Source organism: Chironomus tepperi, unplaced genomic scaffold (genome assembly GCF_022539635.2).
Source record: "Chironomus tepperi strain 1889 unplaced genomic scaffold, CSIRO-AGI_Ctep_v1 contig_37, whole genome shotgun sequence".
In the NCBI taxonomy this organism is placed as follows: Eukaryota; Metazoa; Arthropoda; class Insecta; order Diptera; family Chironomidae; genus Chironomus; species Chironomus tepperi.
Window position 1 is genome coordinate 877,045 of NW_027226159.1, and position 258,607 is coordinate 1,135,651.

At 33.5% G+C, this 258,607-nt stretch overlaps 18 protein-coding genes and 1 long non-coding RNA gene across 45 annotated transcripts; 9 read left to right on the top strand and 10 right to left on the bottom strand.

Annotated features, from left to right (window-relative positions):
• Positions 1-24,936: 24,936 nt before the first annotated feature.
• Positions 24,937-25,412, top strand: LOC139098267 (uncharacterized). The gene is made up of 3 exons (XR_011545167.1): positions 24,937-25,034; positions 25,139-25,237; positions 25,308-25,412. It is a non-coding gene; the product is annotated as an uncharacterized lncRNA (long non-coding RNA).
• Positions 25,413-34,586: 9,174 nt separating this feature from the next.
• Positions 34,587-43,294, bottom strand: LOC139098369 (huntingtin-interacting protein K-like). Of its 10 annotated transcripts, XR_011545184.1 has the most exons (6): positions 38,497-43,294; positions 37,831-37,882; positions 37,625-37,724; positions 37,484-37,563; positions 34,931-37,422; positions 34,587-34,865 (listed from the first exon to the last, which is right to left on the bottom strand). XR_011545184.1 is itself a non-coding variant. In XM_070650554.1 (2 exons), the coding sequence occupies exons 1-2, from the start codon at positions 35,078-35,080 to the stop codon at positions 34,659-34,661; spliced, it is 357 nt and encodes a 118-aa protein (XP_070506655.1). In that variant the 5' UTR covers positions 35,081-35,884; the 3' UTR covers positions 34,587-34,658. The 10 variants fall into 10 exon arrangements, 1 of the variants encoding a protein (XP_070506655.1); XR_011545183.1 differs by lacking the exon at positions 37,625-37,724; XR_011545182.1 differs by lacking the exon at positions 37,625-37,724 and having other exon boundaries at positions 37,831-37,889.
• Positions 43,295-43,502: 208 nt separating this feature from the next.
• Positions 43,503-47,030, bottom strand: LOC139098313 (mitochondrial dicarboxylate carrier-like). Of its 3 annotated transcripts, none has more exons than XM_070650475.1 (4): positions 46,969-47,030; positions 45,636-45,698; positions 44,866-45,561; positions 43,503-44,807 (listed from the first exon to the last, which is right to left on the bottom strand). In XM_070650475.1, the coding sequence occupies exons 2-4, from the start codon at positions 45,673-45,675 to the stop codon at positions 44,692-44,694; spliced, it is 852 nt and encodes a 283-aa protein (XP_070506576.1). In that variant the 5' UTR covers positions 45,676-45,698; positions 46,969-47,030; the 3' UTR covers positions 43,503-44,691. The 3 variants fall into 3 exon arrangements, with proteins under 3 accessions (XP_070506576.1, XP_070506568.1, XP_070506559.1); XM_070650467.1 differs by lacking the exon at positions 46,969-47,030 and adding an exon at positions 46,817-46,962; XM_070650458.1 differs by lacking the exon at positions 46,969-47,030 and adding an exon at positions 45,801-46,005.
• Positions 44,118-48,526, top strand: LOC139098331 (uncharacterized). 7 transcript variants are annotated; one of them, XM_070650522.1, is made up of 2 exons: positions 44,118-46,335; positions 47,692-48,526. In XM_070650522.1, exon 2 carries the CDS (start codon positions 47,746-47,748, stop codon positions 48,472-48,474), a length of 729 nt encoding a protein of 242 aa, XP_070506623.1. In that variant the 5' UTR covers positions 44,118-46,335; positions 47,692-47,745; the 3' UTR covers positions 48,475-48,526. The 7 variants fall into 7 exon arrangements, with proteins under 7 accessions (XP_070506623.1, XP_070506597.1, XP_070506605.1 ...); XM_070650496.1 differs by lacking the exon at positions 44,118-46,335 and adding an exon at positions 46,397-46,510; XM_070650504.1 differs by lacking the exon at positions 44,118-46,335 and adding an exon at positions 46,595-47,265.
• Positions 48,527-69,705: 21,179 nt separating this feature from the next.
• On the top strand, positions 69,706-139,965 carry LOC139098766 (pyrokinin-1 receptor-like). Of its 5 annotated transcripts, none has more exons than XM_070651096.1 (9): positions 69,706-70,133; positions 73,503-73,602; positions 97,008-97,667; positions 104,384-104,549; positions 127,957-128,095; positions 137,898-138,096; positions 138,158-138,381; positions 139,273-139,435; positions 139,494-139,647. In XM_070651096.1, exons 3-9 carry the CDS (start codon positions 97,253-97,255, stop codon positions 139,514-139,516), a joined length of 1,329 nt encoding a protein of 442 aa, XP_070507197.1. In that variant the 5' UTR covers positions 69,706-70,133; positions 73,503-73,602; positions 97,008-97,252; the 3' UTR covers positions 139,517-139,647. The 5 variants fall into 5 exon arrangements, with proteins under 5 accessions (XP_070507197.1, XP_070507173.1, XP_070507165.1 ...); XM_070651072.1 differs by adding an exon at positions 73,662-73,799 and having other exon boundaries at positions 69,707-70,133; positions 139,273-139,965; XM_070651089.1 differs by having other exon boundaries at positions 69,708-70,133; positions 139,499-139,965.
• Positions 112,922-124,258, bottom strand: LOC139099082 (nose resistant to fluoxetine protein 6-like). Its single transcript, XM_070651483.1, has 10 exons — positions 124,078-124,258; positions 122,251-122,543; positions 121,870-122,032; positions 117,779-117,937; positions 117,482-117,672; positions 115,646-116,064; positions 113,571-114,122; positions 113,422-113,508; positions 113,283-113,359; positions 112,922-113,209 (listed from the first exon to the last, which is right to left on the bottom strand). The coding sequence occupies exons 1-10, from the start codon at positions 124,157-124,159 to the stop codon at positions 113,118-113,120; spliced, it is 2,115 nt and encodes a 704-aa protein (XP_070507584.1). The 5' UTR covers positions 124,160-124,258; the 3' UTR covers positions 112,922-113,117.
• Positions 130,166-133,697, bottom strand: LOC139098790 (sodium-coupled monocarboxylate transporter 1-like). Its single transcript, XM_070651108.1, has 5 exons — positions 133,366-133,697; positions 133,168-133,301; positions 131,813-131,896; positions 131,462-131,718; positions 130,166-131,403 (listed from the first exon to the last, which is right to left on the bottom strand). Exons 1-5 carry the CDS (start codon positions 133,610-133,612, stop codon positions 130,380-130,382), a joined length of 1,746 nt encoding a protein of 581 aa, XP_070507209.1. The 5' UTR covers positions 133,613-133,697; the 3' UTR covers positions 130,166-130,379.
• Positions 139,966-144,109: 4,144 nt separating the features above from the next.
• Positions 144,110-144,899, bottom strand: LOC139098849 (aminopeptidase A-like). The gene has a single exon (XM_070651195.1). The coding sequence runs from the start codon at positions 144,810-144,812 to the stop codon at positions 144,210-144,212; it is 603 nt and encodes a 200-aa protein (XP_070507296.1). The 5' UTR covers positions 144,813-144,899; the 3' UTR covers positions 144,110-144,209.
• Positions 144,900-144,987: 88 nt separating this feature from the next.
• Positions 144,988-146,772, bottom strand: LOC139098805 (aminopeptidase A-like). Its single transcript, XM_070651134.1, has 3 exons — positions 146,346-146,772; positions 146,084-146,208; positions 144,988-146,022 (listed from the first exon to the last, which is right to left on the bottom strand). Exons 1-3 carry the CDS (start codon positions 146,738-146,740, stop codon positions 144,998-145,000), a joined length of 1,545 nt encoding a protein of 514 aa, XP_070507235.1. The 5' UTR covers positions 146,741-146,772; the 3' UTR covers positions 144,988-144,997.
• A 31-nt stretch (positions 146,773-146,803) lies between these two features.
• Positions 146,804-167,087, bottom strand: LOC139098454 (uncharacterized). Its single transcript, XM_070650673.1, has 6 exons — positions 166,929-167,087; positions 164,829-164,906; positions 164,577-164,734; positions 163,623-163,832; positions 163,399-163,562; positions 146,804-146,870 (listed from the first exon to the last, which is right to left on the bottom strand). The coding sequence occupies exons 1-6, from the start codon at positions 166,963-166,965 to the stop codon at positions 146,804-146,806; spliced, it is 714 nt and encodes a 237-aa protein (XP_070506774.1). The 5' UTR covers positions 166,966-167,087.
• Positions 148,216-157,402, top strand: LOC139098397 (uncharacterized). The gene is made up of 5 exons (XM_070650595.1): positions 148,216-148,258; positions 148,323-149,272; positions 149,395-149,597; positions 149,721-149,856; positions 157,208-157,402. Exons 1-5 carry the CDS (start codon positions 148,216-148,218, stop codon positions 157,400-157,402), a joined length of 1,527 nt encoding a protein of 508 aa, XP_070506696.1.
• Positions 167,088-171,800: 4,713 nt separating the features above from the next.
• On the top strand, positions 171,801-190,854 carry LOC139098813 (shootin-1). Of its 2 annotated transcripts, none has more exons than XM_070651145.1 (9): positions 171,801-172,080; positions 177,896-178,308; positions 179,216-179,327; positions 179,641-179,732; positions 179,801-179,946; positions 181,479-181,591; positions 181,710-181,878; positions 185,038-185,428; positions 190,574-190,854. In XM_070651145.1, exons 2-9 carry the CDS (start codon positions 177,999-178,001, stop codon positions 190,777-190,779), a joined length of 1,539 nt encoding a protein of 512 aa, XP_070507246.1. In that variant the 5' UTR covers positions 171,801-172,080; positions 177,896-177,998; the 3' UTR covers positions 190,780-190,854. The 2 variants fall into 2 exon arrangements, with proteins under 2 accessions (XP_070507246.1, XP_070507252.1); XM_070651151.1 differs by having other exon boundaries at positions 171,801-171,960.
• Positions 190,855-193,419: 2,565 nt separating this feature from the next.
• mbc (myoblast city) lies at positions 193,420-221,750 on the bottom strand. 2 transcript variants are annotated; one of them, XM_070650982.1, is made up of 16 exons: positions 221,600-221,750; positions 210,223-210,334; positions 208,925-209,084; positions 208,699-208,852; positions 208,234-208,349; positions 206,226-208,150; positions 205,997-206,171; positions 202,104-202,217; positions 198,727-200,634; positions 198,517-198,664; positions 197,424-197,769; positions 196,884-196,976; positions 196,363-196,450; positions 194,615-194,809; positions 194,371-194,527; positions 193,420-194,309 (listed from the first exon to the last, which is right to left on the bottom strand). In XM_070650982.1, the coding sequence occupies exons 1-16, from the start codon at positions 221,643-221,645 to the stop codon at positions 193,960-193,962; spliced, it is 6,087 nt and encodes a 2,028-aa protein (XP_070507083.1). In that variant the 5' UTR covers positions 221,646-221,750; the 3' UTR covers positions 193,420-193,959. The 2 variants fall into 2 exon arrangements, with proteins under 2 accessions (XP_070507083.1, XP_070507090.1); XM_070650989.1 differs by lacking the exon at positions 202,104-202,217 and having other exon boundaries at positions 193,421-194,309.
• A 1,123-nt stretch (positions 221,751-222,873) lies between these two features.
• LOC139098739 (uro-adherence factor A-like) lies at positions 222,874-230,765 on the top strand. Of its 2 annotated transcripts, none has more exons than XM_070651032.1 (11): positions 222,874-223,372; positions 224,053-225,369; positions 226,386-226,736; positions 226,840-227,000; positions 227,227-227,517; positions 227,603-227,834; positions 227,905-228,024; positions 228,742-229,024; positions 229,094-229,151; positions 229,214-229,344; positions 229,813-230,765. In XM_070651032.1, coding segments are annotated over exons 1-11 (3,558 nt in total). In that variant the 5' UTR covers positions 222,874-223,370; the 3' UTR covers positions 230,425-230,765. The 2 variants fall into 2 exon arrangements, with proteins under 2 accessions (XP_070507133.1, XP_070507125.1); XM_070651024.1 differs by having other exon boundaries at positions 222,876-223,372; positions 227,902-228,024; positions 229,813-230,764.
• Positions 230,766-230,869: 104 nt separating this feature from the next.
• On the top strand, positions 230,870-232,240 carry Lrr47 (Leucine-rich repeat 47). Its single transcript, XM_070650686.1, has 2 exons — positions 230,870-231,079; positions 231,135-232,240. Exons 1-2 carry the CDS (start codon positions 230,923-230,925, stop codon positions 232,238-232,240), a joined length of 1,263 nt encoding a protein of 420 aa, XP_070506787.1. The 5' UTR covers positions 230,870-230,922.
• Positions 232,241-234,304: 2,064 nt separating this feature from the next.
• Positions 234,305-236,419, top strand: TyrRS (Tyrosyl-tRNA synthetase). Its single transcript, XM_070651121.1, has 4 exons — positions 234,305-234,611; positions 234,693-235,667; positions 235,726-235,856; positions 235,962-236,419. The coding sequence occupies exons 1-4, from the start codon at positions 234,408-234,410 to the stop codon at positions 236,206-236,208; spliced, it is 1,557 nt and encodes a 518-aa protein (XP_070507222.1). The 5' UTR covers positions 234,305-234,407; the 3' UTR covers positions 236,209-236,419.
• Positions 236,420-238,149: 1,730 nt separating this feature from the next.
• Positions 238,150-251,651, bottom strand: PDZ-GEF (PDZ domain-containing guanine nucleotide exchange factor). Of its 2 annotated transcripts, none has more exons than XM_070651012.1 (8): positions 251,271-251,651; positions 247,518-247,902; positions 245,991-246,402; positions 242,556-245,819; positions 242,353-242,479; positions 240,627-241,054; positions 240,361-240,534; positions 238,150-239,288 (listed from the first exon to the last, which is right to left on the bottom strand). In XM_070651012.1, the coding sequence occupies exons 2-8, from the start codon at positions 247,581-247,583 to the stop codon at positions 239,257-239,259; spliced, it is 4,503 nt and encodes a 1,500-aa protein (XP_070507113.1). In that variant the 5' UTR covers positions 247,584-247,902; positions 251,271-251,651; the 3' UTR covers positions 238,150-239,256. The 2 variants fall into 2 exon arrangements, with proteins under 2 accessions (XP_070507113.1, XP_070507101.1); XM_070651000.1 differs by having other exon boundaries at positions 247,518-247,907.
• Positions 251,652-252,766: 1,115 nt separating this feature from the next.
• Positions 252,767-253,613, top strand: LOC139098856 (mitochondrial intermembrane space import and assembly protein 40-B). The gene is made up of 2 exons (XM_070651209.1): positions 252,767-253,068; positions 253,132-253,613. The coding sequence occupies exons 1-2, from the start codon at positions 252,912-252,914 to the stop codon at positions 253,461-253,463; spliced, it is 489 nt and encodes a 162-aa protein (XP_070507310.1). The 5' UTR covers positions 252,767-252,911; the 3' UTR covers positions 253,464-253,613.
• A 14-nt stretch (positions 253,614-253,627) lies between these two features.
• Positions 253,628-255,404, bottom strand: not (ubiquitin carboxyl-terminal hydrolase nonstop). 2 transcript variants are annotated; one of them, XM_070651171.1, is made up of 4 exons: positions 255,225-255,404; positions 254,559-255,137; positions 254,074-254,479; positions 253,628-254,013 (listed from the first exon to the last, which is right to left on the bottom strand). In XM_070651171.1, the coding sequence occupies exons 1-4, from the start codon at positions 255,338-255,340 to the stop codon at positions 253,705-253,707; spliced, it is 1,410 nt and encodes a 469-aa protein (XP_070507272.1). In that variant the 5' UTR covers positions 255,341-255,404; the 3' UTR covers positions 253,628-253,704. The 2 variants fall into 2 exon arrangements, with proteins under 2 accessions (XP_070507272.1, XP_070507264.1); XM_070651163.1 differs by having other exon boundaries at positions 254,559-255,140.
• Positions 255,405-258,607: the final 3,203 nt, after the last annotated feature.

The following is a 258,607-nucleotide window of genomic DNA, read 5'->3' on the forward strand; positions in this document are numbered from 1 at the left end:
ACATGACATTTTTCTTTAAAAAAAAGAGAGCATGAAAGTCTTTCTTCTTTCCTGTCATTTTCATCCAATATACATTCATATAAATGTTATGTGCATTGATGTCAATAAGAAAATGGAATCAAATTTCGTGCTGTGATGTTCTGTAAATGATTTTTCTTCTTCTCGTTCCTCTTTTACTTGTTATAATCTTATTTTGCTAACTCACAGCAAGATTAAAAAGGAGAAGAAAGAAGTATGATTCTTTGATTAAATTAAATAAAAAAAATTGGATGAAATTTCTTATCAAAGTAAGAATATGGAAGCATTGAGAAGTTACACGCCTGGCTACACGTGATAATATCATATACTGTTACAAATTATTTGCCATGGTTTTCTCAATAATTTAATTAGGTCTCACGTGTAGTGCTACATATTAATGCATGTATGATGCTGTATGATGTGAGACTGAGAGTGTAATGCTGCATGTAAGTCCACGTTGGCTTTAAGTATTAAAGTTCCTCAAAATTACAAAGTGTTCGCTAAATACCGTTAGGTCGACGGACCAACGGAATGACGTAAAGTTGCTATGATGTCACCGTGGTGGCTGATTCCAACCAACCTTGACAGCGAAAATGCGGTTTGCTGCATTGTACAGCTCGGGTTTAAACTTGATGAATCTGTAGAACTAACAGAAAAAATATAATTCCAAATAATCGATCCAGAGTACAACTCGAACACACGTCCTATGATTTCCGGTAGCATGTTCCTACCACTGAGCTATGATGGGTCATTCAACTATATGGCACAGTGTCAAGTTCAGTTGCCCAAAAGCTGCAATCAGTTTATAAACAGGTAATCTAGGATCTGTCAACAAAGGGTTCTTGTTGTATCGATTTTGAAAAATTCTCAATATTGGAACAATCTAGACAATACTAGAAATCAATTCGAGCCTCGATGTCGTCATCCTCTTACTACGAAATCATCCAGTACACACTGCTGACTACCATCATAATCTATATCAGTGGTGGGCAACCTTTTTATTTTTCGCGGTACATCTTGGTGTCAAGTCTCGATCGAAACCGCACTTTGCATACGGTTGACTTGTTCCTTAATCCAACGTTGTCCGGGGGCCCAATCATTTCTTGATCTCGTACATTAAACAGTCGAAGTATCGAAACATCCGAGAAAGCGACACCCTACCTGTTTGACCAGCAAGGTACTTAACTGCAATGCACCGCAGTACACAAATTGCCCACAATTCATCTATTTACTACATCTCTGACGACATCAAAAGCAATTCTTATAAGAAAGTCATTCCTCTTTAAAAAAATTCCAACTATCAACAGCTTGACACGGAACTCAACTTCCTGTAAGATTTCATTCTGATAAGATATAAGCAGTAATTCCCACATCAAATTGCTTCCTTCCTTTATTTTTTATTAATGCATCTCAAAACTATTCACAACTATAATTAGATTCGATAAATTTTACACTTTATCAAGCATGTCAACAATCATTGTCTTGTTCTAGATAATTAATGTTAGTTATAACTTATTGATAACGATAGTTTACGTAGCCCCGATCGGCACATGTTGGAATGTTGACACCACGACATATGGCTAGTTTGTCAATTCCGGAATTGAGTACATTTTAAGCCCGGGATTGAGTTGTAATAAGAGGTGGGAATCTACGTAAGGGGCCATCGACGGAAGATGGCAACCTGCGGAAAGGACCATCGATGGAAGGTAGCAATTTGCGGAAGGAGCCAGCCATCGATAGAAGTCGTGATTTGGCTGGCTTTCACCGATCATTTCAGGAATCAACACCAGCATCAGCACCGGAATCAAAATATACTAAATTAATTTGTTGGCATAATGGTACGGATGTGGCTTCCAAGAGACAGACAATCGCCGAATTTGGTCGATTTTCATCCAATTTGACTAAATATAGCGCTATCTCAGTACCTTAGTGAGTTCAATATGTACCGATCGGGTTACCATTTTAATGGAAAATAAGACAAAACCAATTCTTTGAAACACTGACTTTATAGTCTCAAACTATTTCAGTAGATCTTTATCAGCTTGTTCGACATTTAAACAAACTATCTATGACAATAGTTTTGACAACTTCCACTTTATGGCAGTAACCATTTTTTTCATTTTTGATAAGAGAATGTATAAAAGTATCGTATGTAGCAATTGACAATTTAGTGTTGTAAGTGCCGTGACAGTGAATTTTATAAATCACAACATAATCATATTAAGCAGTGGAATGAAAAATCTTTTGTGTAAATTACATAACCTTAATATTGCCAAAAAAACGGAATTAAAATGAATTTTTAATTAATTTGCAGTTGCTGCCCTCGTTTTGGGCTGCGTGCTCGCTCATGTTAGTGCAACCGGTGAATTTGAATTTCATGATGACAAGGGAGTTTGTTGGCGCTGCACACCCGGAAACTCTTGTGAAAGATGTACAAAAGCTGATAATAGATTGCCAATTTTTGTACTTCCTATCTGGCCTAATCAGTGTGTAATGCCTAACTGTGAGGACTTAAGAGCTCAATCAGTTCCATTGTCAACTCTATTCCCATCAACAACATCAAGGTAAGGGTTGGATAATTAGATACATGTCTTAAGTGGCTGTAGTGAGCAGTAGACCAGCATTTTTATACTTAAAATCAGATGCACGTCCAATTCCTGTAATTTAACCTAAAAACCATCAAATTCAAATCCACAGAAAATTCTATCAATGCCAACAAGATCCAGTCAATACTCATCTTTGGGTAGCAAATGAACGTAACTGTCCATGTGATACACTCTTCAGTTATGAACAACAATCATGTGTTTTCCCATTCGACTGGATTCCACATTGCTCAAACTTGGTTGACTGGGCTACTGAAGAATGTCGTAAGTATTCAGCAAAGTCGCAAGTTATTGAAATTAGATTGGTGAACTAACAGGCAAAGAGCATGCTTTTATGGTACAGAATGACCATTAAGATACCTAAAAGCGGTATCTTTGCCTGTTGGAGTTGCAGAGAGACTTCCTTTCTAGTTCTTTAATGAATCTACTAATGAATATTTTTCCATGATCTTATAGCTGGCGAACAAACAACAACAACTGAAGGTAAGATTAAAGTTCAAAATATGATGGGAACTAGGGTTCGGTCAAGAACCACAGGCTTGTATTTCCTGCATTTTAGATGCTCAAGCCTGTATTTTTGGGATGCAACATAAAATTTGTCCAAGGCTACATGGCTTGAAATTTCGGACGAGTTCGTCCTAATTAGAACTAAACGAGGCCATTTTGAACTAGCGTTCCACTGGTGTGGGGATCTAAACTTCCAATCCTGGTTGATTCAACCTTCTAGGAAATTAATCTAATAGAAAAAGTATAATTTCGAATAACGAATCCCGAGTGAGACTCGAACCCACGTCCTGCGATTTCCAATCCTCTAATGCTCCAATATGGCAAATTGTCATATGTAAATTTTTATGCCTTATCCCCCTTACTACTATATAGTTTTATGATTTATTCTGAATCTCAATTAATATTTCATATATTCCCTAAGGCACAACAACAACCACAGAAGCATCAACAACAACATCTCAAGCTCCATGCATGTGCATGCCATGGTGGCCATGCTGGTAAGTCAAATGGTACAAAAATTGACATGAAGAACATTTATTAAAAATAAAATCCATTTCCTAGGTGTAATCCATGCTGGCAAATGCCATGCCAAAGCTGCAATGGATGTATGGTTGGTTAAATAAAGCGATGTATACAAAATATGAGAATCTTCACACACACAAAAAAGTCATTACAAATGGAATCATGTGAATAACTTAATGAACCACAAAAACCGAGAGCTACCTCAAAAGCTGACAAAACTACTCGTTTGATTACCAAAAATGGGAATCGACCGAATTTCTCAGAATAAATATAATAAGTTCAAGTTGTTGTTTATGTATTAATTAATTTAAGGATTATAATTTACTGAATCTTTTGCAAGAAATATTGTTGAAGGAACTATTACAAGTTCAAAAGGTGATGGGGACTGGGTAATATTCAATGCAATGTTTTTATGATGAACATTTTTTATGGTTTATTGGTGATGGGAAACAAAGCTATAGAATTCAAAATGGGAGCTGTTTTGAAAAATAATGAAAAATAAATCAGGGATTATTTTAATAATATCAAGTTTTTTGTGTGTTTAATCTTTATTTGACCAATATGCTCCCTCTCCCAACTGTAAAATTACCTACCCATCATGCTTGTTGTGGATTTATTCTATTCTGCAATGTTCATCAATCTATTTATCAATGTTAGGTCAAGATAACAATTTCCAAGTCCAGAAAATGGTCTTCAAATGAATTTGGGCTCTCGCTCGTCTCTCGAGTGACACACATGAAGTATACTCATCCATGAAGCTTATAAGGCTTCTCTAAAGTTCTTTTAGTAGCGTCAAATGGACTCCGACTACATAACATGAAATGACAGCTTTATAAGCTCCGTTCTGAACCATGCTTCTGCTAATATGACGTAGAAAGTCTCAGGTCTGTTCAATCAATAGTTCATCCTTTAGTCAATCTTTTCTACAATGAACAATGACTCGATCATGCCTTCAAGAGGTTTCTCTACTTCAATATAATTGTTAAGCATGCTGACGAGAGTGCTTTCTGCTTATTCTATTATTGAGAGCATGTTCTTTGCCACCTAGAGGCCTGTAGGGCTTGTTCCAATTTTAAGAACAACACATCAAGTTCCTAGCTCATTCTCTAATCCAACGTTGCCCAGATCTCCAATTTTGTCTTGATTTTGTACATTTAGCATTTAGCAGAAGTTAGGTACTTCTGAAAAAAGAACAAATTTTGAAATGACGGGATTTGAACCGATGACTTTCAATGTTACCGCATCAAAATTTAATTAGCTTTCTTGCCAAGTACTCTTTCGAATTACTCCATTGCTTAAATAAGTTTCAATTGCTTTGTGTATTTGATTCTAGGCACATCCTTAAATCTAATTTTGAAATCAGATAGATTTGATTACACTTCAGATCCAATGCTCAAATTTCAGATTTTTCATCAATTTTTCAACAACTACTCCACCACAGAATCGCACCAATTTCATCACCAAACTAAATATTCTCTTTTTAATTAACAATTTTTCGTATATTAGCTTACTGACTTATTGACACAATCGATTGAATTTATTGATAATTTAATTTTAACCACTTCCACAATTGTGTATCGTATCGTCCACTGCGCTATTGTGTCAATAATTATTTAATCAAAATTATGCTGATGAGATAAATATCAATACAATAAAATATGTAGTTTGCTGAGGCTTATTGGATTTTTGAATTGTTTTGTGGCTAATAAAATTGGTTTTATTTACATTGAAAACCTTTTGATAAATTTAATGCATTGTTAATTAGTGATTAAAAATTCATAAAAGTACATGTTGGTAGTAAAAAGTTTACTTTTACAGTATTTTGTGGGTGTAATTATATTTGTGTACTTTATTTGATACTAGGTAAACAGCACAGAGTGACACAAATGAACTCTTTTATTAACACCAAATTTAGTCTTCTCTATTTTGCTTCTATATAAATGCTGCATAATATCCGAAGAAATGGTCGAAAATCTGGTTCTAGGTCAACTTGACTCTGGTCTGAGGATGTTTTGATTCTGGATTGAGACCGATTTGAGTCTATACTGAGGCCTGCTTGATTTAGGCCTGAAGCCGACTCGACTCTGGCTTAAGACCGATTTGACTCTAGTCAGAGGCAGGATCTCATCGAATCTGGCCTTTGATGGAGTCAGAGTCACGTTGTCCTGGTGCCAAATATTTAGACTATTCTACGTCGTGTGCCTTCCAGGTTAAAGTTAAAGTGAACTAAGTTTGATTGCCTTGACGTGTTATAAGAGGTCATGTAGAAGCTCCTTTAAATACGGTCTTCAAGTCTGAAGAAGATAGCTGTTGATAAAAACAGAGGTGCAGTCAAAAGGGTTGACTCCAAATTCCTTCCCCTGAATACGCCACTGGTTAGCGACAATATTTCAATCCTCATTGGAAATTAACAAGAGATGGACAGCGATAGACCCAGCTTCAGGTTCCATTTATGATTGGGATGGATTCAAATTGATCTGCACAACCATCGAAGTAAGCAAGTAACTATCTAAAAGCCATCCAACGGACACAATTTAAATTTACTAACTTTATGAATAAGCTATCCCAATACAGCCATTGAGCTTGAATTAAGTCCTGCACATTTCTAAACAAATATTTTGATTCTTAAAGTTTCACAAGCAACACAAAAAAAATCATCTCAAGCATAAATCGGAACAAGGCCGAAAAGACTAACTTTTTACTCCTTTGAATAGTAAAATTACTGAATGTAGTGGTTTTACTCTTCTGGAAACTTTTGTATAAGCCATCTGAGAAATAGTTTTACTTTGGGGATCATCCATAAATGATGTAAATTTTTGAATTAGATGCTCAGTTTTATCCAAAAATTTTATGCTGAATTCCTATGTACAGTTGCTGACAAACTCTCCCTTCACTTTTAGACATCATAAACAGTCAACCCCAATTCCATCCATTATGCTTAAAAGGACTGAAGGCAGAAAGAATGAGTTATAAGAAAAAAAACATTCATCTTGAATGTTAAAGGAGAAAGTTTTATTATGGAAAAATAATTTCATTCCATTGCAATAACTTATGCATTGTTAAAAGTTTATAGGAACACTTGAGCTTTTGATACTTTTCAGCAAACACAGACATAGATACCGTACACAAAAAGTTACATAAAAGTTCTGTTACAGAAATCCATTAGAAATGAATGAAGTTTTTTGTATTTTATGTAAGAGATGATGATGACATGATGGTGTGGATGGTATAGATTGGTCCTTGTGGTCTCCATTTTGGTCATGGTCTCTTTCGGTGTCTCTGTGTCTCTGTGTCTCTGTGTCTCTGTGTCTCTGTGTCTCTGTGTCTCTGTGTCTCTGTGTCTCTGTGTCTCTGTGTCTCTGTGTCTCTGTGTCTCTGTGTCTCTGTGTCTCTGTGTCTCTGTGTTTCTGTGTCTCGTTGTCTCCGAGTCTCTGTGTCTCTGTGTCTCAGTGTCTCTACAAACTATACCGTATCTACAACATCCTCTCCACATTATCTGGACGAAAAACTAAATCAGTCTTAGAAGAGTAAGGAACATTGCAAGCATCATCATAATTTGTAAGAAACAAAACTTCATCTTTTCATGACACTAAGACAAACAAACTAGCATAAAAAAGGGAAAATATTCTTGTGTTTTCAAAAGTTTTACTAAGTTTGATGTAATGCGGATGATATGCCTTAAAGGGGCAAAAGGAAGAATGATGGAAGGAAATAATTTGTTTTTTTGCTGATTTTTGTGATTCATGAAATTGTTAGACAAGATTAAGTGCATGATAATTATAGAGTTAAATGAAAAAGTTTGATGAAATGTTTTGGGGATGTTCATTAAGTATGTAACACTAAAGATCGGCTTATCTGACACTCCGCGCACCTTATCTCTGTGTACCCATGGGGAGGACTCATGAAGAGGACTCCATCCGTGTACTCATGGAGAGTATTCCATCCGTGTATCATCCGTGTATCATCCGTGTATCATATGTGTATCATCCGTGTATCATCCGTGTATCATCCGTGTTTCATCCGTGTATCATCCGTGTATCATCCGTGTATCATCCGTGTATCATCCGTGTATCATCCGTGTATCATCCGTGTATCATCCGTGTGCCCATGGAGGGTACCCAACCTTCCATATCACAGTTATTAATTTTTGAACCGCCCTTTTGTGAAAAGTTGTCGAACTTGAGATTATTTGAAATGAATCAAAAACTGTCCGAAGTTACTCAATATGCTTAATCTATTACCAAACAAAATCTTGTATAAATTAAGGATATATTTATAAGAGGATCAGAACATTTCGTACGTACATTGTAAATTAATCCTGGATATAACTGAGATTCAGCAACAATATTGTATTGAACTGTAAGCTTCTTTTGTATCGAAAGCTTCAACATGCATCCAGGAATGTGAATAAAAAAATCAATTTTATTCATGCTGCAAATTTTTTTATGGAAATCCGCATTTCCATTAAACAAATATGAAGATTTTTTTTTTTGTGTCTCTCATCCCCATCACATCCATCAATACGAGTAATACATTTATGCAAATAAGGATTTGGGTCAAATTATGAATATCATCAGCATTCAAATTCATGTATCGAATATGCAATTAAAAGCATTCACACTGCATTTTAATTAAAATTAATTTAATTTTTTTAATATGATGACATTTTTTTGTCATCGTCATCAATGTATTTTTATGCAATAAATGTTTGCAGACTTGCCGAAAAATGTTATGAATGAATTGGTGAGGAAAGCATGCAAGTTGAGAGTTATTTCATGAGGGAATTGAGTAGCTGGAATTTTTGGGTTTTGATTCAAATTTGCAATATATTTACTAATTTCCTTTACTGGTCACTGATCTGTACAAATTTAGATCTCAGTCATTATTTGCAGCTGATTTCGAACTGATAAGTTTCGATAGCAAACGCATGATATGGCAAATGTTATTCCTCGACGTAGAGTTTTACCAAAATCAGCAAAATCAGCCTTGCGAGTAGCTAGCGACTAGGGGTGTCAAACTCAATTAATGAAGCGCATTCTAGATCGAGATTATCAACCTTCAAATAAATCAAATGATTCAAAAGTGTTTCTGATAAGTTTCAGGGATTGGGTTTGATACATTTACCTACGACTCCAATGTGCTATTCTAGAATACTTTCTATATCATTCCCGAGCAACTTAACATAGTGGATCTGTCACCGGTTTGATTGCAAAGTGTTAAAATTGTGAGTTGTTCTAGTGACATTATTACAGTCTCTTTTCAGTTCTGTTGATGTAAAATTGAATTTGTAGCAGCATGCAGCTGCAATGTAGAAAATGCACGAATTCACCAAAAAATCAGAGATCAATGAGATAAAGAGCTGCTCTAGGCTAATTCATTATTTAGCTAGTGAGGGTGCGTTAGTCCTCCGCAGTCAGTAGACATACAGTTTATAGTGACATCAAAACCACTTCTTTGGTGGCATTGCTGTCCATAAAACATATGCTTGGAGAATGAACAAGTGTACAATTTCTCCTGCCGAGTCCCGAACTCATGGGTCTCGCAGGATCGGTATTGCAATAATATGGAACTGAAGTACTGAAACATTCCGTTACTTAGTTACTAGTGTGGCTCGCAAGTGTAGCTCACAAGAGTAGCTCACATAAGTGGAGTAAACTTCCATAAATTCATCAAAAAATCCTATAAAAACGCCCTCAAAGTACACCAAATTTATTGTAGTGATACAATAAAAATTTCATTTACTCGTTCATAATAATTATGATTTATTTGCATGACGAGAGCAATTTCAGTGAAACAATTCCGCACAACTCGTTGTGAACATTAATGTGACATTATCAAAGTTCGATTATTTGCAAATTTATTTGCACTATTGTCGATGTTATACGAGGGGAAAAATTAATTTTGATTTAATGTTATTCACTCTCATTTGTTACCCCAAAAAGTAAAAATTGTTTCCATTATCGGATTTAATTAATTAATAAGTTGTAAATGAATTTATTGTAAATCGTTTTATGGTTGAATATAATTGAGATTTTTGTTGGAAACAATTGAGCTTAAATTTGTTCGGGGGATGATTTTTAATCAAAAGTAAACAATTGGGACTGTGTTCGTGATGAATTCATAAATTTTGAGTATCAATGTAATAATGACCCCGAGCGGCAAAATGTTGCCAACTGCAATTTCCATCGTTAAAGTTGGTAAAAATCAGCCAGCACGACGCTATTAAAGCAATTTTGGGTCTTTCCTATTGGGGTTAATCGTTCACTTATTACGGAATGTTCCTAGGATGGGAAACAAAGTTCCTAGGTAGGGTGGTTGGATAGAAATTATGTTAAGCATGGGTGGAGATTTTGTTGTTGACGTGAGGAAGGAGGGTCAAAAAGTCGCTTTTTTTGCTTTGCGTAATAAATGACGCAACAATAAATATGGCAACGAGACGGTGCTTTACCGAACATGTGTGCTACGGAGTATTCATGGGGGTTGTATCATGAGCCTTTTCAAGAGGGTTGTGTCTCAGACGTATGCAGAGAGGATGGAAGGTAGGATCGAAGGTAAGATTGAAGGTAGAATGGAAAGTAGAATGGAAGGTAGAATGGAAGGTAGGATGGAAGGTAGGATGAAATGTAAGATGGAATGGAGCATGGAAGGTAGGATGGAAGATAGGATGGAAGGTAGGATGGAAGGTAGGATGGAAGGTAGGTAGGATAGAAGGTTTCATGTAAGGTAGGATGGAAGATAGGATGGGGATTGAGAATGTATGCAACGAGGATAAGTCAACATCCCTCCCTCACTTTCGGAAACCAACTCTTCCTCGTCCCAAAAAGATTCTGTTTACGCCCCTACATTGTGCTATTCAGAGACTATTGTCGATGTACGTACAGCTTAATTCCTAACATCCTAAAACAATTAAAAACTCCAAATTCCAATAAAATCTCACAAAACTAAAAAAACTTCATCTGCAGTAAAAATCCAATTTCAAGCTCACAGCATCAATCCATCATAAAATGAATAAAACCTCCAACATCCTGTTAAAAAGAAGTCACAAAAATGGGGAAAAAAATTATTTTTTTATTTGATATAAAGTTGAGGCGAACCGCAATGGAGAGAGAAAAAAAAATTCTCACAACAGATGGACGGACTGCAGTTAAAAATTAAATGTCATTCTGTTGTGAGAAATTTATGACAGACGTTCTGAATGTCAGCAGAAGCGAATGAAAAAAACTTTTTCCATATTTTCCTTGCTTAAAATAAAAATTAATATTTTAATGTCATGTGTCAGAAATTTATCAAAAAAAAGTGGAACTTTTTATTTTCAATTAAATTTTTATGCTGCACAAATTTTAAATTTTGTTTCAATATGATGAATATTTTTTGGTTCGTAATTCTGTTCAGCTTGAATATTATATTAATAATTATGTTCATTTTTCTACACAATTCAATGAATTAATTTATAAAAGAAAAAACCAATTTTTTATTGTGCAATGTATTTAAACTGCGTTTTCAAAACTACCCAACTATTTATATCGCAGTGTGCTTATAAATTATTTTCTTGTAATTTTGTTTCTGAAGATGGTTCATAACTGAACCGAAATATATATTAAACGCAGTTTAAATACATTGCACAATAAAAAATTGGTTTTTTCTTTTATAAATTAATTGAATATTTTATCCATAGACATTTTATATTACCTTGCTAGATTTAATTATTGTAGTGAAGTTGATGTAGCGGCTAATGTGCCAGAAATAGGAAGGATGGAAAATTGTGGAAAGTGTCTTTTTCTGTCTATTCATCTAGATTGAAACTTTGTTAGATTCGCAATAACTTATCATGTTATATACGCTGTAAATGGATCAAGTTTGATGGTGAGGCTCGGAGTTGGCAGGATTTAGGTGTTCGGACTCGAGGAAAGACGTCTTTTTGGACATTTGTGTTTCGGATGTCCAAATAGACGCATCAACAAGTTCGGACTCCACTTTCTTTTTGGAGGATGTCTCAACTCCACAGTAGGCACCTTCTGATAAGTGAACTTGGAAACTCTTTCACTTCCCGTTAACAAACATACATTTTATATAGCTAATGTTCAGTTTAAGAGGAAGACCGAAAATGTCCTAGGATTGATTGTGTTGATAAGGACGCTAGAGTTCTCAATATCCCAAATTGGCAGAAGTTATCGAAAGATAGAACTGTCTACAGATTTTTTTAAAACGTGGCAATGAGCCCCCGTGCGCCCCAGCCAAGGAAGTAAGTAAAGTTCAGTTAATATCTGGTTCTAACGTATATTTGTCCATTCGGGCTTTAATAGTCTTTAGTGTCCGCATTCGGACGGATGTAGCTTGATCGTATGCTGTGTGTTTAGCGATGTCAGAGTATGACATGGGAAGATATACACTTGACTTTTGGTCAGCTTGAAAATCAAAAACTTGACAACACCAGATACTACACACTAGAGTTTCCACGAATTTCAAGTTTTGATAAATCCAAAACTGCCCAGTCTCGGTCTTGATCTCAATAACCCTTACTAAACCACACTCAACTACCAAACCTTATCATAGAAAAAGAGAAGGATGAACAGAAGTGTTAGAAGTAAGGAAACAAGATAAAACATTTACGAATAATAAATAATGAAGTTATGTAGCACAAAAAAATTCTAAGCCATAATGTGGTTGCTTTTTGTGCAATCTATTTGTTTGTGTGTGCTACTTATAATTGAATTTTTTTTTCTTGCAGAATCCAGCTGTTGAGCTTATAAAGGCATAAAAAAAAGTTTTCTATGTTCTGATATTTTTATCATAGAAGTGAAAAGGAAGTAGGGAAGTTGGAGGTTATTGAAGGTGGATAGAAGCGTCTTTTTGGGGAACTTAGATCATTGCTGTGAATTTTTGGATATCAGGGGACAACACTAAGGGTTCTCGATGACGGGATTGAGAACGAGACTAGTCTCAGATAGTCTCAGTCTCGAAAATTTGTTGAGTCCGATGTTTCGGGAAACCTTAAATACCACGAGAAGGTATAAACTTGACATTAGGTCATGCTCGGAGTCAAACTTAGGCTTTCCGAATTCTCATGTAGCACTTACCCCAGACCTAGAAAGGTGTTTACTACCAATCGTAAGTATCGCGGCATACAGTTTGTCCACCACTGATTTAGAATTCGGAATCATTTAAATGTACATGTGCATGACTGGGCAGTCAGCAGCGAATAAGCGACAGTGACCTAATAGGTCAGAAAGTCTGACAATCGTCTTTAAGATTCCGGTTTCGATCCCAGCGAAATTCAAGTTGAATTTTGGGCACTTTTTCGCTATTCTAGTCCCTTCAACTCATGTTTTTTTTCAATGCGCCACTGAATACGCCCCTGGACAGACAAGATTAGACTTTAAAACTCACATAATTTTAAAAATTTACATCCTTAAAACCTCATTGAAGAGGATGAATTGCATTATAAATAATGGATGATATGGTTATATTTTATGCATATGAATATCTCAATTTTACAAGCAGTTCCTCAGTAAACTTTAATGTAATTAAAACTGTGATATATGTTCAATATGTAAGAAGCTTACCAAATCTACTCCGATTAAAAATTTAATTGAATTTTTTATGCTGTCCAGTCCTGATAAGAAATATAAATTTTTTCTCTTCCTCTTTTCATCCTCTTCATAGTTATATCTTTTTCATTTCCTCATATTCTCTATTATGCACAAAAGCTTGTTTAGACTATTGCCAATAAGAATGAAATAAGAGGTAAAAATTGTAAAATAATGTCAACCACAACGAGTCATGCCATTGTTGCTCGAAATTGTGTACATATTACATCTATTCATTCGATAATGGAATTTTGATAAAGAACGGAAGTAGAAGAGATGTAGATAACAGGTTATTAAGGGATTGAACGCTTAAAACTTTTAACGGATTTAAAAAATTTGAATTTTGTATAATATTTTATAGGAAAACTTATGATAGTGGTGGGCAAACTTTTACTATTTGCGGCATACCACGATGGTGAGCCTCAAATGGAACACTAATATGTCGCGGAACCCATCACTGATTTAGGACATGGAATAGGAGAACATATGGATGTAAAAGGACAAATGTTATGAGTTTGGGTGTTGAGCAAACCTAGTAGGGATGAATAGGAACACTGTATCGTAGGAAGGTTTGGTTTGGGTGATCAAATCCTTTTCCTATCCCCACCATTTTTGGATAAAATATTCAATTTTCTAGGGGTTCTCTCAAAAAATGTAGCCCCTACCCCTGCCCCCTTCCTCATCAATTCCCGTCAAAAAAAATCTGACTTCGCTCTTGATGTGACTGATAATTTCTATGTATGGAATGGAATTTCAGCCATTTTTGCAGGAATCAAAGCTAGACTTTAAATTAAGATTTCCCGGAGCTTCGGCCTCGGAAAATTCTTGAAACCAGGAACGAGACCGAAATTACCTGAGAAGTTTAGGTCCCGATCTGGCATCAGAAACCATTGCTCTGAATATGACAAGAAGTATAACCTCAAAATTTCTGATTTCCATAAATCAAAGTACATCCAATGATGAAGCATGTCTCAAAAACCCATATTGATCATGTTCAGCACTAACATAACCTGTCAAATCATGATAAAAAGTACACAAGTGAGCAATTGAGTTTATTAAATGCTTTATATTGATACTGTTATTCAATCGCTTCCATTTCCTCCAATGTTTTGACTCCTTTTTTCCATACATGCTCAATATCAAATGTATAGGAAACACTGCAATGGCAGTTTAATCTACTGACAATAACAAATATTTACAGAAAAGCTAGTTTCTTTCCTTTTTTCATTGCTAGTGCTTTTAATAGTACATTTAGAATGTGCTTTTTTCATCATGGTTCTTTTCCTGTTTGTGCTTCATCTTTTGTTACTCATTGCTAGTGCTTTTATCGAAAGAGAAAATTGTTAGCAATACATTTAGATTAAATACATAGATTCTTACTTGTTTTGAATGCAAATGGAAGGAACTCTTTTTCTTTTTTTGATGCAAATGCAATGAAATCTCAATTTTTTGTCATTTTTTTTAAACCGGAATTGCTTGTTATTTAATGCATGTTTAAGTTTCAGAGTTGGAATTAAAGCATATTCAACTATCCATGAAGAGGCTAGGGCGTTTCCGATCGGCACATATTGAAATGTTGCCACCACGGCGACGAGGTGGCAGTACACTTAGAGCCAAGTGGCAGCCACTTGGCGAAAACAACCGGATTTGCCAAAATATATCTACTTTTACTTAGTGTATCTAGCCTAATGGGTCAGAAATAGACCGAAACCCTGGGGATACTCTTTAGATATGGATTTTGGCTCAATTTACATCCAAACTCAATTTCTTGATCATGGTCGCAAAAAAGTTGAAAACGAGATGAAATTAAGAACGGTGGACAGCATTTGCCTTCTTACCGGATCTAACCCAAATCCTGTATCAAATCATTCTGTTCACTTGATCCGGCCAGACACTTTCATTTTGTTGGAATCTTTCCTCTTGTGCTTTCACGGTTCGAGATCATACTCTATGTGAGATGATCCATGATGTCCTTTATTCACAACTGTCCCGAGTGATATAGATGAAGAAGGCTCCTCCACAGACCCATATAGTTGTCAAACTGTATGTCCGATTGAGGCAGCTTCCATTTGGTGTTAGTAAGGCTCTTTTTGAAGCCTTTTTCATTTGTAACGATCGGTGATACTTACTAATTTCCTAAGTTACTAATTTCCTAAGCTGGGACGCCCGGGGGTTCATAGCCGCGCATAGGGAATGTCTAAAGACAGCTATCCTTCGAAACCTTCTGTCAGTTCGAGATATTAATGACTCTAGGTGTCTTCTCAGCACATCTAATCCAGAAATTCTTCGGTCGGTAATCGATATGCTGGTTCCCTACCAACCACAAAAACCAAAACTATTTTACCATCCCCGAACTATATTCATTTTTTTTCTTTCCATCTTCCGTCATTGAAATGCACAAAAAAAAATAAAAACTATAAGCAACTCAGACTGAAAAGATTACGATGAGAAATTCGTTTTTATTATTTTTTATCTCCTTTTCATTCCTCTTAAGTACAAGAAAATCGAAGAACTAGTAGCAGCAAAGAGGAAGAGAAGAAGCGAATAATAGATTGAAATTCATTAAATATTTGCATAGCAATGCTCGCATATGACAAAGCAATATAAAAGAGCAATGTAGTTGAGTAGTTTATGCATCTAATTCAAGTTAAGGAAGAATTATGACTGGGTTGATCTTTAGCGCATGTTTAGACATGTTGGCAATGGGATCAAGGTGCTGGAGATTAATAATTGGCATAGGCTGAATAGAGCTTAAGCTGGAATCTACATGATCGAGTCTCAATCCAGAGTTATGCAGGCTAGATAGGCCAATTTGTCAACATTTATACACCATGTGCTATCCGGGTACTCCTTATAATAAGAATTAGTAGGAATTGACCTTAATCTAAATCGGGGAGGTTTGAGGGGGTTGGGTGAGTTGACCAAGTTGGAACGCAAACGCTTAGGGGGCTTTGGGACAACCTCGACAAAAACCCTACAAAATTAGGGATTTTTCCCAAAAAAAAGGGATTGGAAGCAAGTGTAAGGAGTGGTTAACCCCCAAACCCTCTCTCCTCCCCTCCTTAATACCCCCTAATCAAAAAATCCCAAAACTTCCCCATTAACCAATACCAAATTACCCAAGTCTTCAGACTAAAGTGTCAAAACACTAAAATTTAATCACACATAACCTTAAAATGCATGTTGAATTTTTAAGATGCAATTTGCGAAAATGTATACGAGAAGAAGTAGATGAGATGCTTTTCATCAATGCAAATATGTGCTTTTTTGCTCAAATAAATATTTGTATTTCAGTAAATCAGATATTGCTCTGCACTTCTTTAGAGACGAGAAATAATGTTGAGGAAGAAAGCGACTGCTTAGTAAAATTGAATTTTTTTTTGTTATTCCATCTGCTTAACTAACCTCCTTTTATGTGCATATGATCTTATTTAGTTTTTCGTAATACACTTATTTTGCTCATGTGAGATGCTTGAGAGACATTTAGACGTGTATTTTAAATTTAAAGTTTTCGGGGGATGTTTGGATATGATGTCGGTGTTATGGGGATATGGGGATTATATGGGGATTGAGGAAGCTGAAGTCTGACTCTGAAGCTGACCAAATGTCAAGTTGGTATTCCTGTGTGGTATTCTCACAAGATACAGTAAAAGCCTATCCAAAACACCTTATCAGAAGGATGGCAGCCCAACAATCAAACTAGGCATGAAAATACTGGACAACCTGTATGCCGCGACACACTGGTGACTTGCCATCAAGGTTTGCCGTGACACAAAAACAGTTAATCCATCAATTTGCTAAAGTACAAAGAGTAATCCTGCCTGCTTGGGAACGTTCGGAAATTACATAACACTAAGGTGGCTGGGGGAGCATGTAGCAGGTAGCAACCTAACAAATGCATCTAAATTGACTATTCTCAACATCCCATAACATCCACACCATCCCCCAAACAGCGAATAAATAAATAAATTGACATCAACAGTCTAAAGTATGAAGTCTCAGTTTGTATGCTGCATATCAAATGAAAGGAACTACATAGAAAAAGGATTAAAAATGTTCTAGCAATGACGATGAATTGCAACATTATTTAAAGTTTTAGTATGTAAACTTTTTTTATTTTTAATGAGCTTCAACTTGATTAGGTTGAGGTTGATAGATGAAATCGTATGTATGTAAATGTGATGAATTTTTTAATTGTAGTTTTGCAGTTTGTTTAGTCAAGGTAGAATGTGATTTTACAGGTTTTTAGATAATTTTGTTTGAAAATGAGAGGCATAGTCAGATGGTGAATAAGCCAATCATTTCTGTCATATAATTAACATTAACAGGCAAATAGCATTCTCTAAAGATTGTTGCTTACTAGATAAAAGCGTTGCTTATCATAAATATACTTGATTTACATGTTCTAAAGCTTTGTTCTCAGCTTAATCTACTTTTATGAGCATGATTTTTGCCAAGTGACATGTCCTGTCGGCACATATTGAAATGTTCCCATCACGGTGACTGACGAGGCGCCAGTAAACTGCCTTTTGTATCATGTTTTAAGTTACAGCTTTTTGTCTTCTCGGAAATTCATTTCATATGAATCTGGACGTAATATATTAACGAATTGTGAATTGAAGATGATCGAGTGTTTTATTGGCAGATTCCGGAAATATTTCACGAATTTTCTTCATCAATGTCCATTTGAAGAACTAATAAAGTTGTATTTAATCATCAAATAGCTCTCAACAATTATCCCGATCGAAGCTCTGATGGATGTACTGGACATTTTATTAGAAGAACTACAGAAACGCCGTTAAATAAGGGCTTTTAATCCTCAGTGATTCTTAATAGAGATAACGTTATACTTGACCCATTGGACAACTTTACTTAATGTTCAGTCGACTAATGACAAATTTTGTAGAACGTTCCCAAGTCGACTGTTTATCTAGCTATTGACTAGACATTATTTCAAGTTATCCAGTCGGGTTGGTATTGGAAATTGGCAGACGGAAGCCAGGATTATGCGTCATTTGAGAGAAACAACATATTTAACGGACAGCAAACTATGCTCTTCCGGGACCAGGAATTCAGGAAAGCATACAACAAACTTAGTAAGTAAGTACCGCAAGGTTTCCACAAGAAACTCAACATTTATGATTAATTTCATGAATTTAAGATTGACATGAAGCTGCTCATGTGTCGCTCGGGTATTTCCTTCTCCTTCCAAAAACCACTTAAACCTCACACAATCTTCTTAAATCAAGCTCATCATCTTATTTTGTGTCTTTTATTTTTTGCTATCAATTCAACAACCCATATCGAAAATTAAACTGCTAAACTGTCTTTTTATTGCTCCATTGCTGTGCAGCATAAAGAAAGAAAAAAAGGAAAAACTTTTTAATGTGAATGTTTACCAAAGTGTTTACACAACTTTGTATCTATCCAAAACCATTTTTGTGTTTGTTTCTTTTTTTTTGTCATTTTCTTTTATCAAAAAAAATACTATGAAAGCTTCTTCCTACTGTTCCTTTATGCTCTATCTCATATATGTGATATGTACTACATAGTATGTGTATGTGCAGCTATGATGACAAAGTTTTGAAATTAAATCTGCAGAACTGGAAGAATAAAAAAAATGTGGAAAGAAAGTTTATACTTAACAATAGTTATTGTATGTATATTGGGTATGAAAAATATAAAGGATAAAGTTTTTCATGTTTAAGCAATAAAAAAAAATAAGTTTATTCACACATCGCTTTTATATACATACTTTATAATCCTTAATAGCTAATTTTTGTGAAGATTATGAAATTAAAAAGTTGTTCGAACGTGATCAAATCGTTTGGCAAGTAGTTGCGAGGAACTTAATTTTTGTGCACTTAAGTGAGTCAAATTGAATTTTTTTTATATCCTGCGGCAGGGATTGGTCTTGAAAAGTTTCTTTTTTTGTTTTTCTTTTGAAATTTAGAGATTCGCTCTTTTTTTGTTCAGGATACCAGTATGACAGTCAATTGCCGATTTGATCTCATTTTTATGATATTTTCTTCAAATTTTAGATTTATTGCAAAAAAAAGACGGATCTGGAATATTTGTTACATTCCCGGAATGCACACAATGAAGAATTGACCAAAAATCCCCAAGTCGACTTGACTCTGGCCTGAGGCCGGATTTCATCGAACTATGCCTAATATCAGAGCAATGTTGGCTTTAAGCCGGATTTTTGTTCATTTTTAATGCCGTCCATCTGCCTTCCAGGAATTTAGCAAATAAAAGTTTTTCTGGAAGGGGGTTCTGAAAAGTGTCTTTTTTCATTATGTAACAAGGAAACAGAGACAATAACAAATCCTCAAACAAAAGCAAGGCATTGACACTCAAATTTATTTCATCCGTTACAAAGACAAACTTTCCCTGATAAAATAGCATGCTCACATTAATGAGCATTCTCGGAATATGCTCTTTGTCTGTTAGGGTTTCATCCGAACAAAAGAAATTTCATCCGGATGAAGTTCAGTGTCAATGCCTTGAACGAAAGCTACAAATGCAAATATTATCGAAAATTGCAATTTAAATTTCACTAAAAGATCAAAAGGACTTACTGATAACTTCACTGTTGCACTTTATAAATCCATTTCATCCCTAGTGATACAAATGAAGAAGGGTTCGCCACGAAGCTTTAAAAGCTCCACAAGACCTCATTTGTTAACAACAAATGTATTCCGTCTAAATAAGGCAGTCATATGGATCCTTTCAGATGATTCGGACTCGGATGTTACACAAAGACGGATTTTACTTGGTTTTAATAAAAGAATTATACGGGTCATTAAAAGTTACGTGATGAAGCCTAAATAAGGCTTCATTCATTTGTGTCATTCGAAATAGCCAAAAATGTGGAGTATTTGCAGTCAAAACCTATCTTGGGAACAAGACTATTCTTCAAAACTACAATCCGAACTATTCGTATTGGTATTACCAACACTGAATATTAGTATCCATAAACCGCAATAAGATAATTCTCATGTTCCATCCAAGTAATTAAATAAAATTAACACAGCAATAATTTTTCAGCCCACAACTGCATTTTTTCAAATCTCACTGCGTTATCTATTTAAACAAGCCATGGAATGAGGCAGCAGTAGTGAATGAATTCAAAAATAATAATAATAAATACCTAGTATGTAGGAATAAAAATCGAGTGGAAATAAAATAAATTTTCTGTGGAATGTTTGCCATTAATTACACAGAATTAACATTTAAATTGAATACTACTGTATCCGGTTGGAACAAAATATAAATTTTTCTCGTGCATAAATCAGATTTAATGCAAACAAAATTTAAATGAATGGAAAAAGAGCTGATGATAATGAAAATGATGAAAAATTCCACTCAGCTCTTTTGCCTTTGCCTTTTTTTTAAAATTTTATGTTCATGCTGAAAAATATATATTTTGCATAATTTTGCGTTATTTACCTATTGAAATGCCGGGATTTTTTTGCTATGTTGATGAATGGAAAAACTATTTAATTAAACTTTTTTGATGAATTTTTCGAATACCGAAACTCGGTATTTTTATGAATAATTTTGACGTACTTTAATCGACTTTTGTTTTAGTTTGATGAGGAGTTTTGGAAAACATGCCCGAGTAGAACAGGCTGAGAATAGTCGACCGTAAGACTAGTTATGAACTTGAAATTTAATTGCAATTTCCATCATCTACTATCGTAAAGGAAAATCTCAAGAATTGCTTGAGTGACCATTTATAAGACTCTAATTCATCCAATTGCGTTTTATGTATCAGAATCATTGAGTTTGACTGCTGCGAATGAGCATGTATTATTGACGTTTTCGAGTGGAGGGTTCTTATAGTCACATTTGTCTCTAAGATGGAAGGAGGCCTATTTAAGTCCCTGAGTAATGTAGAGATGAATCAGCTCTTTAGGAAGGCTACATTGTTAGCCATTTTGCCGAACGTTTTAAAGTGAATAATTTGTGGATAACAAAAGGTAACTTGGGTATCCAAAGAACTCGTGAAAGAAAGCTGTTGATCGAGACAGTGTTGTGCTTGGAATCACGAATTGGCAAGATGTAGCCAGCGATAGAGCTAGTTTTAGTTGATATAAGAGGTCATGGATCACAATTGATATCATAAACATTGGAAAATGTTATGAACCGCATGCTGTTTGCGATTTTGGCCAAGGCTTACCACCATCAATCAAAATGAAGAATTATTTCCTAAAAAAATGGAGTTTGACCTAAATATCTCCACTCTAAAGTACTCCCGTAGCTAAAACATAGACAATGGACTCCATGTAGATCCATTTTCCCCCTTATGAAGCTTGCCCAACCCTCAAACTGAATAAAAAACATTTCCTCATTCCATATTAGCAGGTGTGCCATAATATTATGACATTGATATAAAAAAAAGTTCCATTAACACTTAGCTACTGCAAAAAAAAAAAGTGACGGAAATGTATGGTCATAAAATACCATCAATCATTTAACCACATATAGCACTATAAAAATTAAATGTATGTATTTCATTTCGAACTTAATTTTTCATAGGAATTAATGGATTCCCGAGAGACGCAAGTGTAGGACGCCTATTCTCGAGTGACACAAATGAAAAAGGCTCTGCAACGGAACTTTAAAGACTCCTAAATCTTGGCTAAACCACTTTTGTAGACCAAATGGCAATCAGAGGCGGCTTCCATTTGGTATTAATAAGAGGTTCAGTGAAACCTTTAAAGTTCCGTTGTCATGCCTGCTTCATTTGAGGAGCTCGGAATTTAAGTGCAGAAGTAATGTGGAAATATGTCAGCTCTTCAGGGATGCTGATATTGAAATGTGAATTGAAGTAAACAGAATTATATGGTCTGGGCATGTTATAAGAAGGCTTGTGGGAGCTGCATTAATTAAGGTTTCCAAATCTGACTTTTTGGATGACAAAAGAGCACGTGGGCTAGGATCTAGGAACTCTGTGAAGAAAACTGTCGAAGCACAACTGTCGAATCTATGGAAGTTAGTAGGTATGTAAGTCATTAAGTAAAACAGAAATGAGGAAGGCTCCGCTGCGGAGCTTTTATTTTTCAGCCAAAGTTCCTTCACTAACTTTCTTGACGAAGCCGCATAAGGGTCCATTTCCTCATCTAGAGTTGCTGTAGCTTTCTTTAGATAACTTCTGACAGTTTCTTATTTTCAGCACTTTTGTAATGTTGTTTGTTATTTCTGTTGTTCGGGTAATAAAACAGCTTTAAAAGTTTCGATTCAAGAGTAGAACTAGAAGCCGTTTTGAATTTTAGGGTCAATGGCAGGGGTAGGAGGGTGTCGAAGCTTCCGTACATTCCCATAACAACATCACTTAAATTTATTCAAAAACTTAAAGAATAAATTAATTTTGTCCATTTTATATCTCCAACATATCTTCATGACCAGGATAAAGTTTCTCAATTTATATCAATTTACCAGAATGAATTTTGCATCGAAATGTGTAAAATGTGCAAGTCAAATAATCCACAAGACTGATTTAATTAAAGTCATATACAATGAGAAATTTGATTTTGTGATGATACTAATGAATACTCTTTTCAACATTTATGCTTCCTGCATGCCGAAAAAAGAGAAATAAAAAATTAGTCTCTGCAGGCATCAAAGCTAGAAAAAAGGAGGCAAGAGATTTAGAAACAGAAATAATTGAGAAAATTACTTTAGCAATTAGACTTGACACTAATGCCTTCGACTATAACACCATTGCAGATTCTCGTCTCCTACATACTATGAATGTAAATGTTCCATTTTAACATTTGATGAGATTAAATTTCCATTGCAAAATGTGAATTCCTTGCTTTTTTTTTGCTCTCTCCTACTCAATGACATTATTGGCAAATGACATGAAAATGAGAAAATTTCCTCTCCATTTACCATCAAATTTTTTTTCCTTTTTTTTCCTGATGCTGCTGCATTTGAAATCATGGAAATATGCTATTATCCGGCTTTAAAAATAGTCTCATTATATGCCAACACTATAATATTTAACCCATGACTTTTTGGCTCATTCTGTTCAATGGGTTTTGTCGCTTAATATTTTAAATCTTCTTAGATATTTGATGAGGATTTGGGGATAAATGTAAAGTTTCTTGGTTAGTTGGAAGATATTCGAGCAACACTAATGAAGAAGGGTTTGATATGAAGCTTTAAAGGCTCCACTGAACCGTCAGATGGAGTCAGAGGAGGTTTGATAGATTTGAATTTCAGTAAGAACCAAAGCCCGAAGTCGACTTGAGCCGGCTTTTCTAAACAAAATCCTAGACAATTTTGGGCTTTGGTAAGAACTTAGTTGTTATTGAGATTTCAAGCAAGAAGGTCTAGTCTGACATTGTTACATAATTTCATCAATTACATAGGGAATATTCATGCGGTAAAACCATGAACAGCTGTAAGATTCAAAGTTGTCTTAGTGACGGCTGATATTGTCAAATTTTTTGGCAAAAAACTGCAATTTCCAGCAGTATGCCGCTCGGACAACAGATCGACAAATTCTTTAAATCGAGACGGAATTGATAATGAGAAACCGCAGAAATGTCTTGATCCAGTCTCAAGAATATGATTTTACCAAAACTTACATACCTAAATTGTACCTGTTTTGAGCACTCTGACTGGGGTTAACCAAAAGAAACCTATAGCTATTCCGATAATTGAAATGTAGTCTCGAATCCATAATAGCTGAGTAAGTTCCGTCATCAAAATACTTGGACTTCCCTGTGTTGAATCAGTTTTCAATTACAATTTATCCTTTTTATGCAGTCTCTTAGGCTTTGGATCACAGTTGGTTTGTACTGCTAGCGAAGTAAGTAAGTATTTAGTCTCTTGATCCAATTCTTGCACTCAATACATATTTGCTGGGAGGTCATGGATCACAATTGATCTCTACGAACAGCGAAGTAAGTAAGTAAGTAAGTAGAACATATTTGCTACTAAATCTTACACATACAACGATGACCAAATTATCACACATAACAAACTACAAATATAATCCCAATTTACCTTAAATTATTCATCCAAAATGAAAACTATCCAACCTTCATTCCACATTGTACTAATACTCGCAATGCATCCATTGCTTTGTGGTGGATCAATCAATACCGACTGATGTGAAGATAATTAGGAAAAATTCATCACATTGATTTATAGTTGCAAAATGTTTAATGGATGAGATAAATAAGAGAAAATTTTCGGTCAATGTTGCGTGTATTTATCATTATGATGTTAATGTAGCTCATCATCAATTGAGGATTTTTATGGCTGTGAATAGTGTGTGATTGATATGTGTCATGAGGATTATGTAGGGATTATTTTCATTTTAAAATGAAACATTGATGAATTAGAAATGATTATTGGATTATAATGCTCGATATATGCATGTCTAAGTTAGTGGACGTCTAATTCTGACCCAACAAGAAGGATATTCATGAGTATCCTCATAAAATTGAGCATGTTTAATTCTATTGGTTTAGTATACTCATAGCCACACTAATTTAGGTGAGTACGCACATTGTCTGTTAGAGTATTGCACTTTTTAGAAATCTTCATCTAAGATTTAAGAAATAAGAAGTTAAGAATGTTAAACTGTCACTTAAAATTCAAATTTCATGTCATTAGTTTGGTTGAAAACTTAAAGTCAACTTCATGATGGTCGGTTTACTTTTTAATCCGAGAAAAGATTTCAAACACATTTTTGCGTGATTTTTAAATATATTGGGAACTCAAGACAAACAAAGACAGCAACTATGGCAGAAAGGTTTAAGAATAGAGGAAAAGAGTAAGATAACTAAGAAACTTGATTAAAATAAAAGGAAAATCAAGGAAATATAAATTAGGTATTTGGTTAATTTTTTAATTCACATATTTTTCAATTATTTGAAGAAACTAAGATCCAGCAAAGAACTAAGAAATGTGGAAAATGTACAATGAATTTCTGGAAACTCAAATAAGTTAAGAAGCTTAGATCTAAGCATTTATGTGGTGAGTTTTATTCATTTTTCTAAGTGCAAAATGAAGAATTCCGTGCTTAGCATGCATAAAATTCTTTCAGATGTTTAAGACACTATTAAAGCTATTGTTGAGTATTTCCCGATCGACGCAAGATGTCCATGGCTGCCACATGGCATACTAGTATCAATATTTATGGTAGTCAACAGGAAAGTAACCACTAAGATGCCATAAAGTAGCCAATTGGGCCCATCCCATCGAAAATTAAAAATTCCACTTCCAAGTGCTGAAACGATGGCTCTGAGACCATAAATGTAATAAATTTCTATGAGCATATTAAAAGTCATACCTCCAGCCCCCAAAATTCCCTTCCTTAATCAACAATCTTATACCTTCCCATCCCCCATTACTTTCTTAAAAAATTCATAAGACTTGTTTTCAACAGCCAGCAACAAATCTTATGAGACGATAAATATTCATAAACATGACAACAAAAAAGAGGTGGGAAAAGAAATGAAAATTGTCGTATGAAAATCTCATAAAGACGAGCAACTTTTTTTTCCTATTTAACTCCAAATTCATTGGGAAAGTTTTCCATTTTAAGAAAGAAAAACTTTTTCATTTTCCTTTTTTTTATCATCTCATGTTGTTGCTGCTCTAATCCAACTGTGTGTTAAATTCAATTACTTACATTCATACATATAAAGTACAATTTTTAGCGAATTATCCCATTGGGAGGAATGGTGCCTTTGTACTTTTGTAAATGTCGGTTTGTCTATATCAGTTGTGGACAGCCTGTGTGATGCAAAATTGTTTAGAAATTCAATGAACCGTATGCCGTGAGTGGTTTCGGTCGAGGATTACCAACCAAGTGTACTTGCTTACTTTTAAGTTCAACTGTGATCCACGACCAGATCCCGCCCAAAACTAGCTTTTTCGCCGGCTGCCGCTTGCCAATTTCTGACCTACCAAGTATACCACGAAAAACAAAAGGTTGCCAACCCCTGGTCTCATTTGTCTATGGAAAAGACAATATTGGAATGGTTACTTTGAGGTCAATGATCAAATTTAGGGGATTAAGTCGGGATTGTATGAAACTCTATGAATAATCTATATTATAAACACCCAATTCCTTTGCTGATGCAAGAACGGAAACCATGCGAAGCCAAAAAATGAGGGGTATCAGGGGAATGGAGGTGTAATGTGATGCCACGTGAAGCTATGTGAAGCTGAACATTGGAGGTTATGTGAAGTTATATGAAGCCATGTGAATCAATTTTGTGAAGCTGAAAATTCTGAAAATGGAATGCATAGAATATGATCGAATACGGGCTAAGGAATAGAATAATATTCGCTAACTTCCCGAACAGCATAAAATGTTTTTTAAAGGCACCGCTATGTAATTGTATTAAAGACACGAATTTTTCCTCACGACATCGTTGTCGCTGATTTCAACTCATTTTTACCGCAAAAATTTGGTTCATCATATTGTGCCCAAATTGTGTCGCACGGGCTTATTGTTACGCAACTGTTAAACCTAATTCAATGTCTGCTTCCAATTCTAGAAGCGGAAGTACTGTAGTGATCGATCTCCAGCTCTAATTATCTGAACAAGAGAGTATATAGTTCAATTTGGGCGATTTCTCGCTATTTAAGCTATACAACTCGGTATAGCCATTCCCCAACTTCTTTCCGGAGATTGGAGGACTCAGGTGACAGGTGACAGGAGCGAAGACTCAGGAGTTGTCTATCCTCATCATTCCTTCCTTCTGAATACGCCCATAGCTTTCATCCCCAAAATACTCATTCAAACTCAAACTTTTGATTAATCACGAACTAAATGCGCCATTACTACTTCCTCCAGCCAATCCCTTATTATGAATTTTCTGGATGCCATCCCAGTCCTTCTTCCTTTCTTGTTCATTCCTTAAGAAAAAAAGTAAAAACTTTTTCCGTTTCTCACAATCGAAAAAAATATTTTATTTGATGTTGATGATGATGGCAATAAGGAGTGAGTAGAAGGGGATGTGCAAAAGTTTAAGAGTAGCTAATAAAAAGGGAAGTGAACGAAAGAAGAGAAATGAAAGGGATTTAAAATAGCATATATGAAGCATGCAATCGAAGCAATAAATCTTTTAATAAAATAAAAATTTTTGTTCCTTACAATCGAGTGGGTTTTGCTAGTTTGCCGTCTGTTTGCTGTTGTTATTATCGAAAATTGTTTATCAATTTTTTGAATTGATTTTTTTTTTGTTGTTCCTTTACTGTTTTTCATGGCATATAAAAAGTATAGAGAGTGCTGCATGAACGGACTTTTATCTTCTGTAACACTTTCTATGTTTCGGAGACTTTCAACAGGAAGGGAAATAATTGGTTGGGGGAGGAATATGAGAGTTGTAAACATTGTAACATATGAAGCTATAATTTGTGCTGGTACTTTTATTTTTTATATACTGCGCATTTATCGAATTTAAGGACGAGTTGAGGATGGTCAGGTTTTGAACGGAAATTACTTACTTTACTACAACAGAAGGCTTTCCATCTGACTTTGTTGCTGGCTCTGTCACCTAGTTCGTACAAATTGCCTGTCCGTATGGTGAGCTGACACTCTTTCATCACTGTTCTGCGCCAAGTAGATTTTGGAGCACCTGGTCGCCTTTTTCCTAGTGAAAAGAAAATGTCTATGCTTATTTACTACCTTGACTGGAGAGCATTTAAGCCCCTTTTCTACACATCCAGGAATTTTTTGGTTTTCCTTGAGATCTCTTACCATTCATAAAGTCTGATACTCTTACCTTAAGTACTGAGGCATCCTGTGTGCGTCAGTATATGTGATCTAGACATTGTCTGTAATAAATACTAATTTCATGATAATTGCTGGACTTTTTTTGGAATGAAATTTGCTGCAATTCTGAAGCTCTTCTGATACCTGGAGTCGGTTGTTCTCGAAAGTTAGCAGTTCTCTCTACACAATAATTAGCCTATGTGCGCCTTTGCCAAGAAAGTAAGCATTTAGCAATAGTTTGAAACTAGCAAACTAAAGGAAAAACCTAAAGAATTTAAATGCTTCAAATCTGAGCTCTCAACGATGTCAGGAGGCTGAGATTTCACGCCTCACCCAGTCAACTAACCAGTCAGACATTCCAAGTGAATTATAAGTATCATTTTGTTCAAAAATGTGATAAAATCAACCGAATCCGACTTGATCTCTCCATTATTAACTTAGGACAGTGGTGGCCAACCTTATATTTGTTGCTGACATTCCTGAAACTTTTTCCGAAACACTAGCATGCCACTGGGCACAGGTTGTCCACCACTGTCTTAGGAGTTGTATAATATCTTAATTTCTGAACTGATGTCCTTAAAAATTTACCTAAAGAACAGAATTCCGGCGCAGATAAAGTCAGCAATAGAGTCAGATGGAAAGCCTTTTGTAAAAACCTAAGGTACACATCGCAGCATTGTTTAAGCAAGTAACTGCAGAATTCCGGCACCAAGAGCATAAAATTTAGTGAAAATTTCAACAAAAAATCAACAAATCGACACGCTTACTAACATCTTGCGGCACTCAGTATCAAAACAATTGACAAAAATATGTTATTCATAAAAAACATTCAGCGCGTCGTCATGATCCCATTTCAAGCTTTCTTCACGTTTTTATAGCTATTGACTATCGTCTCCTTATTCTTCTTCAATAATAAAATGTTCTTTCTTCAATTATATTACATACATAACTCCATTTATTATATCTATTCCATATCGTAAAACAGAACAAATATCAACAAAGTGGAAGAATGAAATAAGAAGGAAATGAAAAAGTTCATTGAGGTGTGAAATCTGATAAGAAGCATGAGGATACAGAGTAAATATCCGAATGAATGAAGCGAGCATATAAGAAAATTGACAGCAGTAAGTTTTTTTTGGAGATTTTTTATGATGTCCATAAACATTTGTTGAGTGAATTTGGCAGTAATTTTATTCAGTTATGGCAATCAGGAGTTTATGTGCTCAATTTTAAGTTTTGAACTGATGTTATGGATTAATATGGTTATGTACTGAGAGTAATATTCATTTATAAATCTATAAGGTCCTTAAGACAGAGTAGGGACGGAAATCGATGTGCTACTGACCGATGCATTTAAACGCGCAGCTATGGACCTTAAGGTCTGAAAAGCTAATGTTTATTTTTTTTTACAGACCGACGTGACTCATACGCCAGATTTGATGAAATCTGGACTGTTCTTAGATGATTCCTAAAGCTGCCTCAGCTACTGGGTTACTGGCTATCATTTGCCAATCAGCATTACCAAATACAATTCCCGATCAGCATGATGCGACAAGTCTCATTTTCATAGGTCACAATGGATCACAAATTTGCCAAAAACAGGTGTCACCATGGGCGAAACTAGACATCTTCTGGAGGGCTGGGGAAGGAGATTGATGCATCCTACCTAAATGAGCTGTTGACTGTCACGATGTCATCAGGATACCTACACGTTTTACTGTCTAACTAAGAGGTTTCCTTTTGAAAGACCTTTTGTAGCAACCTAGGCTCCAAGTCGAAGGATGATTCCATTAAGTAAGTAAGTCAGTAGTGTCTTAGCGGCTACGGATTGCTGCTTAAAATCACTACTGTCATTTACAAATTCTGACCCTGATCTTGACCATCATTCAATACCTGAATATTCTCCAAACTATACACTTCTTATAACCAATAACACACAAAAATTAAAATGATTCCCCATTCCCAAAAGCTGCATCCTTATCGTCTGTTTATTCATGCATTCAATTTCAATCCCATTGCATGTCTCGACAAATTATTCTTAGATGTCTCAATGTCTACAATTCATTTAAATAATTTAAGTCATTAATTTAATTTAAATTTGATACAAACAACAGATGAATATCCAAGACATGAAGGATGAATGCTTCATGCCTCAAATTTAAATGATTCCGATCTTTTTATATATAAATCATTGGATATAGAATCAGCTACTAAATGAAGTTTATTCCATCTGAATTAAGATTGAGTATCTTTGGATGTCTGTCAATTTGTGGATTTTTTGGTTTCTGGACTGGTTTTTGTACTGTAACTAAGGTTCTAGAGAAGAACTGCACTACTCGACAACATTATCCGTTTGAGACTGGAACCCACGACCCTCTTGATTACATGTCAAGTGATCTTACCTACCGAGCTATCGGGAGCTGTTAGGAAGCGTAGCACAAAGCACATATTGGACAAAGTCTCAAAATCCAATGATTTTTATGAGCATAAATTGAAATTTTGACAATTTTCTTATTAAAGCATTTCCGTGCGGAACAACAGAACTCCCAGGCAGCTGCTACGTTGCCATGTTGATGACCAAACCTCATAATGACGTGAGTGTACCCTAATGGCAAGTTGGCGGCCTACTGACAGCTGTTTTCAAAGATTGACAGACAGTATTGTTCGGATTACAAGCAGCTTTCCTTATTCTGCATGTACTTACTCACTTTCATCCCTAGCCATACAGATCAACTTGATCCATGACCTTCAAACTACATATTAGACTTCTTAATTGAACGAGCCATTATCAAGTCTGTAAGTCTGTTCCAAAAAAGAAGTATATTAACAGCACATAATGTTTAACAGACGCTAGCCAACTGCATGATGATGCATAGCATCTCAATACTAGATATTTAATTAAATTATTCTCTCTTTTCGATGTTGCCTGTATCTACAGCAGTTAATTAAAATTAAATCATGCATGATAATTGTATTATGTGTTAATTGACTACTCACAATGCGGTAATTATATTTTGTGTGGATATCTGAGTAGAATTAGTTTGTAGATTAATTGTGGTTGGGGCTTTAGAGAGGAAGCTAATTAAGAGAAACTTTTTTTTCTTCCTCCTGCTGTCATGTGGCTACGGAAATGAAAAATTAGCAAAAGTTTTTCTGCATTTGAAATTTTTTTAGAATTTATCAAAATTTAGAATGCAGCTTTGGGACTTTTAAGTACGAGATTTTAGGTTACGTAATTTTTAAAGTACGAGATTTTAGGTTACGTAATTTTTACGTACGTTATTTGAGTTACGTAGATTTTTTACGTAAATTATTTGAGTTACGTAGATTTTTTACGTACATTATTTGAGTTTCTTATATTTTGAGTCACATAATATCCAAACTATCCCCATTCATTAGAAAATTCACAAAAACGTTCATCAACCAATCTGTCCTTTAAATCACAAACAATATTCAAACCAAATTAATGTCCGTATCATTAACAGATTTTCATCACATTTATCTATTTTCCAGTAAATCTAAAAATGAACTCTTTTCGTCCCCTCTTCACTTTCCCCTGCTTCAACGGCAATTTTTTTCTTGAAACATAATTAAATCTAGATTATATGCTCAATTTATTTCAAATGACAAAAAATAAGAAAAAAACAACAATAAAAGAGAAATATTCGCATTTTAATTGTTTTATGATTCTGTCTTAGATTATTTTGATATACACAGATCGACAATGTCAATTGTTTGGGCAAAATTCTTAATAGTGGTTGATATCAATGTCCCCTTACTAATGTTTTATGTTTTGTGATTGTGGTTGAGGATGGGATACGATAGTAAGTTTGAAGAGTGTGGAAATTTTGGAGGGTTTTTTTGGATAAAGCGCATTTTTAATGAGATTTAAATAAGCATCAAAGTTGCGCACCTTAAGAATTTAAGTAAATCAAATAACGTACGTAAAAGTTTACTTAACTCAAATAACGTACGTAAAATTATACGTAACCTAAATAATTTACGTACAAAATTTAAGTAATTCAAATAACGCACGTATTTAATTTACGTAACTCAAATAACGTACGTAAAAAGTCACGTAACTCAAATAACGTACGTAAAAATTTGACGAAACACAGATTACGTACGTAAAAAATTTACGTAACTCAAAAAACGAAAATTTACTCAATTAATTCAGCTTAAAGGAATTCACCATACGTATGCATACCCAGCCAGTCTATGACACAAACATTTTTCCTCATTCTTTCACCAAAAAAAGAAAACTTTACGAATTTTTTTTTGTTCATTGGACTTTTTATTGAAATTGGAAAACTTTTTCCGTTTTTTAAATGCAAACATAAAGCTTAATTGTCTCATTCAAACTTTTTCCATAGTTGTCTACTTTTTTTTTTTTGCTGGACGATAAGACTAGTAAAATAAAATAAAACTGAGATATCATGTTACATTAAATGTGTGTAGTCTCTCTCTGTATATTGTTACATGCTGTGTAGAGTGAGTAATAATAATAACTTATCAAATTGCAACAATAGAGGGGGTGGACAGGATGTATGATAATGTATGAATGTGAACGACCAGATAATGGATGAATAGAGTACAATAGATGTGATGTATTCGAGAATAGCGCATTATTGCTGATTAAAAGGGATTAAGTGATTTCATATCTATTAATTCGTCATGAAACCTTCGTTGAATTGCAAAAATAATTAAATTTGTTTTAAAATTCAAAATTGAAAAATAACGATCGAATTTTATTTGAATCGTAACGGTTCCATGACCATATTTGAAAAATAACATTCAAAAAATGTTTAAAAAAAACGGTCCAAAAATATTTGAAATTTAACGGTCAAAAATTATTTGAAAAATAACGGCCAAATAATATTTGAAAAATAACGGTTGAAATTTTTTGAAATGGTCAAAAAAATATTTGAAAATTAACGGTCAAAATTTATTTGAATAAATAACGGTCATGGAATATTTGAAAATTAACAGTCAAATAATATTTGAAAGAATAACGGTCATAAAATATTTGAAAGACATTCTATAGTCATTCTTTCAAATATTTCATGACCGTTACTGTTTCAAATATTTTTTGACCGTTATTTAAAGACATAATTTGAATAATATAACGGTCAAAAACGCTTACCTAAACTGGATTTACATAGAGTACATCCATTACAAACCTAATCAATCAATATCCACCGTCAATCCAAATCCACCACCGACAAGACATGATAAGCGAAACAACTCCTCAGGCATCAAACACTTTTCAACTTCCTTTACATTTAAAGCCGTTCGTGCTAACAACCAAAGAAAACCAGACATAAAGAGAAAGTATATATAGCTGTAGGTAAACTCATGGGATGAGCATGATGATTGCACTTAACGACTTATTGATGAACACAAATAATAAATATATAAAATTGCTTTAAGGGTGTGAGTGTGAAAATGTATAAATAATTGAGGATGATTTATGAGCTTATTGATTTGTGGATTATGCTTGGTGCCTTAACAGTGTTTGCCTTAGCAATTATGTAATAAATTTTTCTTATTGGATCTACAGTCCTACAATGTTGCAAAAGATTGTTAATTCCGATAAGAAAAATTTTAAAATTTCCTATGTCAAGCTTTAATTTATGTCTTTCCATTTCCAGCATGCAAATATCGTTGCCGAGATCCAGAATAAAAAAAAAAAACTAATCAATAAATAACTTTCATGGTTGAATTGTCTCAGCAAATAGTAAAAGTGGTAAAGAAACAGCCATTAAATCCATAAAGTGGATTGGAAAAATGGACGAAAAGAATTATCAAGGCACCGTACTCGAAATGTAGAGAGCGTAAAAACCATTTGTAATTTATTGTCCTCACATATCATTCGCATTTAGCTTCCTTTTAGTTTTTTGCTATAAAATAGCATCTGTGTGCAATTCACGGGACCATGATGCATAAGGAAGTGTGGATTCTCTATTTTCATTTGTTTGTATCACACTATTCGGTGTCGATTGAATATGTTAAGTCTCTGGATGTAAGTGTAGATTGAATTAAGAGCGCATAGCTTTAAATTTGCAACATTTAATTGAATTATTTGAGTTTTCTGCATGCTGCTGCTGTTATACTAGCTATACACTATGTTGATGACTTTCCACTGATTTTTGACTGGATCCTGCTTATTTAGGAACTGATAAAGCTTGACAATATTGACAAAATCATGTAAATATCTTCAATTGCTTCAAATTTGAACATGACGCTCAAGTTGACATAATCTAATAGCATCCTATAGACAGAGTATGGACACAAACTCATCGGCACTAAGCTCTTGCACTGAAAATTCACAATGGCAATGCCAAAATTCCCTGTAAAAAATTTAACATTAACTTTTTTTATATTTTTCACTATTCTCAAGTGGGAATTCTTCCTTGCTATAAGTGAAGTTGATAAATGAATTTGGAGATTATTGCTGTTGTAGAAGGAAATGTCGTGTGCTGTAAATTATTACTGTTTCCATTGTTGTAAGTCCTTAAAAAATTTCAATCGTCTTTAAAAAAATTTAAAATTTAGTCGGATTAAAAATTAAATCGCAGGATTAAAAACACGAACAAATTTTGATCCAGAAGATTAACTTAATCCGTAAGATTTATTCATACCGTAATAAATGAGTAAGATGCAATTTAATTAATTCTTAATGAGGAATCGAAGAGCTTCAACAACATCTCCTTTGTTCTCGCGTAATGCTTTTTCGGCAATTGAATGTGATACTTCCAATTCGAACATAATCTTGTCAATGTCACTTTTCTTAATGTGAATTTTTTGTAATTCAACTTCTTTGGCGAGTTTTGCTTGGGCCTCTCGGTTGCCTTTCTCTACGAACATTTGGGCTGCCTAAAAGTATAAATAATAATGCATTAATTAAGGTGGAAAATTTTGCCGCTGGATCTTGTGTTTACATTTGCTATTGTGTTACTCAATTCCGTTTCTTCTTGAAAATCTGTGACTTTCTCTAAATCAGCAGCTCCACTGTCATGTTTCCTTTGTTTCTTGTCTTGTACTTCTTGTACATCATCCGTTCCGTTCACTGTCTCCTCTATATTTGCCATATTTTTAATATTATTAATTTTTTCTAATTTTGTTGCACGTTTTGGTTCCGCTTTTATGTTGACACTTTTGTGTACGTTTTGGTCCAAATGTAATAATCAATTTTTGGACCATTTTTAATTCTTGTTGAATTACAGGAACATGCAGACCTTTGTTTCATCACTATCCCTAGCATACAAACAGGATCAGAGTCTAGGATAAGCTTTAATTAGCTTTAAAATAAGAAAAAATCAAATAAATTTGAATTAATCCAATGTCAATCATGTGGATAAAATCATGGATAATTTTTTGGTGGATATAATAAAACTCAAGAGCATTTTTCTAGCTAAATACTTAATATTATTAACTCCTATTTATACAGTATAAATTTATTTAAATTTCACATCAAGGGGTTGGAACTCCCGAAAACTTGCAAGTTTTTACAAGTTTCATATAAACTCACAAGTTTCTGTGTAAAACTTGTAGTTTCACAAGTTTGTTCCCAAAAACTTGTAAAATCACAAGTTTTGAAAATTGAAAAAATAAGATTTTTTTAAAATTTTAAAAATTTAAAGTTGAAAACTGTTTAAACCAATATTATGTTGGTTTGAGACCCTAATTTATGGTTTTCCGTGTTATATTTTTACTATAATTTTGCCAAATATAAGCTTTTTAGCACGTATTTAGCAACGATTGTTTAAAAAAAAACTAAAATTTTGTCTAAGCTTTGGAATATTTTGATTATAAACTATTTTTGGATAGGAATCTCTAGAAATTTTGGATTTTGAGATTTCTGTTATAATCCTATGCCTAAATAATATTAAAAAACCTGGTTTTAAACAAAACATATTTGCTAAAGGTAGTCAAAATTCTTCAATTTTGAACTTTTCAGTAATTTTACAAAATTATGAAAATTTAAGCGCATTTAATTCAATTTTTTCTAAGGTTTTTGAGGGCTAATAATCAATTTTAACGTAATGCAGTAAGTAAAAAATCCGTAATACAATCCAGATCAAAGCATAAAACCGCTTTCGAAGTATATTGTTAAAAATTAAAACCTTTTAAATCCCACATTCAAGTTTATGTTCTGTTGTCGTTCTCCTATAATATTTCCGGGAATAAAAACTAGTGTTTCGTATCAAAAATCTCCAAAAATTTTAGGAAAAACCACTTCCGATTCTTTAGATACTTTCTGTAAGCAATATAGTAAATTAAAATATGCTTCATTTTAATTTATTTTATCATAAAAATCATTCTGTTTTTGTCGAAAATTATCGCCAAATCTTCACTAAAATCATCAAAATAACAAAAAATTCGAATAACAATCAATGACGGCTTAACAAATTTTATCCATTTCCAAAAATTATATTCAAAAAAACTTGTAAACTTGCAAGTTTACAAGTTTGTTTGAAAAAACTGGTAAACTTGTAAAACCGCAAGTTTGTATGGAAAAAACTTGTCAGACCACAAGTTCACGGGAGTTCCAACCCCTTGTTTCACATTGACACAGCCCGACTATAACCAATAAAAGCGTTTTCCTAAAAATCTGACAGCATTTGTATTTGAATTTTTCAAATACGTTACAACTAAGAGATTCTTTTTCATTTAGATTTCTTACATCCGTTTTCAAAAAACAAAATTCTATGCTTAACAAATCGTTCAGATTTCTGGAAATTGTCCGATGTGCCGTTAATATAATCCAACAAGCCATTAGTTCCAAAGCATTCATTAGATTTTGCATGATGATAATCATGAACTTCAGGACTTAATAAAAGTGGAAAATGAAGTCCAGAATGTTCAAATATTGTTGATATTGTAATAAATGTTATGACTACAGAAGCTATGGCAATACTTGACCGTGTCAGGTAGATTCCAACTGATGGTGGAACTAAATCACATAAAATATATTCGATTGGATGCTGATATTGTCCTACAGCTGCAAATGGTGCTGTAAATTTATGATGCATCTTATGTATGTGCTTGTAGATTGAATTATGATGCAGCAGTCTATGGCTGTAGTAAAATACTACCTCATATGTCATCATGCAGATTATTGTCTTCAGAAGTAGTTCCGTGAATGTTGGAATTGTGACAAAATCTATAAAATCCAAATCATCGACGCCCATTAACATAAAGTAAGCTATTGCTATCGATATTGGAGTTGTGATAAGCTGATTAGCCACAACTGTTCCTACCAAATTAAACCATTCTGAATTGTTTAATTCATTTTTGACATCCTGTTGAATTTTGAATTTTTGAACTACAGGCAAGTTCTGAATGAGTTGAAATATGCCCACGAATATCCAATGGATGATAAATAAGTAAAACGTTGTTCCAAAAATAAGGTATAGCGCTTGATTGTCTGCTGAAATGATTACGAATATGAGCCAAAAGAAGAAAAAGAAGATGAATTAATGATTAAATACCAGAAATATCTAGCCGAGATGTAAATGAACTCCAAACTTGAGGCCAAATGGGTTCACTCTGTGAGACAAACTCGATCAATCTGAAACGTTTATGAATAAATTAGTGATTAATCTAAAATGCGAAAGTTCTTCTGTTGTGACATTTTAATTTTGCTGCATTCCCAATAAATCCTGTTTAATCAGCTATATGATCATTTTTGTAAGCGCTACAGAGCAAATGTTGATGACCATTAATTCTTTCCTAAAAACCAATTAATTATTTGGATACCCGAACGGCACAATATGGCAAACTTTCTTCGCCTTAAAAAATTTTCTTAATGAGCAGTCAGAACAGCTTCGCATTTTACCTTTAATACGTTCATGTAGCGGTCCCCTAACAAAGACAGTGTGTGGCTTGGGCTAATAACTCATTAATTATTCATTAGTAAGCATTCATAATTACATCAAGCTTAACTTTTCAAAACAACTTCAAAATGTTTTGATCATTCTGTGCCAAAAAAATCAAAACCTTCAGTTTTTGACCGGTAAAGACATGAAGATATTGAAAGTTGAAAAATATTATGAACTTTCGCTCAATTTTCTTTGTTCATTAAATCGTAATTTTGATGAATCTACTGTATTTAGTTTTCCGAAGTCTCAATTTTGACGAATTTATAAAACCGCGACCAAGAGCTCAATGGAGTTCTTCAAAATCTCAAAATTGAAACTAGGAAGTCTTGGTCTCGGACTCGGTCTCGAGAAGCCTTATATTAAATTAAATATAATGCTGTGCAGCACAAAAACAATGAAGTTGATTTTAACAAACAAATGTTTATTGTTGGACAAGCTAAAAGGGGAAATAAACTAAGCTAATTTCAGAATTTCAATTTTAAATACAATTTAAATATTAAATGACCGTTAGTATAAACTCAGCAAACTTTTACAAAGTATATTAGGATTTTTAACCACATGTCCCCTCTCATTGAAGCGTAACCAGAACTGGCCCTAATGAGCCCTCAAACTTAAGAACTTACTTAGTGAATCCATAAACTATAACTATTATAAAATATAGTGGACTAATGTAAATGTATCTCAATAAACTAATCATGTTCGTTCACTTCAACTACAAATAGGTAAGTGACTAAAGTCTAATTATTCTTTTCGCCTGACTCTAGCAATTCTTTTGTTGAGTTTTTTGTTTATTGGCAAAAAAGGTGTCTGAAGCTTAAGCTTGATGTTCAATCGACAAAAGCAAAATATATACTAACAGATGTATTTGTTCATTCTTGAGTAAAACCTGTACCTCTGCGTCAGCATGTGCTTTGCTATCGTTTAAATGTTTTTTATATTACACAGCATTAACATCTTCTTTTCTGTTTAGGCTGTCAGAAACGAGACAAAGACATTTCTTCTTAGCGGTAAAGCTGTTCTTTATGGACCTTGATTTTTATGAAAATGATACAACGTCATCCTTTCGTTGGTACCTTACTCTACTTACTGTAACCATTTTCCTACATGGAACTACTAATCGGTAGTTGTTGAAATGTTGCCATTACTGCGTGTCAGCCACTTGGCAACTTTGGTGGTTTTCGTCAAGTGATTGTCACTTGGTTCAAAGTACCATGCCGTCTCGTCGCCTTGGTCCCAAAATTTCAATATGTGCCGATCGGGACTTATGTGGAACTAAGGCTACAATCAAGTATTTTCCATCAAACTTGGTTGCTGGCCTTGATAACTCATTTGTACCAGTTCGTTCAATTTCTTTGTCCACATTTTCATTCTGATCGCAGTGCCTCCAACTCATAAGACTAGACCGGCTCAGCTTTAATATCAGAATCAGCCAACACCAGTCAGTATAACTTCTTGTAAAGCTACATTTTATAGTGGAATCTGAACCACTTGCAAACAATGTTCTGCAAATGAAATTCAACTGTTACTTGGATAAAGTGTTCTAGCTTGTCCTAGAAATCGACACCAATAGCTTCAAATGAGCTTTAAATGACAAAAATGTTCCTGGTAGGTCAAGAATCGTTTTCATTTATATTTCCAAACCTAAGCAAAATCCAAAAACAACAACCACGATAACATTTGGTCACTTCCTCATGCTTTAGTGGCTTTGTTTAGCCGCTTAGAATGATATTGCCAATTCTTCATTCACTGCTAATCTAAAAATAGCCAAAATAAATCCTTCAAGCAAATCATGATTTCAAATATGATATGGAATTCCAATTCATAAAAAGAAGCATCTTCGAGAGTCAAACTTATTGATGCATGTAATTATCGTTGTCATTACTCAACAAATTTTTGGTGCTGCTCACTTTTTTTTCGAGGTACTTGATATGATTTTCTTTCAATTGTCATTTGAGTTTTGTATCAATCACATCAAATAATGTACTGGACATTAGTTCTTGTATTTTTAGTGATTATTGGATACGCAGCTGTTAAAATTGTAAAAAGGCAGCTAAGAAATGGATACCAAAGGATCTCGATAAGTTTTTCAGATCAATCGACCGACTTTCATCAGAAAAGATTTTTAAAGTGAAGTTCCTTTATAAAGACATGTACTTTGTGCAAGATCCTGAATTGATTCACAAAGTTCTGACATCGGAAGTTTGTATGGAGAAGCCTCGAATGATTTACAAGTTCTTTGGACTCAATGATGGACTTTTGTGTTGTGGATGTAAGTGCTAGTTTATAGGATTCGCTTTAAGCCGGCACCAGAGTCACGCTTGTCTGCCTGTCATGTTTGCTTGCTTGCCTGACGCATCAGAGTCATACCTGCCATGCCATGTCAGTGTCATACCTGCCATGCCGTGTCAGAGTCACACTTATCTGGTTCCAGATTTTGAATCGATTACCCGTCTTCGGATACCTTTATGCTGATTATTTTCATTCATTTTACTTCTTCTTAGACAATCAATGGCGCCGAGACAGGAAAAATTTCAGCAGTTCATTCAACAATGTCATGGTCAGTTGTTTTGTTCCTATATTTTGCGAAATAGCCGACCGAATGATTGACAAAATCAAAATGAATGATTTCAGCAAAAAGGAAGTAGACATGATACATTTCACAGAACGTTGCACAATTTCCATGATATTAGCTACGTCATTTAACATTTTTCCAGAAGATGTTGGAAATACTGATGAAGAAATTGGCCGGGTAGCTGAGGCTGTTAAGATGTGAGTTGTTTTAAGGGCAAATAAGAACTGAGTATTAAGCTTTGTATTTTTCAGCACATCCATGATGTTATCCGAGCGATTTAAGAGATTCTTGCTATTTTTCGACACAATTTTCAAGCGGACTGAGCAGTACAGAAAGCAACATGGAATTAGAGAATCATTATATGATTTATTTCATAAAATTCTGGCTGAAAAGTCTAAAAGTGCTAACAATAATCAGGAACAGCCATCATTTATGCAGAACATATTTTACAATAAAGTAATGGCCTTTAAGGATGAAATGACAGAGGATCAAGTTAAAGACTCAATATTTACCGTAATTGGCGCTGGATTTGAGACAACAGGTGAGAGGTTGAGATCATAATATTATCTGAATGGCAAAATATATCCAGAAAGCACACGGAGTAGAAATATCTGAGAATCCGGTTCCAGGCCGATTTGAGTCAAATTATTTGACACTAGCCTAAAGCCGGATTTCATCAAATCTGGCCGAAAGCCGGATTTTGGACCATTTTGACCCTGTGTGCCTTCCTGGATAGTAGAGAGGACACAAGTCTTGGACTTACTGACAATGTAACGCAGCAGTGGGCAACCTGTATTGCTGAGGTGTTACTGACACGAAAACGGTTGCCCGCCGTTACTGGTGTAACGCTTAAAAGAAGTGAAGGTGTTTTGATGTCACTGTGTTGACCTTTTAGACACCAAAAAATTAGACTTGTCTTAATGTGTCACTCATTTCATGCATTAAAGCAAAGTGTTGTCCAAACTGTGTGTTGCGGCACACTATTGTGCTGTCGAAATTTATCGAGAAATGCCATAAACCTTATGTCGTATGCAATTTTATTCTTGGCTTACCACCAAAGTGTGCCTCTACACAAAGTTTGGACAGCACTGCTTTAAGCTAACACAAAATATTCCTTAATTAATCATAAAACTCTTTATTATAGGAACTGCATCAGCTCACTGCATTCTCTTTCTCGCCATGCATCCAGACATCCAAGAAAAGTTTATCAAGAGATTATGTCAGTATTTCCAGCAGATGACGTCGAAATCACTTACGATACTCTATCAAAGCTAAGCTATCTTGAGAATATAATGAAAGAAAGTCTCCGACTTGGACCAACAGTTCATTCAATAGCACGAGAAGCTATGGATAATTTTGAGATATCACCAGGAAAGATCATCAAGCGTGGATCAATATTTTGCATCAACATTTATGGCCTTCATCATCGAAAAGACTTATGGGGTGATGATGCTGAGCTGTTCAACCCCGATCGGTTCCTTCCCGAGAATTTCGATGGCAATCATCAATATTTCATTCCATTTTCCATTGGCCGACGTAACTGCTTAGGCTATCGATACGCATACACATCATTTAAAGTCATGATGGTGAAGCTACTCAAACATTTCAAATTCACAACTAACCTCAAACTGAATGAGATCAAGTTCAATCGTCAAATCGCACTCAAATTAAAGGGTAAACATTTAGTTATGATTGAAAAGAGACATTAAGCAATTTAACATTAAACTGTCAATATTTTTCATTTTCTTTATTCATATTTCCATCTAAAAAGCATGTATAATGTATAATTTCTATAAGTATATATAGCAAAAAAATAAACTTTATTTCTATACCTTTAAATATGCATTTGCACGGCTTCATGTTTATCAATTCTTTAACTATTCATTTAGTGAGATTATTTCTTCAAAATATATATAATTTAAAGCCAGAGTGTGGCTGTCTCAAAAACGACCGTTAATTTTTTTCAAAAATATTCAAAATATTTTTTGTCGTTATTATTCAAATTTTTTTCGACCGTTAATTTTACTTTTCTTCGTAACGTAATTTTTTATTTTAAAATAAGTTCAATCTAATGTCGAAAACCTCGAATTTGAGACGAACACACTCCATTTAAAACGAGAGCATGTGAGATGTAAGAGATTATGGATTTTTTGTTTACTACTTATTTTCCTTGGGGGTATAGATTACTAAAATTATTACGCACATTCCTTGTTTATATGATGTATAATCTATTATTCTTCTTCTATGTTGTTCAATTATCATAAACACGTAAATATTGACAGATTTTGGGCGTTGAATTAGGCTATTATGATTTTCAAACACGTGTAAAGCTACAAATATATTTATTGTATTTTTAGATTATCCTAGATAATTATTATGCTGTTTATATCCAAAGTAGATTATGATTGTGTTTACATTCAGAGTTAGGCTGAATTCTGATTGGAATTTGTATATAATTTAATGTGGAAGTTAGTCTTTAATTCGCAAAGGACCAACACGTGTCAGTTCGAGTGCTACAGTACCCAAACCGACAAATAACGATCTATATTGCAATCTACATAAATCAATCGTAGCTAGGGATTGATACTTTACGGATACTCAATGCTTAGTATACGAATTACTTTAATTTTTTTTTTTCGACTCTATACTTGAGATTGAGCTCGAATTGGATTTTGTATCAAAAAGTCAAGTCAAATTCGAGTTCTCAAAACTCGAATATAAAACTGAATTAAACCGTAAACACGAATATGAAAAGTACGTAAACTTTGAATGAAAGTTGGCAGTTTCGCGCAACAGACTCACTGACTAGAATACACTATTCAACTGCATTTTATTAATACCCGAATAGAACAACAAGTTTGCTAATGCATTACTTTGTCGTCGTATAAACAGTAAGAAGCAAAGCTGTGATGACCGCACCATGACGTCGGATTTCGAATTATTTTTGTAGCTCGACACATTGTGTCGCTATGAATACTTTAGTTATTTTATGATTTTACAACAAATGTAGATCACAATCAATTTGGCTATTCGTCATTCAATAAGTGGAAGTGACTTATCTTTGATCTTCATACTTGATACTCTTCAAATTTTCCACTTTACACGTGTTTACATAAACTATTTGTTGCCTAGTGAACATGTAGTTTAGTTAGTGACTAGCAATTAGAAGTTTTTATCTACACCGGTTTCTTAATATATCTTGTAGACAATGATTCTAACAAGGTAGTAACCCTGACAGACGATGAGCATACTCATCATAATTAGTATGCAAATGAGTATACTTAATTAGCATAATTGAGTATGCTGAATTTTGGGAGCGTACTCATGATCATGCTCCTTGTCTGTTCGGGTAAGCGGTAACAATCTTCGTAAAGTATTGTAGTAATTAGTAGTAAGCCTGATAAAAGCTAGTGTTTCACACTTAATTAAATAATCCCTAATCTAAAGATTTGAAGATTCCTTGGCGAAGACGCACGAGAGTCAATTGCATAGGATAAGGAATCAAAAGATAAGTCAAGTCAAAACAACATTCCAGCCTAAGCATTTAATCCATAATTTCTTATCATCTCAAAAAACTCATAACAAAAAAATAAGATAGTCTTAAAAAATACAGAAACAGATGATTAAGATAAAAACAAATTTTATCAAGAGAGTTTTTAGTCAACAATTATGATAGCTACATATTTACTATAAGAACAGAACAAAAAATAGACCCTAATTCAATCCTAATGAGTAAACATTTCTAAATTAAAAATATGAATAAAAAGCATCTTCGAATCGGAATGTATAACATTATTTTAAAAAAGAAAGCAAAAAAAGACACCTTATTGCAACCTGTTGAATCCAAAATATTGGACATACGCAACAGTATTATAATTAATAATTGATTTTTTCGTAAATGCAATTTTGATACTCTTGCATAATTAAAAAATATATAATATATACGACTTACGTTTCACAAATAACTAGACACTGATTAACAATCATTTGCTTTACGTGATTAACTTGGGAATTATTGTCACAAGTTGATAATTTTTTTTTGGTTGCTCTTCTTTCCAATATTTGCACGAAAAGAAGACAAAAAAAGGCTGTCTCGTATTTAATTAGGAAGATATACCAATTTGATTTTTTTTTGTGACTTTGTTGGTGAGAAATAATTTTGGATATGATGACAAAACTTCCAAATCGGAAGTAAAGCTCGACTGCAAGACGACAAAATTATTGATTAACACGATTCTGGACGAATCTATTTTGCTTCTGGGAAAAAGCCAAAATTCATCCTTAATTGTTCAAGGAAGACGAATGTTAAAACTGTATGTGGACCAAGACGAACGAATGCTGGGACGTAGCCTTTGAAGAAGCCTGAAAAATTACCAAAATTAAGTCTTCAATTCTGTAACAATTAATTAGTCATGCTTACCCAAAGGACCCAACTTCGCTGTATGTCTAACAATATCAAGTACACCGCTATATTCGCCTGGCTTGGCATTCATTGCTCTTGTCTTAATAACATCCAATGGTTGAGTCATACAAGTGGCAATTCCACCAGCAATTGATGATGCAGTAAAATGCAAGAACATATTGTCTTTGAAATATCCAGAACTGAGTAATAAGGCCTTTACTTGATCGTAGAATGATAGCTGCCCAATTGTCATGAAAACTGCTCTCGATGTAGCTGTAGATCCACCAGAAAATAATTTCGTAAAGCCTTCTTGTGAATAAATTCTCCATAAACCATCAATTGCATGTTTATAGTTTCTTCGTTGTTCCATTGGAAGTTTCACATCATTTTGCATTCTTACGTTGACTAAATCAGCTGGAGTACCGACAAAACCGCCTGCAGCACCGGCACTTCCAGCCAATGCAACTTTTCCTAAGAATCCCAAATCATTTCCGAATGATTGCTTTCCGGCCTCATAAATACCAAATCTTGTTGTTGAATATGTCAATTGACGTAGCAATGAAGCTGATATGCCATTGTATAAAGCTGTGATGCCTTGATTCTTAACGATATTACCAGTCAGTCTTAGAATCGATATTTTTTTCTCTTGGGATGTTTGGAGTTGAACTTTGATTAAATCAAGTGGATGTGTACAGCATGCTGCGCCGGCCGAAGCTATTATGGTGACGAAAAGAAGTGATAACGATGATTAATAATCTAAAGATCAAAAGTTAATTAATAAAGCTCACCTAAACCTCCGAAATACCAATAACTTTGACGATTTGCCATGGTTCTGGATGTTTTACTATAGTCTGCAATGTGGAAAATTAAAAATCAATTGAATATAAATTTTTAATGGCTATATTCTAATTTATATCATTGTCATTTTTACATAGAATGGAATAAATTACGACCTTGGATCCTGCTTTATTTCGTTTTGGAATATTTAAGTCTATTAGCACCAGTTGAAATGGACTTTAACACATTACGACAACACAGTTAATGCACTCTATAGGAATGTTATGTATATTGCTAATCAATACACAAATAATGCTATAATTAAATAAAATTCACAGATCACTTTAACAATTCATAATTGACACAAAATTCCTTGCACAAATTTTTTTCGGAATTTTTGCGTCATTTTTAATTAATTCTTTTGGGTATTTTAAGCGATTAGTGTTGCTAATTCATTGATTACCTAGCACATAGATACATATGATTTTGTTAATTACACTACAGATTTAATAAAAATCCAAAATATGTCAACGGTTGCTACAATTTTGAATAACTCTTTGCAAGGGAAAGATGCGGAAAAGTGATGCGAAAAAAGCCCTTGAAGCAAAAAAGTTATTTTCAAAAGAATTCAAATTTCATGAATTAAAGTGCAAATTTCATCAATTAAACATAATTAATCTACATCAGACACACGCAAGTAACATAAAACAGGTAATAAACTTTCTATCCCAATCCAAATATTTTGCTGTCACTAAGTTATCAGCGAGAATTTTCAAAAGTTCTAGTTTGTTTACAAGGAAAAATCAGCTGATAAATGTAAACAGTCGTGCACGCTTGATATATAAAAGGAATAAATCATTAAAGTGATAATTTGAAGATAAATTAGGTATGAAATAACAAGTATTTGTGATAATTTAATTTGGTGTTGATGATAAGATTACAAAATATTTGGATTACACAAATTGTCGGCTGGTTTTACGTCAACAACTTTAAAAATAACTTTTATGCTCGTTTGTTGCTATCCTCATAGAATGGATGTGTATTTTTAATATATTTAAGGTCAATAGTCTTTAGTGTATCGGACAGACTATTTCGCAATGTGTATTTAAAGTTTCTAAGCCAAAAAAAATTCTTATTCCACTGGATCTTTTGATCAACATACAGTAAGAAGAAATTTTATAGTCAAACCGACCTTGGATGTTAAAGATCACGAACGGGATTAGTTACTAAAATTATTTTTAGTACAAAAACACACAGCACGTGCACAATTAGTTAAGTACGAATTGAATTAATGTGTCACAGAAATTAATTTGACATTAAAAAAAATTTTTAAACGCGACTCACAACTCAACAGATGGTTTCACAGAAACGAAATGAAAATGAGTTTCCGAAAATATCACACAAAATTTATTTAATGTGGAAAAATATATATTCTCAAACAGCATCATGAAAAAAAAATTGAGTATATGAGTATAAAGAATATAGTCAACAGAATAGGACAAGCGCACAGTGAGATCTCAAAGATGTGTCTCGCTGTCTCATGCACATATTTGTGTATGAATCAATCATCTATGATGATTCTATAAATAGAAGAAGAAACAAAACATTCTAAATTAACATACATTTTATGGATGTGCTGTTGTAAGTCATCACGCACTTTAGAGGCTTTCGTGTGTAATTTTACGTTCTTGAGTAGTGGTTTCGAAATCACGATTCACTGCTCTTACTTAAATATGTTTAAAGAGATCAAAAGAAGCATAAGACATTCATATTCATCATACGGCACATAAACATAATCTCCTTAATTGATTTTATGTCACGTCTTTTATGTGCACTTATGCTATGTCTATACATAATTAAGAGTTTTTACATGGCATCTTCTAAAAATTGTATCACATTGTAGTATCGATCCACTAATTCCCAAAGATTTTATAGACGTAAACACAAATGATGCTCAAACTACGTCATTAACAAGTCCGACAATTGGTGTGAGCAAATAGAGACACGTTAAATTCTCTCTTGATTTTTATTTATTCCTTCCATTTCTTCTTGCCAAAATATTTTTAGATCACGACGAGATAACGAGCTAATCAAACACAATATTCTCAAGTTTTTATCAATATGGCACTGCTAATTTCAGCATGTGGATTTACGGAGCCTCGAAAATTTGTTATTATCAATGAGAATTGCGATACAGATGGTTCATTTTTAATTTCATCATTAATTGGTCAACGATTACGACAACAGAGTTCAGCGATTGTCTTAATATGCTGCCATCAGTCACTTAAATTTTATGAAACATGCGGCAAGAAATTAGGATATAATCTAATTATGAGTCTTAATAAGAAAAGTCTTGTTGTAATTGAGAAGCTGCGTGATGTGCCTTTAATGACCTCAGATCCAGATAACTTAATGGAGCAACTTTATGGTGAAATTAGCAATCATGTGAATACATTCAAGAGCAATGGCATAAAGAACATTAGTGTTATAATTGATGACTTAACATTTTTTACAAATCTTGGATGTACTGAAAAAGAACTAATTAAAATCAGCATGAAGCTACACAAGTTAACAAAGGAGTACAATGAACTATCCGTCATACTTAAAGTTGGTCTATCTGATTTACATCAATATCTCACCAATAATATTGAAGATCTCAGCGATGTGTCAATAACAGTTGAGAAACTCAAGTCAGGTGATTTTTGGGATGTCGATGGAAAGTTGAGAATAAAGAAGGTCAAATGTGAGAATGGCATTTATATGACAGAGAGTGAGAGAAATATACTTTATTATGTGGGCGATCACAATGTGAAGATTATAGCACCTGGCGAACATGGACTAAAGATTTGAGTTAAGTTCCTTTGTATTAAAAATTTAAATAAATTGGAGATATTCACCATTATACTACCGAGTATTAATTACAAATTAAGGATGCATAAAGGTTATTTACCCAACAGCACAGCATGTTGACATGGGCTCTGCTACGTAACCGTATTAGAAGTTGCCTTGACGACACTGTGACTGCTTATTTCGATCCGTTTTTACACAGAAAATTGTGGTTCGCCTCATTGTGTCCCTCGGGCCTTTATATATTCGTAAGGGATTGTTTGCATTGTAGGTGGGCGGCAACTTGGTAACAATTTAAGTAAACGGAACCTTAACCTTCTACCTTAAATATTACGCCTATATAAAAAAAATTCTAGATACAGCCTTGAGTGCTGTTTATTCAATCCATGTTTATCATCCATTTTTTAAAGGAAAAACATTCAGCACCTTGATCTTTGCAGACTAAATAAATACACAAGATTCATTTTCAAAAATTTCACATATAAGCAATCCGATAATCGTCTATCCTATAATTCATAGTCGGAAATCAGGTCATGTAGAAAAGAAAACCGAGAACTGTTCATTCATTCATCATTTAACGATGCGTGAACGGTATAGATAATTAAAAGAGAATGGGAGAAGTAAACGTCTATCCACAAAAATTTTCATAATCAATTAGCAGCTTAAAGTCGAAACTCAATTAAAAACCATAATTACTACTTGTCAAGAACAAAATTGAGCTTTTAAGGCTTTTAAACACACAAAATGTTTAATACAAAAAGGAGGTGGTAAGCTATTAATATAAATGAGTATAATATACCATCGTATACTAAGACTTTTGTTATCTGTGATTCTACAACATAAAAGAGGTGCGTATAATCTTTTGATTTCAGGGTTGTTTCCAATGCGTGGCATGGAAACCTTAGAGTATTCATTAACTAACATAATAGGATATAGAAAATTTTTGGATATTACGTAACACCAAAAATTGGCAATTTTAGATTCGTCCTTCCTCACTGTAAAAATTTGCAACAAAATCAAACTGAAATTTGACGCGATAACAAATTTTTGCAACCCTGACACTTACAGGGTTGCTCTGACAGGTGGATGTCAGTCCTTTCTCTGTCTTTGGAAATTAAGTAACGCTTAGGGGGAAAGGAATACTTAAATTTTGCTACAAAGTGCTACCGTGCTGGGCAAGTAGGTAGTCATGAAAACGCTTTAATTAGCGTTACGTAATTTTTGAGTATTCGACTGAATTTGATTGGACACCAAGAACAACTCTGCATAATCCTTTTGTATTTCGCATCGTTTTCAAATTAATTACTATATACATTTAATTAATTAAAGACTTCTTTGAAGAATTTACTCCTACGTTTAAAAAGTTCCTTACGCAGGTCCGAACAGCACAACGTGTTTCTAAGGGCTAAGCTACGTCGAGTTTTTGTTAATAGCTGCTACAGGAGGATTCTCCGAATCTGGTGGACTAGGGATCCAACCGAATGGCCATCGAATCATGTTTTATTAAGAAGAGCAGACCAGGAAGACATCAATCGAGAAGTACAATTACGAAAATATGGCTATATAGGTCATACACTTCGAAAACGGAATAGTGTGGTAGCTGGGGGTGAGGCACAAGCTTGCTATACTGCCCTTGGTTGGAATCAACAAGGGAAAAGGCGTCCAGGTGCTCCAAGAGGAACATGGCGTAGGATGGTAAGATGTCAAAACCCAGTACCCTAAAAGCGGCAATGACTAAGTTGGTCAGTAAGTATTGTAATAGATGATATTGCATCATTTTTCGATTCCCAGCATTGTGTCTAATAGACAAGGGAGGCCATGGATCACAGTTGATCTGTATGGTCATCAAATTAAGTAAGCATTGTGTCTCTCGGGAATGCTTCATAAATACGTTTCTTTATTCAACTACTGAATATTGCGGATTAAAAAAAGTATTTTGTGATGAAATAGTTGAGTTACGCTGCCTATTCACAATAATTTCTATCCCTTTTTTGTTGTAAATTTCAATACTACTTCCTGATAAATTATAATCCGGTGTCTACAAAGAGCTTAAAAAGGAATTTAAGAAAGGGAGCGTCCCTGTGTTTTTGGTTACAAGATCAAGTTCAGGATCCACGTGTAAGAAAGCATCTCGAACATATTTTCCTTAAAAGGCACTCAAGTATGTCAATTCTACAGTTTGAAAAACAATGTTTTCATAAGATGTTGAAGAAAATTGAATTTCAAGTTTTGCGTCGTTCCTCGTTGAGGTTTTTTAAATGTGTCGCAATGCTTTAGACTTCCCATTCCTCCAAAAAACATCGGAATGTCTTAAGTGAATAAGCACCTTTAGCACAATAAGCTACAGAATTAAATGAAAGGAAATTCAGGAATGAAAATTACAAAGAAGACTAAATAAATCGGAAGCGTGATGCTACATATTTAATACAATTGAAAATTTCTCGAACAATGAAATCAAATTTAAGGAATATATAAGATGATTACGTTATTTATAGGCATAATTTCAGATTTTTCATATCCTTTAGCAGGAAAGTATGTTTATCAATAAAGCCATAGAAATAAAAAAAATGAATCAATTAAGCCTTTTGTTAACCTTTTCATTCATCGATGAACTTTAATTATGGTCTATTTATGCTTATTCAAGGTGAGTTGACACTATTTAGCATAACCTTAAAAAGTTTGTCTGCAAATAATGTTAAATTGAATAATGGCTCAAACCTTTTGTCAATATGTACATAAAAAAGGAAGGTCGCTGATACAGAGAATGTATACTTATTGGTGTTTGTTACATAAGGGTATGAAACCAAAGATTTATTTGGTAACAATAAGAAGGAAATATAAACTTTTGGTAAAGGATATGAGTACAACATTTGCTACCGTTTAACCCAAATTAGCCAACAACTTGTATTGATACGTTTAAGACCTTATAATTAAGGAATCCATTGTTATAGAAAAGGATCTTTAACTTTTTGTAGTTGGACAAAAGTTTCTGAGAGCTTGAAAAAGTTTGAGGCTTGTTCAGGCTCGGACGATTGATTTTATCAAGATTTTGAACTAATCTGTGACGTACTTTGTAGTTTTAATATGGGTGTCAGTGCTGTCAAAACTTTAAAACTTTATCACAAAAGTGTGCCAAGCTACAGCATACCTGATAAGTCACGACCAAAACCGCACACAGCATTGGGTTCATGGCATTTTCAACAAATTTAAGTGGCACATAGTCTTGAAAACACTCATGACATGTCAGCATGACAATCTGTGGAATTTTTGTCAGCACATTTCCGAGTTATTGACAACACACTGGCACTTTGGAATAACTCAGGATATCTTTTAGACAGCACTGAAAAATGTCAAAAATTTCATTTTCGAATTATTAAAAGTTTTCAGTCTGTCTAACTTTTTAAATGCCAACACCACGATACGTCAAGCTACTCAGCATTTCATTCATAAGTCAATAGCTTGGCAGTCTAAGTTTGAAATACTTTTTCATTATTATACCCTCATAGGCATGAAACCTGTGGCGTATTCAGGAGGAAGCATATTTACTTCCATTGCAAAGGCGTACGAAGGTTCATTGGTTTTAGAGTTTATTGGACGATGATCTGTCTTTAGATAACATTTTACCAGTTTCCAATTGAGAACGAAAGCTTGGTTTGATTAAAATTGACTGTCTTAATTTGAAAACATTAAAAAAATTAAATGATAATAAGGAGAGTGAGAGCTCCTTAAAATATCCGTGCCACACCCCTGTCTATACCTCTATTCAGAAATTCTCCAAAAGTTTTACGTCTGGTATTCCGACAAAATATTTTAGTTCATACAATGCATGACGTAATTTCTTGATAATTAAAACTTCCTTTACTGTTTTCTTCCTTCACAACTTTGAGGAAATTAAGAAGAAAATTGTTTACGGTATCACGAACAGTTTTCTGGGTTCATTCATGAATGATGTCTTGTAAAATTGTTGTCTTTTTCTCTTTTGAAACTACGGACACTAGGGTTTACCAAAATTAGATGCGCATAGATGTAGAAAATTGCAGTTCTGCGCATCTGAGCGAAAACAAACAGACACTCTAAGAAAGTGGGCGTCCATTTTACTGTTCACGACACAGACTTACCACAGAGGTGGTAAGCCTCGGTTAAAGACATACGGTTCATGGCATTTCCAAATGCACTAATGTGCACACAGGTTGCCGCCCATCACTGCTCAATGACATTCGACCTTACAACAACGAAGATTCTACAGAATGAAAATACACTTCCTTACAGCATGACCGGAAAGGGACTCGAACCCACGCCTTCTTGAATTACATATCTTTCTTACCTTTTTAAGCACTCTTACCTACTGATCTACTGAAGGTTGCTAGAGGGTGTGACAAAATGCAAACTTCACCCTTTTACCGCCTTAGAAAGACCATCACAGATACAAACTGTTGTAACCCTTTTCCTACTAAATAATTACCCGTCACTTATGAACGATTCATCTTCGAATAATTCCAATAACATTTTAACACTTCATTTGATATTTATAAAAATCTACACATGCTTACAATTGAGTTATATCCGAAAACATCATAATATTTACACAAAAAATAATAAAATGAACTGAATTATATTAAATAAACTTTAAATTTTTATCTTATCGATTATTTAAATATAAACAAAATAATGCTTGATTGCTATAAGGAACGCGTAGGAATACTTGAAGACAGACAGTATCGGAATTAGCATACTACTTTTATTGTTGTCTTTTTTTTTATTTCTTGACATGCTTGTTCACATTGTTGAGTGTTTTGTATGCACGGAGAATAAAAATTATCCCTGAGTGACTGAGAAGCTCATTAATTCAAGAGCTTTAACATTGGCTTGAAGCTTTTTATAAACTTTCGAAAATTGCCTGCAAAACAATGACAAGATTGTTTCATTTATGTTCCATTATGAAAATTAAATTTCATTATTTTACATTTTTTAACTTATTTTTCCATGCGACATTAATAAACTCCAAAACGAATTCTTTGCGTCATTCGTTTATGATGTCTATTAATTCAGCTGAAGGAGGTAGTATGGATTATTAGGCATTTCTTTGGCAGACGTCATTTATGGTTGATCTATTTATTATGCCTAATTTTTACTGTCCAAAAAAGTAATTTGATCGCATCCACGAACTGCATGCCCGGGAAGCACAGGGCGTAGATATGCCTGGGATAAGGGTTACGCATGCCTGGGGTAATAGTAGCACTTGTCTGGGGTAAGATTCATATTTGAATCGGGTAAGAGACACACATGTCTGGGGTAAGAGTCACACTTGCCTTAGGGTAAGAATCACACTTGCCTGGGGTAAGAGTCACACTTGCCTGGGGGAAGAGTCGCAATTACTTGGGACAAGAGTCTTTCAGGCCCGGGGTAAGAGACACATATGCCTGGGGTAAGAGTCACAATTGCTTGAAGATCAGAGTCACACTGACACTGAGCAGAATTTACAGACTTGCCTCCGCCATATGCCTTCCGGTATAAAAGAGAATTCTTTTTTTTTTTGACCTTGTTCGTGAAGAAGATATTGATTGTTTATGTTAAGCTTGATTAAATCTATTGCGTTTTTCTTTCATTTTTGTTTAAAATAAGACTGAAACGCTAAAAACATGTGAACACCAAAATATGTAGTCTGATACTTTTACTCTTCAGAGAATTATAAAAAGTATCATTCAGTCAAAATCAATAAAAGCTAAAGTTTCACTTCCTTAAGAAATCATTTCTTTCAAAAAGTTTCGTTTTTAATGAAATGATTGTTTTTTAATTTATTTATTTTCATCAATACAGCATTACGATTAGTTTGTGGGAGTTCAGGTAAAGGTGAATCAGCCTCAGTAGATATTGTCTATGCAGAAATTCCTACTGCTAATAAGAAATTTATTTGGAATTATTCAGCTGCTCAGTGATAAACAATGTTTAAAATAAATATATAAAATAAAGAAGATATTCTTATTAAAAACCTTAAGGTATTCAAAGTAGATTTAATGAAAAGCTTGTGGAAAGATGCTTTCTGATTCATGGTTAGTGTACATTTAGCAAATTAGTATTCATCTGTAATTTACAAATCAAATTTATAGAGTAAACTAAAGGAATCTCTAGTGATGAAAAACTGTTTAAAGATAGCTAAATGCTAATTCCAGCAAGTAAATAGCAACAAGTTTATTGAACTCAGTCTAACTGAAAAAGAATAATTCTGAATAATTGGTTCTCGAGTGGGATTTGAACCCACGTTCTATGATTTCCGGTCATGCTCCCACGATTGAGCTATCGGGGGCTATTTGGTTATGCGGCATAATGTCATTTATCAATTATGCATATTCTGCATCCCTCTTAAAACAGCACTCCCAATGATAAAGTCAACGTTGACAAACCATTACATGAGCTACTTACTTACTTCGCTGGCCGTACAGATCAAGTGTGATCCATGGCCTCCCTCAGTCGGCTCCTGAAGCTGACTCTATCGCTACCTACCGCTTGCCAATTATCGACAGCTTCTTTCCATAATTTCTTTGGCCTATTGCGCGATCTCTTGCGCTACAGGAGCTATCCTATCTCAATATTGGTGTTCGATTTGCAGATTTAAAAGTCGTGCGATGAGGACTTGATAGAGAAGGAGGTTAAAATTAGCATTGCATCACATTTTCTAGCAACCTTCATTAGCTAAGTAGGTAAGATTGATATGTGATTAAGAGGGCATGAGTTCGGGTCCCTATCGAGTTATCTTGGGAAATTCTTTATACTGTAGAGCCTTATAAAAGTATCCTGAATTGGATGTGTTGATAAGAACACTAGAATTCTCAATATCCTAAATGGACAGAAGTTATTGAAAGATAGAGCTGTCTACAGACGTTCTCTAACAGCGAATATTGGTGCCCGTTCGTCGCGTTTGGAGTAACGGAGCAATAATAGCAGTTTCTGTGGTAGACGTCATTTATGAATAATCTATTTAGTATGCCTAATTTTTACTATCCAAAAAATATTTCGATCGTGTCCACGAACTGCATACCCGAGAAGCACAAGTTTGATTTGCCACTTGCCTGGAGTAACAGTCACAGCGGCCTTGAGTAAGAGTTTGCCTGGAGTAACGCAATAAGTGAACGTCCCCTGAGTTAGAGCCTTACAAATAGTAAGATTCCGCTTGATCGACCTAAATATTTTAAAAAAATTTAATTAATTTGTTACGACTTGCTGTGATATGGCAATTAAACAGCGAGATGCATTAACAATCCAAATTTGCGTAAGCGCAATCAAATCCTCAATCAAGATACTCTCCATGCCTTCATATATGTATATCAATATGAAAATTAACTCTCTAATATATGCACAATGTGAGTATTCCAAATATTTTAAAATCAATTGCGCTTCAAATACATCCACAAAATTTTATTATTCCAAAAAAAGAAGAAAGGATGAAAAAAATATAAAAAATATTGAAATTTACTTTTTAAAGCGCAAATCAAGAGGTGATTCTCAATTCTTAAAAGATACGATTGTTTGTGTGTTTTTGCTGCTCATTTAATTGATTCCATGATGAATAATTGAAATTTCATGAATTTATTTTTTTTTGAAACTTGAACATTTTACAGATCAATGAAATCGTTGAAGGGCGACGATCAAATATGAGACACATTCAGGAGTGTAGTCGGGAATGATAAATCGAAGGAATTCATGCAGCAATTGAGGAATGATGCAAAATTTAGGAAGAATAAGTAGAAATTGTCAGAAGTTGACTCAAAAAAGAAGAACAATCAAATTTGAATTTGTAACTTTTATTTGATGACTTCACTCCTGTCAGTATGTAGCATTGCTGAATTTAAAATTTGTTTACCTCGAGTCACAGCAACAAAAAAAGACTTAAGGTGATGATGAAATTTATTTACAATTTTTGAGGAAATTCATCAAGTTTATTGAACTTTTTCAAGTCATTCAATGAGTCAGAACTAAAAAGCTTTTAACGTTATTAAAAGTTCCAGCTGATTTGCGTCCTTCCATTACAGGAACGTGGATTCACATGACTTCCTAATTGATGATCATATTCAATGTCCACTTAGTTCTCTTTTGATCAAATTATAATTTACAAAAATTACTCACTTTTTTTCTTGTATACAAATCGACACATTGAAGAAAATTTCCGGTGTGATGAATATGGCTTGGCATTGAGATACAGATGGTATCAAATTGATTTTCATTTCCACGTGGATGAATATTGACGTAAAATAAATATTTTGGTATGTTTTTTTTTTCTTCGTTTTTACAATAATTTCAGGAATTGCTTGAATAATATTCATCCTGACTTTTTTTTTTGTGGTGAAATTTGACTCATATTACAAATAAGAAGTGGATTCAGCAAGTCTTGAGGGAGAATTGTGTTAATGAATTTTTGATTTTGTGTCTTGATTCAAAAGGTCGTGTGGGCAGCCAGAAAATACATACAATGAAGCTGTCGATTGAGATAGTATAGAATTTGGAATCGGGAATAGGCAAATAGTGGCTAGCGATAGACCTGGTATTAGGCGACATCTAATTGTTCTATAAGACCAGCTAAGTAAGTTTCAATACAGCAATTAGAGCTGTTCAATGCGCACTAGATAGAGATAAAGGTTTAAGTGTACTTTTTGCTATGCTTTCTATACAGCCTCCGATAGCTCAGTTGTAGAAGCATGAAACTGATAAATGAAAGATATGGGTTCGAATCCCACTCGGAATATGCCTCTGTGATGAAAGCAATTAGTGACAACACAGGATATTCTTGGACAATTTAATTGAATTTTTTTTATTTATTGGATCATAGTTAATATAAAAATATATTAGGGGCCGTTCACTTATTACATTCGCTTTTTAAGGGGAGGGGGTCTAGAAATTCGTTTTTTTGCGTAACGTAATAAGTGAACGGCCCCATATTCCTTGCTAATTTTCTGTTGCTGTTGAATTTTTTTTTTTCGAACAATAAAAGGACTTTATCGGAGCCATAAAAGCTTCTCGACGGAGCCTTTATCATTTGTGTCGCTCGTGGGTCCTTGCCCAATCGATTGGTCAACCCTATTCGTGCTTTTATAGCTTGATCGACCAACAATCTAGTCCCAGACAAACGTGTCTCTGACTTGGGGACCGACTCGGTTTTGATCCGGTACCATGAGAAAGTCACGTCTGTCTAGTGTCGAACTCGTTTCAAATCCGATACTCTATGTTAGATTCACGTCGACCTGGTCCCAAATTTTGGATTAATGAAATGAGTTTCCCAGGCGGTATCGGCGGTATTTATATAAAATACCATGATATTTGGCGATATTTACCGGTATTTGTATGGATACCGCGGTATTATCGCGGAGTTTTTCAGCCTTGGATGATCCGACTTATACCCCAAATGGTATTATTCATACAAGTTCAACAACTCATATCTAACGGAACATTTATGCTAATCATACAAAACTTTATTATTCCACAAAATACTGAGCACGTGTTTGTTATTCATACAATTTAATAAATAATGATTCACAAGTCACAGGATTTTATGTACATATATCATATTTTCACTTCCATTCCCAAACTTCAATTTATTTAATTTTCGTTTTTCCGAATATGAAAGGTTAATGGTGTTAATATGGCATGAAAATTTACACATGTATGACTATTAATAAAGCAGTAAATTGATTTACATAGCCATGCGCACTCATAAGTCAATCAATATCACAGCAATTATAATCAATTAATTACTCGATATTTAGTTTACGCGTTCTAATTTCGAGCATATGAAGTCATCCTCTAAATCTTCTAAAAATAACACCAAATGTAAATTTGGAGCATCTTTTATAGCTATGGAAATCGCAGGTCGAAAATCGGAATCAAGACCTTGACAAAAAAATAATGTCATTTAAATTCAGTCGCCGCATTCAAAACAGATTACAAATGGATATGAGCATTGAACTACTAAATTTTAAATACAGATGCGCATCTGCCAGGGCATCTGCACCGAAAATCCAAAGAAGCATACATACATGCGGAACATAACAAATGAGGAAAAATGAAAAAAAAAAAAAAATTATGGACGTCCATAGGAAAATGAAATTTAAAACCTCATCACGTCTTTAGTTACATACAAAGGCAATAAAACTTAATAAGCTGAGTAAATGAATGATTATTCAGCATTTAAAGACCAACTTGTGAATCTTTCCAAGAAGTTAATGATAAGTGAGATTTTGTACCTTATCTTCCTGTAAATCCAATTTTCTAAAATAATTTGGGATATTATCGATCCAGTAGGCAGACAGTATTAGTGGGCTAATGAGTCAGTGGGATGATGTATTGATTTAGTAGGCGAATGTACCAAACCCACCTAATCTAAGAACAAGACTGATATGCTTGATCGAATTAATATCTGATATTCAACAAATCTGCACTCTAATTTCTTGTTATTTTCCAAATCGTAAATGACTTGTGAATAAATATAAAAGACAATTGACTGAACACGATTTATCATCTATAGCATTTTTTTTTTCATGAAAATTTATTTATCTTATATCTGCATCATCATAACCTTTAAAAATACCTAGAATCATTCACAAAACATTTAAGTGTTTTCACGAGCAATTCAAATGAAAAAGAATCTGTAATGGAGCTTTAAAGGTTTTGCTAAAATCTTTCTGAATGATTCTAGGTAATTTTCAGCTATTAATTAACACCAAGTCGAAGCCATCTGCATTTGGCAGCCATATGGACGACGAACCGAGTTTATATCAATTTAGTTCAGTGTTGCGGCCGCGGCACACAGGTTACTTACTTACTTACTTTCTTGACTAGGGCGCACGAGGGCCCATTGCCACGCGTAGGGAATGTCTGAAGACAGCTCTATCCTTCGAAACCTTCTGCCAGTTCGGGATATTAAGGACTCTAGCGTCCTTTTCAACACATTCAATCCAGGAATTCTTCGGTCTTCTTCGCGATCTTTTGTCATCCACAAAATCTGAAGTGGCTACCTTAAGGACTGGGGCGTCGCTTGGCCTTCTGGACACATTTCCTGCCTGTCTCAAGCGATTCTTACGTAGTACTGCATCTTGGAACACAGGTTACTCATCACTGATTTAGTGTTAATGAAAAGACGAGATTCAGCCAAGAACTACAGACCTGCATTTTAAATGCACAGCTCGTCCAAGACTCAAGACCTGCATTTTTTGTCTGGAAACTACTAATTTTGGATGAACTCTTTTAAAGAGCTTCATGGATGCCTTGAATGCTCCTAGAGTAGAGCCTTCTTCATTTGTGTCACTCGGGATATCAATACATACAGAAACAATTTTTGTCCACAAAAATCTGTATCCAAAATGGCATCTTTTCTGGAAACAAAAGCATTAAAAAAAATCATGACACATTTCCATCAGATATGAGTTCATTCATCTATGACGTCCATTAATAAATGAAATTCACAATGTTGATTATGAACACACAGATTCGATTGCCTCTGTATATAATGGATAGATGCCTGAATACACCATTCATAATACGTAATAATACTTAGAATCTCAACTTACTTCTTTTATTCGTTACACAGTACTTAAATCAGTGGTGGGCAACCTTTATTTTTCTCGGAACACCTTGGTGGTAAACATTAAAGCCGCAAACAGCATACGGTTCATGGCATTTGATCTAACCATCATTGGTCTAACCAGAGTGTGGTCTTATCAAATTCGAGTTTTTCGACATTAGATTGTCGAAAAATTCGAACATTTCGAACTCAACTTACGAATTAAAAATTCCCGTTACGAAGAAAAGTAAAAGTAACGGTCAAAAAAAATTTGAATTTTAACTACAATTTTTTTTTCCTAAAAAAAATTAACGGTCGTTTTTGAGAAAGCCACACTCTGGGTCTAAACTTAGGGATTGTTCACTTATTACGAAACGTCAAAACATCTCTCAATAGGAAATAACAAGTGGAATCCAGCAACATCTATGCGATGCCATGAATCACTATTGCTCTGTACATACAGCAAATTTAGTCAGTATCCCCAAATTCTAAGAGCATTACATATTGCAATGTTGCCACCACGGCGACGAGGCGGCATAATAATTAGAGCCAAGTGGCTGTAGCTTCGTCGCCATGGTGTCATCATTTGAATACGTGCCAATCAGCCTACATAACAAGTGAACAGCTCCTTATTTATACAGAATTATAAGGAAAAAAATTAAAGGCTTAATGAAATTTACTCAAGTGGGATGCCTACAATATCTCAAATTTGCATCCTTAACTGCGTTCAAACCTAGGATATAATCTGTAGAATTTCGTTTATATTAATCATAAAGCATGCGAAGAAAAGTAAACAGCCAAAAAAATTATCTTAAATCTTCAAAGTAAATATTGTCGCATTAAATTCTTCCGCAACAGTCAGAAGTCCTTAATTATTACATCTTGTGCATGATGAATGAAATTCTTGATTCATAATGATGATGATGATTACCAAGCAGGCAAAAACCAATTGAAAAGTCATCATTAGAATAGAAAATTTCTTTTTTGGATAAGTACAGCACATTTATGTGTATTTTCATCAAAGATTCATTGAATTATATTGACTTTCCATACGCATTAACTGGATGAATTATTGAATCAGTTTTATTTTTATTTGATGGATTATATTTAGTTCTAAGGTAAAGATCAAGATAAAGTTTTTCATGATGAATGTTGATTATTCTTCAAAATTGACTTCTAGTCAATTTAGAATTTGAATTAATTGATTCCATTGACAAGTTAAAATATTCATGAATAATATAAATTAATATACATAATTTAGGAATGAATGGTTAGCTATTTTTGGTAAAGAAGTTAGTGACTAATGTTAGAATATGAGTTGCCCGAGTGGACAAAACTACGTTATAACTAGTTGATGTCTAGTTTTTACTTACTTTCTTACTTCGCTGGTCGTACAGATCAGTTGTGATCCATGACCTCCCACAGGAGTCGCCTGAAGCTGGTTCTATCGCTGGCTTCCACTTGTCAATTTCCGATACCAAGTGCACTACTATCTCTATCGATAGCTTCCTTCCAAGAGTTCTTTGGGCGTCCACGGGCTCTTTTACCGTCCAGAAAATCAGCTTTGAAGGCCTTAATTAATGGACTTTCCACAGGCCGCCTAATAACATGACCAACCCATCGCAGCCTGTTCACTAGATGTCTAGTTCTAATGTGGTTTTTTTCCACTCGGGTTGACTAATGACGTTAACAGGAGTCTATAGATAAAGAATGAAGGAGATTCTTTTGGATGCTACATACATTGGTCATGTTTACGTCGTGTGCTTTCTAGGTTAGAATCAAGTTAGATGCCATTTGGTTCAATATACTGCCTTATTGTCATCGAGGACGCAATATTCGAATATGTAGTGATCAGCAAGTGCATATTCAAGAGAAGTGGGAGGATAAGCTTTGAATTTATATGGATAGCTGAAACTTAGAAGGATTTTTGGTTTTTCTCTCGAAAACCTTCCAAAAATCATGTGGATTTGACCCTAAACTCTGCTCATACTACCCTATATACGACTCTGCTGATCCAGGCATGTATACTTATTGCAACATCATCGAGTAAAGGCAGTTCACTTAACCAAATGGCATTCAACTTATTTCTAACTCAAAAAAAACAAACGGCGTAATGATGTCCAAAAAATTTGGCACCAGAATGACTTCCTGTTCGGATTTCATCGAATTTCACCTGCAGTCAGTGTTCTTGTAGTTTCGGCCATTTTTACTTCATGTGCTTTCCGAGTAAGCATACCACCGAGGTAACTAGCATGACTTAATCCAATAAACAAGCAAATTAGACCTTAATATACTAAATATTCAACACTATATGCTCAACAAATAAACAAAATCAGTTCAAGCATACAAATTGCTTTCCATTTTAAATCCTACTAAGCTCTCTCCAACTTACATCCATTGTACAGCTATGAAAAATCAGTAAAGCCGATGAAAAATCGAATTGAAATTACGTGAAACTCATTTTATTCTTTTTTTCATTTTAAACGTGTCTGCAAATAATTTCTGGCTTTGTAAATATTTTGGTACTAATGGAATTTAAAAATTAAAAAAAAGAGACATCCTGTTCGGATTTCATGGAATGAAAATGGTGACCTTGTTTGGAGTTAAAGTTATCCTGTGGTACAAAGTTTATATCGGCCATTTTTAGCGTCGTGTTCTGCTTTCCGAGAAAAAGTATCCCACCGAACAAAGTTATTGCATTTTTAGGTCAAAACTAATATTTCTGAGATGAATGGAAGACATTTGGAAAAAGTTTTTTAATGTTTTTTATGTATCCAGTTATTTTAAACAAGCAAAATTCTCCGATTAGGTACCTGACGACTTGAATATGACTAAATATTCAACTGTTTCTATATGCTCCAACATAATAAACAACGGAATCAGTTCAAGCATACAAATTGCTTTCAAAAATTCATTTTAAATCCTACCAAATTCTCATCTCAGAAATGAAACTTATTTATTGACTTTTTTTGATTGATATTGAATATTTACAAATTTATCAATTTTAAAAATCGAAAAAAAGTGATTTTTGTACAGCTACTGAAAAATCAGCAAAGCCGATGAAAAATCGAATTGAAATGTACAGCATAGGAAACTCATTTTATTCTTTTTTTGAATAAAAACTATTTTTTTTAAACGTGTCTGCAAATAATTTTCTGGCTTTGTCGACAAATATTTTGGTTACACTGTTTTCTGTTATTGGAATTTAAAACAAAGAGATGAAAAAGAGCCTAGAAATCCATGCTTAATTGTATTTATCAGCACTCAATAAAAATCATTTCAGAGAATTGAAGACTACCTGAGTATTACCTATGAAGGCCCCTAAAGTTACAGAAAATTTACAAAATGAGATTTTTGTGTTTTGAGATTCATAACTATCATATTTTTATTACCCGAGGAGCTAATAAAGGTAGGGTACCGTCTCGATCGGCACATATTGAAATGATACCTTCACGGCAGTTTTGGAAAGTAGAAAGACGAAAAAAGTGTCTATAAAACAACCGGATTTGCCATAAAGGCTGCCTTGGCTCTAAGTATACTACCACCTCGTTGTGGTTTTCAATAGAAACTTTTCAAGTCAAACAAGACATGAAAAAATCCGCTTTTTACCATTTCAATATGTGCCAGTCGGTACTATAAGAAAAAAATACCCTCAAGTCCTATTACGTAGTGTACGTATGAGCGTTTAAGACGTGAGATTGCCCTGATAGGCACTTACTAAGAGCTGGAAATTAACGGTTTTTCGATTCGGAATTTTATACGACTCGGATATTCCATGAAAATCTCGACTCAAATCGACTCGACTCCATATAATATTAGAGTCGACTTCGACCTCTGGATGGCACCATGACAGCTGATGCATTCGACCCATTCTGTTTTTTTTGCATTATGAGGAGAATTAATGGTCCGGCCTATGCGAATGAGGTTGACCGAACTGTGCTGCTCGGCCACAAGCTCTCATTTTAATAAATAAATAAACTAATAATGATTTTGTAACAGCGTCTTAGAGATAATTTATGCTGTCTTAATACAGTATGTGAATAATAAGAATCATGTCGCTGATTGATGTCATAGATGGGAAATTAAACAGTTAAAGGGTGGTTTAGACAGACTCTTTAAGATGCTTTTCTATTGATAATCCCGAGCGACACAAATGGAGAAGGCTTTGCTCTCTGTCATTTGGATGGAACATGGAGGCAGCTTCGATTTGAAAGTTAGTAAGAGCTTTATGGCTCCTAATAGTTACCTGACGGAGCCTTTCTTGATTTATGCTACTCGGTACACAATTCTATCAATAGCATCAATAAACAATTTTCATTGAACATGTCTATAGAAGTATGTACTCAATTTTATGCCCATTGAATCTATCATTGACAAAAATTTCAAGTACCAAAATGAGTTGTTACAAACCTCCATACAGAACAATATATACATAACCTTTGCAACGATAACAAAAAGCAATAATGTTTGTGCCTATATAAATATTTTTTGACAAAACAAATAAAAATTTAAATTTTAAAGCTTTACAGCACATTAAAGTATCTAAGAGGAAGGTTAAAAGTTTCTTATTACCGAGCGCAGCAACAAAATCAGACGATACACAAGTCCTTTTTTCAGTTTCTATACGAGGTCGTTCACTTAATCCAGCCATTTTTCTTTTAGAATTCTCTCCAACGGTCAAAAACATGTATCCATAAATAATTTCTTATGGATTCTCAAACAAAGGATGAACATGCTTTATATTATTGACTGAGTATAGTTATAAGATGGCTCATTTAGGTGAGTATAATGATCAATACGCTCTATTAGGTGAGTATACTTATCAGCACGCTCGATTTAGGTGAGTATACTCATGATCACGCTCGATATAGGTGAGTATAATGATCAGCACGCTCGATTAGGTGAGTATACTCATCAGCACGCTCGATTAGGTGAGTATACTCATCAGCACGCTCCATTTAGGTGAGTATACTCATCTGCACGCTCGATTAGGTGAGTTTACTCATTATTACGCTCAATTTTGGTGAGTATACTCATGAAAATGCTCGATTAGGTGAGTATACTTATCAATACGCTCGATTAGATGAGTATAGTCATCAGTACGCTCGATTAGGTGAGTATACTCATTATCACGCTCGATATAGGTGAGTATAATGATCAGTACGCTCGATTAGGTGAGTATACTCATTAACACGCTCGATTAGGTGAGTTTACCCATTGTCTGTTAGGAGAATGTTAAAAGATCCACATGTCTTCGCTCCAATATTAGTCTGCATGAGTAAATAACTCAAAAATTCGACATAATTGACTTATAAGTTCCTTTAAATTCAAATATATTTGAAGCTTACATACCGACTTATTGTTGCAATATTGTTACATTCAATATTCATCAATAGACCTCATTTGTAAGCAGTTACTCAGAAATAGAATAAGAAATCCCATAAAATTTTCAATATTACTAAGAACCAGCTATAAATTTTCACAATAATTGCCTAATTTATATTCATTCAATGAAAAATTTACAAAGAGATTTGCATACTCTTCAACTTTTCGCTTAACGTCAATTCCTCAGTCATATTTCATCAAAAAACGAAAAAAGATGAAGGATTATAGAGTTTTTTATGCGGCTTCCACAGATTAGGATTATGACTAGCTTACATTTGATTTATGACAAATAAAGAATAAATCCCGGGTAACATGTTAATACTGAGATTTGTGTACCCCGCAAAGGGATGTTGCTATGGGAGATTATATTGAAAGTTTACGTGGAAGTAATTAGTGCTTTTAATCTTAATGTCAATGTTGAAAATGTTCAAAAAAAGGTTTGGGGCTTAAATAACTTTACGTTTCCATAGATTGAAGTCGATCTGAGATTCGCTTTCTAGCTAAAAACTGATTAAAATTTGCATGGAATTTGTTTCTGCTAACACTTGTGAAGTATAACATTTCATACAAATTTCAATCGGTTCTTAGCGAACAGTGATGAACTCAAATTGGCTTCGCTCGGGTTCGGTAAAAACCGATTAAAATTTGCTTGGAATTTTTTCTGCTAACTCTTGTGAAGTATAACATTTCATACAAATTGCATTCGGTTCTTAACGAATTGTGACCAACTCAAATTTGTGTAGCTTTGTTCGTTAAAAACCGATTAAAAATTTACATAGATTTTTATCTGCTAAGACTTGTGAAGTATAACATTTCATACATATTTAATTCGGTTCTTAACGAGCTGTGACTTCTGACTGGGTCTCGTGTGAAAAAGTCGATACGACTCCATACAAAATCCGAGTTTCCTTCGAGTACAGCTAGAACTAACCCAATTTGAAGCGACAAGCACAAAATAGTATGAAAAATGAACGAACTTCCGATCTACTGCTCGGAGCATCCAAAGAAGAAATTTACACAAGCTTATTCCGCACCAAAAATTTTTGTGCCACCATAATAGAGACTTAAACAACACTTCAGACGATATTTCATAACTTTTCTCGTAAAAACACATTCTTCTTTGTTGCTTATTGCTTTGAGTAAATTACTTTATAAAGAGTTCTTTTAATCCACAATCTTTTTTAATTACCACAAAATTCATAATAAACCTGTTGCTTCACACAATTGTGTTTTTAATTGGCAATTAAGAAGTGGAATTCATTTCTTAACTTTGTAAGGACTTTCAAGAAGCTGTTGAACTTTAAACAAATACTTAAATGCCAGCTGTTTGTATTTTTGTAAATTATTTTGGGGCAGAGTTGGACATTGGGTGATGTTGGGTGTCATAGGACACCGGACGACTGGCATAGTCCATGTCATTGACCATCGACTGACTGCCGATGCCCTAGTCACCGTTGGCAAAAGTCACTAAATGACCCAAGTCACCCAATTACCAACTCTGCATTAAACCAACGGGAATTTTGGTTGAATTTTATTGATTTTACATACATATCATGCCTATTCATTATGGGAGAAAAAGTATAAAGTCGAATAAAATTCTGTCGAGTCAGAGTTCAAAGGCTCTGAAGCGACACATATATGTATTCAATTGATTGAAAGACGCGCGTCAAAAGCTTTCAGGGTCGTGCAAATATATGCTTTTTTTTAAAAGTGGCACAATTTCGCCGAAATGATGATGATTAGTTCCTTTTGAAGCACTGTGAATTGTAAGGCGTTAATAAAGCGGTTGAGAAGGCTTCTGATCTTGGCTGATGTGGCTATTTTTGGTGGTTTTCTTTTTTTGTCGGTCTGCTTCTTAGTCGAGCGGTGTAATGCGGCGATTCAAATTTTTGGCTATAAATATGTGTCGAAATCATCTTTGGCGGCAACTTTTTGTCTTATCATGAAGAGAGTAGCGAAGTTTGAAGAATGAATAGAATGTTTGGATGCCAAGCCCTTTCGTAAGCTCCTGCTAATGATAAGCAAATTAATCACTTTCCAAGTCTTGTAGACAAGCAGTAATGTAATGCAGATATTGACTTCACGTGCCAGTTGAAAATCTTTAGCTTTAGTCTTCAAGCTTCGCTATTATCTACGAACGTTAATAGAGCTACACAACGTTGCCTTTGTGATGTCGCTGTTCTGTTTGGGCTGATAATAATATTTGGATGCCACAGCCCTTTTGTAAGTTCCTGCTAATTAAGCAGTTTGATCACTTTCCAAGTCTTGTAGACAAGCAGTAATGTAATGCAGATATTGACTTCACGTGCCAGTTGAAGATTTTGCCTGTGGACTTTATTTGATGCTAACAGGCACCTGTTTTGCAACTCTGGATGGTAAGAGCCAAAAGAAGAGCTCGAAGTTGACTCGAATTCTGTGTGAAGTTTAAGTCGACTCAATTCGGCTTTTCAATTCAAAATTCGAGTCGATTTCAAGCCAAAAGCTACATTGTTCAATCAAATCCTATTGCGTATGTCATTGTCTATATCGAAGTCCTCCCAACCCTGATTCACAAAACACGGAAGCTTCAAAAATCACTTCAAAATAAAATAAATTATTCAGCAAAATGGTAATAAAAGTAACTCAATAAATGTCAAACTAAGAAGAATGATACTGTCGGTATTTCTGTTGTTTCACTCTAGCCAGCAAGATGAATTATGTTATCAATGTGGATATGTGTGCTATGTTCTACATATGTAAAATATCTTGCGGCTTAAAACTCTTGGAAAGCTTATTTTAGAATGAGTGAAGGCACTCAACAATTTCCAAGGAAAATTCATTTTAGGCAAAAAAAATGTACAAAAAAAAGTTTGTGTTTTAAATACATTGCAGCTTTTGTTAAATTTACCCTTTTCAGAATGAAAATTTCAACATTTGCCATCTGTGTAGTCGAAATATCGTTAGAGGAACTGGGGGGATAGGTAGAGGGGTATGTGTGTGTGTGCTAATTTTCGGACTCAAATCCAAATCAACTGACATTTTAAGAGATTTTTTTATGCTGAAAATGTATATTTTCCGAACAGCATAGCCGTGTTTGATAAAGCACTGCTATGCTACTGTATAGACGGTAAGACACAAACTTGCTGGCTAATTTTGAACTATTTGACTTAATGTAACAGAAAAATGTGATTTCTAATAATAGATCACTACAAGTGGGATTCGAACCGACTTCCTATAATTAATTGTCACATGCGCCACATGCTCCTACCAGTGAGCTATTACGGGATTGCTTGACTATATGACAGAATGTCGCTTATAAATTATACATCTCGTGTTTCTACAGGGTCAGATACTCTGTCCTTTTTGTTCCTACTGTACTTGCTGTATTGTACTATATTGTACTGTATTGTACTTACTGTAGTTACTGTACTTACTGTACTTACTGCACTCACTGTACTTACTGTACTTACTGTACTTACTGTACTTACTGTACTGGCTGTACTTACTGTACTTACTGTACTTACTGTGCTTACTGTGCTTGCTGTACTTTGTACTTTCTGTACTTACTGACTTACTTACTGTACTTATTGACTGTACTTACTGTACTTACTGTACTTACTGTACTGTACTTACTGTACTCTTCATGGAAGTCCAGTAAGCAACTTTTGCATTGAATTTATATGAAAGTACAGCAGTACAACTGGACATTTTGAGTGTCTGACCCTTTCTGTATCCCCGTTACTACTATGCTCTTCCTGCTACTGATAGGCATGAATCCCATTCCAACAATTTATACAACAAAAAATGCGGTTTATGAGGTTTGCCACATCATGCTGCTCGTTTTCATCTCTTTGAGGATTAGAGTTGACTCTCCTGGCCACACGACACACAGCCTTTAGATACACAAAAAAGCTAAATTAGCTAAAATCAAAAGACAACAAGCGAATCAACCTTCATCATCTAAATTTATCCATTGTAATTTCCTTTATTTATTACAAAATGATGTGGAAATTGAAAATTATTTAACAATGTCAAGGGATTGTCTGGTATTAAATGAATAAAAAGGCTAATGTAATTTTCATCGCATCCTTTTTCACGTTCAGTTTTTTTGTGTCTAACATGCTTTTGGATGTAAACTTTCTGTGAGATCAGAAAAAAAAAGCTTGTATTGAGCATGTAAGGATTCACGAGAGAATGTAAACATTTTTCTCTCTCTCTCATATCCATCTCTCCATATCTCCCGCATTTCCATCAGACTCTCTCAATTGTGTACATTATACTTTCGCTTTCATTCGCTACAACTCGACTGTTGTGAGAAGTTCTGACGATACGAACGCACAAAAAACAAAATTTCGCTTTCAATCTCAAGATCACTTCAGTTGTAACAGTCGGACGATTTGGACGTGAGAAGAGCAAAGGAGTATAAAAATAAATAATAAAAACACCAGTGTTAGTTCTTAATTTAATTTTTGTGAATCATGTTTTCTTTGGAAAAATAGGAAGAAAAAGTGTGAAAAATTGAAAATCTAATAAAAAATAATAAAAATTTATTTGTTGAGGAACAACATGATAATTTATTGATGCTTTAACTAACTGTGAAACGAATTAATGATAATCGTTAGTGACGCATTCGCCAAAAAGTGATTTAAAATTCTTGGAAAAAGTGTGAAAAAGAAATTTTCCCAGAACAAAAGAACGAGTGACAAGGATATCAAAAAAAGGCATCTCGTGTGACACACTTACTTTAAAGGTTTGTCGTTCATTAAAAATAATATTTTTTGGATGGCAATGAAGAATTTAAAAAGTTCCAAAATTTTTGTTTTTTGTGACAATTGTGCTTAAAAAGAAGGAAATGTTATCATAAGCTCTTGAGAGTCATAATGATATTTGGAAATGTTCATAAATAATTTTTTTTTTATCAACCTTAATTTTTGTGACAGAATTCTTGATCAAGAGTTGAATTTGATTTTAAGGCATACTCTTGAGCTCATAAGTTATTCTTCATCTTTGGTGAAAATGAAAAAATTTTAGAAAAGTTCTCCAAAATTTCATTATTATAATTACCAGAGCTCGAAGTTGACTCGGATATTGTGTTGAAAAGTCAAGTCGACTGCATATAAAATTCGAGTAGACTCTGGTAATTGCCATACTGCACTACTGCACTACAATAAAAAATTAATTGATTCAGAAAAGTGATTTTCAAATAAGCTTGCAGTGCAATTGTAGGGCCGTTCATTTATTATGTTACAGACTCAAATAAGTCTTGTTTTAGTTGATCCGAAATCCGATACAAGACCGGTGATACTCTGTCATGGTGTCGATATTAAATGAAATTCATATTTGAACTGAATCTGGAATAAAGACAGAGTGAACCACATCTGGCTGAAGCTGAAAGAATAATGAAAAATTAAATAAAGTTTAACTACTCAAATCTAAAAGATCCGGAGCTGGATTAGGGTGTCTCATGGCTTATATTTATTAACGAGTGAGGATTTGATCTGAGGATTCGCCAGTCTACAGCACTCAAACTTGAGCTATTTACAGTGGGATACAAATCACTCCTTTGGATATTATTGTCTGTAGACTAAAAAGACACAGTTCGAAATTAAAACATTGGTTGTAGAGTTGTCAGATAAGTGCCTGTGAATAGATGTCTAGCTGTATAATGGTAGCTTTTGACTTTGTCTAGGCATTAACTTTGCCGTTTAGCATAGGCGGTTTCTTTCTGAGGGGCTTAATGATTATACACCGACCCAGCGTGACTATTCTCAATAATGGGTTCGTGACAGGGCGTAGCCAAAGGGACTTTAAGAGCCTTGATTTCCCTTAACTTTTTTTCAAACTCAGTACTAAATTTTCCGATTTAGAAATTTTTTTTTTCTGAAAACTTTACTGTTTTTCATTGAAAATTTTCTCTAATAAATTTTGATATCCTTTGCTCCTTAAAATCCTGAAGAAATTTTAAATTGAATTTTTTGAGCCCCCTGTCAGCCAATGAAGGAAGGTCTCCCTTTTTGAAAATTTCTGGAAATCCCCATGGGTTTGAGACTCGACATAGGAAATATATCATAAGCCCTTTTTCGAATCATATGAGCTGAATAATAATGATTTTTTTTTATTTTTTCAAAAATAAGCAGATGAATTCTAGGAATTTTTATTGTTTGAATCAGATTCAAACGTCGTCCCCAGAGACCCTGAACGTAAAAAGCTGAACATCTCCAAAGTACTCAACTTAAATGAATTATTTTCTATTTTTGTACAATAAAATTATTACGAGCATTTATGTCTGTAATACAGAACTGTGTCACAATTTAGCGTACGTAAATTCAATTGTCAGGATGTGCCACGAGCACTCTACATCGAAAAATACAATATGTATTAAAGATGCTCATGAAATTCAATTTTGACTCCCATTCAGAATTCAAAATACTTAATACCTTAATTATGGTGCCTTATGAACACGGTCAGAATTTCAAATGAGTTTATAATTGCATAGCAATAAGAAGAAAGGGGTTTGATCCTCAAATGTTTATACTTTTCTTAAAATTAAACTCTGTGTAGGCAACTAAATGATACTTTTAAAATACTTTAATCATTAAAATAGACAGGAATGGACAAAGAATGAGTGGACAAAAATACGTTTGACCGTCATCAACTGAACATTAACTTGCCATCGATATTTTTGTTCCTTCGAGAAAAGTCACTACAATACTTTTTTACTAAAACCATGCTCATCATGGAGCCTAGGTTACAGAAAGCATTTATCTGACTTGCCATCAACGAAATAGTTGCTAGACATTATGTTGACAAAGCAAAAGAAGTATTTTCGTAGAAATGAATTCAGTGGGAAAACCTAATAAGATGTTACTCCAAACATTTATAGTTATTACTGTAAAACAAACCATATACTCTGTGTTGCCCTTACAACTAAATGATACTGTTGATAGATCTTTAACCTAGGTCTACTTACAGAAAGCTTTCCGACTTGATTCAAAATTGAACTGGACACAGAAAGACAGAAAGACAGAAAGACAGAAAGACAGAAAGACAGAAAGACAGAAAGACAGAAAGACAGAAAGACAGAAAGACAGAAAGACAGAAAGATGACAGAAAGACAGAAAGACAGAAAGACAGAAAGCAGAAAGACAGAAAGACAGAAAGACAGAAAGACAGAAAGACAGAAAGACAGAAAGACAGAAAGACAGCAGACAGAAAGACAGAAAGACAGAAAGACAGAAAGACAGAAAGACAGAAAGATTCCAGAAAGACAGAAAGACAGAAAGACAGAAAGACAGAAAGACAGAAAGACAGAAAGACAGAAAGACAGAAAGACAGAAAGACAGAAAGACAGAAAGACAGAAAGACAGAAAGACAGAAAATGAATAATGAGTGGGACTCAAACCTACGTTCTAAGAGAAAGACAGAAAGACAGAAAGACAGAAAGACAGAAAGACAGAAAGACAGAAAGACAGAAAGACGAAAGACAGAAAGACATGCTCCAAGAAAGACAGAAAGACAGAAAGACAGAAAGACAGAAAGACAGAAAGATTGAGCTATCAGACAGAAAGACAGAAAGAGTTATTCGACTGTAAAACAAACTGTCATATATGAATTATACATTTTCTGTGTTGACCTTACTACTGCACTCTAAATGATGCTGTTGATAGGTCATTAACTAGACAGAAATAACAGAAAGACAGAAAGACAGAAAGTCTACTCGGACAGAAAGACAGATAGACAGAACTCGACTATGAAATTTTGTATGAAAAAATCAGAAATTCAGAAAGTTCAGAAGGACAGACAGAGCAAGTCCATAATAAAATTAGAATCGACTTTGAGCTCTGGATACTTACTTACTTACTGGAACCATGCTCCGACTTGGAGCCTAGGTTGCTACAAAATGCTTTCCATCTGACTCTATTGCTGACCGAATCACAAAGCTTGTACAAATTCTCAGTTTTGACATCTAATTGACATTCCTTCATTACTGTCCTACGCCATGTTTCGAGCACTGGATAGAACTCTTAAATTCTCATTAAACCACCAAAAAACCTTTAAAAAAATGCCTGTGTCACTCGGGATCCTTAATCTAATTATTATAAATATCATTCATTATCAGCACAATTGATCATAAAAGACTGTGGAACAATAAAAGAAAAGAATAAAAATTTGAATATTTGAAAAACATCTGAAGAACTGTCAGCTCATAAAGTCTCGAAGTAAGCGTAAAACATTTTGTAATATAAAAAAAATTTATTAAGCGTTGAAATTATTACAGTGCCAAAAATATATCTGTTTATGGACCAAAAAAATACGAAGTGATTCTTATTTGCTGCTGAATGCTACAAATTAATTTTTAAGCATCCAATTATTTAAATATCAGATAGTGTGATTCTCTTCAATTATATTTAATGAGGTGAGGAAAAATAGACTCGGATATTTATGTTCATTTTGTGAATAATGAACAAGTAAGCCCAGTGCTTCATTTTTCTTTCTGGGTTACTCCTAAATGTAGCTGAAAAATTTTTTTAAGTGACATCAGAATGAAAATGAAGAAAACGCGTCCAAAATTTCTTCTGTTTTGTTTTGCTTGAAGCTAAAAGGGAAATAAATATGGTCTTTTGCAGTTTTGAATTTTTTTTTCGAGAGAGAGATAAAGAGCCAAATCTGAAAAAGGACAGAAAACGCAATTAAATTACTATGACAACAAAGTTGATAATCAAAGGCAAAGGCGTAGCCAGAAAATTATATTAGAAAGGGGAATTAGACTGTTTCTGTCTTGCTGAACTCACTGCAATCTTGTACTATTCATAGTCATATGTTGTAGGGGTCGTTCACTGGCTTCGTCACCCTCTAAAGTGGTTGAGATTTGTTGGCACCTGAAACAATTTTCCCTGAAAACACGGTGTAATAATGGTTAGATTTTCTGGCCTATGGCGGCCATCTGCTGCATTTTTGCCGGAACGCTGCTGTATTTTTCACCATTGCTGCTGTGTTCCGACAGAGCCACAAAATGTTCCGATTTTTCGAAAAGTCGAAAATTCCATACAAATTTCGGAATTTTTGACAAATTTTGAACATTTTCGTTTTGAAGGTCCAGGTTCAAACCCAGAGCTGAGTAATGTCTGATTTTTTCCAAAAGTGTCCCGATTTTTTGCGAAAATCCTCTGACCACCCTACTCTTGCCCAAGACCAAATTCGATGAAATCTGACCTGAAACTAGAGTCATGACCAAGTGGTACAGTACTGTGTTTACTGTACTTACTGTACTTTCATATAAATTCAACAGGTACAGTAAGTACAGTACTGTACTTTGGAGTGTCTAACCCTTGGACATGACGGCCTGGTACATGATTTTAAACCATTTGTATTATATCTGCTCTCTGGGTTTATGATGGAATGGAAGATGTGGGAGATGGCGTGTGCTCATAAAGTCAACTTTTCCTGTTACTTAATCAATGAACGATTCTCATTTTGGGGACATTACCTTCAGCAGGAATGTAAACAGGTAGCAAACTCATAAACAATTTCTAGTATTTCTAATTCTGAGAAGAAGGCACAAGCATAGTATGGCCCCCTTCCCCTGACATCACTCCTGATCAAAAGTATATAAGCAAATTCCAGTCACTGACTTCTTAGTATATGGGATAGGCGTGTATATGGAATTATTCCGCAAGTCTGAAAGATCAAAAGCAAGAAGATTCACCCAAATCCGAAATTTGGGATTAAAATGATTTTGTTTCAGCTTGATTCTTGAAACCTCATTTTGCAGTTTCCATCCATATTTATGAATCACAGAATTTTTCCTAACAATGACCATACTTTGATAAAAATAACCAACTAAGATTGTCAAAAACGACCAAAATAGACAGCATGATTTTATTCCCATCTTTTAATTAATTTTTTTTGAGTCAGAATAACAATCTCAGCTTTAATGTATGTATAATATAGCTATATGTTACGATGAGTCATCCGATATTTGTAGATCGATGACATATCGGAAATTGGGAATTTTAAAGCTACATAGACCAAAAATTGCCTTTGTGCCTTTGACTATCATTTTTGGGCAGCATTTTGTTATGTGAAATCCATATGGACATACATATTTTGCTCAGGGTCTTATTAGACTTTTGTAAATATTAATTTATATTAAATAAAATATTTAGAATTCTTTAAAGTAACTGAGCATTATGATTGGATATACAAATATGTCATGATAAATTAAAAACATATTTTTTCCCAAAATCTCTAATAGAATGAAGTATTTTTTAATAAGAGAAGTCCCGAAAATGGCATAGTTGCTAGCTTGAATGGCATTATTATTTCCAGAAACTGGTTATTAACATTCCCGAGTAGCACAGATGATGAAAGGCTTCGTTACCTAGCATTTAAGGTCATTTGGCTTCTTTATGACTGCCATATTGAAGCGGCTTTCACTTGGTGTGCATTAAAGAGCTTGAGCGGAGTCCTAAACCAGAGGTGGACAATCTATGTGCCATGGCGCATTAGTGTGGCACCACTATTTTATGGAAACGTCATGAACCGAATGCCATGTTCAGTTTTAATCGAAGTTTATCACAAAGTTGTGCCACGAAACAAAAAGGTTGCCCAGGACTGCTTTTAGACTCCGCTAAAGTTCCTCTTTTATCACCACAAGGAAGCCGCCTCTATCCAGCAGCCATACGAAAGCCACACGGTCTTCCTCATGTGTATCACTCGGTTCCGTTTCCCTTCGCTTCTAAAGTTCTTGAAAGTATTTTTCAAAACTCATTCACAGCAACAAGAATCAAGATTTTTGCTTCCTAGAACTAATAAAGGCACTGATGGTCATGACTACAGATTCATCATCGCACCCAAAAAACATTTTTTGATTTTATTATGTTCATTTCAACATTCTGAATGATTCTCATCAATAGAACATTGTTGTCGGTTTGTGACTGGGCTATACGTATTTTTAGCGCATTTTTGAAATTTTTTTCAAAAAGGTAGCTTAATAAATCACTTTGTTCGTTCGGGCGTTCGGCTGACGCTAAAAACTTTTAACTAGACATCGTAGAGAGCTCGGAATGGTTTTAAAAGATCAGTTCCATAAAGTTATTGCGGCGCCGGCCATTTAAAACTTCCAAATCAAAGCATAAATACTATAATTAACAATTTTTCATTTTCATATACAACAACAACAAAAACAACAACACGTTTTTTCATTGTTTTACAGTGTTTTTCAATGTTTGTCGATGTTTTAACAGTGTTTACTGAACAATGTTTGAATTTTTTTGACCGTTATGAGGTTTGAATTATGAAAATCCGTTAAATAATGAAATTCTTAAATTTGTGGAAGTTTTATATGGATCTTGTTTTTAAGATCTGGAAGTGACCTGGATCTTACTGGATCTTGGTTTTTAGGTCTGGAAGTGAACTGGATCTTACTGGATCTTGTGTTTTAGTTCTGGAAGTGACTTGGATCTTACTGGATCTTGGTTTTTAGGTCTGGAAGTGACTTATTAATCAATTACTGATCGCTGCGACAAAAATGCGCTTAAGTCCCTCGATCAATAACACGAGGACTTTTGTAATTTTTTATTTACTTTACTTCCATCGAAATGTCATGAAAATAAAAAGTCGCAAAAGTTTCAAAAATCATGAAAGAATTTTTTTGTGTAAGCAATTCGAGATTCCCTAAGACGATGAAAAGTACTGTAATGCAAATAATTTGTACAATTTTTGTATTCCTTTACTTTAAGATGAGCATAAAAAATTCTGAAAAAAAAAAATTTACAAACTCAAACAATAACTTAATTTCAAAAAGATGAGAACTCATTTAAAAGATTTTTTTATGAAAAAAAAAGGAATTAAAAAGGTACTCGACCTTATCGGGTGACGTAAGCGCATTTTTGTCTTAGAGATAAGCAAGGATTGGGAATGATCCGATCTACAAAACAAGATCCAGTGGGATTTAAGTCAATGTTCCATCATAAACAACAAGATCCAGTTAACCCCAAGTCACTTTATTTGGCTACAAACTAAAATCCAATAAAGCAGTGCTGGGCAACTATTTATTCGTCGCAACATATCTAGGGAACAGACACAAGCTTTCTTTACTGCCCTTGGTTGGAATCCACAATGAAAAAGGCATCATGGTGCTCCTAGAGCAACTTGAGTCTTACGTCATGGATGGTAATGAAGGAATGTCAGTTAGATGTCATAACTGGAAATTTTTACAAACTTTGTGATGCAGCCAGCAACAGAATCAGATGGAAAGCATTTTGTACCAATCTAGGCTTCAAATCGAATCATGGTTCCAGTAAGTAGCACTTAGGTGGTAAGCCTTGACCGAATCCACACACGGCATACGGTTCATGGCATTTTAAACTAATGTGCAACGGCACACAGGTTGTCCACCAATGCAGCAGAATCTGCAAACTTTAGAAACCAAATGACTAGGGTTTTCAATTCCGGGATTGAATTGTACACACCCGAGCGACGCAAATGAGACAGTCTCCACCACAAAGCTTTTAAGGCCCCGCTTCGCCTATTTGTGGCAGCCATATGTAATTCCGGGATCAATCTCTTCCATTTGCGCTACCAGACCATTCGATACCGCAATAATTTGATGACACTGAGCTAATGCTTCAAACTCTAGAGATTCCAACAATACCTAAATGTCAAGATCTCGTGCTTCACCCACAGAATCAGCAAACCAGCCATGCAAAATGATATTATTAACCGCCCTTTCTTTCCAAAAAATGCGCTAAGAAGTAAATCCCTAGCAATTGCTGCTATTCTATAGAAATATATAATTTATGTACTGGGCGTTAATTCTCTATCCAAAAAAAAAAAGAAAAATCTTTCGCTGCTTATAAGAAGAACTCACAGCATCTATGCAAATTTATCTACCCTAAACATTGAATTTCGATGAGATGATCAAGAGATGTTCCGTAAAAAAAATTATTAACGAAATTATTCAATTTTAATTTTCTTTTTATGCTAACCGTTTTAAAATTACTTCCTTCGATCAGAATTGAATTTTAGGAATCGCTCAATAAGTTATTGAAAATCTTACAGCAAATTTACTTTTTGATTGAAGTTTCATTTGGATGCATATTCTCCTTTATGTAAATGTTGAGCACAGGTGCGTAGCTAGAATATTCATGAAGGGAGAAGGGGTGGTTTGAAATGTTTATGGTGTATACTGTATGAAATGCAACAAATAAGTCGATTTACTCCCAAAACTTCCAGAGGTAGATCCCCAAAACCTAAAAAAAGAACCCTAAAACTTTGCTAGGATTGTTTTTACCCACAAAACCCTCGGCGTCAATTTGATCATAAAATTTCAAGGGGTCGGTTTGAGCCCAAAATGCCCCGGGGTAATTGTGTTTCCAAAACGCTCCGGAGTAAGTTTGATAACAAAAAGCATCGGTTGGATACCAAAACGCCACAGGGTAAGTTTGATCCCAAAACTACCTGAGGCAAGTTTGATTCCAAAAATAATCGGGACAAGTTTGATTCCAAAATTACCTGGAGCGTTGGTTTGATCCAAAAAATCCACGGCATGTTGGTTTGATTCCAGAATTCCCCGGGGGGTTGATTTGATCCCAAAACTCCAAGAGGCTAATTTGACCCAAAATTTTCCCTGTGGTTTGTTTGATCCCAAAACCCCCTGGGGTTAGTTTGGCCCGAAAATCTTCCAGGGTTGGTTTAACCCCTAAGATTGGGTTACCATCAATCCCACTTTTTCGGAAAAATTCCTTAATTTTGTGTTAAATTTTTTGGAAACACAAAACCCAAAACTTTTGAGAGTTAGTTTGACAACGCACCTCCTACCCTGAATACCCCCTGCCCTTGCTTGAACATCAATTGTCAATGCAACAGAAAGAAAATATCCGGATATGTCTTCTTTACCCAGAAATGCTCCACAATCCTTCGTCAAAATAAGTATCATTTTTATAATTTGAATTTTCAAGTCCCTCTCTCAACATGAGAACTTATCAAACATAATAACAAAAAAAAAAAATGTTTAAAGTGCCACTCGATAAACTTTTATTCAAGATTACGCAATTTACAGCGAATTTTCGATGCTTTAATTTTTTTCATACATTTTCGCAAAAGCTAAATGTTGATTTTAAAAAGAAACGATAAAGAGGTAAGCAAACAAAATTCGCAAGAGAACAAATATTGAACAGATGCCTGTAATTAAACGTAAAGCTTTGTTGGTAAAGAATCTCAAAAAAAAAAAATAAAAAAAAATTCATTAAATGGCTCGATTTGTGTGGATGAAAAGTTTTCAAATGTTTATAAATTGACATTCTTTATACTTTGTTTAAATTGTCAATTTGCGAATGAAGGTAATTGAAAAAAATTGAACTTTTTTTTACTCTCAACTCCTTCGCACTCTTTTACAATGTTTTTGGATCAAGTGTTACACCGAGTGACATAAATGATGATGGATTTACCCTGGGGATTGTAAGGTGTCTATTACTACTAACTTCTGGACGTATAGATCAACTGTGACCCATGGCCTCCCTCAGATGTCGCCTAAAGCTGGTTCTATCGCCGGCTTCTGCCTGCCAATTGCCAATACCAAATGCAATACTGTCTCTATCGACAGTTTCCTTCCAGGAGTTTTTCGGTCTACCTCGACCTCTCTTACCATCCAAAAAGTCTGATTTAAAGATCTTATTTAGAGGAGCTTTTTCAGGTCTTCTAATATTATGACGCGTAAGCGGTCTATGATGAGGTCAAATAGCAGCCATATGTATGCCAGATGAAGGCGCCGAACGGCACATCTGGCACTGCTACGTCGCCGTATTAATGGTAATACTTGAAGTTGCTCTGACGTTACCTCGGGGCGACTGATTTTGATTTCAATTGGTGTTAGGTCAGTAAACTCTAGACAGCAACTCTGGCAGAGCCTTAAAGGATTTATTTTGATGCACAGGGGAAAGGATCAAGGAGAAAGGGTGTGAAAGAGGATAGCAAATGGAGGGGGGAAGCAGGTTGGAATTTTTTTCACGAAATGCTGGCAAATTTGAGAATTTTTCCAAAAAGGAGAGGGGGTAGTTTGACTCTCATCCTTTTAACCCTTCCTCCTCCTCTCTTTGAATACGTCCCTAATGAAACCTTCTTCCTTTCTGTAACTCCGGAGTGTTGCACAGCTACAAAATTAACTTCAAAAATCCTAAATTGAAAAAAGTGGGGAGAGAATTGACCCTTAAACTCCTACCCCTAAATACGATGGCTATGAATACCCTGACGATGGATTCTTTATCTGCGTCATTCGGGACTATTATACAGCTCCAAACCTTCCTTCCTTCAAAAAATTCCCATTTACATATAAATTCAAATGGCTTCAAAATACTTGAAGAAATAATTAAAATGTGATTAAAATTTTAAATATGTGCTTATAAGATGTAAATGACTCTATAGAAAAGAAGTGAGCAAATTAAATTTTATGGCTTGCTGAGGTTTATTTTGTTTGGAAATTATTTTTGGAAGTTAAATTTATACAAAGATAACTTTTTATAGCTCACAAAACTTATAAAGCTTTGTTTTTACTTTAGCGCAGCTTCCTATTCAAGCTACGATAAAGTTTATTTTACATCTCCAAAAAAGTAGTGTTTTTAATGAGCATGAATATTTTATTAAAGGCTAAATGTTGTGTGTTCTTTACTAATTAGTTTGGAAGGAGGAACTCAATGAGAGAAAGTATTTATTGTTAGGTATTAATCACATAACAGTGAGGTACTTTAAGATTATTTATAGAATTCTCAGATTCAATGATCTTAACTTTCGTTATCTGTCTAAGGATTCTTCTCCTTGAAATCTTGTATTTAGGAAAACAATGGAGGTCAATTTGAATGAAATAAACTTTTCAAATTTAATCCCTAGACATAAAACAATAGTCCTAGCAATAGCATTAAATGTGCGTGAGTTACGCTCATTTGTTGATGTATTGTCTAGAGTTAACAACTTAAAGCTAGTCTGAATATAATTATCCATTTTTCTCTAGACTATTCTTGTCTTTTCGTGCATTGTGTGAATTCTTGTGCATTTATGTAGAACAATGATGGACAACCTTTTTTATGCCATTAGACATCTCAAGTTTAGACAATTATTTGCGGCAGACTACATGAAATGAAAATATTCGTACTGCACAGCAATGAAGTAAATACAATTTTATATTGAGTGAGCCCACTCGGAAAGCACACGACGTAGAATTGGACAAAAATTCCGGCCTCAGATCAACTTGACTCAAACCCAGTGTGTGGTTTTGAACGTGGCTTGCCACCCATTTCAACTAAAGGATTGCTCATTACTGCTCTAGCCTGATATCGGATTTTATGGAATCTGGCCTGAGATCAAGCTACGTTGTCCTGGAGTAGGATTTTCGGTCATTTTCTTCGTCACATGTCTTCCGGGATAAGCTTCAAAATTTATCCCAAAAGTCCAGAGATCGAAGTCGGATTTAGTCGACTATAGCCGACAAAACAATTTCAGAATTGTTTCTTATTCGATTAAAGTCGACCATCAGTCGGCTAACAATCATCCGACTTTGACATCTACAAAAGTCTTAAATAGGCAACTCTAGATCAAGGCGCACCAGTATATCGCGACAAAGGTTGCCCACCACTGTTTTACGTAGGTAGCTGTTTATATATGTCTTGTTACCTGAAATACAGCCCAATTTTGCGTGACTATGGCAAGATGCCATGATGACATTAAATCCATACATGCAACTAAGTCAGAGTTATTCTGGTTTGTCCCAAATTTTGGTTTGAATAACCGATTTGTGTCGTTTGAATTCAATTCGTGAATTCTTATGCATCCAGTCTGAGCGACATAAATAAAAGAAGACACCGTCACTGAGCTTTTATGGGCGAATAGCCTCCTTAAGGTTGCCAAACAGACGCTATTTTCATTTAATGTCAGTAAAAGAGCTTTAGATGCTGTGTGACGTAGTCTTCTTAGTTTGTGTCAATTGGGTTCGAGTAGATAGCTGTGGACGGCAACAGATCAAGAGGAAGACCGAAAATGTCCTGGATTCGTTGTTTTGATAAGGACGCTAAAGTACTCAATATCCTAAATTGGCAGAATTTATCGAAAGATAGAGGAAGTAACTAAGATAGCTTGTTAAAGACAATCAGGAGAGGGTTATTAATGAGTGCAATTTTAGGATGAACCAGAATAAAATCCTAAATTTGTTCAATTTTCAATCCGGTGTTTCCACAATACATCAAGAACACACAGGAACCTGAAATTTGAATTAACATCAAACTAATGATTCTTAATTTTCGATGCTTTTTAAAATTAATTATGTACCAATTCTTCTCATGTTAAGCAATCTTCATAGTACATTATTCTTTTTCACAAATTTGAGCCGTAAATCTGCAATTTTTCAAGTCAAAAAGGGTTAACATTAACATAAATCTTTCTTCATCTACATGCAATTTTCTGAAATATGGCACCTCATTTATTTTCAAGTTTTTAGACAAGTTATTCTTCGTTCCTTTATACTTTCAATCTTCTTTGTCTCAATGGTCCTCATCAAAAAAAAGAAAGAGATTTTTTTTTCTATTTTTATTACATTCCTATACACGGCGTGTACACGCCTCAGCTTCTTTTTTCCAACATTATGAACATGCTTATTACTTGAGAAATAATTTAAGAAACATTACTTCCATAATATAATTTATAAAACTCAAATTTAAGTCAAAATTTTTTGACATTTAAAAAAAACTTTTTCACTTCTTTTATTATGTCGATTTGTGACTTTAAATGCTTTTTTTCAATTCAAATGACTTTATCAATAGGTATTATTATGTATTCTATGATTGTATTTTAACGTCTAGAACTTCTTCGTGGGTTTGATGTTTACTTATAATGCTCACCCGAGCGATACATTATGATGTTTATGATGATGATCGAATGATGACATTTGAGACACGGCGTAGGAATGACCAAAAATCCGCCTACAGGGTAGTATGACTAGCGTTAGGGCTGATTCAATGATATTCTTTCTCAAGTCAGAGTCAAGTCGGTTTTTGATCGGGCTCAGACCAGCGTGGCTTTGGCCCAAGCTAAATTCGTCAGCATGTGACCGGCCTCGGACATGTATGACTCTAAATTCAAGCCAAATTCAATGAAATTTTAACTCAAGCGAGAATCAAGTCGTCCTGTGGCTGGCTTCAGATCAGCTTGACTCTAGTTTCAAGCTAGATTCGACGAAATCTGGCTTCAGGTAATAGACAAGTCGGTCAGTTACCGGCCCCAGCGTGACATTAGCTCAAAGCCTGATTTGACTAAATTTTGCCTCATGCCAAAATCAAGTCGACCTGTGACCGGGCTCAGATCAGCGTGACTCTAGTACCAAGCCAGATTTAATGAAATTTAGTCTCTAGGCAGAGTCAAGTCGGTCTGTAACCGGCCTGGCCGAGTGTGATTCTGGCTCAAAGCCTGATTCAATAAAATTCAGCATCAAGCAAGTGTTAAATGGACCTGAGACTGGTTTAAGACCAACGTGACTCTGTCTCAAAGTTTGATTAGATAAAATTCTGTCTCAGGCAAGAGTCAAGTCGTGACTGGTCTCTCACTTCTGTGACTCTAGTCCGAAGCTAGTCAGGCCAAAATCAAGTCAACATGTGACCGGTCTTAGAACAGTGTTATTCAAGTCCCAAGCCAGATTCAATGAAGTCAGGACTCTAGTCTCAGGTCACAGTCAAATCAATCTGTCCACCGGCCATAAGCCAGCATGACTCTGGCTTCAACCCTGATTCAAATAAATCCAACCTTAAGCCAGTGTTACCTAGAGCAAGCTTAGAGTAGATTTTCGATCATTTTTGCACCATGTGCTTTCCTCGTAAGAAAATTCATAATATGTCAAGTGCCAGTTGTGTGACACTCGGATTGATAATTGGTTGCTTACCAATATATTATTAGGAAAATGAAGCGCTATTATACGATCAATCAATTAGCATGAAGCGCACCATCTCCTTCATTTTATCGCTCCTAAATCACGAACATTTAGGGGGCCATGCATCCTTTACGTAACGCTCTTAAGGAGAAATTTGATAACAATATTACAAGATATCAAGATTATTCTCAAGAATCAAGAAGTTATCAAGATTATTCAAGAATATTAAGATTTTGCTACTAAATAAACAGCGAAGAAGTTCCCGAATTTGACTGGACCTTCCCTGGTATTGAATCCAGGTCGTTAGAGTCGGTTGGCCAAGGATATAACCAATTACTGCCATTTTTAGCTGACTATTGTTTTGCATCAAACATTGAAAAAAAATAGATTTGTCAAAAAGTCGATTTTTCGCGTTACATAATCAGTAAATGCTCCCTACTCGAATATTCCGATTTTTACGTCCAAAAAAATGAGACTGACTATTAATTGATATATATTTTACGAAAATTGATGAACACTCTACATAATAATTATCATTTAATTATGAAGTATAATTTTTTACGTATTTGTAGACGTTTCTGTCTATTCTACTCCGTAGAATAATTCATTTATTGCTCATTTAATTAGGAATATATTTCATATTTCCTATTAATGATTGTAGAATCAAGAAAACAAATTTTTAAAGCTAGGCTTCATTTAAATTTAGGCTAGAAATTCAATCTTCAATTGATAGAATGTGATACTTTCAGGTCCGTTCTGTCAATATTCCAAGATTAATATAATCTTACAGCTCTTGTTCTTATTTTGTAGCTGCTCAAATTATGTTTTTCACCCTTTTTTGGGCTCTTTTATGTATATTAAATATTTTGACAGTATTTCATGTCACGAAGATACTTCATTGAAATGTATCCCGGTCGGTACAAATGAAGAAGGCTCTGGCAGGTGAAAGACACATGCAGGCTGTTGTTGATAATTAATAAAAAATAGTTTTGTCCTTACTGATAGAATTTCCCGAAGTCTTGGTTTTGACATCGACTAAACAAATTCTCAAGACCAAGATCGAGGACGAGACTATCTGGGGAGACTACCCGGGAACTCTTACTTACTGGTACTTACTCAATTCGCTGGCCTTACAAATCTAGCATTCAATTACGCAAACATGTTCTCTCAAGAGCAGAGTGAGGTGAGAGCATCGCTCACGATGCTGCTCATCTAGTAGATTTAAGATGAAGCTTTCAAGAATATGGTCTTTATCTTATAGGATTGTAATTCATGGCCTCTCTCAGATGTAACCTGCTGCTGGCCTTTGCTCTAGCAACCGCTTGCCAATTTCCAATATCAAATGCAATATTGTCTCTGCCAACATATTCCTTCCGAGAAACGGACAACTCAGGTGACATGTCACTTTTTTCAATGTTGTCACTTTTGCCACTTTGTCACTTTTTGTCCCCAGTCACATGATTTGTCTACACCCCCGTGTAATTCTGACTGTGTCAACAGCTTCTTTCCTGGAATTCTTTGGTTGTCAGAAATCTACAAAGTCAAACATGATTACTTTATTTGCAGTAGCTTCTACAGGCCTTTTTATAATATTTCCAGCCCACCAAACACAGTTTCACTTGGCAATAGCTTTGACGGAGGCTTAAAAACAGAACTCGAAGTGAATTTGAATTTTATATGGAATCAAGTCGGCTTGAATCGACTTTTTGATACAAAATCCGATCATTTGTGTTACTCGGGCATGTCACTCCAACTGAACTCCTTTTGTTGTAAAAACAATTTCAATTCCTTTTTTTTCATTAATTTAATTGAAAAATTTTCCCATTTACTTAATTATTTGTACAACATAAAAACACGTACGATAATAAGTTTGAATGTAGAAATGGAAGTACCATCAAAGGCAAGCACACTTTTATTCCTCCTACTTCCTTAATTCACTTATCTTTACGCTATTTGAATCCAATTGTTTGTTGATCATTATTCTTGCTTTTTGAAATGATTTTGCTGTTTTTTTTTGCACATCTTAAGACTCTCATAGCCCTCCCATGCTGCTTGAACTAATTTATAAAAATTTCAGTACTTTGACGAGGATTCTTAATGTATTCTGAAATTAACACCTCAAAGACAAAGAAAAGCTTTTAATCTTATTTTACGCCTCAAGGAGAAAAATGTGAGTTTTTCTTCTTCCTTCCTATTTTTGCCATTACCACATTGCAGAAACTCAATGGAAATGATGGGATAGAGCAACAAAAAAATGATATACATAAATAAGAAGGAACTTTTCCATCACACAAATTCAATCATGCTAACCGCAAACAAACAGATATTGGTAAGGCTGAGGCTTACACAAAAAACTTTGTGTGCTAGAAAGTTTCAGCATTCAACTGTGGAATGGCAGTTGAATGATAAAGAATAATTCGTTTTTGGTGAAAATTTAATTAAAGAATAACAAATGATTTTAATTTAAGGTTTTTTTTTTTTTTTTTCATTAATTTCAAACTTTTTACTTCGCCAAGAAACCATCATGATGAAGTCATTCGATGTTGGAAAGTATACATACTGGTAGCTGCAAGCGACGGAAGTCTGTGTTGTGATTTTTTTTCTTTCCCTTCCGTGCAGAGGTGTATCCTTGGGGGAGGTTGAGGATCTCCCATCTCCTCTTTTTTGGACAAAATTATTCAATTTACTTGGGTTTTTAAATCCTACCTAAATGTTTGGCTTCTGGCTATGTTCCTGTTTTTACAGATGTCTTTCCCACTTTTAAGAGCACAAGCTCAAGCTTCTTTAAGAGCACAAATTCTTAACAGCCTTAGAACAAAAATGTTCCTATCCAATGGTGGCGGATAGAGAAGTCAACGTTACAACAAATATTTTTTTGAAAAGAAACTTATTACTAATTTACACCAAATTTTTTTAGATTTTAAAATATCTTTGACCGTTATTTTGAAGATAAATAAATTCAGTTATTTTGTGACGCAAATTCATTTCTTTTGTGCATTTGACGACAGTAACGACTAAATAAAGAGTGTCCACTTCGATTGCAACTATTACAATTTGAAAAACAGAATTAATTTGATATTTTCATTTCATTAAATAACGGTTTTTAAAAATTCAAATATTTTGTTCTATAAATTTAGTACTTGAGTTCTACGTTTGTTCTAAGTATAAGGCCCTTAGTTCTAAGTATAAGGCCCTAAAATTTTCTCTCCGCCACCATTGGGTTCCTATATAATATTTAATTTAAAAACGTAATTCTGATTTGCAGTTTTGCCCCGAGTAACACAAAACTGGGAGGAGGAGTCCATAAGGTGTCCATATAGAAGACTGAAAATGGAATCTTAATTCCATAAAATCTAAATAACATGTCAGTCTTCCAATCAGCTGTGTAGTTGAATTTTGTATCACACGGGAACAATCCCAAAAGGCAAACGGTGTAGAAAACACATAAAATCCAGGCTCAGGCCAGTGAGACTCTTGCTACAGATCAGATTCGATGAGAAACTTTCTCAGGCTAAAGTCAAATTGACGAGGAACTGAATATTCAGTCATTTCTACACTTCAAGTATTCATTTGTGGACTGTGATTAACTATGGAAATTAGCCCGAGCAATAAAATTGAAAGAGGTTCCAAAAAGTAGCAAATAATCCTTCCTCAAAGCTCTTTTACTAATATCAAATGGTACCAGCCTAAACCGAATGTGGCAGCGATATGGATGCCACAGGAAGCCGACTTCAATTTTGTGTTAAAAATGCTTTATCGGAGCCGTATATTCATTTATGTAGCCCGAGAAAGCAAGCATATTCAGACATTAGCATTTTTTGGCAAACGAAATTTCGCCAACTCTGACTCTCAAAAGGAAATTAATTCCATGTGGTTGTTTGCTTAATTCCAGTTGTCCATAATGTTTGAACATTAAATTAAATTAATTACTTCTGGATTTGCCATTTGAATTTGAGAATGGCTTCTTACTCAAGAAAGTCCCAATTTTTTTGGAAATGACATTGAACTTCTTTGAAGATACAATAAAATGATCATTTAGAAGCCGTTGATTTATTTCCATTTAATTGAATGTTACTTCTTCGAAAAATTGAGTTTGTCCTTTCAAGAAGTATAAAACTAATTTCTTCTTGGTTTTCGAATAGAACAAGAAGGTTAATCGATCCTAAATTCGGTGTCAGGTTGGGGTTTGACTCTGATTTGGTGAGGAATTCCATAAGAACCTTACAAATTCTAAGGTTCTAAAGAAAAAAGGACAATATTTCAGAATGTAGCTTGAGATTGGGATTCGAACACACGTCTTACGTATTCTGGCCATAAACTCCTACCACTGAGCTATCTGGGGTTGTTATAGAGTATGGCATAAAGCATACTTAAACCTTAATTCTCTATTTAGCGCTCTTATCGTTGCATTGTACCACAGTCCAAATCAAACAGGATTCGACATAAATCCCCGAATTTCGGACATATTAATCGTCTTGTGTCATTCGGGATCAATGCTTAATCACCCACTGTACAACAATATAGGTTAATTATAAGACAGCAAATAACAGGGAAACAATTCTTAAGGATCTTTGATTCCTTTAATCAAGAAAATGAAAAAATATGCTTTTGTTGTCGTAAATGCCATTTGTAGGTGTATTTTATGTCAATATTTAGGGTGAGTTGATTCCAAAAACTGTGGCTGAATCCCATAACAAGCATATGTATGTATTGTGTACTGGTTTTCATGATGGAAAATGTCGATTTATAAACAAATATTCTAAAATTAAACTCAATTTTTTTTTGCAAACTGAAAACATCCCTTAAGGATGTTTGCCCTGACAACTTTATGCGTGCTATGATTTATTTTATTTCCACCCAGTTCCTAATGGTGTTGAATTTGGCTAACATGTATTATTTTTCAGTGCCAAACTTTCAGCTTCTTATATCACATGTCAAATATTCTCGTGATAATGGAGTGATAAAAATTTATTGCTTCTAATAGATTATGGTAATGATGTTGTCAATGCTAAGTTATGTGAAAAATGTTTCTGATGATTCGATGAAGTTTGACTTTTGGAATTTAATAATGAATGCTTCACTTCCTACAAAAAATAAATTTGAAATCGCCTTTTACTAGGAAGCTTAAAAACTAAGCAACCATTACTAAATTAGCATACATCTTCTAGAAGAAATGTGAGAGCTTTTTAAAATAGCATTAAGTACGTCAGCTATAAAGAAAATTCGGGAAAAAGTAATTTTGATGAGATTATGTTGTGGTTGAGTTTCAAAAATAACTTTGGAGTCGGTCGAGAGTTGCGTAATTTTTTTGTTATGTTTGAAGGATTTAACGGTAAATTTTGTTTTGAATTTTCGAACTCAATTTCGAATTCTTCGAATTAAATTTCGAATCCTTTCAAACTCAAATTTGAATACTTTTACCTCAATGTCGAATCCTTCAAACTCAATTTCGAATCCTTCGAGCCTAATTTCGAATCATTTATACTAAATTTCGAATCCTTCTAAACCAATTTTAAACTCAATTTCGAATCCTTCGAACTTAATTTCGAATCCTTAGAACTTAATTTAGAATCCTTAGAACTCAATTTCAATTCCTTTGAACTCAATTTCGAATCCTTCAAACTCAATTTCGAATCTTTCGAATTTAATTTCGAATCCTTTGAATTTAATTTCGAATCCTTCGAACTCAATTTTGAATCCTTCGAGCTCAAATTCGAATCCTTTCGAATCTTTCAAAGTCAAATTCGAATCTTTCGAACTCAATTTCGAATCGTTCAAACTCAATTTCGAATCCTTCAAACTTAATTTCGAATTCTTTGAAGTTAATTTCAAATCCTTCGAACTCAATTTCGAATTCTTCGAACTTAATTTCGAATCCTTCAAACTCATTTTCGAATTCTTCGAAGCGAATTTCGAAATAAAATTAATGCCTTATAAGTCTATTTCTTCCTGTTAAGAAGTAAACGACTCCTTAAAATAAAATTGGATACACATGGATGACGTCTTATTTCCCATTTTCTTATCTTAATCGTTAATAAATAATTTAACGAACCCATAGAAATAAAATACATTAATTAGTGTCAAATTAAATCTTAAATTAAAGCCTCAAGATTAAATTTCACGGTAAATTGCTGAACATGCTAAAAACCACACAAATAAATTACAGCACTTAAAGTTGTTCAACATATCTGAAATGTGGGTTTATTAATTGTTTAAGTTTACAGAGTTTTAGTTGACTTCTCGTCAAACTTTGTCTCCTTACGGCTTTTATATTTGTGTAGTAACGATTCTGTATTAGGCATATGTCAATAACATTATCACCAAAAAATTAGGTGCGACTCATTGATTTTCATAGCTTCGATAGCAACTTTGCTCTTGATTTACATGTTTATATCCGAACAACACGATTGATTTCGATCCCTTTTACACAGAAAAATGAGGTTATGTCGCTCGGGGTTAATATCTGCTAATTCTACACTCATGGAAAAGGACTAAAAACTTTTTAAATTTTAAAGAAAATTCAAGTTTTTAATTTCAAAATTCAAGATTTGAAATTTCAAATTTCAAGTTTTTCAATTTTAAAATTCAATTTTTGAATTTAAAAATTCGAATTTTTTTAACTTTGAAATTCAAGTTTTTCAATTTCAAAATTCAAGTTTTTCAATTTCAAATTTCAAGTTTTTTAATTTCAAATGTTTTCAATTTTAAATTCAAGTTTTCAATTTTTAAATTCAAGTTTTTCAATTTTAAAAATCAAGTTTTATAATTTCAAAATTCATGTTTTCAAATTTTTCAATTTTAAAATTTAAATTTTTCAACTTTAAAAAGAAAGTTTAAAAAATTTTTAAAATTTTAAAAAACAAGTTTTTAAAGTCTTAGCTTTAAGTTTTAAATTTAATTTTTAACAATTTTTTAAATTCTTTTCATGAGTGTTATTGCCTGCAGAAATTTTAACAGACTAAAACTTGTCAGCATAACAATATTATGAACACCCAAAAAACCAATCAATATGAATAAGCATCAAGATAAATATATCTTTCAAAAAATTATTCAGCAACATGTTCGCAAAAAAAAAAGAAATTTTTACATTTTATCTTCAACAATTAAATTTGAAGGTCAAGATTCACTTTTTATTTAAAAGAAATATTTAGAGCTAAAAAAAAATTTTACTTGAACTTTTAAATTGCCTTTTTTTTATTAAACTTAATAAGAAGACAATAACGATTCTTCTAAAAAAAATTTATATCTGCTTCCACTCAATGAAGCATGTTATACAAAACAGAATAATCTCTCTACGCCTTTCATCAACTATCAATTTACCTCATTTGCACATCGCAAACATTCTTCAAGGAATTTATCTTTTTTTCCCCTATTTTCTTTAACGATTGTTTAAAGTGAGGCAAAAGTAATGTTTTTTAGCTTGCGTGACTTGTATATATTTTTAAAGCAACCCACGCATGATCGCTTTTTTTTTTGTTGAGTGTGGAATATTTATAAGTGCATGAACAAAAAGCCACTGTAAAAATTTACTCTTAATATACATATAAACACCCGAGTGACATAAATGAAGAAGGCTCCGCTAAGGAGCTTTTAAGGCTCGGCGTCCATTTGCGTCTATATGTTGAGGCCTAATAGCGTCCATATGCGTCCATATGTAGAGGCTAAATGGCGTCCATATGCGCATACCAAATAGTAGAAAGCGTCCATAATGTGCCTATATGTGGAAACCAAATGACATCCATATGCGGGTATACATGGATACCAAATGACGTCCATATGCGCCTATATGTGGATACCAAATGACGTCCATATGCGTCCATATGTGGAGACCAAATGGCGTCCATATGTGCCTATATGTGGATATCAAATGGCGTCCATATGCGCCTATATGTGGAGACCAAATGACGTCCATATGCGCCCATATGTGGAGACCAAATGGCGTCCATATGCGTCTTTATGTGGATACCAAATGGCGTCCATATGCGTCTATATGTGGAGACCAAATGGCGTCCATATGCGCCTTTATGTGGATATCAAATGCTATCCATATGCGCCCATATGTTGAGGCTAAATGGAGTCATATGCGCCTATATGTGGATACCAAATGGCGTCCATATGCGCCCATATTTGAAGCCAAATGGTTTCCATTTGCGTCCATATGACGTCCATATACAGCGATATGTGGAAACCAAATGACATCCATATGGCTGCCAAAAGCTTGGTGGAGCCTTCTTCATTTGTGTCACTCGGTACATTCTCATCTCCAAGTCAAGCTTTTTTTTAATTGTTCCACCGCCTCGAATTGCTCTTACCATACCAGGTATATATGTATGTAGTCTGAGAAATGAGATGAATAAATAAATGAATCATCTTCTTTTAGTCTACAAAATTTATTTCTAGAATGAAAAATGGCTTTTTTGAAATTTGCTGGATATATATATTTTGAGACTAGTGATATTATTTCTTAAATTTAGCCTGCAACTGTGTATTTACATTACAACCTTAGCTCAATATAATGATTTTCAATGAAATCTTCATTGCACTCTAGACTGAAAAGTCGCCGTTATAAAGTGGATGATTCATGTGTATTTGATGTCTGTTACATTGTTGAAATTGGATCTTTAAGAATTGATTTAGAATATGTTGACATAAGGTCGTTACAGATTAGGTATCGAAAAAGCAGCAGTAGTTTAGTTTTAAGAGTGTCGGACAACCGACTCTAATGATATGGGTTCGATCCCAGGGAAAGTCTAATCGGGTGTTTTTTACAGTTCTTACTTATGAGAAGTCGAAATCCGCGACACACAAATTAATGGCTAGGTGCCATTGCATTGGAATATTTTGGGTCATGCAACTGTATAGAGTTAAAAAAGAGCAGTACTTGACGTAAAAGGCTGAAATTTAAGGGAGAGGATGAGGGATTGGGGTATTTTTCCCAAACGAAGGAGGTTCAAATTCTTAAACTACTATAGAGCTCAACCCTGAATTTGCATCTGAATGGTTGGGTTTCGGTGTCAAACAATTTCTGACCTTACCCTATACTCAACCCTCCTTCCCTATCCTCGACTCCCCTATCCTCGGCCCTCCTTCCCGTATCCTCGACTCTCCTTCCCCTATCCTCGACCCTCCTTCCCCTATCCTCGACCCTCCTTCCCCTATAAGAGTTACAATTATATGAACGAACCCTAAAAGCTCTAAATCATGTTCCTTCTTATTATAATCCACATAACCCCATTACCAAAATATTCGGTTACACACCTGCTTCTCACGACACGATAATGTTTGTCATAATTTTCATTCAATGTTGTAAATCAAACATCTTTTTTGTTAAGGCACAAAGTGCACTTCAATGAAAAATAAAAGCTTTTGTACGACGTTAATGCTGTAAGGTGTTCTAAAGTGGCATAATAAGAAAATAATAAAAAAAAAATGTTAAGATAACTCAAGAGGGTCGTAATTGAATTTTTAAGTGAGATGAGCATATTTGTGATGCAAAAGTTATGAGAGTTGTTGTTTCATGCTTCATCTAAGGCTAACATTATAAATATATAATGTAATTTATTGCTGATAGTCAAATTGAGGATGCAAAAGGTCTTATTTAATTGATGAACAAGTATTTAGGAAAAGAAGTGAAAGCAAATTAAAGATAATTATGGCAGCAAAAATCCAATTTGAAAGACTCTTGAGATTTGCTGCTAATATAATACTTGACAATTGGATAATTATTGCAATCCCGGGTGACATAAATGAAGAAGACATTGGTGTGGAGCTGTTATTAACACTTACTTACTTACTTACTGTAAGCACGCTTCTATATGGAACTTAGACTGCAACAAAATGCTTTCCATCTGACTTTGTTGCTGGCTCTGTCACCTTGTTTGTACTGTTCTGCGTCAAGTAGTTTTTGGAGCTCCTGATCGCAGTTTCCCTTGCTGATTTCATTCAGGATTTCATTAAAGAAGTAGTAAATCTAGTCAAATGTCATTAACCGCATACCGAGTCTGGTTTCGGTCAAGGTTTTCCATCAAGGTTGGTTGTGACCCTAGCCGTGACATAAAACTATTTGGACACATGCACAATATGATTAACAGCGAAAAAGGGACAATTGTCTTCTAAGTTAGGAAGTCGGGCAATTGACTCTAAGGTCCCAGGTTCGATATCAGGGAAAGTATATTTAAATTCAGGTGCTTTTTCGCTGTTCTAGTCACACCAACTCTGGTTCATGTATTCGCGACTCACAAATTGTGGCTAGTTACGTTGCATTGATATCATACCCTGGGTTATGCAGCGTGCACAGTTGGGAAAAAAGCAAAACGTCCATTCGGATAAAACCCGTTATCAGGACAAAAAAAATACTGCCAGTCCTATTATGGATACTGAATGCTACTAAATGGATGAAGTTTCCATGAGGCTTCTATATGATTTACCATTTGGTATTCATTGACTTAGAGCAGTGGTGGGCAACATTTTATTTTTCGCGACAAGCCTAGGTAGTAAGCCTCCGTCGAAACCGCACATGACATATGGTTCATGCTGTTTTTAGCCCCGAGGAACAAAAGTTACCCATCTTTGTCTTAGAGGCATTCCATAAAGGCCATTTGTTAATAATAGAAGATATTTAGAGGAGCCTTTGAATCTCCATAGCGTTGCCATCTCCAAGTGTGTCGCTCGGTATAAGCATTATGTCAATAAGTATTAATTAATAATATTAAAGATTTCAGCATTTTTTATATCGAACTCATCGCTCAATAGCTTAGCAAAGTTCAATAGTTTCTTATACAAATCAACTGCAAATTGCTTCCTACTTCTGATTACACAAGAGACCATTGACTTATTATTCTACAGAATAATGAACTTTCTAGAAAAATGAACAAAAGTACTCTCGGAATTTCCATTGTTCCAATCAGATCTACCTTCCCCCATCCCTAATAGATAAAAAGCGTCGCTCACTTAGTGAAGTTATTAAAGAGAATTTTGATTGTTTTTCCTGAATATTGGCAGTTTTTACGATGAAAGAAATAAATTTGATCGGGTTTATTAATGGATTTAAGTTACAGATTGACAACTTATTTGTGTACCTTAATTAGAAAGTTGTTGTTAAGAACCGATAACCTCTTATGCATTAAGAGAAGAGCAAAAATGGTAATTAAACAGATAAAAAGGTCATTAATCACGTTACTATGCATTGCTATGGCATTTATAGAAATTGTGTCACCATTTGCCTTTTTTGGTGAATTTTCATTCAGCTTTCGCTGTTCAATCTGAATACTTGGAAATGCTGTTTTATTAATTTAGAATTTTAGAACTCGAAGTCGACCTGGATTTTGTATGGAACAGGTCGATTACTATAAGAGACATGCAGCATACTTTAATGGTACTGAATTATCACTACGGTACCTTAAAGTGGCTTATTTGTTAGGATTAGAGTCAATTTATCCGAGTCGACTTCAAGGTCAGCTTATTATCAACACGAATTGGAAGCCGTCCGTGAATACCAAAGCTCCATGGCGTAGCCTTCGTCGTTAGAGTGCGCATTATGTCAAAATACGTTCTAACTTATGTAGGTCAATCAAGTTTTGAGCATCAAAAGACAAATAAAATGCCCAAACTTGTATACAGCATGTTCTAGAACAGTGGTGCCCAACCTGTGTTTTGCGGCACATCCTTAGAAATGCCATGAACCGTATGCCGTGTGCCTTATGCCGTTTCAGTCGAGCCTAACCACCAATATGTACCACACAGCACAGTTTACCCACCCCTGTTCTAAAATTCATTTCTCAACCTATTACATCATTAAACGACTGCCAAGAGCTACACATTGTTCTTAATTCTAACGTCAAAATATCTTTTATCTAAATTTTTTCATCCATTGTTCTTTAATACGTCTTATGATAGCTGATGATAAACATTTTCTAACAACCCACATCAATGAATTTTAATCAGAGTTTAACCTTAAATTTTTTTTCTGCAAACAGTGTGGGACCTAGCCTGAAGAATTAAGAGAGTCAATTCTGCATTACAAATGGGAATTAAATATTCAGTGAAATAAAAATATTATTAATAATATAATATTCAATCGCAGTAACGGTCTAGGGGAAGTGGTAGTAACTCGTTTCAAACTCAATATTAAGACTTCGGGTTTTTTAGTAACTGATAGATATTGGTTGTCGCAAGAGCTGTATTGTTTTTGGAGCCTTAAGATGCTTCCACTGAGGTACCCGATGCGAAAATCTGTATTTTTTTTTTGCAAAAGTATAGCCGATTATTTAAAAACACGTGTCAAAAAACATCGCGGGGGCGGGGTAATGGGAAAGATTGCAAAATGTAGGTAGCATGGGGTAATTGGAGAGGATGACAGGGTGTGAAAGAGGGGCGGGTGCATGGGGGAATGAGAAGGGCTGCAAAATTTAAGATGTCGGGGTATGGAAGTGAAACCAGGTGTGTTAGTGTAAGACGAGATTTGGGAGTGGGGGTGGTCGCTCGAGGAAGCAATTTTGATGGGTGATGGTGAGTGGTCAAAAGTCAATTTTTCGCGTTACATAATATCTGAACAGATCCCGATTTTCTTTCAATATTCGCAACTTTTTTAACAAAAATTCCACAAAACACCTCATATAATGTTCACACTATCCCACATCATTGTAATAATTTAAAACGCTTGATGTTTTCTGTGTTTATATTATTAACTCAATTTCATTTAAAATTTTCTATTTTTAGATGTCAAAATAAACATTCAAAATATGTATATTATTGAGCCGATTTCATCACAACTTGAGTACCCCCGATTTCAATGACTCAATTGCTATAGCTGTCACTATATGTGGGCCATTAGCATATTTACAAATTGTGCATATGTTTAACAGGAATAGTTACACAAAAAAAAAGTGATGAAAAAAATGAAAATCTAAAAAAGAAACAAAAAAAGTGAAGAAAAAAAAGTTAGTTCTTTTAAACGTAAGATCATGATGGATTATGTGATAAGTTTGAATACAATAGCATCGTCATCATACATAGACGAAGATAGTGCAAGTTTAATAGTATCAGATCAAAACAGTAATACATTAAGTCGATTTGACGAGTCATATAGATTGAATAATTACTCATCAATGGAGGATGAGTTGGGTGTAATGTCCTATGGACCTGATTCATTTAATAATTTATCAATCATGTCTAATCATACAAAGCATGATCATGGATATCGTGACTCGTTATCAATTATACTACCAATAACCATTTGTTATCTTATAATATTCATTGCTGGTGTTTTAGGAAATGTTATTACATGCATTGTGATTGCTAAAAATAAAACAATGCATACAGCAACAAATTATTATCTTTTCAATTTAGCTGTATCGGATTTCCTGGTTCTGATGTTTGGTGAGTAATTTTTCATTAATATTTATTAATTTGTTTACCCGAGTGACACAAATGAAGAAGAACGCTATGAAACGCAGTTATGTGTGGCATCAAGGTTGCTCCATATGTCTGGGATCTTGGTAACATCCATATGTCTGGCATCTAAGTGGCATCCACAAGCAAGCGGCTTCCATTTGGTGTTAATAAAAGAGCTTTAGCGGAGCCTTTAAAAGTTTAGAAATAGAACCTTTAAAGCTCCGTGGTAAGACCTTAAAAACTTTGCAGTCGATCCTTAAAAATTCAGGAGTAAAGCTTTAAAATAAAATGCGGAGCTTTAATTACTCAAAAAATGAGACTTAAAAGTTCTGAATGCTCAGAAACAGAGCTTTAAAAGCTCCTAATGTTCAGTAGTATTTCTCTAAAAGCTCCGAATGGTTAGAAGCAATGCTTTAAAAGCTCCGAATGCTCAAAAAAGAAATTTAAAAGCTCAAAAGCGAAACATTAAAATCTCAAAAACTCAGCCCTTAAAGCTCAAATGCAAAGCCTTAAAAGCTCATAAGCGAAGCATTAAAAGCTCAGAAGTGAAGACTTAAAAGCGGTGAGATAAAGCTTCTTCATTTTTGTCGCTCGGATAAGGATTCTGTTATAACATCATCATTCTTCTGCTATTGACAGCTCATTTATAATCATTGTTAAAAAAGATTTGTTGAGGTCGTTCACAAATGACGTCTTTCAAATAATCTAAAACGTTTGGCTCTATTTTCGCATTTTCTTAAAATTATTTTTCTTTGAAATATGAGCATGAACATTCCAAATGAACGGAGGTGCTCAAATACCACAAATCGGTTAATCATTCAAAGATCCGAACCAGAGACCAGTTTCTCGGTATAAACTAACCTAAGGTCCACGACATTAGATTGTCGAAAAATTCGAACTCAACTTATTTTAACTTCGAACTCAACTTATTTTAAATTCATTCTGAAATTTACGTTACGAAGAAAAAGATGTGGTTTGGTACGTTGGAAAAATAACGGTCAAAAAAATTGAATTTTAACGACAAAATCTTTATTTTTTTGAAAAATATTAACAGGTCGTTTTTGAGACAATAAGCCACACTCCTGGTACAAAATATATCCTAGGGCATGGACAAAGGGTAGAAGGAGTGGTAGGTAAAACCAAGAAACTTCACCCCAAAAACACAAGATCAGGCGTAACTCTGACTTGGTGGCGTATTCATAATTCAAATTCGGTAATATGCGTCACAGACAAATTGTGCAAAACAATGTTAGGTGTTTTTGCATTGATATGTCCTGGGTCATGAAGCGTGAAGAATTGGGAAAAAACGAAAAGGCCATTGTTACAAAAACCGACATCATGCGCGGTAAAATGAGCGGTCAGATTCACACTAACCTAATGCCGGAATTCGAATCGATTAACCGACTTATGTTATTCGGGGAAGATATATCATACCCGAAGGCGAAATGGTTTCAGATTACCCAAAATCTTACTTTCTGGAAGGCAAACTACCAAATCCCTAACTGTATCGCACACCTGCTTGAGAACTAAACCTTCACATCATAAGTGAACGAACTTTTAAAAGAGATTTATGGAGTTTAATACTTTAGATTTATATTCTTGAATACCTAAAGGTCAATAAGAAGTAAATTCCGAATAATATGTTTAAGATTACAAACCACGCATGGGAAATCCAATAAAAATCTTATGGTAAAATAAAGTTTAGAGAGAATTTTTCATCTTAGCATCAACTTAGTCCTTACCAACAACATTGTCATATCCTCAGGAGTGCTTTAAGTTTTAACAAGGTCAAAAAATTTTTGTTTCCATTGAATGCTAACGAGATTTTGTTCAGCACATTTTCGTAATAAATATAATAATATTATGATTTGAAATGATTCCATCTGCCTAAAGATTAGTCTATCAAATTCTTCTCCATTTATGACAAAAAAATTAATGCGACATTTATGAATTATATGGAAAAAATGCTTTACCTTAATGAGTGACTTTTGCGCATTTTTACGGCATTGGTCATTATTTGACGGAGTTTGATGTCAACTTGGATTTTGTTTGGAGTAGAGTCGACCTGCGTTGAGTTTTTCATATAAACATGCGTTGATTTCGAGCTCTGATATTTAAGTACCAAATAAGTATGAACTAATTTAATTAAGTGTTAATCCACATAATTCCAACAAAATTCAAAAAAATGATCCAGTGAACTTCAAGTTCCTTTGCCTGACTATGCAACAAGATCCAGTAAGGTCAAAATCTCTCAAAACACATTAAACGCAATCCAGTAAAATTTTAGTTGCTTAAGAATCCATAAAACAAAATCCAGTAAAATACCCTGACTATGCAACAAGATCTAGCTGAATTTTAATTACTTTAGAGCTCATAAAATAAGATCCAGTAAGGTCTTATTACCTTAAGAACCTATAAAACAAGATCCAGTAAGGTCTTAATCATTTAAAAATCCATAAAACAAGATCCAGTAGAATCTTAGTCACTTGAGAATCAATTAAACAAGATCCAGTAAAATTCTTTATAAACAGACTAAGATCCAATAGAATTCTAGTTCCAGACATTAAGCTATAAGTCATTAATATAAGTGTATAAAGCAAATCGGTCGATTGACTAAATATCATTAAAGAATTTGATAATTTAACACCTTTTCAAAATTCAAATTTTCTAACGGCTTTTAAAAATTTAAATTTATTTAAAGCAACGCTTTAAAAAAATTACCTTTTGTTCATGAAATTGAAAATCGTGGAAAAAACAATAATTCCCACGTAAAAAGATAGTTTTGCGATTCCAGACCAATCAATACCAAAATAACTCGATTTCACAGAGCTAATGCTTCAAACTAGAGCTTTTTACGAAGCCTGATTGTCGAGATATCGTTCCTCACCTACCCGACCTGCCAATCAGCAAAACAAAGTGTTTTATCAAGCCCACTTCTTCCAAAAACTGCTCCAAAAAAGCCGCGAGTTCGCAGAATTATTTTGAAGACTTGTTCATTTATTGCATTCATGGAGAGAATATTAAAAATACTCCGAAAAATATTTAACACAATTCAGACTAGATCTCTTTTATTCAATTTTGTCCAAATTGTTGTTAGCTACAAATTGTTTTTCCTTGTAATTGAGCTCTTGTATAAGATTTGTTTATAAATGAAGCTCGTACATAAAAATGTGATTTTTTTGGACAATTCTCGTCGTTTAAGAAATATTTTTAGAATTTTTGATTATTTGCCCTAAGCAACCGTCTCTAACGCATTGTAATTCAATCGTTCGATAAATGATCAAATGTCTTTGAAAAACGTAGGTTATGACCTAAAACTTATTTATTGATAATTAATAGAGTTTCATAACTTTTTGATAGCAATGATATCAAAATGCTAGGAATAGATAAGGTTAGAATTTCATTCGCCTGAGCGAAACAGGTAAAGAAAGCTCCGCTAAACCTATATTAATACCAAATGGAACGACCTCCGTTTGGCTTCTATATAGCTACTAAAAATAGGCGGCACCCGTTTGGTGTTAATACATGTGTCGCTTGGATCGTGCAGTGCAGTAATAGGCAACCTGAGTGTCGCTGCACATCTGTATAGTGGTGAATAACCTTTTATTTTTTGTGGCACACCTTGGTGGTAAGCCTTAGTTAAAACCACATACAATATACGTTTCATTACATTTTCAAAGAATTTTGGTAGAACACAAATTGGCCGCGGCACACAGGTTGCCCAACACTGGATTAATATATCAAAAACTTTTGGAAATGCCATAAACCATATGTCCTGTACGGATTCGATCGAGGCTTACCACCAAGATGTGCCGTGAAAAATAAAAGGTTGTCCACCACTGGTTTAATGACAGTATTAGTGTAAAGGACGTAGCCAGAATATTTTGAGGGGAAAGGGGAAGGTGACTTGAAACATTTGTGTATGGATTGTCAAGATTTGATGAATATTCAACGTGATCGGCAAGTTGCCCGAGAGATACAAATGGAGAAGGCTCCACCACATAGAATGGAAACAGTACCAAATGGAAGTCGCTACCCTTTGACGTCCATATAGCTTCAAAATTCAGGTTAAATCCATTTGGTGTTAATAAAATAGGCTTAGTGAAGCCTTTAAATATCAGTGGCACAGCCTCCTTCACTTGTGTAGTTCGGGTTGCATATACTGTCCCCTTACTGCCCAAATCCTCCTCAATTATTATTATGCCTATAATCAAATTTACAGCATGTTTTTCTCATTTATTGACAAAAAATACCAAAAATGTTCGCAAAAGTTCTAGTTCCTTTAGAAAATCAGGTCGGTAGTCTTTTGGCGCAAATGAAAAAGTTTTTCCTTTTCCTCTGATTTATGTCACAGCAGAGGAAATTATGTTTGAATACATTTGCTTATTCATATATTATCACATCTAATTCCAACAAAAACTTTATAAATGGGTAAAATTTCCAACTTTTTTGGAAGTATTTTCCTCAATTCTTAAAGAAACAAAGACAATGTATGCTGCATAATTGTGAAAAATAAAGAATATTAAGCTACATGAGTGCGATAAAAAGTTTTACGGAAGGATTTATGGAATTTTTCATAAATTTTATGGCAAAGGTGTTCCTGAAACAAGAAGCATCAAATTATAATTTTCCGTCATTAAATCGATATCTTGTCGTGAAAATTCTGACAATTTATTCTTATTTTGCCAATAAATTATACCAGTTATTCGATGTTCTTTCATTCTTGGAAGTAGAGCTTGAAGGCAACTTAATATTAATCTGGTTTTGGTCTCTTTTTTCAAGAAGGTGCTTTAACTCTTTTGAACTTCCTGGTATGTTGCTCCTGAAAAAACATGGTAACCAATAAATTTTGGGGTTTATTTGTGTATGAGGTCACGTAAAAAGTTGGTCGTTCTTGAAGCCGCCTCCCGACTAGCACATATTGAAATGTCCATCCTGCGGTAACTTCAGCGAGAGTTTACTTAGCAGAGTTGGCAGGACTCCATTGTGGAGACGCCTTTTTGGACTTTTGGAGTCCGGGCTCAAAATGTCCTGTTAGCTCTGATACTTAGAACCAGAGCTCGAAGTCGACTCGAATTCTGCTTTGAACCTAGTCAATCTTAGAGGAGATATCTGAAGCCGAAATCTGATTCCGAAGCTGACCAATTGTCATACTATTTCGATATCGGAATACACCGAGTCGACTTCGATGTGCCAGAATAAGTGCATTTATGCAGAATATTACCCACCTTGTCTTGGCAGCACCACAATGACTAGAGATGATAAGGAAGCCGACCAATTCTGAAATCAAGGGTTCCGAAGCTGACCGGAAATATCAATTGTGTATACCTTAGTATCTCGTATCCAACAAAATTCAGAAGGGTTTTGATGGTCAACAACCATCTCCACCCACCTTCATCCACCTCTTTTCGTCTTTTTGCAAATAACTCCTTCATTTGTTAGGTTTTCTGGTGAAAATAAATTCCAAAATCCTTCGAAATACATACAAAAACTGTTCACACATCCCGCCTCTTCCACAAAAGACTTCTCGCAATTCACCTGCTAAGACCCCTTCCCCATCCTCTACTGTCACCCTTAATCCAATAAGCGAACGTCCCTCATTCTGGATTACATCCCTTAATGCTTTTTTTAAGGTAAAAACATTGTAGTTTTAAACAATTTTTTTCGTCTACATATTTCAAAAATTTTCCTTCTTAAGCTGCTCTAAAACAATTTTTCATACCTTTTTTTCATACAAAATGCCATCTTCATTTGTAACGCTCGTGTATGTCCCTTTTGTTAGTTATCTATAAAGTCGTAATCTCCTCGTCGTATCCTTTAAAATATTCAATATTTTTCTCTAAATAATATACAATCAAGCGGAAAAATGCCAATTTTAGAATCCTCGCATACGCAGCTATCGTACTCATATTGTATTTTTGAATATAATCCTTCCATAAACTTCATGGATTTTTGGCTTGTCAGTTGATAGGCAATCGTTTTAAATATGACAACGGAATGTTTTTCTATAATTCATAATAATGAAGCGAGCTAATTTCAAATTAATTTTAATGAGCTTTTTCTATTCGAATAATGATTTATACAAATTCATAAATATCCATACCATCCCGCATTTTAATATTATTATTTTGGCTAATAATTTGGTATAGATTACCATTTTTAGCCGATTTTTCGAATTATCTAAGATAGCTTAATAGTACACTTTGTTCGTTGAAATATCAATATCTAGACATCGTGGAGAGCTACAACTCGACGCTGGTCACCTAAAAGCTTCAAATAAAAGCAAAAATACTTTAATTAACAAATTCTTCACTTTTGTAAACAAAAACACTTTTTTTCATTGTTTTACAATGTTTTCAATGTTAACTGAACAAATTTTGAATTTATCGTAACCGTTAAATGTTTTGAATCCAGAAAATCCGTTAAATGATGAAATTCATAAATTTGTTGTCTATAATATGATTGCAATTATAATGCTGGATCTTGTTTTCTTTATGGGAAAACTGATTTTGACCTTACTAGATCTTGGTTTTAGACCAGAGAAATGACTTGAACCTTACTGGATCTGGTTTTCTATCACTTGTTAATCAATTGCTGATTGCTGAGACTAAAATGCGCTGAAATGACTCAATAAGAACAAATACTTTTGTAATTTTTATATATTATGTAGCTATACTAATGTCTCTCTTTATATTCATTAGGTATGCCACCAGATTTATATAATATCTGGTTTCCAGGATCTTATCCATTCAGCGAAATTGTATGTATTTTACAAGGACTCTTCTCGGAGACATCATGTAATGCCACAATATTAACAATTACCTCATTTACATGTGAAAGATACATTGCCATTTGTCATCCATTTAGGTAAGTACCGACATTTAATTTATGGATGATAATGAATTATAATTTATTAAGATTAAAGTATATAGGATAGCTCCTCCTACAGACTAAACTTTTTTTTTGTGATCCGTACATTAAAAATTGTGCTGTAGACTAGAAATTACATTAATATATATTTTTTTGGGTCACTCATTGTTGACTAGACTGGCGATTTTGGACATTTTTGGTTTATTATGAAGTTTTTTATTAAGTCTAATAGAATAGTAAGAAATTTTGATTGTAGTAGAGGAATATCAAGAATTTTGGAACTTCCCTTGCAGCAATTTGGAACGAATTTTGTAGGGATTTTGGAAGAAAAGAGACAGAAAAGTGCTCTAACTCGAGCGATACGAAGGAAAAATTCCCACTAAATTTAAACGACTGAAATAGGATCAGTGGTCTAAATGGTAGATGCATTGGACTTTCGTGCCAAAGATCATGGGTTCAATCCCAGGTCATGCCTAATTTTTAACGCTCTTTTTCCATTTCATCGTTTTAGTATAGAAGCTCGGTTCGAGTATTGGATGCAATATTTGAGAATTTTAGTCATTAATTAGTCTCCAGTTCTTGGTGTTATACTAGTATCTAGAGGGTATTATCAGGTTATTTGACCAACTCGTGTCCTTGTTATGTGCAGAACTTAGAAGTGTTTCAGATCCCACTATAAACTGTCTATAGGGTGTGTTCACGTCTGTAACGGTCTATATGGTGTGTTCAATCATTTAGGTGGGTTCCATTTGCTGCTAGCGGAGCCTAAAATTCTCCGTGGCAGAATCTTCTTCAGTTGTGTTGCTCGTGTATTTTTGCACGACCAGGGCGGGATTTCGAAGATTTTCATACAAATTTCAGACAATTTCTATCCTAAATCTCTTTCATTTTTGTTCGGAAAATTGGAAGAATTTGAGCGAAAAAAAGTTTCTTGTCAAAATTTGTAAGAAAATCTTTGAAATCCGGCCATTGCAATGCAGGCAAATGCAATTTCTGGCCATTTTTTCTACACAAATTCCTTCAAAATTCACTAGAAATTGCTACGAGATTAATGCGGTTAAATTTTCAGATTTTCCCCTTGAATCAAACTCTTTAATCTTTAAGAATACAAAATCTAGGTCTTTATTCCTTCATTTTAAAGAACATTTCATCACCTGTTTCCACAAAAAAATCCGAAATTAATTCTTAGACATTTCACAACTTTTAAGTATCAGAAAGTGATAAATGAATTTGTGTACATCTGCGTACATTCATCTCACAATGAAGAAAACAAATCTTTTCTTTTTCCATTTCTAAGGATTTTTTATATTTTGCTTTCTTGCTTTCTATGTATGTACAACATTCCCGTTATATAATGAAATCCATTCAAGTCCTTCGTATTGTTACCCAAAAAAAGCGTGCTGCTTTTCAAAAGCTTCATAAAAACAACATTAAAAATGTAAAGGAATAAAAGAGAAACTAAATAAATGGGATTATACATATAAATGTACAGTTCCTTTTCAATAAAGAGCATGTAAGATGGCTTGTTTGTCATGAGAAAATTATTCTTATTGAAAATTGTCATAATGGAGATTAAGGCTACATGTTTATAAATTATTATTCTTTAAAAAAATCAAATAAAAAATATATAACTTTGTATACATTAAAAGATTGACATGCTGGATATTCAATAGACATTTATCCAACATTTATCATTATATCAAGCATTAAATAATCTTTTATTCTTGTTGTCAAGTATGACATTTTCTGGAGAAAATGTTTTAATATAGACAGCTATTGTGTGCCCGAGCGACACAATGGCGATTCATATGGCTAGTAAATTTAGGCAATTTCCATTTATTGTTGATGAAAGAAGCTCTTAGTTGATCGTTTGAAATTCCGTAGCTAATCATTCTTCATTTGTGGCACTCGGAGTGGACTATATCTAGAGCAGCACAATGTGACAAACCGAAAAATGTGCATTTGGGGCAACTTTGCATATTGCTGTTAATATGGCCTTACAGCAAGGGTTTCTGGAAGCGGTTTTCCGAAAACCGCATAGACTTTTTGACCCTAAAATGCGGTTTTTAAAAAACAGACGGTTTTTAAAAAATAGACAACTAGTTCCTAATTGACATTCGGGAGCCAGGGAACTCCTTCTATTGAGCAGTTTCTTGTTGGTAGAATATGTAAGGTGATTGGCTAAATTTTGGTATGGTAATTTGGAGACGTTTTTTTCTGTTTTCTTCAAAAGGCATTTTAGTTATAAAGAAAGCATATATAGATTTATCCAAGATTTATCTTCTTAAAGATAAATAAAATGAAGACTGTTACTGCATGTAGATTTAATATTATGAAGAAAAAAGCTACTGATTAAGAAAGTATAGATTTATGCAGCGTTATCACCAATCGTTTTGCAACCAAAGGCATAAACCTATCACAGACATTACCTATTGATAGGCAACCAAAATGGCCTACTGAAAAGCCTACAAGAAGGCAAATGTGTATGTCTATCAATAGCTAATGACTAGATAAAGAAAAAAGCTACCATGATAGAGCTAGGCACATTTCCACACCTATCTGACAGCTCTAGATTTATGTATTGAGAATAGGCACACAGTTTCCAGTCATCTAGAAAATCATGTGATATTTTTTAAAAAATATAATATAGGCACCTAAACAAAAAAATAAATAAATAAAAAAAAAAATGTTTTTCAAATTTTTTCCACTAGTGGGCATGTGTACCAGTGGGCTTATGTACCAGTGGGCATATGCATCAGTGGGCATATGTACCAGTGGGCATATGTACCGGTGGGCTTATGTACCGGTGGGCTTATGTACCAGTGGGCATATGTACCGGTGGGCTTATGTACCAGTGGGCATATGTACCGGTGGGCTTATGTACCAGTGGGCATATGTACCAGTGGGCTAATGTACAGTGGGATTTTGTCGGTAACCCAGTGTGTTGTATGGCTGTCACAAATTCGAATTTGTCAAAACTAAATTGTCGAAAAATTCGAATATTTATAAAAACTTTCTAGACAGCCACACTCCGAATCGAAAACCACTTCCTTCGCTAGACGTAAAGATTCAACTGCGTTCCATGACCTCTCACAGACATCTCCTAAAGCTGATTATATCGCTGCCTTCAATCGTCGAATTACTGATAACCTATGCAATGCTCTATCGAAAGCTTCTCTCCTTCAATTCTTGGACAATGTTCGTGCTCTAAGTCGAGTATTTGTTATTATTATAAGAATTCTTAGTAAAAGAACCTCAAAATTTTCCCTTTGGAAAAATCTGAATTGCTTTTCAAGTATACACACTCAATGTATAACACTCGAGTGTCACTTCTGCTTTGTTTTGATAAAGGAATTTATAAGATAATTTGTGGAGTTTAGAAACGTCGGATGTACGAAACATCCGAGAAGAATAAAAAACTGTAAGCCTACGGTGGCATGCTGATTATTTCCGAACCCTAAAAATTCTCTTTAATTCTCCACAATTTTCATACATATCAATGCGGATATATTCATTTGATGTCAAATTCACACGAGACTTTTCGTCAAATTAAGGTTCAAACCAATCATAATATTATTGTAATTTTCAAAATAAAACAAGAACAAGAATCTTGAACTGCAAAACATTTTATCCAATTTAAAAAGCTTAAGATTAATTTTTCTTTTGCAGACCAGTCTAGGTAGATGACTAAGATGTTATTTTTGTACATACAAGTACAACGACTTGGAAGTTCAACCATATTTTATCAAAAAGCTTTATTTACCGTCTCATGAAACTTTCATAAACTCAATTAAACTTTTGTGTCCAAAAGGTGCAGGGGCGTAGTTTACATTGTTTTTCAAAGGAGAGGATTTGTCTTATTTCGGAAGAATTTTTAAATTTTTGAATTTTCAAATTTTTGAATTTTTAAATTTTGAATTTTAAATTTTTGAAAATTTTCGAATTTTAAAATTTTTGAATTTTGTAAAAGATTTTTAAATTTTGAAAAATTTTTTTTGAATTTTGAAAATTTTTGAATTTTCAAATTTTTGAATTTTAAAAATTTTCGAATTTTAAATTTTTGAATTTTTAAATTTTTGAATTTTAAAATTTTCAAACTTTTAAATTTTCAAACTTTTCGAATTTTAAATTTTGAATTTTGAAAATTTTCGAATTTTTGAATTTTCAAATTTTTGAATTTTTAAAATGTTCAAATGTTCAAATTTTTAAACTTTTGAATTTTGAAAATTTTCGAATTTTAAATTTTTAAATTTTAAAATTTTTCAAATTTAAAATTTTTGAATTTTTCGAGTTTTAAATTTTTGAATTTACAAATATTTGAATTATTGAAATTTCTGAATTTTTAAATTTTTGAATTTTGAAATTTTGAATTTTTAAATTTTTAATTTCAAAATTTTCAAAAAAAAATTCATAATTTTTAAGAACAATTTGAGTCCTAAAATGCCATCCTGGCTACGCCCCTGCATCTTCTAAAGCATTTATTCTACAATGTAGCATATGTCATGGAATAAAGAAACATAAAGAACCTTCATCACATTAAAAAATCTCATAATAAATAATAAAATAAATGAGTAAAAGCTTAATTTTGTTGAAGAGTCATTCATAAATGAAATCAAAGCTGTCAAGCTTATATATTCAAAAAAAAAATTCTATTCATTTGTAAACGACCCTTGAAGCTTTCATAAGAAAACTTTTTTCCTACCTTGTTATATTCACACGTGTGATATCCTTTTTAAATTTTATAGAATTAATTTTTTTTTTTCATCACGAAATTCAAAAAAAGTCTCAAAATGATTTTCAAAAATAAGAATATAAAGCTTCTTCATCTTCTATGTTAAGGGTGCGAAAATGATTTATACCATATTGTAGGCATGTATGGAATCAAAAGTTTACGTTGTCAGTTTTTTGAGAATAAGCAAAAATCACGTTCTGTGAAAAGAAATTTCTTTTCACTTTGGATTGTGTTGTTAAAAAATCGTAATTCCATTTTTCGACATTCTCATTGTTACTAAAAAAAGATTTATGTAGATCCAGTGGTGGAAAATCTGTTTGCTGTGGTACACCTTGGCAGTGGTAAGCCTCAACCGAAACCGTACATGGTGTATGGTTTCATTCTATGTTCATGGCATTTCACTCTAGTGTTCGCAAGGCACACAGATTGTCTAGGTCAGTAGTGGACAACCTTTTATTTTACGTGGCACACCTTGATGTTATGCCTAGACCGAAACCGTACATGGTGTATGGTTTCATTCTATGTTCATGGCATTTCACTCTAGTGTTTCGCGGCACTCAGGCTGTTCAGGTCAGTGGTGGACAACCTAGTATTTTACGTGGGACACCCTGGTGGGAAGTCTCGACCGAAACCTCACACAGTATACGGTTCATAACATTTCACACTAGTGTTCTGCGACACACAGGTTGTCCACCACTGCTGTAGATAAATAAACATAATATGTGTATTATGTTACTTAATACATATATCCCTGTTTTGTCAAAAATTAAGTCTAAATAAATGTCATGAATTTGGATCTTTTTGCCATTTCAACTAGAAAATGGTTTCCTACTTGATCATCCTCTACTGCACAACTTACGTATAATTTTCAATAATAAGCATTAATTTTCGTCAAATAAGAAGTCATTTTGCCTTGATTATGATTTCTTTAAATTCACTTACCCAAAATATGCTTATAAAAACGAAATATTGAAGCTCATTGATCAGAGTATTTGATGATTTACCAATAATTCTAATCGAATTTGATTTACTTTCTATACATCACTTATTAAAAGGTCTATAAACACGTTTCAGTGAATTACAAGTGGCGCGGAAAGATTAAACATTCTGATGAGATTTGAAGAAAAAAAAAAAGTTTACATTTTTACCTTAAATAGCTTCAGGCTTCAAGCCTCACCATCAAACCACATCAGTCAGATTGACAGAATTTTTTCAAATGAAATTTAGACGCGGTTTTTTGAATTTTTTTTTTTTTTGAATAAATATTCTTAAGGAAGAGGCTGTTCACTTGTTACGAAACACAAAAAGTTGGCTTTTTCAAAAAAGCTCCTCCCTCTCTTCTTCCTGATTCCTTCATCGTATGAGGCCTAACAAAATCTGAACCACTTTTCCCGGGGCGTATGGGGAGGGTTGGGATCTCCTCCCGTTCCTATTTCCTATGGTATTCATTTGTCAATAGCCCTAGGACAAAATCTCAAAACCAATTGCCCCCAGGCGTCAATACGCCCCAGGGATTTGGGAGCTCAATCGTATCCATCCTAGGGTATTAGAGGTATTCAATGCCCCAGGGAAGGCGTTTGAGAGGTCAGTACGGTATTCCAGGGTCAATACGCCCAGGGTATTCAGAGGACATTTGGGACTTACGCCCCAGGAAATTTGTGGGTCAATACGCCCTAGGGTATTCAGAGGACATTTGGGAGCTCAATATGCCCCAGGGTATTCAGAGGGTGTTTGGGAGGTCAATACGCCCCAGGGTATTCAGAGGACATTTGGGAGCTCAATACGCCCCAGGGTATTCAGAGGACATTTGGGAGCTCAATATGCCCCAGGGTATTCAGAGGACATTTGGGAGCTCAATACGCCCCAGGGTATTCAGAGGACATTTGGGAGCTCAATACGCCCCAGGGTATTCAAAAGGCGTTTCGGGTTCAATAAGCTCCAGGGTATTCTCCAGGGTGTTCAGGGAGTCAATACACCCCTGCCTCTTCCAAACAACATTACCTAACAAGTGAACGTCCTCTAATTAAATTGAAGTAAAATTTCTTCGTCACAATGGAATTTAACTTATTAAATTATGTATATTTTACTTTAATATTTAATAAAATTCAAAACATAATAAGGAAGAAAAGCTTATTGAAATAGAAAAAGTTTTTCATTTTTCCACTCTAATAAATTCATCACATTTAATCTCTGTTCACATCAGATTGAGGCTTATGAACCTGCTTATGAAGGATAAAATATTTTTTCCTAATGTACAGATAGACTCGAGACATCGAATAAGAATACTTAATCTGATTTTAAATATTTTAATGAGTTTTCTAAAATTATGAAATTAGACATTCGGAATCATTGATCTTTTTAAGGCACAAGTTACAATTCTTTGAATCAATAATCATTTTTTGGGTGGATTTTATAAATAATTTTATTTAAAAATAAGCAAATCCTTTATGTGGGTGCTGTAACATTTTATTATAATAACTCCGATAATCTCATTTTATAAATCTATTAATAATGCACAATTGTGCTGCATAAAATTAAATTAATTATAAACATTTGAATAACAATAAATTTTGTAATTATATAAACAATTTTAAAGCTATAAGCTCGGAAACCACATGGTGAAGAAATGGCCGAAAATTCAGTTTTAGGTCAACTCGACTCTAGTCCAGTGTTGGACAACCAGTGTGCCGCGGCACACTTGCGACACCACACGATTCAGAAATCGCCGTTAATCAGCTCTAGATCAACTTGATTCTAGTCCAGTGATGGGCAACCTGTGTACCGCGGTACATTTGCGACACCACAGGATGCTGAAATCGCCGCAAAATCAACTCCAGATCAACTTGATTCTAGTCCAGTGATGGTCAAACTGTGTGACATTTGCGACACCACAGGATGCTGAAATCGCCGCAAAATCAACTCCAGATCAACTTGATTCTAGTCCAGTGATTAGCAACCTGTGTGCCGCGGTACACTTGCAACACACATGAACCGTATAATATGTACGGTTTTGGTCGATCCTTACTACCAAGATGTGCCGCGGAAATAAAAGTAGTCCACCACTGCTCTAGCTTGATGTCGGATTTCACAGAATCTGACCTCGTACCAGAAACACCCTGGCTAGGAACCAGATTTTCAGAAATTTCAATGCCACATTGCCTTCCGAGAAGTCTAATTCTAGATCTAATTAATATTGTAGATTGCTTGAAGATTTAAAACGTACCAACTGACTTTTTAGATGTCAATTAGCTTCAAATAACATTTTCTCATATTTTATCATTCTCATCCTTATCTTCAGCGCAGCACAATGTAAATTATAATCACCCAATTTTCAATTAGTATAAAGTTTTATCCGATTTGTTAACATTTTTAATTCAATTTTGTACAACAGCTTAAATAATTAAATTTTGTTTTTCAAATATTTGGTTTAATTTCTTTGATAAATATATTATTAAAGAGCTTCCTTAACAGACAATGAACATACACGAGTGATCCATGTAGTTGATCATGCTCAATTAGTTAAGTGACTTTTGTCTGTTCATAAATCAATTTTTCCTTTATATTTAACGTAATATTTCAATTTAAATTCTAACTTATTTTTGTAATTCAAATTCCAAAACCTTACAAATTCCCAAATTACATAGTTGTAGCCCCTTATTTTTAATTCCTTTATTGACAAAGTAAAACAAAATAATTAAATTAAAATTAATGCTCTTTGAGCTTATGAAACGCTTAAGTTTCCATCATAAGAAGCTTGATTCCTTCAAAAGGGTTTATAATAAAATCAAAAAGTGTGTCCAATTCTCATCAGTAAGAAGAAAATCAGTATAAAATTACAATTTTGTACTTGAAAAATCAACTTTAATTTTCGAGCTGCTTTCATTAAATTTCTCCAACTTCTTCGTCGTCTTTGGCTTGTCAATTACTGCAAAAGAAGACAAAACAAAATTAAAATGTACAAGAAGTTAAGGCAAAACAAATTTATATCAATTACTTACATTCAGTAACTATTGTCTTAAATATTGCGTGAGCAGGAACCTCAATACAAATAGCAAGAAAAAGAGCTGCCGCATGACTAAAAGGAAATTAATTCCGAGAATAAGTTTTAATTAAATTTGCTTTTTTTGCGGTTCGTACCTTAACATATAGACGGTTCCAGTGAAGGACGTTATCATTGAGTTATTTGTCTCAATTGGATATTTGTTTTTCATAATAATCAAGCATCTAAAGAAGGGATGTAAAATTTTATAAAAATTTTGAAAGGATACATATGAGGATCGACATACCCAATGGTTAAATGTACCATATAAACAGAAAAGGATAATCTTCCTAAAATTCTATATAGTCCATAATTGAACATTTTTGGTATCACCCAACCGTAACGATAAAATATACCAATAAATAATGCACCAATTATTGGTCCGTAAACATGCTTCAAAAGAGCTCCAAGTAATGCTGATAAAAATCCTAATTCCATGTTGTATTCATAGAAATAAAATCCAATAAAGCACAAGATGAATGTCAAGAGGTATGAGCAATGCCATAAAATATTAAATAATGCTGATTGATTGCCAGTTGTTCCATTTGTTTGCTTATATTGATAATAAAAATATCCAATTACCAATCCAATTAAATAATTTCCCGTATTAAGATGTGTTGGTGCATGAAAATCATAAAAATATTTATCATATTCTGGATTGCCCAACATTTGATTTCTCAAATTTTCTGGCGGCAACATTAAAATCGGTTCAAGTTCATAAACATAAAAATGAATTACTGCAATGATGAATGAGACAATGATTGATCCAAAAAGAAGGACATTTTTTCGCTTTGGGTATCTGTTGGGAGAAAAGAAAAGGTTTCGGGTTATTGAATTTTTTGTTTAGTAATAAAAAAATATGTAATTGGGGTTAAGTGGAAGTGATGTGATTTTTAAGGAATGCAATAGGTTTGAACTAAATTCTGACTTCTGAACTCATTTCTGGTTGCATTTGTTCCCAAAATGGTTATGTGATGTATTACATACCACAGCGGTCAAGATTCAAGGGGACCTGAATCCAGACATGTATTAAGAAGGAAGGAAGGGGGAAAGAGGGTTGTTGGTTCTCAATCGAACGCAAAAATGAAGGATTTTTGGATTTTTCTTCGTAAAAACCCTTGAAAAAAAGGGAAGCTGACTTTTGACTTTTGACCGTCCCCTTCCTTAAAAACGTCCCTATTACTAGTACTCAAGATAGCATACTCAAGATAGAAATGAGACGGTTTGACTCAGAACATTCTTTTATTCAATTTTTGCGGGTCAACTCCTAATTTACAAGGAAATTTTTTGTAACCAACACAAATGATTGAAGGTTTTTAGGATTTTTCCTTGAGAAACTCTTGCAAAATGAGTAGGCTTTTGACCGCTCGATTCCCTCAAATACACCCCAATCACAAGGGCATACTCAATTGACCCACAAACCCCATTTATTCAATTTTTGGGGTCATATTCTTCTCCATTTTTTTTGAAAATTTTTGCACCAAACGCCAAAAATTGAAGGTTTTTTTGATTTTCTGTCCCCCTAAAGAAGGTTTTCGATCAAACAACAATTCCCCTCTTCCCCTTCATTCCTAAATTTGCCACTATTGCAAGTGCATACTCAAGGAGGGATGATACCCAAAACTGTTTCATTCAATTTTGGAGCGTCAAACTCTCCAAGAGGTTGAGGTTTGACCCCAAAAATAATTGAAAAGGGTTTGGGAGTCAACCCTTCTCTATGTTTTCTCGATGTCGGGACCGGGATTGAGAAATCTTCCGATACTAGAACTTCGGGGAAGCATACCCTCCCAGCCCTATTTTTGGAAAAAAAATCTCAAAAAAACAAAAATCCCAAAAACCTTCCAAAAACTTGGCATTCTGGACGAAAATTCCCCCCCTGTATCCCCCATCCCTCTCTCTGCCTTCCAGCTACGCCTTGCGTCCCCAATCCCTCTCCGTTCCATCTAGCTACGTCTTTGCGTAATTAAGATTCTCATCCCAAAAAATGTTGAACATCACATTTGAATCCCCCTCCATTCAGTTGTCAGTTGTCAACGTTTTTCCACAAAAAACGAAGAAGTTCTTTTGTACATGAATTTGTGATTAATTACATGCAATAAATTTAGGGACAAAAAAACGATCGGTCACTTTTCATCAAGTTCCTTTGTCTTTTAAATTTCAATCAACCGAATCACTCATGAATAAAGGATGACTACTCAATATTTTTGGTACAAACTATAAATATATCGAAGGAAATTGATTGAAAACAGGAAGAACTGAACAGGTCCAAATCCGGAAATTAAAAATATTAGGAAATGAAACAAAAAATGAAAAATTACTTACTTAAGACATGTCAGCAACAAAGCAGTTCCAATAATTCCCAATTGAAAATCAGTTGCCAAATACCAAGTATGAATCATACACCTCATATCACTCCTGACATAATTGTTAATCAATAATAAATTAGTCCATATGTTTTTTCGACATGATTGCCTCTCATAAACCGTGAATTTATCCCAATATGGTCCATCATCAAATCTATGAAGCCATGTAGCATGAAGTAGACTTAAAAATAGCAACACTGGAACGAATCTAATGATTCGATAAATAATTGCTCTTATGAACAGCGTTATTCTCTTTATGCGATTCTTATCGACATACGACAATATTGTAAAGCTATTGAGGAAACCACTGATGAAAAAGAATGTTTGTACAAGATTTCCGCCATTAACGACAAGCATCGACCTCATAAGATGGTAACTCTAGGGAAAATGTTTAAAAGCATGTTATTATTGGATGCAGTGTTGTTAACTTGGATGTTTAAGGATGTTTGGATTAGGATTGCAAAACTGGTACCTGTGACAGACAAAAACCGTACAAATTCTCGGAAATTTGTATGGTTTTTCTTACAAAACCGTAAAAATTATCATGAAATTGTACGGTTTATCCCTGTCACAGTTGACTGTTTGCAACTCTAGAGTCTAGATTTTTGGTGTTCTGAGTGGTTATTGAAAGTTGTCAATTTACTGGCAGTATGAAGCTGCGTCAGAATAAAACTTTCTAGACATAAGCACTCTAGACGGTTTTGTCAATTTGATGAAGTTGAGTATCTTTTGCTTTCCCCAATAACAGCGAAAAGCATCTGAATCCAACAGACTTTCCCTGGGATCGCCGGGTATTGCTACGTCACTGTATTAATGGTTAGCTTTAAACACAGAACTCAGCTAGAATAAATCTTAATTTAAACAAAGTTGGGAATCCCATAGCCGTACAATTATACCAAAACAGGACAACGTATTTGCTAGGGTATCGCTATGTCGCTGTATTTACGGTAAGACACCTATTTGTCCTAATGACACCGCGTTAGAAACATATTACTTCTAAGGTTCTAGAGCTGAAAGTACACTTCCGTATAACATATACCGAGTAGGATTCGAACCCGTGTTCTATAGATTGCAGGTCAAGTGCTCTAACAACTGAGCTATCTGGGGGCTGTAAGGGAGTGTCACACATTTGCTTTTCTCTATCCAGTGTAGATTGCTCAGTTGTTATCATTGAATTGGATCTCAGTTCACAAATCCAACAAAAACTGCGGTTTTCGCATTGTGTCGCTCGAGATAACAATTACTAGGTTTAATCCAGCTTGATTCTCAAACAGACAATAACACTCATATGTCACTGTGATGCAGGGGTATATTCTGAGAGGGATCAAGCCAATCAACCCACTTTCCTTCCTCCATTTTCGAAAAATTCTTCAATTTGCTAAGGCTTTTCATGCAAAAAATCACAAATCCTCCCACGTAAATTCTGACAACCAAAAATTGTGGCTAAACCCCTGCTGTACTGACATCACAGTTCCATGAAAGTGTACTCATTATTTATTCCTGTTTGGGTTGATAAGCTTTTAAGCCTTACAATAATCCTATATCTCAGAAAATCCCATTCATGCTTAAACACCAAGTTAACAACACTGCCTAAAAATGTCACAGATTTCTCGAAATTCTTTATGAACTTTTTAAAAAGCTCTTCGAAGTTAGATTAGCTTATATTACTGTGAAATCTAAATATCAGCTTTTACTGCCAACATAAGTAAATTGACTGAAAAAATTTAGATTCCTTTGATCTCTTAAATAAGCAATTCGCATGAAACAAATTCATGCCACGTGGCTGCTTTCTTACCTTCTCAATAAATATGGGATTTTGTATTGGAACTGCAAGTGAAAACCATGTGGCATGTCCATAAATAATTGCAATCATTGTCCAAATTCTAATAGCTGAAATTGCGCGTAAATCCCGACTTTCTGCTTTTACTGGTGACGACAGCACATACCAGTTCCGATATACAGAAAATGAAACTGAAAGCTGATGAACTGCTTGAAAAAAAATGGAAATAAAATAAAAGTTTTAATCTGCTTGTTTGAAGATCCACAACAAATTATGTAAATTTATGCTAATAATGTATTCAAAATAACTTGCATAATGTTGATAACGGCTGTTTATAGTAAACATCTGATTCTATTTTAATATCCGTCAATTTCTCGTACGTGATTTTTAACCTTGAATCGTAGTATGATGAGATGCAAACAATTGTCAGTAGAACTCCCAATAAGCATACAAATCCTATGTCAAGATCATCTGCAAGGAAATAGAATAGTAATTGAGTATTTTAATTTATTGACTTTAAATTATCTTTAAATTATATTGATTCTATGTCTGGGTTTAAAACAATGAAATGAGCTATTTAAAGAGCATTGTATAGAACAGAAAGTTTAAGTGTGCTTTGTGCCACGCTCACTAATAACCTGCGGTAGCTCAGTACGTAAGAGCGTTTAACATGAGTTCGATTCCCACTCAGGGTATGTTGTGAAGAAGTGTGGTCATGTTCAAGTCCCATTCGGTCGTTTTCGTATCTCATTCGGTCATGTTCGACTCTTAATCGGTCGTATTCGAGTCCCACTCGGTCGTGGTCGAGTCCCACTCGGTCTGTCATGTTCGAATCTCAACCGAGTAAACTAGTATAAAATTCGTGTAGACTCGGCTCATGTTCGAGTCCCACTCGGTCATATTCCCACTCGGTTTCGGCACTTCGAGATATGTCGGAACCCACTCGGTCATGTTCGAGTCCCACTCGGTCATGTTCGAGTCCCACTCGGTCATGTTCGAGTCTCACTCGGTCATGTTCGAGTCTCACTCGGTCATGGAAACGAGTCCCACTTGGTTTACTTCGAGTCCCGCTCGGTCAAATGTTCGAGTCCCGCTCGGTATGTGTCGAGAAAACCGAAATAAGTGAACAACCCCTCTAATATGGACTTGAAGACTCAAAAAAGTACCTTCTTCAAAACTAGAGCCTCAAAATAATACTTGAAAGTTGTCAGAAAAACTCAATCGTTATCAAAACAGCAGGACTTTTGCAGCCATTGAACTTTATACATAATATTTTACAAAAATAACCTAACCTTTCACTTAAATAACAATTTATCATCAATGAAATTAAGGTGTTGACTTGAAAAACTTTTTTCGGGGTGCACCAAAAAAAGTAAACAAGTTAATAAAGTTATAATTGATCATCAAGTTTGAATAAGCTGACTCTACACTTATCAATTGATTCAAATTGAAAATCTCGTTATTCTAAGAGCATCTCAAACAGACATGACTGAATAAATCATGAATGAATAACTTTATAATATGAAAATGTAAAGTCATTCTAAAAAATTTGTTGGATTGAACCGAGTTTCCTTTTCGCATTACTACGTTTTTACTCAAGGATAAACTGATTTGCAATATGAAGGTACATAGAATTGCAAAGTAGCTTTTCTTCTTATTTTAAGCATATATAGAGCACATACAGGCATGAGATTGTAAAATGGTAATTTTTACATAGACTTGCATGTGACTTGATGCTATAAAAATATTTTTGTTTTTATTTTTTTACACTCTTGAAATTTTACTGTAATGTCATAAGCAGACGTAAATGGAAGAGCTTAATATAAAATTTTTTTGATATCACAGAGAACCTTTTGAGCCTAATTTTAAATTATGATTCATAATTTTATATTAAGGAATTGTTTATATTAAGCTCTTCCATTTACGTCTGCTTATGACATTACAGTAAAATTTCAAGAGTGTAAAAAAATAAAAACAAAAATATTTTTATAGCATCAAGTCACATGCAAGTCTATGTAAAAATTACCATTTTACAATCTCATGCCTGTATGTGCTCTATATATGCTTAAAAGCCAAGAAAAGCTACTTTGCAATTCTATGTACCTGTCATATTGCAAATTTTTATCCTTGAGTAAAAACGTCAATTGTAATGCGAAAAGGAAACTCGGTTACCAAATTTTTTGAATGACTTTACTTTTCATATTACAAAGTTATTCATCTCATGATTTATTCAACATGTCAATGATGATGCTCTTAGAATAACGAGATTTTCAATTTGAATCAATTGATAAGTGTATCAGCTTATTCAAACTTGAAGATCAATTATCAACTTTAAAAATTTTGTTGACTTTTTTTGGTGCACCGACTTCGAAAAAAGTTTTTCAAGTCAACACCTTGATTTCATTGATGACCTAAATTGTTATTGACCTAATTTTCTGAAATTGGTTATTTTTGTAAAATTTATTTATAAAGTTCAATTCCAAAATCCTAAAGTCCTGTTTTGATAACGATTGAGTTTTTCTGACAACTTTCAAGTATTATTTTGAGGCTCTAGTTTTGAAGAAGGTACTTTTTTGAGTCTTTGAGTCCTTTTAGGAGGGGTCGTTCACTTATTACGTATTGCTAAAAATCAGTTTTCTGACAATTTTACACCTAGTATGGTCACTTCCTGCAGTATACTTCAAAATTTGAACACGTCCAAGAACATGATCGCAGAATATCCCAAGACTCGAATATGACCGAGTAAGGATGTTAAAACTTTTGACCGATTGGTATTTCCAACACGACCGGTATCTCTTTTCAAAACGAACGAGCGAAATTTCTTAATTACTACCGAGCGGAACTTGATATTCACGCCTATTGAGACTCAAATGTGTCATGACCTGTTTGATTGAGACTCGAACATTGATTAACAATTTACGAACATGACCGAGTGAGACTCGAACATGACCGAGTGAGACTCGAACATGACCGAGTGAGACTCGAACAAGACCGAGTGAGACTCGGTATGACCGAGTGTGACTCGAATTATGAAAGTGGGATCTGAATTTCAGATGATATATGAAATGAGCCGAGTGAGTAATTAGAGCAATTATTTATGCTATTAACCGATTTTGCGACTCGAAATTTGTCTACCGATTGTGCTCGAACATGAAGGAGTGTATAAATTCGATACATTGACCTGGATGGGACTCGAATATGACCGAGTGGTACCCGAACATGGCCGAGTGAGGTTAGAGCAATGATTATGTGCTTTAAATTGAGGATGCTCAATTTTTGATTTAGAATACTAAATGTGAGCTCATTTATTTAAGGGTGCGCATTATCTGTAGAATGTAATTGCGAGTCGACATCATTTTTTTAAATTGACTGGACTCAGTTTCACTTTCTTAAGTCCACTTCCAAAATATAAAGTCCACAAGTAATCTCATTTCAATTCGACTCGTCTTTGAGTCCTCTAAAGTGCCATTTAAGAGCATTTTTTATTCCAATGACTGAACTTCCTTCCTCCTTCATACATCTTTTTCTTTTTAAATGTTTTTAATAATATCTTGAAATATTTTCTCCACAAAAACAAAGTTTCTTCATTCTTATACAGCATATCCAATACGACATATTTTAAATTCCATTCAATGTCCACAAAATGAAGTCATGCAGAATATCCCAACATTACATTTCTCCCAAAAGCACGTATTTTGGATGTTAAAACTTTTCTTAATATTTACAGCCTGTATCTCTTTTGATAAAGCTATCGCATTTCTTCGTATTATTTTAGAGATATTATTATGATTTATATTCATTTCGCCAGATTTTTACAAATGTGTCACTTGCTGTTTGTCTAGAATATTAATCGAGAAATTATTAACAATTTATTAGAACCATAAAAATGTTCTCCTTTTGTCCAAAACACCTGGTGTCATACCATAAAAGCATCTGAGTGCCTTTTTTTTCGGTAGGAACATTAAGCTATAATTATGGAAAATTTATCATGACGATTTCAGATGATATATGAAAGAGTTAATGGATAGTAATTGCATACTTAATTATTTAAGCTATTAAAATTTTCGCGTCACTAAATTTGTCTACTTAATTGAGCTGAACAAAGGGGTCGCATAAATTAATATATTATTTTTGCTAGATTTAATGCTGAAACTAAACTTTTGCTGGATTGGCAATGGCCAATTGGCAGGGAAGCGGCTGATAGAACCAGCTTTAGGCGACAATGAGGGAGGCTACCATCACAATTCATCTGTACGGCCATCGAAGTAACTTTGTTCCCCTCCACATTCCGCTTCCTCTACCCCATTGTAGCATCATATAATGAGTCAATACCCCCCATAAGCTAATGACCTCCATAAAAGCAGATATTAAGACATAAAATAACAATAATTAAATACACATACCCACATCAAACATTGGTTTCTTATTCCTACAGTACTCTATAGAGCTGTATGCGGTGAGGTTATGTTCATTCTTCAGCTTGTAATTGATACATTGATTGATAATTTCATTATACTTAGCATGATCTTCGTCATAGTTTGCAAAATTAATAAACTTGAATGTTAGCTGAAAAAAAATAATTAGCATAAATTAGTCAATCAATGTTTTGGACGATGATGCCCGAGCAGCACTAATTAAGAAGGCTCTGTGACGGAGCTTTCAAGGCTCTGTATAAGTTCTTAATTAGCATGACATCCTGGTGACCTTCAAATTGAGCTTTTAAGGAGTCTCCATCGCATAACCTTCTTAATTAGTCTCGGTCGGACATAAATTGCGTTACTTACGTTTGCTTCAATGTTATCAAAGTCAGGTTGATAATAATATGCAGCATTAATATTTAAGCGTCCCATTAATTCCACACATTTATTCAGACATACTCCTCTAGTTAGTCTATCGTGACGAAAATGTTGCTTTTTTATGCTTGAAAACTCCGCAATATTTAAGTATGTCTGAGAGCTTGCGTCTGGTTTGATGACACTTTTAACATAGCAGTATTTTCCATCATTTTGATAAATGTCCATACACTCTTCGTAATCATCGAATTCATTAAGCTTTGGCATTGTGAAATAGTTTTTTGCTTAAAAAATGTAAATGATATTTTAAATTGAATTAATCGAATGTCGTTAAGCTTGTGTGAATATACATTTGTCACATTATTTATCAAAAAGATTTTATTTTTTTTTTTTTTTGTAATCTTGAACTCGTTATTGATTTGTTATTGTGACTTTCTTGACAGAACAACATTAGTTTGGTGTTAATTTGTTGAATTTAGTAATTAATAAAAATTAATTTTTAAACCATATGAAGAGGAATTTTGGAAATTTTCGATTGATTTTGTATAAACGTAGAAAATTTGTTGATATTCAGAATCTGAGTATGCAGGACTCTAATGTGGAAGCCTTTCTAGACTTTAGGAGTCCGGATTCCCAAAGTCCTAGTCATTGCTTAACATGTTAGTGTGTGTTTAACCACTGCACTCAGTAAACCGACATTTTATAGTGGAATCTGAACCACTCCTCTCATGACGCTATTTTCAGCTACATAATTGTCTATATCCTACAAAAGAAGGCTGAAAGTCGCATTTGCACTGTATATGATTCGAGAAAGGGCAGATGAAAAAGTTACTCATGCAGAGTTTCGAACACATGACCGCTTTGTTGGTTTCACAATAATTAGGTACCGAAGTACGAAACCATTCCATGCCACCGAGCCATATCGACTCACCAATTCTAGTATTTGACAATTCTATTAAGATACTTAATCAAGCGATTAGACAGTAACTCGATGTTACTAGAGCTATTTCTCCAAATTTGTGCTCTCTAAGATGTCTGGTTGCTGACATCTCTTAGCGCAGCCCTCACGCAACTAGACAATTAAAATAAAGTAAAATTAAACAGTATCCAGGCTGAGAAACTAGGCGATATCGACGGTATTTGTATGAATGCCGCGGTATTTGGCGGTATGTACTAGAGTTGACAGGACTTGGAGTCCAGACTTTTTGGACTTTTGGAGTCCGGACTCCAGTGGAGGCGCCTCCACATTGGAGTCCTGCCAACTCTGGTATTTGTATGAAATACCTCGGAACTTAGCGTTATTTTGAGGAATTATTAAGATTACCGCGGTATTACTACGGAATTAGTTCCTCAGCCTAGGACAATATTGCTCTAAAAAGTCCGCCACAAGTAAATTTCATGAATAACATCTTCATTAAAAATAATCTTCAGGAAGACATTAAAAAACAATAGATGCAATTATAATATTTATATTAAGGATATCAATTATGTTAATTCGATTCCAATATTTTGTGCCATTAATATTTAAACAATATTATTGCATTCTTGAAATTCTGGTTTAGACTTGTTCATTGAATATCCTTAATATTCAAGCATAAATTCCTATTAAAATTAGAAACGTAAATTAAATTAAAATAATTAATTAGGTAAATTAGGCATTAATTCTTCAAAAATTTCGAATCTTTTCAATTTCAAAGTTTCAATTTTTGTTGTCTTTTTTCAAGACTTTTCAATAAATTCTCACAAACTTCCTAAATAAGTCGATAATTTTTAGCAATATCCAATTATAAAGTTTTAATTTTTAATTAAATTTCTCACCATTAAATTTATAATTTGAAAATATAAAACCCGACGCACTATTAAGGACACAAGTCAATGCAATGTATGCAAAAATTATCATTTTAATCACTTAATGTTATGTAATATCCACTATTTTGCGTGTTATAGTCTCGACAACTCAGCTGTTACTAAATTTTGTTGTCTTTGAGAATCCAGCAAAAAAAATGATATCAGCAATCTTGTGGATAAAACTTAATAATTTAATGAATATTAATGAGTAAAAGGCACATCGATATCACAATGCTTTTGAGACTCTTTAGTTTCGTTGCTGAACTTAATCCGAAAAGATGTTAAAAACAAAGGAGAAAATAATTTTTTGCACATTTGAATTTGTGGCAACAATCATAAGATTAAGATGATTCAAATCAAATTCAAATAAATAAAGTTAAGAAGAAATTGATCTAGTTCTCTTATCTAAAGCTTGAAACAATGGAGAAACTTTATGTAAATCAAATGGATGAAGTGGAGCAAAATTTCCGAGTGTCACAATGAGGCGAACTGATTTTTTCAAGTCGTCAAAGTGCCGTTACAGCAACTTCGTGCCCTTTCATTAATAAGGTGACGTAACGGTTCCTAGCGAATACGTAATGCTATTTGGGATGAGCTGTAGTCGCAATAGGAAGCGTTCATAAACTACTAGCATCCTTCCTCCCATTGTATCGCTTTGTGACAAAATTATTAACCAAGATTTGGACTTCATGACAAAATTGAAGCCCCTTTTTCTGCTTTTCTCCTTCCTTAAGCGATACGGAATTTCTGCACATTCCCTAACGACACACGGTGTAATAAAAAAATCAGGAAATATTGCCATCATAGAGCAGTGTTGTCCAAACTTTTTTGTGTCATACCTTGGTGGTAAATTCCGACTAAAATCCCACACAGTATACGATTTATTGAATTTTCAAAAAATTGTGGCGGTACAGTAGCGTGTAGCACACAGTTTGGACAACCCCGAAATGCACATTGCGAAGAAACAGTCGAAAATCCGACCACAGGGAAGCGTGACTCTAACCTCAGGTCAGATTCAAAGAAATCCATACTAAGATCAGAATTAAGTCTGCATGGAGCCTGATTTTTGGTTATTTCTACATCGTGTGGTTTCCGAGAACACTGCCGTAATGACTCTGGCTTCTAATTGGATTCAACAAAAAATAGCGTCACGCTCCAGTCATGCTGGCCTAATGACACTGTTTTCCGACTTCCTCAAAACACAGTGTGCCATTCATGAATAACTTAATATTTTATGACTTAAAAATACATAAAATAATAAAAAAAAAACTTTAAATAAATCCACAAAAAAAACACAGCTTCTACGTTTTATGATGCTACAGTAAATTCTGCGAAAACACAGATGTCAACAAGACATCATAAATTTTATTGTCATAGCTTTTATTGAAGACTTTATGATTATTTATGAGTGATGATGATGACTATGTGATGATATGATTTATAAGGACATGTATATGTTCAGCAATTGATTAATTTTATTGAAGATGAATAGTCTATTTATAGAAATATTCAATGCGCTTACATCTTGGAACTAATGGATTTGTCTAAGATTATGAATTAATCCCGAGTGGAACAGGTTGCGATTAATTGACTGTGAGTCATTAGCATGTCAATTACTCATGTGCATTTGAGTAATTACTCATGAAATGTTATGTTTGTATCTAGACAGTCGACTAGTCACATCCTGTTCCTCTCGGGAATAAGAAAAAATAACTAAGATCAATGCTATAATTAACTTCCAGCAGAAAATGTATCAACAGCTTCTTACGCATAACAAAAAAAATGTTCAGACCTTGATATTTTATGCAAAATATGCAAAATATTTCTCAAAAACCTAACAATACTGATTATTAATCTCACAAAAAAATAAAGTTAAAAATATAACGACTTATTTATGGATTTCAATTAATGACGACACTAAAATATGAAAAACTGGCCATTGACATTGACACTGATGAATTTTTTAAGATAAAAGATTTGCGTATATGCAAATTTACAATCGGTGTATTTTTGTGGATTTGAATATTTTGCAAATATTTGATTAACATGAATTCATAAATTGCAAATTGGAATTTATGAGCTTAAAATAGATTATCCCGAGCGAAAAAATGGAAGTAGGATCCATCGTGGAGGATTGAAGACCCTGTTAAACCTATTTTATTAACACTAAATGGAAGCCGCCTCCATTTGACCATCGCTCGGGTATTTAGTTCCTTCAAGTTGATTACTTACTTGCTTACTCTAACCATGCTCGGGTATTCAATTTCTTCAAGTTGATGTGTAATCTAAAAACCTAAACAACCTAAAAATGTGAATATTTATCAAAAAATTCATAAATATTAGCATTTCTAAACGATATTTGTCAATCTGTATGATTAAATTAGACTAAATGTCATTGCTCAATGACTTTTAACTAACAACGCACATTTACCGTTAAATTTAATTACTTAACTTCTTAACAGAAGTAAATAAAGATGATGTTTATTCTTTGGAGTTCAAAAACAAATTAAAATGTTCAAATGAAAGGGTCAACAACTATGAAAGGGGGAAATCAACTTAAATTAGATGTAAATACAATTTGAATGTTAAATGACAGTTATACTTTGAAAGAATAAATTTGATTTTTCTCAGAGATCGAAGTAGACTCAGATTTTTTATGAAAATGTCGATTTGATTTCATATGAATTTCAAGTCAACTTTAAGCTTAATATTAAGTTCTGATTTTCATTTCAAATTTTAATTTCTCGGAATCAAAACTTACTCAATTGTTATAACCAAGCTTGGTTATAGCTTTTGAGTAGCATGTTTGCTACAAACGTAATAACCAAGCTACTCGAAAACTCAAAATTTCTTAGAAAAATGTTTAATTTTGTTAAATAATATTTCAACAGAACAAGCATTTCAAAAACAATAGGTCGTGTTGAAAACCACTCATCCAAATATTTAAACTTTTTTGTTATGCCTTAGGTTGTTGATTGTATTTTTGAAAAACAGAAAAAAATATTGTATAAGAAGAACCGTGAACTTCCTGTATATATATTGTAAATAAAATATTCAAGCCTTTTGTAAACACCAAATTATATATTGACCTTTTAAAGAGGAACTCAAACAGTAACAGACGGGAATTTGGCCTTTTTGATGAAGGAATCATGATTACGCAACTGAATTCTAATAATAATATTATTATTTATGATGTGGATTACAATTTCATTTTTGTTCAATTTTGGAGCTATCTAGATATCAATTAATATTCAAAATATAATTCAATTCATTAATTTCCCGAGCGACATGGACGAAGAAGGCTTTGTTAAGGCTCTTTTATTAAATGGACCAAATGGAAGTCGCATCTATATGCAATCTCTCAAGAATCTCTATGGGTGTCATATATGGACGTCCATATGGCATCTCTATGGGTTGTCATATAGGGACGTCCATATGGCATCCCTATGGCTGCCATATAGCGACGTCCATACGGCACCTCTATGGGTATCATATAGGGACGTCCATATGGCATCCCAATGGGTGTCATATATGAACGTCCATATGGAATCTCTATGGGTGTCATATATGGACGTCCATATGGCATCCCAATAGGTGTCATATAAGGACATCCATATGGCATTCCTATGGGTGTCATATAGGGACGTCCATATGGCATCTATATGGCTACAAAGAAGTAGCGACTTCCATTTGGTGACAATAAACAAGCTTTGGAAGAGCCTATAGAACTCCATGCCGGAGTCTTCTTTATTTGAATCACTCGGGAATTGATTTTTTCCATTCCAAATGACGAGTCAAGATTAAAATGATTAATGTCCCCCAACAAAAAATTTCTTCTTTTATTTACAGATCTCATACAATGTCAAAATTGTCACGAGTAGTGAAATTTATTTTCATCATATGGGTACTTGCCTTTGGATTAGCTTTGCCGCAAGCCCTACAATTTGGTACAATTTCATTTCGAAATGGAGAAATTGTTTCATGCACGGTAAATATAACCTTTTTATTATAAAGTAGGAATGTTAAGGTTCTTATTTGTAGATATTTATCTTCATTTTTAAATATTTCTTGTGATTTTTGGAACTGAACTTTATTCCTAAAATAAACTGACAATAATTTTGCATTACTTACTTACTCGAGCAACACGAAAAAATGAGAAAAAGTTCCATCGACAACTTTGTTAAGATTCCATCACGAATACATTTATTAAGACTAAGTTGAAGGAGTCACGAAAGTAGCTTTTTCACAAAGTGTTAATAAGTTGAGACGGAACTTTTTTAGCATTCGTGTCGCTAAGGATATGCCTTGCTACGTGGCTTCAAGGTGATTGTTATTTAATGATGGATACAGAGTTGTGCAGCCGCTTAGTTCGAAACTAGTTAACATAATAGAAATTGATACATATTTTGCATACCCAAATCATAATGTTAGGCTGGACGAAATATCATAAAAGTCATATGAAAATTGGAACATTTTGAAAAAGGCAAAAAGGCATGAGATAGGTCGACGTAAGGATTTCCTTGAATGAATGTCAGAGGCGCAGTCGGAAATTTTGTGAAGAAGAATGTACTCTCCACTCGAGTAAAGTGTGTTTTGAATATGTAGGAACGCCCATATGGCATCTCTATGGCTCCAATGTAGGAGCGACTTCCATATGGTATCCCTATGGCTGCCATGGAGTAACGTCCATATGGCACCCTTGGCGCTTTCATGTAGGGATTTCCATATGACATGTATATGGCTGCCCTATAAGGACGTCCATATGGCTGCCTTAAAAGGGACTTCCATATGGCTGCCTTAAAAGGGACGTTCATATGGCTGCCTTAAAAGGGACGTCCACATGGCTGTCATGTAGGGACGTCTATATGGCTGCCCTGTAGGGACGTCTATGGCTACCCTGCAATAGACGTTCATATGGCTGCCATGTAGGGACGTCCATAAAATACCCCTCACCCCATCCTCTAGCAATTTTTACCAAATTGGAGTCGGGGAGGGGTTATTTGGCCAAGGTATTAAAGGGGTTATTTTCCCACCCAACTCATCCCCATACCCCTTAATACACCCCTGTTCTACAACATGATATTGAACTGTATCACCAGACATAATCATCAAAGAAAAGTCAAATAAAGACGAAAGGGTGGAAACTTTACGATTGATTTGTTATATTCAATAAAGCTTTGTAAAGTCTAAATTCGTTGTTTATTGTTTAGAATGCCTTTAAGATATGTATCGGCAAAGTAATTTTAAACCTGTCTATTAGTGTGTCAATAAAAGCTTGATGGAAGATTTAAAAGTTTTGTAATGTTAAAAATAGTATTTTTAAGGCCGTACAAAATGCTTAAAAACAGAATCAAGAGCCGGCATTTGTACTATGATACAAATCGTAACTTCCACCCTCTACCTTCCTCCTAAGCGTTACGTAATTTCTGAAGGTTCTATGAACAGCAAATACCAGAGCGACGAAAATGAAGAAGACTCCGTTACAGAGCTTTTAAAGCTATACTAAAGCTTTTTTATTATTTCCATGTGGCAATGGAAGTCGTGTCCATGTGGCATTCATATGGCTGCCATTTGGCCGCATCAATATTGGATATGGCTTCCATATGGGCATTTGACAGCAATATGGCATTTTTCAGTCCTATGGCAATTGACAGCCATAAATCATTTGGCAGTCGTATGAAATTTAGTAGCCATTCATAGACATTCACAGACATTCATATTGTATTTGGCATTAGACAGTCATATGCAGCCATATGCCATTAGACAGCCATATACAACCATATGGCATTAGACAGCCATATACAGCCATATGACATTAGACATTAGACAACCATATGACATTTTACCGCCATATGGCATTTGACATTCATAATGCATTTGACAGCCATATGATATGCATATGGTATATGGCATTAGACAGTTATATGACATAAGACATGTCACATGGACACGACTTCGATTTGATGCTTTAACAGCTTCTTGGCAGATCCTTCTTCATTTGTGTCTCTCGGGATAGTAAAATATTAATCAAGAAAACATTGAACAACTAAACTATTAATCAAATAATTAATTAAAACTCAAAAACGGTGTCTATTTAAACATAAAAATATCACTTTAGTGCTATAAATAAAATTTTTTAAATTGCTTAATAACTTTTTAAATATCAATAAAAGTCTTAAATAACTGAATCTAAACAAATAATAAATTCATTTAACATTATGGACTCAAAAAATATTATGCAAATAAGCTATAAAACTTTATCACGCCTTCTTCTATTTCGATGTCATAAAAATATCAGGATTTGGATTTGGATTTGATTTTTGAAGTCGTCGACGTACAAACGGTGCCAACAGCCGTTGATCGATTTTATTTACATCCTCAAAACCAAATGGAAAGCTTAATAGTAATGCGACTAAAATAACTAGAAGTGTGCCAATTATGGTATAATAAAGATAAGATATTTGATAAATAGTAGGCACTGTGATTTGCTTTTCTTCCACCAAACTCGACATTGTCAATACTGGTGCTGTAAAATTATAGTCACAATGTTCTATTGACATGGGCTTGGTAGTAAATTTCAAATAACCGAGTGCCATTTCAGCTTGAACTTTTAATACAAAAAACATCATTGTGATAAATCCAACAATGCTTGCTATAAGGGTTGCACGCTTATTGATCCATGGTATGAAAAATCCAATAATATAAACGCCAAATAATGGACCAAAACAAGCTGTCGGTACACTTAAAGTAAGTTGAAGTATTGTTCCCATGTGTTGTACAATATAGACAAGTGCTATGGCAATACTTCCGAGTATTATAACTGTCCCTCTTGTCACAACTGTGCACATTTTTTCTGACATTTTCTCTTTACGGAATGGCTTAAAGAAATCTTCGAGAACAACGCATGCCGATGAATTGAGTCCTGTTGAGATGGAACTTAAAGCAGCTGAAAATATACCAGCAATAAAGACACCTGATAGACCGGGTATATCCTTGAATGTTTGCATGACTAGTAACGGCAGCATTTGATCTTTAGCTTTTGCTAGCTTTGTTTGCAGTGGATCACATTCACTGTATGTTGCGTATAGAAGAAGTCCGTTATAACAACAAAGTAGTATTATTATAATCATTCCAATAACATAAATCATGTTACTTGTACGTGCAGCCTTCACAGACTTTAATGATAAATAGCGTTGGATCATATTTTGGTTTAATGCATTATGTGATGTATACAGAATTGAACCGCCAATAACCAATGTCAAGAATGTGTGACGTATTGTTGGATCTAAACGCATACTAGATAATTTCGAAAATGTTTGTTATGTAGCTTGTCTAAAGGAAACAGATTACTTACTCAGGTGCTTCAAATCTGCCACTCTCGATGTTCTTCTCAAATACTTCAGATATTCCGCCCACGTTTATTGTACCTTTGATTGCTATAAGAAGCAATGTACCATACATGATTGTTATCTGAACGACATCTGTCCAGACAACAGCTTTAAGACCGCCCAAGCATGTATAAAATATACAAATTGCGACAACAAGTGGCGTTATCATATGAATGCTAATACCCGTCATTTGATTAAATGCCAATGCAGGAACATAAAGCATCTTTTGTAAACAAGACAAAAATATTTCAAATATTTAATTAGTACAGATAAGGCAGGCAAGCAAAGAAAATAATCATTAAAGAGTTGATACGTACAATTGGCAGCCACAGTACTGTTGATATTATGTACATAATTGAACCGAAAAGTCTGACATTTCTATCAAATCTCAGCTGCAAATACTATAAATGGAAGTATATGTAAATCAATATATATAGTTAATCTATGTATTACAACGTCAATCAACACATGCTTATGTCCTTGTGATTCGCAGTTTACGTCTTGTTTATCAATAAAACTTAAGTGAACCGGAATCACAAGCAATTTTTGATTTCATCCATTTTTGGTATGATAGATTAGTGATTCTTAAATTGTTGGACTCAGGGGTGTTTTGATTGATATGGGCCCACCCTCCACTTCCAGTGGACTCCACGACTCAAATTTCCTTTTCCTTACATTCTATCCAATTCTTACATCCAATTCTACATACAAGGAATCCATGCAAAAAGAATTAAGCCCTCCCACTTTCCCCGTCAAATGCCCCTAGCTCTAGCTCTGACTATGACTATGCAAAAATGTTTACCAGTTGTTGATAACATTAAGTTACTTCGAACAGCACAAATCGTTTAAAAATTGGTCCGGAACCGGCATGATTCTGGCATCGGTTTGAATCCGTATTCGGTTTAAGGCCTGATCTGAAATCCGGTGTCATGTCAGAGTCACACCAACCTTTTCTGAATTCAACACTATGGCATAGTTACGACTGCTTGATTTGATTCCGACACAATCCTCGAATCACATCAGTTTAATCTTTATCCTGTATGATTCCATAGTCACGCCGACCTGGTCTGGATCCGGCACCATGCCAGAGCCACTACGATCATTTCTGAATCCGTAACAATATCACTCATGAGTACTTGGTTTGAAACCGGCACCATACTAAAATCACACAAGTCTGGTTTAAATCTTGCATAATGCCAAATTCACCTCGAGCTGGTCTAAATCAGACACCATAGCAGAGTCACGGCGACCTATTTTGATTCTATTTCCAAACTGAAGTCAAGCCATCCAGGATTGAATCAGACACATTACCTCAGTTAGGCTGACCGCCGATCACTGGTTTGAATTCATTGCCGTACCGGAGTCACGTCGGCCTGGTTTAAAAAAGACACATTGGCACAGTTACGCCAACAATATTTGAGTCCGGCAACATGCTAGTGTCAAACCGGGCTAATTTGAATCCGTCATCATACCAGAAGCATACTGAACTAGTTTGAATCCCACACAATTTCACACTCACACCAACCGGTTTTGAATCCGGCATCATCTTCGATTCACACGAGCTGGGTTGATTAACCAAGAAATTGAACTATTCGTGTACCATTTAAAGACGCACACCCATCGATTAAGTCCGAATAAGAATCACTTATCTAAATATAATATTCTTACTTACTTCATAGACTGATATGATTTGTAATTTATGAAACATCGGTATCATTATAAAATGAAGCGCTGCTGATGATATCACGATGGCAATGAGAATGTAGATATATTGCGTACCATAAAGATAAATCTCTGTGCTAGCTCCTGCAAAAAATTTAGATTTTTCATATTAAACAAGACTTTAAATTTATTCAATTTAGTATCGTACCTAATAGCAAGACACCTGATACTAATGAAGCAATAAGAGACATTGCGACTGGAAATACTTTCATCTTTCGACCTCCCATAAGAAAGTCAAGTGTCCCATGATCAGTCTTTATTGATTTCTTCTTCCTATAGTCTTTTACTCCAAAATATAATCCAACTAAGGAACAGCTGCACAACATAGCAGCAAACACAATTTTATCCAGTAATCCAAATTTTTGGAGTGATTTGCTTAATTCATTCACATCCATTTTTGTCTTTCTATATTAAGTTAGATTAAGGAAGTGAACAAACCATCTGCTTACTCCGAGCAGTTCTTAACAACTGAGATTTATTAAAGTGAACAACTTGAAACATTTTTTTTTAAATCTGGAATAACTTCTTATCAATATTTATGAGAGTTTCTATATTATCTTACGCTTAGTTTCGTTACAATCTCTCACGTTTCCACTAATCAAACAAATCTCAGCCTTTACAGACTTAATTGAAAAATGCCGCGGTTACTTTTTCCATTATTTATAAAAAAACATTTTTTTTTCAAAATACCGACACAGTACAAAAGGATCTGTCGACTAGAAATGTTTTAATTCATTCAAAGGAATTCCTCATTCGGAAATGCAAAAAAGTTCAGACTAAATAAATTTTTATGTTAAATTGACAAACAAAAACAGTCAACAATTAAGTCTGTAACTTAGCACACAAACAAATTAACGTAAATGCTAGACGGGTCATTGACTGTTTGTGTATTATTCAAATTGTGGATGAAGGAATCGATGATTTCTTGTGGTAATTTCTTTTGTTATATCATTAAGCATTGTATGCTGATTTTATGAATACTTGTCATGTTATTGACACAGCATTATACGTAGTAATTTAGGGATCAGCTCAATAGGCTAAAATTGATATTCTCATAAAAGGAAATGAATTACAAGAGCTACTACTTTACATCTGTCGGTGGATACCTGCAAAAGAACGTTTGAAACAGTGCATATGAATCCGAAAAAGAGCTCATGAAAAATTTCTCATACCGAGTTTCGAACCCATAGACTTGATATTGCAACAGTCAAGTTGTACACAACTAAACAAATCCGCCGCCAAGCCACATCGACTCGCCTGGACAATAACATGCTTTTAACGTATTTTTGTCCATTTGGGAATCTATTTGACTGAATCACATCCTTTAAACAGTTTTTAATTGTAATCGAACGACAGATAGGCAAGATTCCGTCAAGAAAATCATTCAGATATCAGTACTGACTTACTTACATATTTACTTCTTACTTCGCTGGTCGTACAGATCAGTTGTTATCCATGACGGAGTCGCCTGAAGCTGACTCTATCGCTGGTTTTCACTTGCCAATTTCCCGATACCAAGTGCAATACTAACTCTATCGACAGCTAGATATCAGGACATCCTTGTGAATATTCGTACCCAGCAATGGAGACACATTTTGTGCCAAAGACCTCAAAAGCAGAGTTATCAGGACTACAATTTAGAGGTCTCCACTAGAGTCTGCGACTCCGAAAGTTGAAGACTATTGGTTCCGAAACAAAAAAATTAAATATCAATGTAATGAAGTAAAAAATTTCAAAATGGTATTTAATCATGGATTCCCAAAATCCTGCCAAATCTGTTCAAAACTACACATAACACACGAACCGATCTTTAGACATTGAACGGCGTAAGTAATAACAGGACTTCAAAAATTATACATGAACTTGGATTGAACCTTAAAACTGGCTGATTAAAAATTTGTAAAACTTCTAGAGATAATTGAAAACCACAACGTGCGTAAAACAGATGAGATAAGAAGTATGACTTGACATCTTATGCGATGTAATCTACACTTACATTCCATATTAATTTTACATTTTCCAACACTTCAAACATTCGGTGACAAATTGATAATTTTGACCTGATAATTTTTGTCACGTTCCAGCGATAATCAATGCTTGTTATCATTGATTGACTTTCTAATAACACTTAAGTATGTTTACTTTCAATTGATTAATGAATCAATTTCAAAGAATTCAAGATAAGTCGCAAAGTATTAAAGCCCGTTGACGGATATAAATATCAAGTGTCAAGATAATACAGATTTGTGAACAAAAGGTAAAATTTGATTTCATTTGAAGCAGTTAGGACTTGAAGTTTGACATTTAATGAAAATTATATGGTGGCTTTACATGAATAACATACAATTTTCATAGGTGTGAAATTTAAATCTGGCAATGTGATATTTATAATCAGTGTCACATGAGTGCCATTAGTATGCTAGAGTGACGGCACATACTAGAGTGTCACATAAGACTAGTGTCACATACTAGCCACTAGTGCCACTGTCATTAGTGTCACATAGAGTGTCATAGTGTCACATACTAGTGTGACATACTAGAGTGTCACTAATATCACATACCAGAGTGACACATACTAGAGTGCCACTAGTGTCACATTCTAGAGTGCCACTAGTGTCACATACTAGAGTGACACTAGTGTGACATACTAGAGTGCCACTAGTGTGACATACTAGAGTGCCACTAGTGTCACATACTAGAGTGCCACTAGTGTCACATACTAAAGTGCCACACACTAGCATTATGCAATATGATTGACGTCATTAATGGATAGTCATTCACAATTTAATAACATAATAGCACTTTCCTATAATCACATAATTTTATCACTTAACCATGAGAAAATCCAACAAAAAAAGTCCGAGCCGTGCATCATAAAATGTCAATTGTGACAGTAATATCATTTGATTATACTTTATCGATTTGTCACTGATTAGAATCTATATAGTTGATAATAATTTCACGATAATAAGCCTGCTTAAGCAATTTAATTTGATATTAATTAAATGTAACAAATGATTCAATTATTGGCGATAACTACATAATGACTGATTAATTGTTATTAATAAAAATAGTTATGACAACTCATACTTGAATTCTTATAAAGCACATGACTTAATTTAATATTACTAGCTTATCAATTTATCGAAAATACTTAGTTAATTATGAAATGTAAGCATAATTTTTGTATGTCAATGTTACGATTTGAAAATGTTTTACAGCATATTAAATTTAAATGGTCACTATTTTAGAGCTCAACGAAATCTTTGAAAACGTTTGAAATTTCACTTTGATCGGCTGGTTGGGTGACTATGTGAGTTGGAGTTATCTGCAACCAAACTTCCTAGAGGTCTCGGATTTGAAGCATTAGCTTTGTAATATAGATTTACAGTCTTGTTGATTGTTTGGTATCTTAGAACTTTTATTAAATGCTTTAATTATCAATTATTAGTTTTTCATACAAAAAAACACGTGTTTTTAGCCCTTAATTATTTGAATTTGTTTTGGCAGTTAATTTTCAAAACAAATTAAACCGTTATTTTTCTTACAATTTTAAATTCATTTGAATTTTATGGCTTACTTTTTGCTAAGATTTGTGAAAATTGCAGGCCTAGTCTTAAACGAACTATTAGGTATAGCCCAATATTGCAGGCCTGTGGTTTTGGACGAGCTCTACTTTTTGCTTATCAAATGCTGACCGCTGAGCAAAAATTCTCTCAAGTCTCTCAATGGCCCCCAATTACTCATTTACTTCAACTTTGTTTCAATGTTAAGCTTAGGTTTCCGTAAAATACCTGTTGTCTATCTGACTCTTTGTTAGCTTGGTTACCTAATTTGTACAAATTGTCTGTCAACACAATGTTCTGACATTCTTTCAACACTGTTTGCTTTTGAAGCTTAAAATCGGCTGGTCGTCGTTTTCCTTATGGATTTCATCCAAGAGCGATAAACTTGTGTTTCTATACCAGCAATGACAATTTCTTTGAATTTAATGACATTGAACTGCAAAAAATCGTTAAATGAAAATTCTTATAACATTCAGAATTATGTTGCATAAAATACCTAACATACAATATTTTAGGCATAGAAAAATGACTTGACTGTTACTGGGCCTTGAATTATATGCGGAAAAAGGAATTTTCCAGTACTCGAACATTGAGAATTGAGTAAATTTTTCGATAAATATTCGACAACTTGAGTTCTTAGTATTAAACCGATCGGCACATTTTGAATTGTTGCAGCACGACAACAAAATATTTTTGGTTGTAGTTCTCAAGTAACTGTCACTTAATTCTAAGAATACTGCCGCCTCGTCGTCGAAATATCATTTCAAGATGTTCCAATCTGGTAAAAGTATCAATCTGTATCCATCCACGTCTACACTTACTCAAAAAATTGACTGATTTAATATATCATTGCACCATCTCATCAGGATAATGTATTTAAGTCACATACTTACTTCGAGATAATTTCTGGAAAAAGTCACACTTCTGTTTTTTCAACTATCTATCACATCATGCTTGACTTGACATTAATAATAACGATGAGAACTTGAAATTCATATCACATTCTTTTTTCTATTTTACTCATGTTAAGCACATGACTTTGTGCTGTTGAAACAAAATTAATGACTCGTAAAAAAAGCTCACTTCAAGACTTTTTCTATTCTATTTTTTACAGGTAAAAAATCAATTTTTTGAGCATTCTTTTGAAGTCAGTAGCTTCTTGTTCTTCATTGTACCAATGACTGTCATTTGTGTGTTATATATTCTCATCGGACTTAAGTTGAGAAAGAGTAAAATGTTGTATGACAACAAAGGAAAAGGCTGTGATTCACAAAGATGTATTAAGGGACAAACACGAGTTGTCCGGATGCTAAGTAAGGCACAAAATAATATCAATAAATTTATTAGCATCTATTAAATCCTTTTTTGTTACAGTTGCTGTTGTTGTTTCATTTTTCCTGTGTTTTGCGCCGTTCCATTCACAAAGGATTATGGCTATTTATGGTAAAATTATGAAGAAGTCATCGAGTTTAGACGATACATTCATGAAAGTCTATGTGGCACTAACATATATATCCGGTATAACTTACTTCCTGTCAACATGCATAAATCCATTTCTTTATAATCTAATGAGCCATAAGTTCAGAAATGCCTCGAAGGTAAGACTTTGTTTTTTTTATTTTAATTTAATGTTATGATATTGATCAGTGTTGTTGTTCACATGTTGGAATATGTCTGGGTTAGACGTAATTCGACTTGAAGCTATGTGTGATCTGGAGCTTAAAGATTTAGGTTAAATATGAAGAGATATTAATGATTTAGTCTAAATATCTCTGGTACTGTCAATATGTGATTGGAATCAGAGAAGTAGGAATGGTTTGAGATAGGTTTGATAATGATTTTAACGAAGTCTATCCTCTAACAGGGATAAAGCATGCAGCTATAGTACAGAAATGTCATTGCGATATTTAAAAGCAGTCTCTTTGTCTATTAGGAATCGTATTTCTGATTTGACGGGTTTCTTGTTTATATTCTGCAGCACTTTGTTTATTACTTACTCTGTATTATCCTGATTCCTGATTTAAAGTCTTCAATTGATTCAATTCAATCACTTTAATATTTCTCTTTCTTTTAATTTTTAACTTTGTTTACATTTTTGCGCATTAATTTAGCTAAGACACAAACCAAAATAAAATCTAGTACGTCAAATTTTAAATTTCCTTAACCCGTTAATATGATTTTTATCTTAAAAACTCGATTAAATTCAAGAAATTAAATTGAAATTGAACCCTAAACCCTTAAATAAGCTCCTGAGTACCTGATACACACTCTAGACATATCCATATCTATGCACATATTAAAACATCCAAAACAGCAGCACTGCATCCGTAATACTAATTTATTATCCAACAAATTTTCAACGAAAATTCCGTACTAATTAAGAAAACATTTTGCGTACATCCCATAAACATTTCATTTCACGTTAATTAATTTTCTGATTAAACTAAAAAAACTTCTTTTCTCCTTTTTCTCTAATTTATGATTCGCAGCTAACACTCTTCGTCCATTGCCTAAGTCGAACACCATCGACACGAAAGTCACAGCTGGGAAGTAATTACAGTGCATTAACATTGAAGTTTGGACCACTTGACCCGACTCGTGTTGCTAATGTTAATCGTGATCATTTCATAATACCATCAGGAAACAATAGCGGTAGTGAAATTATAGAGATAAAAGAAGTGTCCAGTATTGATGAAATAAGAAATTTCAGAACAGATGGCATCCCGTATTTGATGGAGCACCCATATCATGCCGTTGTACGATTTGAACCAATCAATTTCTCATATAGTCAACAAACGACATCGACGACCATCAGTCGAACAGGCAGTTTGAAGAGCCAGCATAATCAAAATAATGAGAGTCGATTAAATTCATTTGCCAGGAAGCTTAAAAAATGCACACAAAAGGCTTTTATCATTAAATCATATGGTGATGACGATAAGATACCTAACGGCTATAGAATACCACAAATATCAGCTATACCATCATTAGAGCCATCAGCTATTGAGAAAAATTCAAGTCTTCGGGAGGTTGATGAAGAATTTATGAATGCCGAATATCATCCAGAGCATCGAGATGATGATGGAAATATCATAAAACATTCTAACGACAGTAATCCATCTTGATATGAAACCTCATTTGTTTAATACTCTTCTCACGTCGTCGTCAGTACAAAATAAAAATCTCCTCATTTGTTGTTCCTTCCTTTTATAAAAAAAATAATAAAAAATAAAATGTTTTGGAAAATTATATATTTTTGTGAATGTTGAAAAGGATGAAAAGACATTTCTTATTTGCGTTTAGGTTTCGCCTTGCAGGTTCGTCGGCATGACTACCGGCTTCGTCTGGATAATGGCATGAGATGGGAATCAAATGCGCAAAGTATGGTAATTTTTTATAAAAGATTTTTTTTTGTCTCTTAAGCTTCATTGAAAAGTCTTGGCACGTTTTTAGCACAATTTCCTTAATAAAAATAAAGTGGGCTAATTTACATGATTTATCTGTCTGTCTGATATTGATGGGGTTCTTTTGTTCACCCACATATTTTAAATGGTTATGGTTCTGACGAAAAATAGCCCGAGCTATCAAAACATTTTTCTTTCAAGACACATCTTGATAGTTGACACACGACCGAAATCACGCACTAAATGCGGCTCATAGCAACAAACCGGTACATTGGACAGAAACCCACGTAGTTTTAACCAAGTTTTGATTGGCACAAATTTGAGGGATCAAGCTCCAATAGGCTGAAAATAGTTGGAATCACTGTGCATGGCAATCAAGTCACTAGGACACTACTAAGACATTACGTCAGTGCGATGACAGCAAGATGCGAAACTTCATTTTGATACTTAATAACAGAATTCGAAGTCGACTTGAGCTTGCCTTATTAAAGACGCAGATTTGTCGTGATGACTGTTTTGTCCTAATGGACGTTTTGCTTTCCCCAACTCTGCACAGTTGCATGGTCGAGGGTATAAAACAATTTATGTGTCCCGAATACACAAACCGAGTTGGTGTGACTAGAGATAGCGAAAAAGCACTCGAATCCGACTAGACTTTTCCTGGGATCGAACCTGGGTCATTAAAACGGTAGCCCAACGTACTAAATACTACGCCACTGCTGCTTTTTGGCTCCTCAAGTTCGATTAAAATTTGCAATAATTTTTTCTGCTTGTTCTTGTGAAGTTTAACATTTCGTACTAATTTCAATCAACTCATGTATCTCGTGACACCCTCTCTGGGTCTTAGAGGAACTGTATGGCAAATTTAAATTGGCTTCGACCTCTGCTTATGGCTTGACTGTATAGCAGAGATAAGAACACTTTCCTAACAACTAGTTCTGATCGGGGATCGAACCCACTGTTTTACGATTTCTAGTCGTATACTCTCCCCACTAAGCTATCGGGACTGTTTAAAGTGCTTGGCAGATTGCCGTGTTAGAACTTTGAGAACAATTTCCAATATCTAAAACCTTGTTGGTGAATTGGCATCACTGACCTTAGTGGTAGAGCTATAGTCAAAACTGTCAAAATTCGTAGATTCAGCGTCCCGTACTGAACTTTCCATAAAATGCATCATATAATCTCTTACTCAAAAATTCAATTGCTAAGGTCTTCTTTTTCCACACCAATGTCCTTCTGAATATTTTAAAAAAAAGATATTATAATTCGCTGCATGCGAGTGTGACTTGAAACATTTAAATGCGCGCTGGGGAAAATTTATGTATGCCTAATAAAATGTCATGAATCTCAATTCTACGGTAATAAAGTGACATCCTTTGTACTTTAATTTTCAGACGTATTTTTGGTAAGATTTATTTATTTTTAAGGATCGCGAGATAAAGTACACCGAACAACACATCATGTTTGCTATGGCAGCACTCCAATGACGTCTTAACGGTAGAACTCGAAGTAATTCTGTTGGCATCGTGACACCATTGTGTGACTCGGTATGTATGCCAAAAATTTAAACAGCAGACATAAATACTTTAAGGTTATTATGCTAACTAGCATTTATTATTTATGCTTTTCTTAATCTTTAAGAGACGGTATGTAGATTGTATGTATAGAAAGTGTTTTTAATGTTCCATTCACAACATGTTCCTTCCCTTTCCTTCACAAATTTTAAATTCAATTTCCTATGTTTAAGTTTTTCCAAGACATAAAACATTTAGAATTTAAAAAAATTTTGCAATTAATTATGAAGCTTCTGACAGTAATCCTTATTTGACGTTCTGGTTGTAGAGATTTTAATAATAATTCAAAACCACGAAGTTTTCCGTTTAAATTGTTTTAAGAAGGCATTTTTATGATTTGTGTTTCAAGCGATATATTGAAGCCCGAGCGATGCAAATAGAGAAGGGTCTGGCATGGAGACTTTAGGGCTAAGCTAGAGCATTTTTATTAACATTAAATGAAAGTAACATTCGTGTATCATCCTAATAACTACCATATGGGATCCATCTATCGTCCATAAGTATGAAAGAAGCCTCCATGTGAAGGCCGAATATCAGCCTTATGAAATCAGTTCCATATCCTTCATTTATGTTGCTCGGGATGAATATCATCTCATTCGTGGATGTCACTTGGCAAAAACTGGCTCTACAGTGGCATCCAGATGCATGGACCACTTCCATATGAGTATAACAAAAGAGCTTAAGCGATTTTCTTCTTTGTGTCGCTCGGGATCTTTAACATAATACAGCACCAAAATAAAAACTTTTTTGCTACTCAGGTGCTAAGTGTTCAAATAAAAAATGAAGTTCCATTTAATATTGAATTTAGTTCTACTCCGAGTTAATGCTTTTGTCTCAGAAAAATCAATAAAGGTCAACACAAAAACTTCGATAACATTCTCAAATCAATGGACATATAACAATGAATACAATGCACATTGACATGATTCTATTTTATTGAGATGACACAGCCATACAACGTAATCAAATGAACGTTTTATTTAATTGGTCGAAGATGCCTCATTATTGAAATTACAGCATATTGTTACAATCGTCACTAGACATTTTCTCGAATGTTATGTGTTTATGATGGATCAACTTGTGTCTAATGATTGAATCATTAAACAACAAATTGATGTCAGAAATGAGTCTTTTAATTGAACTTTTAGTGATGCTTAACGAATGACGAGTCAATTATCGACCTCGATTACCCTTAAATTTCAATGTTGGACGTCATAACTAGACGATTTTTCTGAAATCACGTCATAAAAATTGTTATTTCCGTTTGTTTTCCAACATCCAAAGCCTCAAGTAAGAGCTTTCTCCATTTATGCGTACTGAGTATTGAGAAAGAAGACGCGAGTAAAATGAAAATGTCCTTTAATTCAGTCCTATCCTGAAGCAGATATAAAGGCTCAGAACTTTTACATCAGAATGATTTGGAAGAGGGTAGATGAATAATAAATTTAATTGTTTGCAGGTTCAATAGACTAAGGACATGAATGACTTACTTAACACTTCATGGAATGGTGATACTTCCTTTGCTGTTCTAAAATAGATTAGATGTCTATGTCCAAATGTTTGACGTCAAAACTGTATAATCCGTTTATCTATTCAAAATCAGATTCTCTTCAATTTAGTTCTTCTTTTCAATTAATAACACAGTAAGCTTTTTTGATGAATTATGTACAAAACTTAATTTTTAAGTCTGTCAGAGATTTCCACAATAAATTTCCAATTAATAATAATTTTTGAGATACTTCTTCTTGGTTAATTTACTTGTTTACTGTAATTTATTACGTTTCTGTGTCTAGACGCGGTCAGTGTGGTTTAGAGCGCAATTTTGACAATTATTTGACGGTTCAAAGTTCAAATTGAGATTAACGACTAAAAATTCAAATTTAAACTAAATTTAGTGGTTAAAAATTCAAATTTAAATTGGCGGTTAAAAATTCAAATTTAAATTGACGGTTAAAAATTTAAATTGAAATAAACGGTTAATTACCGGCATCAGGCACACAAAATACGGAAGCTGTTGCTCTTTTAGAATACAGCACATAAAAAAAAGTTCATAAAGCTTGCCAATCATCCAAGAAAGTTCATTAAATTTACTTAAATTCATTGTCAGTTACTTGTTACTTACCCACTACAATTTATTCTATCCTATACCTTGTCTGACATTTACAGACATCTCAACTTATGAATGATTAGACAGTTTATGAGATGTTTCCAGAATTCTGAACAATTTTAGCCAAAGCGCTATATCTGACTGACTCACACGAACGCCCATAACGATTAGATTCATCTACCTGTAAAGTTCATTGATTTATATGAATGCATACAGACAATAAAAACACAAAAAAAAAATGTTTAATTATGGCTTTCAGCTAAATCTTCATTTAATGAAGAGTAAGTAGAAAAAATTAAATTCTGGACTTTATTTTCACAATTTTTTTCAATTAAATATTTTTACAAATTAAGGCTCTGCAAGAAGTCTCCAACGGAGTTCTTATTATTAGCCAACCATTTGATGTTATTTTCGATATTTTCAAGTGCTTGCGTTCTAGCATTAGCACCAGCACCAGCTTCTGGATATGCACGGAAGAAGTCTTTCATTTCTTGTAATCTAATTTGTTTGGCAAACTTGCTTGTGACTGTTGGAATCATTCTACCCAAATTTCTCTCATTCAATCCAAAACGTTCAACTAAGTATGGCCAATTTGCTCTTACATAATCCCATACAAGTGGCTCGCCAATTCGATTGCCGGATATTGATGATAATAATGTAAAGTAATCTTGTTTACGGACGTAAGTCTCATTAGCTGACGCAATTTCAATATATTGACTCAATATGACTTGATCTTGAATTGCTGCTAATCCTGACTGTAATTTTGATTTTTCACTTGCGTCTGTTTCAGTTTTGAAAATTTCAAACATTTGCTTCCAATAAGCTTCAGTTCCTTTAGACTTCATTCCATAATAATAGATTAGAGATCTCAAATCTGGATGTGGGCGCTTGTTGACTGGATCATCATTAAGCCAAGCTTCAAATCTTGTTCCAACTTCATCCATGGCTGTTTTGTGATCGAATGAGCATGCTAAGTCGAGGATTGTGATGCGGTTCAAGCTAAATGGAAGAAAAATTTGAATTAGAATATAACGGTTTTTAAAAATTCAAATTTGAAAACCTCACAAATTACTTGAGAGAAAACATTTGTACGGTTTTCAATTGAATTACAGCAATTGAGTCTAAATACTTACTTTTCAAGATGATTTTCAGGATTCACCTCCCAATTGATTTTACTATAAGCATCATCGACAAGGCTTGTGACATACTTCATGAATTCCTTATAAAATTCAGTTCCATACAGGAGATTTCTGATGTTCTTCAACTTAGTAGATGCAACGTCCCAAGGGATAAATGAAGTCTCTGATGCCAAGAATTCAGTCATTTTTAAAGCAGTAGTATAATCAACTTTCAGACCTTGTGCAAGACTGAAGACATCATTCAACAAATGTGCACGATCAAGAACTGACATTGCATTGATGTTGACTTTTAAGGCTTCCTTCATGCTTTCCCACATTGTTTGGTTGTAATTAACTCTGTAGTAACCAACTTGATCCTTATTAATCTTAACCCAATCAGCATTGCCAATGTCAAGGGTTATTGACTCCTGATCATGATAGAACCAGGCACGATTAACAGTACTGTTAGCATTAGTAAAGTATGTGATTGGAATCGACCATCTGTAATTGAATTCTGATGCAACAGTTTCTTTTGATTCGCTGTCTGGATCGGTCAAGAATCTTTTTTGTGTTAATTTAACTGTGGTTCCGATTTTCTCGACAGTAACAACAGGAATTCCCTTTTGACGAATAAATGTATTGACAATGCTTGAGATGTCCAAATCAGTGTATGTCTTCAAATTTCTCAATAAATCATCAGAATCTGCATTTTGGTATTTCATTTCAGTCAAATAATCAGAAACTCCTTTTTGGAAATTATCAGGTCCAACAAAGTCTTCAATCATACGAATAATGGAAGCGCCCTTATTGTATGTAATACTGTCGAATATTTCCGTAATTTGATCAGGTGTTTCAACGCCAACAACAATTGGATGACTTCCTAATGTGGCATCAAGATCCAAAACACTGTGCATTGTATCAGTAGTAAATTGATCCATCATATTCCATGCTGGTTCGGCTGCATGCTCTCCTTTAAATTCAATGTATGAAGCGAATCCTTCGTTAAGCCACAAGTCGTTCCACCATTTCATCGTGACTACAAATTAAAATCATGTCATTAAAAATTTTGGCATATGATTAATTAAGGAGTTTCGTACCTAAATTTCCAAACCACATATGTGCAGCTTCGTGGGCAATGACTGAGCAGATACGTTGTTTGTTAGCTGTTGAGCTTGTTGTGACATCATACAGCAAGTTAGTTTCACGATATGTAATCAGACCCCTAAAACAGAAGCAAAATTAATTAATCTAAGTAAACTCAAAAATTAAATCCTAGGATTTAAAATAAATCTTAGGATTAATTTAATCCAAGCTTAAATCAAAATTCGTCTGAAGCAAAATTGCCATAACTGAACATACCAAGTTTCCATAGCACCAGAAACGAAATCAGGAATAGCAGCTAAATCCAATTTTGGCAATGGATAAGGAATTTTAAAGTAATCAATGTAAAATTCAATGATTTTCTTTGTCGTATCCAAAGCATAATCAGTCTTGCTGAGTTGTCCGGGAGTTGAGTAGACACTAAGTTCGAATGGTTCACCAACTGGTGATCCAACATTAGCTGTAACATTTGTACGAGCAAAATCTGAGACAATAAAGACAGTCAAGTATGTTGACATTGGAACTGATTCCTTGAAGATGTATTTCTTTAATCCAGGACTATAATCTTCAATTGTCTCGACATCCATGTTTGATAAGGCATGATATCCATCTCCATCAGGGCTGATTAAGGCAATCTTGTATTTTGCTTTCATTGATGGTTCATCTGGAAAGAGAAATTCATTAATTATAGTATTTATAGCATGATAATTAGTAAGTTACATACCAAAGCATGGGAAAGACTGTCTGGCAAATGTAGGTTCGAATTTGGAAGTGGCTATGTACCTAAATACACGTAAAATAAAAACATTATTAAGCTCTCTTTGTAAACAAACTTAAGATTATAGCTCATAATTCCCAAAATACAGTCATAACAATCAATTCCGATAATGTACTTTACCTTGATTTGTTTCTCATTTTATCAAAATACGAACTGCCGTAAAAGCCAACAATCTTGTTATCAAGTGATCCATTAAAGTCCAAATCAATTGTATAATTGCCAGCACTAAGAGCACTTTCAGGCTCGATTACAAAGTATTCAAATTTGGGATATTCAAATGAACTTTTTACATTGATTCCTTCAGCTCCATTTATCAGATTCTTCATTAAATTGACTTTTGTGATGTTCAAGAACTTTGAATGGAGTGGCACATAAGGCATATCCTCCGATACACTTACATCAATCTTCACATTTCCAGTAAATGTCTTCTTTTCCAAGTCTGGATGTAGCAATAAATTATATGTGGACGGTTTAATTGCTCTCGGAAGTCGGAAAGTTAAACTTTCAGTAATCTTATTCATATTGAACTTATTAGCACTTCCACTCTTGTTGACGTTATTTAAACGATTAATTAGAGATATTTTTGATATTTCTTCTGGCTGTTCTTTTGATAACTTATCACTACGCTCCGATAAGCCTTTTCCCACAACGACTAATGCACACAATAACAATAAAGCTAAAATGAATGGATTTAAACAAACAATGAGTATGGCTATGGATATATTTTAATTATAATTCATGAACTTTCAATAATGATTGTGCAAAAAAGTTCGCGGGAATGGCCGATTTTTGGTTGCGTCTTAGTAACCTTAGAATATTTTAATTAATTAGTCTGTAATAATCATTAAATCATCTACAATTCAATGAATTACAACCGTAATAAGCTGTAAACATCCTTAATTAATTGTATTAATACTAACAGAGCAGAGAAATAATATTCCGGTGTTTTATGGCCATTCCAATATTTATAAACAAACCGGCACATCAAGGCGCGGGAAAATTCAAATAAAAATAATCAGTTAAACTCACATAAAATAAAGAGAAATACGACTATTGAAATTAAGCTTAAAATTATAATTGACGTTCTTCGCCGCGATATTTCAGCACTATCCAACTGTTGTTTGACTGATGAAGCGCTATAGCTTGTACTAGATGGACGTATAAAGTTATTTTGATTTGGCATTTTTTGGAGAATTATTTTTCACTATAACTATTGATAATCTTAGGTATAATCACTGAATTTAATGTCTCTTATATACTTTTTAAGCACTTTCTTTCTTTTCACATGATTATAGACTATATTTCATCTAATTAACAAATTTGATCGATCATAACCTAATTACAACAAAAATGTCAATAAAAGAATATTGTCCAAGAGCTGATATCACGAAATGTAAGTATATAGGCATAGAATAATAATGTTGAGCATATAATTAATCACTTTAAATTCTGCTTAGATGAAGTCAATTCATTTTTCAATGGTTCGATTGTTTCAACATACTCAAAACTTAATCGCTTAATATATTGTGTAAATTCGGAAGACATACAGAACTTCCTAAGGATCGATGACTACAAATATTACAAGAAGCTGTCAAAGAAGCCCGGAGTTGGTGCTTACTTCGTCTATTTTAGTTCAACACGTCAAAGCTACTATCGAGCATACAACTTAGGTGCAAATCCAGTAGAACCATTCTCGATTAAAGCTTTCTTCCTCGATACAGGCGAAGTGCACCGTTTGGTATATGAACGCAAGAAATTCTTTTACTTGCCGGAAGCATTTTATTTTCCAGTCATGGGGATATTTTGTAAAATCAAGAACATCCCGAAAAAATTCAAATGTACCATTGATTTCTTCGAGCAGTGTGCATTTAAGAAGCTCAAATTTACCATAATTGATAAAGATCAGGCTCAGAACGAATTGGGATACATAGAAGAATGTCTAGTCGTCGATGTTGAGTTGTATAAAAAGAAAACAGATTTAGACGATGAAGTTGAAGATGACAAAGAAAGTGACCAAGCTATTAAGCTGACAAAATCAGCACTGCTGAAATTTAACAGTGTCAATGAGCCACCAATAGAACTGACATATAAAGATGGTCCATTTATGTCTTCAGAAATTCCAGAAAAGCCAATTACTTTTCAGCCTAATCAGAAAGTTTTGGTACATCCACAAATGACTGTTATGGCTAATTTATATTATGGAACATGTAAAAGCATTCATGAAGCTAGTAACGATTTGGAAAACCTAACACGATTAATGATCAAAATGAACAAATTAAGCATTAAATTCGAAAAATTGGACGAAAAGCCAATTCTGAATCAAATGGTCATAATGTATGAAGAGACTGAAGACGGGAATCGATATTATCGCGGAATGGTTTTGGAAATATTTGATGATATTTGCATAGTAAGTATGAACATCATAATTTATGCCATATTTAGCAAGCTATTATTCATAAAACTATCAAAGGCGGAATAATTTATGGATGATTTCCTAATAAGCACATCTATTCATTCATATATTCGCAGATTCTGTACGTCGATTATGGAAATACTCAGCCATTTCACTATTCAAAGCTCTTCAAGTTTCCCATCGAATTTTCATCAGTTCCATTCCATACATTTCGCATTCATGCTTCAAACATTCAAATTAGCCACGATCAACACATAAATCATAAGAATATGATCATTGTGGATCTCACAATCAAACCAATGTGCTTTGGTATTGTCGAGTAAGTTCAATTATAATCAGTAAAATTAGTGATATCTGTCGCATGACCACAGACAACTAAATCAACCACAAACAATACAGTTTGAGGAACTAAATTTAATTATTTTATTTTGATTATTTCTAGAAAATTCGATCAATTTGATATTGTTGTCAAGCTCTACAATAAACTTGGACACAACATGAAAGATGTTATAGAAAGAATCCACAAGCCACTTCATGTTCCAAAAGTATCAAAGCAGTCAAAGGAGAAGAGCAGTCACGTGAGTGAACAAAATTAAAAATTCACACATTTAGTTATTTTATCAAGTTCATTGTGACCAAGTTTGTTCATCGCTATTATGCATAAAAATAAAAAAACAAGTTTTAGCCAAGTCAATCATCCGGATCGCCTTTAAAAATACTTTTTTCAAGTGCAAAAGTGCAGTTAAAGACATAAAAATGGAAAGTGGAATGTGGGATTATGTGTGTCTTGCATAATTGTTTATACCTTTTTATGCGGTAGAAGTTGTATTGCGTTTCTTCTATCGCAATTATAAACTTCTACAAATCAAACATGTACAACCTCACGATTATGTGATTTTTAGTACGTATCAAATGAAATAGAAAAAAAGATTCACGATTATTGTGTCGATAAATGCTTTTGAGCGTCATTGAAGCGTGTTGAAAATATTTTAATTTGCATAAATGTGGTTTAAATCATGGTAAAGTAGCATATCGGTGAATGTCGTTGTCAATAATACAATTTTTATGTGCGATACTAAAAGTTGGGAAAAAGGTCAAGTACGCCAGTAAACACAATGCTTTAGTTTTTGTGATCTTAAGCGCAGTCAAATATTTGAGTATGAACTTGATAGCATTAAACATCTTGTGTGGCTACTGAAAATTATGCTTAGTGGTCTTTACTTTGCATGATAGCTTAACAAACATTTGAACAAAATATGATGGTCATTGCTTTTAAGAATGGCAATTTTGGTAGATTTTGATACATATATTGAGTTAGTATCAGTTGCCAGTCGGATATAATTGTAATTAAGAACTTCTTACGGATTTTATTTATTCACAATGATGTTTATTCTTTGGAATTTAAAAGCATACTGAACTTTTGCATCAAAAGGGGTTTTCAACTATGCACAATAAATATTATTCAAATCTCAAATTTCCGTTATAACGAATTCAGAAGGAAATCAATCATTTCAAATGTCAAATTTCCGTTAAAAATTAAAAATATAATTTATTACCATCATCTACAGTTCATTTGATACTAATTGACGCAATTCATTCGACAAAATAAACGCCCAAACACACCTATGCATAGTTAGCATATTCTAATAATGAGAATAACATGATCAGTCATCCAAACAAAAGTGAATTTCCACACCTACACACAGAAGAATGATCATTAAACACCATTCATTATGTTGCTAACAAAATGCTTAACAGTGTTGGGCTGTGAGAACAAATGTATTATTAAAATGAATTGAATGCAAATCCCGCATGACATTGTCCCATTTTGTTCTTTTTATCGTCTGCTCGATTCACGACGGCTAATTAAAAGCGTTTTACGCATTATTTTGGGTCTTGACACAGCATCATCTTAATTTAGTTGGGTTAATTAATTAAGCAGATGATGGACAGAGATATAGATTGGACTAAGTAATTAACGCTTTGTTTTGGTCTGCTTTATAGCCCGAACAGCATAAAAGGTTCGTTAGGGAGGTTCGGTATTGCGTCGCGAAGCTGTCGTGACAGCTGATTTTGATTCATTTTCAAGACGGAAAATGCAATTCGGGTAGATGTGCTGCTCGGGTAATAGAAATCTATGTAAATCAAGTCCATTGACACATTTTCGTGGACACCTGCTAATGATACATGACAAAATTTTGATGTATTTCTCTCAGCGACATCACATGAATCCGTAATTCTTTTTGGATAATTTAATGAAAATCTTTTTTTCCCGTGTGACAGACGAAAGTTTATACGTACGAAAACCAAAAACCGTTATCAAGTCATTGTGATCATTCATGTATTGATCGTTATAAATCGTACGAAAAGAAATTAAGCAGCCAAAAAAGTGTTGCTGTCTTCTTCTTACACATTGGAAATTTTGTGTACAGACAGATCTTTTAAATTGATTTTTGTGGTAATTTAACTGCGACAGCTACTTTTATCAACGGAACTTTATTTTGGCGCGCAGTTTAAAGCTTTAGTTACAATTTCATCATAAGTCATGCTTATCTTACATCTGTAACGTAAAAGTTCTCGCAAATCAATTATTTTACAATTTATGACTAATGTAAATTGCCAAGCTCATTTTTCAGCTAGTTAAATTTTATGACTAGACACACAGACTACAAATGATGTTCATTAGCTAGTGAAATTTATTATGTCTTATGACAATTTTTCCGATATGGAAGCTGTTACCAATTATTTTTTTGGCAGTTTTATGTTACGTATTTCCATGCTCGGTTATCAAATATTTTCGCTGAGTTATGGCATGCTATAAATCAAAAGACTTAAATGTTGCAAATTTACTCAACATTGTATTTCGCACTGATATTTTATAGCACTACCTCCTTATTTAGCAACACTTTTTTTAAATGACCCATCAAAAGTTATTTAATTCTCAGTATCGTTTATTTAAATTAATTAAACATTTCTTAGTATGGCTTTAAATTCGCACTTAAAATGGTCCATCGTGACTGCTTACTTTTAAGAGAATCTTAATTGGGGCAATAGAACGGATTAAACGGTTGAGACTTTTTACGATCCGAAATATGAGAAAGGGAAAATTTTCAAGATTTTTTTTAACAAGCTGATTTAATCAGCTTATGGAACTGAATATGAAGAAGTTTTTAAGCAGACTTGCTGTAATTGTTGAGCTTATAAGGCAATATGCTGTTTAACGTTTAATTGAAATTTGAATAATATTTAATGTACATAGTTCAATACCCCTTTTTCATATAGAAGTTCAGTCTGTTTTTGAACTTTGAAGAATAAACATCATTACTGTAAATAATTAAATCCATTTGGAAGTTGTTTAATTAAATTTATTAAGAAATAATCATTGTGATGCACACCTCTATAGCTTTGCAATGTGTATCATAGAATATTCTATTCGAAAAACGATAATATTCCATCACAAACCTCGAACCTAGCATTATTAAATTCTAGTCACTAACTATATAATCCAGTAAGTCTCTGTATCTCACAAGACATTAATTTGCGTACATTCACTATCCACACAATCAGTATATTATCATAGTAATTATAGACAGTCACAATAGATATTGTACATCACACATTACTTAATGTCTAAGGATATTGCACATTTCAAGCACTCAGCCATCACAATAGCAATGAAATCTTTTGTTTTACTCATCATTGAAAGTGAATTTAAGCACTTTTATTTTCAATTTACGATTACTTCCTTACTCGACTCATATTTTTTCAATTGCAATTGAAATTTTTCATAATTTTTACTCATTTTTTCATTAAAATTGATGATAATTTTACTTTTACGACATCATATTTGCGACTTTCATGTCTTATGTGTTCACTTGAAAATTTCACCGACATTAAATGCTAATAATGCTTTTATTCCATAGAAATGATTAATATCCAAAACGCACACACTTTTTTTTTGGTTGGTAAACGCATCTTCCATTGATAATTGAATATGAGACATCCAAAATTCACGAGAAGGAATTCATCGACCCGAAAAAACTGAATTGGATCATCGACAGAATTTATAAGAGACGCAAAGGAAGGAAAGAATGAATGGCAAAAAAACCCGTTTTTATGCCTCTTCTTACTACTTCTTTAGTTATGCTCTTCACATTATTTTTATTTATTATTGCCCGAAAAACGAAGAACTGACCAATTTGTTATTGCCGTGTGTTATTTTGCCTCGCATTTGCAAAAAAAAAAACCAAAATTTAACGTTTCTTTCCTACACGAGCACCGTCTAACGAAATTTACAGTACGTCTGCACGTTACGATCGTCAAATTTAAACTGAAGTTTTTTTTTTGTTTAGCTTTTTTGCTTTTTTTCATTTTCCATCTTTTCGTAACAAAAACAAATTTCATACAAACGTAGAGAGAGAAAAAACACAGCTCGTAGTAAGTCAAATAATCGACTGTGTAGTAAAGTCAAATAATAACGTAGCTACTCTATAGCTTTAGCGGGTTAATTCATATGATTTATAGAGAGAACATTGAAGTTATTTTTATTTCTCTTTTTAAAATGTTTATACTAGTCACATGTTGAGATATTTTTGGCACGTCTCGTTTACAATTAAACAAATTTTCAATGGTAAATTTGAAGAATTTTATTAAGTTTTCAGGGAAGGAAATTTTTGAGGAAAGTTGTAACTTTTAATGAAGTTTTGGGATTATCTACTTGAGTCAGAGTTGTTACTTACTTACTTACTTCGCTGGTCGTACAGATCAGTTGTGATCCATGACCTCCCACAGGAGTCGCCTGAAGCTGGTTCTATCGCTGGCTACCACTTGCCAATTTCTGATACCATGTCAGATTTGTAATTGGTAATAAAAGCTAAGAGCTCTTAGAAACAGGCTATTAATTGTCAATAAGCTGACGCAAGTCAGTTTTAAGGGGTTATCTATATAGGTCATGGACCACGATGTAATCTGTATAACAAAGGAAGTAACTAGACTTGATTTTGAGACAATATTACATTTGATTGTAAATTCTTCAGGGGTCAATTGTTGATAGTTACAAGCATTGTACATATTTTTATAGACAACAGTTTTAGTTTTTTAAAACCTTCTCAATCTGCCATCAAAGGCAATATAACTCAGAATCATAAAAACAGCAAATTTTTCGTTTAACTGGACCTGTATGTCCGGAGATCATGTCTAGACTAATGTAAAACCTGCCATGATACAGCTAGAGATGTACAAATACCCAAATAGTAAACCCCAAATATTTGTATTTTGTTAGGGGTACCACAAATAGTACGAAATACTCCAAATATTTGGGTATTTGGGTATTTGTATTGACATCTCTAGATACAGCTAGACACCTTCCTAATCTTTCAATTCGCAGAAAATCCATCTGCTAAGAGTTCTCGAGTCAGAATCAAGATCTAGAAAAGCCCTGATTGTCTCAATTCCAATTTCGAGAATTTATCGTAGAAGAAATATATTGAAAATCTAATTTAGAGATTGATGCTCTAATACTGACAATACTCGAGTTCTGGAAAGTCGATCGAGTATCAATCCCTGCTACCAACGATTATAAATTAAAACATTTGATCAAACAATTGCTTACCAATTGGAATTCTGATAAGAGACCATTCTTGAAGTAGCATCTCTTCCTTTGCACTTAAATGACTTTTCAACTATTAAAATTCTAATTCTTAATATCATATGATTCTAAATATCAAGCAGCAAAACACTTTCCACTTTATCATAAAGCACTACAGAATGTAACAATGCAGTTTGAAATCAAATCAGTCAAATTTATAACCAGATTTGCACACGAAATTCAAATTTTTATGTCAAATCAAAATATTTCCCATCATTTTAAGCTTCCTGTATTCTCTAGACGATTAAGTTTTCAGGTCGTCAAACAAAATAGTAACAGACTGACTTGGATAAAGCAACCATAATAATTATTATGTACAAATGTTGATCAAAAAGTCATAAAAAAATAAATTTCTATTGCTTCACATAATAATATTGCGTGATGACGTCTCATGCCACCACTTTACCCCGGCGACTTCCTACCCATATCGCATTACTATCATTCACTTGTTTTGTTGGCTACAAAAATATAACATAAGTTAAGCACAGCTTTATGGTAAAGATCAACAGCAACAGATATGCATATCTATTCAGATGAATGAAAACAAAGAAAAGCGGATGGAAGGAAAGTTATTGAAGACATGTTACATATGCGGCTGTTGTCAATATTATGTACGGTCATTAATTAGTCAATTGGCATTATGAAATCATCAGCAGGTGCATAACGTGAATCAATTATGAGCATGTTTTTCTCTATTTATAGAAAAATATACCTTTGGATTCGCTTTATTGCTTAATTATTTTATTAAGTTATGTAGATGTTCATCAACGTCTTCAGCTCTTTCACTTTTGAATACTTGATGCACAAGTGACTGAATGAAAATTAGAGAGGGAAGCAAAAAAAGCTCGACTGACCCAGAAAGAAAGCGACAAAAACACTTAATTTGATTTTCTTTAATCGTCTCGAGCACAATCAGCATGTGAACAAAGTGGGAAAAGAAGACATGAAAATGTAATTTTGCGGTCAAAAATCGTTTCAATTTCTTTTACAAAAAATATATATATTGAATAAATTTGTAATGGTCATGGCGATCGTTCGTAGAGACACTGGCAAATCACAATTTAAGTTAAATTGATAGAAATTTTGTGTTGATTTTCTATTGCGATTTGTAATGATGATCAGAGTAGGATTTCCTGAAGTCTCGTTTTTTATAAGTTCTTGAGAATTGACAGGGGAATTTCCTGAAGTCTGGGTATCGAGAACACTTAGATCACACTGGCCACACATGGTCACTCACCTCAAACTTCAATATAATGTGTAACATAATTGTGTCTAAAATGCGGTCGATCATATTATTACGTAACGCTCTTAAGAAGCGATTGATAATTTATTATTTCCCATACATATTGGGGGGAGGAACTGGTTAAAAAGTCAGTTTTTCACGTTACGTTATATGTGAACGGTCCCAATTATAATGTAAAGTTTACTAAGTTGTCTTAAGCTAATAGGGAAGATATCTCGATGCAGACCAAAGAATTTTTGGATTGGATGTGTAGAAAAGAACGCTATAATCCTTAATATTCCGAGCTGCTAGAAGTTCTCGAAGGATACTACGTTCTCTCTGCACGGCAATGAACCCAAATGCTCCTTAGCCAAGAAAGTTAGTAAGTAATTAGAAATAGAGTTCTCGATATCCAAAATTGGCAGGAGTTATCGAAAGATAGAGCTGTCTACAGATGTTCTTTAAACTTGACAATGGGCTTCGTACGCTTTAGTCAATGAAGTAAGTAATTAGGAATTAATAATGGTTTGAAACATACTAAATGATCATTTAGGAATAAATCTTAAAATTTTCGCTCAAAATTAGCATTTTATTGGGATAATTACCTATTGAAATTAGGGAACACACAGTTCAGAATATAGAGCATTACTAACTACAATTAAATCTTTGCAATTTGCCATAGATCAGGTCAACGATATTCTGCACACAGTTTGTTTAATTTTAAATTTCCTTATTAAGTAATTTGCCAGAAATATTTAGCAAAAGCTTATAAATGGAGCATGCAGGTTATGTGGATATTGAGAAAAAAATATTTGCGCGAATGAAATAGTTGAGACGAATTGTTGGCTACACCCAAAAGAATGAATTAAAGCTCATGTGAATAGAATGTATTAATTTCAATGAATGGGATTTTAAATCTGAACCGTTTAATGCTTTTAGGATTGATTCTGTATTATGATGTATCTATTCATTTGATTTTTAGAATTGAGTCATTCATAAATGATATCCTAAGCATTTTAAACTGTAAAACGACAAACTGTCAAGTCTAAAACTGTTCTAGACTCCACTAGATAGACGAAATCCTCGAAGTGCTCGTTGGCAATCGTCTATTCGTGAAGAAGCGGATCATCAGAGTACACAGCTTAATGAGGTTGTGGTTTTGGCTGTTAATCGCATTAAATTCAAATGTTTCGTAAATGCCCTCATCATCATCACCATTAAGAAATATATTAGATTTAAGGCTTATTTGCAGTAAATATTGAAATTTGAAAGAATCCACATAAAACCAGAGCTCGAAGTCGACTCGAATCTTGTGTGGAGTTAAGTCAACTTAAGCTCTATTTTCCATACAAAATCTAAGTCGACTTCGAGTTCTGCATAGAACAATAAGCTACTTCGAAATTAATTAAACATGATAACACAAGTTTTAATAGACATTATGACAAGGTTAATAGCTTATCAGACATATAATATTCAATATTCAAGTCACTAAATGAATTAAGTCTAATCAGGTGGAATTGCATTGAATTTTTAATTTTTTTTTTCACGTCAACTTGTTGCAATGTTTATTTTTGTATTTGCACTGCAAACAATCAATTGCAGATCATGTGAATCACAAGAATAAACAATTCAATTCCCTATACACGTGTGTGATGGATGTTATATAACTTAAAATAAATAAATAAATCATTTGATGCAAATTTACATCTCTCGATAATTTTAATTTAATTTAAATTGCGAGAATGCTGATACTTGGCATTTTATAGCTTGTATCTGTTAATTGTGTGTAATGATGAATTGATTTTGCATGTAAAAAAAGTGTCGTGTGTGATCGATGCGCATTTGCTATTAAAATATAGTATTTACGGGTCAAGCTTAGAAATGATCAAACAAATATGCAAATTAATTGAATTGGAAAAAATTGTGTTTGAATCTTGTGACTTGTTGCCCAGGCTGAGAAACTAGGCGGTATCGGCGGTATTTTATGAAAACCGCGGTATTATTTCGCGGTATTTTGCGGTATCGCGGTATTTGGTTGTATGGTTTTTTCTAAGGTTTTATCTTTTTAAATGGGAAAACCGAGATGTAAAATAGTATTTTCCCGTAGTTTTTACTCTTGTAAAAGAAAAATACGAAAATAGTCATTTAAAAACCCTAATATTGGAAAATTGAAGCGAAAGAATTTCCATCATAATATTGCAAAATTGAGCGAAACTTTGGCTCGTTTAACCTTAATATTGGAAAATTGTGGACTTGGTTTTTCCAAGAGTTTTTAATCATAATTTAGGAAAATTGAGGTAAAACTTAGCTTTTCTAGAGATTTTGACCATATTTGGGGAAAATTGAGACAAAATTTGACATTTCCAAGTCTTAATATAGGATAATTGATGCAAAATTTAGCTTTTCCGAGAGTTTTGACCATATTTTGGGAAAATTGAGACAAAATTCGACTTCCAATTGTTTTTCACCTTAATTAGGAAAATTGATGCAAAAAGCTTTTTCGAGATAGACCATTATGGGAAAATTGAGGTAAAATCTAGCTTTTCCAGTTTTTGACATCACCTTAATATAGGAAAATTGATGCAAAATTTAGCTTTTCAGAGTTTTTGACCACAAAATTGACATTTAAGTCACCTTAATATAGGAAAATTGGCAAAATTTAGCTTTTCCGAGAGTTTTTGACCATATTTTTTGAGACAAAATTCGACATTTCCAATTGTTTTTCACCTTAATATAGGAAAATTGATGCAAAATTTAGCTTTTTCGAGAGTTTTTGACCATATTTTGGGAAAATTGAGGTAAAATCTAGCTTTTCCGAGAGTTTTTGACCATATTTCACCTTAATATTTGATATTTAGCTTTTCCGAGAGTTTTTGAAATTTTGGGAAAATTGAGACAAAATTCGACAGATCAATTGTTTTTCACCTCAATATAGGAAAATTAAAAATTCAGCTTTTCCTATAGAGTTTTTGACCATATTTTGGGAAAATTAAGACAAAATAATTTCCAATTGTTTTTAAATATAGGAAAATTGATGCAAAATTTAGCTTTTTCGAAAGTTTTTGACCATATTTTGGGAAAATTGAATTAAAATCTAGCTTTTCCGAGAGTTTTTGACCATATTTCACCTTAATATAGGAAAATTGATGCAAAATTTAGCTTTTCCGAGAGTTTTTGATCATAATTTAGGAAAATTGAGGTAAAACTTAGCTTTTCCGAGAGTTTTTGACCTTTTGGGAAAATTGAGATAAAATACGGCTTTTCCGGCAGATTTTTACCCAAAATTAAGATATGTGATCAAAAATTCGACTTTTCCGAGGTTTATTCACAAAAGATTATTAATGTGAAATTTGATTTTTTTCGAAAATGAAAATTGAATTTTCACTATTAAAATTTTCTATTTAGTTTTTGAGTCCTAAATAATAGGCTTATGAAATACCGCGGATCATTTAACATTTATATATACCGCATTTGGCGGTATTTCGCGGTATTTATATGGAAAAAATTGCGGTGTATTGTACTACCGCGGAGTTTCTTGTGACTTGTTGCAATTGAATGTTGATCACATGCTGTTGAAGCTTGTGAAATATTAGCTCTTATGCCCGATCGACACACGCTGAAATGTAGCAGTGGTCGCGTTGTGGTTATTGTGTTGGCCAATCGATCTTAAAACCCGGTTTTTATCCCAGGGAAAGTCTAGCTGAATTTCGGAGCTTTTTGGCTCGGTTAACTCGGTTTGCGTGATTCGCGATATAGGAATTGTGGCTAGGTACATTGCATTGATATAACTGACTTATTGTCAGTATTGACTTATTGTCAGTTATATGTAGTTTGTTGTCGGATTTTGGATCGAATTACCGACTTATATCATTCGGGAAATTGGCAAGATATAGCCAGCCATAAATTAAGTTTCATGCAACATCTGTGAGAAGTCATGGACACAAATGATCAGTTTAGCTACCGATATATGGCCATAATTGACATTTTCAACAAACACCATTTACAAATGTCCCCTGCCATAAATAAAGAAGCTTAAGTAAATTCATTAAATTTTATTGCCCAAAACTAATTAAAACACAAATCAACTCACTCAATATATTAAACATCAATTTGTTGAAATGAAAATTAAGTAATAATTCCTGTAAAATTGACTGTGAAAAATTAAAGTTTTTCACATTTCGACACGAAATTAAGCAAATCAACTCCAAAAAATTTATTTATTGATTTTCAAGTGGTGACTTTTGAAGGTCGTCACAGTTATTTTTGCAAAACTTTTTGTTATAACAATTAGAAAGAAATACACGACTTAAGATCATAACACATTACATTCACTTATTTATCAAAAATTTGTTCTTGACATGTCATTAATTTATACCTACTGATTAATTCCAAAATCAAGAGACACAAGCAAAAAAAGAGAATAAAATAACATGCAAGGTGGATAATATTTTTTGAAAGTCTTATTTGAGGATTTTTTTTCTGGGAATTGTAACAGTCAACTTGATAAGTTGCATTCTATCGCTAATAATAATGTTCTGGACGTACATCGTCTCATAAGTTTTTCGCCAAGGGTACCCGAGACATAAATGAAGAAAGCTCTACTAAAAAGTTACAGTACTTTTGTACTATCAAATGAAACTTTGTGACGTAGTGTTTATAACAACTACCAACCGACCCTAACAAGTTTCAACAGTAAAAGTATTCAGCTTTTTACTGTACCACCCTGATTGAGTTTTATGTAATCCCAGGATTGATCCCAATTCCCAGTACATTTCAATCCTGGGATAAAAAGCCCTAGTTTCTAGTCGCACCAACTCAGTTGGTGAAACACAGGTTGTGGTTAGGGACATTGCATTGGTCAACTATGAGCAACCTTGCAAATGTGCAGAGTTAGAATAAAGCAAAACGTCATTTATTACAAATTATCAAAAGATATTGTCTGGATGTCATGGCATCAAAAACAGCAAATTATTATCAAACATAAAAAAATCTAGGCTTTTAATGAATATTCTTGAACTGTAATATTGAAATAAAAAATAACATCTTTTTCTTTTTCATAAAAAAGAAGACACCTCCGTGTACCGTCCATATGACCACACAGCCAAAGAGCGGAAATAACTACACCTAAACTATTCGCCGCTCAATTTAAGAAATATAAATTAACATCAATTTTATTGAGCAAAGAAATCACACTTATTCATCTACTTGAAAGCCATTATTTACCGTGCTTGTTAGCAAGATTGTAAATATTAGCAATTTTTTTCTAAATTGATTTGTTCAGTTTTTATTTGTTTGAAGATGAATGTTAATTTAATTAAATTCATTCAGAACGCAAGCAATTTAAATCAAAATTGCCTCGATTTTTACAAATTAGCTTCTTTTGACATGCTTTTTTGAGAAAATGTCATCAAAACTGGACTTAATTATTATGCACATAGAAAAATATTCAATAAAATTTAATTAACATCTTAGAGAATAAATTGAAAGTAAACCCAAATGAAGCTGTGCTTCTTCTCCAATCCCCCAATCACCATAAATTATAATTTATCATTACGGAATAGCTGCATGCGAAATGTCATAACATTTCGTGCTCAAAAATGATTGATGATTGATGAAAAATAAAAAAATAATGCGAAACATGAAAGCTTCTTTCAACATTTCAATTACTTTTCAAATTATTACGAAAAAATTGATTTTACTTACAATGCCTGATAACACGATGCATTTTTAATGCACTTTAAATTACTTCAACTGCACAAATTCGACTACTGAAATTTTTATACTGATGGAAAGTATTCTTTGGACCTAATTTTACAAACTGGTTCGGTAAACGTGCCTCCTCGGTGTTTTAAAACACTTTGCTACCCGTAAAATTGTTCCAAAAAAATATTTTATTTTATTGCCTTCTTATCGAAGTGTTAATTGACATACACAGAAAATTTTATAAGGGTTGTGCCAAGAAATCGAGGAATTACTTTATAACGTGTCTAATTCTTCTATATTTGTTGATTATTATGTAAATGCTTATTAGTAATGAACAGGTTAAGTAATGTGCAAAACTTGATAATTATTTAATTGCAGCAATATTTTGAATGTATTTAAATTAGCTCATCTCTAAATAAGCTCTAAGTATTGCAAATATGCAAAAAGCATTTACGACTTTGACATTGAAAACAAAAACGGTAAAGCCTTTAAACGATACACATTGTTAAGCTTAAAATTTTCTGTATCAACAACAAGTTTGAAAATATTTAAAGTAAATAATTTTAAGCGATTTTGGTCACAAATTGATTGAAATTTTTAAATAAGGGAAGCTTAAAAGTTGTTTTGGAATTAAGACTTCTGTGTTCAAATCCCATTAACCAGTCTTGTGGTTTTTCAGAAGTTTAGATACTTTAACTTCTTAGGTACAGCAGTTTAAGATGTAAAACTAAAAATTGGACAGCGTAAGATATTGAAACGGGTCGTGAATGATAAAGCTTTCGGATAGGGAAATAATTTTCCAGTTCGTGTAATTTTAAAAGGATCTTTGTTTCTTGCTAGTACTCGTTTAATCAATTACGTAGACATAAAAATGTCATAAATGCATGTTTTTCTTTGTTTTTCTATTTTCTATTGTTATAATCTAATACGATTTCATTATATTGTCATTTAAATACCTTTTGGTAATAAATAATACTTACTTACTTACTTAGTTCAGTAGTAAATAACCTGTGGTTTCAGTCGAGGACTACCACCAAGGTTTGCTGCAAAAAATAAAATGTTAGCTACCACTGATGTAGTTAATAGACTAGAAATATACGAGAGCCACAAATTCCATAAATTCAGCAAGTAAGAGCTTTTCCTGGAACGGATCTGGATACATTGTAACTGACTGATAAATTGGAACGAGACTTGGCATTCACTACAAATTCAACTATTTAGAGATGCTAACTAGCTACTCGACATGCGTAAATGCTGCCGAAGATTGTGCCTTGTCCTGTCCCCAAAGATTGTACCTGGGCTTATGCATCATAATTTAAGCTAAAACTGTAGAACTTTTAATTTTAGCTTCCTAAATATAATTTGGGTATTTAAACTCAAATCAGCTCCTGCAAAAAACTTCTTTAACTGCGTCTAACAGCTTCAAATGATTTTGCATTTGCTCAAAAGGACAAAACAGACAGCCACAATTCAACATCCAAGAAATCAAGACATAACTATAAACCAAGAATTATGAGCTTTTTAAATTAATTTACGTTCTTAACCTACCTGCCATTTCCTTCACTATCTCTGTACACGCTTCGGTAGAATCCAACAATTTTATCGTTCAAAGAACCACTGAACTCAATTTCCAAAACTGAATATTCTGTTGGTCCAACACTGGTTGTAAGATAAATTTTCAGTTGTTCCAATTTTGCATCATGTTCGTAGCTCTTTAATATTTTTATTTATAAGAAAATATTTAATTTAATTGAATTTAAAAATATTTTTACCTTAACAGCAACATTTGAGCCACTTAAAGTGAATTTTACAGACGAAACATTCAGCAAGTGGGTGTGTATTGCAAAATCATTAATACTGGATGTAATATTCAAATCGATCTTAACATTTCCTGTAAAATGTCCAGTTTGGAGATCAGGATGGAGGAGTAGATCGTACAGAATTGGCTTTACATCTTCCCTTAGTCGTAAATTCGTCGGTCCCTAAAGATAAAATGATTAAAAGATTAGAACAGTGTTGTGTGTCTTAGCACACCCTGGTGTAAGCCTCAACTGAAACCGCACGAGACATACGGTCCATGACAACTCCAGATAATGTGCTCGAGTATCGCGACACACAGTTTGGACCAGAGCTGGACTCCAATATAGAGTTCACTTGAGTCTGGACTATCAAAGTCCTGCCAACTCTGGTTTGGACAACACTGCCTGAACAGACAAAGAGCATGCTCCCAAACTTGAAGCATCCTCAATGATATATGTTGAGTATGCTTATGATCATGTTCATTTAGATGAGTAAGCTCACTGTCTGTTAGGACTAATTTAGAACGATAAACATGTTACATTAATGTCCATGACTATACACATGCTAACAACACTGTGGTGAGTTTCACAAAGCTTACTATAATGCGATGATGAAAAAGTTCGTTTGAAAAAAATTCAAAATGAGCTTTACACAAAAGCTTCGAATGACGCAAAAAGCTCTCAACTTGACAACATTTGGTACACGTTTTACTCTTTGCTATTGGTGAAATGAATGAAACAATTTGATGCTAAGACATGAATAATGATTAAATAGAATTAAAATTGTGTATCATCAACCAAACATATTGTTTTATTTCTTTAAATTTAATGATATCAATGCACTCATATGAACATTTATATATGTTGATCCAAAAAACACAAATTTTATGCAAAACGACGTTTACGGCCATGCTTATTTAAGCTTACTGAATCGGGTGTTGTAGCTGGTTCTTCTGTTGTTGTTGTGACTACTGGTGCTTTAGTTGTTGTTAAAGTTGTTTGGATAGCTGGAGTTGTTGTTGTTGCAGGATCAATTTGATTGTTTTTTTCGTCTAATCTACGATTTAAGTCAGCATTTATTGCAGCTAAAATAAACACAAATTTGATTATTTTTCCAAAATTTCCAAGAAATGTCATTTAGACATAAACAATTAATATTAATTTATTATCAAAACTTACCTAATGTCCATGTTGATACAATGAATGCAAACAAACATACGATCAAGAACGACGAGAGTTTGTTATTTCCAATCCAAGCTGAAAGCAACAAAGACGATAAAAAATAAAAATCAATAAAATTGCATTTAAGCACAATACTAATTATTATTATTTCATTAAATATGGGTGTCGTACATTTTAATATCCGATATTCTCCATTCTTGAAAGTAATTAATTACTTTACCATCATTAATGATGTTTCTAACTTAATTCTGTTATGGCTACATGTTAAATGAAACTTAGCATAATTATTTTGCTTCGATGTAAATATGTTTGTTTAAATATGACAGGCAATATCAGGCAATTTAGTAGCAGTGGATTATCAATTTCATGAAATCAATTTGTATTTTACTGTTTATGTCAAGCAATTTGGTTTGTGTATAGTATGGGTTCTCTATAACGAGACTAAAACTTTTCAGTATCGCTGCCGGTCTTAGTCTCAGAAATTCGTCGATACCGAGACTTTCCGGAAACCAGGCGACCTAGAAATAGTCGATAATCCGTTCCTATGACATTGTAGCCTGATTTTCGGCCATTTTAGCAACGTGTGCTTTCTGGGGTTTATAATCGTTTCAAATCTTTAAACTTAATCTATATCAATTGTCATTCGCAATCGTCACAATGCGTCAAACCTTAATTATTTATGTAAAATGAAATTAATCACCAGGGTGGCATCTTCGCATCTTATTGTCAATAAGGTGACTTAGCAAAGCTCTAACGACATGCTGTACTTTTTGCGATTTTTGGTCTTAAGATAAACTTTAGTTTTGCTAAGATAACAATCATTGACTCATTAATCTGATTAAAGACACTACGGAAAACTTAAATATAAGTTTGATCCTGTGGTAAGGAACCTTTGTGCCGCCAAAAATCGCATGTCGTTCATGCATCCATTGTGTGGTTTCTGTTGGGGATTACTAACAAAGTGTGCCGTGGCACAATTTAGTTTCTAACATTTGCCCTAAATAAATCGAGTTATCTAGCAACGAAAAAGCGGCAATCGTCTATTTAGTTAGGAAATCGAGTTATCTTTTAAACCGTTCACTTTTGACGTTCTGAGGGAGAATGAGAAAGGGTGGACGCTTAGGGAGTGATAGGGGTGGCTCGGATTAGTAGTTAGATTAGAAGAGTTAACTCTGATTTAGAAAATGAAAATTCTGCGTTCTCTATTAAAAATGAACAATAAGTTCACTATTCTGTTACTTAATAAGTGAACTGACCCTTTATGATTATTGCATTGTTATTGTACGTAATCTACTGTATAAACAGAAAATGAAGAAGAGATTTGTTGCCAATTTAATACGTCAAGTGTTTTTAAATGTTGTGTATTACTTATTTGCAAATTTAATTTGAGATAATTTTAAGGTTTTAATCTGTTCCTTATTCAGTTCCTTAATCTAATTCATTAAATAATGAATAATTCTATATTCTTAATCTTTTAGGTGATACGTGCAGATAACTTCTAAATTATCATGACTAACAAATAAGACGTGGCATGATTTTGCTCTAACGTCATTTTCGAAACATTGTTTAAAGACTATCCAGAAAAAACAAAAGAAAATGTCATCTTATCTGTAAGCTGCTTTTGCAAACAGAGCTTATTTGCATTTAAAAGAAGCTCAAACGTTTTGCACGGTCTGATAATGACATTTCCTGCTCTATATCTTAGTTGAAGTTCAACTTTTCCGAGAAAATATTCTTTAACATGTCAAAATTGTCGTTGAAGATTCAAATATTTTCAATAAATCAAGCGACTGTAGACCTTGAACCCAATTGATTTTGCAAATTTGTCATCAATTATGAATCAAAAGCAATTTGTCTTGATTGTGCATATACACAAAGTTTTCATTGAAAAAGACAATAATTCTTGGTTGTTCAATGCCTTACTGTACTTTTTGCGTATGTATTTATTGTGCCTTTAACTATCTTATGATAAGATAAAGGTAGCCGTGAAAACAAAATTTTAGCTTCTTAATTGATATTGATGACTGTAAATTCCACTGAATTGTTAATTGCACTTGTTTATACCTTTAAGATTATCTAACTGATCTATAAACTTACTTAAGGTACTATCGACACAAGCTCCTAGTCTACTCATTTTGATATATCCTTGTTTTTTGATTGATTAAAGTGAAAAAAAAATTATTTTACTTTATCGGTTCCTTTCGACCCTCTCACGATGAATTTACAATGTCTACTGACAAAAATCGTGAAAATGCTCACCACTATACACATTTGCCGATGAAAATACATTAAAAACTATTATGAATTTAATACCCTTCATATATGTTTTTTTACTATCACAATTACACCTGATTTCGTGTATATTCCCCGAGCTACCATTTATTACTTTATGTTTTTGTTAGCTTTTATCTTATCAATTATTTGTTATCACAGTCATATACTTCGTGTCGATACATTTTCTTTCTACACAACACTAGACAAAATAATTCATTTTTTTCAATTCGACAAAATTCCAATCCCGATCAAGTGCTTCTCGTCATTTTTTTTTTATTGCAGAAATGATTTTACAAAAGGAAAATTGCTCAATTAATTGATTGGTTATGAGCTGCGATAACATTACTTGCATGTGTATAGTTTGAGTGGGCTGTAAATGATTTATTCCAGTGTTTTCCATTCATTATAATCATTAAGTTTGGGAATAGTATGTAATTTAATATATTCTAAAATTTCCATGTAAATTAAAAATTTATTATTTTAATATTACTAACGCTTACAGACATCCACAAAAGATGCATCTAAAAGATGAAATTTGAAAAATAATAATAATATTACAACTTAAATACTCAAAATCCGAATTCCGATTATCCGGCTCAAATCCCAACTAGAAATCCGAATGGACAAAAATACGTTATAACTCCTTGATGGCAATATAATGTCCAATTAACGACTAGTTCTGACGAATTTTTGTCCAGTCTGGAAAATTTCATTGCTAGAATGAATACTTGACACATTTGTCTAGTAAATAGCTAGACCTGCGGTCTACTGAAACATTCTCTTAAAAAATGTCATTAGTCATTAGCCGTATGTCTAGTTATTAACTCGACATAAGCGTCAAGTGTCCACTTGAATTGAAAACATCTAGTCTTATAAAACATTTCTGAATCGTTCGATTTATTTCTGTTCAATTATTGAAAATTAAGGCTAAATAAAATAACAGTCATTTAGGATTTGAGAAGTAACGGAAGTTCAAAATTCAAAAGAAAAGTCCAAAATTTGATTTTTCAGGGAGAAATTTAGTCGAGTTGAACACTCAAGAAGGAAACATTAAAAGGAAAAATTCAGACTACACCAGTTGTGGGCATCATGTACATCTATTTTTGTCGTGGACGGTTTCTGTCAAGGCTATCCACAAAGGTTGCCCACTTCTGAACTGAACATGAATGAAAATGATTCTAAGGACCAATTATAGGCTAAATATTGAAGATGTAAAGTTTAATGCGTACTTTTCAGCAGTAAAGTAGTAATAAAGAATTGCTAATTAAGAAAGCTTAGGGAGCAGAGGACAGAACATAATAGTATAAGGAAAAAACGAAACAGAAAACAGCATCGCATAAGGCAGGGTCGAACGCAAATGGTGTTTTGGCAATACGGAAAAACAAAGGTTAAAGAAGCCTCGTTCAATGCAGGGTCAAATTCCAAAGCCAAGATTTAAAAATATCAAATTCTTATTTTTTAATCCACTGAAAATATTCAATCAAATGCAAATGTGCACAATTTTTCCCTATCAATTATTCATTAATGTCCTGAATGTTTAATAACAAAAAAATAGATCGATGACAGAGGATGAATTGGAATGCAATGGAAATAAGTTAACCTGACAATATCCATGAATATTTTAGCAGTGTGATTTCCTATTTAATCAATCGGTGTCAAATTCTTAATTAATATTTAACCACCTATGTATTTTTATGATAATTCAATATTAATGCATGCGTGTAGAAACACAAAAGTTGGATGGACGTCATCCAAAAAGTAACTAATGATGATATTTTCATCATGCTTTATTATATATTGATTAGGAGAACTCATTATATACACATTTATGACGAAAACTTATTTCCCGGAATGAATTTTGTTATATTTTTTTTTATAAAGTTTTTGAGGAACAGAAATAATCGCTTACAAATTAAGATAAGGTAACTTTGAAAATTATATATGATTTTACTTTTATTAATCTTTTTTATAGACGGATGAGAGTTTTAAGACTAATACATTCTTGCTTTTCAGAAGATAAGATGAATTTAAGCTTTCGATAAAAAAATTTATTTTTAGAAAATTATTGACAGTTTACTTAAAAATGCAGCACTTGCAATCATCCCTAAGGAAGAACATGTTTTATTGACACAGATTCAGGCCACTACGGTACCTAAAAGCGGTCTCTGTCCTTGTTAGGGTATGAGCCTATTTTCAATTATTCACTGTGTCATACTCTCAATAATTTTATTATTTTTTAAAAATTTAACGGCCACTTCTTCAAATGATCACATTTATGAATATTTTAGCAAGAACATTTCAATTGAACTGTGCATTTCTCACTTGACTTATCACAACCCACGAATAAATTTTAATATTTATTGTAGAATGATTTTTGTATTTGTAGTCTGAATTTGATACAGCTTCTACCAAGCTTCTACACACATAGCATTGATTGATTGATTGTGTTTTACTTCTTATCAACAATTACTTTTAGTTATGCTCATGACTTGCAAGAATTTTATGTATATTTGTAGATTGGTGATTTTTTTGCAATAGCCTTAGTAACAAGTTCGGTAAATAGTTAGTTTTAAGCAAGTTTCATGAGTGGACAAAAATGCTTTATAACTGGTTGAAGGCATATTAATGTCTAGTACCGTTTATTAAGTGACTAGTTCTAACGGTTTTTTGTCCATTAGAACAAAAGTCAACTCGGCTTTATATAAAATTCGAGTCGATTTCGAGCTGTGCTTATAAACAATATGAATTCAAAAACACTATCCGAATAGCTCAAATCGATTAATGGATCAAAAATCTGGTCCCAGGCTTGAGTGAATCTGACTCCCGATTCGGTTTGTATTCGGTAACCGTGCCAGAGTCGCGACGTTCAGGAGTGGGATAATGGATCAATAAACCAAGTTTTTTCATTTGAGCTTGCTTAACTTCCTTTTATTTCCTAAGAAACTTGATCATGTTACAGTTGTTGAATAAATACACAAGAAAGCCCTACTAATAAATACACAACTTAAACCAAACTAATTGAAAACTTAATAATAGATAAAATCCAATTTTCGATTAAAATTGTCACTTAACAGTCACGTGCTTGAACAACACAAATTAATAAGGCTCAGTCACTGAGCTTTTAGGACTATCCAATCCACTTTTGTTAACACTAAATGGACGCCACTTCAATTTACAGTCATATTAATGCTAAACGTAAACAGCTTCTGCTTGGAAATCAAATTGCGTCTTTAGAATGATCAATTTTTTGATAATAATCACGACTGTAAATCTTAAATTTATTTTTAAGACTTAATTAAATTTTTCACAATATCCATTTATCTAATTACACTTTTAAATCATTAAATATCACAAATCTTTTGTCAAAAATAACTTCACAAACAAGCACTTGAACTTACCAGTGGATCTACTAAAAATATTTGTCATGACAAATTTGCACTTCACTAATCATACACTAAATCCCGATCCGACTTCTTTAGCTTACAATATAATAACTGAGTTAATTTTCTTTCCACGCATTTAATTTAAAGGTGCAGATTTTTTTAAAACAATTGACTTTTATGATCCACTTACTAGTTATCAATTGTTCAGTGATATGAATGGTGAGCAGACACCTTGAACGAATTTTAGAAGTGTAAATGTGTAATTAATGAATTTTATATGTGACAATCTTAAACTTCAAATGTGATGTCAGGGATTGAGTATGGGAGTGTATTGTAGTCTCATGCTTATTACAATGTCAATTCTAATTGTTCGGAAACTTACAATTTTAGAGTTTTAGAGACAAAAATACACTTCCTCACAATATGGCCTGACTGGGATTCGAGTCCAATCCTGTCTTAATTACATATTAAGTGCTCTTACCTACTGAGCTACCAGGGGTTGTTAGGGAGCGTGGTACAAAGTACACTTAAACCTTTTTCTCTTAGTGCTCATTGCACCACCTATTGTTGAATTGGACCAATGTCAATCTCCTTTTATTTTACACGCCTTATCGTTGTATCAGACTCGACATTTCAAATCCAACATGGTTCATAGCATTTCCAAAATTTTTTTTGGCACTTAAAGTTCACAAAAACAGGTTGTCCCACCACTGAATTGGACCGGCCATATCCAACACTGACTTACTCTAATCTTAGCCCAGAAAGATTTGAACAAATCTGACCTGTGGAACTTTGGAACCGAGTTGATTCGGGATCTGAGGCTGCTTTTCGATCCGGGAAATCTCTACGCCATAGCCTTCCAAGAGTAGCAGTAACTTCACGATTTTACTGAATCTATTTATATTTGACCTGAGGTGAGCAAGCTCAAGATCTTGTTTTTTGCCTGTTAGGGATTGATTCAGGGTTTGACTTAGTTCCAATAATCAGCTGATGGAAAAAAATCCATCAAATTTTCACTCAAAAAGACCCATTTGATAAGGTGATTGATTGTTGTCTATCTGTCGCTAATTAAAAATCAATTCATATTAAGATAACAATGTGCTATATAAAGTTACAATTATTATTCATATCAAAACTTTAATCATTTATTGATATAATCATATTTATATAATTTATTGCAGCATTAGAAACAATAACAGACTTTACAATGTTTGTTGGTAATGTTTCATGTCCAATGTTTTCAATGATTCACATAAAACATTCAGCATTGAGTCGAGAACACTTGTCAACTTCAGTTTGGTTTCAACATTCGTCGGTTACAGACGCGAAAACATTAGTTCTCGTTCAATTTTCATCAAAAAAAAAAATATAGTACAATCAGCTGATTTACGATAAGGGCATTAGTGTTATTATTATATAGAAAGAGAATTTGCAATAACGATAAGCAGACTTTATATAAAAGAAATTCGAGTGTAAGCGTTAAAAAAAGACTCAAATGAGAAATAAATTTAGATTTTAATGGTCAATTAAATTGAATTAGCCTTCGCAAAAAAAAAAAACGATTTTATAATACATATTGAGAATTCAGACAGGTAGGTGGACGAAGCAGAATTTCTCAACACTTGTAGATATTTCAATAATTAAGCAAAAACAAACTAAAATGGAAAATGTGAAGTAAAAAAATAATAAAAATCTGTGTGAAATCGAAAAGCAGCATAAATATGCAATGCATAAATATTCATGATCAAACTGGCTATAATCAACAAGTGATCAAGTGATTGTCCCATTTCTCTTTTCTTTTTCTTCTCCGCGATATTTTTATGTATATCGCATTTATGAGCGCACGTGAAATGGGCACAACAGTGAGGAGAGAAGAAAACAAGTTAATAGATATCAAAGGAGTACATAAGTTCACAGACTGTCCAGATTGACGGAATTGCTCCTCTTTCTAGAAATTTAAAAAAAAAATAGGATTTTTAAATATTTTTTTAGTTGATTTCATCATTCAGAGTTTATTAACTCAGAGTTGACAGGACTCTAAAATATAGGGTTTTGGAGTTCAGACTCCAACTGGCATATCAACTCTGGTTAGACTAGCGTTCAGCATGATATATGATTTGGCTAAGCCAACAATTGATTGTTTGATATGAAATCAATTGAGATTAGTGAACCAATAGAAAACTTCATTTGCTTACTTACTTTCTTCGCTGACCGTTCAGATCAATTGTGAATCCATGACCTCTCATTTAATTGGCATGTGAAGCTGGTTCTTCCGCTAGCCGTCTTCTGCCAATTGCTAATACTACCTTGTTGCAATATAAAACTAATAATCAATGAAGAAAATAAAGAATCAATAATAAGTATCAGGGATCGGCCACTTATACATTATCTTCAGTTTTTAAGGGGTGAATAATATCTTTGTGACATTCTTATACTAAGTGGCCCTAACAGGCAAAGAGACCGCTTTTAGTTATTGCAGTGATCTTTCCACACCATGAAAGCATACTTTTTGTCTCTCAGAGTGAGTCTGATGAATGCCTTAATCAAGAAATATTGATTTTTAGATTTAACTTAGTGGTCCAATATTTAACTAGGAAAAAAGTTTAAAATCTTATTTTTTTGTAATTATCCAGCATTTTAAATTGGCAAAGCCTGTCAAATGAGACTTACAATTGATGGTCATTGGTGATCGGTTGCCGATTTTAGGGGCAATAATTGATTGTTTCTGAAGTTATTTCCAAGTTATTTCTTGAAAACGTTTTTAAATTTTTTCCTAATTTAAACTTCCCCCAATGGCAACCAGAGTTGCCTTGATAGGCATAAAAGTATCAAAACAACTCTGAGAATTCCCTTAAAATTTCCTAAATACCACAAATCGGTTAATCTTTTAGAAATTCGATCCTAGACCAGCGTGACACTGACTTAGTGTTGGATTCAGCTTAAATCGGTGGTGCTGATTTTTGGACCGATTTGTGCCCTGTATCTCCGGTGAAGAAATGGACAAAAATCAGACCTTAGTTCAGCATGACTCTGAACCGTGCAAGATTTAATAAAATCACACTCTCAGATCAGAGTCAAGTAGAATGAGACCGTATTTTTGGCCATTTCTACGCCACGTGCTTTCCCTGTTCCATTCTGAGTGAAGATTGTAAGTCAATTGTTTGTCGTTACAAATTTAATTTCACTCCAAAATCCAACACACATCGAAACTAAAACCATGGAAAATTGTCAATCCAGCAAAGCGATCATAAGACTTTAAAGAATTATCTGCTTCATTACTTGGCTCTTTTGTGTCGATAGTGAAATGTGAACAATGTACCGAAAAAAAACAGACATTTTCTTTTATTTTTTCTTCTTTCTAATATTTGTTGTTTAATCATTAGTGGAATTTTTATAATATAAAGCATAAAGCAATGGATATAAATGAGACATACACAAAAATGTTGAAAAGAAGTAGAAGGTGAATGGAATTTCATTTCTTTTTTTTTCGTGTATGTGCACAATTTGTATTGTTTATGACTTTCATCTAACATACAATTTTTTCCTGCAGTTAATAAGTACTTTTTTTGTTTCCATATATGCATATATGCTATATACTTATTCACTGACTGAATGAAGAAACATTTCTTTAAATTTAGCATTTTTTTGTGTTTGGCTGGCAAATCTCAAATACAATTTCTTAAATTGCTATGTGCCTGAACATTTGAAAAGAAGAATGAGTCAAAAAAGTCAATGTTTCCACATATTTTGCAGATGAACAAAACGCATTATTGTGTTTATGAATGAATATATGAAGGTGACGTGCTTGTGTCAAAATAAAAGAAATTATCTTCTGGATATTCATCTTGCTCATTGAGTCTGAGGTAATATTTGAAATTGTCATTATAGTCAGTAATTTTAATTTCATGCGGCACAAGCTATTGATGCAAATTATTCATATTTAGGGTAATGGATTGTGTTCATTGTTCATAAGTTCTTTGTGTAGAGTCAATAAAATTGCTTGACAACTGCTAATGGCTTTATGAAGATGTAGAAACCGACACCTTTCTGTTGAGAATATGTCAACGGTAATTTTGTATTCAAATTATTATTCAATTACATAATTAGCTGATTTTCCCCTTTCATGGTTATTCTATAGTTGTTTGTTTCCTTCTATAGTTGTTAACCCCCTTTTATAGTTGTCAGTCCCCTTCTATAGTTGTAAGACCCCTTCTTTAGCTGTTATTCCCCTCCCAAAAATGTTACTCCCCTTCATAGAAAAGTCCAGTCTGTTTACAATCTTCAAACAATGTTCTTAAGTTCCTTCATTTACAAGTTACATCTGTTATTTCAACACTAACAGCTTCTATTATATGACTTAAATAAAGGGAAAGAATGCCTTTCATCCTTTCGTCTTCCTCATTCTAGACTAGAATTTATTATCCAAGAATTGATTTTATATTCAAATGAGTCGCTTCGAGTGATGTATTCAGTTTTGAGTTACAAAAGTGTGTGGTCCATTTTTAGATATTCCAAATTAAATCTCGAACAGGAAATGCCTTTTAATATAAGCCATCTATATTCATTGAATTCAGTTATAAGTCTATCAATATAAAGATTTCTTTAATGACCGACTGAATCAAACTCATCAAAATGAAATTATGGAGCGTTTTATATACAGATAGTCTCTAAGGTAAACGATGAGTGGTAATGAAATGACCTCGAATATAGCACAAATCGGTAAATCGATCAGAATGTCGGTTCTAGGCTGGTGTGAGTCTGATTTGAAAGAAGATTCGGTTTAAAGTCGGTTTTAGGGTTAGCCACTCTAATGTATAGTTCTTTTGAGGTACATGACCCTTGACTAAGCCAGAGTCATGTCGATCTAATGCCAAATGCTGGATTTGTGGTATTCGTGGTCACTTAACTACAGTCCATCATTTTGCTTGAAGACTATCTGTAGCACTTGCACCAGCTTCAAGTCGTTGCTACACCTGTCTCGTGTCGAATTTCGAACCGATTAATCAGCTTATGCTAATCGGGGACATTATTTGATATTATGTAATATTTACTCTCTTATAAAACCTTTCTTCTTCTTGATTTACTTTCACATGATTTAATGATTTATTTGAACTATCGATCAAATAATCAGGAAGAAGTTGCTAATGAATCACTGACCTTTGCATTATTAAGTAAAACAATTTTGATCCTTTGCCAATGACTGCAGTTATTGAATATTTAATTATGCTCGTTCAAAAATATTGAATATCGAATGTCGTTAATTCCTTTGTAAAGTAAACTGATATTTGGACATGAATCACAACGTTCGAACATGTTTGTGCACACCTAAAAAGCAGCATAAAGTGGATGGAAAAAGAAAACAAAAAGTCTACAGGAGGTTAAAGTGCTGCGATTTCTAAAATATTTCTTTGTTCCTAGCCAAACTGACTAATTTAAAGTTGGCCGAGATCAGCTAAAAGATAAATCGAATTTAAACAGACAAAAAACGAAAATTCCAGAGAGAGAGAACAGATTAAAGTGCGATTAGTCTGCTAAAATAGGGAAAAAATAATGTTTATATGCTGACTGATCGATGTGTATGACTAATACCCGCGATACACTTACATACATTCTAAAAAGAAGAAAAGAAACAACAACAAAAACAGGTTTCATATGAATGTGTTATTCGGGCCGATCCTATTTGAGTCATTCTCGTGTTATTCTCGATGAAGGCATGATCAACAAAAAGAGAGAATGAAAACAGAGCTACAGATGGTTTGGAAGTTCAAGTGTACAAACACAAACGTTACATTTGCGAATTATGAAATAAATTTTAAGGAGAGCAATACACTTAAAAAACTGGTTTTATGGCTGACTTTACATTCCGGCTATCTGACATATTTCCGTTATCATATCGGTGTCATTATGACTGCACATAGCTCTTATCAACTTCCTTAAAATTTCATACTATGAAACATTTTTTATTTCATTTTAAAAAAGTATGACAAAGACTTGCTGAGCAACCTGACTTAATATTACTTCTTATCAGCTATGTGATGAAACATTTAATGAATGTTTTAATGTTTAACAATGCGTGGGTGATTGTTTTGTTTGTAAACAAAAATTACAATTTCAATGTTTCCCATGTCTTAATCTTCTTCTTTGCTGCCGCTAACAAAGCATATTTTCATGTATGGCATTTACTTAATTAAAATATGATGATGAGAATAAAATTAATAATAATTTGAATGTTGGAAAGAAGAAAAAAACTATAGTTGGATGTACTTCAAGCGGAAAAACGTGATTTGCATAAATTTTTAGCGAGAAATTCAAGATCTTTTTTTGCGGTGTGTAGTTTCATACAATTGGCAAATTTGCAGTAATACATCTTATTTACCAGTAGCAAAATATTGAGTAAATTTAATCAAATTGGGTGAAGAACATAACATAACTAAAGCATCAATAAACCTAATATATAATAGGCAATGAGACCGCTTTTAGGTACCTTGCAAATACCATGCCCTAACAGACAAAGAACATACTCTGAGTTTACTCAATTTTGTGAGCATGCTAATTTGGATGAAAAAAGTATGTTCTTTGTATATAAGGGATGAAAGCATGCTCTTTGGTAGTTAGTGTATGTAGCTGTATCAACGAAAAGGCACGAACCCAAGGGACATAAATGAAGAAGACTCCACCACGGAGCTTTATAGACTCCGCTAACTCTTTTATTAGCACCAAATAAAACGGCCTAAATTTGGCAGCCATTTGGACGCATCCTAAATTTGACAGCCTCATGGATGTCTAATTTAATCTCTGACATCCATGAGGGTATCAAATTTAGGTGATTTCCATTTGGTGTTAATAAAAGGGATTAAACTGAATCTCCTTTTTCATTAGTTTTGATTGAGGAAGTTGCCTGGCTGCTTCAAGACATTTTCTTGAAATAATACGGTGAGCTAAAATACGGTGAGCTGCATTTTGTTGCTCGGGCTACGATTAGTATCAAGATTTCATGCAGATTGAAGGAATTATTAACGTTTTTACAGAATTTCGTGTTAATTTTTTGAGAATAATTGATCCGGAATACACACGAATCAGAAAAGGTTGAAAATCCAACCTCATGCAGGTGTAACTATGGCCTCTGACTAGATCCGATGAAATTTTGTATCAGGTCAGAGTTAAGTCGGCCTGGTGGTCGGATTATAGGCCATTAATACGCCATATGCTGTCTAAATGAATTAAATCAATACATTTGTATCAAACATATGCAAAACATTCACAATATTTTAAAAATGCGCTAAATGCTTCAACTCAACTTCACATTTTCCAACTTTTTCTTTTTTGTTGTTTTCCACAAATAGTAAAAAACATATTCACAGGAAAAGTAATAAATAATTAGATGTAATATATTTTTCGTATTTCCAGTATTCTTTAATAGATAATTTTTTTGTTATTGCTGCATCTATTGCGAATCATCTTCCGCTTCTTCGCCGCATACAATTGATCTACACATCAAGCGAACCGAATCATGGCAGACTCACCAACAGGTCGCAAAAGTAGTATTCCCATATTAAAGCAGACCAACAAAACAAAATCATTTCAATCATACGTGAATCTTAGTTTGAACGATGATTCGAATAACGAGTCGCAAAAGAGTCGATCGCCATCAACGTCGCCAACTGAAAATGTACATCCAAAAATGCCATTGAATAGAGCACAAATGAAACAGAACCTTCCAAAATTGGAAATTGACAACGATATCGTTATAACGAAATTGTGTGATGAAAATAAACGTTTAAAAGACCATCAGACTCAATTGATATCTAAATATGAAGAAGGTAAGGTTGCTTGGTTCTTTTTGCGATATGTTATTGTTAATGCTTGTTTTGGGGTCACAATGCAATGACCATGTTGAGCGTGATTTTCATTGAAGGAAAAGTGAATTGTTTGATTGTTGGTTGTGGATGAAGTTAAAGGAAATTATTGGCTGTTTTGGATTGCCAATTTGAACGAGAATTGGAATTAAATTTAAATTAGCATTTGCAATCCTTGGCTATAGCCCGATCGGCACATACGGAATTGTTACCTACACAAAGACATGGCGGCATTGCATGTATTTAGGACTAAATGGTACTAAATGTATTTAGAACTAGGCTCTAACATAACATTATCCATGATTGACCATAAATAATATCGAAACGTACATAAACATAATCGTAATTACTAGCTTCATATGATGCGAATGGACAATGGTTTTGCCAAGCGGTTGCCACTTGGCTCTAAGTATACTTTCGCCTCGTCGACTAGGTTGCTACATATCAGTATGTGTCGATCTGGAAGTAATTTAAATATAGAGTAGATCATCAAAAACCTGTAGACACTGATTAGACCGAGTCCTTTTAGATGCTTGGTAGACTTTCAAGATCCTGTAGACACTTAGTGACTGCTAAGTCCTGTAAACACTTGACAGAAAACCAAGTTCATGTAGATACTTGACAGACTACTTGGTACCTGTAATCGCTTACCAAGTCTTGTACGCGCTTTACAGACTTCCAAGTCATATAGACACTTGATCCCAAGTGCAAATAGTCAAATGGCTCAAAATCCCCAATTTTTCAACTCTTAAATATAAGATACTATTCAGTCCTTCATTCCTATTAAAACGCGCTCATAAATCATACATGTTCCTGTTCATGTTCTATAATTCTTTCCAATTTCTTTCCTCATTCCGCATTGCCAAATTAGCATTACGTGAAAATATGGAAATACAAAACAAGAATGATGAGTTACAACGGGAACTGACGCATTTGAGACGAGATAATGCCGAAAAAATGCATTTGCAAAAGACTATTGAAAAGTAAGTAAAAAGAAGACAGCAACATAAGACAGTATTGTTCAAACTATGTGTCACGGTGCGCTAGAGTGATGTTGAGATTCTTTGGATATGTCATGAGCTGCATGAAATGCCAAACTAGGTGACAGAACCAGCAACAGAGTCAGATGACAGAACCGCATGCCGTATACGGTTTTGCACAAAATTTACCACCAAAGTGAGCCGTAGCACATAAATGTTTAGACAACACTGGACACAACATAAAGCATACAGGAAATTAATGGAACCATTTATGGAATGTACTTATTTTTTCTCTTTATTTATGCACATTTTCCAGTTTGCAGAAGCAACAAATTGACATGGTAGAGAAGAATAAGAAGCTACAAAAGAAATTGGAAGAGATTTTACCTGAAAGCATTAAGGATGAAGGTAATTTTATAATGTTTATGGCTGTAAATATTGCAATAATACATCAATTAAAATTCCACAAATTCCAGTATCCTTTGAGTCATCAAGAGGTTTAATAAACAGCGGTTCAAGTTTAGATTTAATGATGGAACTTGAGAAATTGAAATCTTATCTAAACAATGTCGAGTTACAGCTGTATGAGGCAAATGAACACATTTCAGATCTACTCGAAAAGGTGAGATTGACTATGATTTACAGTTAGTCTGATGATCATCGATTAAAACATCGATAATCACTTAATTAGACACTTTTTGGGGAGTTAAAAATTAATTTAAGCAACAAAATTCTTTCGTCTATAAAATATTAAGTGTGGCGCTTAGCTGATTGCTTCTGAAGAGATTATCAGCATTAAAACAGAAGCTTGTGAATTATTCTTAAGTAGTTAAGCAGCGAAACGAGTTTTACTTCTTTCACTAGAAAATTATGTGAGGTAGATGATGAAATGGTGATTAAAATGGTGGAGATTGGCTTGAATTAATCTGGGATTGCGAATTATTGTTGGAATTAACTCAAGTGGGATTGATGGAATGAAGATTGTGATTTAAGTCAAACTTCCGATAGATTATTCAATAATGTTGGATTCAAATTGAATTTTGCGTAATCCAAAGTGGCAGCAAGGAGTCGTTCACTTATTACGTTCAGGTGGACGGGAGAAATTGGTAATTCTGATTTACCTAACGCAAATTCCGAGTATTCCATTGCAAATTCCAATAGATTGATCATTTTTGAAGAAAAAAAATAGTAATTCTGTAATATAATATGTGGACGGTGTACAGAGATGGTTTTGTAGTGTAGCTTTTAGCGCCGATAAATCAACCACAATTTTGCGGTCTAACATGAAGTTTTTTTATGATCGATTCTTCTACCATATACAGATATGGGATGTTCAATCATTGAGATTCGAATCACATTCTTGTTACACCACATCATGGGTAAACATTCATATAGTCTGAAGTTCTTTTCAAAGTCAAATGCTCTGTCTTTCGTTTAGTATTAGAATCTCAAATAGCTCAAGTCTGCTAATCGATTCAAAATCTGGCACCAGTTCGTGACTCTATTATGGTGCCGTATTTGAAACTAATCCGGTACTCATATTTGAATTGAATCCGGCACCAGTTCAGAACCAAGCCGGATCCGACACCAGGTCAGAGTAAAGATCCAAGGTGGATCCGACAACAGGTCAGAGTCCAGTCCCAAGCCAAATCTAGCACCAGCTCAGAGTCCAACCACAAGCCGAATTTGCTCCAAGTCAGAGTCAAGCTTAATTATGCGGCCTGGGGCTGGACTCTAACTTGGTGTTGGCATGACTCTGATTTAATGCTAGATTCTGCTTGATTTTTGATCTAAAGTGTATTCGGTTTGGGGTTGGAATCTAAAATAGTGCTGGTTTCGGTTTAAATGCCGGCCGAATTTTCAATCCAACTTCATTTTTATGTAACTAGACATTAACTTGCCATTAACTAGGCATAATGTATTTTTGTTTACTCGGGACTTTGGCTATTCGGGGGCCTTTAAGATCGTTAAAATGTATCTAAATAAACTTAACTATCAGCACATCATCACCTTCTTTTGGTGCATTCAATAGATTAGTAATTTAAAAGTACACTTAGCTACAAATTACAAAGCTATAAGATATACCATACCTGAAACTTCATAAAAATCAAAATTACTCATTAAATGTCTAACCATTTTTCAAATTTCTTACAGAAACAAGAATTGGAAGCTGAAAATCTAACACTCAAATCCGAAACTGCCGAACTTAAAAATCTCACAAAATTGATGCAAGCAAATATGTATGAGACATTAAGCACCAGTAAAAGGTAACAAGAAATAACTTTTATTTTTAATGAGAAGCAGCAGCAATCATCATCATAATAAAAGTTATGGACTCTAATAATTCTTCTTCTCTTTTGATTCCATCCATACGAAATTATACAGAATGGAAGAAACTTTCTTACGCGTTAAATTAGAACGCGATGAACTGATTAAAAGACACAATCGAGATTCGACTGATGGTAAAGCAACAACTGTAACGGAAGAAATTGCCAATCTTAAAACGGAACTGAAGCGACAAAAGGCACATTATGAGGCACAATTTATAGAATATGTGAGTAATATGCATTTTGGATGCTGATGATAGACACATGTATGATGAATAGTTCATGATGATTTTCTTTTAATATGTAGTATGATGATTGTGTGATTTATTACATGAAAGTACGTGATTTGTTGTGCTGTAATTATGGCACAAAAAGCTCATTTTAAGAACAATTACGTAGATTTGGGGCTTGTCGTGCAATTAAAGCAATAATCAAAATTTGACTATCATGAAGCAAATTTACTTCCCGGTTTTGTTAACAGAGTTGGCATCTGAGCATTATCAGATGTAGTTCATGTCTAGTACTATTTCGATAGTATCATCCGGAAGTCATATAACGTCAAAATGCCCGGAAATCTTGCTTCAGGTCAACGTAACTCTGACCTCAGGCCAGATTCGATCAAATTCAGCCTAAGGCTAGAGTTGGATCGGCCAGGAACCGGATTTTCAGCAAATTTCTATGTCGTGTACATTTCAGGATCTCATTATCTGATCTAGACATGACATAATACATGTACTGCTATATCTTAGAAATATGTGAACTAGACATGGTCTAACTATGTGTTTTTTGAAGTATATGAGCCATAAGCTCATTCACTATGTTCGGATGGATATTAGGATGACCTAATAAACTAAACCTTTATATTAATTCAAAATTCATATAGAACTGAGTCTTTAAACCAGAAGCCAGTTTCGGGGTAAACACCTACCATTGTTCCTACAGTAGTATTGGGTATCCCTACCCTTGTCCCTAAAGTATACATCGAGTATTCATCAATCAAAAAGTAACGTTGATCCAAGGTACCTACACCCACCTTTGATCGAATTCTAAGTTATATCCTTCGCTTAGGGTAGGATATAAAGCGTAGGATATTCCTTAGGGTTGGATCAAGGGAAAGTGTAGTTGCAGTAAGCTTAGGATACATCGTTGTCTAGATGTAGGTGTGCGTATGTATACCAAGTGATCAACCATCCCAAGATGATCATCAACACTGTAATCTCATTACTGTATTGTTCACTTTCTCACATGATATTGCAAAAATATCTTCTCGTGAGACTCATCATTGACTCTCAAAATTATTATGATTTGAGGCTTTTGTTTGCTTTTAGCAGTAAAAGTGCTAAATCTTGTTAATTATCACGATTAAGCCTACATACATTGCAGAAATCTGTCACGTGTATAGCCCAAGAAACACGAGTTGCTCAAAAATCTTCTTAGCAATCAATTTAAAGCTGTTCCTGACAGCTTATTTCAATCAGATATTCATGCTCTAATGAGATTAAATTAAATAAGTTTAATGAACTTGCCGAATTGTTCTCGACATGTTCTTAGTCATTAAAACTGAAAATTACATCAATGAACCTACATGATTGTCAATTTTTTTAATTCTCAAGCTACACAATCACATACGAATGTAGATCATAAAAGAAAATCTTCATGGTGTTCTATCCAAATTAAATTATAGACATAAATAAAAATTTTTAATTGGTTACGGACCAGGGTAAACGGATAGTGTCCTGCTTTTAGCATTCACATTTTAGCAGTGTCCTGCTTTTAGCACTTATGTTTGAAATTTGAAAATCCGTTAGAAATTTTCACAAAAAACTTAACTTTTCCTTGAATTTAAAGCATAAATTTCAGTTCTTATCGATAATTAGTTGATATCTTGCAGAAAAATTATCAATTTACTTGATTAATTCAGCAAATATCAATTAATATTAACGTTAAAAATTTTGTGTTTTTACCGTTAATTTTTTATTCAAATTTCAAATGCTAAAAACAGTACAAATTCTTGTGAAACCTTACAAAAATAACTGTCACTTTTTCTATGCGTTTACCCTGGGTTACGGATTAAGTTGTGATGAGGAACAGCACAGTATTAAAATTTTTTGACACTTTTTTTACTATTTTTAATGCTATTACTGGTCTAGTGGATCTAAAGTGTAATTAAATTGTTATTAAAACCTTATTAAATATGTTGTGGATAATTGAATTAAATGGCTTGCTGGGATGGAAATTAGTCTTTTCTGTCATGGATTTGCTGTGGGGGCAGTTCACTTATTAGGTAACTCAAACATTTAGGGTTCGTCCCAACTTGGGTTTCTAAAAACGGGAATTTTCTCGTTCACGATTTCCGAAATTCCACGGGAACGGGAATTCTGGAAACCCTAGTTCCAAGTTCGTCCGAAATTTCAGGTCTACAGCCTTGGACGTACGATAAGGTATAGCCCAAAACTACAGAACTTACTTATGTACTTACTTACCGCACCAATTGAAAGAATTGGCATAGACAGGAGTGCATCACGGGGAGGTAGAAATAGGTACCTTGGTAGGATAGGCTGAAGCACTCTGGACAACTGTATTGCGCTTCTCTACCCTTTGCAAACCCAAAATTGTCTCATCTAAAAGGCAGGAAATGCAGACTTGAGGTTATTTGCCAAACCCTACACCAAACTGACTTTTTGACCAATCAGCCTCCTTTCCATAAAAAAAATCTTCATGTATTGCTTGAATCGTAAGCAGAAATCGAAGTAAACCAGGATTTTGTATGAAAAAGTTGACTCAAGCCGACTCGACTCCATATGATATTTAAGTCGACTTGAAGCACTTAGCGAGAAGCCTTGCATCTTTTCCTCAATCTACTTACTTAACTCCATTCTTCCCTTCTTCCCTTCTTCCCTTCTTCCCTTCTTCCCTTCTTCCCTTCTTCCCTTCTTCCCTTCTTCCCTTCTTCCCTTCTTCCCTTCTTCCCTTCTTCCCTTCTTCCCTTCTTCCCATTTCCCAATCACTAGCTTGTCCCCTTCTTCTAAGTCTCTATAAGTACGTTACGTAACAAGTGAACTTCCCCCTATGTATTCCTATGAATGAAACTTTATGGAATGCTTTGATATCCATAAAATAATATGAAAGTATACATATAGGAACGACATGCGGCATTAAATAAAGACAAGTTTATTGCTCTTTATCAATTTTTTTAAGCATTTATGGTATCAAATGTCGATTACGTCAAGTATTTCAATGACATATGACTCAAATTCCTAATCATTTAATTCAGTCATTCACACAGCATGTAAATAATTTAACACACGTAATTAACATGTTAATAATCCTTAATCCCAAATAATCAATCACACTTCCAACACACACACAAAAATTTGGATATTCAGAAGCAAAATGTAGAAAAAGAAATGGAAGAACGAATAAATTCAGAAGTTGAGTCTCTAAAAATTCAAGTCCAGCTTCTCGAGATTGAGCTAGACATTGCCAGAAATCGAGCTGAGAATGCAGAAGAGGAGCTACGACAATTTAAAGCAAATGTGAGACTTAGTGCTAAAATGGATTATACAGCTATAGATTCTGAAAGTGAAAAACCAAAGCAGGTGGCTCCACCACCGCCACCGCCTCCTCCTCCACCGCCGATGTTCAATAATGTATCTCAAGTTACCATTAGGTCAAGATCGAATTCACAGACTGAACAGTCACTTAGTGATGCCATCAGTAATGCTCAAAATACATTGAATAGTACAAATTCTAGGAAACATATGAAGGCATCAACAGGTAGGATGAAATTTTGTGGTTTTTGGGTTGTGATTAGAGTAGTTTTGGGCAACTTTTGTGCATTCTATGGATATGTCATGGAATATATGCCGTGTGTGGTATTGTTCGAGGCTTACCAAAAACCAGAGTTCGAAGTCGATTCGAATTTTGTATAGAAAAGTTAAGTCAAGCAGAGTTGGCAGGACTTTGGAGTCCGGACTCTAAATGTCCACTGCTTGACTCTACTTTTTTTGAGATGCGCCTCCAATGGAGTCCTGCCAACTCAAAGACTTAAGGCGACTTCGTGCTTTGTCACCAAGGTGTGCCGACAATGAAATAAGGTTGCCCATCCTTGGAAGACTTTAGGTCTGTAGAATGAGGATATGAAGATATTTGGGGGTCCTCGCTTTGAATAATTGAATAAATTTGGAAATTTCGGTTGTAATTGATTTTATACGCATTGGAGATGCTTGGTACTGATAGCTAAGAATACCTGATGCTGAGATCGAGATCTAGACTTCCCGGGTAGTTTCGATCTCGGCTAAAGTTCTCGGTTTCGGTTCCGATCCTCGGTTTTGGTTCCGATTCTCGGTTTCGGTTCCGATCCTCAGTTTCGGTTCCGATCCTCGGTTTCGGTTCCAGTCCTCAGTTTCGGTCCCCGATCTCGATTTCGGTTCCGATCCTCGGTTTCGGTTCCGATCTTCGGTTTCGGTTCCGATCCTCAGTTTCGGTCCCCGATCTCGATTTCGGTTCCGATCCTCAGTTTCGGTTCCGATCTTCGGTTTCGGTTCCGATCTCTATTTTCGGTCCTCGGTCTCTTCTTCGGTTTTGGTTTCGAGAATCTGTCAATACCGAGGCATCGGGTAACCCTAATTCCAGCCAATTGATTAAACAAGCTTTATTAAGAACAACAAACGCTCATCAAAGATATTTATAGACTCGTGTCAATTCCATGCATGGAGAATCAATTTTATTATTTTTGTCTCGGTTTTCATAATAATTCAATGCTTGCTTATTGACAAATTGTTGCCATTTATATCACTTATAACTTTTATTTTCACTTCAAATTATTTCCAACTCTCTCTTATGTAAGGAACTTAATTGCATGAAATTTTTATTTATTTTTTTGCTCGTTTCGTTAATTCTTTTTGCAGCAATTTTGAGGGGGCTTTAAATGCAATAAAATAGCTGGTTAAATGCAGTTATGAAGGAAAATACAAATGAATTTGAAAAGATGTGAATGTAAACAAGTTTTTAGTCGACTGGACATCTGCATAATTAAATTGAATGTTTTGACATTTTTAGTCAAAATTTTGCTATCTATCTTTTGCGGCTGTTGATGTTATAACATAAAGCATCTGATTATCTAAAAATATTAAAAGTTGAGGAAAGTTTTGAATCAGTGACTAATGCTGTCGCGGATAGTTCTATTTAGTTCGTCAGCAATGAGTAGTCAGCTGATTTGATGATACACAATACACAGTTGTACAGTTGTTTTGACGTGAACTATAAACAATTCGTCATTTATATAGATTGATTCTTTGAAGTTGTAATGACTTATTAAATATCAGTTAAACAAGAGTGAGAAGGTAGAAATGTATCATATTTGATGACGTCATTTGAGGGCCTGCAAGTAGAAATGAGATGTAAGCATTTTGACTTCTTTGAGCTATATTTCTTATATCTTACATTATTAATATGACATATTATATATTTTCGGAAAGGTCGTAACTATAGTTTTACATAACATCCAGGGTTGGAACTAGGGTTTCTGGAAGCGGAGCAAAAGCACTTTTGACCTTAAAATGCGGTTTTTGTTTTGAATGAAAAAACCGCAGTTTTAGAATTTTGTATGGAAAAAACGTCAAAATGTAAATTTTTGAAGAATTGAAAATTAATAAACATTTTCTATTACATTAAAAGCTGGACTAAAATCTTACAAAATTTTGAAAAACTTTAATCAAAAGTTTTTACAGCAAATAATTTTTTTGACTATTTTATCAACCAATTTGGAACTGAATCTAAATTGGAGGCTGAAAGATTTAATACTTTTATGCATAAAACTCCATATTTAAATTTTTTCAAGAAATTTCATACATATGCATGAAAATTGAAAACCGCAACCGCAAAACTGCGGTTTTTGAGATTCTGAAAAACCGCAAAACCGCGGTTTTGGAAAAACGCGGTTTTTCAGAAACCCTAGTTGGAACATGAGTGCTTTGAATGTGATGAAAACCATACTTTTTCAGTGGAACTTTTCATTCAGTTCCAACTATGCAAAAAATATTCTTTTGAGGTTTTTAGATGCACAAACCAACGAATTAAAACGCAATGTAAAGAAATTTGAAATTAACTCTGGAGTTAGATATGAATTTTTCAACTCTGTCTTAGGGTTTTCACAAAAACAGCCATAACTTTTCACTGGAAGCATATTTTCTAATGATTTAAACATCGTTTGATAGCTATTTTTAAGCATAATTTTGTTAGCATAAAACTTTTTCGGTCGCATAAAATTTGAATTTTTAAAAACCGTTAAACCACTTTTTCATGTTTTTCACTGAAAATCATCTTAAAATTCATTTTTCATGATTTTTGACTTTTAAGATAAGTTTTAAATACTCTAATACTGATAATAAATCTATAAACTTGTTTCAGAAGTCAAAAATCATGAAAAATGAATTTTAAGATGATTTTCAGTGAAAAACATGAAAAAGTGGTTTAACGGTTTTTAAAAATTTAAATTTTATGCGACCGAAAAAGTTTTATGCTAACAAAATTATGCTTAAAAATAGCTATCAAACGATGTTTAAATCATTAGAAAATATGCTTCCCTGTTTTTGTGAAAACCCCATTAAAAGTAGACAGAGTTGAAAAATTCATATTTCAGAACTCCAGAGTTAATTTCAAAATTTCTTTACATTGCGTTTTAATTCTTTTTAAGAATATTTTTTGCATAGTTGGAACTGAATGAAAAGTTCCACTGAAAAAGTATGGTTTTCATCACATTCAAAGCACTCATGTTCCAACTAGGGTTTCTGAAAAACCGCGTTTTTCCAAAACCGCGGTTTTGCGGTTTTTCAGAATTTCAAAAACCGCAGTTTTGCGGTTTTTTGCGGTTTTCAATTTTCATGCATATGTATGAAATTTCTTGAAAAAATTTAAATATGGAGTTTTATGCATAAAAGTATTAAATCTTTCTATTTTCCTCCATTTTATTTAGATTCAGTTCCAAATTGGTTGATAAAATAGTCAAAAAAATTATTTGCTGTAAAAACTTTTGAAATTAAAGTTTTTCTTAAAATTTTGTAAGATTTTAGTCCAGCTTTTAATGTAATAGAAAATGTTTATTAATTTTCGAATTTATCTTCAAAAATTTACATTTTGTGGATTTAAATGAATTTTTTCCATACAAAATTCTAAAACTGCGGTTTTTTCATTCAAAACCGCGGTTTTTTAAAAACCGCATTTTAAGGTCAAAAAGTGCGGTTTTGCGGTTTTTGGAAAACCGCTTCCAGAAACCCTAGTTCCAACCCTGGATGTTATGTAAAACTATAGTTAATTTTTTTGGATAGTACAATTTAAGACCTTTCCGAAAATATATAATATGTCATATTAATAATGTAAGATTTAAGAAATATAGCTCAAAGAAGTCAAAATGCTTACATCTCATTTCTACTTGCAGGCCCTCATTTATGAATGGTGCTTCTTATGAATCGTTCGGAAATTAGATATTGCTGGAAATAAACTTTTCAATCCGTACAGACTCTTATTCCCTGCATTTTAGATTCGCATGCCTGCACCCTAACAGGCAAAGAACAAGCTTTTATGATACAGGAAGACTACTGCGGTACCAAAAAACGGTCTCTTTGCCTGTTTGGAGCAGTTTTCTGTTCTACCTTATAGTTCGTCCAAGGCTAAGGGCCTGTTCTTTAGGACGATCTCTACTTTAAGGCAATATTATGAACAAAATTTTGTAATCCGTAACGAAATTTGACCCTCCTCCCAAAGGGTTACATAATTTCCGAATGCTTCCTTAGTATTTTTGTAAAGTTTGCGAATATTCATTAACCTAGCAGTTTAAATTTGCTTGAGTGACACAAAGTAGACAAATAAAGTCATATGGAATCCACATGTACTTTAAATTATCGCTTATTGCTGCCTTGTGATACTTAAATGGCATTTGATTATACGGTGCTGATAAGTAATTGTTCTCGATACTTAATCCCAGTCTTTGAAGTCTTAATCTCGAGATTTGTCTCGAAACCGAGATGCTAGGGAACTGGTGTTCGACAATTATATGCAAGGGTGGGCATAAACGTGTAAATTTTATGTAAATTCTGGGTAAATTCTCAATGACTTGCAAAAAGTATGCACATATTTACATGTAATTGCCAAATCCTATGGGAAACTTTAGTGATGAGATTATTATGAATTATCCGAATACATCTGGCAATTTTTATATATGCTGACAATCTTAACTTAAAATCACCATAAATTTCGTGTAACTCATTTGATAATCTCCCATCGTAATTGCAAGAAGTTATCGCAACTTTCATTTCCTCTTTAAAAAAGAATGAATTGTAAGCTTATCTCTGCCAAAATATCATAATACATGCATGTCACAGCAGAGTGCAAAACTCTTCTTCTATGTCGCACATCACAAAAATAATTTCGGTGAACGGAAGTCATAAAAAAGAAACTTATAGACATGGTGATGACAAGTTTTGTCTCATGGATTGGTGTTGGAGATACTTTTTATAAACTTTATGCCATACTTTTGGTTGATTTGCTAATATTTTTGGGTCTAATGGTGAATAAATTAACGAATATTTGATGTTTTACTTACAGGCAAAGGAAGCTAGGATGTTGAGAATAATGTGGGAATAAAGCATACACGAGCAGCACAATGCGTCTGTTCACATTTGTTGCCGTTGGGTCTAAACCCGCGGACATGATGCCGTCAAGGTGACTTTGCGTCTTACCGTCAATTCGGCTACGTAGCGTTGCCCTATTGAACACGATGTGTTGTTCGGGATGCTTTGATCACCTCAGTGTGCTATATTGACACATTATTCTTAGCTCATTAGCCTCTTTTCATGCTCACTTCTTCCAAAAATTCAATCATAATTACTTAATTCCACTTTTTTTTCTCTCCATATTTTTTAGGTCTAGAAGCTGTAATTGCTGATCTAAAAAGCGGTAAGGTGACATTGAGAAGACGACACAAAGTAACAATTCCAACATCACCAAAAGATGAATATAGCAACATTTATAATTTACTAGAAAAGAATCAACAGCAAAACCGCCTGAGTAAAAAGATGATTGACAATGAGCTGTCCACAGTTTTTAAGAAATTTAATCTTAATATATGAAATTAACTTAGAATCAAGAATTTAGTGGGTGTGGTTGGGGAGAACTGATGATTGTGATGATTGAATATTAAGCTATGGAGAGTATTCTAGGGGAAGAGTGGTTGACGCCTCTGAATTAAGCTAAGTGTTAGCACTTTAAGATTATGTCTAATAATATTCATGGATAATCATTTTCATATATATTCTTAGGGAGCATACAGATATTACATAACATTTAATACAAAATTGCAAAACAGGCCATGACAGCAAAAAGCTTCTACAATTTCATAATAAATGATATGGAGTTTTCTTACAAAACCTACAAATTATCAAGAAATTTTGATGGTTTTTGCCTGTAACAGGTTCCTGTTTTGTTCACAAACTCTGATTTTCATTGCATTTTTACACTCTGTAAAGTCCCGAAACAGGCAATGAGCAAGCTTTGTTGTTAAGAAATACAACAACGGTACCTAAAAGCGGTTTCTTAGTATGTTAGTGGACAATTTCCGTCAATTTCCGTAGATTTCCGAATGTTCCTTTAGACAAACCTTCATGCCATACTCCAAGGATATATTTTAGATGATAGCCATAGATGACTGATAATAAAGAAAACCTTAGAAAAGTATCGAGATACATCCAATATCCTAACAGACAAGGAGCATGTCATGAATTTGGCCACAAAATTGAGCATGTTCAATTGTATTCATTGATACTCATGAGCACACTCATTTGGTATGGTATGCTCATTATTTCTGTTAAGAGATAATGTCTTTAGTATCAAATCTAATAGCTTTCATCCCGAGTGGACATTTTGAAATAATATCTAGTTAATAACTAGATTTTTACGTCTGATCAATAACATTTTCTTCGGTACGAAAATAAAATATGTAATTAGTCGACTCCCTTAGACGTCTTTATTGAACTCGACTTTCAGTGTCGAAGGAATTCGACGTTCAAATTTCCAGTCTGATCCAAACATCCAAAAATTGCCTCAAAAACATTAATGACAACGAATATCACAAAATGAATACTTTCACCATGATACAAAGTTGTTTAGTCAACAACATTTCAGAATTTCATGAATAACTCATGACAAATAAATAACTCGATTTTAAGCTATTCATCATAATCAATGAGCACCCAACACCCCTGATTCATATCACATTACTTAAATTATTTTGTATCAAAATTAAAACAATTCATAGATTTTTTTAAATAAAATTTTTTAAATTTATTTTATACTTTCTCACCATAAAATTTATTTATTTTATTTAATATTCTACATAAAATTAAAGGATTTTATTCAATATGATAAAAATTTCACACCGAATTTCTACATTTGCAAATTTCTTGTAAATACATCGATTATCTTCATCTGCAAAATACATAAATTGACTTTGGTTTACTTGAAAATTCTCTTAGATTGTTCATATAAATTGCAAAAATAAGGTTCAAGGTTTGATTATTTGTCTTGATTAGAAAGAAAAATGCTTGACAGCATTAAATTAAGGCACTAATTTTCATGATATATATCTTTTTTTAAACTTCCGCGTGGAACAGGGAAGGCATACTTTTTGTTCTATCTCAGTGATGGCCAACCTTTAATTTTCCACAGCACACCTTACTGGAAACCCCACCCGAAACAGCATGGCATCTCCAAAAATGAGCCGCGGCACACAGGTTGCCCATCACTGTTCTATCCAGAGTTGCAAAACAGGCAAGTTTTGTAAGAAAAACCTCACAAATTACCAAGAATTTGTACGGTTTTTGTCTGTCACAGGTGCTTGTTTTGTGACTCTGGTTCTATCTACTTATTTTTGATTTTTTTTATTATTGGAAATAAAACATTTCAGGATTAGTATATTGATTGTAAAAAGTAAGTAGCTCTTATTCGTTTGTACAATTTCGACTACAATTAATGAAGGCTATTCTTAAATTTTGAGATGTTTTCTTTCAAGGCACTTGTTCTAATTTGGAACCTTCAATAAAAAACTAATGAAATCTTTTGATTATTCTCATTAGGGGCTGTTTACTCATTACGTAACGTTCTTTGAGAGGATTGAGATGTTTTCTATCCTCAGGCAATCAAATGGGATGGCGAAAGTGGCTAAAAAGTGTTTATGAGGGAATTTTAGGGATCAAAATCAGAGTTGGCGGGACTGTAATGTGAAAGCGCCTCCACTGGATTCCGGACTCCAAAGTCCTGCCAACTCTGGTCAAAACCGTAAACTTTTTGACAAAAATTCTACAAATTGCTAGGTTTTAAGTGAAAAAAATTCAAGTCCCGCAACATTTGACGATCCATAAATTGAAACTTCAAAATCCCTTCCTTAAAAATTTCTACCTGCGCTCCTGAGGTGACGGAGGATGGGTTTGTGAGTCAAGAAGTCGATTCTTCGTGTTACATAATAATTAAACGACCCACTTACATGTTATAAGGTATCATTCATAAATGACATACAACATTAAGAATGAAGGAGTATCTAAACTTAAAGAAGGTTCAGGAATTTAGTAACGCTTTCGAGAGCTTGCTCACCTTAAACATACAAAATGAGCATCTTTAGCGTTGTTCTCAGCTTAGTCTGTTCTTGAGAACACGTTCTTTACCAACTAGGGTTCATGATTTTGTCGCAAAGCGTTACTGAGGAAAGTTAAGGGTTACATAATTTCCAAACATTCCCATAGGAACCATTCGCTTATTGCATAATGGAAGCAATAGACTTTTTGACCCTTTTCCCTCCCAAACTCTCTCTAAAAGCATTACTTAACCAGTGAACGACGCCTTAATACCAAAAAAGTGTTCAGTGAATAATAAGTAACAGGACAATGAGTCTGAGTCTTAAAAATCCATCTTAATAAAGTCCGTCATTTATGAACAAACCCTTCTGTAAATAAAGCTATACATTATAGCTATCATCAATAAAATATTTTTAATAATATATGTTAATATAAAGCTCAACATTACGATACATTACACATTCTTTTGTCCTATTCATATTTTCCTACTATAAATCATGTCAAATTTTGGTATACATACGATAATAATATTTAATTAATTTTAAAAAATGTTTTGCTTTGGATAATTACGATAACAAAAGAATTGGAAGAGATCGTGCACAAAATATAATGAATTTTTTTAAATAATTATTATTTAAGATCACAGTGATGTGAAAAGGAAGTAAAAATCGTCATTTGATTCCTCTATGGTGACATCGGTGATTTTGAATTTCTCGATGGTTTTGGTGGTGGAATTGGTGGCGATTTTTTGCCCATTTTTGCTTCCGTTGCACTTATCACTTCTCTATTTCTAATTTCCAAAACCTCATAATGACTACTGCCATTCGTACTTTCATGTATTGTAAAGTCAAGACTTGGAAGTGCAGGTAGTGGTCGATTCTCAAAATAATCTTCTAAGCCTCCTGTTACTCTCATTGCAACTGAGTATTGTGACTCATCAGTTATTGATAAATGTCCAAGATCTGAATCACGATGCTTTAGTGGAAGTGGTGGTGGAACTAAATCCTCTTCAGATGTTTGTGAATCTGTTGTAACTGTAAAAGATTTAATTAAGCTTTTTTGTGCCAATTTTTGTCAATTAAAAGCTCATCTTACTTATTGAATTTCTGCTGTTGCTGCTTTCACCCGAAACCGACACTGTATCGACTTTAATAAGTCCATTTCCATTGCTACTTGTGGTTATGATACTTTGGGTACGCGACAATCGCTTTTCTTTTTCCGCTTCGGATCTTAATGGCCTCTGTGGTGTCAGCTATGGCAAAATTGTCAATTGTTAATTAAATTTGATTCAAAACCTCAATTTTTTGTGCTTTAAGCTTATTAATCCTACATATCTTACCTCCTCAGTCAATTCAAAGACTGGTGTGTTTGGATTTGGTACAATTGTTGGTGGTGGTGCTGCTGGTAATGTGAATGCTTCCGTTTTCTCTTTTTCAACAGGTGTTTGAGCAATTGGACTTAACATATTTGTTAGAGATGAGACAGCCGCTGTATAAAATTGACTATTTGGTAGACTTAACGTTTCTCTATCCATCTGTAAGGTTTGGGCATAGTTATAATGTTAGGTAAAATTATTGTCACACCAAACATAAAACGACATGTAGAGGTTCCAAAAAGGATTTATATTCTTATGGATGAGGTAGAGTTTGTGAGAGCCAGAATTGCATCATCTAAGGCAGTGTTGAGCAACTTGTGTGTCGCGACACACCTTAGTGGTACGCCTTGACCACAGTAAGCATGCCACGCTACATATTATGAACAACACTAATCTAATGGGTACAGATGTGATTGTGATTTGTATTTATAATGTGCTTAACGTGTGTGATCATACAAAAGTCATTGTTGCTGGATAGAACCAAATAGATCTAGATAGTTGCGGTTTGAAGATAGTCCGTCAATCCTCAGTACAAATTAAATATTTAATCTTGACGGATTAGCGACAGTTGCAATTTTTTTTTGTGTACAGTAATTGTGTGATTCATACATTTGGTCATGAAAATACTACGTGGGTTTTAATGAATCACTTGCTTTCCGGCGAATTAATGGTAATTAAAAGATTTTAAAAATTGTAGTGAAATTAAAAAAATGGAATTAAATTTGTGGATATTTTGTATGATTTCTGCAGTGGCAAATGTATGGATTCGGCAAGATATATTCGAGTGGACAACTTGACATAAAGTCTAGTTAATAACTCAAAACCGGAGCGGTCAAAAAATACGTCATGTCTAGTTGATGGCAAGTTAATGTCCAGTTGATGACTAATTATATCATATCCACTATTGTTCAGTATTGTCTACTTGGGAACAGTCGACTAATGGCAATTTGTTCGGAACGTTCCATAAAATATGCAACTAATCGACCAAAGGTTACTAACTGGACATGATGTCAAGTTGTCCACTAGTAATTTCTTCGTGAATATTACATAAAATGGTCAATTTTATTTATTCAAACATCAGAAAACATGAATGCATGAGAGCACACGAAGAGCATGATATCGCTTCAATTTAAAAGTAACCCGAACTGATGTTCGGACCACATCATGACACTCTCAAGGAATCGCTAAGTAACCTTATCAACGATAAGACGTGAAGTTGTCCTGACAGCTCCATGACGGGTGATTTTGACCGATTTTTACGGTGAAAAATGCAAAAATCGTCACTGTGTGCCGCTTGGTAACCCTAACAGACAATGAGCAAACTCATCTAAATGAGCGTTTTCATAGTATGATTAATGAGTACAATTGAGCATGAGTATGTTCATAAAATGGAGCATCGTCTGTTCTTGTCTGTTCAGGGAGTTCAACTTCTGAAGAGCACATTTGTACAGCCTAATAATTAAAACAGTGTTGTCAGAACTGTGGATACCGTGTTCGGTTTTTGTCGTGGACCATAATGATGTGTGTCATGTCACAAAATTGATCAGACAACACTGGATTAATGTACTAAATTATCTCGTAATATTTGACTCATCACAATAAAAGCCATACAACTCTTAGTAATTTAAGCATGATTAATTTAAATAGAATTAATTCCATTGGAACCTCTAAATAGTCTCTCAAATTAGAACAAAAAATCAATTTGCATCTACCTTACGACTATTTCTCCTTTTCTGTGGCGTTTTGTCTTTAGCTTTTTGAATTTTCGGAGATGGGCCCAAACCATGGGACACGGTTTGTCTGTATTTATATTTTATTCATTTTGTGCAAATATTTTACATGTTTTTTGAGGTATTTGCAACAGTTATATAGTTTATATATATTCAGAAATCACACGATGTTAAATGAAAAGAAAAGAAAAAGAAAATTTTTTTGGTATTAGTCAATAAAAAGCGTTCTTTTATGCCAAAAAATAATGTCTTTTTTTGTCGTCATCATGCAGATTTTTTGGAAATTTGCTTTAATTAAGTGATAGACTTGATGATGTATTAGTGATATGTATTATTACTATGGGTCAATATGAAGGAAGTAAAATGGTTAATTTAAGATGGAAAAAATATCAAGATAGAGACTAATGAGTAGGAAGAGATGGTGAAAATGAGAGAAAATAGACAAATAGAGATTGACAGTTTAATGACGATGAATGATAAGACTAAAAGGACTTTCCCTATACCTAGTGAATGATGGCGGTGTGTTAAAGATGTTTATCTTATTGAGACTGAATGCTGTCGTGAACTGTCGACCGGGATTTCTTGATATTCCGCTACTGCAAATTAAAAATTGTAATGATTAGTCGTTGATCATTGAGAATGTATCTTGGACAGACAATGAGCATATTTAGGATTACGCTCACATAATTGAGGATGCTCATGAGTATGCCTGCAAAATTGAGCATGCACAATTATATTAAATGAGTGTGCTTTTACCTTAATATGCAAGCGTATGCTCATTTAGCACCATTCGGAACCAATGCTCATTGAGCACCATCCGGCACCAATGCTCATTGAACACTATACGGCACCAATGGTCATTAAGCACCATTCGGCACCAATGCTCATTGCTACCATTCGGCACCAATGCTCATTGAGTACCATAAGGTACAGTACCAATGTTCAATGCAAGCTAGCGACCATGCTTGTAAGGTGGTTATTAAGCATATGCTTAAATGTTAGGGATAAGCACCCTCATTGTCTGTTATTCTATATCAACTTACTCTGACGATCCCATGCTTGTCTCCGACAAACGATTATCATTCCCAAATGGTGGCATTCCTTTCCTCAATATTACACTGGTATCTTTCTCAAATTTTAAATCTGTCGTCCTTTTACCATACTTTGACTCAATGTGTGTTTGCATTTTACCAAAGCATTCTTCAAGACGATCGTGTAAAGGCAGCATCGCAGGTGGCACTTTTGATTTATGAACTGACAATGCAACTTCAAGTATTGGAATTTGTTCGGCCAGCAAGTTTCTTAAATTCTCAACATATCGTGTGTCTTTTGGATTCATTTTCAGATAGTCATCGGTGAGGAACGCTTCCTCGTATTTTGCTGTTCCGCCTGAAAAGATTGTGAGAATGTTATTTTAAGTTCTGATTTATTATCAAGTTTAATAATGAGATTGTTCAAAAATGTTGGATTGGCCATGAAAGGGATGCAGTCTTAGATGCTTCAAAATCAAAATCTAATCGAATTTTACATCGAGTCGAGTCGTGCAGCACAATGCGGAAGGTAAATTCTCATTTGGTCGAAATGTGCCGTCACGATGCCGTCAGGGCAACTTCGTGCCTTGCAGTTAATACGGCAACACAATGGTGATTTAGGGAATAAGCTGTGTTGTTGGGGTTCGAAGATTTCAGAGCTCGAAGTAGACTATGGAAAAGCATGGGAGACTCCTACACGCTGTGCTGTTCAGGATAGACTTTTCCAAACAATATCCGAGTTGACTTCAAGCTGTAGAAGCCCTAAACACCCAACAGCACAACATGTTCCCCAGTGCTCTACTGCGTTGCCTTATCAACGATAAGACGCAAAGTTACCTTGACGGCACAGTGAATGACTCATTTTTAAGGCAACATATGCGGTTCGCCGCATCTTGCCGTTCGGAAAATCGAGTATGAAACGTGATAAGGAAATGAACTTTGTATTGTTTTGATAATTTGTCATTTTATAGTTTAAACAGCAAACAATCACATAACTAAAGTATGTAGATCATGATTAGAAGAAACTACAGCTTATTTACAATAAAGCCAAATCAAAACAACATCAAATCAATAAAAATAGGCATTTAATCATCAAACAAATTACCATTAACAGCCGCATCAACAATCCCTTGAATTTTCATCGTCAATGGATTAAGTGTCAAACTTCTGTCATTTTGATGTTCAGTGACTAAATCATATAGTTGTTTATTATTAGTTTCTAGCATTTCAATGGCACATTCGATCGGTGAAACCTGTGAATTGGAAATGATTATAATAAATTGAATAATTAAAGCATGCAAAGTCATTAAATTACATTAAATGTCTTGGATGTGGTTACGGGGAACCATTTAAGCATTCCAGGTAGTGGATATAAAGTCTTCATGACTGTCCTTTCAAGCCAAAGATTCCCAACATTATCTGATTCACTTGTTGACATCCAATTCTTTGATGAGTCACGATATGGACGTGAAAATTTGAATTCATCGACACCATTTGTTTTATAGTATTTGATGATTGGTGCTGGAATTATTCTATTTGGCATATTTTCTTGTGACTTTATTATGGCCTCATTGCTGATCGGTTCAACTTTATTAATCTGAATGTATTGCTTATCGCTGTTGATAATATCATCGCTTGGCTTCTCTAATGTCTGCATCAGTTCAGCTTTTGGATGTTGATTTAATATTCTCGAGCAGAATGACGACAGCTGTTCGTATTCCTTACCACGATAAATGAAACTTTTATTTCTTAAAAGTTCAGGAAATCCTAAACCGTAAAATGTCACACGGAAATATTCTGCCTCATGTCGCATTTCGGATATAATTTTGCTATAGAAATCAGCCATTTTCCTATGCTGATCACTCAACTGCATGTAATCGAATACTTCAAATTCGTACTGTTGAGCGAGTTCCTTACAAATTTCCAATGCACATTCCCACATCTTTCCTTTATCATAAAATTTAATGATTTCAGAATATAGTTCTTCCTTTAATAGCCGGTGTGTCATAAATTGTGGGAATTTGCTACTTCTCAGCAATGGCGATAACTGGGTGTCATCCCACTGTAGTAAATTACTATGTAATTTTAGTGTAAATGCAGCTTCTGTATAGTTATCAAATTCCATATGAAGATCACATAACTTGTTGACATAACGGATATACATTTCCTTTCGATTGACTTCTGAATAGAATTGCAATAAACTTACGGTACATGCCATACGATTCTCTTTACTTTCATCATTTATAAGGAATCGATATTCAAGTAATCGTTCCATTAAATTTGTAGCCATATCAACAAATGCAACGCCTTCATGTTGTAGCGCAATGTGATTCTGACATAAATCTCTCATAATTTCATTGAATAAATCTTTATATTCATAATCACCGCGACCTCCTTCAACATATATGTCGAGTTTCTCGATCATCTCCTTCTCAAATTCACGGAAATTTCCACGAATGTGTGTCTGATTGCGCTTTGTATCACCATAGCTCTCTTGTATTAATCTCGATGAGAAGTATTCGCATTGCATCATGTCGAAAAATATTGGAATGGTCTCCTTACGAAGTTCTGTCTCACTGATCATTGACATTTCTAATAATGGTCCAACCATTTGTGGTATAAAGAGCTGCTTATGCTGTCCTAAATTATACCACATATTACAAATTTCTTTTGCTGTTTCACGACGAATATCGCAATATCTTGTCAATATCATAGACTTCTTATTGCTGGTAAATTGATCCAATTGTAATGCTGGCTGTGTCAAAAATGCAATTGAACAATGAAAGAAATTTGACCAAACTTGCTTCTCAAATGGATCCGAAAAATGTTCACGAATTATTTTCGCAAAATGTCGAAGACTTTCGAGTATGACTGTATTTTGATGCATGATCATGTCAAGCCAATCTGATGGAAATACGGGTTTTGATACAAGTTCTTTAAATACCAATAATATCTCATGAAGAAAATCCAACAAATCATATCGTGTATTGAAATGATTGACATACATCTTGTAATGATTCTCTGTCATACTCCTGAATATGGCCAACATAATTGCAACTAAATTACCAACTAATGGATTATCACGATCCATTGCAATTGATGTTTGTATTACTGTACGCAATAAAATTAACATAATGTCGCGTATATCATTATCTGTTTCGCCAATATCTTTGGAAAATAACAGTTCTAATACGTTGTTCATTATGCTTACACATTCAGAGACCTAAAAAAAATTGTAGTCAAGAAAAAAACTTAATTAGTGTCAATTACAAATATTTTTTTTTGCATAAATTGCATATTAAAAATAAAAATGGAATAAAGTACATAAATAATGAACAAATAAACACACATCGAATGAGAATTTCCTATAAGAAAAATGACAATAATAATTTTTGGAACGACAACACGTGACTGTCCTAAACTAACAATTTAGATCAGTGGTGGGCAACCTGTTTGTTGTGGTATACTTTGGTGTGTATGCCTCGACCGAAACCATACACGATATAGGGTTCATTGCATTAAACACTAGTGTGTCGCGACACACAGGTTAATAAGGCCGTTGATGGATAACCTGTACGCCGCGGTGCACCAAGGTGGTTTACTTTAGCTGTTCAAAGCTTGGGATCCATAGCTGCGCGTTATATGCGTTTCTTGGATAATGATAGTTTAACAAGTGAGGATTCTCCTGATCTCCCACTCAAACCAAGACGTACAGTTTATATTTGGATCCAAACCACTTATTTGCTGATAATCCCTGACAGACAACGAACATGCTCATGAGTATGATCACGAAAATGAGACTGCTCTGTTGTATTGATTGAATATGCTCATGAGCAGGTTCATTTAAGTTCCTAAGCTCATGTCTGTTAGGGATTACTGCCTCTTGGTTTCAAAGAGAAACTGTGAGTCGCGTATTCACTACATATGATTCGAAAAAGGACATTTGAAATACTTTCTTATGCCGAGTCTCGAACTCACGATCGCAGGGGGTCGGTCGGTATTGCAATAATTATGTACCGAAGTACTAAACCATTCCGCTACCGAGCCACTTTTACCCTAACAGACAAAGAGACTACTTTAAGGTATCGAAATGGAATTTTTGAATTATGAAAGCATGCTCTTTGCCTGTTAGGGCGACTCACTCATTGGTCAGTGGAATACCTCGATTGGTATGCCTCGACACACAGGTTATTCAGGTCAGAGATCGACAATATTTTATTTTAAGCGGCAAACCTTGATGGTATACCTCGACCAAAACCACACACTGCATACGGTTCATGACTTTTTCAAACAATTCTGACTAAGGTTGGGCAAAATCTTGTTCGAATATATTCCAATATTTTTTGTTCATATTCGAAAAAAACGAATATATTCGAATATTTGCCCAACCCTAATTCTGACAACACACTAGTGTACCCCAGCACACAGATTGCCCACCACTGATTTACATACATCCTATTCTAAAATGGATTCTAAAGCTAGAAATTTTATCAAAAAACAAAAAAAAATGATTTTTTGGAAACAAAACAAAAAAATATAAAAAAAAAAAATGGTAAACAAATCACATCAAACGACAAACACACAGAAAACTGATAAAAAAAGTATAAAATAAATGAACAAAAAATTCCCAAATTTCTCTCATATCTTTTAAAATATCCCATAATTTTTTTGATTTTTGTCACAGAACAATACCTTCGTTTTTGCAGTTGATTCGCGTGCATGTAGTTGGGACTTTGATTCGCCCAATATTCTTGCAGCTTTCGTAAGATTTTTCTCTTGTTGCCAAATATCAGACATGATGTCCCCCTATTTATATTTTATCGTATTTATGATGATTTTATTATCAAAAATAAAATATTTTTTTTTGGGTCATTTTAATGCCAGGCACAAGGGGGAGGTCAAGTTAGAATCAAGTTGCATTTTGCATTTTCATTAAATTACGCAAAAATGGTTTGCAGCACACACGATTAATAAGTAAATATTTATAAATAATGGAATCGGAATTTGATTTTTTATGACAGGTAGTGGTGGTGGTGGAAAGCGAAGGAAAATTTATTTGTGGTAAATTGCGTATAAAAAAAGAAAAAATAAAAAACAACAAAATTTAATGTTAATTAAACTAAAATCTAAAATAAGCAAAAAAAGAGATATTAAATTTAAATTAAAATTGAAAATAATTTGCAATAATTAAAAAATGTCACCACAACCAATTGTGTTATTAATTAATTATTATACAATCTAATAAAACATTTAACAACAGAATAGGCTAATGACCTATAGAACCCTAGAAAATATAACAAATTGAATGAGTCACATAATAAATTAATTACGTTACTGATAAGAGGAATAAAAGAACAGAAAAATAAAATATTTTAAATTATTCATGATATTGTCGTCGCTTTAGCGCATTTTTAGCTGGTTGATATGGAAAATCAATTGATAACTTTGAACGACACAGATGAAGCAGGCTTCTTAAGCTCTTTTATTGACACTAAATTGAAAGCACAACTATGTGGCAATCATATAAAAGCTACGTTAAACAATCATTAACCGCGAAACGTCCTAGCAGATCCTCTGGATCTCAATGATCTGAATATTTAAAGGTTTTTTTAAAGCAACACAAAGCCACGCCTCAATTTGACAGCCATATGAAAGCTGCACATAAGCAGCTCCTATTTGGTGTTAATTAGGATTCGTCTAAAATTGCAGGCTATAAAAGAGCTATAGTTGAGTCTTAAAAGTTACGTGGCTTAGCTTTTTTCATTTGAATCGCTAAGGAACTGATTTGTCTAAGCATCGTTTCTTTAGAAGCAGAACATTCAAAGAATTGATGAGCTAGGACGTTTTGTGTTAATAATTGCTTAACGAGAGTGAGAGCACCAGAACTTTGCACTTCATAGACCAACCCTAACATAAGAACATATGTTCAATGAGCATCATACGGTACAAATGAAAACGTTAACTACTGAGAATGCATGAATGTTAAGACTACAATTCATAGTGGGGTTCAGATCCACTCTTTTAATGGCATTACTGTCTGTAGCCTACAAAGAAAAGCTGTGAGTCTCGCTATTTACACTATATTTGACTAAAAAAAGACAAGTGAAATATTTCTCCTGCCGAGTCTCGAACCCATGATCACAGAGTCGATATAGCAATAATTACGTATCAAAATACTAAACCAATTTACTACCGAGCCACTGCGATCCATTAATCACAAATTACCAAAAAATGTATACCCCAATGATCTTCAAAGCTTGATGACTTATAACAACACACGAAAGACTTTGAAAAATTCTCATTTATTATTAAGCCCAAACAGCACAACGTGCTCACTAGACCTCTTTTACGTCGTTATATTAACGATAAAATGTGAATTTGCTCTGACGTCATCGTGACGACTGATTTCGACACAATTTAGTGAAAAAAACAGGGGTTTGCTTTATTATGTCACTCGGGTAAGCTTTAAAAAACATTAATATAGACACCCAAGGTTAAATGAGTATTATTTTTGCAAAGAATGGACTGCATAAAAAATTATTGTTCATTCACATTATCAAGTACATGTCTGAAATGCCAAAGAACGTTAATATTCCAAATCAACTCACATAAAATGCGCTAATAACGGTCTATATAAATTTAAAATAATCAATCATTAGTCGGCTAAATAGTAAAAAGATGTTGTTAAATTAATGTCTAAGGTCAATGTCACATACTCTAAACTACGTTCATCTATCATAAATTAAGTATTATTTACGAAATACTACAAGAACATCTAGACTATGAATTCAATCAACAAGTGACTAAGTCTACCCGATTTAATTTCATATCTCTTTTATAATTGTTCTAGTAAGCTATTTTCATGCATGGTTAGTCATTCAAATATTGCGTCTTTGTTATTGTCATTATCACAGAAATAACGCTACTTATACGTGAGTATATTTATTAGTAATATATGTATGATTACTTACTCAAGCAAAGAGAATATTAATAATAGCGAGAAGAATAAGAAGCTAAAGAATTGAAATGACACGTGAAGATGAATTGAGGGGATTTTAGAGGTTCCAGTTAATGATTTTAAGATTCAAAGCTTTGAGAATTTTTTGAATTTTGGATTATTATCTGTATTTTATTCAGTATAAAATCATGATTTTATGATAAATCCAAAAATTTATCATAATTTGGTTTATTATGGAGTTCCATATGATTAAGTATACAATGTAAGATAACAATTGATGTAATGAGAATTGAATCACAATTGACTCGAGTCAAAAATTGTAGCTGAGTCAGATTTTTAAGATTAGTAACAATGAATATGCTAGTTTTTTGAAAATTAGTCTTATTAGCACAAATCAAAAATCCAGACAAAGGCTGTCTAATTCTGGCCTGATGTCGAATTCAGTTTAAATCCAAAATATGATACCAAGACTCCAGTGTTGGATTCAAAACAAATCAAATACCAAAGTCAATGTTACCCGACTTTTGATCATGTTAACAGATTTGTGCTTTTTTCAGATTTGTGCTTGGTCTATTTGGACAGCTGCAGAATTAACCGATTAGCACAAATCGGTTAACTTGTCTAAAATTCGGTCTCAAGCCAAAGTGACTCTGATTCCTATTTGATGTCAATTTGATTTAAATTCAATACCATCCCAGACTCTCAGGAAAGCAACTTTCAGAAAATTGAGCTTTACTTCCGGACAGACAAGTAGAGTTCTTGAACTCATGAGTATACTCATAATATTGAGCATGCTACTGTATATTAATTGAGTATACTCATGATATGACGATATTCAATGATTATACTCATTGTCTGCTATCCGAATAGCCCAGCTTTCTAGCATGGGCACTGGTATGTAGCCGTATTAATGGTAAGACGGAAAGTAACTCCAACGGCATCATGAAGGCTAATTGAAACCCATTTTTGAGGCAAAAAATGCAATTCGCCCCATTTAGCCACTCGAGTTAGCTACTCCAAAAAATCATATTCATCAAAAAGCTATCATTAAAATCAATAAAATTTGGAAACTCTTTAAGGAATGTAGGATAATGAGAAAATGAAAGGAGGTAAAAGATAAAATAAGCATGAAGAATGTACATTCACACACATAAAATAATAATTATCATTCAATAAAATCATCAATCATTCATTTAATCAATCACTCAATTACTCAAAAAAATAATAATTACACATGAAAATAGAATTAAGAAAAGATAGATATGAGAGAGAAGGCATGAAAAGTGAAAAAAGTTATCGACAAATGACAATGAGATGTATGAGGAGGAAGAAGAATGAGAGAAACACATTATTACGAATTCAAAAATGCAAACACAAGACGAGCACGTTAATCATAAAAAAAAGATCGCAAAAAAAATTTCCATTTTCATTTCTTTTTATGTAAAGTCGTAAGTTTCGACAAGCCATATAAGCCATTTCGCAACACACAATATTTGGTATATATCCATTTCGGTCAATGCACGTGAGAAAACACATTTTAATATTTCATGCTGGATGCAAAAAGTTTTATTTACAAACATTTGTGGATGGTAAGCACCGGATAATAAGTCAATTGATAAACACTTACCTCTTCCTTTGATTCTAATTTGTCTTTTATTTGCGTACAAAATACTGGCAGCAGAATTCCACGACATAATGGCATACGGAAGATCTTTGATCCAACAATATCTTTAATGCACTTCATTTTGCATTGGGTTAGTCGACCTTGTGGGAGTTTTGTGATGATTTCAACGATGAAATTGCTGTGGATTATTGGATTAGTTTAGTAAATAAGGAAATGGAACAGAAACTCTTACCTCAATTTCAAAGGATCATAGACCTCCAAAAGATCAGAAGCAATAATATGTAGGTATTTAAATATGGCACCCTGCGATCTCAACAGTGAATGTCTCATTTGTATTAATTGCACAAATAATCCCAGCAGTTCCTCCAATCTCGTCTCAAATGAAAATCGTCCTTGATCATGATACAGTCTAGCAAAAAGTATCCTTGATCTTATCATGAACTTCATAATGTACTGTAAATTCTTGATGGTCTTAAACAGCTTGCGTTCATATTCCTCGTCATTTTCTTCACTCAAATGATCCTCATAATCACGTGCTGAATTAAAGGCATCCAAAAAATGTCGTTCAAGAACATTTATAAGCTTATCATAAGCTAGTGTTGATGAGAAACTCTCATTTATGTAGAGATCTAAGACTGACTGGAAATGTTGATACTTTTTATCGCTTACAATTTCAATCAGCATAATAAGGCATTGAAATACGAGATCATCGTATCTTAATGGATCACTATTTTGTGTTAGAATATCAAAAAGAGCATCAAGTATGTCTTGAAGAAATTTGACAATCTCTTCTGGTGATACTTGTAATAATTGTTTCAATGACATATCAAGTCGCTCGGGACTTATTGACCATTTTAATAATCCAAGTAAATCAACATCTTGTGTTAACTTTGTACTGCATAAATTGATGTCAATTGTAAAATTGTCTTTATTGAGTAACGTATATCCCGGTGCTGATGGCTTTGGTGTCGCAAGCAATTCAAAATTTTGCGATGGAAGTGAATAATAATTGAATTGTGCTGTTGAGTCAATTTTCTTATAGTCAATTTTATAAACAACAAGTTGATGATTACCTTGCTGTAAAGTTGTACCATTATCTTGCTGTAATTTAACAAATGACATTGCAAATGGCTTCTCATTTTTATCTTTTGACTCATTTGAACTACGATGTTTAAATAGAAACTTTAAATGACATTTTATAAACTCATCAATTGGCACATTAATTTTAAATGTCTCATTCCATTTGGGCTTATCATCATGTCTATATATGACGGAACGATAATCGCTCATCATTTGTGAACCGCCACCCTGACATATTACATCTCTCACAATATCACCATTTTCATTGCAAACTGACACAATCACTTCAATATTCTTTTCGACTGTCTTACCCGTGCTCCTTGAAAATTCACCATTAACTAATGTCACGTATAAATCATTACGTACGTCGCCGGGAAAAATGACTTCAGGAAATCCCATTTTACGAGCATGCGACATGTTATTAACACTAATCAAATGTGGATATTCTTCTTTAATTTGTTTTAAGTCACCATGTAGTAGCTCAACACTTATCCATATATTTGAACCATCCTTTCCAATGTCTTTATTGTTAAATAACTTCCTCAATGTCATATCGAGTGATTCTTTTTCGCATGATACAAATGGCATCGACAGTTGTGTATCAGATTTAAAATCTTCTGCTTTTTTGATGATTGGTGTTAAGTCCAATGCAGCAACACCAAATGGTCGTCTCATAAACAGCTCATTTAAACTTGCAACTGAGCCATTATGACTTTGTGATGAATTTCTCTTGCCGAGCATCGATCCAGTCACACTAACCCTTTTGTCAACTTCCTTATTATCCATTGCACCAATTCGTATCACATAACATACGAGATAAATTCTATTACGTAGCAGGTCCATTGAACTTAAATCGGTAAAAAGTGCACGCAAATTATTAAAATATGGTGCAATACCTTGTCGATTCCATTTTATGAGATAATTTTCAGTTATTGGCTTAAATTTATCACCATCAAATAGTGTAAAAAGTAACTCCGTGTCCTCGTTCACTTTACACACAAAATTATGTACAGATATTAATAAATTATGCGAAAATTTGTTCATTGATTTTGACGGTCGATTTTTGTTGATTTCAGTCTGTGACACAAGAGATGGAGAAAAAAAAAGTAGTTTAATTAATGCCATAATTATTACACTTTATGAAAGTTAAAAAAACTTACCGTAGCACGTCTAATACGGTTTGTTGCCTGGACATGTTGCTCGTACAGTTGTGTTGTTGATGTCTGATTTATTTCAAGTATATTACCATTATCATCGCGTACGACCATGTCGAGACCTGTAAATAGATTGAGATTTATAAGATGATGTTTTCGTCTAGCTTGATTGATAGCTTTAAATGTCTATAATTTGAGTCACTTTGTACCTTGATATTGAGTCATTTTACAGTACCGACAAATGAATTTTTTTGCAAATTCAAGCAAATTTTTGCGCTAAATTCCAATTTTTGCTTATCAATCTCGAATAAAAGTGCACTCTTATCATGCGTCTGAGCATGACTAGTGACTAGTGACTAGATTTTATTATGCTTTAACCCGTTCAAAACAACAATATTTTAAATTGATAAATTCTCCGTCACCCACCCACAATATTCAAATTATATTTAAATAGATTTAATGTGACCTTACCCAACAGTTTATTTCCTGTGTCAATTTCCGATGTTGCTTTCATTTTTATATCTTTCATTTCATCGACTGGTAAATTTCCTGATAGGATTTGCGATCGTAATTTAATTAGTTCAAGCATCTTTTCACGTATCGCTCTCAAACTGCCGTTGTTTGTCTGTGGGATTAGTAATAAAAATTAAAAATCATTAATCTAGTCCTGTCATCGGTGCCAATCAATATTACTCACCAAAAAGTACTTTTTAAAGTGTTCGTGCCATTCTTTTAAAATTGTTGTTATTTCGTCGACAATTTCACTACGTTTAATAACATATTCGCCTCGGACGATCTCAACATCGGTAATAAGATGAACATAAGTTTTTGGAAAAATACCTTTTAATAAGCGATTTCTAGGTGAATAAAAGAGAAAAGATTGAATATTAATACGTGAACAATGAAAGTGAAATTATAGTGCGATGGTCGTTGACGCAGTTTTTGATGATATGTAGCTAATAATCAGATGTTGAAGCTAATTTGAATTCGGAAAAGTTCGGTAAGAACCGATTGAAATTTGTATGAAATGTTATACTTCACAAGAGTTAGCAGAAATGAAAATCAATGCAAATTTCAATCGGTTTTTAGCAGAGCTCGAAATCGACTAGAAACTTGTATGGAAGAGTTGACTCAAATCCATATAAATTCCGAATCGACGTTAAGCTCTGCTAATAACTGATTAAAATTCACATAGATTATTTTCTGCAAACGCTTGTGAAGTATAACATTTCTCATAAATTTCAATCGGTTCTTATCGAACTTTGGCGAACTTCAAGCTCAGATTTTTAGCAAACCAAACTGAACTCAAGTCGACCAACTCAACTTCAACCTCACTTAATTACTCATGATTGCAAACAATTACATTGCAAATTTAGAATAGATTAATCATTCAAAACATATTATTTTGTTTGACATATGAATGATTAATTCATTCTAGATCACTATTAGTCAGTATACTTCCTTAATGGAAGTATTATAAGAAAATGAGCAAACAGACAGACGGAAGAGATTATTAGCTATGAGAGCTACAAGATATGAGCTAAAAATACATATGTAATTGTATTGCAATAAAGCAGGGGTGTTCAAACTGTGTGGCACGGGACATGAACTAATGTGGCATTTTGGTGAAAATGACACGGACCGTTAACTTTGTCTGATTTCGGTCGTGGCTTACCAACAAGATTGTCCAAACTATATGCCGCGACCCATCTAAATGGAATGTGTCGACTGTAATCAGACAAGGTTTACGATTCTTGGCATTTTCAACAAGATCCTTGGCTCATCACCAACGTGTGCCGCGGAATATATTTTGGATAATCTTAGTGGTAAGCCACTAATAACACGGCACACAACATGCAGTTCATAGCATTTTCACCAAAGTGCCACACTTATGTACCGCAGCACATAATTTGAACAACACTGCATCATAAAGAGATATCAATTGATTATTTCACATTAAAAAAATTCACTTTAATGACTGTGTGTAAAACTCACTTTTTCTTGAATCCATAATACCAATGATTACTTTCACGTGTAATTATTAAACTGTCACCAACATCTAAACATAATCGGTGTGGCTTATCGTTTTGTTGGAAATTATGTTTGGCTGTGTTTACAAATGAGAAACAAATAAAATTAACAAAATTATATTTAATTTAGTCGATGATTAATCGATGGGAACTTAATTCCTCTCCACAATGACTTTAACACTCTTTTTGCTCTCAAAAAATGCCTTTTTTTTTGTCAATTGACTGAAATCGAAACGATTCACACGAATGGTCAACACATAATGCGTTAGACTGTATGATTTTGGTGGCCAGAACATTGAAAAAAATAGCAAATAATGCCTACATTTTGAGAATTATTGTACATTACACTAAAAACACCAGACCTCAATAAAATTCTCTTTTAGTTCCCCCAAAAAAAATAGCATGAATAAAAATTGATTGCCCACAATTTTCTCCCCCCACACATATGCACATGTTTCAATTGTCGCAAGTACTGGCATCAATAGATGGAATTTCGCAATACCAAAAAAAGCATATTTAATTCCGGCCAGTTCTGGATGAAGAAATTTTTGGTTTTAATGCAATACATGTATTACAATTTTCCATTTAATTGTTACTTCCCGATGGTATGTATGTCCAGCGTAATTATACACAAGAACTAAAAGAAGTAAAAGCAAAGTTATGTAAAGTTGCATTAATTAATTTATGGTAATCGCCTAGGAAAAGGTTTTGTAAGCAATTTATGTACAGAATACAAGCTATAGCTTATGCATTTTGACTGTCTTAACCTTGGAAAGCAGGAAAAGTATTTCTCATGCAGTAATGCAAACTAAAATGCCAGATTTAAAATATTAGAGGAAATTGAATCTCGTTTACTTTACGAATACAAAATAGTAGCAGAACAAAGAAGGAAACTTGTAGATTTAAAGGCACGGGCATAGTCAGATTTTTGTCTCCAAAAACCCTAGCTATTGAAGATTTTTCAAAAAAGAAAAGAGGTTTGGTTTGATTCCCAAAATTCTCCCACAATTCACTCAGTTCAGAACTGATGGAAACAATATTAATCTAAAATAATAATACAGTGGTGGACAATCAATTTTGGCTAGTGCAGACATTAGGCCTAGAAAATTTTCTCCGAACACCAGTGTGCTACAACTGGACTAATGAGATGCCCGAATAGAAATGTCGTAGAAATAGCCTAAATTCCGGTTTCAGGGCAACTAGACTCTAGTCTAACCCGAATGGACAATAATACGTTAGAACAAGCCATCAACTGGATCATCTTATCATTGACTCATTTTATCAAGTCTATCTTAGTCCTGAGTTACGCTAGCCTGAAGCCGAATGTCGCCCATTCCTAAATAATATGCTTTTTGGGTTGATTTTATTTGCAGAAGTCGAAGATGTCTCGGATTTTGTAATGGAAAGTCGATTTATGTACAAATCATATAAAATTCAAGTCGACTTTGAGCTCTGCTTTATTGAATTCTAATCAACACAGTTGATAGGTTGATAGACAGTATCGTTCTATCAGCTGACCTGATGGATGATCAGTTGATAATGGAAAGTTGTTTGCTGAACTAGTTATTAAAATGTTGCTTAGTCCAGACAACTCGTAGAAGAAGACTAGACAATATATGAGTCAATTTAGAAATCCAGATTCTATGTATTAGTTAGTGCTAATTCAAAACAACTCAATCTGACTCAAATCTAGCCTAGAACAAACAAATTCCAGAAATACTTTTCACATATTTTCAAGTATTTCATGGAAATGAGTTGATCATAATAAATAGTCTTAATAAATTTCACTAATACTGTGCAATTTCCATTTCCATCATTCATCAATCAGATGAAAAATAACAAATGCGTTTTAATTCCTCAATAGCTTCAACAATCCATGAATAATTAATTTTCTAATAGAAATTTGTTTGAATAATAATTAAATTAGCATAATCAGCCAGTTTATTACCATTTTATCGTTCACTTCCTTTTGTATTTTTCATATCGCATACCGTTTTGTTGCATTTTGACAATTTCCTTAAGCTATTCGTCTAAATATAGAGACGCAAAAGAGAAATATAGAATTCTTTTTTTCAACAGACATTCCATAAACAAAAGGAGAACTTTGAAATCATAAATATATATTCTGTACATCAATAAATGAAATGTGGCAAATGTTTACACACTTTTTTGCCCTTTTTTTTTTTGTTGGATTTCCACAATCATTCGTAACATTTGGTTGCAACCGTAATGTAGTTAAAATAGAAGGAAAGAAAAAGAATCAGAAGAATAAATATTATTTTATTTAACTAAATCTTATGAAATATTTTATGAGTGACCTAAAAAAACGATTCCATTCTATTTTGATAATATGTAGCTTGGCGGCAAAATCTATTTCACTCAGTCATCTAATTTAGGAAATCTCAGTTATCGTTTGTGAGATTGTTAAGACTTTGAATAATAATGTAGAAAAATCTGACTAAAATGTTTTGACATCGGAAGTTTAATTAGGCTGTGCATTTTGATCGGATAGACCAGTGATGGGCAACCTCTATGCCGCGGTCACACACTAGTGTGTTATCAAAAATGTTTGGAAATGTCATAAGCCCAATGCCTTGTTTTGTTTTGATCGAGGCTTACCAATAACGTGTGTCGCGGCATACAGGTTGCCCACCACTGGTATAGACTTTTCTTTAACAAAATTAATTAGACTATATGGAGTGAAATTTGTTTAAAAAAAAAGAAGAAGAAACTGTAGGAAGTGAATGACTTTTCATTATGATCAGTGTTAAGTGTCACCAGAGACGTGTTAAGCGTATATTTTTAGGAATCAAAACTCTTTAGAAGACGATGAGAAGTCGATTCGTGGTTTTTATAGAATGAGAACTTCAGAATGAATTTACCGCAAAGTACCGCGAATAGCACAAGTCGATTAATCGATCCAAAGTCCGGTATAAGACTGTGACTCTGACATGGTCCTGATTTTTGATCAATCAACCGATTAGTGCTATTCGGATAATCCTAACAGACAAAGAGAGCCCTTTTAGGTATCCTAATGTTATTACTGTACCATTAGGTTTCGTCAGTTACAGTACATGACGTAGAAATGGTAGAAATTCCGGCTCAGGTCGAATATTGTCACATTTGGCTATTCTTACACCTTGTGCCTTCCGAGCATACTGACTTTCTGGAAGTAAAGAGATCTCCAGGTAGACCCACTAACCCACTAACTGCGCCTTCAACAGAAAAGTAGTAATTAGTAGTGACTTCCAGGTTTGATCGAGTCCAAGTCTCAACATTGTCTCTAAATAGAAATATTCGATTGCGTCCCTGTCATTTAACATCACACAGTGCTAAAACTATACAAAAATTTCAAGAAAATCCATTAAAATCCATTCTTGACGTCAAGTCTATGCTTGACAAAAACATTTAAACGAGCCGGTTTTTACGATGAATTGAAAAAAAGAATATATATCTTGAAATGTTTTACGACTATTTGTTTTGTACTAATAAACAAAACACAGGCATGTGTATGCACATATGAACAATCGAGAATTTATTGATCATTCCATTCATTTTGCAACATAATTACAGTTATTACCTCTTAATTTTCACAGATTTATATGCATTTGCATGATTTCATGCATTTGCCAGCATAAAATTTGTATCTTATGCGACTTTAAAAATATGTTTTTTCAACATGCAACATCAAAATTAATACTCTTGTGTGTGTTGCCGCACGTTATGTATTTCAGATTCAAAACAGAGTGAGAAGCATGAAAACAAAATACGATATGTGTGAGGCCGAAAGAATTTACAGCACAACAAAGTGCGAACGAGATGTAGAATTGAAATAAAAATAAGAATTAAATTAAGGCATAAATAGGGCGTGCAACATTCAAGACGACTCAATTAACAACTCAACATATTTAACATTCCATCATGTCTTGTTAATGCGAGGGAATTTTCATTATGGATTTTATATATTTTTTGGGAACTAATTAAACATGAGTTAACTTTTTTGTGTTTCTATTGCCTTGCATAACTCTTTATGCATTTTCAGATGTAAACATTTCATTTTCGTAATTAAAAATTAGAGCGAAAAAAATATAAAGCTATTGAAATCGTAAAGTTCATGAATTTCGTTGGCATTTAATGCGAAGTATTTGGTCAATGATTTAAAAGCACAATTGCAGCAATTCATAAAAAACATTTTATAATTTTCCCATCTGCAACTAAGAAATTTACGTCTTAATAGTATACATGTTTTCGTTTGGGAATCATTCAATTATTACGTACATAGAATGCTTATTACTTCGGTAGATTGGAGAAGCAGAAGTCTGATTCTAAAGCTGATCAAATATCAAGTTTGTCCAATTCTATTATTATCTTGTAGTCTTCTTTATACAGTTGAGTTTGGAATAAAAGCCTGTTTGTAGGATTGCCACCCTCCTGGGACTGTCTAGTTTGAATAGGCTTTTAATCTATTTATTAATATATAGCTTCGGTCTGCAATTGTGTTCTTAGTGAAAATATGAAGGGAAAACACTTGAAGTTTGTAAACCACCGAACCAGACAGCCAGCCTCCTGGGCGGATACTGCTGGTGACCCAGCTATGGACCGAGATTAATACGGTAAATGATAGAGTAAATATCGATCCTAACCACCTCGTCTGAAGGGTGAGAGCAATTCAATCAGTCTAAAGTTGGTAAGGTATACAACCGACCATTTCCGAAGACAGGACTGCACTAACACCGAAGACCCAACCCAGTATAATCTACTTAGTATAAGAAACCATAAACTAAGACAGTCTGTACATTTCAACCTGAACTGACAACTGTTCTGATTAAACATGAATATGAACAGCACTAACAATCGCCTCCTATAACAACAACTTTTTTCACTGTAAAAAAGCATTTGTCTACCTAACTAATTTGTCTCAAAGATAATAAAAAACTGAAGTGGTGATAAATTAGCAGCCTGTTTAATCCTCCCCCAAAATAATTTATGACACATAACAGGTGAATACGAAATATTTCATGACCTGATTCTAAAGAATCTTAAATAAGATCCATAGATTAATGTATGCGCTTTTCATTATAAAAACAAGCTAGTCTTCTCATAATCTCCACGCTTTTGTGGATTCAAGACTCAAAGTCAGCTGATGAAATTTGAGCACGTAACCATGAACACCAGCGGTGCTTTATCATGTATGTATGCTTTTGCAGTATTTAACAATTGCTTTGTTCATGGATATAACAACAACAATAAAGATATAATAGAATGAGATTCTCTCATGATAAATAAATAATATAAAAATGTGGCAAGGAATGAATATGAGAACAAGACAAGACGAAAATAATAGAGATGCATTCAAGTACTAATGTTTAACAAACTGCTTATCGTAAGTTCATGAGAACAGTGGCACGAGCTACAATAAAAATAATAAAAAATTATTAAATCAGTGTGTCTTGTTCAAATAAAATAGACAAGAACCTTTAATTGCTCATAAATAATATGAATGTATGTATTAATGGGACAGGAAGTGCCTATAAAAAATATGACTAAGTCATATGCCTACATAATAATATTTAGTTACGATACTACTACGTTAAGAATCATCGACATTTAATCATTAAATTATTCATTCAGTTCTTCTTCATTGCTTTTTCAACACGTTCTTAGAATGACGAACTTTATAGCCACTTAGTAAAATTTTAAACCAATGAGTTCTTGTTGAAAGAAGAAATTTGAAACAATAGAAATGAATTAAATGCTCAATTAACGGAGTCGAGTGTTGATAATTTTATGCACCCTAGACACATCCATTCATTCTTCATATATATATGTGTGTTGTGTCTCATGATATGAGAATGTAATTGCAGTTACTCGAGCATGGTGTAAAGTTCATTTTTTTTTTTTTGTAAAGAAACAATATAGCAGTTCCGCAAAATAATATGTATATGGATGACTAAAGCGCATCAATAATATTTATGATTGTTGCTGAGTAGTCATTGTATTATAATTTTGGGTAGTTTGACGTTTGAATGATGATATGTACTATTTATCATATCTGAGATTAATGATTGTGGTGACTGAACTGAGTGATATCTGCGGGATCGAGTCAATTTTAGGAGAATTTGTCAGTGAAAAACTAAATCCTCTGTAGTCGAGTGACTTGAAAGTTCGGATTTCTGTATCATTCTTTTATTAGTACGTGAGTTCGCTTCCCAAAGAATTCATGGAAGGAAGCTGTTGTCAGAGATAGTGTTGCATTTGGTATTGGAAATTGGCAAGCGTAACCATTGGTAGGTCCAAGTTCAAACGGCATCTGCGGAATGTTGTCTTTTGGGACTTTAGATTTGAACGGCCAGCAAAGTTAAGAAGTAGGTTTCGATTCCCACCAGATACCAATTTCTTAATTATGCTATAAAAGCTGTCGATATAGTAATGCAATGCTCACGTCCATTACAAAGATAGGGAGAGACAGGTATCATGACTCAATACTATTTTTAGGGACGTCACTTTGTGGTATATTGAGTATGTAATACAGACGAATAGAAAGAACCTCCTATGACAAATATATAACAAACAGTTATCCAGCTATATTCAACTTACTATTTGCGACGTAATTCCACTCAGAACAGAACCAACAGCATAACAATATCTAACGCTTTGCTTATTAATAACTGAATATTTCCAAATCAGTTAAATCCAGCAATTATTCTCGAGAACTAATTAGACACAAAAGCATATAAATGACCCAATGTAAGCAATTCATTATCAGCTATGCTTCATATAAGTCGTCAAATTGAATATCATTTTATCTACAAAAATTACAGTTAAAAACTACTTAAAAACACAAAGCTAATTGTGAATGGAACAAGTATTTTCGAACAACAAAAAGTTATCAGCTTAAGAAGGGAGAACAGAACGGGAAGAGCAATAAATGAATAAATATTACATCAAATTGAGAGTTTATCGTGACTTAAGCTGAGTTATTTAGCGAAGAGTCGGAAATGTTTAATAGTAAACATTTTAATTAGAGCGTTTAGCAGTTCTACAGCTGATATTATATACTTATTGAAAGAGAATAAGCGAAAATTGGATGTAATTTGTACAGAAAAACTACAGAAAAAATAAAGAAATAAATGCAGTTAATGATCCAAGATTTTTTTTTGTGTTCAAGTGATGGCAGCCGGAAAAGAAGAGTTTAATTTCACTTTTATTAATTTTCATTGATCTTGTTGAACTCTTTCGCATCTCAATAAGCTAATAGTCATGGATGTGTGCGTTCCATCAAATCGTATCTGTCTTCGAGACATTAATAAACATTTATATATATAATTTTTTTCTTTTTCGTTAAATACGCTGATACTCGGGGTGCTAAATGTAGAATTTTATTAGTAATGAATGGATTCTTAATTGAAGATTTTTTATGAGATTCTTTAAGAAATTCCTCAAAAATTTTAGTATTATCATTTGGATTACGTCAGATTCAAAAATTTTTGAATGAGCCATAAAAACCTGATTATTAAAATGAAAGTAAAATGTTTCATGTTCGACTGCTTTGGAGGTATTCGTAAATGACGTTTATTAAAGTGATTTGAGTTTTTAAATCGAAGTCTAGTAGTGTTGATACCCTGGTCGGTATCCCCTTCTTAATATACTGTCATCTAGATCAAATAATGACTCAAGCAATGAAATGGTTATCATGGTTCTGACGTATCTGATGTTATTTTTGAATGGACGATTAATTTAAAATTTTACTTTAATTTTAGAAACCTTGGCTGAGCCCATCAAGGACCTTTGTTAGAATAGAGCCAACTATCAGATCTGTAAGACATAATCAATAGATGTGAATCGATTTTTGATCCCAAACTCCTACCATTGAGCTATCTGGGATCGACTCACGGTCTTAATTTCCGGTCGTATGCTCTTACCACTGAGCTATCAGTGGTTATAAAAGACTTTTAGCGGATGCCTTAGAAGATATAATACATCTTCTATTTGTGCCGTTCAGATGAAAACCCAGTGATCATTCCAACTCATCATAACCGTAGACGTCATAAACGAAAGACCACATTCGAATATGAAAATAAACCAATGTCCATGAGTTTTGCATTTTGAATTTAAGTTTATCAATGATATCATTTCCATAGTCCAATTTTTTTATGGGAATTCCATAATTTCTTATCCAACAAACTCTTAAATTATATAAATTCATAAGAATTTATTCGAACATCGCTGCTGGACACATAAAGAATTAAAAAAATTCTGGAATGCATGTTATATTTAGGGATCATCATTTAATTTAAAACAAAAGGCAACTGGAACATAAATTCTTCTTGTTTATCTCTTCAATTGGGTGATGTCAATCTATACAGAACACTAATTTTTATTTATATAGTTTTAAAGTATTTTTTGTGTTAATTTATAAATTTTCGTTCACACAGAAAACTGAACTGTTGTAGGATTCTTAAAACATTTCTTGTAGCACTGTTGCTTACAATTCATACCGCATAGTTCATAGCTAATATATATTCAGTTATGTAGCTATTTGTTTCACAGAATGTACAAATATTTAAATAACTATAGTTATATATATTTTAAAAAGCAATCACCTGTTCAGGCAGCAATCTAATATCATAACATGAATGAATGAATAAAGAAATTTACTGAATAAAATACTATGAGTCATGCGACTTCCAATAATAACTTAGAGCTCGTAGATTATGAAGTATCGAGAAGTAAAAAACGCGTTTGTGGAATTTCTAAGAAGTACTATTTATAAAATAATCGATATTAATTTTATTATCTTGATGAGTTTCGGAAATTTTACGATATTATGCAATAACACGGTTTGCATAATCTTTTATCACTAAAGAAGAAAATGTTCGGCATACGAAAGACATAAAAAAAGGCCAAGAAAGACGTGTGAGACGAACAACATATAAACTATAAAAACTGCCCATAAACTGACGTCATTAATTAAAGACTTGCTTTCAATATATTGAACAAAAAAAGACTTCTTTAGATCTATAATCCTTTCTAGTCTGATAAAAACGAGAATTGAATAGATTTTTTTATAGTTTTAATTTTCGAAAATGTTATTTCAACCTCGAAAAGTGACTTTAGAGTCGAGCAATAGAGACGGAGACAAGAGGAATGAAATGAAAAGGAAAAATAACTAATTCAAATTTACATTGACGGAATTCTAAATAGTGAGCAAGCGGGCAATTAATGGAAAACCTTGAAAATACTTGTGAATCTTTATAGTAAAAAAAATAATACAAAAGTAATGTAGATAGAAAAATGTATTTATATGCCTTAACGTAAAGTGCTTTGATATGTCGGTAATCGCTTTATTTTTACTTTTGATATTTGACTCAAATCATGCCTTATTTTTTTGCTGCTTTCATTCCCGTACATGTGGACTGTATTTACATCTAATTCGAAACTTGCAGTTTGCCAGTAACAAGATTTTTTCTATGTTGATTGCAAATCGAGATGAAAAAATCTGGGTTAAGACTCGATTTGCCCGCAAATTTATAATGAAAGTAATGAAAGACGCATAAAGAGAAAAGCATTATTAAGATGAAGTCTCCCAAGTAGTAAGTGAATTAAGTATGAAGAAAAAAAAAGATACTTTGTATGACCTTTCAATCACGACTCACTGCTGTTAAATTTAATAGTGTTTTGTCGACGTTCTCACAAAAAAAAATTATTGCAGTGAGCATTGATATTTATTTCGATTTTATGACGCATATTCTTACAGATTTGATTGTTAATCAGGGTTGTCAGTTGGGTAATTTTGTAATAGTTTAATTGTAATTCAATTAAATGTCTTTTTGATGGATTTAATGTGTTTTAAATGTTGTTTATTCTTCGAAGTTCAAAAACAGAGAAATTTTGTATGAAAAAGGGTTTAAAACTATGTACAATAAATATTATTCAAATCTCAAATGAACGTTATAACAGGTAATTGCTCTAAATTGTTCTGAATTCAGAAATATGACATTATTAACAGCGAAATGAATTGCTAATTCACAATTGAACTCAAAACTCTCGAGAAAATACTATCTTAAGCGTTTCCAACTAAATGACGTTCATTTCTTGGCAATATATAATTTTGTACGAAAATTGTAGATGAATGTGATCTCATTTTTCCCATTTTAAATGATCAAAATAAAGATTTTCGTCAAAAAAAATAGAAGAGATCTCACGTGAACAATGTGTCAATCAACCAAAATAATAACGCGCATTGTCCGCAAGAAAAATTGTGTTATTTCTCATAAATTATACAATGTGAAAAAGAGCTTCATATTCCTCAATATCATTATCGTTATCGCAAAGTGTTTGTTAATATTTTTTTGATATGATATGAAGGAAAATAGCTTCTTTCACAGTTTTTCGTTGTAAAGACATTACGGTCTATACGTATTTTTTTTGCCTGCTCACTTGCCTATGCTGCGAATATGAACCCAAAAAAACTAAAGAGAAGAATTTATTGTCCAACATGAATTTCTTTTTCGGAGAACTTCATAAAAAAACAACAATTGTGTGAGAAAATAAAACTCATACTGTGCCTTCATCTCGATACCTTTTACATGACTGTACGTTTTTTTTGGATAGAGTGAAGTAACAAACACGATAAACAACTCGAAGATAATAATCGTATAGTTATTTATAACTTAGAATATTCTGACTAGATTCACAGCTTTTTTTTTTGTTCAATTCCATTCACATTGACGAGTTAAGCAAATTCTTTTAAATATCGCAACATGAGAACTTTATTTGCTGATACATATTACTTCCTTTTAAATGCAAAATGTGCACATTATCACATAACTCTTTTTACAGTTTGCTGTGTTTTTTTTAACAACAGCGAGACATACCAACTGTCTTGTAAACACAAACTAATCTGTTGATTCAGAACATCCTTGGCATATGAGTATGTCTTATGACTTATGAGAATACCAACCACTTTAAGACAATATTGCAAAACCAAGTGCTATACAGATGTCAAATATATTTCAATATTTTTTTTCTTCTTTTTATACCCAAAAAGAAAAATTTTCTTATTCACTTAATGATCTTCTTTATTTTTTTCTTTCCACAACACACAGCTTAATTGATCATCCTTCTTACTACACTTAGACATTTTTTTTTTCAATTTCTGATATAATCTATTATTCCTTTTTTTGATTTTTCATTGCATCATTCTCACGATTTTTTTTTTTTTTTTGTTTTCTTATTTGTAAACATTTTTTTGAGAGCTGTAGATCATATTCAATATAAACGAGTGATCAGTCAGGGAGTGTTTCATATGAACTTTATAAAGAAACATTTATTTTCACTACCTATTCCAAACAAAAAACCATTTTCAACACTTTTCCACGATTCCATATTGCTTTAAATTATTAAACACTACTAACTAAATTAAGTGCAACATTATTAAGATTTGAAATTAAAATAAAAATTAAAGAGCACAAAAATCCGTGTATCTTTCAAAATTATTGTTTGTTCGAATAAACTTCTTAGCGCTTTTTAGTAAAACTTATTTCTCTCTGTGAGCACATTTTGGATTGAAATGTGACTGACACTATGTCTTCCACCCCCTACATTCATTGTTTATTGCTCATGGTGATCAATTGAGAGAACTGATGAGAGTTATTTCTTTCTCGATTTATCGAAAGTCTATTGGTTCCAATATTAAACTCTTACTTCAGTACTGCCACGCTAGGTACAAATTGCTCTTTCTCCACTCAATCGATGATCACTGTTGATCGAGGCTCACCACCCACACTACCTGTTGTTCATATGACACTCCTATATAAAGTAATACATGAATCAATTATATGGAAATTTCAAAGGTACCTAGACTATGTTTTTATATCTAATCCTATGCCTAATCATTCTTATCAAACAATGAAGGAAACTTTATAAAATTAAAAATGCGCTATAATTAAAAAATGACCCTGAATACTAAACTCGTTTCGACAGTCGATCATACCTAATACAGTGGCGCTCTAACATTATTTCGACTAAAAACAGTTAATCTCCTTTTTTAATTGACCTTTTTCAATTTTTTAGCCTGCAAAATAGGCTCAAATTGAGAATGAATTGCATAAATAGTAAGTTAAGCAAGTGTACTTTATCATTTAACAGTTTAGTATATTAGTCAGAAGAAATTTAATGAGAAATTTTCAATTATAAAATTATTTTAAATTTCAAAACAAAAGATTTGGTACAAGTTGAGATAATTTGTAAGAATTGTTTACATAGTTATATCCGCGATAAACGCCATAATTTTATATCAATGACTAGTACCAAAGTAAACAAGTCATAAAAAAGATTAAAATCATTTCATTAATTAATTTAAATTAAAATAATAAATTTAACTTTTAAAATGTTAGATAACGGACAAAATTTAAATCAACTAATTCGACGGTGGTGACGCATAACGGAGAAACACGTAATTGCTATACAAAGAGATATTAAAATGCCTTAGAAAAGCAAATAACAAGTGGCAAAAGATAATTGAAAGAATAAATCATGTGAATTAATTAAATCAGCACATGACAAGCATGAAACAAGTGAGAAATAACGAAAAATGATTTAAAATTTCGTAATTTTTGAAAAGTGCGCGTTTACTGTAGTTGGCACCCCTTTTGATGCAAAAAATGTCGCAACGGTTTTCTAAAATTTAAACTTCCCTTTGAGAAAACAAAAAATCGAAAAGTTCAAGTGAAAATCGAATTACTCCACACAATATTTAATGAGAAATTTCTCGAATGAGCCACTGATTCGGATCCACTTAGTCATCAGTGCTACAATCTATCAAAATATAGTTATATTACAAAAGAATTTATTACACAAATCGCCAAATGGGAGTAAAAACCGCGAATTTGAATTTGCATAGCTTTCCGGACTTGAACAGTTTCGATTTGGAGTCGATTTTTTAGTATTCCGCCATCATTTTCAACAAGAAACGAGAAATTTTTTCATTGGTTAAATTTTTAATTTTTATTTAATGTTGTTAAAAACCAAAGTGAATAAAACTATTCGCGATCATTTACTAAGTACAATTATCATCGGCTGAAAGCAAAATATCGACTCGAAACTACGGAAATGTAAGATAAAAATATGATGATTGATTTTTTTTTTCTTTAAGCATCGAGTAGTTAGTAAAACTAACACATATGTACGCGCTTAGCGAAGCTGGTCGATTCATAAATTACATCAGATTTTTGTCGAAAAATGCACTTATTTTAATCGGAAAGTGACATTTGAGTGAATTGTTGATAAAATTAAACATAATCAGTGCCTATAAGTCAAAATATGACGCCAAATAGTCACGGGAAGTGTAACATTTTAGCATAATCGATGTGTTAGACCTCGCGTGTGTGTATTAAAAGGAGAATAAAGAGAAATACATATTTTTCGGTTCTTTTCCGCTTTAAAATGTAATATTTTAACTATCTGTAGACTATTTAAGCTCCTAAATACGGTTTTTGTGGATAAATTAGTTAATTAAGGCATTAAAATGATGTGAAAAGTGCTTAAAATGAGATAAAGACTCAAAATAATTGCAATGTGATCCGCCTTATAGCTACACAGAATAGAGTAACAGAGAAAGAAAGAAAGAAATATCTGCTTGTATAAATATGTAAAAAGTTTAAGCTCAAAAGAACATTTCCGATAAAAAAAATTATGAAAAAAATTGTTTAATAGATAATAGTGACTTAATTCTTGTGATTATTAATAACTAACATAACTTTCTTCTATTGCGTCTTATGTGTGAACATATTAGGCTTCTGCTACCCAAAGAAACGGAAACGACGGATTTTAAAACAATTGGGAGTGAAAATGCATCGACGACAGAAGAGACAACGGACTTGTCGACCGTAGTGAATAGCGATAATTTGACAGAGAGCCTCGAACAGCCACTGATACAGCATAATAATGTAAACATAAATAATTGTGTCACTACTGTATCTTCAGATGATTCACCAAAATTCGATCAATATATCCTCGACACGATTACATCGGTTGCATCCTCTAGTTCTACGTCTATTACATCATCATCAGGTTACCAAAATTATTGTGCTAATGGTGCAACAAATTCACAAAATACAAATAATGATCCACATGAAATGCCACAGCTCTTAAATATACTTAATGAGCTATTAGATGGACAAGATTTAACATCACTTGCTAATTCTGGTGGTAATGGTGATAATATGCATGATATTGAGGATCAAGAGGAGAATTACGAGGATGATTCACCGAGAAAAGATGATCCTGAAGAAATGGCAAAAATATTATCACAACAGCGACTTGAGGAGATAAGTCGAGAAGAACAACAACTTCGAAGACGAATGGATTTCCTGATAAGACGACTGTTTAAACTTGTTGCACGATCGACTGGTCTTCATGTGAGTGAAGAAATGGCTGGATTCCTTGAGCATATCGCGAGATATTGTAAGAAAAAGGAAATTAAAGAGAAATCATCGACAATGACACTTTCGTCATTATCATCATCTCCAACAAAGTTTCCATATTTAACTGCAAACTTACAAGGAACGACTGATTTACTCTCATCACCAACATTTTCAACAGAGCCTCCCATAAATCTTCTTTCATCACCAATGACCTCGGTCAAGTCTCAGGATGAAAAACAGTCATTACCACAACAAAATAATAGTAATATTAATACAGCCGCAACAACACACGATGTGATAGAACCGTCTAATGAATTCCTCAAGCCGGTTCCAACAAAAGAAATGAAATCATTTCTTCGAAGAATTGAGAACATTTCAACCATGCAGAATACAGTGCTAACAAAGAAGGCACTCGCATTTAAATATTTTTCAAAATCAACCAGCCCAACATCCTCCAGTAATCTCAATATGACATCTAAATCAGAATCAAACTTTTGTGTCAGTGCCATTCCAAAGCTTGAAGATGCCGATATCGACCAAGTCGAACAAACATCGGGACTACTTATGAGCGAATTGCGTCTTATTGAGAACCAAATTGATTCAGATGTGACTGCTAGTAGTACGGGTGGCGAATCAGCCGACGAAATGACGATCTACAATAATACCTATCAACAACCCTTATCCATGTAAGTTCTATGCTCCAATGAAGTCTTATTTAATTGATAATGATGTGTAGAAAGTGTATTTCACCATTGTAGCATATTTTTACTCAATTAAATTTACGTCGCATCCACATCGTTGCATAATTTAGATAATGTTTTGCTCAGGTATGCAAAGTTGAAGTTTGCTCAGCAAATTAATGTCGTCAAATTTTTTTTAATTCAAATTTCAAAAAGTCCGTTGAATTTTCGTTCAGTAAACCAGCCTTCATGTTCGTTCAGTTCATTTGAATTTCAAAAATCCGTTAAATTTTCGTTGATTTAATTTGAATTTTTAAAATACGTTAAAAAGTAATGTTTTACCCACATGAATGTATGAGTCTAAAAAGTACGTTTGTTGATATGACTAAGCATTAACGAGGAGGAAAGAGCGCTTTATCACTAGCTTAATGATAACATTTGACATTTTTACACGCTATTTATCGTGAAAAATACGGGAAAGAAATTATGAAGAGGGAATAAGTAGTTATGTATATAATAAGTGATTGTGTTTGGGGATAAATGTTTAAAGATGAAGTTGTTAATTTACAATACACATGTTGCATATGAAAAAAAAAAAGAAATTGGAATTTACATGAAGAAATGAGACAAAAAGTCAATTTTACAATCTACAATAAAAGATGGAAAAAAAAATATAAATGAGAAATGAAAAACTTCACGGACAATCGGTTAAATGGCAAGAATCGAAAATAATGAATAAGAAGCAGGCATTGTAAAAAAAAAAATACGATGAAAAATAACCGAGTGAACGGCAACAGACAGAAGAAAAATCAGGTTTTGCCGGCACTATTTTTGTTTATTTTTTTCATTTCTTATTTCGCTTACCCGGCTCTTTCTCCTCAACTTATTTTTGCGAATACTTGATACTTCCAGCATGAATGAATAACATGAAAAATTATGCTTCGTGGATGTGTTAGTGTTAAGCAATTACTATAAAATAATAATAATGATTTTTCTTTTACAATTTTTCTGTTTTTATGTAGAAGCAAACGTGCTGCATACAAATATTCAAAAGATCGAGGTGCAGTTGCATCACGATGGTGCTGGCTAGCAACTCAAATATCTGAACTCGATTATAAGATCCGCCAACACACAGATTTAAGGAAACATATTCGGGAGAATAAAGGTGTTATAACATTAGAAACTGTCACAAATAATGAAAATCAACGAATATCTGGTGCAAGTACAAGCTATCATATCGATTCTGATACGGAGGATATTGATGGTGGATCATCAGCAAGAGTACGACCCCTCGCAAAATCATTATTCAGAAAACGTAAGCTAGTTCAAATCGCAAATCTCCATCAAATTTCAAAGAAAGCAGCTCGACCAAGGTATGTAACACCATTTATATTGCCGTAAATCAATATTTGATTGCGAAGCTTGTCGTCTACAAAATTGATAAATATTTGAATTTTTCCTTTTGTATATTCTTAGTACACTCAAATGTGGATGTAATTGGCCGCTACAGCCTTGTGCCTTATGTACGGCACGAATTGATCCAACAGCACCGCGCGAACTCTCAGATGTTCTTCCCGAAACAGAACGTGTTGCTCTCCTCGATCCTTGTTTCCATCCTGTATTAAGTTTCCAAGAAGGTAAGCACAATTTTATTGTTTTAATTAAAACCGCAAAGTCCATTGAAAAATATTAAAGTCAGACACTTTTAAAAAAGTTCAAAGGTTTGCGAATTGTATTTTCAGCTATCACGTATGTGCATGTAATGTTAATTCTACGTAGACTGATTTATTTACACAACGTTTTAAAACGTTTAATTTTATTTCTATTTGAATTTGAAATGACCGTTGAATTTATCAATTTTAGATGTATCCAGCAGCATCCACCTTGAGGCAATCATGAATATTCCTGAGTGGCAATCAAAAATGATTCGATCATCACCAAAATCTATCATGAAGCATGCAACCAAACAGTTAGAAATGCTTAGTGGTGGTAATGGTGGATTTAAGGATGACTTTAAGCTTTTCGGACTCGCAAAACCAAATGCATTCGAGACAAATGAGAAGAAATTAAAGAAGGGTAATATCGATGCAATCACCGGAAAGAGAAAGTACACAAAGAGATTCTTAAAAATGGATGGTGGACCATTAGCAAGCAGTAAGTGTTAATTTACGATAAATTAGCTTCAATTATAAAATATTTTGTTCATTCACATCTTTCTACTTAATACAATTTTTTTTAGAATTAAAAGAGAGAAAGAAATACAAGAAGCGAAGAGCGAGCTTAGGAATGGCACAGAATTCTCATATTCCCCGAAAATACACATTCAAAAAGCGATTACGTAAAGTGGATGGCATGTCAAATTCAGTGCACAATCAACCTCCAAATGGCTTAAATAATAATGATAGATATTCAGAATCAGTTAATCGTAGTAAAAATTCATCACCAGTACCGAACAACAGTAGATCAGACAAGTATGTCCAGCATAGAATTGAATAATCTATGAAAAATATTTACATAACATTATTTTTTGTTTTTCAGTAGAACGACATCAGAATCGAGAAGGACGAGAAATTATGATATTGATAACATCGTTATACCGTATTCTGTGGCTGCCGCAACACGAATTGAACTACTCAGCTATAAAGAAATACCAACACCAAAGTAAGTAATCATGTTTAGCATAACGCATTGTGCAGGAATTGTCAAGCGTACGATGATGCAACAATTGTGAAATTTGTGGGGCGGAAAAAAAAGAAAATGTTATTTTGATTTCCGTAATGGCGGAACCACGTTGTTATATATCTCTCTATACTATTGGCGCCATCTTTTGAGTGACCTTGACTCAACTTATTATTTATTCTTTATTTTGGGTAATTTTTCCGCTCACAATTGAATGACTCAAAGATTTTTCAAGGGCAATTTTTCGACAATAAACAGGCTCTTTAATGATCGTTTTGGATGTCTTTATGCATGATGTTCTTTAACCACTCAAAGCTTTGATTATTGATTGAAATCAACAAAGTAGATTAGAGTGAGGATTGAGTTTTAGTATTGGGAACTTAACACTTATTGTATAATATGCAGATTAAATCAATAAGCATGCTTGGATTTTAAACGGCTAAAACCCTACAATTGTATTGTGACAATTGTATGGTTTTGAAATTATGTTGCAATGTTTTCAAATTTAAATTTCATAAAATCGTTAATTTTTACATCAATTCTCCAATTGCTTCTGAGCATTCAATTCATGCGCCATTATTGACGTCAGCATCGACACGATTTCATAACTTATTTTCTACGAATAATAAATATATTTCTTCTAGATCTATAGTCACTTTAAAATTAAAATGAATAAATGTATTATTTATGTTATTTTAGATGGAGAATTGTGACGAATGAAGACGATGAGGAGCAACTAATAGAGGAAGAAGAACAGTGTCGGGAAGATGGAATAATTCATAGTGAGGACATAACAGACGAGAGTATTATTATCATACATGAAAAGGCACTGCTTGAAGAGAGAAAGAAGTTTGAGACATATTTGAAGTTTCCACTTACAAGTCGATCACGTGCAAATCGCAGGATTGATAGTCGTGGGAATGAATCTAGTGGAACAAACACCCCCACACCTGATCAAACGTCACCTCCTCATGATATTGAGGTAAATTACTGCAATTAAGCTTTTATGACATTTTAATGATAACGAATTATTTTCTAATGTCTTTTACAGTCAATTCCACCATCACCGCTTGATAATTCAGTGTTTCATGATACTCCTTCAATTACTGGTAATTTTATTGATTATTTACTAACTTGATTATGTATGCTAATTAATCTAAATATATTATAGCACTTCTAAACAACTTTAATGGACGAAAGGAGCGAAAACGGACGGTATCAAAGAAAGATGAGGTACATGATGGAGGAGGATATTCAAGTGGAGTTCCATCTCGCTGTATTTCACCAGAAACCATCAAAGAAGTAAATTTATTTTGATATTTACAAAAAAAAATATGCTGAATTGACCTGAATAATACATTTTAAATCATGAGACAATTGCTTCGTTAAAGGGCATGCATTCTGCTAAGGGATCAAATGATATCCAATTTATTAACATTTTTTTTCAATTCAAAGATTCATTCAAAGCCTACCAATTAGTTCTAAGGTTAGTTAAATGTCACGGTTTAATCCTTGGATTTAATTCCTGATTAAAATCTAGCGATTTAATCCTGAATTAAAGATGATCCCTAACATTAGATGGAGGCTTTTAACGGTCATAATCAAATGAGTATGTGGTTTGCCTACAAAAATTCTAAACCTTAATGTGCATCTGTTTCTCATGACTTTTAAAAATGTCAAGGACTCTGCTCAACAACATATGGGCAACAATAATAATTTGATACCAGCATAGAAATATACTAACATGAAATATTATCTACTTTCTTTTAGTTAATTCCGGCATATGAGCCATTGCATTTTCCATTATCGGATGTATCGTTCCATCGATTAAAGCGAATGATGCCGAGTGAGCATTTAAAAAATAATGATAATAACAAATATAAGCCAGTAATGAAGGAGGAAGAAGCTAGTCAACATCATAATACACAAAATATAATGACATCAATAAAGCACACAACAAGACCACAAAAGAGACGTAAACATAATGATAGTATAAGTGAGAGTATACTAATCAGAGAGAAATTACCATCATCATCATTAGCGACAATTGGAAAGAATAATAACTTATTAATACCAAGAAATAATCATAACATACTGAATAGCATTGATCTCAAAGGTACGGACGGTGCAGCGCTCAAGAAACTCATGAATAATAATAATGGGGATCTAATGAATGGTGACAGTTTTAATGACGATGATGAAAATGAGGACGTAGACGATAATTCAGATAGTGAGACAATTACTGGAGATGAGAGTTTATTTGAGCCTGATGAGGAAGAGGAGACAGATTCAGATGAATATTTGGACGATGAGATGGAAATGGACGGAAAAATTACATACAATAATAAGAAGAAAAGTTCCATGATATCGACATTGGACTAAGTTCTATGTCCAATTTGTTGATAATCACACAAAAATGTTGAATTAAATTTTTTTTTTGGAAAGATCAACGTCTTTAATCACACATAATAATTAATTATTTTCATATTTTCCATTGCAAAAAAAAAGTGTGTGTTAATGAGATATAAATGCTGATAATGCTGATTCAGACAAAAATTGATTCTATATTATAGGATGAAAAAAAAAAATCAACATTGTAAAATAGCTTAGATCGGTTATATTGCTATTACAAACTACTAAGAATTATAAAGTTAATACTGATAAAGATGAAAAAGTGTAAATAATTTTAGTTTTTACAATAAACAATAAAAATAATGTTTAGTCTCCAACAGCTTTCCTAGCGTATTTTTTGAAATTTTAAATTCTTTAACGGTTTACAGATATTTGAAATTTTCAGCAATCTTAAGTAATTTGGCGGGAAATTAGAACGTCAATAAGAATTTTTAATTTATTAAATATTTAAGTAATTAAGGAATAACTATGAAGCTGTTGTGTGAAACTAATGTTATTCGAAGATCTAATCGTGAAATTAAAGGACGCTTCCTCAAATCAACACTAGCAATTGGCAAAAAAGATGAAAAATCAAAATTGTGTATAATTCTCATAACATCCAGTAACAAGACAGGAATTAAATATGGTATGAAACAACTCAACCAACTATTATCGACTTTAATGACATATTTCATTTACAGACTTGACAAATAATCTCGCTGGAATATTCAGGAAGTTTGTGGACGAAGGAAAATGCACAATTTCATTTGTGCTGCCAGAAGTGGATCTTCAAATTAAGGCAGATTCTATTCAATTAAAAGCATTTCTGAATGTCATGAAGAATGAATTGTGTCCACCAAAAGATGGTCAGAGTAAGGATCTTGGAAAGAATGACAACAAATTAATTAGAGCTTTCGGAAGTACCAACAAAATGATGAACGATGAAGTCACAAAGCTTAATATCACAAAAAGATCAGAATTTCCGATAAAAGGATTTCCAAGAACATTAAAAGAACTGCATATTACTGGTGTCGGATGTCTGCAAATGCCCATTGGAATATTAAATTTAGCTAAATTAACTCATCTAGACTTGACTAGCAACAAGATTGAAAAGCTTCATAAAGCCGTAGGAAATCTCAATATAAATCAGCTGATATTGACGGATAATTTACTTGGAAAATCGACAAACTTAAAAGATTGGGAATGGCTGAATGGCAGGAATATCCAATTATCACTACATACTTTTATTATTTCAAGAAATAAGCTAAAAATGGTTCCAGTTTCGGTAGCGAAATGTGAAAAACTAGTTTGCCTTGATCTAAGTTTCAATGAATTATTGTCAGTTCCGTTTTCGATAAAGCAATTGAGGCAACTCAAAACCCTTAATTTAAATAATAATGAACTAAAATCCTTACCTTGTACGATAAGAAGCCTCTATTTAGACCTTATTGATCTCAGCACTAATCAATTTCCATCATACACTGAATCACTAGAATTATCACAAAATTCACTATCTAATATCACATCACATAACTTTAAATTTCCAACTTTATTTGAATTATCATCACGTTGTGTGATGAGACAACAGATACCATTTATGTCCTTAAATATACCACACATAATTAAAGAAATTTTATATCACTCGCCAAATTGCTCGAAATGTGGATCACTGTGTTTTGATAGAACAATCTATAAAAACATTAATTTCGTGTCACTTAATGCAAAAACACGCATCACTACCGATAATTCGAGTTATTTTTTAATTGACGGACCATTATGTAAATATAGCTGTTTAAATTCTAAATAAAGTCATACTTGTTCTGAAAAAAATTTTAAATTATGTCTTAAACTACATTAGTCAATAATAATCTAAATGTATGTAAACAAGAGTGTGCAAAAATCACAACGGTCACTATGATTTTGAATTAATTTCAATCCTGAATTAAAATCATGTTTTTTGGTCGTGTTTTCCGGCAGCGACTGTTGTGATGACACTTTGGGTGACTTGTTGCGTGTCTCAACTGATGGAAATTGATCAAAATTTAACAAATTTATATATTTGAAAAATGGAATTCTTGGTTTAAGAATAAATCCTACGATTTAAATAAATTAATAATAAACTTTCTTTATTGTGAGTTTAGTAAATACATTAGAATTTATCATACATGATTGTTAATTTTTAATACCAACCTTTCGGTTTCAATTTAAATTTAATTTGAAGCTTAATTATGTGTTATGATATCATTGATTGTGGTGAAATTTGGATAAAAAAATTTGAAAAAAATCCTTGATGAGACAAAAAAAAAAAAAAAATTATTTTATACTTAAAACTAAATTAACAAGAACTTCTTGGTTCTTTATTTGAGGGATCCAGTTTGTATTTGTGCAATAGCAAGAATATTGGTCCTAATCCGCCGTTTTTTGGGAGTTTTTCAATGTCACTGACAAATTTGCAGTACTCGTCGATGATGTTCTCGATGTTGGGGATTTTATATAGGCGTTCTTGAGCCTCACTGAACTTTTTGAATAGGCTCTCGCTATTGATAGCTTCATTCAGCTTATCAGCATAGCTGATTTGGTTGGTTAATTGATGTTCATTATTTGTGGATGGTGAACTGACTATGTAATCCACTGGATGTGAATGATTAGTCAATCTCGATGACGATTGTAAATTGGGTAAAGCAGGAAAATCTTTTTCCTGTAAACGTCGCTGAATTATCGTTGATGTTTGAATGTTAATGGATCTTTGCCTGTTGAGTCTTTTCTCGAATGCCTTGTAAGCTTCACAGCCCCTGTGATTAGCTGAATGATCACCTCGGCAATTAACGCACTTTGGGCTTCCTTCGCGAGTTGTTCTTGAACATTCGCCTATTTCATGATCATCGGTGCACTTAACACACCGTTGCTGATAGCCGCAATTAGATGCTGAATGTCCCCAGCGCTGGCATCGGTGACATTGCAGTGTGATTTTAAATTTGTTTTTGATCGGTTCCCATTTAACTGATATATCATCAATTATTCTATGTGAATGATTGAGTATATTACAGTTTGTGGTGGATTGCTTGAAGTTGATGAGGTATAGAGTATGATTTTCGTTTTTGAAAAGCACTTTTGATTTGACAGCTGGAATATTGTGTTCCTTTAAAATTGATAATAGTCGAGCTGGATCTACGTCATAGAAACCTTTGAGAACTATGCTGATAGGTTTTTCTGACGGCTCCGTGTACGTGAAATAACTGATGAGTTTGTCCTTTAAAACATCCAAGATGATCTTCTTGTCATTTAATGACTTACAAATGATTTGTGTCGATTCATTGCTGATAACCTTAAAAATAGGTTTTTGTGAAATTTTTAGTTTGCTGCATACTTCTCTGATTTTTGTCAAGCTGGATCTGGTCACAATTGGCTTGAATGCCTTGTTGTTATCATCTTCAACTGGATATTGAATGCTTTTGGCTTATCGGCTGAATTTAGCTTTTTGCTGAACATGAATTTTAACCTTTTTTTGGTCAATTTGGGCTAATTGTTGGACTATTATCGCCGTGCTGGCGCTTTTTCTTTGTCATGAACACTCGCGGAACATGATTTTAATTAAAATTAATCACTTTGATAATAATAAAAAAAAAATGCAAAATTTTTTACGTCTGAACTCTTCAACGTTCTAATGAGAATCCTAAATAAATTAAATCTTGGGTTTAGATTAAAAATTCTTAAGTAACCTGAAGTGGATCTTGGGATGAGTAAACAGAAAATGATCAGAAAACACTTGAATCCTTGTAGTTGGATATGCACAAGATTGTGAAATCCACAAAAAGCGCTTAATTCTCCAATCATACATTAAAAGTGACTTTATTACTTGCTTATTGACACGAATCGTGGTGCTTTTGTGTTAAATATTTTCGAGTGAAATTCCACTATTTAACATAGTTAATAAGTTTATTATCAATTGAATTTAATTAGTTTAATCGTGAACAATGGCTGAAGAGTTGAGTTTTGAGAAAAAACATGAATACATCACGAGAAATCTACAAGAAGTTTTGGGTGATGAAAATCTTAAGAAAATTATTAAAGAACGTGACTTGAAGATCTACTGGGGAACTGCCACAACAGGAAAGCCTCACATAGCATATTTTGTTCCTATGACAAAAATTGGTGACTTCTTAAAAGCAGGATGTGAAGTAAGTCGGCGATTTCATTATTTTGGTTAAATTGCTCTACATACAATGACTTTACATGACATGTTGTACATTACTTTCTAGGTCACGATCTTGTTTGCTGATCTACATGCATACCTTGATAATATGAAAGCTCCATGGTCACTCCTCGAGCAAAGAACAAAATATTATGAAGCTGTCATCAAGGCTATGCTTCAATCAATTGATGTTCCATTAGACAAGCTTAAATTTGTGCAAGGAACTGATTTTGAATTGTCAAAGGAATATACACTTGATGTCTATAGATTAACATCAATCGTTACTCAACATGATGCAAGAAAAGCTGGTGCTGAAGTCGTTAAGCAAGTTGAATATCCACTTTTGAGTGGGCTTTTGTATCCTGGTCTTCAAGCTCTTGATGAAGAATACCTTAAAGTTGATGCTCAATTCGGTGGTGTTGATCAACGTAAAATCTTTACATTCGCTGAGAAATATTTGCCACAATTAGGCTATGCCAAGAGAATTCATTTAATGAATCCAATGGTACCCGGATTAACAGGAAGTAAAATGTCTTCATCAGAAGAGGACTCTAAAATTGACTTATTAGATAGCCCAGCTGATGTAAAGAAGAAGATTAAGCGAGCATTCTGTGAACCTGGCAATATTCAAGAGAATGGACTTTTATCATTCGTTAAGCATGTCTTGTTCTCAATGTTTAAGGAAGGCGAAGGATTTGAAATTAAGAGAAAGCCTGAATTTGGTGGCGATGCTACATACTTAAAGTACGAAGATTTAGAGAAAGCATTCCAGGAAGAGCAAGTTCATCCTGGTGATTTGAAAGCAGCTGTTGAGACTTACATCAATAAATTGTTGGAACCAATTAGAAAAATCTTTGATGACAAAGAGCATCGCGAGTTGACTGAAAAGGCATATCCAACAAAGAAAGTCGAGAAAGCTGATGAAAATTCACCAGACAAAATGGAACTTAAAGCAGGAAAGATTTTAGAAGCAAGTAAACATCCAGATGCCGATACACTTTGTATTTTGAAAGTTGATGTTGGAAATGGCGAATCTCGATCGGTAACTTGTAATTTGTGGCATATTATTGCTGTGTACTGACTGTATTAATTATTTGTAGATCGTTAGCAACTTGATGACTTACTATAAACTCGAAGAATTAGTGAATATGAATGTCGTTGTGCTGACAAACATGAAGGCATCGAAGATTCGAGGTGTTGAGAGTGAAGGACTCGTGCTTTGTGCTTTTAAGTGAGTATTGCTGTCTTGCGTATGCTTCTTGGATTAGATTAAATACTTGGTTTAAATTAAATCCTAAGATTTATTGCTAATCCTGAAATCAAACTAATTTTCCAGTGAGAACAAATTTGAGCCCCTCAAAGTTCCATCCGGTGCTGCCGTCGGTGACCGAATTTACATCGAAGGATACAACAATACAACAATTGAAGTTCCACAGTTAAATCCTAAAAAGAAAGTTTGGGATAAGATTCAAAGTGAATTAAGAACAAATTCTGATGGCGAGTGTGTGTGGAGAGAATTTGGCATGATTTCAATTGGCGGAGAGAGTATCACAAGCAGTCTTATTAACTGCAATGTGAAGTAAATCTGCTTAGCATTTTCAACTCATTTTTATTGAATTTATGAGTGAAATTGTCTGGATATTATTTGAGTGATGTTGCTGGATCAAAATGATAGATTCAGTGATGTATGGAATAAGCAATATTTAGACTGTCTCAGTCATGAATTGTCCATTATTTTTATGCTTTTTATGAAACATACCTAAATTATGAAATAAAAGTTTCTATGCTACTGCACATTTTTGAATTTAAGCATAAATCTAATTCCGAGTTGGTCATACTTTTCAACTAGATGATGGCAAATTGATATCTAGTTGTAATGCATGATTGTCTACTCGGATAGTTAAGCAAATATAATTCCAATTTTAAGTTCTTCTATCTAGAAACTAGTTACAAATTAGTGGAAAGTCATCAACAAATTTTAAATTGTATCGGCAATCACAAGCCATAATGGAATTATTTAGCGCAGAACAGTGAAGAAAGAATCAGCTCAACGTGCGGACAGAGAATTTGTACCAAATTAGAAAGTTATCAACAAATCTTAAATTCTCGGCAAAAAGCCACGCATATTCGAGTCCTACAGAAAGTCTCGCAGATCGAGGCATTAGCTTAAAGCTTAGTTGTCACGCTTTAGGTGCTGTAAACGGTATCTAAACAATTTGGCAGATAATCAATAGCAGTCGATAAGTAAGTAAGCATCAAGTAATTTTTGATTAAATTTTTAAAAGATTTTTATTTAAAATAGATTCAATTTTTGGATAGATTTCTTCATATTAACATAAAAAGTTTTACATTTAAAACATCTCATTTTCAATTTTTTTGTCCACAATAATTTCGATCATGTCTTATTTTTTTTTATATTTATCATTCACATAAGTTCTTTGTTTCTTTCACGATAATCTTAATACTTCTGTATATCCAATTTAACCTAATGTCATCGTCATTAATTTGAATATTACACGAAAAATTGTAGAAAAATTCAACATTTTTGTTTCCATTAATTTATGGAGATTATGCTTGATATATTTGAAGTAAAAAAAGTTTGGTGATACAAAAAAAAAGTTATTACAAAAAGTGTTTATCTTTGATGATTGTAATCTTATTCAGATCTTAGCATTCATTATGATTTTTTTGTGTATGTCTCTCTCTTTTTTTTAATAAAAAAAGAACGAACGAGAATGGTAGTTGCAATATATATATTTATAAGTGTATATATGATTCAGTTAAGAGTTTTCTATTATTTTTTTTTTAATCTAATAATTTCCTGTGATTCTCTTTAATTAGTCTTTCAACAATGGAATGGTGCATCAGTGAAATATAATGAGCACTGTGTTAAATTTTTAATTAAATATTTTTTTGTCTATGCTCAATCTATCTAAAATGATAAAATATATAGATTCTATATTTCAAATATATAATATACTTTTGGATATTCTCTCATTGATAAGAGGGAGGGAAGAATTTTTTTTCACGTCTTGTTCTGTCTTGGAATGGCAAGTTGATTGAAAAAGCCGTTATAATTTAGATTTGAATAATTTTGATGAGAACTGTACAAATGTTTATGAATTTTGAAGGAATTGTATTGTTTTGGAAACTATTTTCGACATTTATATGGATTTGAGACAAATGGAGTTTTCAAATTGTCAAAACCTTACAATTCCATAACTAAAACCTTACAATTTCAAAATAAAGCATTACAACTCAAAAAATAAAACCCTACAAATTCCAACTAATTTTGAAAATTAATTGTTCGTTTTTCCTAAACCTTACAAATTCATATTTTTGGCATATTGTAGTCCAGATTTCAAAGTTGACTCGGATTTTAGATGGAAAAGTCGACTCAGAGCTGCAAAACGGCCAACTGTGAAAGACCAAAACCACACAATTTATCAAGAATTTGTACGGTTTTTGTCTGTCACAGGTGTCTGTTTGTCAACTCTGAGTCGACTTGACTTCATACAAAATTTAAGTCGACTTCAAGCTCTGCTGCATTCTTACAGAAAAATAAACAAAACTGAAAATCAATTCCAATTTTAGTCACTAAACAAAAAACCCAATTCTATTGACCAAACTAAGTATCTCAAATATTTTGGCACATTTTACTACCCATAGTATACAGAAGAAAAAAAAATCCTCAATTTCATCTCTAATTTTGGTTGTGGCAGGCACCACAACACCCACAAATGTACAGAATATTATTTTACATTACCATTATGGCAAAAGTAATTGATACTATGGCTTTTAATTAATTAATATCTCATCGCACAATCTTGCGAAATTCTAGATTTGGCATTTTTTTTTTCTCAGAGAACATTCTTCCCAAAAAAACCTTGTAAGAAACTAATTTAGCCAATATCATGTCCACAGAATTACATTCTGCTTAATCATCATAGCCAATTACCCCATTTATGTCTCATGACACATACAATTGAGTCAATTCACATCAAAAAAGCATTCATCTCTTTATATCAGACATCTTCAATCAACTTTAGATTCCTTTTCTTTTCACATAATTCAGTATAATTCAAATTTGGTCACTAACAGTTATACATACTTGAATTTTTTTTATTTTATTTATTTATTAGTCTATAATGAGATTTATTTTTGCGCACATGATTTTCTTCTCTTTTTTTTATGCTACTTAAGTCCTAATGAAAAAATTATGTAGTTAATATATATAATATATAAAAAAACTGATGAGAAATACATTTACAACACATACATTACGTCGAAAAATAATGAAATAATAATAATAGTAAATAATAATGATTTAGTTACTCAAAAATTTGAGTAAAGTAGATGAAAAATGAATAGAAAGTAGAAAAAGTTTAGATACTAAATTCTTTGATACAAAAAAAAGTGAAAAATAATAAAAAAAATTAGATCAATCGAGAAAGAAAAGAAGATTACGAGATTTAAGTTAGAGTTCAGTGTCTTAACTATATTTAAATTTTTTTAACTCTCATAAGAGTATTTCGAATAAATTTGATTAGTTTTGTGTTTTAAATGAATTTTTTAGTTATCCATTTTGGTGATTTTTTTTTTATTTTTTGTCTTCTGATTCCCAATTCTTTTTAGACAGCAGATACTTGTGTCTCGTCATCATCTAAAATTAATAAAAACAGAGAGGAATATGAGAAATATGCAAATTTTTGAAATAGAATTTATTAAGAAATTAAATGAATCTGCGATTTGAATACTTAAAAGTGGAATTTGGCGCATTCTTATTTTATTGGCAATTAATTAATTCATTAGTGAGTCAGATGAAGATCTGGATTAATTTTGCAAATGTAACTGTTTTTGGGAATTTAGAAATTTAACTGTTTTTGAGAAATTAACAATTTAACGGTTTTTGAAAATTTGAAATTTAACGATTTTTTGGAATTTGAAAATTTAACGGTTATTTGAAAATTTGAAAATTTAAATTTAAATTTTTTAAAATTAATATTAAAAAATTTAACGGTTTTTGAGAATTAAAAAATTTTAAAGATATTTATGAATTTAAAAATTAAACGGTCTTTGAGGATTTGAAATTTAACGGATTTTAGAATTTAAAAATCCAACAATTTTTGAGAGTTCAAAAATTTAACGGTTCTTGGCAATAAATAAAAAACAGCTTTTTAGAATTTGAAAGTTCAACTGATTTTTGGAATGTAAACTTTCAAATTTTAAACTGTCGTTAATTTCTAGGAACCAATCTATTGTGTAGAAATCAGGGTTGACAAAACTTTGTGGGTTTAAACTCCAGTAGAGGCACCTTTTTGGACTATAGGAGTCGACTCCACATTGCAGTCTTGTCAAGTCTAGTTCTTGGCATTGCATTGAAGAAAATGACCGTTATTTTTTGAAATGCACTAACACATTGACAGCAAAAAAATCTGTAAAAATTTGAAATATTTTTGACAGTTATAAAAATTTTGCATTTTTGGAACCAATTAAAGAAATTTAAGTGCCTGTCAATATTTGGGGCGTCATATTTGCAAAGCAACAGATATATATCGCCAGTAGCTTCCCATAATTTTTTTCTAACAACCTCTAAATGCTGTCTCATTAAATCACAAATCGTGACCCACTAGCACTCAAAAAAATAATCCACAAAAAATTAATCCAGTTAGTTACGCTGTAAAATTATTTGCACAATCACACAAAAAAAAAGAAAGAAAAGAAAAACTACTCACCGTCTTCATCTGGATAAAATATGTCAATATCGCCGCCTAATGTTGAGTCAATAACACCTTCATGTGAGTAAGCTCTTCCGAGACGATGTAGACGTGTCATTTCAGCTAAATTATTTAGCTGTGCTTGTGGGTGGTAACGTTGATTTGTTCTTGGTGGAGGTGATGGAATCATTCCTATATGAAATTAATTAATAAGCAATAACGGATTAGTGTCAACGTGAAAGCCTCACAGTTGGAGAGCATGCAAAATAAAAGTAAAAACTTACCAGTATGTCGTAATTGTTGATATGATTGCTGTGAGGCATAAATATTGTAACCTGCAACATTTGCGCCCGTCACATTGATATTAGCATTTGGCAATACTGGAATGCCTATCGAAAATGGTTGTTGTACTACACGAGTTCGTGGATTTGGTGGTGGCGGCATCGCCGATAAATCTCCATTTGCTTGCTTTGTACTTGAATTATTAACACTATTTGGCTGGATCAGTTGATATAAATTCGTATTATTTGAACCTTGTTGTACGGCACTATGCCTTCGTGGTGGCAATGGAGCTGCCATTGTTGTTGCTGTTGTTTGTAAATGGTAAACGCTTTGTTCACAATAACTCATTGCATCGCTATGTCCACTATCTGTTGAGGATATTGAACCGTGTGTCTTCCTTATTGGCAAATTACTAAGTGATGTCACAGAACTATAAATAGACGAGACAATAGACAAGTGAAATTAGTTTTATTGATTGCCTTCTTTTTTGTTGTTGTTATTTGATTGACGCGGATAGTTCAAATGTTGACAATTTTGTCAATTTAATTCCTCTTCATATTTGTCTGACTGAATTATTGTTGTTTTATTGGAGTTATTGGCAATGACCTTTAATTGTCGGTTTTGGACAGGTTATACGGATTTTGAATATTTTACAGCAAAAAGTAGTTGATTTTGCAGAAAATGGATATATTGTCATGGGGTCGTTCACTTAGTACAGTGACCTTTTAATTTCCGCGGAACATCAAGGTAGTTAGTCTCGTCTAAAAACGCACACGACATCCGGATCATGTAATTTCCGAAAATTATTGACGGCGAACAGGAAACTCACCAATGACTTGGAATTTTTAGTTTGTAGAAGGGAAGGAGGGAGGTTGGTCAAAATGTCTAAAAGTTTGCAATAGCTTAAACCAGTGGTGGGCAACCTTTGTGCCACCAAAAATTTTTGGGAGTGCCATGAATCGTATGCCGTGTGCGGTTTCGATCGAGACTTAGCACCAAAGTTTGGCGCACCACTGTCCTGTACAACTTGTGAGCCGCGACACACCAGAGTGTGAAGTGCCATTTACCGTATGCCGTGTACTCTTCCGGTCAAGTCGTCTCATCAAGGCATGCCGCTTAAAATAAAAGATTACCCACCAATGACCTGAGCAACCTGTGAGCCGCGGCACTTTAGAGTGTGAAATGCCATGAACCTTATGCCATGTGCTGTTCCGGTCAAGGCGTCTCACCAAGGTTTGCAGTAAAAAATAAAAGGTTGCTCACCACTGCCCTATACAACCTGTGAACCGTGGCACACTAGTGTGTCGGAAAATACCATGAATCGTATGCCACGAGCGGTTTCGGATCTAGTTTACCACAAAGATATAAAGCGAAAAATCAAAGTTTGCCCACCACTGATCTAAGCAACCTGTGAGCAGCAGCACACTATTGTTTGAAATGGCATTTAGCGTGTACCATGTGCTGTTCCGGTCAAGACGTCTCACCAAGGTATGCCGCGAAAAATCAAAGGTTGCCCACAACTGCTTTAAACAATCTTGTTAAAAATGGGAGTTGGGGTTATGGTCTAAAAATTCATAACGCAGTAAGTGAACAACCCCCAATAAAGCACCGTATAATCAAAATAAAAGGGAAACTATTTCTGCGCGATGAGCATAGATAATAAAATTCATGCTAATTGTAATTAACCAAATTTAAATTATGATTATTATTAAGTTAAGGAAAACATACCTGCTTTCAGCTGATAAATCTACTGAGGGTAACGGGTTTGGCGTGTCAGAATGCGATCGTTCATGCACAAACTTTCCAACGTTTGTCGGTGCAAAACAATGCATTGGTTGCCATGCTGTTGATGAGCCTAGAAAGCGGCAATTAAAAGCAGAAAAAATAATAAGCAAGGCAGTCACAATAAATAAACAAGAATATAAGCTTACCGGCCGCAGATGCAATTCGTCTGTGGGAACCGGGCGATGGTGATGGACTTAGATTCGTATGCTGCAAATTATGAGAATATGGTAACGCAGAACCGTGCGGAAGGTTCATTCCTAAAAGTCTTGACTGATGTGGACGTGTCTTTGAGTTTTCAGCTAGTGATAAAATCTTTTTGACAGCTTGCGGAGATGCTGTTCCAAATTTCGGTCCAACATTCTTCATGCCTTCACTTTTTGAGCTTGTACTGCTCGTCGTCGACAGTGTGGGCGATGGATGACGCTTTCGTATGGTAACAGAATTTGGTGCAGAAACAACAATAGCCGGTTCACATTCTAGTGACATAATGTGTAGTTTCTCTTCATCTTTAATTATTTGAATATTATTAAGGTACGCTTTAACTCGACGAACCATCTGAGCCTCTTCAAACATTTTCTTTGGATTTGGTGTCTGTGCTGACTTTTTTCGTCGTTTTACTGTCGCTGATCCATGTTGGATGATATTAGCTGCAAGTGAATGACCGAAGTGTGTAGTTATTTGATTAAGTGCTGATATAGCTGCATTTGGCTGATTCTTAATATCCAACATGTTTAGAATATTATCCATGTACGGTGTTGGTGAACTGCACATGTCCATTAAATTTCTAACTTCCTTTGATATCATTCGTAGCTTCTCGAAATTTATAAGACCATCAATTCGTGTATCATTGCCTAAATGTATGAATGTAAGGTCCTTCTTAACAACAGGATAGAATGGTATAAGTGATCTCTTTTGTGACATTTCCATTGCCACAAGTTGACGATACTTTGACATATTTCGTGACGGATCCATGAGTTCTTGTAGATCATTAAATAATTTCTGATATTTACTTGGTAATTTTTCCCATGTTAATCTCAACCGCGAAATCGACGCATGACCCAAACCCGAGATAATTGCAAATACTGAATTAAAGTTTTTACATTCTTTACAATGTCTTGCTATTTTAATAAATTGCTTAATAATTTTCATTCGCCGCACGATATTTGTTTCTTTGCAGATCTCACCAACAACCCAAAACATTTCATTATTAACAAGCTCTGAGAACTTATTAAGCATTGGTGTACTATATTTACTTTTGAGCATGAATAAATCATCAATATACTCGGTCGATTCAATTTGCCGGAAAATCTGGAAGTCTTGATGTGTGAGTTGGATTGCAATCTCATTTGGATTTAATTGGAGAAAATGTACAATATTTTCACGTATTAATTCCGTTGCCATTTCATCCGGCACTAGAGTTTCCGTAATACCATTTGTTTTCAAATAATATCTCGAACTTAAGCCTATCCTATCGGCTAAATTCTGTAGTTGTTCTGGTAATCTCCTCTGTTTTATCATTCCACCCTCACTAACACTCACTTCACATAGTGAAAAATTATTGCTTGATTCATGCATACCGAATTCCTGTAATGATAACATCACAACCTCATGTGCTGTCGTCTCTTTATGAATTAATAGAAATTTATAGGTTTGATCAGGTTTAAAGACTTTAAGCACATGTTCAGGATAGTCTGTTGATTTAATATCATCATAAAACATAGCAAGCTCTTGCTGATGATTATCTGGATGTGAGTAAAAGTTTGTATTCGTACTATTTGATGTACCGGCACTTCCGCTCGATGAAACAGATGTCATGGTTGTAATTGTTGTGGTTGAGGCTGTTATTGATTGTCGATTGAAATCATGTTCATGATTATCATCTTTCTCATCGTCCAACAATGGATCATCATTATTTCCATCGAGATTTGAGTCAATTTCACCACCCGTGTTGTCTTGATGATTAATATTCTTACTGATTGTTGATGATGACGATGATGATGATGATACTGTCGTTCCTGTTAAAAATCCACTACTTGCATCGTCCTCCTCATTAGCATGATTCGATGATGGTGTGTCAACAATTGAGTTATTCTTTGGTAAAAGATTTAGTTTTTGAAGTGCTTTCTGTATCTTTTTCTTTGGTCCCAATGTTAAAAAGCTATTTTTATGGTGATTCATAAGACTTGCGACTTTTCCATGTCCCGAATCAATACTGCCAAACTTTATCGGTGTTAATGCTGGCTTTGAGAATGCATTTGAATATTTTAAAAGTGGATCATTTGCAACATTATCTGTGACGTCATGACTTGATGTTAGTAAATCAACAGATGATAATCTCACTCTTGTGTCTGTTGCCTGCAATTTTGCCAAATCTGATGCAATTTTCATTTTCGTTTTCAGTCTCGGTGAATTTTTACTCGTCGAATGTAAGAGTTCACGGAACACAAGTAAATTACTTTTGACAGCTATACTCAAATGTGTTGTTCCTGTTAAAATTTCCATTGCTCTTATATGTGTAACATGCTCAAAATTATGTCCATTTACTTCTAATATTTGATCGCCACGTCTTAAGCCCATATCACAAGCTTTTGAATTCTTATCGACCTCAAATATAAAGATGCCACCTCCTTTCTCATATCCACCAATTATTTTAAAATGTAAGCTCTCATCACGAGAACTTCTTGTCAATGTAATCGTTCTTGTTCTAGCTTTATGTGTATGCGCAACATGTAACAACTTTAATTCCTCTAACATACTATGTTTCTCTAATTCCGACTCAAATATCTCAAGGAATTCCATCATTTGAGAATCAGTTTCGAAATCAGTAAAGTAATTATTTACCCATAAGATTACAACGCGTGCAACACGATACTTTACATCAATATAGGATGGTGCTGATGATGATCCATCGGATATTGGTGGCTTTAATTCATCCACAATCTCGTCGGTACGAAACCATTCCAATAATTGATTAGCAACACGAATTTGTGATTCAATGAATGTTCTATGTGTAAGAAGGAAGTCCTCGACATAAGTTGGATCATTTATGGAATTCTCCTCAATCAAATGTAACATTAATCTCTCCGGTGTTCCTCGAATCACGACGGGTTCCCTCTTACCAGCAACGTCTGTTTTTCGTAATTCTGTTACGATTACAACTTTTCCATCCTCTTCATGCTTTCTTATGTTACCTTCACCCTCATGAAGGATACGATAATAATCAGTTTGTGTAATACAGACAAATTGACAATCGTCTGTTTTTGTTCTCATAATACCACTATGATATGATTTCTCCATTGTTGGAGCAATTCCAAATGAATCGCCATAATGAAGTTGTTCTGTAGCACCGCCTGGATGTTCTATCTCTACGATTCCGTTTATAAGGACACTCCATGAATCTAATTCTTCACCTAAATGAATGGAATGAGATTTTTGGGAATTAGATTAAGTCAGACAATAAAAATGAGGAATCTGGAGACACTTTGTCATGGGCTGTAGCTATAAGCATTAACCATGTCTCCAAACATCCTGAATCCATTCGTGACACCAACAGCATCTAAATCAACAAAAGATATACTTGCCTTCATGCATAACAACCGTTCCCGCCTTTTCCACAACAGCAAAAACCATCACAGAACATAAAGCACGTCTTACTGTCAGCGTCATATTTGTAAATGCTTTTAAATTTTGGGTAAAACCGAGGAGCACCTCAACGTCATTTTCAGTCCTTTCCGTTGGATCTTTCTCGAGACAATCGCGTACTGTATCGCGAATATTTGCACTCTCCATAGACTCGGCCAAATCCTCTTCATCGCTGTCTACGACAGACTCGATAAGACCCGATAAATCCACCTCCTCGGCATCAATTGATGAACTATGTATTGATGTCATTGTATCCGATCCGCTATATGCCGAACTTGTATCACTTGAATGACAACTTGAATGAGAATTTCGATTGCACTTTTGATATAGGTCCGGTCTTGTTGCGGAAATCTGTTGGTAATTTAGTGATGAAATTTAGAATTATTGTTCTGGGAATTGTTATCAGTAGCTTTAAAGTATTATGAATGGAATCAATGGGAGGGTGTTATTCATCAATGAGGTTCTTTGTTTAGAGCAGTGTTGGACAACCTTTTGTTTTTCGCGGCACACCTTAGTGGGAAGCTTCGATCGAAAGCGAATACAGCATGCGGTTCATGACATTAGTGTGTTGCGGAATACAGTTTGCCCACCACTGTTTTAGAGGGAAGGGATTAGGTTAGAGCAGTGGTGGGAAGCCTTTTAACATTCGCGGTTTACCACACCTTGATAGTAAGCCTCGACTGAAACCGCACAGAACATACGGTTCATGGCATTTCAAACAAATTTTGGCTACACATTAGTGTATTATGACACACAGGTTGCCCACCATTGGCTTAGAGTGAGGAACATAGTTAAACCAAAAATAATGTTCTTGTGGACAGTGTCAGTCGAAGCCTACATGAGTTCACTCCAGTTCGCTGAAAAATCTATTAAAATTTGCATGAAATATTTTTCTGCTAACACTTGTGAAGCATAACATTTCATACAAATTTCAATCGAATATTAGCATACTGTCCCGATTAGCACTAGCTTTTCATGGCACCCTTTTGGTAGTCACATGGCATCCTCATGGTAATCTTTTATGGCAGTTAGCATGAAAATTTCATGGCAGTCATTTGGCGGCTACATGGCATCCGCATGGCAATCTCTATGGCTGTTAGCGTGAAAATTGTCACTTAGTTGCCATGAATATTTAGCGCTAATCTGGTGTGACGAACTCAAATTGACTTCAACCTCTGTATATTCCTTATAGACATCATATGTGAATGACCCCATATAATACTAGACAAGGGCACCGTTAAGTATAATAAGCTACAAATGTGTGGCTTAATGAGATTTTGCAGCATCTGAATATTTCGCATAAAATTAAACGGTTCTCGAATTCTCGAAACTATCAAATGACAGAACTATGTATGTATGTATGCAAATAGAGAGACTATATAAGCCACAAACAAAACTAATTATATGTGGGGACATAAAGATAAAACAAGTTTGTATAGTATGTATTATATAATTTTAGAACTTACGTTATCATCATCCAAAACAGTAGTATAGCCCGTTATATTCTTAATTACATGGGAATGATGATCCATGTTTTAATTCCACTAAAACTTATTAATTTTTTATTCCTTTTTTTTTTTTTGTTGTGGATTTATTTGCGATTAATTAATTAAATATTTTGTTGTATGTCTCGCAAATGTCGAAATTGAATGCAGATAAATGCATAATAATGTCTTATTCACATCGTTTAGTTTTAGGTTTCACTGATATATATCATTAATAACTCATGTACTTGTAACTTGTTTTCAGTATGAATGAAGAAATGGAAAGAAAAAAGAAACAAAAAAATTTTCCCTTTTCAAATCACTTTGCAAACTGTGAGTAAATGTTGATAATGCTCTCTGCTGTTGCCTGTACTGCTGCAAAAAAATATAAAGCAGATCTGTTAATACACATATCGTATCGTAGAAACTATAATCATAAAGGCAGAAAAACCATTAATAATTTAAATGCACTCAATTGAGCTATCTTTTTTTTTTAGTGGAAAAGTGCTGCTTTATAGTTTTTATTCACTTCCAAGATGGAAAAAAGAAAATGTTTAATGTAAAGTTTTATATGGATAAAAAAAAACCAGCAGCCGATGTGAGAGAGATGAAAATTAGTCCGGTGATTAAACGAAACACAGACTTTATGTATGAATAATTTTTTCCTATACTTATTAAAGGAACATTTGTGTACTTCCTTTGGATAGTAATGAATGAAGCGCATTGATTGATAGTTTTAGGGTATGATATTATAGATTGACGGAAATTGCCGGCAAATTTATAAGACATTTTCAAATCTATGTCTCTGAGCAACTTTGAATATTAATATTAGAAATGCAGAAGTGCCTTAAAACAGATTTGGTGCGTCGAATTCTAAATGTGGCAATGGGCCACCGTGCTCCTTCGAAGAAGTAAGTAAGTAAGTTTTAAGAGATTGCAAGTGCAGCCTTTGAATTCTCATGCAAAATAATATGTTCAGGACAGTTAGTTGCTTTTGTGAATTGGGTCTCGTTGGTACAAATCTTTCGATTGGCACACATTGAAATGTCTGCACTACGACGACCAGTGGTGGCACTATACTTAGAAATCAAGTGGCACCCATCCTGGCCCTCTTGATGAAGAAGACTTTTGAAAATTTAGATACTTAATTACTGAATGTATTAGATTATGATCAAATTGCAGTTTGAACCTCCGTTAGAGGATTAAGGAACAAGACAGATTCATGAAGTGTAATGAGAGATAAAAGAATTATCTATAGAGAGCATTGCGTAAATCTACATCATTCTATATATAATGATTGAAAGATTCACTGATGGGAATCGAACCAACGTACTCTTATAAGATTGATAATAATATCTAGTCTATTGCCTAACCACTCAGCCACAAAGGTCTTACTCTCGAACTGACAGATTTCACTATATATAGCTTTACATGAGACGTCACAGACAAAAAAGATTACGTAATGAATTGAATATTGATGGAACAGAATACTGAGAGTATTACTTTTTAGAAGATCAAAACAAGAGCCTTAATCTGTCAGAAATCTTTTTATAAAAAATGTATTATTAATCTTACATCATTAATAGTCAGTGATACAGAATGCTTTCTAGCAGGGAATGAGCGTGTTTCCAAGAGCAAAGTTAGTTGTAAGCATCGCTCACGAGCATAAGTTTATCTAGTATATTTAAGTCGGGGATTCAGTTAACTCATGATCATGCTCAATTAGGTGAATATGCTCATTGTCTGTGAGGGTACTTATTGATGTATTATACTAATCATAAAATGCTTCTTTAAACAATGATACTTGAATATTTGCTCAGATGTTAGTCGGAACTGTTTTGAAGTTTTTAGATATCTGGTTGGCTAATCACTATCTCTATCACTAACTTCTTATTATGAATAAAGGCAAAGTTTTTGTATTTCAGATCCTTATTATTGGGAATCTAAGAATTTGAGAGACTTAAGCCTCAGTAGGAACATGACAATCCACGTGGATTTAGCTATGACACAGTCCTTAATCCTTTTGGAATCAGGTAAAATTTAAATATTTTGTTACTTTTTCTTCTCAAGAAATTTGCTTTCTGGATTTCAGTTGCTCCTCTTAACAAGCTTTAATAATCACAGCAAATGACCAAGAACTGATTTTGGAACTGGAATATTTTTATATCACAACTTATTTATAATTTTAAGCTATGACTAAGTTCTGTAATTTCTCTTTATCTACATAAATTCACAATATCACATAGAAGCATTACTAATGCTCCAATTTCCATATTGACTATATCATATATGCACTTAATCACTACATTAGTCCAAACTGAACATCACAATGCACTAGCTGAGCAAAAAATGAGCTAAACGAGGTCTTTAATTACCGCTAAAATCTCCACAAAAAAAATTTTATAGAAATCTGTTTTAATGCTTAATAATTATAAGCGCAATGATTATCATGATATTGCTTGTTGCTTCTGCTTGTGTGCTGTATTTGTAATACACATTATTTTATGTATTCAACATATTTTTTATTTTGTGCATTTATTATTTATTGCAAAAACAGACGAAAAACGAAGCATAAAATGCGAAGATTGAAAAATCCAAAAGGTAGTCAAGCAGACAGGCAGGTAGGTAGGTAGGATTGGTAATGTAAAGAGAAGTTTACTTTTTGTTTTTTTTTTCGTTCCTGATAATGTGCTCTGTAAAAATTATGCGTTATCACGTTTTCTTTAAGAGAGCAACAAACGTTGTAAGACATGTAATGGAGGATGTAAATGTGTGTGGCTGTAAAGCGCACTTTTACTAGATTAGCTACAATGTGTTGCTTTGATGTTTTACAGAAATTAATTGATTGAGTTAAAATATTGCTCAGGGTGAGATTCGAACTCTTACAGGGATTGGGAAATCAATGGAAATTTTTATGAAATTTATATACTTCACAAGAGAAAGTTTCTAGTTTTTGGCAATTTTTGTATGAAATTTTTATACTTCACAAGAGAAGTTTCTAATTTGGGAGGATTTTGCATGAAATCCTTATACTTCACAAGAGAAAGTTTCTAGTTTTTGGCAATTTTTGTATGAAATTTTTATACTTCACAAGAGGATGTTTCTATCTCTTTTCAGGAAAATTGGGGGGATTAAAGCCTGTTGTAACGTAAAAGAAGTAACAGATCCAACGACCTTCATTTCCTGTAACTTTTCGTTACCGCCCTAATACTTAATTACATCCTCAATCATACAGGACTACCTTTATTTTGGTACCAAAACGCAATATGTTCATTCTTACTAAGACTACAGCCTGTTATCAATTGACAGACATACAGACAGACTGTCATCAATGCGCTAAAAATGATTATGAAAAGGAAAAGTCCGGAAATATTTTCAAATTCCTATACAAACATCAATCACTTTACATTTTTCTCTCACTAGCTACTTGTGCTGTATTTTATGGACTCTGGAAAATGCGAAAGAATGTTCAAAAATTCTTTTTATTGACGCATATTTCATTTAAAGACTATAGAGTAGAGGAAAGAAAAAAAAATTAGTGCACACTTGAGATTAATTTCGGACCAAAAATCCATTTCCAACTGAACTATTCACTATTCATCAATTACTCTTTGAACACATTAAAAATTGATTTAACTTGTTTACATCTCTCAATTCATTTTTTTTTTCTTCTCCTTTTAGTGAATAAAACTTAAAAAAAAATATACAGCTATAACATGAATGGCATAATAATACCTTCTTCTTGTTTCACTCATTCATCCACAATTCCACAAACACATGCACAGTATACATTAATATATATGTTATTCCATATGATGAGATTTTCGCTATTTGGAATTTGAAAAATGCCTTCAAAATTTGCCACTTGAAACGTCAATTTCACAATATTTAATTTAAATGTTTTGACTTGTTTCACTATATTTATAAATATTGCGATTTTTATCAACTTTTGCACAATATATTTGATGAAAATTTACGGATGAGACAAAAGAAAATTTCTTTTTACATTTTCATCATTATTTTTATCAGATATCTTTTGCACTTTATATCGTTCGTATACTATGGAAGTTCATTTTTAATATTTCACTACTCTTATCAACTAAAAAGTCCTTTTAAACGAAAAAAACTTAAAAGAAAATTAATTCGTAAGAACTCGAGTATAACTTTCTTATTATTTATTAGTAAATGTGATCATCCAGCTTATGTATGCGTGCTGGTTTATGCATCGGCTAACGATTTTCAATCATTTATGGCCGTTACTCGATCATTTACGCCATCTGGAAATGGCATGTTGAACTATTTTTGACATACATCAATCTTAAACTTCATTACTGATTCATATGATATTGCATTTTATTGTCTGTGTAACCCTCATCCCTTATCCCTACATCTGCAACCACATTATTTGATTTATTGCAGCTTTTGTTCAATCACATGCTACAATTTATGATCACGTCCGCTAATTGAATTTCCGTTACTTCAATTATTGTTTGAATGTTATAGAAATGTACAATTGTTTCAAAATTGTGAACAGTTCAACGCGTTTGTTTTGTTAGAGAACCATACAAATGTTTGAATTTTAAAACATTTTTAATGTTTTTGACATTGTTTTTAAATGTTTTAAAATAGCTCAACTTATTATTTTTCAAAAAACCCGTTCAAATTCCTTAAAACCGATTCAAAGCCACTCAATTTCTTCAAAAACCGATTCAAATTCCGAGAATTCAAATAGTTAATGACGGTTAATTTGGTATAATTTCTTTAAAATTATTCATTACATTTTATTCGGACATTAAGCAAAAACATCCATTACAACTTCCATAACATAACCGTCACTTCCATTTCAAATTGCCGAATTTTCGAAATACATTCAGAAAACATTCTTTTTCCTCATTTACGCCAAAAATTTAATAAATTCATTTTTCAGGCTTTTTGGAGCACACGATTAATGATCTTTTATTAGCAGTCAACATATTATGAATGATTATTGTTACCTGGATTTCTCGATGTAAGTATTAAATTCTAATTTCCTTAAAATCTTAGAAATTTCATAATCGAATGATGTAAACATGCTTATTCTAGAAAACTTAAAAAGGAACCGAGAGAAGAAGTATCTCAAATATTCATTAAAGGAGCAATCATCAAGTCATTAGTTGCAATATTTGGAGAAATTGGTGGACAAACAGATTTTGATATATTGACATTCGACGAGGCAAGGAGAAAAGGCATTTTAAGAGTTGCTGTTGATTTTGCAATAAAATTAAGAATAGCACTGACATTGATAGCTGAATTTCAAGGAATTCCATCGATATTTCAAGTTCATAACAGCAGCAATCAGCTTAATTCATTGATTAGTACATTTATAGAATTTTAAGGATGGCAACAGTCAAGGAAATCGGAAAAGACAAAATCATTTTTGTGTCCAAAGAGGATCATGCAGAAAAAAGTAAAATTGAGCTGCCACCTTCAGAACCGGCACCAGGACTTCTTCTTCCAAGCGGTGAAATCAACTGGAATTGTCCATGTTTAGGAGGTAACTTATTATGTCTGTAATTGCCTTACAATTTTCTTACTGGATCCTTGAAACATTTTTCAGGAATGGCAACTGGACCTTGCGGTGTTGAGTTTCGAGATGCATTCTCATGCTTTCATTACAGTGAAGCAGAGCCAAAAGGATCCGATTGTTACGATGCATTTAAGACAATGCAGGATTGTATGTCTGAATATCCATCAGTATATAATCAAAATAATTCAGACGATGATAAGGAAAGTGGAATACCTGGTTTAGACTTAAATAACCTTGACGACGAAGAGGAAGATGACCTTGATGTGGAAGAACGAGAGCATGCAGAAATTCACCAAAAATATGCTGATGTTGATCAGGATGAGTCGAAAGCAGCAAAAGAAATAGCAGTAAATGGAAAATAGGCAATAGATTGAGTTTATAGATAATATAAGTAATAAAAGATGTGAGTTTAAGGATCAATTGATGTCGATTGTCTTGAAATTAAGGTTTGGATTAAATAAATCTAGGGATTTATGATAGGATTAAATTAAATCCCAACGATAGGATTAAAAGATCCAGCAAGCAGTTAATGTTTATAGTCACAGTTAAATTCCAATTTTATTTTTCAGCAATAATATTCCAAATGGAGATAAATAGACATGATTAATTATATTCAAGGATTTTTTTATGATAAAATAGCAAGTAACCTTCACTGTTGAGGACACGATCAATAGAATATGGAGTTAAGCTTAAGTCATCACATTTAATCCAGCAATTTTTTGTATGTCGCACAAAACTTGTATAATGTCCGACATCAATGGACTTTCCTTCATGATTGACGACTGCATAAAGTGAATATTTAGCTGATGCCCGATTAAGGGAATTTTCACTGTCACGAGATTTCGTTAGGAATGGTGTCAAGTCAAGTTCGTCCGGAAATGCCACAAAATTGGATATTTTCTTCTTGTCATTCTAAAATTTTTAAAAATTAGCATGATCCAGCAATAAAAATTGAGATTTTGTCAAATTTACCAAGCCAGTCTGTTCAAATCTCTTGAGATGGAATGAGGCTATGATAGGAAGTGTCTCAATGCTCAATTCCTTTGTAAATTCTCGTTCCGTATTGCATTTACTGCATGTTAATTTAACTCCCAAATGTTCAAGACGTGTAAATCTCTCCAAGCAATGAATTAATGACTTTGGCTGATTGCCAGTATCAAAAGACAAATCTAATGACAAGTCCTTGAATGGCTCAAAAGTTGGAGAAACATGATGGCATGTAGTACAGACTAAATCTGAAAGTAATTCTCCGGTGAATATTTCATCAATAATACAGTTACAGGGATCAGTTTGAGTTCCTTTTGAGCTGTCACGGAAGTGAGTATGAAGAAGATTAAGAATAGCTATAAAGAATTCATGTGAATCGTGTTGCCGATATCTTTATAATCGATGAATCATAAAATAAATATTTTTTAATTAATTAATGATGTAACAAGTAGGAATAACTTCATATTTACCCAGCCAAGTGACTTGCATTCTTCCAAATCAAAACAAGTAAATCGTGCAATGAAATTGGGGTTGATTTGCCGGAATAAAACTCCTGGAAAATATTGTTGATCTCACAGACCATACAGCTTGCTAATTTGCAATTATGTCGATCTGAGAGGAAGTAATCTCGAAGAACTGGAGTGTGGATCAATACTTGTATAATACAGTTCATGAAGCATGTAGATCCCAAATTAAATAATCCGCGAAGTCCCAAACGATTGTTTTCCTTTATTTCTTTCTTTGTGTGCTGCTTGAGACAGGCAATCTCTACGTCTGATGGAAATGTGAACCATGGAAAATAATTTAAACTCTTTTTCATATTTCTAACAGCCTTAATCTGATTCCGTTCATTGATTTTAAGGAATTTTGTGTCGTAGATATAGTCATTACACAGAAAACAGTATGTCATCCCGAACTCAAGATTAACTACTATAGAATGCTTCTTTAATTTAAAATGTTCCAATAAATGCGGCTTACAGGCGAAAAAAATACAATGTAGACATGAGAAGAGCTTCGATGTACTGGTCATATGGCATACATAGCACTCACTTCTGGAACAAATTAAGTGATTAGCATAAATTTTTTCTTATGTTGTATAAATTAGACAAAAGAACTTTTTTTTTCACGATACTTACGATAATGCTCGCTTCTTGCGGCGCTCTCTTGTTGACGGACTTGAAAAATATGAATTTACCAATTGATACGCTCCTAAGCCATAATTATTGTAATAATCTGATATATGTTCACACATTTTAATTACTTTTTTGCGATTTTATTTTCGATTTTTTTTTTATGAAATTTATGTTCTATCTGATTTGTTGTTTCTCCCCTAAATATTATTGTGCAGATTTCCCCCTTAATATTCTTGTTGCAGATGTTCTCAAACTTTATGAAACGAAACACAAGATTAATTCAAGGTGAAAATGATTAATTATTGTTTACAGGATCATTTCTAGATAATTTAAGAATATTCTGTGGACGAAAAAACTTTGAGGAACCCTGGATCAATATTCAAATTTATTTTGACCGTTACGAATAATTTTTCAAATATTAAGAATCACATGTTTAACGGCTTTTGGTGCAAATCATTGATTTCTTTATTTAGGAACAGGTATTTGAACCAGCAAGAATTTAACAATTTGGTGCAATATTTTAGTGATAACATGACAAATTCCCATAGTCCAAACTCCAGTTAAAAGCAAAACTTTCCGTGCGTTAATGCCAAATACTGTTTTGATGACTAAAGCCTTGAATTTGTCATAAGTAAGCAGAAATGGTTCATTATTTTCACTCCATAAATCATCAATGCACATAATCATCAAAGTCCTTGAAACGTTTGCGAAAAAATTTAAAGCACTTAAAGCAATTTTGAGACAGAAGCCAAGCATCAGTGATACAATAGACAGCATTAATGCATAGATCTCAATAATGTTAGACTTGTCAGAATTTGTATCATCTTGAGCATCAATCATTTTCATCGGTTCCTCTTCTTTTCGCTCGATAAAGCTCGTCTTTGATGATTTTCTGATAAAATCACCTGAAGACATTGCATCGCAGTTTTTACTTGGATTATTGCAATTTATCTTGTCTAACGTTCTTAAAATTGTTGAATATTCGTGAAATAATTCCGATTTGCTGCAATACATCCTGACTGTGAAATCTTTTTTGCTAGTGATGAATGAGATGACAAAAGTGAAAACTCAGCGAAATTCTGATGAGGAATTTTTCCCTTTTTTGCAAAGCTTACTGCAATCTAAATATTTTCATTTTTATTCAATGAATCAAAATTTATTTTTAAAACTTCATTCAAGGGGATGGATGGGTGTAGTTGGAAAGAATCCTATTAGATCGTTGATGATGTGCTAATTTGATAAATTTGACCAAATCTGACGATAAATCCTGAGTTACTGATTTTTAACCGACATTTTCAAAATTTAGGGGGTTGCAACTATTCAGTTTTTAAATTATTTATGACCGTTATTTCCATACCTTTCCTTAAAATTCTTTCACACCATTACTTTTAAAATATTTAAAACCGTTACTTTTCAAAACTGTTCAAAACATTTGAAACTGTCATTTTTCAAAAATTTGGAATTCGTTATTTTTCAAAAAACCAAAAACTTTGCAAAAACCGTTAATTTTCCCACAAAAATTAAAGAAGGATTTTTTCAAACACTTTTAAGCCGTTAATTTTAATAAATTTTAAATTCGTAATTTTCAAAAACTTCGAATCCGTTATTTTTCAAAAATCTCAAATCCACTATTTTTCAAAAAATTCAAATTTCATTTACTTCACATGAGCTACTTTACACAACAACGAGATTGCTAACCCTCAGCTACTCTCTTGATACTGAAAATTAATAAAATTACTACACAGCAGATAACAGATGCATCGAAAAAGGTATACAATATTTTAAAATAGATTTTTATTCAGTTTTGATGTGCTGTAAAGTCAACAACTCAAGTCGTGTAAATAATGAGAGTAACAAATCTTATCAAAATAATTACAATCGTTACATTTTGTAGTGTAAGAGGTATGTGAATGAATGAATTTAATTAATTTAAGTAGTGAGAAAGGTTACTGAAGTGTAAAGTTTTTCTTTTTTAAAAGTGTGTTATGTGATGTCGTATACTTTTGGGATATCTATAGTTAATGAATTGAGTATAGTCATGAGATAAAAGGAAAATGAGTTTTGTTTGTGGTTTTGCTGATGGATTAAAATGAGTCATAGTGTTTACTTACTTCGCTGACATACAGACCATGGCCTCCTCCTGATGACGCATTATCGCTAGCTTCCACTTATCAATTTCCAATATTCTTATTTAAGTCGGGTTAAAATAAATCGTAGGATTTAAAATTAATCCGAAGATTTAATCTCGGTTTAAAATTGAAACTGGATAAAATAGCAAAAAGGTTCATCCAAGCTATATGATACTGCACGTCATGAACTATCATATACCACCAATTCCCATACCCCAAAAGAACTGACACACAAAATTTCACTTCATTAAATAAATGAAATGCACTACAGAGTTAATTAAATTCCCATTCTCATTTCTACAGCATTCATCTTTGACAGTATTGATGATTCCAACGAAAAAACATTCAACATAATGAATTTTAAATATAGCAACAATTGCCTGCATAATGAAACAATGCAAAATTACATCGATGAATTCCGCGCAAAATACAATGAGATTCAGGACATATCAGATGACGACTTACTCTACTTTAAGCACAGCAGACAATACGATGAGAGTATTACGCGATTGTGTGAATTAAAACGAAATAAGGCACGATCTGTTACGGACTATATTCATTTGATTGCAAATGGTTGTGTAAAAAATGAGAAAATAAGGAAAAAGTTTACATTAAATACCTTATTAATGCTGGAATTTGAACTAGATTTTGTATGCAATATCAGTGAACGTGTATTTACGACTATTTATAAAAATCACGTGTCGCGATGCATTGATGAGAAAATGGGACTGCTTGATAAGTGTCGAGAGAATTCCTTTAAAGTTCTATTTTTTGATAAACGTCCTGATCGAGTACCGTGGATTCAATTAATTAATGGAGCTATATGCAAGTGAGTTTATCATGAAATTTATATCTTTTTTGACTTTATCTTGTTAGGAATTGGGGTTGTTCATGAATAATGTCGGTCAGAGACTTTTCGGATCCTTTTTGTGCTTTCTCAGGCATCGAACTACCAAAATATCTAGAATATTTAAGGATATCAATATTTTAGTAGTTAGGCCTGGATGCTGTACAAATTCTCTTAATGCTGCCTTTAATCCACTAATTAGAATTGCAAAACAGGCACCTGTGACAGGAAAAATTGTACAATTTTTTGATAATTTGTATGGCTTTGCAAGAAAATCCAGTCACAGGTGTTTGGTTTGCAGCTCTGCCCATAATTTTGAACATTCCATATAAACATCATTTATGAACAACCCCCATAATCATCTAAATATTAAATCTTGTAGCTTTGACTATGATGCGATGAAAAATTGT

Bases quoted from the DNA above. Each gene is read 5' to 3' on its own strand.
- LOC139098369 (XM_070650554.1), bottom strand. From the start codon at position 35,080: ATGGCAAATATAGAGGAGACAGTGAACGGAACGGATGATGTACAAGAA. The intron at 34,866-34,930 runs GTAAACACAAGA...TTATACTTTTAG, and splicing joins TGAGTAACACAATAGCAAAT to GCAGCCCAAATGTTCGTAGA.
- LOC139098313 (XM_070650475.1), bottom strand. From the start codon at position 45,675: ATGGCAAATCGTCAAAGTTATTGGTATTTCGGAGGTTTAG. The intron at 45,562-45,635 runs GTGAGCTTTATT...TCACCATAATAG, and splicing joins TTGGTATTTCGGAGGTTTAG to CTTCGGCCGGCGCAGCATGC. The intron at 44,808-44,865 runs GTAAGCATGACT...GTAATTTTTCAG, and splicing joins AGCGAAGTTGGGTCCTTTGG to GCTTCTTCAAAGGCTACGTC.
- LOC139098331 (XM_070650522.1), top strand. From the start codon at position 47,746: ATGGCACTGCTAATTTCAGCATGTGGATTTACGGAGCCTCGAAAATTT.
- LOC139098766 (XM_070651072.1), top strand. From the start codon at position 97,253: ATGATGGATTATGTGATAAGTTTGAATACAATAGCATCGTCATCATAC. The intron at 104,550-127,956 runs GTAAGTACCGAC...TTTTATTTACAG, and splicing joins GCCATTTGTCATCCATTTAG to ATCTCATACAATGTCAAAAT. The intron at 128,096-137,897 runs GTAAATATAACC...TATTTTTTACAG, and splicing joins GAGAAATTGTTTCATGCACG to GTAAAAAATCAATTTTTTGA.
- LOC139099082 (XM_070651483.1), bottom strand. From the start codon at position 124,159: ATGATAATTTTTGCATACATTGCATTGACTTGTGTCCTTAATAGTGCG. The intron at 122,544-124,077 runs GTGAGAAATTTA...ACATTTTTTAAG, and splicing joins TTCAAATTATAAATTTAATG to CAAAAAACTATTTCACAATG. The intron at 122,033-122,250 runs GTAAGTAACGCA...ATTTTTTTTCAG, and splicing joins TTGATAACATTGAAGCAAAC to CTAACATTCAAGTTTATTAA.
- LOC139098790 (XM_070651108.1), bottom strand. From the start codon at position 133,612: ATGGATGTGAATGAATTAAGCAAATCACTCCAAAAATTTGGATTACTG. The intron at 131,897-133,167 runs GTAAGTAAGAAT...TTCCATTTATAG, and splicing joins AAATCATATCAGTCTATGAA to TATTTGCAGCTGAGATTTGA. The intron at 131,404-131,461 runs GTAAGTAATCTG...GAAATTATCTAG, and splicing joins GGCAGATTTGAAGCACCTGA to TATGCGTTTAGATCCAACAA.
- LOC139098849 (XM_070651195.1), bottom strand. From the start codon at position 144,812: ATGGATGAAGTTGGAACAAGATTTGAAGCTTGGCTTAATGATGATCCA.
- LOC139098805 (XM_070651134.1), bottom strand. From the start codon at position 146,740: ATGAAAGCAAAATACAAGATTGCCTTAATCAGCCCTGATGGAGATGGA. The intron at 146,209-146,345 runs GTATGTTCAGTT...CTTCTGTTTTAG, and splicing joins TCTGGTGCTATGGAAACTTG to GGGTCTGATTACATATCGTG. The intron at 146,023-146,083 runs GTACGAAACTCC...TTTAATTTGTAG, and splicing joins TATGTGGTTTGGAAATTTAG to TCACGATGAAATGGTGGAAC.
- LOC139098397 (XM_070650595.1), top strand. From the start codon at position 148,216: ATGTCAATAAAAGAATATTGTCCAAGAGCTGATATCACGAAAT. The intron at 148,259-148,322 runs GTAAGTATATAG...AATTCTGCTTAG, and splicing joins AAGAGCTGATATCACGAAAT to ATGAAGTCAATTCATTTTTC. The intron at 149,273-149,394 runs GTAAGTATGAAC...ATATATTCGCAG, and splicing joins TATTTGATGATATTTGCATA to ATTCTGTACGTCGATTATGG.
- LOC139098454 (XM_070650673.1), bottom strand. From the start codon at position 166,965: ATGAGTAGACTAGGAGCTTGTGTCGATAGTACCTTAA. The intron at 164,907-166,928 runs GTAAGTTTATAG...TGTTGCTTTCAG, and splicing joins TTGTGTCGATAGTACCTTAA to CTTGGATTGGAAATAACAAA. The intron at 164,735-164,828 runs GTAAGTTTTGAT...TGTTTATTTTAG, and splicing joins TGTATCAACATGGACATTAG to CTGCAATAAATGCTGACTTA.
- LOC139098813 (XM_070651145.1), top strand. From the start codon at position 177,999: ATGGCAGACTCACCAACAGGTCGCAAAAGTAGTATTCCCATATTAAAG. The intron at 179,328-179,640 runs GTAAGTAAAAAG...CACATTTTCCAG, and splicing joins TTGCAAAAGACTATTGAAAA to TTTGCAGAAGCAACAAATTG. The intron at 181,879-185,037 runs GTGAGTAATATG...TTGGATATTCAG, and splicing joins AGGCACAATTTATAGAATAT to AAGCAAAATGTAGAAAAAGA.
- mbc (XM_070650982.1), bottom strand. From the start codon at position 221,645: ATGGAATCGTGGAAAAGTGTTGAAAATGGTTTTTTGTTTGGAATAG. The intron at 208,350-208,698 runs GTAAGGTCACAT...ATCTATTTACAG, and splicing joins CACAGGAAATAAACTGTTGG to GTCTCGACATGGTCGTACGC. The intron at 206,172-206,225 runs GTAAGAGTTTCT...AATAATCCACAG, and splicing joins TATGATCCTTTGAAATTGAG to CAATTTCATCGTTGAAATCA.
- LOC139098739 (XM_070651024.1), top strand. The intron at 227,001-227,226 runs GTAAGCACAATT...TATCAATTTTAG, and splicing joins TGTATTAAGTTTCCAAGAAG to ATGTATCCAGCAGCATCCAC. The intron at 228,025-228,741 runs GTAAGTAATCAT...ATGTTATTTTAG, and splicing joins AAAGAAATACCAACACCAAA to ATGGAGAATTGTGACGAATG.
- Lrr47 (XM_070650686.1), top strand. From the start codon at position 230,923: ATGAAGCTGTTGTGTGAAACTAATGTTATTCGAAGATCTAATCGTGAA. The intron at 231,080-231,134 runs GTATGAAACAAC...TTTCATTTACAG, and splicing joins CAAGACAGGAATTAAATATG to ACTTGACAAATAATCTCGCT.
- TyrRS (XM_070651121.1), top strand. From the start codon at position 234,408: ATGGCTGAAGAGTTGAGTTTTGAGAAAAAACATGAATACATCACGAGA. The intron at 234,612-234,692 runs GTAAGTCGGCGA...ATTACTTTCTAG, and splicing joins TCTTAAAAGCAGGATGTGAA to GTCACGATCTTGTTTGCTGA. The intron at 235,857-235,961 runs GTGAGTATTGCT...CTAATTTTCCAG, and splicing joins CTCGTGCTTTGTGCTTTTAA to TGAGAACAAATTTGAGCCCC.
- PDZ-GEF (XM_070651012.1), bottom strand. From the start codon at position 247,583: ATGGATCATCATTCCCATGTAATTAAGAATATAACGGGCTATACTACT. The intron at 242,480-242,555 runs GTAAGCTTATAT...GCCGCTTTCTAG, and splicing joins ACGAATTGCATCTGCGGCCG to GCTCATCAACAGCATGGCAA. The intron at 240,535-240,626 runs GTAAGTTTTTAC...AATTTCATATAG, and splicing joins TCAACAATTACGACATACTG to GAATGATTCCATCACCTCCA.
- LOC139098856 (XM_070651209.1), top strand. From the start codon at position 252,912: ATGGCAACAGTCAAGGAAATCGGAAAAGACAAAATCATTTTTGTGTCC. The intron at 253,069-253,131 runs GTAACTTATTAT...AACATTTTTCAG, and splicing joins GAATTGTCCATGTTTAGGAG to GAATGGCAACTGGACCTTGC.
- not (XM_070651163.1), bottom strand. From the start codon at position 255,340: ATGTGTGAACATATATCAGATTATTACAATAATTATGGCTTAGGAGCG. The intron at 255,141-255,224 runs GTAAGTATCGTG...AATTTGTTCCAG, and splicing joins CGCAAGAAGCGAGCATTATC to AAGTGAGTGCTATGTATGCC. The intron at 254,014-254,073 runs GTAAATTTGACA...TAAAAATTTTAG, and splicing joins GATTTGAACAGACTGGCTTG to AATGACAAGAAGAAAATATC.